Source organism: Sorex fumeus, unplaced genomic scaffold, assembly GCF_029834395.1.
Source record: "Sorex fumeus unplaced genomic scaffold, SorFum_2.1 ptg000005l, whole genome shotgun sequence".
Classification (NCBI taxonomy): Eukaryota; Metazoa; Chordata; class Mammalia; order Eulipotyphla; family Soricidae; genus Sorex; species Sorex fumeus.
The window spans coordinates 7,951,985-8,216,817 of record NW_026606062.1 but is presented as its reverse complement, the minus strand read 5'-3'; the positions used below and the strand labels follow the sequence as shown (position 1 = coordinate 8,216,817).

The 264,833-nt window shown below is 53.0% G+C and overlaps 3 protein-coding genes across 3 annotated transcripts in view; 1 reads left to right on the top strand and 2 right to left on the bottom strand.

Annotated features, from left to right (window-relative positions):
• Window positions 1-5,527, top strand: part of ECEL1 (endothelin converting enzyme like 1) — a 22,010-nt gene extending 16,483 nt beyond the window's left edge. The window contains exons 8-19 of the mRNA XM_056121005.1: window positions 339-561; window positions 959-1,057; window positions 1,248-1,322; window positions 2,068-2,171; window positions 2,460-2,518; window positions 2,604-2,655; window positions 3,037-3,104; window positions 3,274-3,398; window positions 4,196-4,261; window positions 4,619-4,714; window positions 4,849-4,925; window positions 5,285-5,527. Coding sequence (XP_055976980.1) covers window positions 339-561; window positions 959-1,057; window positions 1,248-1,322; window positions 2,068-2,171; window positions 2,460-2,518; window positions 2,604-2,655; window positions 3,037-3,104; window positions 3,274-3,398; window positions 4,196-4,261; window positions 4,619-4,714; window positions 4,849-4,925; window positions 5,285-5,384 — 1,144 coding nt within the window. The 3' untranslated portion in view covers window positions 5,385-5,527. The remainder of the gene's footprint in view (window positions 1-338; window positions 562-958; window positions 1,058-1,247; window positions 1,323-2,067; window positions 2,172-2,459; window positions 2,519-2,603; window positions 2,656-3,036; window positions 3,105-3,273; window positions 3,399-4,195; window positions 4,262-4,618; window positions 4,715-4,848; window positions 4,926-5,284) is intronic.
• A 9,111-nt stretch (window positions 5,528-14,638) lies between these two features.
• ALPI (alkaline phosphatase, intestinal) lies at window positions 14,639-17,747 on the bottom strand. Its single transcript, XM_056121475.1, has 11 exons — window positions 17,681-17,747; window positions 17,481-17,597; window positions 17,292-17,407; window positions 16,992-17,166; window positions 16,738-16,910; window positions 16,425-16,559; window positions 16,270-16,342; window positions 16,061-16,195; window positions 15,777-15,968; window positions 14,996-15,112; window positions 14,639-14,913 (listed from the first exon to the last, which is right to left on the bottom strand). Exons 1-11 carry the CDS (start codon window positions 17,745-17,747, stop codon window positions 14,639-14,641), a joined length of 1,575 nt encoding a protein of 524 aa, XP_055977450.1.
• A 9,549-nt stretch (window positions 17,748-27,296) lies between these two features.
• DIS3L2 (DIS3 like 3'-5' exoribonuclease 2) lies at window positions 27,297-245,150 on the bottom strand. Its single transcript, XM_056120993.1, has 20 exons — window positions 244,967-245,150; window positions 244,434-244,591; window positions 234,142-234,195; window positions 230,003-230,104; window positions 206,879-207,101; window positions 166,860-166,960; window positions 163,845-164,092; window positions 142,489-142,662; window positions 87,180-87,259; window positions 75,442-75,554; window positions 67,006-67,113; window positions 59,670-59,903; window positions 39,142-39,221; window positions 30,495-30,678; window positions 30,113-30,199; window positions 29,777-29,924; window positions 29,462-29,592; window positions 29,257-29,361; window positions 28,183-28,284; window positions 27,297-27,749 (listed from the first exon to the last, which is right to left on the bottom strand). Exons 1-20 carry the CDS (start codon window positions 245,016-245,018, stop codon window positions 27,576-27,578), a joined length of 2,658 nt encoding a protein of 885 aa, XP_055976968.1. The 5' UTR covers window positions 245,019-245,150; the 3' UTR covers window positions 27,297-27,575.
• Between the last annotated feature and the right edge of the window lie 19,683 nt (window positions 245,151-264,833).

Here is a 264,833-nt window from a genome sequence, read left to right as displayed (position 1 = left end):
GAGGGGACAGAGTAGTTGTCCACCTTAGGGAGTGTTGTCCTCCCCCTGATGGCAGCTTTGGGGCGCATGCTCCTGCCTCCCTACACACACACACACACACAGTGGAGTGACACTGGCCAGACTGGGAGCACCAAACGCGCTGCTCAGCGGCCAGAGTGTCCTGCTCTGCGTGGACCCCACTCTTGCCCTTGGGGCTCAGACCACTCCAGGCAGGCTCTGCCTCTGGCCCCCTGGAATGACCCCCTCCTCCTCGAAGCAGATGCCAGGTCCAGCCCCGGCCTGGGTGGGGCGAGGCAGTGCCCATGAGCCCGTCCGACCCAGCGCTGTGCCATCCGCAGGATCCTGCACAACTACCTGGTGTGGCGCGTGGTGGTGGTCCTGAGCGAGCACCTGTCGCCGCCCTTCCGGGAGGCGCTGCACGAGCTGGCCCGCGAGATGGAGGGGGGCGACAAGCCCCAGGAGCTGGCCCGGACCTGCCTGGGCCAGGCCAACCGCCACTTTGGCATGGCCCTTGGTGCCCTCTTTGTCCACGAGCACTTCTCAGCAGCCAGCAAAGCCAAGGTCAGCAGGCCTGGGCGCGGGGAAGGGCGAGGGTGCCGAGCTGGGCGCGGAGCCCTGGCACGGCCCACGGATCCCACTCAGCCCCCCAGCAGGGGTCCCGGGTGCAGCTTAGGGCTCAGCTGTCTTTGAGGTGCCAGGCTTCTCCTCCTCCTCCTCCATCCTGGCCTGGTGATGTGGAGCTCATCCGAAATCCTTCTGTCGTCCCTCTGTTGTATCCAGTGGGCCTGGACTAAGAGGCGACTGCCTATGGGCACTTGGCTGCCTTCCACACTTCGAGATTTGGGTGGCGGGGCTGGGATCACCCCTCCAGGTCTCCGGGAAGCTGAGTAATTAGGGAGCAACTCCTGATGCCGGGAGCTAAGGTCTCTGGCGCTGGGCTTTGGTCCCGGACTCACAGGTACAGCAGCTGGTGGAGGACATTAAATACATCTTGGGCCAGCGCCTGGAGGAGCTGGACTGGATGGACGCCGAGACCAAAGCAGCCGCTCGGGCTAAGGTCAGGAGGGGCCCCAGTCCTTGCTGGTTCCACAGCCACTTCCTGGCACCTGCTGTGTGCTGGGTGCTGGGATAACAAGAGACAGAGGTGCCTCTTGTGGGACTGGCATCTGCCTGCCATCCTCCTGAATCCCAGCCTGGGTGGGGGCTGCCCCGGAGATGCTGGTTCCCTCACCCCATCTCACCTGCAGCTCCAGTACATGATGGTCATGGTGGGCTACCCGGACTTCCTGCTCAAACCCGAGGCTGTGGACAAGGAGTATGAGGTAGGAAGTGCCTCCAGGACCAGGCTTATGAGGGCGCCTGCAGAGAGAGAGGGTGGGTGTGTCCTGGGGAGGGCAGTCCTGCTGGGCCCCTTCCCCATCAGGCTCGCCTCTGGCCCTGCCCCGCCTCTGACACACTCCCCCAGTACAGCCCCGCCCTGAACTGCCCACCTGCAAAGCCTCCCCACCCTTCACCTTTGGCTCCTGCTCAAGCCGCCCACCAGCGAGCCCCACCCCCACCTATAGTTCTGCCCCAACTAAATTCATAATCTGCCCACCAGCGCAACCCCGCCTCCTCCCACCAGAACGGCCCCGCCCACCTCTGGCTCAGCTCCGCCCCACCCACAACAGGGCTCCGCCCCACCACTGGCTCCACCCCACCCTGCCCCATCGCACCTCTGGCCCCGCCCTACCTCTGACTCCGCCCCGCCCCGCCCACCAGCATGGTCTTGCCCTATCCCACCTCTGGCTCCGCCCCACCCCACCCATCCCACCTCTGGCCCCGTCCCACCCCGCCCCAACCCATCACTGGCTCCACCCCACCCTGCCCACCGGCATGGCCCTGCCCCACCCCACCCACCTGGCCCCGCCCACCAACAGGCCCCGCCCCACCTATGGCCCCGCCCACCAACATAGCCACGCCCCAAGCTCTGACTCCGCCCTACCCCTGACCTGCCCACTGTCGCTGTGCTGGCTGGGCCTCTGGCCCTGCCCCATCCCCGCCCAGCAGCGCTGCCCTTCCCCACAGTTCGAGGTCAACGAGAAGACCTACTTTAAGAACATCTTGAACAGCATCCGCTTCAGCATCCAGCTGTCAGTCAAGAAGATCCGGCAGGAGGTGGACAAATCCACGTGAGTGCCCGACCCGGGAGTACAGGGGTAGAGAGGGGTACAGGGAGAAGGGGCCCCTTCTCGATGCCAGGGGCTGGCGAGTAAGCGACCCCATAGTTGCGCTGGTGTGGGTGGCACAGGGCCAGTGCCGGTCATCTGGCAGGCCGTCAGGGTGCAGCCCCACCTGGGGAAGAATGGGGACATGGCCCTAGGTGGCACCACCAGGAGGTCCCCAATAGAGAGCTGACTCAGCAGATGGGGGGGAGGAAAGGTGGACCCCTCAGCTGACACCCTGGGGCCCCCCCGCAGGTGGCTGCTCCCGCCGCAGGCCCTCAATGCCTACTACCTGCCCAACAAGAACCAGATGGGTAAGGGGCGTTCCTGGGGGCGGGGCCTAGTGGGGCGGGCCTCACATTGACCACGCCCTCCCACACTGACCACGCCCTCCCACAGTGTTCCCCGCGGGAATCCTGCAGCCCACCCTGTACGACCCAGACTTTCCGCAGTGAGTGGGGGATCCAGGTTGAGGCCTGCCTGTGGGGAGTCGGTGGGGTACGCAGACTGCTTCCGAAGGGGGCCCGGTCGCAGGAAGGCAGACCCTGGGTTACGTAGGAACCACTTAAATGTCCTGGGTCCCCTGTGACCTGATTACAGGTTTTGGAGTGGAGCAATCCCTAGGGATGAGGGAAAAGGTTAAGTCCCACGTGGGCTGCCTCAGTTTCCCTTCTGGTCACCCTCCAACCCTGGCGGCATGTCCCACATGTAAGCAGCGCTGTCTGGGTTCTCTAAGCGCACCCAGCTCTCACGGGGCCCTGCAGCTGAGGCGGGAGGGCGCAGGCGGCCCGTGGTGGGTGAGGCTGGAGCCCGACATGCTGCCTGGGCCCAGGTCTCTGAACTTCGGGGGCATCGGCACCATCATCGGGCATGAACTGACCCACGGCTACGATGACTGGGGTGAGGCCTGGGGCTGATCCAAGAGGGTGATGGAGGCGGGCAGGGTGGAGATGGGCTGAGAACCCCCTGGGCTCCTCTCTTGCACTCTGGGGTGAGGTGGTGGAAGACCTGATGCCTGACCTGGTCTCTGCGGTGCGAGCGTGACCCCTGCTCTGCTCGCTGCCCCCAGGGGGCCAGTACGACCGCTCGGGAAGCCTGATGCACTGGTGGACGGACGCTTCCTACCGCCGCTTTCTGCGCAAGGCCGAGTGCATCGTCCACCTCTACGACAACTTCACCGTCTACAACCAGCGGGTGCGGCCCTGCGCAGCTTTGCAGGCTGGGGGCAGGGCGGGGGCGCGCCCGGGACACTCGTAGGCGGGGCGGGGGCGCTCCTGGGACACTGGGGGGGGGCAAAGGGGGGATCGCCCGGGACACTGGGGACAGGGTGGAGGACGCGCCCGGAATACTAGTGGGGGCAGGACGGGGGCGCACCGGGGACTCTGGGGGCAGGGCGGGGATGCGCCTGGGACACTCGGGGGCAGGGCGGGGGATGCGCCCGGGACACTGGGGGGGCAGCGGGGGAATCGCCCGGGATACTGGGGACAGGGTGGAGGACGCGCCCGGAAACTAGCGGGGGCAGGACGGGGGCGCGCCCAGGACACTGGGGGGCAGGGCAGGGGGTGTGCCCAGGACACTCAGGGGCAGAATGGGGGCGCATCCGGGACACTCGGGGGCAGGGCGGAGGTTGCGCCCGGGACACTGGGGGCGGGGCGGGGGCGCTCCTGGGACACTGGCGGGGGGGGGGGAACCAGGGAGGGGATCTCCCGGGACACTCTGGGGCAGGGTGGAGGACGGGCCCGGAATACTAGCGGGCTAGCGGGGCAGGACGGGGGGCGTGCCCAGGACACTGGGGGCAGGGTGAAGGCCGCCTGGAACACTCGGGGTCAGGGCGGGGGAGCGCCCAGGGCCCTGGGTCACCCCGGACACTCACCGGTACGGTACGGCCCTGGGCGCACGTGGGCACATTGATGTGGCTCTAGGGGTGGAGGCGCACTGCGGGCTGGGGGAGGGACAAGGGCGCGCAGCCCCTGAGCCGCCTCTGCCCGCAGGTGAACGGGAAGCACACGCTCGGGGAGAACATCGCCGACATGGGGGGCCTCAAGCTCGCCTACTACGTGAGCCGCCCTGTGGTCCCCGTCCGGGGCGGGGGGTGGGAGGGGGCAGAGGCCAGCTGGAGCCAAGCTCTGGCCGGTTCTCCTTCGCCACTTGGCTGAGCTCTGGCCTGCACTGGGTCCCCGGGGGGTCACGAGCAAAGGAAGAACTCTCACGCTCCCACCTCTGGGGCGAGCAGGGAGTGCTGCCTGGAGGAGGTGGCACTTCCTGAGTTAGCCTCCCTCTGGAGGGCAGAAGGCAGGAGCTGGCGGCTCAGCACTGCCAGGTGGGTGGGTGGTGGGCCTGGTCAGGGGGCTGAGCAGGTGAGATGAGCCGGGTCACCCCTGGGGGGCTCCCAGCTTCCCGCTCTGTGACTCCAGGCTTATCAGAAGTGGGTGCGGGAGCACGGCCCGGAGCACCCTCTGCACCGGCTCAAGTACACCCACAACCAGCTCTTCTTCATCGCCTTCGCCCAGGTGGGGGTCCCAGCGGGCAGGCTGGGGGGGGGGGGTCCCAGCCCTGGGAGGCGAGGATTCGGGAGGAGGCACTTCAGGGTCGAGGCTTGGTCAGCGGGTGCTCAGTCCCCCTCTCACCCCCGCTTCGGGCTCAGAACTGGTGCATCAAGAGGCGCTCGCAGTCCATCTACCTGCAGGTGCTGACGGACAAGCACGCCCCAGAGCATTACAGGTACCCCGGGCGCCGCGGGGCGCGAGGGACCCCCCACTGTCCCCCCGCAGGGTGCGGGCGCGAGGGGACCCCAAACTGTCTCCAACGCAGGGTGCGGGTGCCAGGGGACCCTGCACTGTTCCCGCAGGGTGTGGGCACGAGGGGACCCCACACTGTCCCTCCGCAGGATGCGGGCGCGAGGGCACCCCACACTGTCCCCTGCAGGGTGCGGGCGCCAGGGGACCCTGCACTGTCCCCGCAGGATATGGGCGCGAGGAGACCCCGCACTGTCCCCTGCAGGGTGCGGGCGCCAGGGGACCCCACACTGTCCCCCCGGAGGGTGCGGGCGCGAGGGGACCCCCCACCGTGTCTGCCCGCAGGGTGCTGGGCAGCGTGTCCCAGTTCGAGGAGTTCGGCCGGGCCTTCCACTGCCCCAAGGACTCCCCCATGAACCCAGCCCACAAGTGCTCCGTGTGGTGACCCCGCGCCGCCCGCTCTGCACGCACTTTCATACGTCATCACGTACGTCATCATGCACGCACGCACGCACGCACGTCCATCCCCGCGCTGCGGGGCAGCTGTGAGCCCGCGCCCGCCTTCCCGCCGCTGCTGACCGCGGCCGCCCCAGCCTCACGTCCAGGGGCCCGCGCAGGGCGGAGGCTGCGCCCCTTCCCGGCCCTCGCTGACTCGCTCTGCTCAATAAAGTGCTCGCTCGCTGTTGTGCTCTCTGCCGGGACTGGGGGGCCCTCGGGAGGCTCACCTGACCCCCTGTACCCCGGAGGAGCCTTCCCTGCTGCGGCTCGGCGAGACCCCGGCCCCGCCGTGTCCTGCACCCGACACTCCTCCCACCCCCCAAGTTCTGTCTAGTCTTGTTCCGGGGATGCCTCTAGAACAGCCTCGTTGGTTGGTGCCCCAGCCTGACTTGGGGACCGGGTGGCCCTGGATGGGGGCCCTGCCCAGAGGGAAGGGGGTTCCAGGGGTGGTCCCTGGAGGGAAGGGGGGCCGGGGGTGGTCCCTGAAGAGAAGAGGGCTCCAGGCGTGTCCCCTGGAGGAAATCGGGACTGAGGGGTGGCCCCAGTGGGAGTCCGGGAGGATCTAGGCCTCGAAGCAGGGACCAGCAACGCTCCTGCCTTGCCTCCTCTGCTTTGTGAGGACCCCCGCCCGCCTTCTTGCCCGGAAGTCTCTGCTCAGTCACCATATGTGGGGCACACACAGCGCCCGGGGTTGGGTGGTCCTTTGCTCCTTGGGGTCATCCTCAGGTGGGGGCATCCCCAGGGCAGAGTCTCACCCAGAGCAGCCCAGGGCCCAGGGGTGCTCAAAGCACTGAGGAGGCCCAGATTCCACCGGCCGCTTTCAACGGAGAGACCCTGTGTGCGTCCATGTGGGTGACAGGACCATGTGCTGGCAAGGTCAGCACACGGGGACCCTGTGTGGAGGGGATAGACCCCAGGAGGAGGCCACATGCCCTGTGAGCCTCTCCACCTGGAGGCCACTCCCTGGCACCCTCCACACCTCCCGCTCAGCCCCAGGGGAGGGCAGAGCCAGCTCTGAGGGTGGCACACTTGGACTCAGTTTCCCTAGTATGAAGGGCATGACCTTCGGTGCAGGTGAAGGCCTTTCTGCCAATGACTCTGGAGGCAGCTGTGGGCAGTCTGCACCATCCAGCAGTACCACCGCTCCCCTGCACGCACGCGCACACACACACACACACACACACACACACACACACACACAGAGCAATGGCTCAGCACAGCCGGTGACAGTGATCTGTCACCCAGAATATGGAACTGAGGGATGGCTGTGTCAGCGTCCACGTATGTGCCCACGTATCCCTGGCCTAGACTCTGAGCTGGCATGTGTGTGTGTGTGTGTGCACACATGTGTGTTCATACATGTGCATGTATGCATGTATGTGGAGAGCTGAGAAAGTGGGTGCCCACGGCCCAAGACTCTGGGGGTGCGGCTCGTACTGGCTGAAATGCAGGGAAGCCACTGGAGTAGTGCCAAGCGTGGGGGGTTCTGGGGCTCCTCAGTGGGCGCCCCTTGCAGCCTAAGCTCTAGGCCCGTCAGTGGGACCCCGGGTTCTGGTCTGTGCTGACCCAGATGCCTCACGTTCCACATGCCCCAGCGTGTGAGTTGTCCTGGATCCAAAATTTTTAAAAATGTGTCCTTTGTGTTTTGGGGGGCGCTGAGGCCACTTCCAAGTGATACTCATCTGAAAGTGCTCTAATTTGGTGATGGTGGCTCCCCACCGAGGTGCGGCTTAGTCAGTCCCCTCGGGCCTGGGGCTAGAACCCAAGACCCCTGCTCAGGCAGAGTGTGCCCCTGACTCCACCCCGACCTGCGCCCCGCTCCATCCTGGCGGAGTCCCTGGGTTCTGGTCTCTGCCAGCCTCTGCGGACGCCTTCCATCCTGGCGGAGTCCCAGACTCCTGGGGACTGTGGCACCAGGCGGCTCTCAGCCTCTGTCCTGTGGCCCCCTCGGGCACCTCACTGTGCCTGTCTACAATTGCCCCACCCCTAAGGTGTCAGGCCTGTGGCAGGGGGTTCTGTGTGTCCCCGAGGCTGTGCCCTCTGCTCCCCACGGTGGGCCAGGGCAGCTACCCGGCTCCCCTTCCTCAGTCTGAACCCTGCTGTTGGAATGTCCCCAAGGAAGAGACATTTGGGGACCCAGGGCTTCTTGCCCACAGAAACGTCAACTCTCCCACCCTAAGAGTCGAGATTTCATCAAGCTGGACACTGTCCCCGCCCAGTGTGCGGGGTTTCCGGGTGGGGCCCTGAGACTGAACCCATAGACTCTGACCCGAAAGTACTCTGGGTGCATGCAAAGCGGTCCTGCAGGCAGGCTGAGGCAGTTTCCAGAAACGTCCACCCATGGGGTACAGCCTCAGTGCCGCCCCCACCCCTACCCCATTCCTACCCCGTCCTCCCAGTGGTGTTAACTCACTTATTTACCTGCACAAAGCCCAGGTTTGGGGGCGCAGTGTGGAGGAGGAGCTGGACTGTGGTGCCCCCCCCAACTTGTGACATTGGCAGATTCCCTATGGCATGCCCTTTGGGGACGTGAGCAGGGACCCAGCCTGGCAGCTGAGCCTGCCCTGGGATCCTTACAGGGGGCCCCCGTGTCCCCACCTCCCGTGGCTGGGCCCTGTCCCATGAGGCCCTGGCTTTATTCAAGGCTGCCCCCTCAGGGCCCATTGGGATCTCTGGATCTCCGTCTTACTGACCACGGGCGTTGGCCCCACTGAATTGTGGGATGCTTCTGGCTGATGCCCTGCTGGCCACATATCCGTGGAAGTCCTCCGCCCAGGCCTGGCTGTTCATCATCATCAGGGGAGTGACCCTGTGGGTCGGCTGTGCCCAGGATCACCTTTGGGGGCCACAGGGGAAAGGAGGTGCTGTTTCCCCCCAAGCTTCTCACCGGCCAGCGCCTGGATTGGGGCCTGAGTCATGGGCAAGTGGCCCCTCGCCTTTCCACTTTGCTTAAATAACGATTCAAATGCCTGCCGCCCCCCCTCCCCCACAGGTTCAGGGCCAGGCCCTGCCAACGCCCAAGTCAGGGTCTCCACAGAGAGGCAGAGGCCCGTCGAGCTGGGGGTGCCCCAAGTGACCTACCCCTGAGTGACCTATCCTGGCAGGCAACTGGCATCTTGCCAATGTGATGAACGAGGAAATGGCTAGAGCCGGCCCCGGCTCCTGGGCCTTGAGCACTGGGAGGTCATTTCCTCCCTGAGTGGCCTCTAGGGGGACACGTGGCTGACTCCCAGGCACCCAGGCCTGCACCTTGCCACTCTGTCCACAAAGTGGGCAAGCCCCATGGTCAAGCGCTATCCCGGGGCTCATAGCGGGGCTGGGCCCGGTGGGAACCGCCCAGTTGCGGGGAGCAGCCTGAGAGCCCTGAGAGTTTTCTGGCCCTTCGGGAAGGGGTGAGGGGGGTAGTGCAGGTCTTCCAAGAGGCCCAGGCAGATACTGACTGGGTTGGGGACTGTCGGTACAACCAGGGGGACAGATGGCATCAGGGGGCAGGTCAGCACCAGGTCTGAAGAGGGGCACTGGGGCATGAGTACCCTGAGTGGCCTACCCCAAGTAGCCCAAGATGGCTGGCAGCGATCACAGGACCAGGTGCCAGGGGCTCTCAGACCTGCGGGGAAAATGTCCCCCACTTCCCCGGCACAGAGAGCTCTTTGACCCGATCTCGAGGGGTGCGTTTCAGGAGGGCCCCTTGCTGCAGCGTTACCACAGCCCTGAGCCAACCTGTATCCCACCAGCCAGCGGGGTCCCAGGGACCTCCAGGGTGCTGGATGGGGCTGGACCAAAACCCGGTCCCTGTTTTCTGGTGTCTTGTGGGTTGCCAAGTTGTGAGTCCATCCTGGCTACGTGGGGCTTTTTTTTGCATGATCAGACCTAGATTTTGATTTGTTTTGGGGCCACACCTTGCAGTGCTCAGGGGCTTCCCTGTGCTCAAGGGACCAGGCGGTGCTGGGGATCGAGCCCGGGGTTCCTTGCATGCAAAGCATGTGCGCAGTTCATTCAGCTCTTTATGCATCTGGCCTCTGTCAGATCTAGTTTTGTCCTTTATTCAGTTTTTGGTTTCATTTTTTTGGGGGCCACACCCAGCTGTGCTCAGGGCTTACTCCTCCCTCAGCCACCAGGGATCGCTCCCGGCTGGGTTTGGGGTTTCATACGCCTACCAGGGAATGATGGAGACATTACTGGGCTCGCTCGAGCAAATCAATGAACAACAGGAGGACAGTGCATAGTGTACCAGGGAATGGGTCAGGACGGCTGCATGCAAGGCAAGCATCCTACCCCCCGGACCATCTCTCCAGTCCCAAATCTAGTGTGGAATCAACTCTAGAATGATTAGGCTTACAAAAGATTTTCAGTAAGGAAACTGCAAATCATACTGAAGATCTATGCCAGGGCACAGGTCCAAAGAAGCAATTCTGATCTCCCAGCTAAGACCAGAACTCACGGCCCACCTACCCCCTTGGTGACCAGGGATTCTCAATCGGGATGCCTTGTGTGCATCACCCTCATGGTTGACAGGCATGGAAACAACTAACTGAGCATGTGGAACCCAAAGTCCCCCCACACATCCCCATTTCTTCCCTGTGACGATGAAAGTTATGTGCGATTCCCCCCAGTACTTTTTTTGCTATTTCCCTAAGCAATGATAAATATTTGGAAAGCACTTTAAAAGTTTCTTGCATAATAGCAAAAGACAAGAACCACTTCGCACCAGGCAAACATTTATCCTCTCTGCTGCAGGGAAAATGGCAGAAACAATGAGCAGAAAATGATCTGTTGACAAACCGAAAAGCATTTCTTAGTCAGCAAGTACGATGGGGAGACGGAGGGAAAAACCCACCGTAGATTAGAGAAAGCACTGGAACCAATTATCCGGTGTGGGAGGTTTGTTATACGTGTACAGATGTTTCTACACAGCTCAGCTCTTGCTGGGCTCTGTGCTCATAATGAAATAGACAAACCACTGTGTGCGTGCATGTGTGTGTGTGTGTGTGTGTGTGCGCGTGCGCACGCGTGTGTGCCTGTGTGTGTGTCTGAGCACTGCCACTGAAGGAGAGACAGTGGAGACAGTCTATTCCCAGCAGTAAATGCCTTATTGGACAAACGATCACGAACACGACCATCCTGTTGTTTGTCGATTGCCTTGAGCAGGCCCCAGTAACGTCTCCTTCGTCCTAGCCCTGAGATTTTTTAAAAAGCGCCATATTCAAGGCTCTTTCAGGATTAGGAGAATGAGAATGAGACCCATCATTGTTACTGGTATTTGGCATATTGGGTACGCCACGGGGAGTTTGCCAGACTCTGCCATGTGGGCAGGTTACATTCGGTAGCCTGCCAGGTTGTCCAAAGAAGAAAGAGATAAGATAAGAGATAAGCGCTTCCGGGAGTTGGGTTTTATAGTCTCTGAGTCTTGGCCTTTGATGGGATTACAGGGCGCCAGGGGGCCAGTTGGTGGGGTGGCCCCTGCCTACTGAATTTTGGAGGATCTGGGTGGAGGATGCTCAGCCCCGATCCGAGCAGGCTTGGAGATCTCAGCCCCGGGACCCACATGCCTTTGTTCCTCTGCTGGTACCTTCATGCGTGTGGACAAAAATAACATCAAATGGAGCAAATGGGGGTAGTTTGTCCAACGGGACACAACTATTTGCAAAGGAGTTTTTCTCTGTACCCAGCACCCCCTCTTTCCTTTGTCTTTGCTCTTTTGGGGGTGTCTGGCATCAAGATTTCAGTGGGCGCTCACTTATTTGTGGTGCTTTGGAGATCACACCCTGTGGCCCCAGGTGTCACACTTGGCACGTTGGCGGTGCAGGGATGAATACCTGAGGCCGACTCTACTCTGGAGCTTTCTCTGCTCCCTGGAAATGACTTTTTTTTTTTTTAAGAGACAGGAAGTCCGCTTTACTGGTGGGCGGGACTCGGGCAGCTCCGATGCTGGCGGGAGGCAGGGCTGCCGTGTGATCCGGGATGTGTCAGATTCTGCAGCCGTCCCGGATGAGTCGCTCTTCAGGCCCCGTGTCTTCACACGCATCCTTGGCCATTCCACCTGGTCGAGCCCCGTTTCTGGGAGACGTGGCTCTTCCGGTGACCAGGGAACTTGACCTTGGCCTTGCCTAGAGCCTCCGTCCCCTGCTCCTTGTTCTGCAGCTTGGAGCTGATGGGCAGGATTATTTGGCCAACGCGGACCTTTGGCCACTGTGCCCAGGACCTTTCCAGAGGCATCAGCATGGGTGTCTGGAGCACGAGAGCAGCGATGAATGTCCACCAGCAAGGACAGTCTCTGAGGTCCTTTAGGGCAGCCCGTACCCGCCACAGGCTCTGGATAGTACCGAGAGTGGCTGTTGAAGCCACTGTATACCCAGTCCCAAGGATTTTCATCTTGATCTTTATTTATTTATCTTGTAGGGGAATACTTGAAGGTGCACAGGCTTATTCCTAGTTCTGTGATCAGGGCTCACTCCTGGCGGTGATCAGGGGACCGTCTACGGTGCTGGGCAATGAACATAGGTCAGCCAAGTACAAAGCAAGAGCCGCACGCTGTGTACTAGCTCTCTGACCCTGAGAAGCATTTCCTGTTTTTGTTTTTGTGCTACACCCATGGTGCTCAGGGCTTACTCCTGACTCTGCACTCAGGGATCTGCCACTCCTGGTGGGCTCGAGGGACCCTGCGAGGTGCTGGGGATCAAACCCAGTTTGCTTGTGTGCAAGACAAACGCCATACTTGCTGTACTGGCTCTGGGAAGCTTTTTTTTTTGACAAAAGGACTCTGGACCAATAAAGTTACCAAAGTTAGCACGACCTTGCAGAACCAACTCAGCAGAGATACGAGCCCATATGGAAATTAAGGACACCGTCCAGACAGAAACCTGTGGAGCCGAAGGGGTGTGCTCCCCACTTCCGGCCCACCCGCTCCATCACACAAAGTTTCCTTCATTGTGCACACGGAGTGTCCTACTTTTCGCTCCCACCCATGTCTTTGTGTACTGCCTCAGTCTCCCCTGAGGACTGAGTGTTCACCACACAGTCACGTCCCCCACTCACGCAGACTCTTGGGGATGGTCACCCCCTAAAAGGCTTGAAAAAACAGTGACGGGCACTTCCGTGCGCCCTTAAGGGCAAGGAGTCTGGGAACACGTCCACTGGTGCCAGTTATTTGAGGCCATTTATGTGGCTGAAGCGATAGCACAGTGGGTAGGGCATTTGCCTTGCAAGCAGCCAAACCGGGAAACCCGGGTTTGATTCCTCCGCCCCTCTCAGAGAGCCTGGCAAGCTACCAAGAGTATCTCGCACACACGGCAAAGCCTGGCAAGCTACCCATGACGTATTTGATATGCCAAACACAGTTATGACAAGTCTCACAATGGAGATGTTACTGGGCCCGCTCGAGCAAATCGATGAACAACGGAGAACAGTGACAGTGACAGTGGTTTCCGTGGCTCATCCTACACACAGCAAGGTAGAAACCGGCTGAGAAAATCCAGAAATGGCTGATATGCCACCAAAGTCACTCATGAAGTCACCAGTTTGGTGGATTTAGAATATTAAAAGGGGTGCCACCATCACCCCTAAGGCCAGAGGAGGGCCGGAGCAACAGAACAGCATTTGCCTTGCAGTGGTGGCACAGGTTCGATCCCCGGTATCTCCTCAGCTTCCCAGGACTGACCCCTGCTTGAGTATAGAGCCAGGAGTAACCCCAGAGCAATACCAGGTCTGACCCCAAACAACCCAAGGCCAGAGGGATCTGTTTGAAACCTTTTAGGGTGGAGCACTGCCTGGGGTGAACAGACGACACCTTCCCGGCGGCCCCGCCCACTGCTTGGTCAGGCTGAGCTGGGCAGCAGCTGAAGGTTAACCAGAGCTTGGGCCTCACTACGGGTGGGTGGACGGATGGAGCCACGGGATTTCCGGGTGTGGGGTCTGTGAGCCCCCTAAAATACACTCTCCTGTTAGCGTGCAGACTTCCCAGCTGAGACCAATTTTCCCCAAAGTCAGGTCTTCAGACAGCTTTGTTTGTTTGTGTTTTGGGCCACACTCAGCAGTGTTCAGGGATCACTCCTCGAGGACCTGGGGGACCATATGGGATGCCTGGGACGGAACCGGGGTCAGCTGCGTGCAAGGCAAATACCCTCCTGCGGTACTGTCATTCAGGCCCCAAACAGCCGTTTGACAGCCTGAAGCCAGAGCTTGGCAAGGAGGGCCGCTGAGTGACCCACGTTCCCCTCTCTGGACAGAGCGTGCATTTGCACCTTCAGGATGCAAGTAAATGTCCAGTTAAGAAACCTGTACTGGAAAGTATCACTGATTTTTGCCTTCCCCAAATCTGCTTTCATTTGGGGTGGACTCAGCACCCAGGGGTCCTGGCAGTGTGTTTCTTTCTGCTCTCTCAGTCCCCATGCCAGGCCCTTGTCCAGTGAAAGGACAGGGCAGGACTTTCAGGAAGTGGTCCCCACATCACTCACAGCCTTCCGAGAGCCACACCTCCCCCCCACCCTACACTCCTGCTCCTGGATTCTCCTTCCTTAGCTCTGCTGGGGGTCTTCAACACCCATCCTGTGGTCTCGTTGGGGTCGCCCACCTCACCTTTGCTCAAGCCCTCACTTCCGGCTCTCCTGCCAGAACTGACCTGTGGCAGACCACTACCGACTCCGACCACCACCCCAGGGCTAAGGCTTTCCAGAACATTCCACTGCCACACCACCTGTGGAGCAGTTTATTTGACAACTTTGTCCTCCCAGGAAAAGGTGTCTAGGGAGGAAATCTTCCCTGTTATCAAATTAGAGGGGAAGGAGGCCGGGGAGCAGGTGGGAGGAGGAGGAGGAAAAGAGGGAAGGGGAGAGGGAGGAGGTAGAAGGGCAGGAGGAGGAGGAGCATTGGGAGGCTGTATATCTGGCCTTGGTGGCGGGCGAGGGGCGCGGACAGCCCCTAGGCCTGGACTGACCCCCGAAGCTTGGGCCTGGCCGAGTGACTAGAGCCCTGCGTGTCCCGGGGTGCAGTGCGCAGGCGCACACCATCCGGGTCCGTGAGGTCGGGGCATGGAGGCCAGAGAAGCGTGGGGGTGTCCTTCTCGGACTGCGGGACATCCAGTCCTGTCCAGTCCGGTGCGGAGGCCGGCGGAGGGGGCGGGGCGGGAGCTCCCGGAGGTGCCCGGGTTGGAGGTCTGGAGGGGGCCTCCTCCGCTGGAGGCAGGTCGGGCGGGGCCGGGGGCGCTCAGGCCTCCAGCAGCAGCAGCAGCAGGGCCCCGGCCAGCAGCGCCAGCACGGGCGAGCTGACCCCGGGCACGGCGGAGTCGGGGATCCTGAGGCCGCAGTCGGTGTAGGGCTCGAGGCAGGCGGCGAAAGCCATGATGTGCGCCACGTAGGTCTGCTCCTGCACGCCGTGCACCAGGTGCGCCTGCGGGCCGCGCGCGAACAGCGCCACGTCCTCGCCGCCGTGTGTCTCCGAGCTGCGCGGCACGGCCGCCTGCTGCTTGTAGTTGGGGTCCACTGCAGAGGGCGGTCGTCAGGAGGGCCGCAAGCGAGCCGTCCCCGCCGGAGCCCCCCTCCCCCGGGCCGCCCGGACACTCACTGCTCTGGGTCTCGCTGACGTTGGGCCGGTTGGTACTGGACAAGTTGTAGCCTGGCCCGTTGCCGTAGAGGATGGAGGTGTAGGTCTTTAAGTCCAGGGCCAACTCGGGCGCCAGCCCTGCGGGAGGAGGGGACCCGGTGAGGGCACTAACCGTGGCCGATGGGCACCCCTCGGGCGCTAAGCCCAGGCACCCCAGGCCCTCTCCTAGGCCTGCCGGGTGATGCTCAGAGCCCAGAGGACAGACGTGGAAACTGAGTTGCAGAGTCAGGTCCACCGCCAGCGGAACCTCCGCCCCCGACGGAGGCCACACCCCCTTGGTGGAGTCCCTGCCCCCACGGAGCCCCACCCCACGAAGACCACGCCCCCAGTGGAGGACACGCCCTCAACGAAGGCCACGCCCAGCAGAGGCCCCGCCCTCAACGGAGGCCACGCCCTCAGTGGAGGGCACGCCCCAACGGAGGCCACGCCTTCAAATGGAGGTCACGCCCCAACGGTGGCCAAGCCCTCAACGGAGGCCCCGCCCCTAACAGTGGCCACGCCCTCAACGGAGGCCCTCACGCTCCGCGGAGTCCCGTCCCCTGCTGAGCCCCCATCCCGCCGGAGAACAGGCCCCGCCCCCAAACAGGCCACGCCCCGACATAAAGCCCCGCCCCAACGGAGTTCTGCTCCCAGCCGAGTTCCCGCCCCCGATGGAGACCCCGCCTCAACTGAAGCCCCACCCAACAGAGGCCCCGCCCCACCCGAGGCCCGCCCACCAGAGGCCCCGCGCCTCCCGACTTACCGAAAATGGAAGAGCCGCGGTGCGTGTAGCCCCCGAAGGTGAACACGTGCGAGTGGTCGGCCGTGATGAGGGTCAGGGTGTCCTTCTCATCGGTGAGCTTCCCGACCTTGTCGATGGTCATGTCGAACATGACGGCCTCGGTCAGCGCCTTGTATGCGATGCCATCGTGGTGGCCTTGGTCGATGCGGCCCCCTGCAGGAAGGCCACGTGGACCCCGCGATCGGAGCCGTCCCCCCCGCGCCTCCCCCCACCCCGGCTCGGCCAGGGGCGCCCCCCGCTCTCACCCTCCACGAAGAGGTAGAAGCCCCGGGGGTTCCTGCTCAGCACCTGCAGGGCCACCTCGGTCATCTCCATCAGGGACGGGTCCAGGAATGGGTCGCGTTCGATGTCGTACTTGGTGTCCTTGGGCTCGAACAGGCCTGCAGAGGGACCGAGCGCTCAGGGGCCCCGCGACGCGGAGCGCCGTGACCTGAGCCGCCGGACAGGGCCTTACCCAGGATGTGAGTCACAGACGGGTCCTTGGCGGCGTCCTTGAGCCCCACGAGATTCCACACGTAGCGGCCGTTCTGCGGGGAAGCAGCCTCAGCGCCGCGCCCCTGCCGCGCCCCCGCCGCGTCCGACCCGCCCACCCGAGCCCGCGCCCCGCACCTGGTGCGCAGCCAGCCACTCATTCACCAGGTTCCTCCCGTCATTCCGAATTCCCTGCTGCTTGGTGTCTTCGGGGTACTCAGGGTCCGGGGTCCCCTTGGGAAACATGTACATGCGGCCTCCACCCAGGACCACCTGGAGAGAGAGAGTCGTGGGGCTGGGGGCTCCTCCTCAGCCCACCCTGAGCTCCCAGCACTGGACGGGGGAAGCCCAGCGCCCAGGGTCCCGGCTGTGGGGGTGCGTGCAGTCCCCCAGCCAAAGCCAGCACGTGGCTGCGCTCCATCCCGCCCCGCCCACCCAGAGTGGTGCCCACATCGATGTCCACATTGGCGATGAGCTGGCTGGCGATGTCCTTGCAGCCTTCCTTCAGCGCCTGTGAGGGCATGTCGGCATCCGAGTACCAGTCCCGGTGTACGGTGTGCGCGTAGTTGCCCGCGGGGGACGCGTGCTGCACCCTGGTGGTGGTCACCACCCCCACCGACTTTCCTGAGGGGAAGGGATAGAGGTCATCAGGGGGTGCCCGAGGCTCCCCGGCGTGGGGGGGGCCCTATCTGGGCCTGCGCCCACCTGCTTTCTTGGCCCGGGTCAGCACCGAGTAGACCTCATTGCCAAAGCTGGTGTTGCATTGGCCGACCATGCCCGCAGCGTTCAGCCCGATGGTCTTGTAGTTGCCCTTGACCCCACATAGGTAGGCAGTGGCTGTGCCCGCGCTGTCCGGCACTTGTCTGTCCACGTTGTAGGTCTGGGGACAGATGTGGCTTCAGCTCCCAGACCTGGGGACTCCCCTCAGCATCTTCCCTTGGGCCACCCCTTCTCCCCCAACCCCCAACCTTGTGGTGGGAGCCTCTGAGGTCCCCAAGAACTTACCTTGGACAGAGCCACATAGGGGAAGTGGTCCATGGCTAGGGGTGTCTCTGGCCCCAGTTTGCCATTCAGCTGTGCCTTCAGAATCCGGGTGGCCGTCACTGTGGGCACCCCCATCCCTGAGGGAGAGAGTCAGGTCACCTGGGGCTTGGGATGGGGGGCTGTGGCGGGTGCACAGGGCCGGTCACTCACCATCCCCCAGGAAGAGAATCACGTTCTTGGCCCCCGTGTCGATGGGCTGCAGATTTTTGGCGGTGTCCAGGGCCTTGGCCGCCTTCTTGTTCCAGAAGTCCGGCACCTTTTCTTCCTCTGACCCAGGGGAGAGTGGTGGCCCAGTCAGCATGGGGTATCCCCACTGGAATGAGGGGGTCCGCCTGGAGGAGTTTCCTTACCTGGGATGACCCCGAGGGAGCTGGACAGGCCCAGAGCTAGCAGTAGCAGGACCCGCAGGCCTGGCATGGCTGTGGGGGGGGCTGGAGGCCGACACTGGGGACCTGCGGAGACTGCTGTCCGGTTGCTTGGAGAAGAGCTGTCTTGTGGGGAGGACTTTATCCCTGGCTGTAAAAGGCTCCGTGTCCCACCCCCCTGTCCTGTGACTGTAACTCAAAGGGCAGAGGTAGGGTGGGGCTGGAGCCAGCCACAAAGAGCAGAGTCTACAAGGTACTTCCCCCCAGCAACGTCCGCATGGCCCAAGGGGGCTGCCCCTCGTGTCCATTCCGTCCACTCCCAGAAGGGGAGGACTGGGCCGTGGCCTAGAATTCACCAGACAAAGGGAATTTTTTGGTGCGTGATCACTGTATAACTGAAACCCAAGCACAGAAATTTGTAAGTTTATAACTGTACCTCATGGTGTTTCACTAATAAAAAAAAAATAAAAAAAAGAAGAAAAAAAATAAATAAAATTATGAAAAAAAATGTGTGTTTGTGAACAGATGCACGGCGTGTGAAGCTTGGGAACAAGAGTGGAGGCAAAGGCAGGCACCCAAAGACCGTGCCGAGCATCTCTGGATGAGGGGCCCGAGAGAGGGCGGAGTGCGGGGTGCGGGCAGGGTCGGGGAGACTTCCTTTCGTGGGGGGCACGGAGTCACTTTTGCAAGATGAGAACGTTCTGGAGTGTGTTACGTGGCTATGTGCATATACCAAACTGAACAGGACGCTTGAAATGGTGAAAACCGCACAGGAGGTTGAGCCCGACAGCTGGACCAAATGCCCGCACCAGCCAGAGCAGCTCCTGAGCACTGGGTCCCAGGCAGAAAGGCAACAAAGGCCCAGTGCTGGCCCTGCTCTTTTCTGTTTTGTGCTGCCGGGGCATACCCCAAGGTGAGTCCTGCTTTCACAATGGACCAGAGCTCAGACCAGCTTCCCACAACGAAAACTGAGACTACGGGGCCGGGGAGGTCTGACCGCAGGAGGGGAGCCCGCCTTGCACTAGACTGATCCTGGTTTGGTCTCAGTATTGCAGTCCTGAGTCCCGCTGGGAAAGATCCCTGAGCACAGAGTCAGGAGTAAGGCCTGAGCACTGCAGACGAGAGTCTCCCACCAAAAAAATAAAACCGCCGTAAAATGTGAGAGAAGAAAGGGCTTCCTCCTGGCCCCGCCCACGGCACCCCATCCTGGTGGCTCCACCCATGCTCGGGCCTTGGCACCTTGACAGGCCTAGAGCCTCCCTAGCTGATGGGAATCTCTCGAACTCTCTCAAGATGTCCCCAGGGTGCCCTTGGCTGTATCAGGAAAGTTTCTTCCCCTCTCTCCTCTACGAAGGAAATTCTTGTCCAAAGTGCAGGGACCATTCATTTCCGGGACACCTGGATCAATTCATTAATTAATTTGTCCAGGGTATAGATTAAAGTTCTGACCTCCAGGGGTTGGAGAGACAGGGCATTTGCCTTACAAGAGACCAACTCAGATTCAAATCCTGGCACCCATAAGGTCCCCCAAGCCCCACCGGGGGTGCTTCCTGAGCAGAGAGCAGAAGTAAGCCCTGAGCACCACCAGGTGTGACTCCCCCCCCAGCCCCCGCCCCCAAAAAGTGAAGTTCTGCGCTGCAGCCTGGGTTGCTGCTGTCTGCTCAGTCTCCTCTGATGGTCTGTGGGTGCTGAGCGTGGTGGGCAGGTGCCCTCCCCCCATGCTCCTGTTACAGGAGAGTGCGCAGGTGCCTGGAAACATCCGCACCCTCGGGGTCCCCAGGGCCGCCCCCACCTTTCTGCCTCCAGATCAGCCCAGTACTCCCCTTTGGGGTCCACCCCCAGGAGGGGCCTCGGGGACCCGCTGCTCAACTGTTGCCTCCTGGGTGGAACTGAGCCCCACGCGTGCGCTGAGGGCCCTCAGGTTGGAGCGTGGGTTGGGTGTGCGGGAGATCCAGGTTTGCTTCTGCCGGGGGCACCCAGCATGGTTTCATCCTCCAGAACAAACGCCCAGCTGAGTACCCGCAGGGCCTGTGGTTGTTGCCAGCTGCAGGTTCCCCTGGACCGCCTCTGCCCCCCTCCATGAGCTGCCAAAAAGTAACCCAAAGGCACCACTGTGCGGAGGGTGACCCCAGACCCCCGATGCAGGCTGATGGTTGGGGCCTGCTTCCTGTAACACGGCTGCTTTATTTATTTATTTATTTATTTATTTATTTTTGCTTTTTGGGTCACACCCGGCAATGCACAGGGGTTCCTCCTGGCTCTGCGCTCAGGAATTACCCCTGGCAGTGCTCAGGGGACCCTATGGGATGCTGGGAATCGAACCCAGGTTGGCCGAGTGCAAGGCAAATGCCCTACCCGCTGTGCTATTGCTCCAGCCCCAACAAAGGCTGCTTTAGTTTCAGCCATCCTGATGGGTGCTGAGGGTTTGTTTGTTTGTTTTGTATTTGGGCCACCCCTGGCAATGCTCAGGGGTTACTCCTGGCTCTGCACTCAAGAATTATTCCAGGCAGTGCTCAGGGGACCGTATAGGATGCCGGGGATTGAGCCTGGGTTGGCTGTGTGTTAGCAAGTGCCCTCCCTGCTGTGCTATCGCAATGGCCCCTGTTGGGAGCGAAATCCCTTTGATCTCATTTTAATTATATGTAATCTTTTAGAGTCATGCTCATTGAAACATAATTTATATTCAGTAAGTCCATCCCCCAAATCTGACAAAGGCAATCTTTAACACTGTCAAGATGCAGAACCCCCCCACTCCGCCCCCCCACAATTCCCTCGGGGCCCTGTGTGACCTTCCCCAGTTCCTAGGAACCCAGCTATTTTATGTCGGGAGGGCCTTTTCACATTAAATGTTCTCTTAAAGAGAATGGGTAAGCATCTAAAATAATATTTCGGGGCCTTAGCGATAGTACAGTGGCTAGGGTGTTTGCCTTGCCTGCTGCCAACCCAGGATTCAATCCCCAGCAACCTGCATGGCCCCCTGAACATTGCCAGGAGTGATTCCTGAGTGCAGAGTCAGGAACAAGTCCTGAACAACCCTGGTGTGGCCCTGAACAAAACAGACAAACAGAACAAGTTTGAACATCTGTGCTTTGAAAACACCTTCCTGGCAACGGCGGCCAAAGCAGGCCAGCCTCACGCTTCCTCAGTTCTGCTCACTGCCCGGTGTGAAGAGGAAGCGAAGGTGCCAGAAGCCCACCAGTTCCCTGTGGACGTCTCCACAAGTAATATTCGAATACACCACAAAAGACAGTATCAACGTTTTGTCTATATCTTGGGTGGTGGTGCTCAGTTCTCTGTGCTCGGGGATCATTCCTGGCAGTGTCCAGGGAACCCTATGTGGCCCAGGCAAATGAACCCTTTGTATGCTCTCTGACCCAAGTGGAATTAGAAAATAACCACATAACTAGGATGTGAAATCCCTTGTTGGCTTTCTCAGAGTTTGCTGAGTGCGTGCCTGCTACGGTCCAGCCGTTCACTTATGTCTTGGCCTGATCCGGACTGGAGTCCAGCCAACTGCCCTGTGGCAACTGTGGCGAACAAGGCTTGGCCCTGACGTCGTGAAGGGCTTTGTTGGCCGCTGTGGCTTCTGGCCTTCCAGGAATTACACGGGCAGTGGGTGGGGGCTGCGAGCTCACCTTCGCTCGGTCTGGTTGGCCCAGAGTCCTCGCTGTGGGGGTGGCTGTCCTCTAGAGGATCCCTCAATCTCCTGCTGCCGCCCACTTATCACTTGAGCTGTCTGGAGACTCCAACATAGCAAGTGCCCTACAGCGGAGTAGGGCGCCGGACACCCATAGCCTTGCTCCCTGTGTTAAACCGGGCCGAGATCTCCCCAGAGAAATCACACGAAGACAAAGCTTCGATGCAATAAGCAGAGGGTCTTTATTGGCTAGTTGGAGCTAGGGCCCCCGTCTGGCTCACCAACACGGTGGCTTCCCCAGAGTGAGTGAGTGGCCCCGAGTCTCAAAGTGAGGGGTTTTTAATACCATAGCATTATATAACAGGGACTTTCTTCGGTCCACCCTTTTGGCTGCACCCTGAGGGACTTTCCACGACTTCTACTTAGCTGATTGGTCGTTACGTAACCAATCAGAGTCCCATAAGGGTTCCATAAGGAGGGCTTCCTTCCCTGCATCTGATTGGTAACTCTAGCTGACCTCACCATGGCTCTCTCCCTTCCAGGAATACTCTTAACTCAATTCCAGGAGTTCTGGAACTGAAACCTAGGCCTAGCTTCTTCTAGCTCCTTTATCGAGTCTGTCAGGGCGCTGCCCTTGCTTCTCTGTGTCTCACCTGCAGCCCCCGGAAATGGGCAGGAGGACTGTCTTGCCTGGGTGGGGAGCAGGAGTTGGGGACGCCTGTCCACTGAGTAACAGTCCTCATCCGCGGTGACCCCATGCGTGCTGGCACCCCGTTCATCCCCAGCAAGCCCCCTGTCATAGGCAAGGTCACAGGCAAGTAGAGGGGGAGAGGCTGCAGTTTATGTGGTGCCCCAGGCTGGTCCTCCCAGGGGGGATTAAACCTTGGGGAATGCCTCCCCGTGTGCTTGGTTCCCAGTGGCTGCTGCATCTAGGGATGGGCACGTGTTCGCGTTTCTTGTTGTCACTCTACCAGCCTGGCCCCAAATGTGGGGTCACACATTCCCCCAGTGTGGCAGTCTGGGGAAGTGGTAGGGGCTTGAGCAGATGTCCACGCAAGACACCAGCTAGCACCGAACTTCTAGATGAGCAAGTGACCTGCTCGGTTCCCTTCCAAGCCCTCGGATGACATCAAGGAGAGGCGCTGGAGGTTCTGGAGCACCTTTCGTGGAGCCTCAATATTGCCCTCTGCTCTTTGATAAGCAGAGCCTGGCGGGCACAGGAGGGAGGGAGGATCGAAGACTTTCTGTTTGAGATAGCGTTTCTTACTATTTGTGGTAACAAGTTTCTCTTTCTCTTTCAAAGCAAGGGAAAATAGTTTGCTTTAAGAAAACACTCTGGGGGCTGGAGCGAGAGCACAGCAGGTAAGGCATTTGCCTTGCACGCAGCCAACATGTCCAGCATAGGTTCGATTCCCAGCATCCCATATGGTCCCCCGAGCACTGCCAGGAGTGATTCCTGAGTGCATGAGCCAGGAGTAACCCCTGAGCATCGCCGGGTGTGACCCCCCAAAAAAAACCACTCTGGAGGGGCAGGAGAAAGGGGACAGCAGGGAGGGCACTTGCCTTGCACATAGCTCACCAGCGTTTGATCCAGACACTACATACGTTTCCCTGAGCACAGAGGCAGGAGTAGGCCCTGAACACAGAGCCGGGAGTTAGCCCCAAGCACACAGCCAAGAGTGAGCCCTGAGCACAGAGCCAGGAGTGAGTCCTGAGCACAGAGCCAGGAGTCAGCCCTGAGCACAGAGCCGGGAGTCAGCCCTGAGCACAGAGCTGGGAGTGATCCCTAAGCACAGAGCCAGGAATGAGCCCTGAGCACAGAGCCAGGAGTGAGCCCTGAGCACAGAGCCGGGAGTGATCCCTAAGCACAGAGTCAGGAGTGATCCCCTGAGCATGGTGGTTGTGCCCCTCCCCCACCAGAGAAAACACCGCGTGAATGTTATGTCCAACTTTTAGACAAAGTCCAGGCAGTTCAGGCAGTTCGGGCAGTACCTGGAGAGAGGTTGGGGAGCCTTTGGTTGAAAGAAACAGATGTTGGCCTGAGCTCCCATCATCTCCCCCATGCTGCAGGGGGCTGCGGGTTTGAACCTCTGACTGGCTAAGAGGCCGCAGATGCAGCAGAGGGGCGATTCTGCGGGGGCAGGTTTGGAACCCTCGCCTGGGGTTCAGATGAGCCCCAGGCCATTGATCAAAGCTGTCTACCAGTCGCACCTTTTTTTTTCCCCCCTGAACTGAGAGCAGGGTTTAACTTTGGTTTCGAACCAGGAGCTCCAGGAAGACGGTTTCATCATCTGATTAAAGTGGGCTGCACGCGTTCAGGAGCCTGTGTCACTGATGAGGACTAGGCAACAACCCAATTCCTGACCCCCCCACCCCCCGTGTCAAAAGGGGGATTTTTTTGGGGTCTCACACAGTGATGCTCAGGGGTTACTCCTGGCTCATGCACTCAGGAATTGCTCCTGGCGGTGCTCAGGGGACCATCTGGGGTGCTGGGAATCGAACCTGTGTTAGCCCTGTTGGCAGCGTGCAAGGCAACCGCCCGACCCGCTGTGCTATCGCTGCAGCCCCAAAAAGGGGGCTTTTAAATCCAAGGAATGACCCGTGGCTCTCTCCCAGTAGGGGCTTTTCTTTTTTGTATATTAAATAACCGCCGAGGCCCCATCTACTACAAGAAACACTTTCACTGCTGGGAATCACGGTGGCTGCTCAGCCCCGATGTTATCTTCGTGGCTGGAACCTGGACTGATTTACACACCCTCTGCTGGGTGGTATATTGACCTTTTAAACCTGTGACCTTTCAAGCCACTCCTCCAAAGAAAAGACTTGATACTGGGAGGCTGAAGAGTTAACGGGTAAGGCGCCAGCTTTGCAGTTTCTTGCAAGTCAAGAAAATGGGCCGTTTCATGGTTCAAGCAGCAGCTGTTGACCCCAAAGGGGGCCTTGGTGCTCAGTCCCACCAAGCCTGAACGCCCTGGTAATTATCACCTCGGGCTCCCTCTAAAGCATCGCGGTGGGGTGAGCTTGCACTGTTCCACTTCCAACATCTCTGCCCCATCACGCCACCTTCTTCGGGGCATGAAGAAGGGCTTCGTGCCTTCCTGCTTGTTGGAGGGGATGCTACCCGGTTCCAGATCGGTGGCAGACAGCCAATGAGAGCGCCGTTGCACTGGTAGCCAATGAGAACTTTGCTGCGCTGGTGGCTCATGGTATACAGCCAATGAGAACTGGGCGACCCACGGAAAGCAGCCAATGAGAACTGTGCTGCGCTGATGACTCACGGAAGGCAGCCAATGAGAACTGGTGACTCGTGGAAGGCAGCCAATGAGAACTTTTCTGCACTAGTGATGCATGGATGGCAGCCAATGACTTTGCAGCACTGGTGACTTGCAGAAGGCAGCCAATGAGAGCTCTACCCTTAGCTGTTTTTTTTTTGTAACTCCCCCCCCTTTAGTTGGCTGCTGTCATTGTTAGTGCTGGGGAGCTACTCACGTAATTGAGGTGTGGAATCACACTGGGAGTGTTGGCGATTGCACTGTGATATGAGGGTAGTGCAGAGTCTAAGCTGCTGGGTGCCCTGCTGGCACTGTTCTTGAGCCACCTGGATGGTGCCACCCTCTTGAGTAATCCTCTGGGGATTCCCCTGGGAGACACCGCTCCAAAGAGGGGGAAGGACAGCACCAAAAGGGGCACTGTCACCCCCTCAATTGTCCTTCCATAGGTCCAGGCAGCTCAGGCTTGGCAGTGGGTCACCGGTTCTCCTTCTCAGAGAGCTTGTGTTAACTGAGATACACACTACAGTGCTCCCGGGCACACCCAGTTCCACAGGGGCACTCCCGATTCTCCTTGCTTTGGTTTCTCCTTTGTTGACTGCATTGCTTCCCGTTCTATCCCTGTCCTGCCGCCCTTCACGGAGCTGTTTCTCTTTCCCTGTAGGAGCCCTGTTGATTTCAATAAAGTCCTTGCTTGCCATCAGCTAGTGGCCCATTCTTCCGTCCAGCTGGGAGAACGAATACTGGTCCTGACTGCAGCAGGGGACATGGTCACCCCATGAGCAGTGACTTGAACTCCTGGTCTTATTCCTGAAAGGGGACATCACTGTAGCCTCAGCCGCGTCTTGCTTGGACCCAGGCTGTGTGTATATGAGACAAGTGGGGCTCCCGAGGGTTAAAGTTTGTTTTGGGGACACACCTGGCATTCTCACGGCTTATTCCTCGCTCTGAACTCAGGGATCACGCCTAGCAGATGTCGGGGACCATATGGTGTTCTGGGATTGAACCCTGGTCGGCCGCTTGCAAGTCTGCTGTACTATCTGGCCCCTGAAGCTTTTTTTTTAACCCTGTCTCCCCTCCCCGAAATTTCCATTTGAGAGGACCTCTGTCCCCTTTCACTATGAATTAACCATGAGAAGTCACACCATTTTTCAACTTTAAACCTTTTTCCTTTGATTTTTGGGCCATACCCAATGGTGCTCAGAGCATACTCCTAACTGCTCAGGGATCACTCTTGGCAGCGCTGGGGGGACCTTCGGACCATCTCTCCAGCAGTGTCTTTCAACTTTAATCTCCAGCCGTGCCCCAACTGTCAGAGAACCAGGCTCACGTCACTTTCCAAGACAACACTGTTTATTTGGGGGATGGCCCAGCCTCCTGCTGTGTCCCGAGGGTGGGGCAGCTGCCGGTTCTTTGGGCTGGACCCAGAGCCTGTCCAGACTCAGCAGAGGCGAGACACCCACCTGCAGTCAGTCTCACGGCGGCTTCCGGGGAGGCTCGATGGGAGAAAAGGAACTGCATCTCTAAGGTGGGCTGCACCCCCACCGTTTCTTCCCTGGATGAGTGCCCCGCCCTCCAGCCGCCTGCTCTGAGGTCCCCACAGCTGTGGGGCTCCCGGCTTCTTGCTCACCCTCCCAGCTGTATCCGCTTTGCTCCACTTCCCACCCTTCTGCACCTGACTGCTCTGAGAGCCTTGGGCAGCCACCTGCCCCACCCCTCAGGGGGCTCTCATCAGCCCTGGGGGCACTGCGCAGGGCACTCAGTCCTGCAGTGCACACGGACCCCAGGGGACCTTCTAGTCTCGGTCCACACTCTCCCTGGGCTGTTCTGGGCCTTCCCACCAAGGCTCCCCGAGCACATGTGTAAGCGGGCACCCCTCCAGGGGTGGCTGTCGCTGTCCCCGCTTCCCACTGTCCCTCCACGGCCTCCACATGGAGTCCTGGGTCTACTCTCACTCAGGGTCACTGGTGCACCGACCTGATCCCAGTGAACCCCCAAGGTCTCCCACTGGATCCCAGTGACCTCCCATGGACTCCCACTGGATCCCAGTGACCCTCCCCATGGACTCCCACTGGATCCCAGTGACTCTCCCATGGACTCCCACAGGATCCCAGTGACCTTCCCCATGGACTCCCACTGGATCCCAGTGACCCCCCCATGGTTTCCCATTTGATCCCAGTGACCCCCACACTTTCCCACTGGATCCCAATGATCCCTGAGTGCTTCTACTAGATCCCAGTGACCCTGTACTCTCCCACTGGACCCTAATGACCCTGGAGTTGGCGTGTGGGGACTCTGGCCAGGCCGGGGCAGGCTGCTGGAAGAGGGACTCTCCCGTGGTTCACCTCTGTCCCTGAACAGCGAGGCCAGAGGGTGCCCGGGAGGCCACATCAGGCCCAGGAGCCCCTTTATCTGCTGACCTCTGTGGCCTCACTGACCCTGCTTCCAGCTGGGAGCAGGGCGGGGCCTCCTGGGCGGGCGGGATGCCCGCTCCTGCACGCTAATTGCATTTCTAATCAGCCAAAACAGGCACCGACATCAATCTGCCGCACGCGCGCCATGAATCACCCTGGAGCTCTCAGAAAGACCCGCAGGGAGAACAGCCCGGGAGGGCGGGTGGGGCCCAACCAGACCCTCACCCGGGTTCAAGGGGCACCCCGTGCCCAGCCTCGCTGCCAGGCCCCACACACCGGAGCACATTCCACACCTGATTTTATTCCTTGACACTGATTTGACGAGCGAACCCCGGGTTCCCGGCAGGGGGAGGCAGTGTGGGGCCCGGCGGGGCAGCTGTGGTTCTGTTTGGGCTCACGAGGGCCAGGCCCCCCACTCCAGTTCATTTTAAAAACTGAGCTGCAAAAATAAAATAGAATGAAAAAATAAAAACAAAACCCTGAGTTGTTAAAAACCCAAATTAAAACTCCCCTTTGGTGTCAAAAGACCCCGATCCTCCAACAGGCAGCAGGTGAGGGACTCAGGCTTCAGGGTCCAGGCCGGCGGGGTCGCTGTCAAGGTCACGGCTGCCTCGGTCCTGGTCAAGTGGCCTGGGGAGGCCCTCGGCGCCCGGGCGCTTGAGGGTGGCGCTGTACTTGAGGGCGGTGTCCTCGGCCCGAAGTACCACATCCACCAGGCTGAAGATGGTGAGGACCTGCCGGCCAGGGGGACACGTGTGGGGGTAGGCCCAGGGGAGGGGGTCTGGGCGAGGGGGGGGATGTGGGTACTGGCTGGGGGAGGGGAAGCTGTCCTGCCTGGGGCCATCCCAACCCTGTACCATGCAGCCAGCAGGTGTTCCCATTGCTGGGCTGCTCCGAGCCTCTGCCTACCCCCTCCCGTGCCCCTGCATGGGGGTCTGAAGTCCAGGGACCAGGTAAGGACCAGCAGCTGCCATGGGCAGACTCAGTGCCACCCTCTACAACCCTGGAGCAGGTCCTCCTTTTGAGTCGTCCTCCTGAGGGGCAGCAGCGCCCCTCACTGGAGGGAAGCAGCAGGAACACAAGGTCCAGAGTCGGCAGTATGGGTGAAGGGTCCCTCAGCGGGGGCCTGAGCACAGGCTCACAGGAACGTTCTGGAAGGGGCGCTACCTGCTGCAGCGGCTCCTGCTCAGTGTCCTCGGGCTCCCAGACCAGCGTGAGCTCCGGCTTCTTGCCCACCCGTTGGAAGTGGTGGGAACGCAGAGGCAGCGCCTGTGGAGACCCCGGTGTCCCCTCTGAGCATCACAACAGTGGGATGGGAGGGTACACAGCGCCACAGCTGGGGGGTCAGGTGGCCTGGCAGGCCCCCAAGGCAAGACTGGTCTCCTGCCCCTTGGGGTGCGCCATTCCCAGGGGCCGGGTCTTCCTCCCACCTGCCACCCCCAGCCCGAAACCCCGCATCCTGGGCTGGTAGAGAGATGGTGGCCCACGCTGGACCCCTGTCCTGAAACAGCTGTGCGGGTGGTCCCAGCAGGTGGGTGCAACGTGTGGGGGAAGTCACTTGCACCCCACTGGGGACGAGGGGCGGTAGGCCAGGCTTTGGATCTCCAGAGAAGAGGGGGTATGTGGAAGAGTTGGCAGAAGGCTGGGGGGCGCTTTGGGCCTGCAAATCCCACCCCTGGCCCTCCACAGCAAACCCTCTGTTCCGCAAGCCCCGTCCCCTGGTTCACACACCCCACCCCCTGGGCTGCACGCCCCCACATCATGCCCTCTATCCCACAGCCCCACCCCCTCACTCTACACTCCACGCCCTGTCTATCCCGTGGCCCCTCCCTGGTCTGCATGCCCCGCCCCCTGACCCCACACCCCACACCCTCCATCCCAGGCCCCCCCCCTGGCCTGCAGGCCTCACCCCCTGACCCCACATAACACTCCCTCCATCCCACGGCCCCTCCATGGCCTGCATGCCCCGCCCCCTGACCCCACACCACACCCTCTATCCCACGGCCCCGCCCCTGGCCTGCAGGCCTCGCCCCCTGACCCCACATACCACGCCCTCTATTCTAAGGCCCCGCCTCTGACATGCAGGCCCCACCCCCTCACCCCACAGCCCCTCCCCTTGTCTGCATGCCCCGCCCCCTGCCCACACATGCCACGCCCCTAACCCACAGCCCCGCCCCTGACCTGCAGGCCCCGCCCCCGGCCCCACACACCACGCCCTCAATCCCACCACGGCCCACTCACATTGCAGTACACGCGCTTCTGCACGCCGTAGCGCAGCACCAGCACGTCGACGGCCTGGTTCAGCACGCCCAGCACCATGGCCTCGGACTCCAGAGGGCCGCTCTCCTGCAGGCAGCCGACAGCCAGGGCTCAGGCCCGCACAGCCCCTCGCCTGGGGATGCTGCGTGCCCGGGGGCGGGGGAGCCCGCGAGGGCGGGGGTCTCACCTTGACCAGGACGGCGAAGAAGAGGCCCGTGCTGAGCTCCTGCACGCGCTTGGACGCCATGCGGCGGTCGTTGCAGTGGTCCGCCCGCTTCTGCAGGTCGTCGGGCTCCAGGTTGGGCAGCTCCCTGTAGCCTGGGAAGGGGTGCGGGGTGCGGGGTGCGGCCCGGGCTGGGGGCCAGGCGGGCGGTCCCCACGGGGCTCGAGGGCTAGGGCCTCAGTCGAGCTTTCCTGGAACCCCCCCTCCCCGCGTGGCTCCCCGAGCTTCTGCTCCCCATCCGGGGGTGCCCCGCCGCCCAGCACCCGCACGGGCCCTTACCCAGCGCCGTGGCCAGCAGGCGGTGCACCAGCACGTCGGCGAAGCGGCGGATGGGCGAGGTGAAGTGCGTGTAGAGCGGCACGTTGAGGGCGTAGTGCCGGAACTGCACCGGGTCCTGCAGCGCCCCCGAGCAGAAGTACAGCGCCATCTGGGGGCGGGGGGCGTCAGGGCGGCCGGGCACTGGAATGGACGGGCCCAGCGCCCCTCTGCCCCCTGCGGGGTGCAGCCCCCGCCCATGCTGCCTGGGTGTTAGCTGGAGAGGGGGCGGCGACCGGGCACAGGAGCCTGCCTGGGGTCGCTGCCCCCTCCCCGGGTTCCCCCGAGGCCCACTCTCACCTGCATGGGCCGGGAGCACATGTTGGTGAGCACCTCCTTCCGGGCCATCGAGTACTCGTCATCTCCAAACAGCTCAGTCAGGGTTTTCTAGAATGAATCCGGGAGCCAGGCAGGAGGTCAGGCCCTGGGGCTCCCTCTGGGGAGGGAGGCCCCACTCTGGGGCCTGCATCTCACTTGCCACCTGGGGCTTCCGCAGCAACCTCAGGCAGGGGGGTGGGGATGGGCTGGGGTCTCCCTCCCGAGGTCGCAGCTCCCTGGAAGTGGGCACCAGCCACCACCTCCCTCCCCGGGGTCCCCTGGGGTCCTGATCTGTGAGAACCTGGGAGTTGCTGCCCCCCACCCTCCCTCCGCACGCCCACCCCGGGGTGCCACCAGCACTCACGTGGAGGGCGCCGGCCGAGCTGAAGTCCACGGACAGCCCCATCTGGCCGCAGAACTCGGCCAGGTCGTTGAGCATCTTGGTCTGCGGCGGCGGGTGGCGGCGCAGCAGGGCGCGCTCGGGGAAGGCGCGGTGGATCTTGCGGGCCACGGCCATGTTGGCCAGGAGCATGAACTCCTCCACCAGCCTGTGGGGAGGCGCCGGGGGCTCTGACCACTGGGGAAAGCGCTTCCCTGCCCTCCCTGGGGCGTGGGGGAGCGGGCCCACACCCCTTTGAGGGGGCTTCTGAGGCTCTGCAGGGGAGGGGGTGTCTGGCGGGCACGGGGTCTCCCCGAGGAAGGGCTACTCAGGGGACAGGCCACGGGCCGCTGCCTCCCACGGGGAGACACAGGCAGAGCACGGGGTTCGACCACACGTGTGTTAGACAGCTGCGGACACATCAGAGGCATGCCACGGACGTGTCACAGACACACCAGACACCTCACTGGCATGTCAGAGGCATGTCACAGACATGTGTCACAGATGTGTCACAGGCATGTCACAGATACATCGGATGCATCACAGGCGTGTCACAGATGTGCCAAAGGCACCTTACAGATGCGTCAGACACGACACAGGCAAGTCACAAGTGTGTCACAAATACATCACAGATGTGACACTGGGACATCGCAGGTGTCATCAGCACTTCACAGGCGCATCACAGGCATGTCACACAGGTGGCACAGACACTTGGCAGGTGTCACAGTCATCCAGGAGAGACACAGGTGTGTCACAATAGAGCGTGTCACAACAGTCCACCTGGGCGTACTATAGGCACACTCAAGGATGTCACACACATGACAGGAGCGTCACAGCCCTGGCAGACCCATAGCACCCAGACTCAGCCCACGGGCGGGGAGACCAGCAGGGCTGTCCTTGTGCACACGGCCAGCAGGGGGCAGCAGGGCCCCACGGCAGGGCTGGGGGAGGCAGCAGGCCAGGGCCGTCTGCGGGGGGGAGCGGCTGGGTTGGGCACCGGGGCTCAGCTGTCCCCCACCCCCTGCCACCTATGACCCCGATCCCCGCGGTCAGAGGAGCTGGCCGCTGGGCTCCTGGGAGTGCGAGGGCTTCCAGATCCTGTCTGGCAGCAACGGGCAGGGAGGGAACGGCTGGGCTGGGGGAGCCCCTGGCCCCAGCAGGTGACCCTCGGTGTCTTCTGGGACACCCACCATGGCCTGTGTTGGGGCAACATTGACCCATGGCCCATGCTGGCTGCCTGAGGTTGATGGGCAGCACCGAGGACAGCCGCTGGCCGAGGTGTGCGGGGTCGATCTGGGAGGACCCTGGCTCCATGCCTCTGGGGGGGCACCCCCACCCCCGCCGGGTCTCAGCCCATTCCCACATCAGTGTCTCTCTCTCCCATTCAGCTGGACTGCAGTGAACGGGGTGCTGTCTCCAAGAGGGGGGGGTCCCTCGCTGGTTTCCCTGCACCCCAGCAGCACCCGGGTCCCCAAGGTGGGCAGAGAATGAGCATCCAGGGCGCGGTGAGGGGGTCAGGGATGCGACTCAGTCCTGGGGTGGGGGAGGGGGGAGGTGGAGAGGGGCCCAGTCCCAGAGTCCCAGGGGAGCACATCTGAGGAAAGTCAGTGGTCTGTGGTGGGGTCCTGAGGGTTCAGGGTTCACTGGCAATGGAGGGGTGGGGCTGGGGCAGGCCCAGGGGGGTCATGAGTGGCCCCTCCACTTGGCTCAACAGGTCCCCCGGGTCACTTCCGCGGACCGGCCAGCAGGGGGCGCCCCACACCGTCCTTCCGCCGGCCCTGGGACGTGGCAGGGGCAGCTCCTAGGCCAGGAAGGTGCAGGAGGGGCCGAGCTTGTCCAGGAGTCTCTGGGCCACAGCCAAGGCCGGCGCTGGGGGGCCCGAGCCCCTCAGTCCCTGCACCCTACTCCCCTCCCTTCTTGGTGGTGGAAGGTTTGTCACTAGGGCTGGGCTGGTCTGGATGTGCCCGCCCGGGGTCTCCGCCTACCCTCACCCCTCTCAGTCCTTCAGACCCTTGGGAGCACCATGCGGCAGCGGGCAGGAGTGCCCAGCCATGTGTGTCTGCGGCGGCTCCTTGTGCTGGACGACCCCACCCTGCCGGCTCCCAGGGGGCGCGTGGCGTGGGCAGCACGTGGGGGGCACAGCCTGGCAGGGTCCGTCCTTGCAAAGCTGCGGGCTGAGCACCCCTGTGATGCAGGGGTGTGGGTGCTCCTGTCACAAGACCCCCCTGCTGGGGCTGCTCAGAGGATGGGGGGTGGGGACATGGGGGGTAGGGGGGCAGGCTTGGCACTCCCTGGCCTGCTCCAGCATGCAGGGGCACTGGGCTGGAGGCAGGAGGATGCAGCAAGCCTTGGGGACACTGTGAGCTCTGCTCACTTCCCGGGATGCACGGGTGCAGTAGCCCCTGGGGTGGGGTCTGGGCACGACCAGCACGGACCCCGGCCTGCCCGCCCACCAGGCCGAGCCTCTTCCTCCCCTGCTGCTCAGCAAAGGCACCACACAGGCCGGGGGCGGGGCGGGAGGGAGGCCTGGGAGCAGCCAGACCCCCCGCGGGCAGGAGACTGGCTGAGCTGACCCCTCTGTCGGGAAGAGCAAGTTCCCTCCAGGCAAAGAGGGTCTGGCCATGCCCGGTCAGGGAACAGAGGGTCAGACCGACCCATGTTCCCTGGTCCCTGGCCTCTGTCTTCAGGGACTCTTGAGGGAAGCCAGTGGCCAGGGAGAAGCCGCTGTTCTACCTGCAAACCCCAAGCAGAAAGGTCTAGAAACGAGCCCTTCCAGGAAGGAGGGGCAGGGGTCTCGCCAGCTCACAACAGCCCGGGCAGGGCAGGGCATGGTGTCGTCGGCAGGGTGGTGGGCCGCAAGGGTGAAAACCACGGGCCCTTCCTGGGGACCTTTGCAGGGACTCCCTCTGCCCCGCCTGGGCCCGGGGCTGGACCTCGGAAAGTGGGCGTGGCAAGGATGAGGGGGTGCAGGCAGCTGGGGCCCAGTGGCACGGCCACAGCCCAAACCTGCGGACGCAGCCCTAGAGCGTGCCAGGGCACAGCCTTCTGCCCCCAGTGCCCAGCATGGGGGCGAGGCCACGAGCAGGTGGCACTGGCCACTTGCCGCCAGGAGGGTTCCTGAGCTCCGGGGAGAGTGCTCACACTCCCGAGAGGCCAGTTCCTGACCAGCTGCCGGAGCTTCAGGAGAGGGGTGGGCCAGCCTGTGCTGGCGGGTACCTGATGCTCCCCGGCAGCCCCCAAACTGAGTGCCGTGGGGGATGGGCAAGGCCCCCACGTGTGAGCTGGGGGAGGGGCATGGAAGGGGGGTGTCTCAGCTCTCTGCCAGGCCCCAGGGGCCTGTGAACTGGAGGACTGGGGGGCCGGGGGGCGGTCGGCTGGGGTCTCTTGCTGACCCCACTGAGAGCCTGGACAGTCCCCTGAATCCACAGGGAACGAACGAGACCGGCTTCACGGCCACAGCCAGACGGAACAGGCACTGCGGCGGGCAAGGGTTCCCGCGCCGGACGGCAGGCACCCAGCGTCCCCTCTCCGTGCCCGGCGGGCTGGCCATGGCCACCCAGGTTTCCGTCGCCAGTTTATCTGGGTCTCCTGGGCGAGGTGCCGGGAATCGGGGCGGGGCCCTGCAGGGAGGCGTGGGGTGGTGACGGGGACTGTTGGGGAATGGGACAGGTACAAGAGCCTCATGTCTGCGCAAACGGCCACTCCCTGTGGGAGACACAGGGCAGTGCTGGGCCTGGCGCAGAGCAGCGAAGTCTCCACGCAGCAGCGGGGACCGTGGCTGTATTCACACTCCAGGTAACTGGGCCATGGATTGATCTGGTGCAGGCGGGAGGCCCAGCCGCCCACCCCCAAGGGCTGTCCGTCCCGTGCAACCCTCACAGGGACCGTCTGGAGCCATGCCCGGACAAGGGGCCGAGTGTGGGTCGGCCTGACACTGGGAAGGATGGATTTGGAAAGTGGAATTCGGCTTTGGGCTGAAGAGGGAAGGGTGTTGTGGAATGTTCTCTCTCTCTGCAGAGGCTGGGGGCTAGTGGGGGACAGATGGACAGACAGACACACATTTTTCCCGGGTCCAGCCAGGCCCTGCGCCAGGTGTGGGCGTGGTCTGGGGTCTGTGACAACCCCTGCATGGGGATGGGGGCAGATGGTCGGACAACTGTGGCAGCGCGGCCAAGGTCACTGGTCCTTCCGGCCACTCTGAGAAGTCACTCACATGTCCGCCCTCTCTGGGTCCCGGGAGAGCCTGAGCGACACAAGTTGCTGGGGTGACCAACGCCCCCAACCCCACCATGGCCCCACACCCCATTTCAGCTCCCTCGAGGCGCCCCGAGTGGGTGGTCACCACGTGAGGGTCTCTCATCCTGCCTCTACTCACCCCTGGCTCCGTCCCGCAGAGGCTGAGCCCTCCCCTCCTGCCTGCACGCAGGGCCCTGAAGTGCGTGCGGTGGGTCCCCGGCTCCAGGGCCACAGCCCAGGTGATGGGCAAGAGAGGCAGGTTGTGCGGGGGCCATGAGGAAGACGCCAATGAGGGGAAGGAGCCTGCGGCTGTGAGAGAACGCTGATGGGTGCCTGCCGCTGTAGCCCCCCGCCCCCGACACACACACACACGGAGACATGCAGACACATCATGCATTCACACTCAGATACGCGCACACACAGACAATGCCCACACAGACACACACACTCAGACACAAACACTTAAGACTCACACACACTCTCAGACACAAGCCCACGCAGATACACACATGCACACAGACAAACACTCAGACACACACACAAATACACACAGGCACACACACACATAGGCACACTCACATTCCCCCCACGCGTGCATACTGACACCCCCCACTGCTCACGGCCACCTGGCTCCCTCCCTGACAGGTGGCCACAGGGACAATGGCCGGCGCCCTGCCTGGAGGAGGGGAAAGGCACCCGTGTCAGTGTGGGGAGCAGTGAGGCGCGGTGGCCCGAGGGCAGCCCTCCAGGCCCAGGGGAGCCCCTTTTCTCTGCCACCTCCACCTGGCGGAAGGCCCCTGCTCCGGCCCCTCTGTGCCCAGCGGCTCTGTGCCCGGCCTCAGCCCTGGCCGTGGGGTGCGTGTCTGCAGCCTCTGGGGTACACACCCTCGTGGCACCTGCACCGCAGGCGGCAGCAACCAGGGAACTCGGCCCTGCGGGAGACGGGCAGGTTGCGAGGGAGGTGGCCCTGAGCCTGGAGAAGGGCTGGGGTCACACCCGCCAGAGCTGACCACAGGCCCCCGAAGCAGGGTGGTTTCTGGGCTGTGGTTTCCGGACTGTGGGCTGTAACTGAGCTGTAGCTGTGGGCTGTAACGGCTGGCGGTGACTGTGGACTGTAACAGAGCTGTGGACGGTAGCTGTGGCTGTGGCTGTAACTACGGGCTTTTGCTGTGGGCTGAAATTGGGCTGTGGCTGTAGGCGGTGACTGTGGGCTGTGACTGTTAGTGTAGCTGTGGGCTGTCACTGGGCTGTGGATGTAGGAGATGGCTCTGGTCGTGGCTCGGCTGTGGGTCACACCCACTCCCTCACCCCCGTCTCTGTAGCTCCCTCGGCCCCCAGGCAGGAAGTGCCAGCACCTTGGGGCGTGCAGTGCAGCAGGTGGCAAGGGCCATCCGGGACACGTCCCTTAGAAGCTGCTCTTTCTAGGAGGGGAGGGCAGCTGACGCCCCCATCCCGACGGGCAGAGGCCCGTCTCCAGGCATGCAGGAGCGACACCCCGTGGGGGACTGGAGACCCCGTGCTCCTCTCCCAGGGGACATGGACTCGGGGTCTCCTTAGCACCCGGGCCTCTCCTTCGTCCTCTGCCCTTCGAGAAGCTTCGGGTGGCCAGAGTCCCGGATGTCCTAGATTTTCTGTTCTGTGGGTCATTTTGGGGGTGGCGGTTAGTCTGCCACACGCTTCCACAGCCTGGCCCAGGGAGCCGCAGGGTGAGGCCATAGGGGGCAGCAGCAGGGGGCTCGGGGTGGCCGAGTGCAGGTTGCAAGGCCAGGTCGGGGCCTGAGAGGGCGTCTGGGACAGCGAGAGGCACCGGCACAGCTGGGCTGCACCCCACTCCACCGCGAGAGTGAGTCACCCAGGGGCCGAGAGTCACGGCCATGGCCACAACCCACAGTTACAGTCACAGCCACAGCCACAGCCACAGCCCACAGTTACAGCCCACAGCTACTGCCCGCAGGTATAGCCCATAGCAATAGCCCACAACCACAGCCCACGAGTCACCCAGGATGTGGCTGCTGGCGCCCTCTGCTGGTACCCTCGGGCAGACACAAGCTTGGTCACGGAGCTTGTACGTGACCCTGGAGCCCGGGAGCTTGTACACGTGGCCCTGGGGCTTGCACACATGGGCAGCACTGAGGGTTGGACTTGGGGGCTCACGTCTCCACGGCTGGTTGCCGGCCCTCGGTCCCTCGCTCTAAAACACGGCCCTGGACCCCTCCCGCTGTGGGCTTGGCCGGGGAGACGGGACAGTGGGGAGGGCGCTTGCCTTGCATGCGACTGAGCCGGGTTCGATCCCGGCACCCCATCAGGTGCCCAAACACCACCAGGAGTGACCCCTGAGTGCAAAGCCAGGAGCAACCCCTGAGCTTCGACGGGTGCAACCCAACAACTGAAACGGCAACAAACACCATTCCCGAGCGTGAGCTCGCTGCGGGGCAGGAGGGGCCCAGGGGCAGCGATGACAGGCTGGTCAGCGCCTCCTCTGAGGGGGGGAGCAGGGGGCGTCTGTCCTGCGTGCAGCGGGCGTGGTGGGCAGGAAGGCGGGAGCGATCCCAGGGGGCTGTTTGCACACAACGGAAGGAGAGGAAGCTCCCGGAAGCAGAGCAGCACAGGAGGGAGCGTCAGAGGCAGCTCGGTCCCAGGGCGGTCCCAGAAGGGCAGGGCAACTTCCCCATCGGGGGGAGAGGGACAGACGTAGGGACAGACGAGACACCTCCGGGGAGAAGAGGGCCTTACAGTTTCTGGGGCTGGAGAGACAGCATCATGGGAAGGGTGCGGGCCTGGTGCATGGCCAACCCAGGTTCGATCCCCAGCATCCCTGATGGTCCGCCCAGCACTGCCTGGGGTTAATTCCTGAGTGAAGAGCCAGAGTAACCCCCTGAGCATCGTCAGGTGTGGCCCAACAACCAGGAAAAGAAACCCAACAAACCAAGTCTGACGGTATCAACTCATGCCACAGCGAGTTATGGTCAAAGCAGCCCAGTCATTTCCAGCCTGGCAGGGCACATGTGGGCAGCGGTGCTGGGGATGGAGCCACGGCTGGCCACGTGCCAGGCCTGCTGCCCCCTGCAGTGCCATCAGTGGTGCCCTGGGTGAGGCCTGCTGGCCCCGGAATGCACGTGTGTGTCGTTCTAGGGGACAAGGCTCCCAGATGCCCCCCCAAGACCTCTGAGCGCCTCGCGGTGTTCACTGACCCATTCCGACCCCAGCTCAGGCACGCTGCGGGGATCAGAAACCACACTGTTCCTCAGGGGCACCTTCTGCAGGCTCAGAGTGGCCAGGACATGCGGCCACAGAACCATCTGGAGGTCCAGAGTGATCAGGAAATACGGCCATGGAACCACCTGGAGGCTCACAGCGGCTAGGAAATATGACCACGGAACCATCTGGAGGCTCAGAGCGGCTAGGAAATGTGGCCACAGAACCATCTGGAAACTCAGGAAATGCAGCCACGGAATGATCTAGAAGCTCAGAGAAGTCAGGAATTGCAGCCACGGATCAAAGGAACCCATGAGCGCCTCCAAGCAGAGAGTGTGGCCAGCCCCCTGCTCAGCTGGGGTGACGCTGGCCAGAGCTGCACGCCGCCACCCCCCCCCCTTCCTCTGACTGGAGGAGCCTGGAATGGCCAAGGACACACGAGGCCACTTCTCCCCTGTTGGCGCCGGGCCCAGCACCATAGAGCAGAGAGGGAGGGGGCTTGGGGAGGGGGCGGTGGGAATAGGAGTGTGGGGGTGGGATGATGGGGGGGACGCCTGGCTCGGGATGGGGGGGTGACCATCTCAGATGCCCGGACAGTGAGAGCGGGCGTGATGGTGCCCAGGCATGAGGTGAGGGGACACTGGCCCGGACACACAGGTCGAGTGCCCGCAGGCTGCCCTTAGCCTTAGACGGGGAATGAAGGGCTGGGGGCTGTGCCCAGCGCAGGAGGTAATCAGGGAAGCCCCCTCCCCCTGACCCTGCCTTCCTCAGGGTCCCCCACAGCCCCCCTACACCTCCGTGTCACAGCCACACACTGAGCACGCGTGCACGGATGGTAGAGGGGTGAGGAGGATGAAGCCGCCACGGGTGACAGGGAGGAGGAGCGACCCTACGGTGGTCTGCGCTTACACAGCTGCTGCCTCTGCCGAGAAGCCCCCCCCTAAATTCACAAGCAGGCCAGGCTGGGATAAGGTCAGACGGCAAGGCCAGGGGGTAGGGGGGCCAGAAACCTGGAAGGGCAGGGCCCACCTTAATCCAAACTGTTCCTCAGACTCCCCCACCCGCTTCCCTACAGGGACTTAGAGCTCCTGAGACTGCATGAAAGAACTTCCGGGGCAGTGGCCCTGGGGTCAGTGGGTACTCGCTGACATCCCCCTCTCCCTTCCCCCGGATGCCACCTCGGCTGGGTCCTGGCACTTACTTGTTGCTGTCACGGTACTCGTAGATGTGGCACCCTTGTGGCAGTCCAGTCTCGTGGTCCAGTGTGAAAGCGAGTTTGACCTGAAGAAGAGAAAGGAGAAGGGCCAGTCAGGTGTTACGTCAGGAGCTGGGTCTCAATGGGAGCAGATAAGGGGAAAACCCCAGTCGAGTGCCGCGTTGGGGTAAGGTTCCCCACCTGTCTGTGGGAGCCAGTGACCTGACCTGGAGAATCGGGAGGGGGAGGCGAGCACCATGCGCAGGGCACATGACAAGGCCCTGAGGCAGGACTCAGGGATGCAGGCCGGCTTGGCTCAGCGCTCATGGGCCCAGGAGATGTGACAGAAAAACTGCAGGGGAGGAAAGTCAGCGGAGAACACTTAGGGCCTTCTGGACAAATTTGGAATTTCTGCCTTATGGGCTGGAGAGCTGGTAAAGGGGTTAAGGTGCTTGCCTTGGCCTGGCGTGGGACTGACCTCAGTGAATGTCCACCCCCCTCCCCCGCCCCATGAACCTTCTGGGTAGGGTTACTGCTCAGGAATTACTCCTGGCGGTGCTCGGGGGACCATATGGGATGCTGGGAACCAAACTCGGGCCAGCCGTGTGCAAGGCAAACGCCCTACCCACTGTGCTATCACTCCAGCCCCCCAGTGGGTCTTAAGGATGAGACGAGCATGGTGGGAAAGAGCAGACGTCGGGGGCCTGGCAGGGGACGCCTGGGTGGTTGGGGTCCCAGAGAGGGGACTAGGCGACGGGCTGTCAAGTGTTGAATTTGCTGATGGGCAGCAGTGGGGATGACCCAGTCCCCCGAGCCCAGCACCGCCGGGGTGACGCAAGGACGGGCTGGGTGTGAGGAGGGTTGGGGGAGCTTCACCAGGGCCTCTGTTGTTGTTCTGGCCTGGGGGCCATGTCTGGCGATGCTCAGGGCTTACTCTGAGTTCCGTGCTCAGGGACCCTTCCTGATAGGCTCGGGGGACCACATGGGGTGCCAGGGATCAAGCTCAAGAACCCTCCGGCTGTACCATCTCAGTCATAAACATGTTAACCTGGGACACTCCTGTCCTTTCCGACAAGGGCTCTGGACAGTCTGCCTTCGTTTTTTTTTTTTTTTGGGGGGGGGACGGGAGGGTCACACCTGGCGATGCTCAGGGGTTACTCCTGGCTCTGCACTCAGGAATTACTCCTGGCGGTGCTCGGGGGACCATGTGGGATGCTGGGAATCGAACTCGGGTTGGCTGCGTGCAAGGCAAACGCCCTACCCGCTGTGCTTTTGCTCCAGCCCCCTGAAAAAGCTCTTTAATTGGAGTGTTTCGATAGACGCCGCTCTGTCCAGGTGGAAGAGCGTTCAGGAAGGGTCTTCGTGAACTCAGGGCAAGAGCTGGTTTTGAAGACAAGGGTGCTAATCACATACCACAGAGAAGACGTGAAGGAGAAAAGAGAAACAGCACAGAAAGAGTCGCTGTCTGCACACCCCGCACACAACAGGCACTCTCAGCAGCAGAGCCCGAGATCTCTGCCTGGCCCCGTTTCCGAGGGGATGGATGGAGGCCGGGCAAGGCTGCTGGTCCACACCAGCAGGCGAACTACAACAACTCCTGGGCCCGTCGACCTTCCCCACAATGCGGGATGGGCGGGGCAGGGCAGGGTCCACAGACGCGGGCTTAGAGTCTTGTCTCTGGCCTGAGGGAGGTGGTGGGCTCTCCGGGACGGGGCGTGGGGTCTGGTTTGGGGGTGCTGGCCTCTGGCTGCCGGAGCCTCTTGGCTGCCCATGGCGGCAGGGACGGTTCTGAGGCCTCCCGATTGTACAGCTCTCGCGATGGGGGTTGGCGAATGCAGACAGGCTCGGAGCAGAGCAACGGGGCGCCAATGAGACGACACGTGGCCCGGCGAGAGGTTGGGCCGTGGCGACGGAGGAGCAGCTGGGGGCCCGGGTTCTGTGTCACGGGCACTGAGGGGAGGACGGGAGCAGGAACTCCCTCCACCAGACCAGAGGGAGAAGACAGGAAGCCACTGGGTCTATCGGTGGCCTGAGGCACACACCCAGCACACGCGACAGCCACAGATGCGACACGGGACACTGGGCAGAGACCACGGTCGGAGGGGCGACAGGGTGTGCTGCGAGGCGAGAGGAGTCAGGTGTGGCCGCGGGCGGGAGGGCGGGTGCCAATCTCCAGGAGCAGCGCGGGCATCTGGCCTGCGGGCTGGGGGAAGCAGCGGAAATGATGGTGGTTTGGAATGTTCCAGTCTGGGCTTTACTCCTTCCTGAGAGGAGGAGGTCAAATGATCTGCGGGGAGCGGAGGGCTTCGGGGGGAGGAGAGCGATGAGGGCTGACAAGGCTCCTTTGGGGAACAGGAAGGACAGTTGCCAGGGAAGAGCACGGGCGGCCATCTGCCCGGTTGTTGACTTTTTCTAGCAGCCCAGACACTGGCATGGACCGAGGCAGGTTGGCCAGAGCCAGACGCTTGCCAGGAGGCTTGAGGGAAGGGGAAGGCTGTGGGGAGCCGGGAGGGAAGCCTGGGGCGAGGCCGCAACGGGAGGCAATGGAACGGACAGGGCCCGAACGGCAGCGTGGCGGTGGCGGGGGTCCTCGCGGGGCGGATCGGGTTGGGAATGGCCAGTGGGGCCCGGTCACCCCTCTTGCTGCCCTGAGGGGTCGGCTCCTGTGCCAAGTAGGTGAAGCAGGGGGCGCGTGAGAGACAGTGGGGCCCCGAGGCTGTGCCCACGCAGGACAGGACAGGAGGCCACCCAGGACTGCTGAGGGACAGTCATGGGATCTGACAGTCACGGCAGGTGACAAGAGGCAGGAGACCCTGGCAGAGGTGAGACGCAGCTCCAGGGACACGCCATTTTCCAGTCAAACAATTGCCAAGGGTGTCCCTATGGGGGGTGGAGTTGGGGTGTGGAGGTATATGTTTGGGTGTATGGGTGTGGGGTGTGCAAGCGTGCAGGTGTGGGGGTGCAGGGGCGCACAGGTGTTGGGCTAAGTGTGGGGTGTGCAGGTGTTGGGTGTGCAGGTGTGTAGGTGTGGAGTGTGTAGGTATGTAGGTATGGGGTGTGCAGATGTGAGGTGTGGGGTGTGCAGGTGTGAAGCCATGTAGGTGTGCAGGTGTAGAGGCGTGGAGGTGTGGGGTGTGGAGGTATGGGGTGTGCAGGTGTGGTATGTACAGGTGTATAGGTGTGGGGTGTGCAGGCATGTAGGAGTTCAGGTGTGGTGTGTACAGGTGTGGTGTGTACAGGTGTGGAGGTGTGGGGTGTGCAGGCGTGTGGGTGGGGGTGCATAGGTGTGGGGGTGTATGGGGGTGCAGATGTTGGGGTGCAGGTGTGCCCACGCTCCTGACAGACGGAGAGCTACAGAGCAGGAGACGGAAAAGTCCCAGACCCGGCGCTTCTGGGACGCGGGTCCCTCTGACCTGGCCCCCAGGTGGGTGAGCTGATGGCGCTGGGGGAAAGCAGGGGTCCCTCCGGTGCTGAGCAGGCCCTTCCGGCCCCCTGGGCCTTGATGGACAGTGGAGGCAGGAGGTGTGAGCAGGTAGGAACGGAGCCGATGTGGGCTCCTACAGGTCCAGAGTGACCCCAGAGACCCCTCAGGGGAGGCCCGGGGACAGCGGCAGGCAGCCCCCGGACCCTGTGCCCTGGTGGCCTACCCAGGCCCCTCTGCCGGGCACCCTCTCTCTCTCTCTCTGGCACTGGAACCTTCCAGCTCCGGGTGCCGCGGTTCCCAGAAGCCCGGCCTGGGCACAGAGTGGGCATTCGGGTGCGGTCTGCCTGCTCCCTGGGAGCGTGGGGGTCTCCGGAGGTCCTGCTCCCCCGCAGCCTGCCGGACCTTGAGGCAGAGCCGGCTGGTGAGGGGGGCACCCCAGGGCCAGGACTGCGTGCCCTCAAACCCACAGGCGCACTCCAATCTGTTAGCGATTAGGGCCCAGGGTCAAATGCAGGGCGAGTGGCAGCCCGGGTGCGGCCAGCCCCTGTGAGGCGGGCTCTGGCGAGGGTATATGGAGCCTCCCGTGGCCACTGGCCTGTCAGGTGCAGGTGAGGCCTGCCGGGCCGACTACCTGCGCTGGCTCCGCGGGCCCAGGGCTGCACCCCGAGGACGGCCCCGGCTCTGGGGGCCGCTTTCGTTTTTCTTCTTTCGTCTCCCGTGTTTGCTTTGGATTCCCTGAGCGTTCTTTCTTTCTTTCCATCTCCCTCTTTGCTTTCTTTTATAAGACAAAGATGCCGTGGACTTGGCGGCCGCCGGGTTCACAACGATTCGATGGCAACGGATTAAGTTTCTTCTCTGCTAAGTCCACTGAAGTCCTCTTGGACAGGGAGCGAGCTTTTGAAGGAAGAACTTGCGCATTCAGCAGGATTTGCCTCCCCACCCCGAGCTCTGCTCCTGACCTGGAAAAACTCAGGAGCGAGAAAGAGCGAGAGAGCCCTGCCGCCCTGCCGCTGGCCCCACCAACCACAAACGGGAGCCGCGTCCAGTAACGAACTTGCCGCATTCTGGCACCCGGCGCCTCTCAAGAAAAATACAGCCATCTGCTGGCACCCGCGCGGCCCAGCGTCAGCCTGCGCGGCCCGGAGTCCCCCTGGAAGGCCAAGGGGCTGCCTGCCGCCCGCCAGAGGCCCACAGCTGGGTTTTCGCTTAAGTCCACTTGTCCCGAGTCCACTGCACCTTGTTCCAGAGGCTGCTTCCACCCTCGTTATGGTCAGAAACGGCAGGACGTGCTGCCTCCACTCCGGGTTTTCATTTGCCCAGAGAGAAGGCGTCTGTCCCCAAGGGCCGGGCTGTGGGCAGCGAGGAGCAGAGGGCTGAGTGCTGTCTGGCCAGCCTCCCCCCCCATCCCGCGTGGGGACGGGGACTGGGGGCTCTGGTTTACCAGCCAACCAGTGTCCTGATTTGGGGGGCCTGGCTCTGGACCCACTATTACTCCCAGTACGACTTACCCAGCGCCCCACGCCTCTCCTGCCCAGGACTTGAAACAGCAGACACTCGGGGACCCCCGGCTGCAGACCGTGGGGGTGGTCAGGGATGGGGAGGGGGTTCCTCAGTGACTCCCATCAAGGTCATGCGAGACCCTGTGGCAGAACCGTTCTCAGGGTACTGCTGTCCGTCCCCCCCACCCCACCCCAGGCCGGGCACTGCACCTGCTGCTCATGGCATGCGGGCGGCCAGCAGGCTTGGTGACATGTCGCGGTGACAGCAGCTCACTCACATGCCCCAGGGCTGGCCCGGGGCCTCTTTCCTGGGGAATTTGGCGGCTCCCAGAGGAGCCCTGTGACCCGGAGCCCAGGGGACACCGCAGGGCCCCTTCAAACCTGCCCCTCTTCAGGGGGCATCTGGGCGGCTGCGTTCCCAGATACCCCTTTCTCAGAGGGGCCGACACAGGGGCCTCAGAAGGCCATGCCATGTTGGTGGGTCATTCGAGAGACCCGGAACTGCGAACTTCATGGGGGTGGCACCAGGGAGGGAGTGCTGGGCAGCCTCGGCCGGTCCCAGATAGCTCCGGCTCAGCAAGGCCCACCACGAGCTCGAACCTATGCCAGTGATGCTGAGATGGGCTGAGCTGTCAGCCAGAAACTCATGGATCTAGGTGGGATGAAGCGCTGAGCCCTCACGAGGGCCCCCGATGCCACACAAGGCCCCCACCCTATATGGGCCCCCCACTCTCACGCAAGCCCCTCACACACGCCCCCCAATCACACGGGCCAACCCCTACACAGGGTCACCCCCTCACATAGGGTCCCGCCTTCACAAGGCCCCGCCCACACAGAGCCCCACCCTCACAAGGCCCCGCCCACACAAGGCTCTGCCTCCACTAGCCCCGCCCACATAGGGCCCCGCCCACATAGGGCCCCACCCTCACGAGGCCACACCCACACACAGTGCCCTGCCCACACAAGGCTCTGCCCCACTGGCCCCACAGACGCAAGGGCCCCACCCTCACAAGGTCACACCCACACACAGTGCCCTGCCCACACAAGGCTCTGCCCCCACCGGCTCCGCCCACACAAGGGCCCTGCTCCCACACAGGGCCCCACCCTCACAAGGCCCCACCCACACACAGTGCCCCGCCCACACAAGGCTCTGCCCCACCGGCCCCGCCCACGCAAGGGCCACGCCCACACAGCGCCCCGCCCACACAAGGCTCTGCCCCACCGGCCCCGCCCACGCAAGGGCCCCGCCCACGCAAGGGCCCCGCCCACACATGGCCCCGCCCACGCAAGGGCCCCGCCCACACAGCGCCCCGCCCTCACAGGGCCCCGCCCACACAGGGCCACCCTTCCCAGCTCGTGTGTGGGGAAGGTGCTAGGAGCCCCTGGAGGCCTTGCCGCATGCTCAGGACCACAGAGGGGGCGCCCGGGCACGGCAGTCACGCGGGGCAAGCACCCCCGCAGCGCCCCGTCCTCCCACAAACGTCAAGGCAGGCTTGGGCCCCTTGGCACGGAGCGGGCTGCCAGGGCTCTGCGGGGGCCGCCGGCCACAGGGGCCCAGTCGGGGCGCCCCTTTCTGCGCCGGTGGGAACGGGGTTGTGGGAGGCGCTTCTGAGGGGGCACGGGGCGGGGTGTGCTCCCTGGCCAGAGGAGGGGCTGGGTCGGCGCCGCCCCCGGGTTGCAGGCTGGGGGCCAAGGTCTCCGCTGCCCGTGCCGGGTCACATCTGCTCTGAGCCGGGCGCCCCGCTCGTAGAGGCAACGGCTCCTTCCTCCGCCGCGAGAGCACTGGACTGGGAGCCTCGAGGGGCCGGGGAACCAGCACGGAGGCTGGCGAGGTACTCTGGGCCCTTGACGGCCACTGAAAGCGCTATTGTCCGCGCCCCGCGCACACGCACCAGCAGGGGAGGGGGCGGGCAGCGCCCCCCGACCGCCGCCCGGTGTCCCCCCCACCCCCGTGGACTTTTCAACTCCGGCCGGCCGCGGTCACGCTGGCTTTCTCGGCTTTGAAGGGAAGAATGCGGCCTCATCCATCACTGCCACACGGTTTCCAAGGAGCAGGGGACACTCGGCCCTTCTCCCTCCCGACAGGCGACAGGCGCGCGGCGGGGGCGGGGGCGGCTGGGGGAGGGGAGGGAGGGGCTGGGGGGTCACGTGCGGCCCCCGGGGCCGCGCTGGAAGGCCCAGGAACTGGAGGTGCCTGCCCTTGGGGAGACCCGCTGCAGGGGACCTCCCCCAGAGGACACCCCCTGCCCCCCTTACGTTAAGGCTCTCCATAGTATGGGGGGCTCTGCTATCCGGGCACCCCCACTTCCGGGCCTCCCTGTCAGCTGTGACTTCAACGGGGGTCCCCACTGGCTATGCGCCCCCCCCTGCAGAGTGGCCGGGAGTTCCCTGGGGAGAAGCTCCGGCCACTGCCCTCACATGCCCAGGGGGGTACCACTGCTGAGAGCGAATGACACCACCCCCGGGGACTGCGGCCACCCCAGTGGTGCCTCCTGGAGCAGGATGTTGGGGTGGGGGGGGACTTCCTGGTTTGCTCACTTTGCCCACAGGCAGCTCCCCACAAGCGACCCTTGAGCACCATCAGGTGTGGCCCCCAAACCAAGAAGGAAACAGAAATGAAAGGCGTGGGTGACGCCAGTGAACCCCTCACCTCTGAGCTGACTCCTCCCACCTCTCTGCCACCCCTCCTCTCTAACTGGACCCTGAGCTTCTCAGCAGGGTGGGGTAAGGGCCTGAGCCCAGGATCTGGCAGACAGGGAAACCAGCCCCTGCTGCCTGCACTCACCCAACCTCCCACCCCCCAATCCCCCGAATCCCGCGTGTCTCAGCCGAGCTTTCTTCCTGCTCTGACACCTGACCCGCAGTGACCCTGGCCAGGCTGGCCAGGCACCAGCTGCCACTGCAGCTCCACCTCATGGGGGCAGCAAACAGCAGCAACACACCCTCCAGGCGGGCTCCTTGGGCCCCCTCCCGGCTGGGCTGACCAACCCCGATTCCAACAGCCGCGCCGTAACCCGCAGGGCAGGCCGCGCAGGGCAGTGCCGCCCACTGTGCTGCCTCCTGGGCCCGCCTTCGCTTTTGTTACCCAGAGAATCCTCCGGCTGACCTGGGGGCCCCTAAGCCCGGGCAGCTGAAGCGTGTCCACGCTTGCTAACGGGCCGCTGTCCAAAATAAAGCTCTGGGCTTTGGGAGTAAACATTTTAAAGGGAAGGGGACCTAGCTGTGGCCCCTGAAACCTCCGGAAGGGAGCTCAGGGGACCAGGTTTGTGACCTTGTTTGGGTCACAGGTCTCTCAGGACACCCCAAGCATGATTCCTGGGGGAAAGAGTCACAAACGAAACTTCATCCAGCTGACAGTGTGCTCCAGGAGCGGGGACGCGGAGGTGTGTGTGTGGGGGCTGTCACAGGCCAAGAGGGGGCTTCTGGGCAGTGTGCAGAGATCTCTCTGGGCCAGGAGTCAGAAAGCACCAAACAATCCAATTCAAAACGCTCAGGGGCTGGGTTGCAGCCATTTTAAATGGGGAGGGCACTTGCCTTGCACGTGGCAGACACGGGTTCGATCCTCAGCCTCCCAAATGGTACCAAGCAGTACCGGGAGTGCCTGAGTGCTGAGCTGGGAGTAACCTCGAGCATCATCGCGTCTGGCCTGCCCTCATCGCCCGCTCCTCCCCCCCCAAATGTGCAGGGGCCGGAGAGACGTATAACCGGGTAAGGGGCTTGTCCTATACACCACGGCCAACCTGGTTTCGATTCCTGGCACTGCCAGGAGTAAGCCCCGGGCACAGCTGGCTGTGGCCCTAAAACAGTGTCAGAGAGAAAGAGAGAGGCACACACACACACACACACACACACACACACACACACACACACACTCTCCTGCAGTGATGCCAGCAGAACAGAAAGAAGCGTGGGTACGAGAGACTCACCCTCATGAAGGACATGAAAGAAAACCCCAGCGGGCACCTATGGGCACGCTCAAAGTCCCCAACCCTGACAAGACCAAGTAAGTATCTGAGAGCTGGTGAAGGGACGAGGGACCCCAGATACTGACGCTCAAGGACTGTGGGGCAGTTGGTTTGAGCTGGTTCCCTCTCGCCGCTGTCGGGGACTCGGGGGTCCACCCCAGTGAGGCGGAAACTCACCGGCCCCAAGAAAGCCAGTCGGCAAACGCCTGCAAGCCCCATCAATCACCCCAAAGGGAATGTGACCCCAGTGCCCTGCAGCTGCCACAGGGATGAGCCCACTGGCCAGAGCTGACGCGGCCAGGCCCGCAGGAGGCCGGAGGCACGGCCCTCCGTGGGAAACGTCCTGGAAAAGGCACCAGAAGGACAAAAGCAGAGCCTGGGGTTGCCCAGGGCCAAGGCCGGGGAGGCCCCCCCCCCCCCCCGGAGAGGCCTGCGGGGGATTTTCTGGGGTGAGGACAATTGTGTGTCCTCTCTGGGGGGTGCGGGGGTCAGCAGGAGTGTTCTCACTGTTGGGGAATAAGCCTGAAAAGTGACCGAAACCACACCTGATGCCACTTCCCACCCTCACACGGATCACGACAGAGCAAACACGGTTTCCCTCGGTGGTTTGGGGACGGGCAGTGACAATATGCTACTGAGCCTGGCAGGCGGGAGCCGGGGCCTGCATTAGCCCGACTTTTCTGGAAATGATGCGGCGGCTGCATTAGAAGTGCAACAACCAGAACGGTCAGATCTGCCGGGAAGTCGCGGCAGTCTGGGCCTGGGGGCGGGAGCAGAGGAGTCGGGGCCAGGGAGTGGGACAGCAAGATAGGGGGACGGAGGGAGCGCCTCGGCAGTGCTCCCACGCCTGGCTACGGGGGACCCGGGCACAGGCAGCCCTGAGGGGGCGAGTTCCTGGGTATTCCTGCTGGAAGCCGGAGCGGGCCCAGAGCACAGGCCCTCCGTGTACGGAAGGAAGGGGCCAACTCCCAGGCTGCCCCCTGGTGAGGTTCTGCCTCTGGTCACCTCCTGAACTGATGAACTCTCTCTCGGGGGGGGGGGTGGGTCTGGGACGGTGAGGGGTCCCCGGTTCCAGGGGCCGTGACGTGATTTCTCGCTCATTTTGGCACTTCCGGCACTGGCCTGCAGGAACTTACTCCTCTCCATTTCACAGAACATTTAAACACTTAAATGTTTGAGGCTCTTCGTGTTCCTGGAGTGAGCAGATGCCATTGGGCTACACTAGCACGGGACAGGGACAAATGGAGACGTTACTGGTGCCCGCCTGAGCAAATCGATGAGTAACAGGATATCAAGTGATCGAGTGCGTGAGTGACACGCGGGGCAGTTTCCCCAGGGCCAAGGAATTCTGAGGAGTGTGTGTACGTGAAGGTGTGAGCGCGTGTGAGTATATACATGTGTGTGAGTGTGAGTGACATATGGGGCAGTTTCCCCAGTGTCAGAAATCCCTTCTGAGGGGTGTGTGTGTATATGAGTGTGATGTGAGCCTGTGTGTGAGTGACACATAAGGGAGTTTCCCCAGCGTCAGAAATTTCTTCTGAGGGGTTTGTGCATGAGCATGTGTGTGTGTGTGTGTGTGTTTGTGTATGTGTGTGTGTTTGTGCGTGAGTGTGTGTGTGGTGTGTGTAACACACAGAAGCAGGGCTGAGTATGGAAGGCCCCATGGTCTGGGGGGGTTTGTGCATGAGCGTGTGTGTGTGTGTTTGTGCATGTGTGTGTGTGTTTGTGCATGAGTGTGTGTGTGTTTGTGCGTGAGTGTGTGTGGTGTGTGTGTAACACACAGAAGCAGGGCTGAGTATGGAAGGCTCCATGGTCTGGGGGGTTTTGTGCATGAGCGTGTGTGTGTGTGTGTGTGTGTGTTTGTGCATGTGTGTGTGTTTGTGCATGAGTGTGTGTGTGTTTGTGCGTGAGTGCGTGTGTGGTGTGTGTGTGTGTGTGTGTGTGTGTAACTCACAGAAGCAGGGCTGAGTACGAGAGGCCCCATGGTCCGGGACAATGGTCCGGAAGCCCGATCTATGCCATCTGTCCAGGCCACCGATCCGCAAGTCTCGCCTTGCCGGGAGGTCCCGGGCCCAGCTCGACGCCGACGCAGCTTCTCCATCTTCTTGTCAGCGTGGGAGCTCTCTGCCTCCTGGCTGGGCGGCCCAGTGCCGGGGCTGAGCTTTGGGCATGGGTTCTGCTCCCACTGTGCGGTGAGCTCAATCTTCCTGGGCACGGCGGCCTGGCCCCGGGCGTGGGCCTGGGCACAGCCAGGCGCTGAGCTCACCACGGTCCCTCACGGCTCACAAATCACCCCCATCCTGACAGCCTCTGAAAGGCGCTCCCGGAGGAGAACGGGCCTGGCAAGCCCGAGGCGCTCGCTCCCGGGGTGTCCCTGGGGGGCCTCTGTCTTCCTGAGTCCCCCTTCCTGTCAGCCTCCCTGAGGGGTGCCGAGGACACGAGGTGCCACCGAGGTGCTGGGGGTGCCTCAGAAGCACCGCCAGCCCCTGGGGGGGGGGGTCCGAGCTTCCTGCTCCCTGCACCTGCCAGGAGCCCCAGTGGCCGAGCCCTCGTCGCCCCGGCTGGGACTCGGACCCAGCCTCCATGCAGGGGCACGAACTCCCCCCCCCCCCCCCCCCCCCCGCCAAAGGGCCAAGGGGTCCACGGGCACGGCGGAGCCCGGGAGTGGAAATGCCTGGGACAATGGCCCAGGTCCAGCACCACAGACGCGCCCTTCCTGGTGGGACTCTGCCTCAGGGCTGGGCTGGCGAGTGTGTTGGGGACAGGGGCCCCGCGGGATGGACAGGCAGGGGCTGGGGGAATGGCATGTGGAAAGAGCCAGAAGGCAAGGAAAGAGCTCCGAGTGGCGGCGGGACAGTGCTGGCCTTCTCCATGGGCAGAGGTTGTGGGTTCCGTCTCTCTGGTGCCGGTGACATGGTCCCTCCGTGCTGGGTCCTTGTGCCCTTGACACTCCAGACCCAGGGTTCTCTAAGGAACCTTTTCTGGGCTGTTCCAAAACGCCTGAACTGACCGGAACAGCTTTTCCAGCCTACACATGACTAGCAACAGCAGGCAGGCCGGGTTGCACCGGAGAACAGAGGAGGGGAAGGAACAGCGACCATGTCGCAGGGCACGTTCCTGCCTGTCACTTCCCGGCCCAAAGGGGCCTCCCCACCCCTCACAGTATCCTCCCCCCGCCACCCCTCACACACACTGTGGCGCTCTCTCACAGGATAACCATTCCCCTCACAGGATGACTGCTCCCCTCACAGTATGGTGCTCCCCTCACAGGATGACTGATTTCCTCATAACATGGGACTCCCCTTAGACCGCTCGGCCACGCTACCGAGCGATAGCACAGCGGGTAGGGCGTTCGCCTTACAAGCGGCCAACACGGCCGACCTGAGTTCGATTCCTCCGCCCCTCTCGGAGAGCCCGGCAAGCTACCGAGAGTATTGGATATGCCAGACACAGTAACAACAAAGTCTCCAATGGAGACGTTACTGGGCCCGCTCGAGCAAATCGACGATCAACGGGAGGGCCTTTACCTTACCTATGGGACTCCCCTGACAGCATGGTGCTCTACCCTCAGAGTATGACCGCTCCTCTTACAGTCTGAGCACTCCCCTCACGGTGCAGCTGAGACCCTCACATATGGTATTACCCACGGTCCGGCCACGACCCTCACGGCACGGCCATGCGACTGTCCTGAGGAGGCAGGACGCACACGACTTCAGGGGCGAGGCTGTCTCCCACTGCCCCTTCCCAGAACCACGCGCAGCGCTGCTAACACGACGGGACGCCAGGGGTTTCTGTCTGCTGAGAGACAGAGATCATGTTTGGGTCTGAGCTTTTAACAACTTCCAGAGTCATACCACCGGGATTCCTTCTAATTTTTGCCAATTACGAGCCCACGACAGCGGGCCAAGCCCAAAGGAAGAGAACATGAAGGGTTTCGAATTCTAATAACAAGCTGCTTAACCGCGCCGCCCGGACACTTAATGATACACAACAGTTTTTACACGTATGTTAACAAGCCACAAACAGCGATCGGCTCCCATAAGTGGCTGTAATTAGCGTGACTTACAGACAGCGAGGCCCGGGTTTTCATGTCTGTCTCCTGTTCATGCCTGGGATGCATAAACACGGACTGTCTCCCCTGCACCCCTGTGGGATGGAAACACGAAAACAAACAGCATTTCTTCCCCCACGGCGGCATCCAGCACCCCCCCGCTGGGGATCCGGGGCTCCCGGGACCCCTCCTGCTGCTCACAGACCTCGGCCTGGACGGCCCGCGCTGGCTGACACCGAGATGCTGGCCTGTGGGTGTTTTTTAGAAATAGGGCGGAGAGAGCAAGACAAACCTTTCGATAACGATTACTATGAACCCGGAAAAGAGAAAAATCAGGCAGACTGAGGATATTCTTTGGGCCTCGCAGCTTTGGGGACATTCCCCGGGGCTGATGGCAGGGGCTGTCGCCTGGACACAGAGGCCCTGGCCGCCTTGGACATCACCCCAGAGAGCAGCGGAGCAGCACCCGGGGACGGGGGCCACACAGAGCCGCTCTGTTCCCTCGACCTCGCCCGCTGGGCTCTGCTTATAATTATTCATGTCAGGCTGCCCGAGGACGCCTGAGAGCGATTACTCGAGGGAGGCCAGAGCGACAGAAAAGGCAAATGAAGTTCCAAACGTTCCCAAGTGTCAGGAAGCGCCGTCGTGGCTCTCAGGGGTGGGGGTGGGGGGCGTGTTTCCAGCACGACGGTGGGGGTGGGGGAGGTCGTGGGCCGCTCTGGGGCAGGAGGCCACGCTCAGCCCCGTGGGAGGCTCTCATGGGCAGCTTCCCCGGAATGTGACGGCCCTCGGCAGGGTTTCTCGCGGGGTTAGCGCCAACGCAACGGAGCCCCGCACCTTGAGTTCACTGAAAGCAAAAATCACACGAGAGAAGAAACTAGGAAAGACAAGGAACTGCGCCAGGCAGGGGTCAGTGGCCTGGATGAGGCTCTAGAGTCGGGGGGGCGGCGGGTGGGGGTCCTCCCCGGACCGACGCATGCACTCCCCGGGGCGGCACACGGGAGCACTTGAGGGGCAGTGAGGGCTGGCAGGGTGTCTTCAGAATCTCAGCTTGTCCTCTGGTAGCCCACCAGCTCCGGGGGTGTCACCTGGAGGTGTCACAAGGGGGTGTCGTAGCTTCAGAACCATCACAGGAATCTGATATTCCTAACTGCGACTGAGTGTTTACTATTTCTCTTTCAGGGGCCACAGAGACAGGACAGTGGGGAAGGCGATGCCAGCCAGGTTTTAATCCCTGGCATCACATCGGGTCCCCGAGCACGGCTAGGAGTGATTCCTGAGCACAGGCGGGTGTGGCCCCGAAACAAACCAAGGATTTACCTTTTAGCGGTACGATCCTATGATGGGCCCCCACAGAGGCGCGGGGATTCTGAGAGGCATCCTGAACTGTCTCAGAAACCTAGGCCCTTGGGCTGGTGGCAGTTCGGTGGCCCAGCATGGTGCCACGTGTGTGAAGTCCTGGGTTTGATCCTGGTATCCCCCAGAAAAGTGGTGGGCTTGTCATTCTAACCACTCTCCCTCCCTCCTGCCCAGAAATAGGGGGGCATGCCTGGGGGCTCATAATGACACGGAACGCACGCTACATAGACCAGCAGTGCTCGTTTCCAGGATACGGGGTGACTGTGACCCCGACCTTCCCACTCCTCGGCCTCCTCAACACTCTCCCACTGGCCTGTCCTTGCCCACTCCCGGGGGGACATACGACACACGGAAGCTGCCCTCGGACGGATGTGGGCCTGCGGTCCCTGGGAACGTGGCAGGAGCCCTTGGCCCCACTCCTGTCCGGGCAGAGCCCACCCCTCTGAGCTACACTAACTTCCGATGGGGCCCGTGGGGGACCCCCGCCTGGCCCTCGACCTCCACATCGCGGTTCTCTCTGGCCCCTCAAACTCAGCGAGCTGGACCCCAGTGCTCCCTGATTTCTCCCCCAGGCCACAGCCCAGGACTGTGCTCCCTGCTGACTCTCCCCGGCAGGCCCTAGGGTTTCCAGGCCACTGGGCTGCGTCTCACCCCTCCCTCCACAGCCCCTTCCTCTTGGCACAGAACGGGCCCAGCCTGACCCCACCACGGGCTCTCGTATCCCCCAGGCCTGCACCTAGGGTGGCTTCCGGCCCCGCCGAACATCAGAGCCTGGCCAGTCCCCTGTGCACTAAGAGCCCGTGTATAGGGCCAAGAGCGGGGTTTGCGTGTGGGAGCCCGGGTTCGAACCCAGAACTACATGGTCCCCCCTCACACCACTGGGAGCCACCCCTGAGCGCAGAACTTAGGGGGGGCCCCAGAGCCCCGCCAGATGGGGCTCCCCCAAACGAGTCACCCCAAAGAGCCCTCATGTTCACACTGACCCCCGACATGGGTGGACCCTTGTGCCTGGGCAGATTCTGCCACTCACTTACAATTTTCTGGGGCCCCCGCTGGCTCCCTGACCACATTCGGAGCCTGAGAACTAGGGGTGGGGATGTAGCTGGCTTCCACCTCTGGCTCCCCACCCCCCCAAACGCCAGCAGAACCCAAGAACCAAGACTAATCTTCGTCCCACTGCCAGCCACGAAAAGTGAGGACTTGGGACAGACGGGCACCCCCACCACCTCCCCGCGCTGGATGAGTGACCACACCCAAACCCTTGCTCCGACCGCAGGGAACAAACTGACAAACAGAGGCCAGAATGCCTGCTTCTCGCAAACCACTGCATCGGGGGGAAGAAATATTCTACTTTTTTTTGGGAGGGGGGGGTTTGGGCCATGCTCAGAGATGCTCGGGATCACCCGTAGTTCAGGACCACGGCACTAGGACTGACTTCATGCAAGCCTGACCTTCTGTACGACCTCCATAAATATACTCCACCTTCCCCAAATGGCTCTGGGCCACACCCAGCAGTGCTCAGGGATGACTCCTGCTGGCCTCGGGGTGCCGGGGATTGGACCTGGGTTGGCCGCATGCAAGGCAAGTGCTGCTACTTGCTGCACTATTGCTCCAACCCCTCTCTGTAAATATTCTTAATTATGATTTTTAAAAAAAAAAAAAGCATTAACATATGCCTCAGAGACCTGGGCCCTACGCAAGCAGGATGAGAACGCCATTCGGGTCTCCCAAAGAGGAATTGAAAGAGCTATGCTTGGAATATCACGTTTCACTCAAATGAGAGAAAGAATCTGGAGTTCCGACATCTGTCAACGATCAAGAATCAGGGACGCTGTCTCGTTTGCCAAGGTGTCAAAAATCAGATGGGCTGGTCACGTAATGAGATTTAAAGACGACCGCTGGACTAGAGCTGTTACTGACTGGATTCCATGGGACGTCAAAAGACTGCATGGCCGCCCACCTACCAGATGGTCAGACTTCTTCATCAAGATCATGAACGATCGGTTTGAGGCTCTTTGTGTTCCTAGAATGAACAGAAGCCACTGGGCTACACTAGCACGCGACAGGGACAAATGGAAATGTTACTGGTGCCCGCTCGAGCAAATCGACGATTAATGGGAAGTCAAGTGATCAAGTGATGATTTTTTTTGGGGGGGGGAGGTTTGGACCACACCCAATGGTGCAGTGGCAGAGGTCGAACCTGGTTTCGTGGCATTACACGGCAAGTGCCTTAGCTGATGTCCACCTTTCTGGGCAAGTCTAAGTGCATTTTAAATGAATGATCCAAGGACCACAGTAACAACAAGTCTCATGATGGAGACCGCTCGAGCAAATTGATGAACAACGGGAAGACCGTGACCGATCCAAGGACAGAGCTACATACAGGGGGCGGCAGGGGGGCAGAGAAAGGTCCCTTTTTGCCAAGAGTACTCCATCACTGCAGCTCCTGAAAAGGCAATGGTTGAGGGCGCACCTCCGTAAGCGGGAACTCTGTGTGTGTGTGAGAACCCACGGAGAGGGGACCAGCTCCCTGTGCCTCGGGCTGTCAACAGGGGGATGGCCCGGTTCACCCTCTGCTTCTGGGCCTCCGATTGGACCTGCCAAGCAGGGTCCTAATCAAAGAAATAATTGACTTAATTGCTTGAGACAGCCCAGCCCTAGAGCCAGGGGGCAACTGCTCCCCAGGGCGGCCCATGAGAGACTGGTGGGGAGGGAGGACGCCCGGCCAGGGACCCTTGTACACCCCCACCACGTCTCCTGCCCCGCCTGCGTGCTAGGGGCCCGGTTCTCATCACTGTCGCCGATAGAAACCGGCAGCACAGAACTGCTCACGACAGGGGCGGGCGGCCGGGCGTGCGGCCTCGCGGCTCTCATCATCCCCGGGCTCTCTGTGCATCCTGACCCGGCACTGCAGGGGCCGAGTCGCGGCCCAGACAAGAGGCTGCGGGCCTCCAAGTTAAATATTGACAAGCTGGCCCTCGATGGCAGCCCGCCAAGCCCCGCTCGAGGCCGGTGGCCCCGGTCATCCAGAGGAGCATTCCCCAGCAGGTGGGCGCCCGAGGTACGGGGGAACCGTTTCCACGAGCAAAGTTTATCTTTACAATCGAGTCAACGCAAAGAAAACGGCTCGAGTCTGGGGCTGGCGCGGGCGCCTTGGGTGATGGGGGTCTGGCCCGAGGAGACGGGAGGTTCGCACTGCCTGCGACCTCACTCTCTGGGTGCAGGCCCAGACCGTATCTGCACACCCCGACGCCCCGCCGGCAGCCCGCACACACGGCGGCCTGTCCACTCCCCCAAGGACCGTGGGCTGAGAAAGCGCCGTGGGCTGAGAGGATGCGCCACGCCCAGCCAGCGATGCCCCGAGGTGTCAGTACTGGGGTGGGGGGCACTTAGCACCCCACTGACACCACCCCTCCCGCCATAGCCCCTTCACGGGACCCCGGATGCAGTCTGGAGCCTGGTGGCCTGGCCGAGCCTGGGCCCGGCTATGGGGCTGAGCCGCTGACAGCTCCCCCCAGTTCCCTCCCCGCAGAGCCATCCCATCCGGTCGGTCCGGCAACTCTGACGCCACTGTCACAGGCATCTCTTCCCCGAAGGAGGAGAAAGCAGCGGAGTCGGGGGCGGAGGCACACGGGCCAGGGGTACAGAGCAAGGAGCCCCAAGCAGGGACGCAAGGTGCGGCTTTCGCTGAGCCAGACCCTCCTCCCCGGGCCCCAGACCCTGCAGCCCATCTTGGACCACGTCCCTGTCCGCATGCAGACTATCCCCAAGGTCAGCAGATAGTCCTGGCCCCTGCAGCCCGGAAGGTGGAGGCCCTGGTGGGGGGGGGGGGGGCAGGGGGCGGCTCTGGGCTGGTGGTCAGCTGCTGTCCCATCAGGCTGCCCTGTCTGCCTCAGCTGTTCTGCACCCTGAACCCAGGGCCCACCCCAACCCCCCAAACACCCCCCAGATCTGTCCAAAGCCCACCATCACGACCACCTCGCTGTGGCAACAGGCTGACTCCACGCCCAGAGCCCATGGTGCGGCCAGACAGCCTGAGGTGAGCAGAGAGAGAGAGAGAGAGAGAGAGAGAGAGAGAGAGAGAAAGAGGGGCCTGGTATTTCCGAGGACCCTGGCTACGGGGGATGCAGGCAGAAGGGTCTTGGGACGGGGCCGCTGGCTGTCATATGGGGCCTTCGCCAGGGGCCCTCGCAGCACGAGATGGCGGGTTCTGGGCTGCAGCCCTGTTCTCTGGGCAGCCAAGAAATCGCCTCCAAGGATGCGGCTCCGACATCCACACACTTTAATGAACTGGAACCTCATTAGGCCTTCGGAGGGTATTTTTTTCCTCTCAGTTTGACGGCAAACTTTTCTCTCCCGTCAGTAGGGTGTGCCGGGAGGCGCGGGACAAAGGGCCTGCTCACCCCCCAGTTCCTGCACAGAAGTAACTCATCGACCTTCCGGGCGCCAGTTTTCCCCGTTCAGAAACGGGGGACTGTGGTTAACGGGCCTGCAGAGCCAAAATTGTTTTCAGCAGTCAGATCCGGGTGCCCGAGACCTGCCCGAGATTAGCATCAATCACGGACCTGACCCCCAGGAGCCAGAGAATTTCACATGCTTGATTCAGAGGCTCTTTGGAACCCTGTGAGAGGCCCCTGACACATATCCCCGGGCTGTCCCCCTGGGTGTGTGTGAAGCAGCGGCCGCTTAGCTGGCTTCCGAGACGGTGATATTCCCCAAGCGGGCAGTAGCGCCCCCTGGGGGTGGGGGCATTGGACAGATCCAGGTGGCCTCAGGTGCCACAGATGGGGGTGGTGTGGAGGGAGGTGTCTTTTTTTTTTTTAAAAGAAGGTGAATTTTGGGGCTGAAGTGACAGCACAGCGGGCAAGGCGTTTGCCTTGCACGTGGCCGACCCGGGTTCGATTCCCAGCATCCCATATGGTGCCCTGAGCACTGCCAGGAGTGATTCCGGAGTGCAAAGCCAGGAGTAACTCCTGGGCATTGCCAGGTGTGACCCAAAGAGGAAAAAAAAGGGTGAATTTCTGCAAATCAGATTGGAAGGCTTGTTCTAGACGCCGGTGGAACCACGGAATCATGCAGAAGAGACAGAAAGCGCTGGAACATTGGGCTGAGTTCATACCAAAGTAGGCACACTCTCTCCGGTTTAGTAAGTGGAGCTGTTTGCTCCTTTTTGGAGCGGGAGGCTTCCGAAACAGTGCTCAGGAGTGTGTGTGAGGACCCGCGGGCGAGAAGCGGCTTGGGCCGGCGTGAACAAGGCAAGAGCGCGCCAGATGCCTGCTACCGTGTCTCTGCCGCCTACGAGAGGCTCTGGAGAGGTCACGCAAACGGGCTCTCAAGGAACAATCTCAGCATAAGTCGGATCGCTCGGGGCCTCTCTGGTGAGGACAAAGCCCAGGCGAGGCTCTGCAGGGACTCCCGCGGCTCGGGGGCCCCGCACCTCTCTGTAGCCCCCATTTCTCTCCAGCGCCACCAAGTCAGAGGCACCTGTCGGCGGGTTTCGCCCTGGGAGCTCACAGGTGCTGCGGCCCCCGAACGCAGGAAGAGAAAGTGCAGTGGCCTCGGCGTCTGGCCCGGAACAGAGAAAGCGCGGGATGGAGGCATGTCCCCCCTGCCACTCCATGGGGGGAGCCGTCCCCCACCAGGGCGCAGGGCAGGGGGGGTCCCATAGCACCCACAGACATTCCCTTGCGGGAGCGACCGACCACCTTCTGCGATGCCCACGGGGCAGTGTCTGACGCTCTCCCGGAAGGAAGGGTGGCAGGAACAGGCCCCAGAAGGGGCAGGAGGAGCACGTCGGTGGCCGAGAAGCGGTTCTATCAGCTCGGCCACCGAGACACTCGGAGACACACACACCGTGCCAGGGGCGTGAGGAGGGGCTGCAGAGATGGGGCACTGGCTCCCTCCATGAGCCCCGGATATTAGGCCCGCCTGGGGGGTACTCTGATGGCCTTGGTGTCTGGTCCCCGTCCAGGCTACCCTGGGCCTCAACAGCCAGCGCCCGCCACGGCCGCCCGGGCACTCTGCTTCTGCAGAGGTTGGTCAGGGACCTGAGAACACCTTTGGAAGGCTGGGGACATGCGGTCGTGCCACCCGACCCGTGGACACTTCCTGGCGTCTCTCTCCCGGCTCCACTAGGGGTTAGTGGAGGAAGAGGCCGCGGGGTGTGGGGAGGCCGGCACTGCCCTGGGCTCGCGGCCACCGTCGGCCAGGTGGCCATCGCCAGGCGGGGGACTGACCTGGTCCAGGCGCAGCGCCCCGTCCCTGAAGCGCTGCCGCCGGAGCTCCTGGGCGATGGCATGCAGCTGCAGCACGGCGCGGTGCACGTCCCAGCTGCTGTGCTCGGGGCCCACAGGGGGCAGCTGCTCGGCCGGCAGCTCCCGCGAGGGGCTCTCGATCATGCTCTGCGCGTGCTCGTAGCTCAGCTTGGCACAGGAGCGGATGACGGTGCGGCCGAACCACTCGCTGAGGATCTGCGGAGACAGGGCACGGGGCTGAGGGGCCGGCACCACGGGCCCATGCGCTGTGCCCCGGGACATGCAGGGACAGAGAACTAGGCAAGGCGAGGCGGGCGGGGCAGGTCCTTGGGGGGATGCGAGGTGCGGGGGGTCAGGGAAGCCCCCACCCCTGGGTGACCCCTAGTGCTTGTGACGGGAGGGGAATGTGGGGGTCAGGCTGGGGGGCGGACGGGGCAGGGGTGAGTGACGAGAGGGGACTGTGGCGTGTCGAGGTCGGGGGTGAGGGGGGGAGCACTGGGGTCAGCGGGGCAGGCGGGCGGGCAGGAGGGACCGTCTCTGCCCGGGAGGCTGGAGACCCTCGGAGCACTCTTCCTTCCCTTCCCCCAGGAGCGAGCGCCCAGGGGGGGCCCAGGAAAGGCAGGAAAAGCCTCACAGAAATGCCCCCTGCGCCCAGTGCTCGGGGCCTCGAACCCGCTCCCAGCAGCTTCTGGATTGTTCTGGAACCACAGAACCCCTGGGACAGGGAACTCGTGGGGTGCTTGAGGCACTGACACTGCACTGGGGGGCACTCCTGCCCTGGGGGTGACTGCGCAGCCTCTGGCCCCCGCCAGCACTCGTGGGGGCCATGCCTGCCTTTCCCAGCACCCCCTGGTCACTTGACAGGCAGCAGACCCCCCCCTCCTCTCTGTGTCCATGGACCAGCCGGGCACGCTGCGGCAGGTGTCAGGATACTCCCTCCTGCCCTAGGCAGTATCTGGGGGTTCTGCAGGCCACCCACAGTCTATGCTCTGTCTCCCCGGGGACCCCCACAGCACTGCAGACCTGCCTAGCATGGCCCAGGGCCACAGGCTACCCTGGGCACCTCGTTCCTATAAACTGCTGGGCTGAGAAATGCTCCCCGAAACGTACTCGATGATGCCAGCAGCCGGGCAGTGCCCCCACCCTGCACCCCTTCCCCACCCCTCCAGCCGCCCGGCCTTGTGCCCATGGTAGAGCCAGGCCTTCTGGCAGAGTGTGTCCCTGGCTGAGGATCCAGTTCCTAGTAAGTTCCTAATATCACTTTTTTTGGGGGGGGACGGAGCAGGGGGCTCCGGAGTCACTCCCAGGGGACCATGAGGTGCTGGGGATCAAACCGGGTCTCCCACACACAGAGCCTGGAGTCATCTCCGCGGCCCCCGAATATGGTTGTCTGTATTTTTGGTATATGCCCAGGGTCCACTCCTCTGGGCTCAGTGGACCGTATGGGGTGCTGGGGCATGGACGCTGGTCGGCCACGTGCAGGCCAGTCCCCTCCCGGCTGTGTCATTCCAGCCTCCAGCCCCTCCCCCATCCGATTCTGGCTGTTTTAGCTCCCGGTGCCACAGCCGAGAGCGCACAGCCAGGAAAAGAGCCTCAAATACACTCGAGCTTGATGTAACAGACACGGAACGGCCAGGCAACCGTCACCTCTGAAAATGGTTCCATTCCGTTCTGATGGATTTGAAAATTTATCTCCCCGTCCCCCTGACCAAAGGAAGCCCAGTGCGTCAGTGAGAAATCGCTGGTTCAAACATCTGCCAATGGGTAATTTGTAACATTAAATCAACAGGCACAGAATCGCTGCCCAAGGCTCTGGCTGGCTTGGTTCAAACGCAAATCAGGAGGGAGAAATAACCATTTTCCTGACCGGAACACAGCCAGGTGTGTGTGGGGGGGCTGGGGTGAGGGGGGCCCCCGCAGATTCCTGCCACTTTTCACAGCTGTGACCCCAGGAGAGCCCCCTGGTGTGAGTGTGTGTGTATCTGTGTCTGCTTCTGTGAGTGTGTCTGCATGTGTACATGCTTGTGTGTTTATGTTTCTCTGCGTGTCTTTGCATGTGTGTGCATGTGTATATCTATGCATGTCTGTGTACATATGCATGTGTGCGTGTGCGTGTATGCATGTGTATACATGCATATGTGTGTGTGTGTGTGGGGGGGAGAAACATCATAGGGGCTCAGGGGGGAGGCCGGCAGGGCCATTACTGCGTGTACAGGCAGGGCTGTTGGTGGGACCAGCCGGGGTGCGGCCGTCTCAGCTGGCCCTATAGGTCCAAGGGTCTGGAGGATGGAGGCAGCCGGCAACACACTGAGACCACTGGATGCCTCTGCTGAGGTCACTGAAGGTGCCTGTCTCAGCCTATTTGTTTATGTGCTGGAATTTTCTGAAAGGCAGAAAAACACTGAGTCCTTGTCTGCCATCTCAGGCCACTCTGCGGACCCCGACTGGAGCAGGCCCCTTTCTCGGAGAGGCCTGAGGGGCTGCGTGAGCAGCGGGCCTGAGGGAAGGAAGAAGGAAAGTCCCTTCCCGTGTGCCGTGCAAACCCAGGAAACAGGAGGGCATGAGATGGGACGGACTGACCCGGTCCACTGCCAGGTGGACAGAGGATGGGTGGGTCCGGGCAGGAATTCTGGACACCAACGCCTGGCGAACAGGGTCACCGCTAAGTGTGGCCACCATGTGGCGTCTGTCCCACAGTGCCCCTCCCCCCCCAACTCCACTCCGGCTGCACCTGACGGGTTCGAGCATCTCTTCCTGGAAGCCCAGAAGCGGCAACCTTCACCTCCTCCACATCTGCCCTCCAGCCCGGGGGCCAGCGGCCATGGCATAAGATCTGCCTCCCAGAGAAACTCGAGACCAATCGGGATTCCTGAGTTTGCTTTAGAAGACGAGGCAGCTTTTTCTTTCATCAGATTGCAAGCCCTTTTCTGCGGATTCAAGTTACTTTTTTTATATGGGCCTTTTCTCTTTAATTTCACAAAAATAAGTGCTCAGGAAAAGGCCAAAGTGACGTTTTCCAACATGCTAGGAAACACACCCAGAAAGCAGGGCGTTACCGATGCCTCACGCCCACTGCAGGGACGGCCCCCAGTCCCTCCTGGTCCCTTCCCATTCACTCCCTGCACTCCCATGTGACCACTGGCCCCTGACTTCACAATTCTTTTCTTGGACTCTGGATAATGTACAAATTGCTTCTTGACTCCTGAGCACGCACCTCTCATCGGACACAGGAACTGTCAAGACCAAAGGTAACACGGACACCTTGTCTCCACCACAACTGGGGCGAAATAATGTCAGACTGTGTGGGGGAAGGCAATGGTACTGTGTCAGGTAAGGGACTCAACATTTGGGGGGGCCCGTGGCACTGTGTCAGGTAAGAAACATTTTTCTTGTAGCCTATGAAAATGTTTTCAAAAAATGAGAGTGATGTCTCTGATTTTAAAAAATGGAGGTGGGAGGTACTTGGGCTACACTTAGAAATGCTGGGGATGCTCCTGGCTCAGTGCTCAGGTACCATGCAGTGCTGGGGGTTGAGCCTGTGGTTGGGCATGCAGAGCATGTGTTCTAGACTGTGGTTATTTAGGCATGGGTATCTGGTTCATGCAGGAAAACAACACATGGTACTGACTACCAATGATAAGATCTGAGGCCCAGAAAAAATGAACCTTTTTGGAGACTCCTGTTTGACAGTGTGCCCTTGGGGTCCGACGTGGTGAAGGTCACACTGAGCCAGGGTCTTCCAGATGACAGATGATGGCCAAGGACCCTGCATGGCTGAAAGAGCCATTCAAAGCTAAGTCAGATCAATGTCATCACTTTATCTTTTGCCTTTTGGGCCACACTTGGCGGTACTCTGGGGTTAATCCTGGCTCTGTGCTCAGGAATTACTCCTGGTGGTGCATGGGGGACCATATGGTGTGCAGGGGATTGAACTTGGGTCGGCCGCATGCAGGGCAAACACCCCACCTGCTGCACTACTGTTCTGGCCCCCAGTTCTCAGTAACTCTTCAGAATAAAGTATTTGGTAGTTACTGATCTGAACTGGCCTTCAAGAACTCAGGCATGTTGTGTTAGGATCTCTCTCCTAGCCCCTTCAGATGCAGTCCTCTGTGGATTAGCGGCTTCTCTGTGGAGAGCTGAGATGCGGGACGTTGTTCTACCATCTCGAGGTCAGGAGCCAGCAGATGATGTATGGCCTGCGGGCTGATTGACGCGTCACTCGTGTTCACGTGCTGTTCCTTTGGAAGTGAACCGTGTCTTTCATGTATGCCTTACAGGCTTTCCTGCTATGACAGCAGAGTACTCTGAGGAACTGCAACGCCAGAGATGTTTGTAATCTAATTTCTTCCACCTCACCTGAGACGTTTCTCTTCTGTCTGGTGCTATTTCACACACGCTCACTGCAGGCTGGCCAACCATGTTTTCTTGTAGTTTCCTGAGGAACATGGCAAGAAGAAAGGGAGATTTTTCTCTCTGCCTCCTACCCCCTTTTTGGTGGCGGCCTTTTGTCAGAAATGTCTTCCCTCACCAGATGTCGCTATCTTGGCTAGGCACAGAAGTTTGAGGTGAAAATCACAATCTTTCAGAAATCCCAAAACTCTTCTTCGTTGGCATCTCGGGCTGAAATATAGAGTGTGTGACTCCATCTTCTTCTCATATGCCTGAGGGACCCTTCCTGGGCCTGTGGAGCTCTGGAACTTCCCGACAGCATGTGTGGAGAGGATGCGTGTCCACTACCAGGCTGGACAGGAGGCTTTTCCAATGGGGCATGGGCCTGAATTATTCTCATGATCTTTTCTTTCCCTGTTTTCATTGTTCTCTATTTCTGGAATGTTCACTGAACAGATGTTGGGGATCTTGGGCTGGTCCCTGAATTTTCCATCTTTTTTATTTGTATTTTGGGCCGTACCCAGCAACGCTCAGGACTCACTCCTGGCTCTGCACTCAGGAATCACTCCTGGCGGGCTTGGGGGACCATATGGGATGCCGGGGATCGAATCCGGGTTGGCTGTGTGCAAGGGGAGCTCCCTCCCCACTGTCCTATCGCTCCAGTCTCTGAAATTTTCCATCTTGCTGGGACAATTGCCCAAGTCGATCTTCCGACCAGAACCTTGATTTTTCCTCCCTTCTTCTATCACGTCGTTCATTTCCAAGAGTTTTTCCTTGTTTCTTAACCCCATCTTAATACTCACGTTTCTAGATCTTGCGATCTAGATGATACACGCCTCTTAAAACCACACTGACACTATAAGGAGTTGACCTTCTCCCTGTTTCGGTTTTTGGTTTCATGACAGAGGCTTCCCTTTCGGTCGCCTCTTCTCAGAGGAGATTGTTAACACCAGTGATTTGAGTGAAACTCCGAGTTTCCAGGCGGCTGTGGGCAGAGGCCCGAGTGCCGGGACCTGGCTGGGCCATGGCTGAGATTCCCTGAGGTAACCTCCTAGAAGTTTCGGCTCTTCCTTCCTGTCTCTCCCCTCTCGGGATTCAGGCATGGGGGCATTGCCAAGCCGGGACTGGCAGGACACACGGACTCAGCCTGTGCCATCCAAGAACCGCTCACCTCCACTGCAGTGAGCCTGTCTGTCTGTCTTCTGGTTTAGGCATTTTGTACTTGACCTTGTCCAGGGACTAGAGTTCTGGTCTTTACCTAAATATTGGGGGGGGGGGGCATCTCTCTCCTCCACTTTCCAGTTACACGGTGCTGTTGGGTTCTGATTTTTTTCCTTTTTCCTCCGGGCTGTGCCGTGCGGACGGGCTGTTTCTTGGCGTCTCCCCTCCCTGGCCGAGCACCCGCTTTCTCAGGCTGCTAAGTCAGTCAGCGCTCATCCATCTGCCTCCCCGCGGCCGGCCTCTGTTGCTCTTGTCTCCTGTCCCACTCTCTTTGTCCTTGTGGGTTGAGGCCTCGAAAAAAAAAATCTCTTCACTGTTGTTTTAGTGAGGTTTTGGGAAGGAATGAAAGTGAATGTGGGTATTTGATCCTCCATTTTTTACTTGAAACCTCTTCATAATTAAATATCTTTTTTGTAACTTCCATTGAATATTACAATATAAACATTTCCCTGTTCTGACATGATCTTTGCAACAGTGTTGGTAATTGTATAACATCCCATGGATTTGGATCCATAGCTTATGGACTGTTACTCTGTTTTTGAATGTTTAGAGTTGTTTCTGGGTTTTTTTTTTTTTTTTGGAGGTGTGTGTGGGGGTAATTTTCCTGGAACCATCTTTCATTTATCTGTTCCCTATGCCTCTATTCAGGAATTGTCTACCGACATTCTCCTTTGCTCTTGGCCCACAGTTCCTCTGGGGTCTCGGTTATGGCACGACCTTGCTAATTTAATTCCCCCTTAAACCACCAGGCCCTCCCACACAGGCTCGGGAGGCGGGGAGAGACAGTCCTGGGAGGGTGCCTGCTGCCTTCAATCCTGCCCCCAGAGCCAGGAGAGCCCTGCGCACACAGTGTGTGTCCGAAACACAAAGTACAGAATAGTAATAACAAGAAAACAGCCATGACCTTTCTCTTCCACTGAGAGGCCCCGTGCTACCTAGTATTCATCTGTGATGCATCCAGTGCCCTGTCCCCCTCCCCCACTGTACCGGACTCCACCACACCCGCCTGACCCTGCCCGGTTCCCGGTGTCACTGTCAGCTGCGAGCTGCCCAGGGGCCTGTCTCTCAGTGCCTGCCTCAAGGCCCCCAGATCCGGAGGAACATGGCCAGGCGTGGTCCTCTGCTCAGGGGCCCTTAACACGCTTCCTCAGGTACGGCTACTCCCTCCTACCACCAGGCAGACAAGGAACTCATGGAAGGTCTCTCTCTCTCTCTCTCACACACACACACACACACACACATACACACACATACACACACACACCAACTCACACAAAGACACATACACACTCACATACCCCCACTTACACACACTCGCATACCCCCACTCACTCATACACCCCCACTCACACATATACACTTACTCACACACAGACAGACACAACCACTCATACACAGACACACATTCACACACCCACCCACGTACACACTCACACCCCCACTCACACACACATATCCCCACTCACACAGATACACTCACACCCCCCCACTCACACACACACCCACTCACACACAGATACACACTCACACATATACACCCACACACACACCCACTCACACACAAACACACCCACTCACACAATCACACACACACAAACACACCTACTCACACATGCGCACACACACATACACACACACCCACTCACACACAAACACACCCACTCACACAATCACACACACACACTCACACACACTCTTCCGCTCTTACCTTGCCCTGCGCGGTCAGTGTCCAGATGACGGAGAAGGTGAGCTTGTCGGTCATGGGGTTGAGGCTGCACAGCTCCTCGCACAGCAGTCGGGGGAGCATGGGGATGACCTGCGAGACAGCGCGGCCGTAAGCACGGGCAGGCGGGAGCGGCTCCGCCCCGAAAACGCATCAGCCCCGTCCCAGGAGCCTCCCGAGCCGAGACTAGTGGGGGCCAGGGGCGGGGCGCCCGAGTTCCTGGAGCCTCACCTGTAAGCCTTCGGTTTTATCTGAGCCACACTGGGGGGTGACCAGGGTTTCCTCCTAGGGCCCACCCCCGGGGGGTCTGTGGAGTGCCAGGGACCGAACCTGGGCCGCAAGGCGTGTGCCGTACCCGCTGTGCCATCTCTCTGGCCCACCTTGAAGTCCTGGATGATTTCTGGGCAGAGGGCAGACATGGGCCCGCGTGCATTCTTGGTGGTGAATGGCCAGTTTCCCCGGCACCATTTCCTGAACAGACTGTCCTGCCCCTCGCTGTCCCCAGCACTCTGTCCCGGCCCACGCAGGGCTGGGAAGCGGTTACACATCGACCGTGAGAGCAGTTGGCACCACCCTCGGGGCTTCTTCCCGGCCCGTCTAATCTGATCCGGGGCACCCTGGGCGGTTCTGACTTTCTGACAGTGCCTGTGTCAGGAGTGTGATGCCACGAGCTTGCTCGGAGCCCTCGTGGGGGCACCCGTCAGTTTGCAGCCGCGTGTTCTGATTCCCGTGGAAAATGCCACTGCGATTCTGGCAGGGAGCACAGCCCTGTGGCCCTTTGGGCGGCAGTGTGGCCTTTTGAGGCCGCTCCGTTCTTCAGGGACACGGCCTGTCTCCACCCACCCGGGTCTCCGATCCCGCTCGTCCAGAGTCCTCAGCGCTCAGTGCTCCACGCCCGTGGCTGGGTGTATCCCGGGCCTCCTGCTGCTCCCACTGCCGTGGCCAGTGGGGCTTCTTCTGCAGTGGCTCCCAAGCGGTAAACACTAACTAGGGGAAGGCAGGGACACCAGGACAGTGACACGTGACATCTTCTAAACAGCAGCACGCAAGTCAAACAACGGGGTCTGGGACAATGCTTCAGAGGACAAAATGCGAGGACGGTCTCCCCCAACTGTCCCTGTGGGCCGAGAGCCCTCGACACGGAACACCGACTGAGAAGAGGCATGAAGGAATTCCAATTTAAAATGAGCCCCACACTCGGCTGTGACCCCGGGTGGGCTCTTGTGACCCCAGAGTCTGGAGGGGACGCGCAGACTCATGTTGGCTGGTGCAGGACGAGCAGCAAAGGCCCGGCCTGGCCTCACCCGTCCGGGCCGTGACGTCCTTCCCTGTCACCCACCTCCTCCTTTGTGAACAACAGGAAGTGCCCAGCAGAGACCCCCCCCGAGCTCCTCCGCGCCCCAACACTCGGCCTCCTGTAGCCTCAGCCCAGTTGCGCCTCTCTCTGGGACTGTCACCTTCGGCCCATGGTGGCCTGGCCTTTCAGACTGGGTCCTGCACTGTCCCCAGGGGGCTGCTCTGACGGGTGGAGTGTGTGTGACCAGGCCAGGCATGGCGGCTGGCACTCGTCCTAAGTCATCGCTGTCATCTCCTCCTCCTCCTTTGGGTTTTGGGGCCAGACCCATCTCTCGCCTTCCCCTGGAATCCCCCCCCAGCCCCCCACATGTCTGGGCCTCTCCCAGGACCCCCATCTGTTCGCCTTTCTGGCCACTTGCCACTGCCTCTCCTTCCCCCGCCCCCAGGTCCACCACAGAGCACGCTTCGGATGTCGTGCCCCCTTCCACCTACGGAGTAGCTTCCCCTCAAGACTGGGACACTGGTCAAAAGCCTGGCCAAGTGGTTCTACATGGAAAGTATCATGCTAAGTGAAATCAGTCAGAAAGAGAGGGAAAGACATAGAAAGATTGCATTCATCTGGGGGATATAAAGTAACAAAGTAGGAGACTGATACCCAAGAATAGCTGAGATAAGTTCCAGGAGGTTCACTCCATGGCTTGAAGGCCAGCCGCACACGCTAGGGGAAAAGGCAGCTCAGATAGAGAAGGGAGCACCAAGTAAAGGGTGTTGGGAGGATCCTCCCAGGATGGGAGATGCATGCTGAAAGTAGACTATAGACCAAACATGATTGCCACTCAATGCCTCTTTTGCAGACCACAACACCCAAAAGGAGAGAGAGAACAAAAGGGAATGCTTTGCCACAGAGGCGGGGGGAGTGGGGGTGAGGGGGTTGAGGAGTGGGAGGGCTACTGGGATTAGTGGTAGTGGAGAATGGGCACTGGTGGAGGGACGGGGTATTCGATCATTGTATAACTGAAACCCAAGCACAAAAATTTGTAAGTCTACAACTGGACTTCATGGTGTTTCACTAATAAAAACTAAAAAAAAAAAAAAGCCTGGCCAGACAGAGGGGGCCTCCGTCTCCTCGCCCCAGGCCCCAGCAGGGACCCCACACGTGCTGGAGGAACCGAGTCGGGGGCACTTCCTGAAGGGGCGAGGGGTGTGGGCCGGGGAGCGGCGAGGGCGAGCACGGACTTTCTAAGCATCCTGGCGAAGCTGACCGTTTAGGTAAACACGCAGCTGCCCAGAGGGCTGGGTGGGGGCAGCAGGGAAAGCCACAGCAGGGCCGGGCCAAGTTCAGCCACGGGTAAGCCAGGTCAGGCCTGCGACCCGGGCGGGGGCCAGAGGAAGGTCTGCTCAGGCTGGAGCAGGGCCCCCACCAGCCGGGACGGGGCCCACCTGAGCACCTGGGGCGGGCCAGGAGCCCCCGCCGCCCTTCCAGCCAGGCCTGGGGGGTGCGCCCTGATCCTCCGAGACTCAGGTGAAGTTCCTGAGCTTCCTCAGAGGACAGGGAGGTTTTCACAACGGGCTGGCACCCGGGCACAAGGTAAAGGAAGCAATCGCTTATTCACCAGCCAACAGGCTTAGAGAATTTCCTTCTGCGGATGGACACAGGCAGGAATTCTGAAGTTGATGAACTCACCTGCAGAGTAGGACACAACAAAACACCAGCATTGGACAGCTGGGAGGAGCCTCTTGGGGTGCCCAGAAATAGGGGGATCCGCCCCCCCATAGCCTGGGGTACCCAGAGACAGGCGGGCCCAGCGTACCTAGAGATAGGCAGGTCTGGGCTCCCCCATACTCCAGGGTGCCCAGAGACAGGCGGGTCCGCCTTCCCACCTCCACAGCCCAGGGCACCCAGAGACAGGTGGGTCCAGCCTCATCTTCAAGCCCATTACAGAACAGCATCAGTAACTTTGGAGATTTCTGGGTCAGCTTTCATTCACTGCTTCACACGTACAACAACATGGGCCGGAGGCAGAAAACGTAGGCTTCGGTTTCCAGCGTTGAGGCTTTCTCTCTCTTTGGAAACTTCAAGCGCCTGTTTTCTTATATTACCTGAAAACTACAGCTGGCCGGCACTTCCCTCGCAGAGAGAGAGAGAGAGAGAGAGAGAGAGAGAGAGAGAGAGAGAGAGAGAGAGAGAGAGAGAGAGAGAAGTGGCCTAGGATCCCACCTTCTTCTAAGGGAAAGAGCAGCTAAGAGCAGCTTTGGGGGCCGGAGGGACCCGCACCCCCTGCAGTCCCCCGAGCCAGTCAGGAGTGATCGCCTGAGTGACTGCTTGTCCCCCCACTGTGCTCCCTGCAACAAAACCCCAAAGAGTCTCTTTCATGGGGTTTCAGTTGAAATCATCTAAGCTCATCTCTCTTCCTGGGTGCCCCTGTCTGTTGCTAAGGAACAGGCAGCCACACATCACCATGACTAAAATCCCAGCAGGACACAACTTCCTGTGAAGGAGTGCGAGGTGCTGGGGGACCCAGATGGGGTCACTGAGACCAGGGCAACATTTCTCAGCCCCCTCCCTATGGTCCCCTTTGACCGGTTCCTTCTTGCGCCCTCCCTGACCCCTGCATCCTACTGCTGGTCCCCTAGCCTCCAGCTATGGCCCCTGTGGCGTGGATGCAGTTTTTCACCCCCGGGATTATCCTGGGGGGCCCCCGGGTTGAGAATCGCTTCTCCATGGGATGGTTCTCCACATCTCAAGAGCCGATGACTCTGACCTGTCACCACAGTCATGGCGAGGCTTGAGAAGAAACTGGTGACCGGCCTCTCAGAAGGGAAAGTGACCAGCAGCTCCTCACTGCATGTTGCCCTCGCCCCAAATTCCCCATGCCTTCTGGAAACAGGAGAAACAGATGGTTTTGTCATGTGAGATGACAGAAACTTGGGAGGAGAGAGCAGAGACTCTGAGAGAGATAGAGAGAGAGACTCTGAGAGAGATTGAGACTCAGAGAGACTCTGAGATAGAGAGAGACTCTGAGACTCAGAGAGCCTCAGAAACTTCAAGAGACTCTGAGAGAGACTGAGAGACTCCGAGAGAGACTTAGAGAAACTCTGAGAAAGACTGAGAGAAACTGAGAAAGAGAGACTCTGAGATAGAGAGAGAGACTCTGAGAGAGACTCTGGGAGAGACTGAGAGAGACACTGAGAGACTCTGAGAGAGACTCTCGGAGAGACTCTGGGAGAGACTGAGAGAGACTCTGAGAGAGACTGAGAGACTCTGGGAGAGACTGGGAGAGACTGAGAGACTCTGGGAGAGACTGAGAGAGACTCTGAGAGAGACTGAGAGACTCTGGGAGAGACTGAGAGACTCTGAGAGACACTGAGAGAGACTCTGGGAGACACTGAGAGACTCGAGAGAGTCTGGGAGAGACTCTGAGGAGAAAAGAAACTTGAAGGAGAGCAGCCCCCTTAGCTTTGAAGACCTTTATGGGCACAGCCGGGGAAGGGCTGAGACACTCCCGGCCACGGTGTTTAGGAAACAAGAACGAGGAGCAGGGAAGGCCGGAGCTGAGGTTGGAAGGACCGAGAGCTACAGCTGCTGTGTCAGAGGTCGGGGCCAGGGTCCCCCTGCCTTCTCCTCCCCGCGGTCACCGGGGCCTGAGGGAGAAGAGGGCACAGGCGCGCCCTGATAGTGGCCAATGCGGGTCCTTCCCAAGCTCCGGATTCTCCACACCCTCCCGCTGTCGGGATTCTCCCTCCTGGCGGCTCCTCATGCTTTAGGCCGAGAGTCGGTTCCCACGCCTCAGCCCCGGACAGCAAATGTCAGTGAGCAAGTGGGTCACCGCTGTCAATTGGGTACCCCGTGTCCAGCTGTGTGGAGCCCGAGGGGTGCCAGCTGGTGATGGCACCCACAGACGGGGGTGGGGGACACCCCAGGGAAGCAACTGCTGGGCTGGAGAAGTGGAGACATCCATTCACCTACTCCAGGGCGCCACGGCCACTTCCCACCCTGACAGCACGTGAGAAAAGTCACTGCAAACAGCCGCGAGGAGGTCTTCGGAAAGGTTTTGTGTTTCATCTCCTTTGGATAGATCCCAAGAAGTGTGACCGTGAGGTTGTACGGTTAAGCGTAGGTCTGGCCTTAGGCCAGGGTCAGGGTGCCAGGGTCAAGGTATTTGCCATGCCAACACCACCTGGTCCCCTGAGCACCACTGGCTGAGGCTCTGGAGGGCCCCGGTACCCCCAGGCAATCCTTGAGCTGTAAGGCTTGAGCAGCACCCTCAGACCCTCACAAGGGCTCAACCCTCAGCTACCTCAGCTGCAGAGAACAGGGTGGGGGGGAACCCCCAGGCCTTGTGAACAGGGCCCTCCCCCCATAAAAGAATTGATTTAATTTATACCTTTTGGGATTACAGTCAGCTGAGCATAGGGCTTAATCCTGGCTGTGCACTCAGGGATCGCTACGGGCAGGCTTGGGGACCATACGGTGGGTGCCCGACCTGCTGTACCATCTCCCTGGCCCCAAGAATAGATTTGTAAGAAACTGCCATATGGGGCTGGAGCAATAGCACAGCGGGTAGGGCGTTTGCCTTGCACATGGCCAACCCGGGTTCGGTTCCCAGCATCCCATATGGTCCCCTGAGCACCGCCAGAGGTGATTCCTGACTGCAGAGCCAGGAGTAGCCTCTGTGCATTGCCGAGTGTGACCCAAAAAGCAAAACAAGACAAAACAAAACAAAACAAAACAAAACAAAAACCTCTGCCATAATCTCTCCCCATTTGGCCGCGCCCGTCTGTATTCCCGTCGCCAACCAACGTGTTCCCGTCCCTCCCCACATGGACTCTGGTCATTCTGGCTGGGGCGTGGTATCTTGGACTCCACGTGCTGTGGTCTCCCTCTGATGAACTCATCTGCCATCTGGGCGCCTTCTCCGGGGAGGCGTCTGCCGAGGGGTCTGGCCCATTCTACATTGGATGGGTCACTTTTTTTTTTTTTTTTTTGCTGTTGAGACGTAAGAGTTCTGTGTATGGTCTGAACAATATTTATCAGACATGCGTTTTGCGAATACTTTAGTCTCTGGGTTGCTGTTCTGTCTCTTAACGGTCTTTCGGAGAGCTCAATGAAATGAAGTCTAGCTTAGCAATCCCTTCTCTGCTGGCAGTTTACTGGGGTCACATCTCAAGTGGTCAGCAAACCCAAACCGTCAAGGTGTCGTTCACTGCCATCGTCAAGGGCGCTTACAGCTCACTGCCAACGTTTTGGTCTGTGGTCCATTTTGAGGTCATCTTTGTCCCTCTCCTTGTGAGTGGCTGTGTGCAGGGCCGGGACGGCTGGACATGTGGGGCCCTCTCAGTGCTACTTGGTAAGCGTCAGAAACCCTTGGAGCTGTGGCCTCGGGGGACCTCTGCTGTGGAACAGCCAATCCCTCAGCCTAGAACACAGCCTTCCTGGGACTGGCACCGAGTCCGCTGGTGAGCGCAGCCAGGGCCGTGTGGGTGAGGTGGGGTGTCCGAGGCGAGGGGGGATGATCCCGGCTCAGGACAGCCTCTCTGGTCAGCAGAGTCTCAGCGCTGATTGCTAGCAGATGGCCGGGCGCGCACGGGCCAAATGACATCCCTGGCAGGGGTGGACGAGGAAGACTTGGGAAGGTCTCGGGTGCGTGTGATGAGGAGACAAGGGCTGTCCTGCCCTGGGCCCGTCTCCTCCTGGGGAGCGTTGGGCTCCAGTCTGACAGGGACTGCAGGACAGCAGGCGGACAGTGGCCCTCGGGACCATGCCCCTGGCACTACGGCACAGGCCTGTCCCCGCGTCTGAGTCCACGCTGGAGACACCCTTGATGCGAGGCCCCGGGTGGCCAGGCCATCTCTTTGGGTGGAGAGACTGGCCCGGGGAAGGTGCTGGCCTTGATGGCCACTGTGCTCCCTCCCAACACTGGTGCCTGAGACCTGGGGTGTCTGCACCCCGAGGGGTCCTAGGGTCTGGAGCGCATCTCCCTGAGGACGGCCCATCCTGGAGCACAGCAGGAAGGAGGGGTTCGGGTGGCCAGGAGTGCATGGGGAAGGGGGGGGGCGACGATTGTCCCACCCAGACCTGTGGGCAGCAGAGGTGGGGGGCCCAGCGACCCACCCTTCCCTCTGGCCTCCTGGTAGCCAGAGGGGGAGCTTCCAAGAGCTGGGGGCAGGGCGTGGGCGCAGAGCTGGCCTTTTGGGCAGCTGGTTCCTCTCCTGAGTGTTGTGCCTGATGGCCTGATGGCATCCTCATGGTTTCCCAGTGGTGGTGCCCAAGAAAGGGCTTCCGGTGCCTAGAAGGCCTCAGTGGGGCGGGGGGGGGGCAGCTTGCCCCCCGCGGGGAGGGTGATCTGAGCTGGCGAAGCCCCTTATCTGACCCCCGACGGGAAAAGGACGAGCTTGGGTCAAGTGAGAGTTGCCAATAAGCAGGTGGACCACGAGAGCGGCCGGGAAGACTCCCCCCCACCCCACCCCCGGCCCAGGTGACCCTGAGGATGCAGAGACAGGGAGGGGACAGGGCGGGGTGAGAGTGGGCGGGCAAGGCCCGGGCAGCTCCCGTGTCCCCAGGTTTCCTGGCAATGGTGGAGGCAGCTTGGGGCCACCACGTTTACTCACAAGGCTGGTGGCCCGTGACCCCCACTGTCCCCTAGAGCTCAGACAACACTGGGGTGTGGCACAGGACTGGGGGAGGCTGTGTGGGGGGATGGGAGGCCGGGGTCGCCGGGTCTGTGCCACCCTTGTTCTCTGGGACAGACTCTTGTCCCAGCACTACGTGGCTGGTGACCTGCACCCGGCACCTCGCGGGTTAGTTGCTCTTGACCAGGTCGGGGTGAGCACTGTTCCCGGGGGCCTTCTGTGTGTTAAGACCATCTGGGCCATGGGGCAGGGGGTCCAGGACGGAGTGTGGGCCCGGAAGGATGGTGCACGGGACACTCCTGCTTGCTGGCGCCCCTCCAACATCCATTTGAGCCCAGGCACCGCAGGCGGTCCCTGAGCCCCGCCAGGAGCGACCCCTGAGCACAGAGCCGGGGGTGAGCCCCACAGGCCCCAAATGGAAGATGGAGGGAGGTTCCTCGCGGTTCTTATCTGAAGAGCAAAGAGGAGGGGACGGGGACAGAGGCGCGTTCTTACCTTCTGGACCAAGTAGACGCTTGTCGCTCTGTCCGCGGCCACGTCATCCAGCTCGGACCCCTCGGGAACAAAGTAGCTCACGTCGGCAATGTGGACCCCCACTTCAAAGGTGCCTGTGGACGCAGGAGGAGGCGGTCAGCCGGGCAGGGAAGGCAAAGCTGGGCTGCGGCCGCCCAGGCCTGAGGTGTGCCCCCCTTCCCCCCGCCGGCCATGTGAGTTGAGACTTTCCCCCTCTGGCTGTTTAACATACCACCCACCCGTGCCAGGGGGCCGGCCTCTTTCTATGCCCCGAGCCTGAGGTCATGGCCCTGAAGAACAGCCTCACACCCCCTCCCCCAAAGGCCTCTAGTCTCCAAGGGCTGATGAGCAGACTCAGACCCGCAAACCCTCCTGACCAGAGCATGAACCCCAACCCGGCGGGCCCAGCCCCTGGAGGTGCCCTCCGCCCTGCACTGGCACCCGCCTTGCGTCCCCTCGATCCGCCGGGCCTGCTGCAGACACCCCCTGGCATCGGGAGGGCCCAGGAAGGGCCCCGAGCCCTATTTCTGCCCCTCGTGGCCCTTCCTCCATGACGTCCCCATGCTTCGGGGGTCTGTCCCCGGCCACCCCTCTCCGGTCGCACAAAGGGAGTGTGGCCAGCGGTCTGTGAAAGCTGAGGGAACCCCAGCTCCGGCCCCAGGAGTCTGGGCCAGCCCCACAGCCCCCCAGAGCTGCCGCCGACGACCCGGGAAAAGCGACCCCACTGCCAGGGCCCGGACGCTGCCTGGGGTGGGTGGGGCGCGTCCTGGTGTCCCGCGGAGTTGGGGCTGGAAGCTCCAGGCCTCACGGGTCAATACTGACGGGAGGGGAGCGAGGCCCATCACATCACGGGCCCCGCCGGGGCTGCTGCTACCCATGAACTCTGTGTCCCGCGTCGGAACGGACCGACCGACAGCGAGTTCACGACGGGAGAGGAAACGCAGCAGGGGCCAAGGGAAACAGGCGGGAGAGGCTTGAGTTTCACCGGCTCCGGCGGCCCCTCGGATGGAAACCCCATAGTTCCTATTCAGGACTCGGGTCTACACAGCGTGAACCTGATGCTCAAGGCCGCGCCACGGAAGCTGCAAGAGCCGAGGACCCAGGGCCCAGGGCGAGTGACCCCGTGGCCCCAGCGTGGGGAAGCCCCCGTTAGCCTCGAAGATTCTCTCCCGCACCGAGAAGCTTTTCCTCCGGGGCCCGGGGGGGCCGTGCAGGAGGAAATGTCCCGAGAGGCTGGCCCTGGCTGCCCCTCAAAGGGCCCTCACACTACACGGGAGACAGACGCGCCTTCGCCTGGCCCCGGGATGCCCCCAGAGCTGGGGGGGGGGGGAATGGGGCCCGTGGGGGGCACTCGGGGACAGGCCGGCGTGGGGCAGGGCCTTGCTGGGCTGCCCGGCTTGTTCTCGCTCAGAGAGCGCAGGTGCGAGTTCTGGGTCTGGGAGGAGCAGTGGACGTAACGCTGACCACGCTGACCGCCAGGCAGGGCCGCGATGGCCTTGCCGTCACGCGCTGCTTCCGAGCCAGGGCTTCGCGCACACCAGCCAGACCCCGCAGCTGCCCAGAAAACTGGGGGTGGTGAGTCAGGCCCCCCAAGGCACAGAAGATGCGGGACACTTCTCTGGCCCAGCCGCCAGTTCAAGATTCTGGCAAGATCCAGGCCACCTGTCCAGGGTTCTCTGGCTGGTCACTAATGTACCCCAGTGGGTCACCATGTGCGTCCCTGCACGTGCGAGGCCCCGAGTTGGATCCCCAGAAGCACAAAAACGAACAGGAAAGAGCCACGGGCCAGGCCTCAAGGTGGAGCTCAGAGTCTGGGCTCCTTTAACTGCTCCCAGCCTCTCAACTTCCTGTCCCTGGGGGTCAGGCGAGAAGCGTCTCCTCCGCCAGCTTGAGTCACAGCGGGCTTGGGTCGGAACCCTGGACACAGCCCTGGCCTGGGGTTCCCTAGAGCCCACGGCCCCCTCAGCAGGGCGCTGGCACGGAGGCACCTGAGCTCCGTCAGAACCTGCCACCAACTCAGGGGCAAGTGAAGCCGGGAGAACCTTCTGGGGTGCTCCTGACCGGGTGTCCGAGAGGGCTGAGCCCGGGCGCGGAGGCCACAGCCTTCCAGACTCGTCTCCTGCACTCAGGCTGAGCAGAGTGTGACACTCGCCCTCCGAGTGCGTCTGCGGGGGACCAGGGTGCTAACCGCGCCTCCGCCCGCCCCGAGGCTAACGGTCCATCCCTCTCCTGGACCTTTCTAGACTCACTGGGCTGAGTGGCCGAGCCCTCGGGCCTGGTGACAGCCCAAGTGAGGGGGCGGCCGTGTCCACTCCTCCCTGTCCCCCTCCAGGTCTGCTCTCCCAACTAGGTCCCCTCTCTCCTCCCCTCCTCTAAGTCCCCCTCCACGTCCCCCTCCCTCCCCTCCCCCTCTGGGTTCCAGCCTGGTGCTGGCGATTTGGTCTCCTCCAGCTGTGCCACGGCCCCGGCAGACGGTCCGAGTTCCGAGTCAGACTGACGCACACCGAGTCCCCTGGGAAATGCCCCTCACTGTCCCGAGCAGTAGCCATGGCAACGGATTTCACACCCGCAGCAGCTGAGGGTCGAGGGCTCGCGGTCACACGCCCTCACACCGCCCGGCGCCCGTCCCGGCAGAGCCTGTTCTCATGCTGGGCTCCCTCCCCCTCGGGGAAGCGGGGGCCCTCCGCTAAGGGCCCCGGGCACCCCCACCCCCTGACCCTCCCAACCTGTCTCAGCCAGCGCCGGCCAGTGCCCTGCTACCTACTGAGCTTGCATCCATGCTGACGCTGGTTCCCTTCCCAAGACGCCCAACTCTGTGCCAGGCCGCCATGCCAAGTCCCCGAGCCCCGAACATGCCCCCATCGCCCCTCCTGGTTGAGCATCACCAGAGGCTTCATCTGCTCTCCCTTCTCCCCGGCCCCCCACACCCTGGCACCCCTGAAAGCCACTTTCGAGGGCTTCCCTGAGGGCCGGGCCAACCCATCGCGCTCCATGTCTCTCCATGCCCACTGCCCTCTGTGGAGGGCTCACGGTAGCCTTGGCAGCACCCGGGCGCAAGAAGGGGCTGGACCAGCCCCCACCAGGTTCCTCATCGCACCCCAGGGCACCTCTCTCCGCCCTTCGTTTCCCCTTCGAAACCCAAACTCCTCCCCGACACCGGCACTTGTCATCAAGTGACCCCAAGAAAGCATCACCCAGGGGGGTAGCAAGCAGCCTGGCCTATCCAGGCAGCCCGTGCACGGTCAGCTGCGTCCCTGCGGCCTCCCCAGGGCAAGCACCCTCTGGGGTTCTGGGGGCTCGGATGGACACTGCATGGACAGGTGGGCAAAACGGCCGCCAAGGCCACGGAACCATCCGGGCCGGCTGCACACTTCCCGGGGGCCTGGCCCTGAGGCACCCAAGGAGGGACCCAGGGTCAGAGGCCAGAGCTGGGAGCCTGCCCCGGCCATGCGGCCATGGCCTTGGGAGAACAGTGGCAGGAGTCGCACCCATACTAGCTGCCCACACAAGGGGCCGGGACGCCCTCTGATGCTGCGGCCAGCCCGAGCAGTGCAGGGGCCATGCCCGAGGTGGGCAGGGGTCTGAGGTCGCCTGGGGGTGCACGCCGAGCCCTGTCTTTGAGCGAGTGCTCGAGTTTGGAGGCGTCCTGCACGCTCACTGCCTCCTTCTGGGGCCCAACGCCAGGCCGAACAGCCGAGGGGCGGTCGGCCGTCCACGGTCGTGACGTGCTAACAGTGCGAGGGCGTTTCACTGTCTTCAGAGGGGAAAAACCAAAACGGGAAAGCCAGGCGGGTGCCCAGGCCTGGGGGAGACTTCCCAGCGCGCCTCAGCTCCCCAGGGTGGGCCTGAGTGGCTCGGGCTGTTTCCTTGCCGCCCAGCACAGGGTTAACGAGGGCCCGGAGTGGCCAACTCCTGAACTGGTGAGCTCACCTCTGGAACTCGGCGGCGGGGAGAGCCTTTCCCTTCGCTATTACAAAGGCCTCTATCAATCTGCAAGTACTCAGCGAAACTGCCCACACAGCAGTTTCTGGCATGTTCCATCCGATTCCCAGGAATCCCAGTTTAGATTTATATGAACAGCACGGACGAGGAACACCCAGGTAGCCGGCTCCACTCTTCCCTGTCCAAACGCTCTGAGCAACGGCCTTCTTCGTGACCGCACGGCCGAACCCGGAGGCTGGCATGCCCGGAGCCTGGAGGGGGGACGCCCGGGTCAGCCGGTCAGGCCCGGGACAGGGAGAGTCGTGCCCCGCAGGGAGCCCGGGGTGGGGGCAGGGGGACCCTGCTGGGAGGCAGCTCTGGGTGAGGGGTCCCTGGTACTAGGGCCGGCAGGGGGAGGTGAGGAGGGGGTGGCGGGGGATTGAGGGTTGCAGGGGGAGGGGAGACGGGAACCAGGGGCTCCTGACACAATTTTCGACTTCTGCCCATGTTCAAGTAGCTCACTCCAAAAACTCAAAAAAAAAAAAAAAGGAAAAAAGTTAGCAGGGGTTGAAGCCAAAGAAAGAAAAAAAAGTTAAAGAAGGAATAATCCGATTAAGGCAAAGCAGCTGAGAATTGTAGAAGGCAGAGGAGGAGGAGGCCACGGCGGGAGGGCTGCGGTCAGGGGGGCACATGGTCAGGGCTGCGTCCGCAGGAGGGCGGGGCGGGGGACACGGAGTCCAGCTCACGGCGGTCGGGACTCTCCCTGCCTTCCCCTCAGAGGCAAGACCCTGCAAATCTTGATTTGTAAAGTATCACACAGGGCAGCCTTTTATCCCCTCCCCACCTTTTCAAATAAAAACACGTCAAATGCCGCGTGCCCGATTCCCCGCCGGGCGGGGGGGGGGGGCAGTAGGCAGTAGGTGGTGACCAGGGGCAGGAGCGCCTGCCCTTGGCCTTGGCCCTCCTCCCCCACCCCCGCCCCCACGTTGGTGCCTGTGTTCGGTGGGGGGAGGAGGTTGGCAGAGTCAGGCCGCCCCAGGACTGAGGAAATACGGCCTTCCCGATGCCAGCCGGGCTTGTCGGGGGGCCCCGGCTCCAGAGAAGTCGGCGTGAAACTGGATTTCAGCCGACTGGAGGACGGCTCTGCCGTTAAACAGTGTCTGTGACAAAACCTCGCGGCTCTCCCCGAGCCGCCCGGCTGGAAAGGGATGTTTTGGCTCTCGACAAGGTTCCAGGAGCCACAAACGCTCCTGTGTTCTGAAAGCCAGTCGGGTGAACACTGACGGGCACAGGGGTGTGGGGGGGCCCGCAGCTGCCAAGGCTGACCCCCATCTCAGGCGAGCGGAGACCAACGTCTGTGGGCACCTTGAATCCTGCAGGGGAAATGCTTGGAAAACGCTTCTGCCTGGTGACAAGCGCTCTTAATGGCTTCTTTTCTCACGGGGAGGCAGCCTTTTGGGTAGTTTGATATTTTCTCACCATGCCTGAGTCACTTTTTTGGGGGGCCTTAATTACTCAATTTCATTCATCAATCTCTTCGCGTGAAAGAGGAACTGTTCTCTAAGTCCCCCGGGCTTGACAGAAGCTAACAAGCGTGACTCCCCCAGTGTCGGCCGCCCGCCCGCCCAGCTCTGCAGCCGCCTCAGTGATGGAGCGAGGCCGGAGCCGGCCCAGGTGTGAGCCCTGCAGTCCCCGGCGAGCTGCCTCCTGGTCGTCCCGAACTAGGACTTCCGCCTTCCCCTCCAGCCCAGCTGCCTGCCTAGGGACGGGGGTCCTTTCTCAGCAGCCGGACGCGACCCCCTTGCTCTCAGTGCAACCTCTTAGAAAGGCCTTCACTTGGCCGCCGATGCAAGTCACCACAACCCAGAGGAACACCACACAGGGCTCGCTGTGTAGACAAGCGTTCTCGTCAAGGATCCTGGAGGGCCATGTCTTCCGGGTGACTGAAGGCCGCTGCTCTGATCATCAATCCTTTCTGGTTCTAATACTTCTGGACAGAAATCCTCCCCCAAATGTTGCATTCTCCCTTTATACAACTGGATTCAATATGGAGCGTGTGGGGTCGTTAATATGTTTGGTTATTTTTTTAATTTTTTTTTTTTTTTTTTTTGCGGAGGAGCCCAAGTAGTGCTCAGGAAGCCCAGGCCCTCCCTCATCTCCCTGGACCCCGAGATCCTTAGCTAAGCAGGCCAGTAGTTCATGGCTTGGGTCTGAAACCGCAGGAGTGCTCACGCCCTGCAGGACTCAAGGGAACATATGGGACCGAACCGGGTTCGACCACGGGCAAGGCAAGTGCCCCAAGCCCTGCTCCGTCTCTCTGGCCCTAATGCAAATGTTTCTTCCATAACATTTGCAATAGAGGCTGGTGGGGGCAGTGGGGCGGGGGGGAGGGTGACGGTCCCAAATTCCCTTTTGCATGTCAGCCAAGTGGAATGGAGACGCAAAACCTCCTGAACTGATTCTAACATTCTCCGTCTCCGACGCGTGCAGCAAGGAGCAGGAAGCAGCTGTGGATAAGTAACACCTTCTGTCCAGTTCCGAGGGGGTCGGGCCTGCCTGGTCCTTCTCAGTTGCAGACAGACGCAGGGAGGTGAGCCACTATGGGGTGACACCACCGGACTCCAGCACCGATGCAATTTTTTTTTTTTGGGGGGGAGACCTGAGCCTGCATTCAGAGCTCGTGCTTCTGGTCCTTCCAGCTGTCCTCATGGCTCCAACATCAACACTGGCAATGGCCAGGCCACCAGGCCACCCGCCACAGCTTTGCAGGAGGTTCGAGACATGCTACGGGTAGCAATGTCCCTTGACTTGTTTTTGGGTGGGGGAGGGGGCACACCGAAGGGGCTACAGGCTTACTCTCGCCCTGTGCTCAAGGACCACTCCTGGTGGGCGCCTCCCCTGTCCTCTCTCTCTCTGGCCCATGCTGGCGGCCTACTGCACCACGGCTCCGCTGAGAATTGAGTTCACACGCCAGGCAGTTTCCTCGTCTGAAACATCTCATCTTCCACTTTACTTTGGTTTTGCAGTTGGGGCCACGGTGGACAGGCGTGTTCTTGACTGCTGCGACTGCATCTAACCCCCCCGAGTCGTTAGGACGGTCCCCAAATTCATGGTGCAGCTCTCACTAGGTATCACCACCAGCTCTGCAAGCTTGTCACCATCCCTCAGAGAAACCCGATTCCGGTACATGTTATTTGTCCCCAAGCGTCTGCTCTGCCTCTCAGCCTCAGGTCAACTGTCTGCTTCATCCTGTGCTTGCCAGGATGCCCCTGGCTGTGGCACCTTGTTGCTTCATGGTTGTTTTTATTTTTTTTTTAATTACTACTGAGAGTATCTCGCCCGCATGGCAAAGCCTGGCAAGCTACCCATGAGGTATTCGATATGCCAAACACAGTAACAATTGTCACAATGGAGACGTTACTGGGCCCGCTTGAGGAAATCGATGAACAACGGGAGGACAGTGACTAAGTAAAACTTGAACTCATCTTGTTGTGGTTGCCTTCCCCCTGCAGCAAGGCTTTCGACAGAACAGGGAGCATGACCTTCCCCCCCCCCCCCAAGTCCTGGGAACCAGCCCCCGCCTGAGGGGCCACTGTGTCCTGGGGCCCTTCAGCCTTTGGTCATGCATGAGGCACTCTGGTTCCTATTTCCGGTCTCTAGGCCGGCCGAGGCTGGGTTGCGTCCTGTCTGGGGGACCTGTTTTCTCCCTGCTCATCCCAGGGTAGATCCCGGGGTTTTGCCCCTGTCCGGGGCCCTGGGTTCTGTCACATCCAGAGCGTCATGTGCTAGACCCAACCCTGCCTCTTTTTTCAAAAAAGGAACTTTTTGGTGGGATAAAAATGTGCAAAGTCTACAAATGTTAAGTATACGGCTCAATGCATTTTTTAAACCAAGTACTCCCCCTGGTTCAAGAAACAGATTCTAACCAGAATTCCAGAAACTTCTCTTTGCCACCTCTTCCCTTTATTTCTATCAAAGACGGATGCTTCTCTGCCTGCTTTGCCCATCTCTTCCCCTTACAATGATGGAGCCCTAGAGTACGTAGTGTGTGTGTCCATGTACAAGTGTGCCTTTTTGAGATCCAATACAATTATCTACGTTTGGTTTTTTTGTTTTTTGTTTTGTTTTCTTGGGTTATACCCGGGTTGGAGTGATAGCGCAGTGGTAGGGTGTTTGCCTTGCATGTGGCTGGCCTGGCCAAGCCAGGTTCGATTCCTCCACCCCTCTCGGAGAGCCTGGTAAGCTACCGAGAGTATCTTGCCCGCACGGCAAAGCCTGGCAAGCTCCCCGAAACATATTCAATATGCCAAAAACAGTAACAACAAGTCTCACAATGCAGATGTTACTGGGCCCGCTTGAGCAAATTGATGAACAACGGGAAGACAGTGCTACAGTGGGTTACACCTAGCAGTACTCAGAGCTTACTCCTGGTTCTGCGCTCAGGGATCACCCCTGGTTCTGTGCTCAGGGGGCCATATGTGGTGCCAGGGGTTGAATCCTGGCTGGGCTGTGCCAAGCAAATGCCTTGGCTGCTGTCCAGTCTCTCTGGGCCCCATGTGATGGCTTGAGTTTGCTCTGCGCCTCTTCGGGACAACATCTCACTGGGAGAGCACATCAAACTCCGGCCCACTTTCCTATCGAGAGACATGCGAGTTTTCAGTCGTTTTCTGCTTGTGGGGACGATGCTGCGGTGAGCGTTTTGTTCTAGTTTGTTAACTAGGAACGGGGCCGCTGGACACGGAGTATGGAGGGGCTCAGTTCCACGACAGTTTTCCTGATGAGCGGGTGAGAATCCCGATTTCTCCCCAGGTCCACCCGCCTCTGCCAGCTCTTCTTTAAAAAACCATTCTGGATTGAACCTGGCACTATGTCACTGTGGTTTTAGGTCTCCATTTTCCCAGCGGACCAGGGACATCAACCCCTTTCCCATAGGTGTCTGACGTGGGTCATCATAGACTATGAAGTGTCTGTTTAGGTCTATCCCCTGTCTCTCTAGGAGAGGGTGTGCCAGACGGGTGTGTTACAGATTTCTTCTTGTCTGTAGCCTGCCATCTCGTTATCTTTGTGGCAACTTTTTTTTTGGTTTTTTTTTTTTTTTGCTTTTTGGGTCACACCTGGAAATGCACAGGGGTTACTCCTGGCTCTGCACTCAGGAATTACTCCTGGCGGTGCTCAGGGGACCATATGGGATGCTGGGGATCGAACCCGGGTCGGCCGCGTGCAAGGCAAACGCCCTACCCGCTGTGCTATCGCTCCAGCCCCTTTGTGGCAACTTTTGATGAACAGAGATTCTTAAATATGACGAAGCCTGTCCCTCTTTTCCTTTCAGGTTGATTTTTCTGTGTGCGATTTGCTTCAGAACTCTTTGCCTCTTCCAGGATTGCCAGGTTATTCCTCATGTCCTCTTCTGTGAGAGTGCCCATTTTCAGAAATAATAATGTTTGTCCTTTTCCTGAGCCACACGGAACTGATGCGAATGTATGGTGTGAAGTAGGAGTCACACTGCACTCTGCACTCACGCGGCTGCCCGCTGACTGGGAAGGCACCAGGCGTAATAGTGGGCACAGCCCTGTGGGTAGAAAGCACGTGACTGGGTGGGAGAGGGGCGGGACTGAGGGCACGTGGCTCGCAGGGTGGTTCCCGCCAACTCTAAGGCCAGGAGTCACTCAGCACAGAGCCAGGAAGAAGCCCCGAGCGAGGCCAGGTGTGACCCCCGCACTCCCCAAAGAAGCAAGAAAATCACGTGATTAGAGCAAGAGAAAAAGTCTGACTTCGCTCAGGGGAGTCTCCATTCGGTTCCTTCCTCGGCTCTGCGCGGCGACTGATTCTGATTTCAGCATCACCTGAAGGAAGTTCCACAACAACCTGAATCTTTCTTTCCATTTCACACCAAGAGTCGCTTTCACTGAGCACTTATCTGACAGTTTTAAGCGCCTGGGACGGTCTTGTTTGGAAACTTTCTGGCAATTTACGAGGAGGTCCTTTTAGCCCCCTTTCCCGCACGGGTAGGGTGAACCCTGGAGAGGCCGGATCCTCCCCCTGGGCCACGGCACGCGGGGATTCCCCCGGCTGCCACGGGAGAGGTCGGGTCTGCGCGATCCCAGGGGTCCGTGGGCCGGTGCAGACTTGACATCCTTGGGGTTCTGGGAACTGCAAGACACACGAGCGACTGTCTGGGCCAAACACCCACTTGACGGCCGAGGAAAGAGTGTGTCAGAGAGACCACAGGAATGCCCAGACTGCAGATGGCATGGTGGAGGCAAGCCCCCGGGCTCCTCCTCCAGTGCTCACTCTGCTTGGCTACAGCCGCCTCTCCGCTTCTGCAACGAGGATGTGGGATGGCCGAAGCTCACCCCAGTGCCAGGTCCCTGACAATGCCTAAGTGGTGGGTGCCAGATTCCCTTGGCTTTAATGAGCAAGGAAACTGGAACCCTCCGCCCCGCTGGAAGCACAAGAACGGGCCAGGGGCCAAATTCGGTTTAACAAGGTGCACGGAGACGTCCACGAAGAAAAAAAAGGAGAATTTCCGAAGCCCAGACCCCACAGAAATCAGGCTCGCAAGATTTGAATGGAACATAGGAATAAGTTCGAGGGTGGGGCTGTCTCCCCACTCCATCTTTCCACTTCGAACCATGCCCTCAAAACAGGAACTCGCTGGCCAGAGGCCCGGCGGCCGCGCCTGTGCCAGGAGCCTCGGATGACTATCCAGTTACTTGGGTTTTCTGAGTCAAGGGATGATTCGGTAGAAAATGACAGACAGCAAAGCGGCTGAAACTGCTCGCTCTGGGGAGCCCCCGGGGATGGGGGGACACACACCTATCTCGGCTAGAGAACTGCCCTTTCCCGGCATAGGTTTCACCTGAGACAGCATCCTCGGGCTCCTGGGGTCCTGCCCTCGACAGCATGCCCTTGACATAGGAGCCTGGCACGGAGCCGGGCATGGGACAGGATGCCCTCGGACACAGGAGCCGGGCATGGAACAAGATGCCCTTAGACACAGGAGCCTGGCACGGAGCCGGGCATGGGACAGGATGCCCTTGGACATGGGAGCCTGGCATAGGACAGGATGCCCTCAGACACAGGAGCCCGGCATGGAGCCGGGCATTTCCCCGGGATCAGGCATGAGCTGGTGGAGAGGCAACTCTGGGGACGAAGGACTCACTCACAGCTCTGGGCTATGGAGAAAAAGCCCAGAAATGGGACCAAGTAGAAAACTGCCCTGAAGTGGAATTTTTCTTTTCAAAAATCTACGGGAGTCCCTCTCGAGAATACAAGGAACAAATGCTTTTCGACATTTTCGAGGGCAAAATAAAAAGTTGCTTGTGGGTGTTTATTATTGTTGTAGTTGCAGCTGTTTAAGGGGCCATATGGGAGCCGGCGATGCCCTGTGCCTGGTGTCCCGGGGCGCAGCCTTGGAGCGGCACCTGCCCTCCGTGTCCCATTTCCCCGAGCCGCACCCAAGCTGGGCCTGATTCCAAGCACGTGCTCCCTTCCCACAGTCCTTCGCTCGCCCCTCCCGGGGTCTTCACCAAGCTGTGCGACCACCCAGGCCTGAATACAGAATATTTCACTTTGCCCACGGGACACCCGGGCCCATTGGACTGGCTCCCCACCCCCATGCCCATCCCCCAGCCCTTTTCTTTTCCCGGTTGGCCAAGGGAAGCCTGGCAAGTGCGATGGCTCAGCACCCTTGGTGAACAAACCGGGGCGGAAGCAAGATGCGGGGGCTGCGGGGGGAGCAGCAACTCCCCGTGGGCCTGGGGGGTGCTGCCCCCGCGCCCCAGAGCAGTGCATCTTACCATCAGGGAGCGGCCGGCAGGACAGGGCGTCATCGAGGTCTCGGGCAGTGGACGGGTCGATGGTGAAGACACAGTCCTTCCTGGAAGAGAGTGGAGATATGGTCAGCGTGGCAGAGGAGGCTCTGGGTGGGCGACAGTCGCTCCCGTGCTGACCGGCCGCGGGCACTTGTCTGTGTCCTCTGGGAGGCGGATGGGGTCTCAAAAGGAGGGGTCAGAGCCATAATGCAGCGGGGAGGGCACCTGCCTTGCACATGGCCAACCCGGGTTTGACCCCCAGCACCCCAGATGGTCCCCCAAGCCCACCAGAAGTGATCCCTGAGTGAGCCGGGAGTGAGCCCCCACACTGGTGCCTCCATCCCGTCTCATGCAGAGCTCCGCGGCTCAGAGGTCCAGAAATGGCAAAATGGTTCATGATGGCATAACAGAACGCGCCCCTCGGCAGTGAGTGGGAAATGGAACTAGTGCATCTCTCTTGCCATGGCTTGGGCGAGCTCTTGAGGGCGGGGGGTGGGGGAGGTATTTGGTTGTGTGAAAGCAACTGTGGTTCCACAGACGTGTCACCTGAGCACAGACGGTGGGCTGGGGGTCCCAGCCCATGGCACGACGCCCGTCAGTATCTTGGCTGTGGCTGTGGTCACAAATGTCCAGACACTTGAATTAAAATGTACTGGACTGTATTATACAATAAAGGCCAGTTTCATTATTTATTAATAATTTTAAAAAAACCCTAAAATTTTAAAACCTAATTCTCAAATCAAGGAAGGTTAATTGTTCATTTCTAATAAAGCTAATTTTCAGGTGCTAGAATGATGCCTTAGTTTCTTTCATATTTGTTCATCTTTTCTAAGATTTCACACAATTACGGTCTTTATAATAAAAAAGAAATGAGCACGAAAGAGAATTCTCCCACACCCACACGAAAAGTAAAATTGTCCTCTACATTAGTGCTACTGCTTTGCTCAAGAAGATACGGCAGGCCCGACAGAGAGGCTGATTCTAAGCCCTCCCAGACCTCACATGGCCCTGGATGGTGTCTCAGCCTCCTCCGAAGGGAAATTGCTCAAGTTTTACCCACCTGGGCTTCTGGTGGGGGTCGGCGGGGACCCCAAAGGGAGAGGCCCCTTGCCCTCCCCAAGGGAGTGGCATGCCAGGGTTATTTTTCTTTCTGGTGCTATTCGCTCATGTGCTCCCTGCTGGTAAATCATCATGATCATCATCATCATCATCTTCTCCTTTTTTTTTTTATTGAATCACCATGAGATACAGTTACTAAGCTTTCAGGGTTGAGTTTCAGTCAGACAATCATCGAACACCCATCCCTCCACCAGTGCACATTCTCCACCACCAATGTCCCCAGTATATCCCCTTTCCAACCCTCCTCCTGCCTCCATGGCAGATAATTTTCCTCATACTCTCTCTCTACTTTGGGGCATTATGGTTTGCAATACGGATACTGAGAGGCTATCATGTTTGGTCCTTGATCTACTTTCAGCACACAGCTCCCATCCCGTGTGATCCCTCCAACCATCATTGTCTTAGTGATCCCTTCTCCATCCCAGCTGCCTTCTCCCCCAGCTCCTGAGCTGCCGGTAAATCTTTTTTTTCATTTCATTTCATCATCCTGTTATTCGTCGATTGCCTCGAGCAGGCCCCAGTAACGTCTCCTTCATCCTAGCCCTGAGATTATATTCAAGGCTCTTTAGGAGAATGAGACCCATCATTGTTACTGGTATTTGGCATATTTGGTACGCCACGGGGAGTTTGCCAGACTCTGCCCTGTGGGCAGGCTACATTCGATAGCCTGCAAGTTTGTCCAAAGTAGGAAGGAGACAATAAGATGTCATAAAAAAAAGTTCTGATAAGATGTCGCGCGGTAAATCTTATCCCCAGTCTAAACCTTCTATGATGTGCTCACGATGGAGATCAGGCATCAAACACCCATCCCTTCCATTTCAGAGTTTGTGACCCTGTTTCACGGCAACGTTTCACAGGATGACAAATACACTGATATTTATTTGCATTCTCTGCATTCATTCACTCATTCATTCTGGGGACTTGGGTGACACTCAGCGGTGCTCAAGGACTCCCGAATCTGTGCTCCTAAGACCCCGCGGTGCCAGGGCTGGAACCAGGGCTGGCCATGTGCAAGGCAAGAGCTTTAATGCACTCTCCTCGCTCCGGCCCCATCTCTCTCTTTTCTAAAAGAAGCAACAATGGGGCCGAGCTCACCAGAGCAGGGGCTGTGAGGGGCTGGGGACTAAACTCAGGGTTTCTTAAATGTGAGGCTTGTTCTCAACACTTGGTTCTCTCCCTGACCCCGCATTTTCATGTTTTCGATGTTTTACTTGAATGTGAAATCTTCTAATGTTCTAAACTGTAGGCTGGGGGGGGGGGGGGTGGCGGTTTAAGTAGGAGGGCGTGTGCCTCGCATTTGCAAGGTCCTGGGTACAATCCCCAACACGGCCAGGGTACCCCTGCCCCAGTAGAAAACACTCGGATGTCTTACAGTCGCATCAGCTTGGGATTTTGGCCAATCTGCGACTTGATTTGCAAAGGATCTGACTTGCAGAACTTTCAGACATGAGTCCTTATAACCCTGGCAGGGCCTATTTTCCTACTCCAAATTTATTCATTTATTTTTTCCCTTTTTTATTTTAATGAATCACCATGAGAAACAGTCACAGACTTACAAACTTTCTGATTGCATTTTAAATAATGTTCGAGTACCCTTCCCTCCGCCAGTGCCCACTCTCCACCACCAATGTTCCCAGTGTCCCTCCTGCCACCGCCACCCCTTCCTACCCCTGCTTCTGTGGCAGGCACATTCCCTCTTACTTTCTCTGTCCTTTTGGGTGTCATGGTTTGCAATACAGGTATCAAGCGGCCATCATGTTGGGTCCAGAGTCTACTTTCAGCACGGATCTCCCATCCCGAGCGAGCCCTCCAAGCATCCTTGACTTAGTGCTCCTCTCTCCATCCCAGCTACCTTTTCCCCCAGCGCACGCTACTCCGAATTCCTTGGGCCTCACATCCTAATTAAAACAGGGGAAAAGAACAAACTCCATCACGCGGAGCTGTGGCTGTGGGCTGCCTGACGGCATCTGTTTCAAGGCAGGTAACAAACATGAGTCTCTTGTCTCTGTGCCTGGCTGTCCTCACCGGGGCCCCTTGGATGAGGGTGGGTTGAGTTTCCCTCCCCACCCCGAGCAGAGCCCCGGCAGCTGAAGACCTCTGGTTCCACCATTTCTATGCTTAAGACCACTCTCCACACGTTCAGACGAGCCTCATGCATGAAGGAACCGGTAGAAGAACCCAGGTGTGTGGGACCCGGGGCGCAGATCTCCAAGCCTGCTCGGATTGGGACTGGGGCCTCCTCCACCCAGATACCCCATCTTCCAGTATGTAGGCGTTACACCCACCAAGTGCCCCGGCGCTGTGTAATCCCATCAATGGCCAAGACCCAGAGACTATAAAACCCTGCTCCGGGAAGCATGCAGCACGAATGCTGAATTTTATCATCTAGTTCTTATTCTGGAGAACCTGGCAGGCTACCAAAAGTATCCTGCCCACATGGCAGAGTCTGGCAAACTCCCTGTGGTGTGTTCAATGTGCCAAAAACCAGTAACAATGATGGGTCTCATTCTCCTGACCCTGAAGGAGCCTCGAATGTGGCACTTTTTAAAATCTCAGGGCTAGGACGAAGGAGACGTTACTGGGGCCTGCTCGAGGCAATCAATGAACAAGAGGATGACAGTGAAACAGTGAACAAACATGTTCCGAGGACAGCGACATCTGGGGGATCCTGTGTGGAGGAAGGCTCATGCGAGAGCGAGTGCAGGAAGGCAGAGAAAGAAGGTTTGATCCCCGGCAGCTGTACGGTCTCCTGGGCGGAGAGCTGGGAGTCAGCCCTGAGCACTGCTGGGAGAGCCCTGAAAGCAAACAAATAAAAACAAAACACACATGGGGCTGGAGCAATAACAGAGAGGGTAGGGTGTTTGCCGTGCACGCGGCCGACCCAGGTTTGATTCCCAGTATCCCAGATGGTTCCCTGAGCACTGCCAGGGGTAATTCCAGAGTGCAGAGCCAGGAGTAACCCCTATGCATCGCTGGGTGTGACCCAAAAAGTTAAAAAAAAAACCCAAAAAACAAAATACCACACACACACACACACACACACACACACAAAACACAAACCAAACTCATGGATTCCTGGCAGCGCCCGGTGGGGGATGCTGCCCTCCTGGTGACCACCTTGCAGGGGATGCCAGTGTTACTGTCTCCGAGGTTGTCCTGCTAAGTTGCCATCCTCTCTTTCTCATAAAACAGAGTCCCACGCTTTAGGATAACATTGCTTTGTCCTTTCTCCCTTGCCACAAGGAGCTTATGTTTATCGGTCACACCCATCAAAGTGCTCCTGAGTCACTCCCTGTTCTTTTGTTTATCTGTAACCACTTCTCTATGCTCTCTTCCCCAACCAGTTAATCAGCTTTTCCCCCTAATCAGATTCTGTTAATTCGTAAGGTCAGATCTTTCTAGGACACTGAACTTGTAAGTTAATATTGCCTCTCTCCTCTCCTTATGTCTTTTGAATAGTTTACTTTAAAGCAATGTCCTTTTGTACAGACACAAGAAGACAATTAATATTATGCTTTTGTAACTTGGGATTTAATTGGCTTCGAATATTATTCACTTCTGAGCATCTGCTTTCTCAACTTAAGCCTCAGTTGCCCTCACGTCCTAGCGCCCCCCAAAAGCAGGGTCCCAATGAGGGACTGGATGGAACCAGGGTAAGCGGTAAGCTATGTGCTACCTTGGCATCGAGATGGGCCTGGTCAAAGCGCCACAATTCTTAACTATAAGACCTTGACCATGGACAAATGCTGTCATGATCCTAAAGTAATGATGAGATTAGGACCCTGCTAGGGATAGGAAAGACTAATCTGGCCTGAGCACTGTAGTTTGAGATCTGTATGACCCCAGGGGAGCAATTCTATAAGCATAATGCATTTCTTTCTGTGTCCATACAAAATGATTAATATTATGAATGCTTCTATGTTTGTTGGACAAGAAGAGAAACACACCCATGGGATTCAGCCCTTGGGTGGGTCATCCTGCTGAAAGAGAATCTGTCCTAGAAGCAGCATCTCCTGAGGGAAAGAACTTTAACCCTATTGATTATGACCACACCTATGTGTAAGCCTAGCCCTTCATGGTTTGAGGGATTTAACTAGACTGTAAGAGTGGGCTGGGGGATGAAGATCCGGAGCGAGAGCCAAGAGGTGAAAGGGGTTCCAGATCGGGGGCCGGGAGAGAAGGAGAGAGAGAGAGAGAGAGAGAGAGAGAGAGAGAGAGAGAGAGAGAGAGAGAGAGAGAGGAGTGAACAGGGATAAGAATGGAATAAACGGCATCTGATCAATCAACCAGCTTGGCCCTCTCTTCCTCCCCCATGTGCCTCATGGCCTGGGCCGCCCCGGCTTGGGGAGCGGCCTGGTCCACCCCAGAACCTGGGCGGCCAGGGGAAGAGCCTTTGGGGCCACCCCCCTGGCCGCCCTCTGAGTTTTTTGTACACCACACACTGTCTGGTCCAGGGACCACTTCCAGACACACAGAAGTGGCTCGCGGCAATTCTGAGGAGGCTTCGGGTTGGAGGGGAGAGGGAGAAGGGACAGGAGCAAGCTGAGAGAGAAGCGAGACACTTGAGGGGACGGAGACTCTTCCTTACACACGCCCCGGGGAGAGTGCGCAGAGCTGACCCAAAAGCAGAAACTTCTCTGGAGACCGGCGGGACCCTCAAGGGGTCAACAGAGCGAGCAGGCAGGAGGCCGCTGGGACCCATCATTGTGATGGTCATTTAAAATCCCCTGTCCACACAGGTAATGGAGCTGGCCAGGGTGGGTGGCAGCAGCCATCAATGGAAGCCCCCGACAGCCCCCCCCCCCATCTCCCATTACCTCATTCCGGGCACACGGCAGGACAGCAGGGAGCACACCCACGCCAGCAGCCATGAGGGTGAAGGAAAGCGGGGACATGTGACAGCAGAGGCCCTAGCTAGTGGACATGGGGGACAGGGATCAGACTGGGAATGCTACACTGGATGGGGACGAGACCAGGCCACTGCACACTGGAGGGACAGAGGGTGAGGGACAGGACAGGGACAGCACACAGTGGACAGAACAAGTGATGTTGGACACAGGGACAGCAGGGGCCTGGACACTGGCAAGGGACCCGGGTCCATCTACTTAAAGCATACAACACAATGACTTCTTAAGCTTCCGAGTTTCATCTGCAAATTGTCGTACAATTCTCAAGAAACTGCGAGCTCAGCAAAAAACCCGCTTTCATGCCAAGAGGGTGCCAGGCTCACACCCACTCCTGCAGCTGGGCACAGTCACCCTCTCTCGGTGGGTTCTGCCACCGCCACAGAGGCTGGGGTCGTCTGACACCCCTCCTGGAGTGAGCAGAGCAGCGGGGCCCTGGGTGGCCACCTCATGGGGGACAAAGCCAGAAATCCGAGACTCGTGAAAGGGCAGGGTTCATCTCTGACGGAGAGAGGCGAGACGATGAAGAACCAAGAGTGTGTGTCTGAGCTTCTTCCTGTTCGTCCCAAACGCCGCATCCGATTTTCTCCCTTTCCCAGGTCAGTCAATATTTGAACCTGGGACTCCGCCTCCCCTGTGCACACGCTCCAGGTGTCCTTTGGGACCTTGGGCATCCCACCATCCCTGCGCCTCTTCCTGTTTGTCCCCAATGCCATGCCCGGTCTTCTCCCTCTCCCAGGTTTTGCTCCCGCCCCACACCAGGTACCCGTAGGGGGTGAGGCCTCTGCAGGAGTGGGTGTGGCCTCCAAAGAGGTGGGCGTGGCCTATTCTGGGGCCTATACCCAGCAATCTCTTGTAACATCTCAGTCTCCATACCACCACACCAACATGAAGAAACAACGCAAATCCCCACCACCAGGAGAGGACGATGAAAAGAGTCCAGAAGTCTCAATAGATGTTACTCACACAGGGAGCAATCTGATAAAGAATTCAGATATGAAGTAATGAAGATGTTCAATGAACTCAACGAAACAGTGAGACAGATATCCAGTAAATTAAAGGAGGGCATGAAAGAAACAATCGAGAAAATACCGGAAGAAATGAGAGCAGAAATTGGGAAGCTAAGCACAGAAACGTCACGAATAAAGGATTTGGTAGATGAAATTAAAAACTGTGTTCCCTCAACAGTAGAATGGCTACAGCTGAAGACAGAATCAGTAGTGAGCTGGAAGATGAGCTGCAGGAAGCCTATAGGCAACAACAAACAATGGCAAGAGACCTCAAAATAGCTGTAGAGTGAATCAGAGTCCTGTGGGATGATTCCAAGAGGAAGAACATTAGAATCATTGGAGTACCAGAAGGTCAGGGAAACAGTCCCAATGAAAAAGCCACGGTTAAACAAACATTGCTGAAAAGTTCCCAGAGCTGGACAATGCAAGGCAAGGCATCCAGATTCAAGGAGCCTAAAGGGTGCCAGCTAAAAGAGACCCTAACAAAAACACTCCAAGGCATATCATAGTTAGAATGATGAATGCCATGGATAGGGACACAATACTGCAAGCAGCAAGGTCAAAGAAGGAAATCACATACAAAGAAGCACCCCTTAGATTCACAGCAGACCTATCAGAGGAAACCCTCCAAGTCTGAAGGCAATGGTGGGATATAGTGAAAAAACTCACTGAAATTAACGCTTCACCAAGAATACTTTATCCAGCTAAACTCTCACTCAAACTCAAAGGAACAGTACACTAGTTTCTGGATAAACAACAGCTCAGGAACTTCATAGACTCAAAACCAAAACTAAAATAATGTGTAAAGGGGCTACTGTAAGACAAGACAACCCCCTACAAGCACAACAAACCCTTACAGAAAGATAATACAAAATCCCATAACAATAATCTCTCAATGTCAATGGCCTAATTTCACCAATTAAGAGACACAGAGTGGCAAAATGGATTCAGAGACAGGACCCAACATCCTGCTGCCTAAAAGAAACACATCTGAATAATCAGAAAAAACAGACTCAAAGTCAAAGGATGGAAAGCAATCCTGCAAGCAAACAACCCCCTTAAAAAAGCTGGAGTGGCCTTACTAGTATCGGATAACATAGATTTCAGACTGAAAAAGATTAGAAGTGACAGTGAAAGCCATTTTTTTTTATTAATCAAGGGATATGCACAGCAGGAAGAAATCACACTCCAAACATATACGCACCCAACGAGGGAACAGTCAAATACCTACACAACTGCTAACAGACCTTAAGAAAGACATTACAAGCAACAAAATAGTAGCTGGAGACGTCAACACCGCCTTATCACCCCTGGATAGATCAAGAAGATTAAAACTCAGCAAGGAAATAATGGCTCTGTAGGAAGAAATAGAAAACAGAGGGCTACTAGATCTATACAGGACTTTATACCCTCCCCCAAAAGAATACACATTCTTTTCCAGTGCACATGGAACATTTTACAGAATAGATCATGCGCTGGGCCACAAAGCATACCTCAACAGAATCAGGAAGATAGACATTGCATCAACTATCTTCTCAGACCACGATGCACTGAAGATAGAAGTTAATCATGTATAGACGCAGAAAATCAAGTCAAACACCTGGAAATTAAACAACTCAATGTTGGACAATGAGTGGGTCAATAAAAAAATCAAGGAAGAAATCAAAAGATACATGGAAACAAATGAGAATGAAGACACGAGCTACCAGAACCTATGGGATGCAGCTAAAGCCGTCTTAAGGGGAAAATTTATAGCTCTGCAAGCATTTCTCAGGAAGGAATAAAGGGTTCACATAAATAACTTGACTTCGCAGCTCAAGATCTTAGAAGAGGACCAACAAAAGGAGTCCAAACCAGGCTGAAGGAAAGAGATCATAAAACTTAGAGCAGAAATCAATGACATGGAAACCCAAAAAACAACCTGAAAGATCAATGAAACCAAGAGCTGGTTCTTAGAAAAAATAAACAACATAGATAAACCACTAACAAGACTCAGAAAGAAAGAGAGAGAGAACCCTAATAAACGGAATCAGAAATGAGAAGGGGAATATCACAAAAGACTGTCACTATCACTGTCCTCCCGCTGTTCATCAATTTGCTCGAGTGGGCCCAGTAACATTGTGAGACATGTTACTGTGTTTGGCATATCGAACATGTCACGGGTAGCTTGCCAGGCTTTGTCGTGTGGGCAAGATACTCTCAGTAGCTTGCTGGGCTCTCCGAGAGGGGCAAAGGAATTGAACTCGGGTTGGCCGTGTCGGCCACATGCAAGGCAAATGCCCTACTTGCTGTGCTATCGCTCCAGCCCATCACAACAGAAACCAAAGAAATTCAAAAGGTCATTAGAGACTACTTTGAAAGTCTGTATACCACAAAACAAGAGAACCTAGAAGAAATGGATAAATTTCTGGATTCCTATAATCTCCTAAAGCTGAATCAAGAAGATCTGGAATACCTGAATAGTCCTATTAATATCAAGGAAATTGAAACTGTAATCAAAAGTCTTCCCAAAAACAAAAGCCCAGGTCCAGATGGATTCACTAGCAAATTTTTCCAAACATTAAAAGAGGACTTATTGCAAGTTCTTTTCAACCTTCTCCAGGCAATTTAAGAAACAGAAACTCTCCTAGACAGTTTCTATGAAGCCCATATCTCTCTAATACCAAAAGGAAACAAAGACACCACAAGAAAAGAAAACTACAGGCCGATATCCCTGATGAACATGGATGCGAAGATTCTCAACAAAATACTAGTAAATAGAACTCATAAAAAAGATTATATACCATGACCAAGTGGGATGCATCCCGGGGATGCAAGGATGGTTTAACATTCAGAAATTAATCAATTTAATCCATCATATCAACAACAAAAAAAGAAAAAGCCATATGATCATATCAATAGATGCAGAGATGCAGAGAAAGCATTTGAGAAGATCCAGCACCCGTTTATGATGAAAACCCTCACCAAAATGGGTATAGAAGGGATTTTCCTCAATGTAGTTAAAGCCATCTACCACAAGCCTATCGCAAACATCATTCTCAATGGGGGAAAAACTAAGAGCTTTCCCTCTAAGATCACGGGTGAGACAAGGATGCCCACTTTCTCCACTGCTGTTCAATACAGTACTGGAAGTATCTGCAACAGCAGTTAGGCAAGAAAAAGATATTAAGGGCATTCAGGTAGGAAAGGAAGAAATCAAGCTCTCACTATTTGCAGATGATATGATACTATACTCAGAGAACCCTAAAAACTCAAGAAATTCCCAGAAACAATAGACTTGTACAGTAAAGTTGCAGGCTATAAAACAATACCCAAAAGTCCATGGCTTTCCTGTATGCAAATAATGAGAGAGAAGAAAGTGACATGATAAAAACAATCCCGTTCACATTTGTACCCTAGAAAATCAAGTATCTAGGAATCAGCTTAACTAAGGACGTAAAAGACCTGTACAAAGAAAACTACAAAACGCTACTTCAGAAAATAAAAGAGGACACGAGGAAATGAAAAGATTTCCCCTGCTCATGGATCGGGAGAACTGACATTATCAAGATGGCAAAACTCCCCAAAGCACTGTACAAATTCAATGCAGTCCCTATAATGATACCAATGACATTCTTCAAAGTAATGGAGCAAACACTCCTGAAATTCATATAGAACAATAAGCCCTCACGAATAGCTAATGCAATTCTTGGGAAAAAGAAAATGGGAGGAATCAACCTCCCCAACCTCAAATTCTATTACAAAGCAGTAATAATTAAAACATCATGGTACTGGAACAAAGGCAGAGCTGCAGACCAATGGAACAGGGTTGAAGGACACCTCCCCCGAAACATGTGATCATCTAATCTTTGATAAGGGAGCAAGAAACATGAAGTGGAGCAAGGAAAGCCTCTTTAACAAATTGTGCTGGCAAAACATGGACAGCTACATGCAAAAAAATGGGCTCAGATCTCTACCTAACACAATATACAAAAGTAAGATCAAAATGGATTAAAGACCTCAACATCAGACCGGAAACCATAAGGTACATTGAAGACAAGGTTGGCAAAGCCCTCCGTGACACTGAGGCTAACAGTATTTTCAAAGATGACATGTCACTGGCCAAGCAAATGAAAACAGAGATAGACAAATGAGACTATCTTAAAATAAGAAGCTTCTGCACCTCAAAAGAAACAGGAACCAAAATACAAAGACAGTCTACAGAATGGGAAAGGATATTCGCCCAATACCCATCCGACAAGGGGTTGATATCAAGGATATACAAAGTACTGGCTGAACTCCACAAGAAGAAAACATCCAATCCCATCAAAAAATGGGGTGACAAATGAACAGAAACTTTCTCAAAGAAGATGTACGAATGGCAAAAAAGGCACATGAGAAAATGCTCTACATTACTAATCATCAGCGAGATGCAGATCAAAAAAACAATGAGATATCATCTCACACCACAGAGATTGGTCCACATCCAAAAGAACAAAAGAAACCGGTGTTGGCACTGATGTGGCGAGAAAGGGATCCTTCTTCACTGCTGGTGGGAATGCCGACTGGTTTAGCCCTTTTGGAAAACAGTATGGACTATTCTCAAAAAATCAGAAATCGAGCTCCCATTTGACCCAGCAATACCACTTCTGGGAATATATCCCAGAGAGGCAAAAAAGTACAGTCAAAATGACATCTGCACTTCTATGTTCATTGCTGCACTGTTCACAATAGCCAAAATTTAGAAAAAACCCGAGCGCCCGAGAACAGATGACTGGTTAAAGAAACTTTGGTACATCTACACAGTGGAATACTATGCAGCTGTTAGAAAAGATGAAGTCATGAAATTTATATACAAGTGGTTCTACATGGAAAGTATCATGCTAAGTGAAATGAGCCAGAAAGAGAGGGACAGACATGGAAAGACTGCACTCATCTGGGGAATATAAAGTAACAGAATGGGAGTTGAACACCCAAGAATAGTTGAGATAAGTACCAGGAGGTCTACTCCATGGCTTGGAAGCCAGCAGCACATGCTGGGGGAAAAGGCAGCTCAGAGAGAGAAGGGAACACCAAGTAAAGGATGCTTGGAGGACTCGCTCGGGATGCGAGATGCGTGCTGAAAGTAGACTATAGACCGAACATGATGGCCACTCAATACCTCTATTGCAAACTACAACACCCTAAAGGAAAGAGGGAGCAAAAGAGAATGCCCTGCCATAGAGGTGAGGTGAGGTGAGGTGGGGTGGGGTGGGGGGGGGAGGGCTGGGGGGCTACTGGGATCCATGGTGGTGGAGAATGGGCACTGGTGGAGGGATGGGTACTCGATCATTATATAACTGAAACCCAAGCACGAAAGTTTCTAAGTCTACAACTGTACCTCATGGTGTTTCACTAATAAAAAAAAAGAGCGTGTATCAGAGAGAGATGGGCTGGAGTGATAGCACAGCGGGTAGGGCGTTCGCCTTACAAGCGGCCAACATGGCCGACCCGAGTTCGATTCCTCCGCCCCTCTTGGAGAGCCCGGCAAGCTACCGAGAGTATTCGATATGCCAGACACAGTAACAACAAAGTCTCCAATGGAGACGTTACTGGGCCCGCTCGAGCAAATTGATGATCAACGGGAGGGCCTTTACCTTTACCTTTATCAGAGAGAGAGAGAGAGAGACAGAGACAGAGACAGAGACAGAGATAGAGAGAGACAGAGATAAGAGTCAGAGAGAGTCAGAGTAAGAGACACAGAGACAGAGATAAGGAGAGTCAGAGAGACAGAGAGAGAGAGAGGGAGGGAAAGAGTCAGAGAGGAAAGAGAATTAGAAAGAGAGTAAGAGAGGGAGGGAGAGAAAGAAGGGAGAGTCAGAGGAGAGAGGGAGGGAGAGAGAAAGAGAGAGATCCCTGTTCCCTGTTCCCGGGCCACAGGATACGCGGTCCAGAGGAGTGAAAGCTAACTTCCTTCCCTCAATTTCCATGGTGAGAGGATCTACTTTCAGCAAAAGAAGAAGAATGAAACAAGCATCCAGGTTCACAGCTCTCAACCTTTTGCCACATCTGATTTTATCTCACTCCTTCTGCTGCTCCCATCACGCATTTGAGTGCATTTTAAATTTTGTTTTTGGACCACACCCTGCAGCGCTCAGGGATCATTCTTGGTGGGCTTGATGTACCCTATATATATATATATATATATATATATTTTTTTTTAATGTAGACAAAAGCCACAACTGTTGATGCAATTCTAGAGCTGAAATGGATCAGATAACAAAGCTCCAATATTGAAATTAATAGGTATAAGAAAAAATCATTTTTATGTGAAAAATTTTCTGTTTGATCATGGGGTCGATAAGTCTTTGTCTAAGGATTTACTAAGCTGTTTGTTGCTAGGTGAGCCTTCTGTGTTATTGTTTTTGTTTGTTGAGTTTGCTTGGTTTCTATGTTACTTTCCCATCTAATTTGTTGGCTCCTATTGGAATTTCGATACTGAGAAGTTAGGAGGTGTTGTGCGGTCGCATATATGGCCACATGGGCCAGGAAGCTCAGGATCTCCGGTCTGGGCCAAGGACTGACATGCGAGAGTATTAGGGAAGAGTGGACTTGAGCCCTGGGCATGGTTACAGCGCTGAGGTGTGGGCGCAGCTGTGGGGCTTCAGCAGGGTGAGGACCTGGCCCGCCCTCCTCCTGATGGTCCCTCTCCTCCCCCCCGGGGTTTTCAGCTACAGGGAATGGTGTGCCCATAATTTTAGCTGTTTGGGAGATTCAGTTGGGAATCGGTGGAGCAGGGACACTGGGTGATTCTACATGGCGGCAGCTCTTGTTTTGATTTGGGGGGGGGCATGCTTGGTGATGCTCAGGGGTCACTCCTGGCTCTGCACTTAGAAATCATTCCTGGTGATGCTCAGGGGACCATATGGGATGCTGAGTATCAAATCCAGGTCTGCTGCTGTATACTAACGCTCTGCCCCGACACACAAACACACACACACACACACACATACATACACACATATACACATATATCCAGGTTCACAGGATATATATATACACACATATACACACATACACATACACAGACATATATCTATATCTATATATACACACACATATCACTGTCACTGTCACTGTCCTCCCGTTGTTCATCGATTTGCTTGAGTGGGCCCAGTAACATTGTGAGACTTGTTACTGTGTTTGGCATATCGAATACGTCATGGGTAGCTTGCCAGGCTTTGCCGTGAGGGCTAGATACTCTCGGTAGCTTGGTGGGCTTTCCGAGAGGGGCGGAGGAATTGAACCCGGCTTGGCTGGGCTGCGTGTAAGGCAAATGCCCTACCGCTGTGCTATCGCTCCAGCCCTATACACACATATATACATATACAAACATATATACATACACACATATATACACATCTATTTTAAAGTATGCGATAGCATTTCCTAAGAATAAAAGGCAACTAGAGAGTACTATTATCCAGGTAACTATGTAGTTTTTTTTTTTTTTGAAGAAACGTTGGCTTCTTGGGAGGGGCTGAGGGCAGAAGAGAATGGGAGTCCCTGGTTTGCCGGACTTCCCGGGGCCTTCCCTGCCCCCTGCCCCTCTGCCCAAGCTGCGCCCTGGAGGCTGAGGGACCCTGGGCAAAGTCCTGCACTTAATTCATGTAGAGGAGATATCTGTGCAGTAAATTTCTCCTGACTTTCCGATCAATCTGCCTGATACTCACTGGATTATCTGTCCGGTCTCTGAAGAACCCAGCAAGGTGCCAGGTGATTTATGGGGGCTCCTGACAATTCCTCAGGTCTAATTTACATAATATTTAACTATCGAACCATTAAAATGTCTTCAACTGCCCCCCCTCCCCCAACATCTCTTTAGCTTCTTGTTTTCCTCCAAATCTAGGATCTAATCAAAGCTCACACGCTCTATTTGTAGTTATGTGTCTTTAGTCTATTTAGTGCATAATAATCCATCCATCTTCTTTTAATTTTAAATATAACTTTTTATTAAAATAAGAACCCAGGCCAGCTGTCGTGCAGAATGCCTCATGCTCTGGATTTATCTGCTTGTTTCCTCGGGGAAGGAGGGAAAGAGGAAGGGACGAATATAAATCAAACAAAGCAAAATTAATCTTCTCTGGATTTCCTATAAACAGAAAATTGGGTCTGCCGTCTTGCTAGACTCCGGGTGAGCGCTCTGGCCTGGCCTTTGGACGCGAGTGAGTGCTCAGCCGCCTTCTTGCACAAGAACAATCTGTCAACATGCCAAGTTTGATTATTTGGTTTTGGTGCAAATAGCCGGAACCTTCCGTTGTAAAGCTACCTTTGACTCTTGCTGGTAAGAAAACTGTGCAGTGAGACTTTGAGATCCTTGAATATCCTGTTCTCCAAAACCACTCCTGTCCCAGATGATTTTCACTGGCGATCTTCACCTGAATCAGTCATAATTTTGCAAACTGTAACCAAAACCGTAGGCATTCATCAGCTGGGTCTCCCCTGTCTCAAACTTTCCCTGCTTCATCCCTAACCCCTTTCTGTGTGTACGTCTGTGGCACCATTAAATATTTCATAATATCTTTAAAAACTCAATGTATAATAATCCATTATGGCTATTATTGCTGATATTAAATTGTTCTAAGTATGCCGGTGAGAGTTATTTCAAGTAGCCCCCGAGTGCTGTGCTGCGTGTCCCCAAGTCTCTGCACATTTCTATGGATTCTGGCACAGTAAAGGTTAAAGAGCCACCGTGTTCCTGTGTGAGACCAGCACTGCCCTTTCCCTGGGGGGACCCATGTCCTGTGCTGGGGACTGACAGTATCAGAGTCCCTGACATGGTACGGTATCAATCTGCTCATTACTCCTGGGCTATCAGAGCTCCTAGGTCCTTCAGGAAATCACTGGGGAGGGAGGGTAATTGTCTGAAATCTCAGATATCTATGACTTACTTGTGGTCTGAAAATTGGAGATTTCATGTGATTTAACCTGTGTTTTTTTTTTTAAATTCTTGAATTCACCTTGGCACTGTCGAATTTACACGAACGAGTTCTTCCACGGCTCATCTGTATCTTCCCTGTCCCAGTAAGACCCGACTGACTCCCAACAGCACCACTATTCAAAGGAGTGTCTGAATCCTAATCTCTGTGCACCAGCAATAAAGAACCTGCACGTTTAAGATCTGGAGTTTGTCCTTAAGATATGCTCACCAAAGGCACCTGATCAGAGAGTTCAAACACGCGAAGCTCAAAGGATACTGGAATTTTTTGTTTTTCTGAATGTGCTGATGCTGAACAGTTGGTTTTGTTTGGTGCTGATTGAAAATCTTTGTTCAGACTTAATCTTAAAAAATTGGCGGCGGGGGGGAGGGGTAGAGAGCTAGTACTCGGGGCGGGTGCTGCCTTGCATGTGGCAACCTCTTTCATGGGGTGAAATCCCTGGCACCACAAATGTCCCCTGAGCCCTGTCACAAGTGATCCTTAAGCATACCCTGAGTACAGGGAGGTATGGTTCAAAAACAAAAATCCTTTAAAGCATTGGGGCTGGAGCGATAGCACAGCGGGTAGGGCGCTTGCCTTGGACGCAGCCAACATGGCCGACCCGGGTTCGATTCCCAGCATCCCATATGGTCCCCCGAGCACCGCCAGGAGTAATTCCTGAGTGCATGAGCCAGGAGTAACCCCTGAGCATCGCCGGGAGTGACCCAAAAAGAAAAAAAAATCCTTTAAAGCATTAATTTTATTGTTGAATAAACACTTAAAAGTCTCAAAAGCCAAAATGTGCTCTGGGAACTCTCCGTCTTCTACTTTACCCATCCTCTCTGGATAACCACTTTCATCAGATTCTGTTTACTCCTTTCGGTGCTTCTGCTCCTTGTCGATTTTCTCTTCTTTCCTACATAGCTAACTACTACATATTTCCCTTTGTATATTTTAACCATGGACAATAAGCCCTGGAAATTACTTCGTATCTGTTCAGAGATCAGGATCCTAAAATCATGGCCAGACTGGAAGCTCCTTAGAAGCGCCAGGGTGCAAATCTGACCCCGCTCCGCCCCTCCCCCTGCCCCCAAGCGCCCCCAAACCAAACCCAGCCAAGAGACTGGCCCCTGGGTTCAGGGAGAGAAGGGCGGCGGCGCTCACTGCTTCATTAGGCATTTGATGTTTGAGTCCTAACTATTAGAAAGCACATGTATGTGCCAAATCGAAATCTGATTCTGAGAAACTCGTCATTCAGCCCTTTGTAACCACAAAAAATGAGCTGACTCCCAATGCTGCCTCCAGACTTTCCCAGGAAACAGGCCCATTAACTTTCCTGTTCTAAGTAGTTTATAATGGCAGTTGTAGTTTTTTCCCCTACAAACTTCCATTCCTTTTGTGTCAAGAACAAACCAAAGTTGTAGGGACCAGGCCAGCAGTGCTGTGAAGAAGGTATTAGAGGTCAAGAAGGTCGGAATTCCTTTATGAATATTTACTGGGCAAGTCTGGGGATGCACTGCAGGTAAGGCCCCTGGATTGGCTAACCCCAGTTCCATCGCTGGCACCACCTATGCCACCTATGGCTCCCCAAGCACTGTCAGGGGTAGCCCCAGGACACCAGGTGTGACCCCCCCCCCCAAACCAAAACAAACCTCATTTACTGAGTACCCACTGCTCTAGGTGTTTGCAACATGTTCAAGAATTATGATACTGTACACTAATCTAGTGGGAGAGGAAACAAAATGAACAGGAGTCAGGTTTTAAGCACCATGAAAAAAAAAAAGGAAAGAGAAACATTACATCATAGCACATAGGGCTGGAGCGATAGCACAGCGGGTAGGGCGTTCGCCTTACAAGCGGCCAACATGGCCGACCCAAGCTCGATTCCTCCGCCCCTCTCGGAGAGCCCGGCAAGCTACCGAGAGTATTCGATATGCCAGACACAGTAACAACAAAGTCTCCAATGGAGACGTTACTGGGCCCGCTCGAGCAAATCGACGATCAACGGGAGGGCCTTTACCTTTACCTTTACATCATAGCAAGGGGGACCATAATGAAAAAGTGATTATAGTGTAAGGAGACGGCCACGGCAGGCCTCAGTGAGAAACTGCCACTGCAGATGACTTGAAAGAAGGGTGGGTGGGAGAGCCACAGCCACCATGGGGCAAGAAAGACTGGGCAAGCAGAAGATGTCGTGCCAAGACCAGCATGGAGCAAGATACTTGGCCTGGAGGCATGGAATTGGTGGGCACAATTTGAGCCAGGGAGTTGGTCCACAGCACAAAGATGACTCACTTGCTGCTGGAGAGCTTACTTCCTGCCTGAGAGCTTACTTCCTGCTGGAGAGATTATTTCCTGTTGGAGAGCTAACTTCCTGTTGGAGAGCTTCTTACTTCCGGCGGAGAGGACAGCTTACTTTCTATTGGAGAGCTAACTTCCTGATGGAGAGCTTACTTCCTGTAGGAGAGCTTACTTCCTGCTGGAGAGCTTACTTCCTGTAGGAGAGTTTATTTCCTGCTGGAGAGCTTAATTCCTCCTGGAGAAGTCACAGATTTAGGTTTGCAGATGCTCCTGGTGCAGCTCTGCCAGGCAGCAGAGCAATGAAAGCAGGGAGGCTTCTCTTTCCTTCCGGCTAGTAGCAGAGTGTCCCCAAAATCGATCCAAAAGCATTATGTTGGGGTACTTTTAAAAAGGCTCTAAGAATACTAACTGCAGGCTAGAAGTGGGCTGGGTAGAGCCTCAAGTGTGGGCTGGGTTAAGCCTTGTGTGTGAGGATCGTGTGGGTTCGATCCTCAGCACTGTAGCCATACCGACACTCACGTTTTCACCAAGTGTGATCTCAGCGCGCTGCTAAAAGGCAATCCTGGCACCGCAAAGACAACCAAAGAGTATTGATTGATACAAGGCAAGTTTTGCTATCAGACAAAAATGAAGTAGCAGTAAGCTTCCAGGAGATGTTCCCATGGAAGAATCAAATAGCGAAGTCACTAAACAAAGAGTATTAAGAATTCACTTGCTAAGGAACTATATAACGTACAGGACAGGATCTCTAAGCATCTCAGAGGTTCAATATATGGAAATCTCACTCTTGTTCAGAACGCTTTCTGTGGGGATGTGGACCGTAACAGACGGATGCCCTGGGCTTTGCCCCTGCACCGCAGGGCATGAATCTAGGGGGCTGCATCACTGTCACCATGACCACCTTTTAGTAGCTAGGAATTACTCTTTAGAGGATAAATTAAAGGTAGGGGGAGTATGATTTTTACTTATTTTGTGGCTGGGGATACTGAAGTTCAAGTGATTAAGTAACTGACCTTGGATTGTAGAATTGCTAAGCTCTGATTTAGTGGGATGGGAATTCAAAAGAGACCGTGTTAAAAATAAGTTAATTATACACATTTTGCTTTCATGGAAGTTGACATCCCTGGTTTCCCTTAGCGGTTTCATATTTTTTTTATTAAACACCCCTTTTGACCAAAATGATGATGACCCCACACTTGGGGGAAGGTTTCCTTACGGCTGACCGACAATGAATTCACTTGAAGATAGAAAAGTCAAATCTGACAACTTTCCACCCACAATGTGAAATCCACTACAAACTTCTACTATTAAATTTATTTAAAGTGGGTATGTAACAGAAAGTCAAGTCTGCCATAGGTACTTTCCTTTGGAAAAAGGTATAAAAGTAGGAAAAGTAACTAAAGAAATAACAAGCATAGATATTTTCTCACTTTCACTATATTTTTAAAATCTGCATTGTGATTTTCAGAAGTCACTAAGTATGTAAAACACAAAACAGATATTGTAACCAAATTTTAATACAACTTTATCAGAGTCTAAACACAATACAGCAAAGGTCAATATTTAACGGACTTAAATTCGAGTGGATGGAATTAAGAATAGTCTAGAATTAACTGTCTAGACATCTCCCCTAGATTTCTATTTGAGGAACAGTATTTTTTGTCCCCGCTCATCCTTTGAATTCCCAAGCTAGGAATTCAGAACCTGCTGTTGAAAGGGTCATCATCCTTAATTCTCAATCCATTTATCAGCCTGAAATGCAAATGTAAGTGATGAATACGTTTCAAACAGCCCCGAAGGGCCTTCTCCGGGGCCATGCTGAGCTAACTGGGGAAGGGGTTAAGCCACCCCTATTTTTCAGATCAGAAAACAGTTGTTCTGATACAAGAAGAATCATTACAATGGTGCCTGCTCTCTGCTATAAAAGCCATACACATTTTTTTGCACAACTGTATGATTGTTATGGCAACCGTAAAAATGGAACCATCATTCTTCAAATTACACACTGCCCGTTACCGGATTACCTACGTACGTCTGTTCTTCCACATTCCCCAGAATTTCTTTTCAGAAGTGCTATGTCTGCCCTATAGATGTTCAGGAGCAAGATGAAGTGGTCCCTTTCAAAGGGAGACTGGACCACAATGGACCTTTCAAAGGCTGGGCGCCTGGAGCCTCGAGGATTCTGGGGCTTCCTGTCGACTCTTCTGAGGAGCGGGAGGGCTTCAGGGAAACTGTCCGGAAAATGTATTCCCGGTGATTGTTGTTGTTGTCGTTGTTGTGTTTTAAGATGATTAGTGTCATGAATGGGCACAGATCTGTAAAGCAGTGAGAACACTGGCTGGAGTCTCAGCTTAGTGCCCTGAGTCCTGAGCTGAATCTATGCTGAAAATAGTAAGAACATGATTAACGAAACAGAGATGGCGAGATCCGTTTCAGCTCTATTTCCCAATGGTCAGGGGCTCTATGGTCACCGCGGCCAACATGAGTAGAACTTGGTGAGTTTTAAGAGGAAAAAAGTACGAATTCTTTCTTCTCATGAATGGGGAAAGCCAAGTCCGGACTTGTGTGTCTTAAATATTCATTTTGGACCAAAATTCTGGTGCATTGTTCACAGAGGTGATTCTACAGTTATTATTATTATTTTATTAAAGAATTGTTTTCTCAGTGGTGCCCAGGGTGTACTCCTGGCTCTGTGCTCAGGGATCACTCCTGGCTACCTTGGGGGACCACATGGGATGCCGGGGATCGGGCCTTACTCTTTGTACTATCTCTCAGGTCCTGCTTTGTTTTCTAAAGCCAGGCTGGTAATGATGTCTTGGTTGAATTTAATATTAAATATTTAGACTCTGAGATGAAAACATGCAGATAATTATAGTGCTTCTTTTTTTGAAAAAATTACTAAAATTCATCTAGCAATTTACAATTTAATTTATTTAAAATTGTACTGTTTTGACATGGAAAGACTGCACTCATCTGGGGAATATAAAGTAACAGAATGGGAGACGAATGCCTAAGAATAGTTGAGATAAGTACCAGGAGGTCTGCACCATGGCTTGAAGCCGTAAGCACATGCCGGGGGGAAAAGGCAGCTCAGACAGAGAAGGGAACACCAAGTAAAGGGTGTTTGGAGGACTTGACTGGGATGTGAGATGTGTGCTGAAAGTAGACTATAGACCGAACACGATGGGCACTCAATACCTCTACTGCAAACCACAACACCCTAAAGGAAAGAGAGAGCAAAAGGGAATGCCCTGCCACAGAGGCGGGGTGGGATGGGGGGGAGACGGGGGTGGGGTGGGAGGGCTACTGGGTTCATTGGTGGTGGGGAATGGGCACTGGTGGAGGGATGGGTACTCGATCACTGTATAACTGAAACCCAAGCATGAAAGTTTGTAAGTCTACAACTGTACCTCCTGGTGTTTCACTAATAATAATAAAAAAAATTAAAAAATTGTACCATTTCAAAAATACCTCAAAACACACAGATTCTCACTCTTACTTGCTCAGCAGTATTTAGGGCTTACAGGCTCTATGCTCAGGGGTCACCCTCAGCAGTGCCTGAGGGACCATATGGGGTGCTGGGGATGGAACCCACATCAGAGGTGTGCGAGGCAAATGCCCCACACCCCTCGTGCTGTCCCTCTGGCCTAGAAAGCTCCTCTTACGAGAGTAAGTCCTGGTCTAAATCAGCACCCCAATTTCAGAAAGTGCTCCCCTGGCTGCACTATGTTCTGAAGCATGGGGGCCCCACTGCACCCCATCTTCAAAAAGGAGGCTCCCCAAGTGGTCCCATAAGTGCCCCCCCCCAGCCTGCACCCTACCTGTGCTCCAGGGTTCAGATCTCTCAGCTGATACCTCAATCTCAGCCCAGTCCCCAAGTCCAGGTCTTCCCAAGCTCCCCCTGGAACCTCACTGCAGGACCCCCGCTTCCGCTCTCACCTCCTGGGCCCTCACTGCAGAACCCCTGCTTCTGCTCACACCTCTCCAAATGGTCCCCAGATGCTTCTCCCTACCTTTGTATCCTTGAGTGCCAGCTGCAAGGGGGAAATCCCTAAGGCTTAACATTACAACATGACCATCAAGGGTTTCTTGGAGGAAATCCCTAAGGCTTAACATTACAACATGACCATCAAGGGTTTCTTGGGTTAAGGCACTTGCTTTGCATCAGTCCTGGCAAGGTAGATAATCCCCCAGAACACTGCCAGGAGTGATCCCTGAACACAGGGACCGACCTCAGTACCCGCCCCACTCCTCCAAAACCATAAACCCATTTCTGCAAAACTTTACTATCTCCCAGCTCCCATGATGTTAGTTCTCAGCTTGGCCATTCAATGTCTTCCGTGATCTGACCTCAAGGTGCAGTTGTACCCTGGCATCTGTGGGGCGTCATGGTTTATTGTTTAATCGTCCTGGCTGGACAGTGTGGCCCACTCTCTGGAACGCTGCCTGTGCAGACCCCTCATCTCTTCCTCTAGACTCCTCTTTTAAGGAAAGGACCTTCCAGTATGTATTTGTCAACAATATTTGCGTGAGGGTCTTGTAAACAACCAGGGTAATCAGATTTTCCTGAGGTGAATCCCGAATGCGGTGCTTTTAATTTTCCACTGTAGAAAGTGGCTGTGGGCATGGCTGGCAGAGCCACGGAAGTGGCTACCCAGAACAGCCTTCAGACAGAAGCCCCTTGAGGTGACGCCCTGGGACACAGCCCGAGATAAATTTTTAGGTTCAGAAACAAAATCCCTTGGATTATTAAATGCACAGCACTAGGGTATGTGTGAAAAGGGGATGAAAACTGAGGCAAGGGCACAGAAGCTGAGAGCAGAGGTAGTTTGAATGTTTACAGGCAACGTCGTCATGTTAGGCGAAATAAGACATCAGCACTGCATAGGTCAAAGGACTTTCTTTCCCAAGCTGGCAGTTGGGGCTGCCTGAAGGAGCTATGAAGCCAAGTGGCTCCTTCACCCTCTGTGGAAATGCCCGGGACACGCCTTTCTGGCAAGTGGGCCACTGTAGCACAGTCCTCCCGTTGTTCATCAATTTGCTCGAGCGGGCCCCGTTATGTCTCCATTGCGAGATTTGTCGTTACTGTGTCTGGCATATCAAATACTTTACGGGGAGCTTGCCAGGCTTTGCTGCACGGGCAAGATACTCTCGGGCGAGATACTCTGAGGGGGCAGAGGAATCGAACCTGGCTCGGCCAGGCCAGCCGCGTGCAAGGCAAATGCCTTACCACTGTGCTATCGCTCCAACCGGCAAGTGGGCCATCTCCAACAAAGTGAAAATTCATATTGAAGTACTAGGAAGAGACAACGTGGCAAATCCCAATAGGCTGGCTGAACCAAGAGAATGCAGGCGGACCACAAAACCAGAAGTTGTCTTTTTTTCCTAAAGAGTAAGAGCGGCAAACCCTTAGACCCGAGAGAAAAAAAAAACAACAAAACCAAGTACGTTGGGTCAGAGATGAAGGAGGGAAAATTACAACCTCAGAAATACAAAAGATCACAGAAACTGTATTGCTTAGAAATATGGAAGATCACATAACCACAATAGGTTACGTGAACAATTCTATGATCCTAAAAGAAAAAGGGGCATTTAAAACAATTTTTTTTTATTTTTTATTTTTTTATTAGTGAAATACCATGAGTTACAGACTTATAAATTTTTGTGCTTGGGTTTCAGTTATATAATGATCGAGTAACCATCCCTCCACCAGTGCCCATCCTCCACCACCACAGGACCCAGCATCCCCTCACCCCCCATCACCCCCCATCCCACCCTGCCTCTGGCAGGGCATTCCCCGTTGTTCTCTCTCTCTTCTTTTGGGTACTGTGTTTTGCAAGAGAGGCATTGAGTGGCAGTCATGTTTGGTCTATAGTCTACTTTCAGCATGCTTCTCCCACCCTGGGAGGGTCCTCACCACCCTTTATTTGGTGCTCTCTTCTCTATCTGAGCTTCCTTTTCACCTACCACATGTGGCTGGCCTTCAAGTCATGGAGCAAAATTCCTGGTACTAATCTCAGCCATTCCTGGGTGTTAGTCTCAAAAAAGGGGCATTTTTAGAATCCTACAACTTCCTGATATTGAATCAGGAGAAAGTAGAAAAACTGAATAAGCCAATCATGAGTAAGGAAACTGAAATAGTAATTAGAAGGAACTAAGTCTTCCCGAGAACAAAAGCCTAGGTTCAGATGAGGGTTTGACCAAACCTGAAGATTCACAAGGTTTGAGAGATAGCACAGTGGGTCAGGAACTTGCCAGGAAATCTAGGGATACAAGGACAGTTCAACATATGCGAATCAATGAATGCAATATGCACGACACTTAGGTGTGGATGGAAAGGGGATAAATCACATCAACCAAAGTAAATATGAAAATAATATAATCATAAAATAGGTACCAAGAAATATTTTGACGGTCACAGTCACAGTCCTCCCACTGCTGATCGATTTGCTCGAGCGGGCCCAGTAACGTCTCCTTCGTAAGACTTGTTGTTACTGTGTTTGGCATATCGAATACGTCACGGGGAGCTTGCCAGGCTCTGCCGTGCGGGCGAGATACTCTCGGTAGCTTGCCGGACTCTCCGAGAGGGGCAGAGGAATCGAACTCGGGTCGGCCATGTTGGCTGCGTGCAAGGCAAATGCCCTACCCGCTGTGCTATTTTGACAAGATTCAATATACATTTTTTCGCGGGGGGGCACACATTCGATGTGCTCAGGGGTTACTCCTGGCTCCGTACTCACCAGTTCTCACTGGCTCTGCTCCGGGGGCCATATGGGATGCCAGGAATCGAACCCTGGTCGGCTATGTGCAAGGCAAGCATTCTAACCGCTGTGCTATTTCTCCAGCCCCTCAATATACATTCTTGTCAAAAACAAAACAAAACAAAACAAAATACAAAACAAAACAAAAAAACATTGGAAAAGAACACCAAGCTGCTGGATCACCCCAGGTTGACCCGTCTCTGGGCTGAGAACTTCGGGGCCTTCTCAGAATGGGGAGGGCAGGTCGCAGCCCCTTCCACACATGACCCCTTCCTGCCTAGAATCAGCCCCGCCCCACAACTGAGCCTCATCCATCCGCCAAGCCACCGAATTCCCCTACGTCCACAGTTCCTGCAGTGTGAGGCTGCGACACCTCCAAATTTCACGGTACTGACAGATCCAGTCCGAGCACTGCAAATTTGTTGGAGATGCTGTGCAGAAGTCCACGAGGCTCAGCGAGTGAAACCAGTAACACAGAAGACTCGACTAGCGCCACCAGCTGAGTCCTTAATGACACTAGTAACACTCCTCTGAGACAGAACAATCATCACAAATTCTCTTCTATTGATCTACCTTTTTTTTTTTTTTGATAATTTGCCATTTGATTGCAATAAGCAAAGCAAATTAAATTTGTACCTGCTAAGGGGACAGGCTTGGGAGGGGTGGGGACAGTGGTGGCAGGAAGGTCCCAATCATGGTAGGGCTGATGTTGGGACATTGAATGCCTGAGGCAACTGTATTATGACCAACCTTGTAAATCCTGATGTTTAAATTAAAAAAAACAAACCCACAAACACCATCAATACTGGTGAAAGGTTTGCAGAGAAGTGAAGAGCCAGAGGCTGAGTGGAAAGAAAATGAGAGCAGGCTTATTGGGGCGCTCCCAGGCAGGCTCATGGGCTCTCAAGAGGCCAGAGAAATATCGGGGTGCAGGGGCAACTTCTGGGCAATTCACGACGGGAGAGGGGCGGGCTGGAATGCGGGTAGAAGCTGCTGTGAAGCTGTTCCCGGGTAGGGGCTTCTGTGCACACAAGTTCCTAGCTGGGAGCTTCTGCACATGTTCAGGCATTCCAACGGCATGGAAAAATCTCTGGCGGTTTCATAAGCCCCGTCTGCAGGTGCGGTTTCAAGGTGCCCTTCTACCCTGAACCCCATGGGTCAACCCAACAATGGGGCAATGGTGGAGGGAGGCGAACGTTCAGGGGAGGGTGTGGTGCTGGAATGTTCCATGCATGAGACCCTATTAATAACAGTTTTGTAAACTATAGTGACTAAAAGAAAAATTTTAATTAAAAAAATCAACAGAATAGGAAAAGAAAGAACCTAACTCAAGGTAGTGACAGCCACATATTAAAAAAAAAAAGACTGCACCGGCACCATATAATCTCATTAATGGCCATGATCCAGAGATTCAATGTACATCTCTCGGAAGAGAGCACAGAGTGATATGCCATACCCATGCCTCCAGACCCTGCCCCAGGCTGTGTTATTAGGGGCACCCCGGAGGGGGGTGGGTGAGGCCCCTCCCCGCCCCAAGGACCCAGCCCTGGCTGCTGAAAACCTCCAGAACTCAACCGCCGCCATGCTCACTGCCTCTCTCTACATGCCTGGACAGGCCTCAACCATGAGGGAATCTGTTTCTGAACATCTCATACTTAACACCACATTTGAGTAGCACATCACATTTGATTGGGAAGGCAACCGATCTTAGGGGGAAATATATTTATACAGATATAGGTATAAAGTATATAGGTATAAGCACACAAGGCTCAACCTTTAACAACATGTTACTAATCTCTGGGCTGGAGCGATAGCACAGCGGTAGGGCGTTCGCCTTACACGTGGCCAACATGGCCGACCCGAGTTTGATTCCTCCACCCCTCTCGGAGAGCCCGGCAAGCTACCGAGAGTATTCGACATGCCAGACACAGTAACAACAAAGTCTCCAATGGAGACGTTACTGGGCCCGCTCGAGCAAATCGATGATCAACGGGAGGGCCTTTTACTTTACTTTACTCCGCCCCTCTCGGAGAGCCCGGCAAGCTACCGAGAGTATTTGATATGCCAGACACAGTAACAATAAAGTCTCCAATGGAGACGTTACTGGGCCCGCTCGAGCAAATCGACGATCAACGGGAGGGCCTTTACCTTTACTTTACTTTACTAATCTCTTATAGAAGGGCTTATGGCTCCTGGGTGAAATACAACAATCTTCACACACTTTCCTCTAAGAAACCTTTTTTGGATTATTTTTAGCAGATTATTCATAACAGGCAATACAGAATAAATTATTTTGGTTCTGCTCTGGGGGCAGTGTTTGGGGTTCGGGATGAAAATATGGTGGTGGGAAGGTGTAATGGTGGTGAGATTGGCGTTCAAACATTAAATGTAACAAAATATTGTGAACAACTTTATAAAAATAAATAGATAAATAAAAAAATTTAAAAAATCCACAGCCAACAACATTCTCAATGGTAAAAAAAATTAAAGGCTTCCCTAAGATCAGCCACAGAGCAAGAATGACCATGTTCTCCACTATTATCCAGCAGAGTTCTAGAAGGCCTCACCTTAGCAATCAGAAAAGAAAAAGAAATTAAAGACCTTCAAATTGGGAGAAAAAGTTAAATTTTTATTATACAGAGATGACATAATATACATAGAATACTGTGAAGTCTCCACTAAAATTACTCTTTGAAACAATAAACCAATACATCAAAATCGTCTTTCACAAAATCAATACATAAAAATCTACATGTAAACAATGAATTAGAAGGGGGAAGAAATAAAACAGTATCCAAAAACATCAATTACCTCAGAATCAACTTCACAAAGAATGTCAAAGACATGTACGAAAAACTACAAGTCACTATTGAAATAAATAGGACACAAGGGGCTGGAGAAACAGCACAGCAGGTAGGGTGTTTGCTTTGCACGTGGCCAACCCGGGTTCGATTCCCAGCATCCCATATGGTCCCCTGAGCACCTACAGGAGTGACTCCTGAGTGCAGAGCCAGGAGTAACCCCTGTGCATCACCGGGTGTGGCCCAAAAAAGCAAAATAATAATAATAATAATAATAATAATAAAAAGAAATAAATAGCACACAAGGAAATGGAAAAATATTGTAAACAATATTTAACATTATTAATAGAACTTAATTAACCACATTTAACAATATTTAACACCGCTAAAACAACTATCCTACCCAAAGTAGTATACAGTTTAAATGCAACCCCCATCAAAATACCAGTAAAATTCTTAAAGGATGTAGAACAAGCACTAGTACAATTTATATAGAATCATTAATATCCTCAAATAGTCAAAGCAATTCTTAGGGAAAAGATGGAAGGTACTTCATTCCCTGATTTTAGAGCTGGAGAGATAGTACAGCAGGTTGGGTGCTTGCCTTGTACACAGCCAACCTGAGTTTGATCCCCAGCACCCCCTCCAGTCCCAAGTCCCACCAGGAGTGATCCCTGAGTGCAGGGAAGATATAAGCCCTGGGCTCTGCTGGGTGAATGTTCCTACCCCCTTAAAATACTATAAAGCAACAGTGATCAAAAATAAAAACTCAAAACTATGTGGTACTTAAATAGAGACTCTCAGACCAATGGAAAAGAATCGAGACACAAGAGATAATCGCTCAGACAGACGGACAGAGGAGCTGGGGGCATTAAGTGGAGTAAGGAAAGTCTCTTCAACAAAGGATGTCAGTAAATAGCCGCATGATAAAAAGGGATCCATACCACACACTACACACTAAACAAACTCTCAAGATTAGACCAGGATCCATAAAATACATTGAAGAACTATAGGCAGAACTCTTCAGGATATGAACCTCGGAAGATCTTCAAATTACTTGACTCCACTGGCAAAGACAACTAAAACAAAAATAAACAAATGAGACTACATCATGCCAAAAACTTTTTACATGGCAAGAGAAAAGGGATTAAATAAGAAGACACTCTACTGAATGGGAAAAAAAAAGTTGGCACACTATCAGAAAAAGGACTAATATCTAGGATATATAAAGCACTCATCAAGCTAAACAATGGAAAAATCGATAACCTCATAAAAAAAACAGGATGAGATGAATAGGTATGACCCTGAAAAGGGCAAAGAAGAGGCATATGAACAAGTGTTCATTTGTTATCAGGGAGATGCAAATCACAATGACAATGAGATACCATCTCACACCAGTGAAAGTGGCTCAGATTAAAATGCCTGATGAGGATATAGTGAAAAGGGAGTCTTTCGCTGTTGGTGGGAAAGTCATCTGGTCTACCCTCTCTGGGAAGCAATGTGGAGATTCCTCAAACAAATAAGAATAGCATTTTTAACCCAGTAATTACACTTCTTGGCATCAAACATTGATTAGAAAAGGTTTATGTACACAAATATTCATTGCAACACTCGTACAATATCCAGAATATAGAAACAACCCAAATGTCCAAAGGCAGATAAAGAAGTTGTGTTCTATACCTACACAATGGAAGCTGCGCATACCTAGGCACACAATAGAAGTTGTGTATGTACAGACACACAATGGAATACCCCCCAGCTGTGAGACGAAATTCTGCACAGATGATGTGGGGAGGCATCACGTTAAGTGAAGTGGGAGAAAAACAAATACCAGATGATCTCACTCATCTGTGGCCTATAAAGAAACAACAGGGGATCAACAGTGTTAAACAATGACAAAACCTTGGCCTTGGATTGCAGAGCCCAGGTTCCTAGGCAGTGGTTGGGGGGGCCAGAAGGGACATGAGGACAGTGGCGACGGGTCTGGGCACCTTGTGGTGGGAAAGGTGCAGTGACTTTGGCAACACCATTGTAACCATGTTTCCTAAATGACAATAAATAAAATTAAGTAAAAAAGTTTCCAAGAAAACATTAAACCAAAACCAAACACTGAAGCTAGATACTGCGAGGCAGGTAACACTGCATGGAGGCCTGTGATGAGCTCCAGGCAGGGGTTTCTCCCTCAGGTGCGTGCATGCGCGCGTGCGCGCGCACACACACACACACATGACGTACGCACACACGCACACATGCGCAAAGAAGCACACACTCACACACACATATATACACACAAACATGCATGAATGTGCATGTGCGCGTGTGTGTGCGTGCACGCGCACGCACACACACACACACACACACATCCTGCATGATTCGTCTCTGCCCAAATTGTGTTCCACAGACATCTGTTTGGCAAGGTGACATGCCTTCCTGGCCATCAGGCTAAGTGTCGCCCAGGGTTGGCGGGGAGCCTGGCCACACTCATCCCGGGGGTGATGGACTGGAAGGTTGTGGGCTTCTGGGATCGAGGAAGGGGCTCCAGGAGGTGGCAGAGACAGCGTGAGGGACCTCTATCTCACCCCTGGACAGTGGTCATCTCAGAGGTCACATTCTTGGGACAGGAAGGACGCCATGCCTGGAGAAGGGGTGCATGGGGGTCACCAGGTGCAGGAAGCAGAAGGGCCTTTCCGGGTCTCTGGGCTTTCAGAGGTGCCGTGGGTCCATGGAACATGCCCTTCTCTGTGCTCCCCTCCCCGGGACCCAGACAGTCTCCATTCACCACGCACTGGGGACAGTTTCCTCGAGGGCCCATCACTCGTCAGGGTCATCTTGGTTTTAGCTGGAGGTCAGAGTGAGTGTCCACATCTTGGGGCTTAGGGGGTCTGTGTGGGCAAGTGGAGAGAGCACCGGGCAGGGATCGACATCCAGAGGCTGTTTCACCACCAAACCCAGTTCAAAGAACCATGGCTTCTGTGATTCAGATCACCTGAAGCTCAGGTCAGGGCTGAGGATGGGAGTACTGGAGGGAGGAGGGATGGGAGGAGGGTGGGAGCACTGCAGGGATTGAAGGAGGGTCAGAGCACTGGAGGGAGGGATTGAAGGAGGACGGGAGCACCGGAGGGAGGAGGGACTGAAGGAGGACGGGAGCACTGGAGGGAGGAGAGATTGAAGGAGGATGGGAGCACTGGAGGAAGGAGGGATCGAAGGAAGCAAGGTGGGAGAATTTGGAGGACAGGAGCAAACCCAAGGCCCAGGGCTGCCCTCCTCGCCCAGTGCTCTCTGGTGAGAGGCGGCACTGGCCGGAGCTGGGGTTTCTTCAGGGATGCGGGCTGATTAGAGTCGCACCCTCACACTCACCCTCGTCTGAGGCGACCAGGTGGCACCACAGTCACAGGCGCCCAGGCGTGCTCCCGAGGGCCCGTGTGCGGGTGTCTACATATTTGCCAGGCTAGGAGGAAACTCGAAACTCTCCCGCCCGGGAGTTCTCACCTGGCCTCTGGGGCTGAACAATAGCGGAGATGACCCGTGTGAGGCCCCTTCCCCTCGGTGGGTCGCCTGCCGCTCGGCGGGCCCCGGGGCAGGAGAGGGGCGGGCGGCGTCTCAGCTCAGGGGTCAAGACCATCGAGTGACTTTCTATTTCCAAAATAACTCGATTTCAAAGAAAAACGATTAAATATGACTATAGGAAAGGATAATTGAACACACATTTAAAGTATTGTTATGCTTGTGGGAACACTCCCATGCAAGGAATTCTAATTACATCTGTCAGACCACAGGAGAACTGTTGAAACAATCAGCACTTGAACTCCTGATTTGCCGTCCACACTCCGGCCGACCCGCCAGGCCCCTCTCAGGCACCCGGACGAAGGGCACCCTGACATTTGCGTGCTCGGAGCACATGGAACGTAACAAGACTGACCTGTCCGCAGACGCCGCAGTCTGCGCCCGTGGCCTGCCCCCAAGTTCCCCTTATTCACAGAATCCCACGGATACTCCAGAGGTTTTTGGAATTCTTTAAGAACTACTTTCAACGCCAATTTCTGTGCTTCACAGAAAATCAGTTTTACTACTTCATAATTATACATTTTTTTTGAAGTTGTATTCTCCAGCTTGATCACCACCTGATTTACCACTCTTGGCTCTGAGGTGCCTTTGGCTGGTTCCAAATATCAAATCCAGGCTCCGAAGATGAGGATCTGCCTTTGTTGAAAATGTGCCCCGAGGCGCTGAGGGCAGTAGTTTCTGCAGAGAAGCCCCCAAATGCGCCCAAACCCCCCAGACCCTGCTGAAGCCCAGCGCCCTACAAAGGTGTTCACACCCATCCCCCCCCTCCCACTCCTGCCTGTCATGGAAACCCCTGAAGCGCCAGAAGCTTGTCCAGGCAGGGGCTGCCATCCCGGCTTGGCCTTTGCCACCAACTGCGCTGTTTTTTTTCTTTTTTCGGGGGGGGGGGGGGCATACCTGTCAATGCACAGGGGTTCTTCTGGCTCTGCACTCAGGAATTACTCCTGGCAGTGTTCGGGGGGACCATATGGGATGCTGGGAACTGAACCCTGGCTGGCCGTGTGCAAGGCAAAAGCCCTAACCACTGTGTTATCGCTCCAGCCCCCTGTGTTCATTTTGAGGCTTCTATTCTCTGCTTTCTGGTGTTTTTTTAAGTGTGGGGCTTGCTCAGGGCTTCCATGAGGCTCTGTGCTAGAGTGTGAGGACCCACTGCAGTGGCAGGGCTGGAACGGAGCGGGGTACCAAGGGGGGGGCGGCATTCAAGGGAGCAACCCCCAGGCCCCAATCCTGCCTTCCCGGGTGCCTACTCCCCACCTCCTCTAAGAGCTGGTCTCAGAGCTCCAAGCCCCAGGGTTCTAGAAGCTTCCACCCACTAACCACCATCCCGACTGCACATTCGCTCGGGGGCTGTAAGTTAGCCTGACAGGCACGGTGGCCCAGGCCAGCTCCGCTTTGCTCTCTGCCTCCCAGACACCTCCTCGGGGCAATCCAGACATGTCCGTGTTTTACTCATCATCTCTCTGCCGAGCACTCTGCTCCTGTCTCTGCTACCACACAGCCTCTGATTTTCCTGACTTTCGGCAGGAGCTGGGGTTCCTAACACAGTCCAGGGGCTGTAGGCTGGGCGCTGTAGGCTGTAGGCTTCCCCTGAGGGAAGGTTTCCTCAGCAGCACAGGTGAGGCCCTCTTTTTCTCCTTTCTTTTTTGAAAAAAGTAATTAATTAAATTTTTAAAAATTGAATCACCGTGAGATACACAGTTACAAAGCTGTTTATGATCGGGTCTCAGTCATAGTGTTCCAACATCCGTCCCTCCATCAGTGTCCCCAGTTTCTCTACTGCCTCTTCCCCCACCCACCTCAACCAGCCTCTATGCAGTCACTTTTCTTCTCTCTCTCTCTCTCTCTCTCTCTCTCTCTCTCTCTCTCTCTCTCTCTCCTTTTGGCATTTTGGTTTGCGAATACAGGTACTGAGAGGTTATCCTGTTTGATCCGTTACCTCCTTTCCACATGCAGTTCTTATCCAGAGTGATCATTTCCAACTGTCAAACCCTTGTGTTCTTCCAAGGTCAATGGAGAGATTTTTTTTTTGGTAGTGAAGCAAACTACTATTTTTGGGGAGTGGGGGAGTGGGGGGGGTGGGGGGGTGGGTGGGCAGGCATACCCAGCAGTGCTCAGGGGATCAGGTGGGATGCTGAGGGCTGAACATGGGTTGGCCACAAGCAGGGCAAATGGCCTCTCCACTGTACTGCCAACTCCAGCCCAGAATACGTTTTGAATGAAATTCACTCAGACCTAAGGGAAGAGGAAGAGAAGAAACCCATGTTCAAGAGAGAACACAGGGAAAGGCAGAGTGACATAGAGACAGATGGGTGGGATATGGGAACACCCAGTGGGGAAGTGAGTGAGAGTCGCGCCAGTCTCCCCCGTGCAGTGAGGACGTTCTCACTGTGTTCACCCGGGTCCCCCTTTACATTTGAACCTTTTATTCTGAGCAAATTGCAGAATATGGGGCAGTGAGATATAACGGAAAGATAGATGCTCTCCACCCTCTGCTCCAACTTCCAATAATCAATCTCAGAAATTCACTGCACAGTGAACGGAATTGGGCTGACGCCACTGATGTGCCCCCAGCCTTCTTCCTACGTGCCCTCTCACTCGTGCTGGCTCACGTGAGCACTGTAGTTCACCCGAGACCCTGAGCGCTAACAGGACCCCTGGCACTGGCAAGCCTATTCTTCCTATCTAGTCAGCGTCTTCTCCAAGGAGCTTCGTCAGAAAACTTCTTTCCCACATGACCTAATTTTCTGGAGGCACATACAAGTAACTGTGTCCATCCCATTCAATCTGTTTATGTTTCAGGGACTCCCCCTCACCCCAGATAGAGCTGTACAGGAACAAGTGTCTGCGGTGGGCAGATCCCACCTGAACTGCGCTGTCCAGAGGGATCTGGGGATTTTCTGCAGCATGGAGTCACCGCGAACAGTGTGTGAGTGCCTGTGTGTGTATGTGAGAGTGTGTGTGTGTGTGTGTGTGTGTGTGTGTGTGTGTTTTCTCTGTGGGTTCAATGTGTTTCTCCACTGCCTTTCTCAGAGGCAAATGCCCAAGAGGCTGGCCAGGCTGCTGGCGGCTGTGCCCCGGGGCCCTGTGCCCTGACATCCCCAGCGGTGCCTTGCGCCATCACTGCAGACTGGCTTACTCCTGGTTCCGTGCCACGTTCTCTTCCTTCTCTTCTCCGCGTCCTGCCCGGCACGTATGGGGCGCATGGCAGACTCTATCTGCATTTGCCATTGAGCTGTGATGTAACGAATCTTGCTGTGTGCTCATCTGCCATCTGTACATCCTCTTATGCATCTTCTGCCCATTCTTTTTTTTTTTTTAATTAAAAAAGATTTTTTTTTAAATTTTGGGTCACACCCAGCAATGCTCAGGGGTTACTCCTGGCTCATGCACTCAGGAATTACTCCTGGAAGTGCTCGGGGGACCATATGGGATGCTGGGAATTAAACCCGGGTCGGCCGTGTGCAAGGCAGATGCCCTACCCGCTGTGCTATCGCTCCAGCCCCTTCCCATTCTCTTTGAAGTAAAATTCATTTAAAGAAATCTGCCTAGAGAATGTGTGTGTGTTTGGGGGGGAGGGGTGGCGGGGGAGGTACACAAGCGAACATGGGCTTCTCCAGAGGGGAAACATCGAAGACCACATTGCAGAAGTGCAATGGGCCGCTCAGCAGAATGGGACACGCCCATGAGGTAGGAAGGGAGGAAGAACCCCTGCTAGTGACACGCCGGCACGTGTGCCTCTGCTCGTGTGCCAACTGGGATGCTCCGACACTGTTCTGTTTGTCTGACCCCTAACCCTGCAGCCGGCCTGGCACTTTAAAGGCTCTTGGCACTCAGTAGCAGCCTTTGGTAGAGACAAGGGTGAAGCGAGTCTCTTACCACAGACAAAGGCTGTGAAGCTACTGAGATCCAACGCATCTCTCTGTCCTGAAGTGGGATTTTGGGGGGAAGGGGTTGGTGCTCAGGGGTAATTCTTGGTGGGATTTAGGGGACCATATGTGGTGCGGGGGACTAAAGCAGGGTTGGCTGCGTGCAAGGCCAGTGCCTCACCTGCTGGACCATGGCTCTGGCCCTGTCCGGACACTCCTAACAAGGCCTTCCAACAAAGGAGGAGCCTGTGCTCTCTGCTGTAAGAATAAGAAAAGTGGGGCCAGAGAGCTAGTACAGTGGGGAGGGCATCTGCCTTGCATGCGGTTGACCCGGGTTCGATCCCTGGCATCCCATATAGTCCCTGAACACCTCCAGGAGTGATTCCTGAGTGCAGAGCCAGGACTAAGCCCAGAGCATCGTAGGGGTGGCCCCAAAACTTTTTTAAAAAAGAAAAAAGCTCCATTTTGAGTTAATTTTTGCATAAGACATGAGGTTTAGGTCACAGTGTCTGTCTGCACGTGACCGACCCTCCACCACCTGAGGAGAAGCGATTCTTCCTTCACTGAATTGTTTTGCGGGGCCTATTTGTGGAGTTCTAATTCTGGGTTTCTATTTTGCTACCTTACTCTCTGCATCTGTCCCTTTAGGCTTTTTTTTTTTTAGAAACACTATTTATCAAGTGGAGAAAGTTCCTTCATTTCCTCATTTGCTGAGCCTTTAGCAAAAATATGTGTTAACTATCTTTGAATGCCTTTTCTGGAGCAGCTGATAGGATCTATGATGTTGCAAAAATGGTGATGACGGCAGGTTACGAGTATTGATCACTTTTTATGGCACATTTTATGACAATGGCAAGTTTTATGACATGATTTACAGGCAATCAAATATACCTCTTCAAAGTGTATGATTCTACGGACTCACTGCCATGCAGTCACCTCCGCAACACTCTTTATTTTATTTTTTGCATGTCATCATCAAAAAAACCCTCTAGAGTCACTGGGGATAGCTCCGAGTTGCCCAGCCCCAGCACTGGCAAGTGGCCGTGAACTGACTGCTATATCACACGTGGCCTTCCATGTCCGATGTGTTCCACTCAGCATCCTGTTCCCATGGCAGCAGCGGCCACACTTACGTTTTTTCTGGGATCAAACAGAGCCGGATGCATGGTGTCCATTCCCAGCCGAGGGATCTTTGGGTTGCTTCCATTCTCTGCCACCATGGGCAATGCTGTTGTAAGCATTGGGTAGCATCTTTCTGCGTGTGTGTGGTGTGGCTATGTTTAAGTCTCTAGGATTAGCACTGCGAGGTTTAACTCTTCGGTTTCCCAAAGTTTTGACATTCGCGCAGTTTTCTCTGATGCTGTTAGAGTCAGCGCAGCCACGTGAGTCCTTGTAATGTGCAGTTTCCTATATTCCCATCCCAGTGGATGCACTGCAGGGCCACTGTGGCCACACGCTCAGATAACCTGCAACGTTAACATCCCCTTAACCTACCAACTGGTGACCTGTATGCCCCTTCAAATGATCCATGTAAAACCTTTTCTACTTCAACTTTCATTTGCTTTCTATTTTTATTTCCATTTTGAACTGTCTTCTATTTAATTTTCATTAGTTTTCTGGAGTTAAGTTGTAAGAGTTACTTATATATTCCAAGTGTAAGTTCCTTCATTCACATGCAATTTGCAAATATTTTCCCCCTTTCTAATGATTGGTTTTTCACTTTCTTGATGGCATACTTTTCAAGCAGGTTTTTCATTTTACAAAGTACATAGTTTAGCTACCTTTTCTAGTGTCGTGTATACCTAAACCAAGATCAGAAAGACCTGCTGTAGCGTTCCTTCTAAAATACTGCTATTTTACCTCTTGGGCTGATCTGCGATACATCTGAAACGAACTTTCGGTATGGAGCACGGATGCCCGAACGCTGAGGCAGGGCCGGGCACCCGGAGCAGACAGTACTCGGGCAGGTTATGGGTCCTGCACACATCGCCATGCTCGGTGGTTATGATTTTACTAGGGGCTTTAGCATCTGATCTCATAAGGGATAATGGTTCAGGGTTTTCTTTTTTTTATACTTTTTTTTTTTTGCCTAGTCTTAACTCTATAAACTAAGTTTGTTCCACTTCTATCTTCTTGAAAAGACTGTGTAAAATCAGTATTACGTCTTCTTCAAGGATTTTCTAAAATTCTCTGGTGAAGCCAGCAGCGCCCAGGGCTGTCCTTCGAGGAGTATTCGACAGTCTCATTCCTTTTGGCCGTTAGCAGCATCACCCATCTGTCCCCTGACACACTGCGTCCCTGCGCTCATCCGTCTGATACTGCCGGGGGTGAGGGCCGAGTAAGGATGCTAGCCTCTTTCTGCGGTGCCCCTGGAGGCTGAGGAGAGGACAAGGGCAGCCTGGCTTGGCCAGAGGCAGGACAGTGGGTCTGCTGGCGACAGGGACACTGGGGACAGAGGTCGGGGCTGTGCCCGGGGGCAGGCCGTGTGGACACTACAAGCACTGAGCAACAGGCTAGCCGGGGACGGGGACGCAGGCGGGGGGAAGCAGCCAGCAACCAGCCAGCAGAATTGAACTTCCCGGGTTCCAGGCGCCCGCTCCGGCCACACCGGGCGGGGTCATCGCTGGCTTCAGTCACAGCCCAGACTCAGTTTCTCCCTTGAGGGCCTGCCGGGCATCCAGGGGCCATGGATCAAAGATGCAGTCACACGGCTGGGGCACAGGAAGGAAACAGGCGGGAGGGGACCTGGGTGGGGAAAGGGTGAGTGACCCGGGCCAGGAGCCTTGAACTGGACCAGGACACGCTCGCCCTGCAGACCATGAGTCTATGAAGGATTTCCAATTTATTTCTACTTGTTTAAAGAACATACTCTTTTGTTGAGTTTTGTGCCACGACTCAAAATATGGTCAACGGGGCCAGACAGATAGTCTAGGGGTTAAGGCACTACTTGTACGTGGCCAATCCTGGTTTGATCCCTGGCACTACAGACAGTCCCCAACACTGCCAAGGGTCACTCAAGCGGAGTCAAGAACAGCCCCTAAGCGTCACAGGGTGTGGCCCAAACTCCTGCTCCTCCAATATATAAAATGTAAATATATATGGTCTCTTATAGTGAACTGTCACTGTGTCAGAGAGAATGTATATTCTGTTGTTTGGTGGAATGACTTATAAAAAAACATAAAATTTATGTGTAAAAACATAAATTTATGTGTCTGAATTAGATCCTACTGGGCAACTGTGTGGTTCAGATCTTCAGTATCAATGCTGATTTTCTTAGAAACGTGTTCAAGTATCCAAATATAATTAGGGATTTATTTCTTTCCAATCTATTCATTTTGCTTTGTGTAATTTAAGGTTCTGCTGTTTGGTGCATATACATTATAGATCTTCTTGATGAATGATCCTTTAGGTCCCCCTTTGTCTCTAGTAATTTTCTCTGCCCTGAAGTCTACCTTATCTGATAATAATATAGTCACTCTTGCTTTATTAAAAAAATTAATATTTACAGGGTATAATTTTTCAGTTCTTTGCTTTAAACCTTTGCCACTGTGGTTGAAATGAGTTTCTGATGCAAACATCTATTGTAGGATCATGCTTTTTAATACATCCTGTCAATTTCTGCCTTTTAATTGGTGGATTTAGGCAATTTACAATAGGGGTGATTGTTAATATGTCAGGGTGAAGTTGGCAGTTTATATTCTGTTTTCTGATTTCCTCTCTTTCTCATTATCCTGTTTTTCTTTCCTCATCTTCTTATAAGCTCCACACACACACTTCTTTTATGGATTTCATCCTGACTTATGAAATACTTTAAAATATGAACTCATGTTATTTTCTTAGTGATTCCTCTAGATTTTACTATCTAGCTCTGTCTCTGGTCTGGAGTGAGAGCACAGTGGGTAGGGCGTTTGCCTTGCACGCGGCCGACCTGGGTTCGATTCCTCTGACCCTACTACCGAGAGTATCCTGCCTGCAAGGCAGAGCCTGGCAAGCCGCCCGTGCCGTATTAGATATTCCAAAAACAGTAACGACAAGTCTCACAATGGAGATGTTACTGGTGCCCACTCGAGCAAATTGATGAACAATGGGAGGACAGTGCTACAGTGCTATGGCTCTCTCTATATATAATATACACATACGTATAAATTATCTGGTCAACTGGTATCAATGTTTTATCATTTTGAGGAGTATAATCTTCATTTGCTATGTTCCTGCACTTTCTCCACTTTCCCTGTATAACAGTCTTAAGAATTTTTCAATAAATACAGTAGGTAGATATAATTTTTGCCCGAACCAGCAGATATTATTTAAAAAATCTCAAGAGAATAGTTGTTCGCATTTGCCCCTTATTTTCAGCCACTGTGATTTTCTTCCTGTGAAGACAACTTTCCATAGCTGTGCTTTCAGGGTGTTGACAGACAAATCATTCTCCTGTTTCTCTTTTCCCTGAGAATGTCACTGTTTCCTTTTCCTTTCTGAAGGACAGTTACCCTGGAAATACATTCAAGGCTGGCAGTTCTCTGCTCTGGTGCCTGAGGGGAATCTGGCCTTTTCCAGAGCCCCCGTTTGAATCGAGGTTCCTTAAAAGTACCCCTTCAGTTTCCTCTGCTTCGAGACTTTTTTTCTTTCAGTTTTCACCAGGGTTTTGTTTGTTTCTGATTTGGGGGCCACACCCAGAAGTGTGCTCACAGAAGTGGCTTTCCTGACAGAGGCTCACTTGGCTTAGAGATCTGGTTCAGTTTGGGAAGTTACTGGCCATTGTTTCTTTCTTTTCTAGTCCCATTCACTTTCTCCACTCAACTGGGGGATTTTACTATTACATAGTATCACTGGTTATGGTCACGGTCCTCCCGTTGTTCATCGACTTGCTCCAGCGGGCCCAGTAACGGCTCCATTGGAGACTTTGTTGTTACTGTGTTTGGCATATGCCAAATACATAGTATCAATTTTTTTTCATTCTATAAATCCCTGTTGTTCAGCATTCTTAATTTTGTTGATCTGCCTCGACGTTCATCAGTTTTCTCACGCTCATCCACTCCATCAATTAACCAATTAATTAAGCTTTGGTAGATTTTAAATTTTGGCAACTGCATTTTTCACCTTGGTATTTCTTATTTGGGGATTCTTTAAGTTCTTTAAATCTTTGCAAAAAGTTCTATTCTTTTTTGGTTTCAGGAGAATTTGATTATATGCTAGAGCAGTTTTTTTAAAGGTTGCTTTAAAATCCTTGTCAGAGACCAATCTTGAGTAAAGAGATGGAAACAGTAATTAAAAGTCTCCTCCAGAACCAAAAAGCCCAGTTCCAGGTGCATTCCTAAGTGAGTTCTCCCAAAACTGCAACTACACCTTGGGTGTGGGGTCGGGTGCAGAGCTGGGCTGACCGGCGGGAGGCGGGGCACTGGGTGAGGGTAACGGAACTATGGACACGGGCGGCCGTCATTCACGGTTTCTGTTACTGCAAACCACAGAACCTCAATCGACAATTGTAGCACCGTAGCACTGTCCTCCTGTTGCTCATCAATTTGCTCAAGCGGGCAGCAGTAAAGTCTCAAAAAATTGTGAGACTTGTTACTGTGTTTGGCATTTTGAATACGTCACAGGTAGCTTGCCAGGCTTTGCTGCGTGGGAGAGATGCTCCCTGTAGCTTGTTGGGCTCTCCGATAGGGGCGGAGGAATCGAACCCGGGTCGGCTAGTATGGCTCAGGGAACTGAACCCAGGTCAGCCACATGCAGGAGTTTAAGGTACCTTAAACTCCTGTATTATCTTTCCAGCCCTGTTATACTAATTTTAACAGATGTTTTGTAAGACTTTTCTTACTTACACTGGGCTAAGCTTCATTAATAATCATTTTCCTAAGGAACGTAAAAAAAAAGGAATGGATCACAAATTTGTAAAAACAAAACAAAATGAAACAAAACAACAACAAAAAAAAAAAACCAAGTTACTCTGAATGAATCTGAATTAATTAATGCATATTCTCCAAACTTTTGGCCGACCCGAGTTCGATTCCTCCACCCCTCTCAGAGAGCCCGGCAAGCTACCGAGAGTATCTCGCCCACACGGCAGAGCCTGGCAAGCTCCCCGTGACAGATTCGATATGCAAAACACAGTAACAACAAGTCTCATGATGGAGATGTTACTGGGCCTCCTGAACAAATCGATAAACAACGGGAGAACAGTGCTACAGTGCCACAGTGCTGCAAACTCCCAAACAAAATCTTGTCTTTGCCTGTATTTCTCTTCTTATTTTCTATAACTTTTATTTACGCATATAGTTCTTACATGCCAAGTGCTGAATTTGCATCTAGAAACAGAGCGAGGCTTCTGTGAGGGTTCTGCGCTCCCCCTGGAAGACAGAGCCCCGGGCAGTACCGGAGTTTAGGGTGCTCGCCTTACAGCCCCCTACCCCGGGGGGATCACGTAATGGAACAGTCCTGAGAGGCGAGTTCTGTCCAGGGACAAGCCGTGTTCAAGGAAAGAGAGCGAGAACTGTGGCATGTGTGATCCGGCTGCGGATTCGGGACAGAGCAGACGGTTCGGGAGGTGATGGGGCTTGGGGACTGAACAGGGCACTACGCAGGACTCTGAGAAACCGTTTCCCTCTTTCCTGGCACCGATAAAGTAGGTGATTTCATTTTTGTCACTTGCACCGGTACGAGGATCAGGCGACTCAACACCCCTGATCTTAAGGATGACTCACCCCTCTAGTAATCTGCTTCTCCTGCCTGGTACTTTTCAATTCCATCTTCCCTTCCTCCTTGCTCCTCTTCAAAAGGGGCTTGTTTCTTCCCCCTCTTTCTGCCTGGAGAGGAGACTCGGTGTATGGCTGCAGGACAGGTCACCCCCAAGGCTCTGGTGTGACGAGTCCTCCCCTCTACCATCACCCAAACCAACCTTCCCATGACTCGGCCGCCACCCCGAGATGGCCAGCCGGGTGCTGTCCCTTGGGCTGCGTCTTGCTAGGGGCAGTGAGCTCTGGAAGGCTCTGCCCGCTTAGCCACGGCCTCCTCTCCTCTCTGCACACCGCAGCCTGGTCCTGGCGATGACCAGGAGCCGAGCAGTCCTGGGGTGCGGGCGGGGGTACAAATGAGCTCCGCGCTCCCCACAAACAGCGTTTTCGAGGCCCTGGCGGCTCCCCCTCCCTGTCCGGACGCTCTGGGTGACCTGACGCACCCTTCCTGGGAGTGCCAGGGTCGGGCCCACACAGCCCACGGCACTTAGCCAACATCACTAATTTGTGAGGTGGTAAAAGGAGCCAATAAGAAGTTGACTTCAAAGACATTCAAAGTGAATGCTGAGAACAGGGTGCAGACAGACAGCTTTGAAAAGATGTGACGCACGGCTGGGAACCGAGACCGCGGCATGCACGAGCAGGCCCCGGAACGACCCGATAAGGCCTGCCACCTTCCTGGGCTTGCGGGCGGACAGATGGTCCAGGCAGGAAGTGAGAAGGCAGGCGACGTGAGGAGGTGAAGTCCAGGAGGGAGCTGCTCCGGAGCGCCCCCATGGCTCAGTGGCTTCGTATGACAATGGAAGGAGAAGAGGGAAGTCACAAGACAACAACAGTGAAAACAGTTACAACAACAAACGCTGGAGAGGAGGAGAGGAACTGACTTGTTTTTCGGCAGAGCACAGCCAGTGGTGCTCACGGTCACATCTGGGTCTGTGACTCAGGGGCGGTGCCTGGCTCTGTGCCGTGGGGGCAGAGGGCAGGTGCGGTGCTGGGATTCGAACCAGGGTTGTGGTCGCAGGTTAAGCGCCTTGACCTTTGATATGATGTTCAGAGTTTCCACCTATATAGATACATCTTTATGATAGCTATGTCATACAGAGAGTAATACCAATAAAGCCGAAGTAGTTGACCAAACGGCAATATACAAATCAAGAAAGTAGATGTTACCAGCAGCAAAGAAGGTCATTTGGTACTGATAAGTCATCTAGGAGATAAAGGTAAAGGTAAAGGCCCTCCTGTTGATCGTCGATTTGCTCGAGCAGGCCCAGTAACGTCTCCATTGGAGACTTTGTTGTTACTGTGTCTGGCATATCAAATACTCTCGGTAGCTTGCCGGGCTCTCCGAGAGGGGCGGAGGAATTGAACTCGGGTCGGCCATGTTGGCCACTTGTAAGGCGAACGCCCTACCCGCTGTGCTAAAAATATAAGCAACTTCAGTAGCCAACTGTCGATAACGGAGAAAGCAGTTAAATCGAAACAAACAAGAAAATAAAAGACATGAACAATACTATCAACTAGAGCTCACAAGAGATTGACAGAATATCCCACTTAACAACAGTAGAATATGCGTTCTTCCCAAGTACAAGAGGAGCTTCTCCAATGCCATAACGTCTGTGTCAAATTTCTAAAAATCAAGATCTAATAAGGTCTGTTCTCCAACGAGATTAAATAAAAATTAAAAATAAAAGGGGCCAGAGAGGTATTACAGGAGTTTAAGGCGTCTGCCTCATAGCCCACCTTCCTGGGTTCAATCCCTGGTATCATCTGTGGTTCCCAGGGCCCATCCAAGCGTGATCTCTAAGCCCAGAGTCAGGAGTTGGCCCTGAGCACTGCTGGTTTTATCCACAAGAAAAATAAAAGTAGAAAGACATAAATGTTTGTTATCCATGACCGTACAAATAATAGGCGGTAAAAGCAAATGATGGGCAGAAAGAATGAAGTAACGATATGCCACGGCAGGGATGAAAACGAAAGCCTGCACAGAAGTCCCTGGGCACTGAATCCATTGTACGGGGTGTGCAGAACGGGGAAACCGACAGTAGGAGAGGGGCCGGAGTGATGGTACAGCAGGGAGGGCGTTTTTTGCCTTGTATGCAGCTGGACAAACTTGCAGGCTATCGAATGTAGCCTGCCCACAGGACAGAGTCTGGCAAACTCCCCGTGGCGTACCAAATATGCCAGATACCAGTAACAATGATGGGTCTCATTCTCCTAAAGAGCCTTGAATATAATCTCAGGGCTAGGATGAAAGAGACGTTACTGGGGCCTGCTCGAGACAATCGACGAATAACAGGATGATGAAATGAAATGAAAATGAAATGAAATGCAGCTGGCCCAGGTTCAATCCCTGGCATCCTAGATGGTTTCCCAAGCACTGCCAGGAGTAATTTCTGAGTGCGGAACCAGGAGAAACTCCTGCGCATCACTGGTGTGACCCAATAAGCCAAAAAAAAAAAAAAAAAGGGAGGGGAGCTACTCGGGAGCTAAGCAGGGAGAAGCAGTGAGTAACAGCTAAGTGCAGAGACTTTTGGGGGTGGGGATGGAAATGTTCTGGAATGAATGGCAACAGATGCACGTTTCGAAGACTAAACAAAAAATTCGAATCCATTATGCATTTGAAAAGGTGAATTTGATGATGTCTGAATGTCTCAAAACCCAGGCCGGGAGGAAGCTTTGCCACCTTTCTTTGAATTATCCCTATACCTCAACAGTTTGTTGTAAATCCTAGACCACCTCTATATGTTTTTTTTTCCAGAAACATCCCTACAGTATGAACTAGAAACAGGTTTCACTTAGAACATCTAGAAAATTCCATGCTTCCACAATGCTCTAAGTTACTAGTGGATATGAATCCAAGCGGTCTTCTCTGCCCAGGGCACTTTCACCTGTGAGGCGTGATTCCCTCATCGCCAATGGCCTGTCTTCCCTAACGGCAGTGCCAGCTGTCAGGAGAGCCTTGAGAGTTGCCAAACTACTCACGCACTCCCAATTCAGAACATCCAGACGCAGATTCACTCTAGGACACATTAGCTCTCGTTACCCACGATTCCATAAACCACACGTTAGAAGGAAACAGTACTGCCAGAAATGACGAGGGCAGCATCACAGACTGTAAAGCAACTTCATCTTGTTTCCCTTGAGCAGAGGAGAGGAGCGCTTCTCTTTGCAAAGAAGGGCCAAGGTTAAAGCAGTATCCCCGAAACAGCCGCCTAGCCCCCTGCACAGTCTTCCTTTGGTGGGCACACTAAATATTGACTCATCAGATAAACGTGGTAGTCACACCAAAGGGATGGCCTTTTCTTTCCTTAACAAACAAACAAACAAACAACCCCAAGAATGATCACTATGGCTTCATAGTATAGTTTCAAATTAGATAATGAGATTACTCCCTCCCCCCGCCCACTTTCCTATTTTTCACTATGGTTTGGGCTATTCAGGGCCTTTTGTATTTTCATATAAACTTTAGTATGGACTGCTCTAAGTCCCTGAAGAATGTCATCTAAATTTGCACAGGAACTGCATTAATTTATGTAGTTTAAGAGGGTCATTTTGGTAAGACCCGAGTTCGATTCCTCCGCCCCTTTCAGAGAGCCCGGCAAGCTACCGAGAGTATCTCGCCTGCACGGCAAAGCCTGGCAAACTCCCCGCGATGTATTCGATATGCCAAACATAGTAACAACAAGTCTCACAACGGAGATGTTATTGGGCCTGCTTGAGCAAATGGATGAACAACGGGAGGACAGTGATAGTGATTCTTCCAAGAGCATGGACTAGTATTCCATTTTCCATGGTCTTCTTCTATTTATTTCTTAAGTGTTTTTGAGCGGTAGCACAGCGGGTAGGGCATCTGCCTTGCACGTAGCCAACATGGCCGACCCAAGTTCGATTCCTCCGCCCCTCTCGGAGAGCCCGGCAAGCTACCGAGAGTATTCGATATGCCAGACACAGTAACAACAAAGTCTCCAATGGAGACGTTACTGGGCCCGCTCGAGCAAATCGACGATCAACGGGAGGGCCTTTACTTTACTTACTTTAAGTGTTTTTGAAGTTTTCATAGTGACTCCCCCTCTTGTTAAATTGATTCCTAGGTACACGATTTTTTGGACACTATTTTGAGTGGGATAAATTCTTTGATTTCTTCTTTCTCCTCTGATTCATTGCTTGTATACTTAAGAATGCAATTGATTTCTGTGTACTGACTGTAGTTGGCCATTTTGCTGTATTGATTTACTATTTCTAGAAGGTTTTTTTTTTTTGTGTGTGTGTATGTGTGTGTGGGGGGGCTCTTTTGGGTCCTCTATGTATGTCATCTGCAAATAGAGATAAATTATTTGATTTTGACAATTTGACTGACCCCTTGATTTCCTTTTTTTTCCCCCTTAAATTTTTATTAGTGAAACACCATGAGGTACAGTTGTAGATTTACAAATTTTTGCGCTTGGGTTTCAGTTATACAATGATCGAATATCCATCCCTACACCAGTGTCCATTCTCCACCACCACCAGTCCCAGTATCCCTCCCACCCCCTTCCCCCCATCCCACCCTACCACTGTGGCAGGACATTCCCTTTTGATTTCCTTTTCTTACCTAATTGCTGTTGCAAGGACTTCTAACATAATGCTGCATAAGAGAGGAGACAGTGGGCATCCTTGCCCAGCACCTGATCTCAGTGGGAATGCTTTCAGGTTTTCACCATTATGAATAAAATTTGCTGTGGGCTTGATTATAGATAGACAATCTTTGCTATCCTGAGGAAAGCTCCTTCCACTCCTATTTTGAGGGTATTTTTTTTTTAATCATAAGTAGATGCTGAATCTTGTCAAAAGCTTTCTCTGCATTGATTGATAAGGTCATATAATTTTAATCACTGCTTTTACTGATATGGTATTATTTTGTTAATTGATTTCCGTATACAAAACCAACTTTGCATTCCTGAGATGAATCCCACTTGATCATGGTGTATGATTTTTTGATATGCTCTTTGCTAAGATTTTGTTGAAAATTTCTGCATCCATGTTCATCAAGGATATTGGTCTGAAGTTTTCTCTTTTAGAAATGTCTTTGTCTGCTTTTGGTATCAATGTAGTATTAGCTTTGTACAAGGTGCTAGGAAGGATTCCTGTTTCTTGGATATTTTGGAAGATCTTAAGGATCAATGACTAATTCTTCTCCGAAGGCTTGATAAGGCACTGTAGCACTGTCTTCCTGTTGTTCATCGATTTGCTCGAGTGTGCACCAGTAACGTCTCCATTGTGAGACTTATTACTGCCTTTGGCATATTGAATACATCAGGGGTAGCTTGCCAGGCTTTGTCATGCAGGTGGGATACTCTCAGTAGCTTGCTGGGCTCTCTGAGAGGGATGGAGGAATTGAAACCGCCGTGCAAGGCAAACCCCCTACCTGCTGTGCTATCACTCCAGCCCTCACCTGTAAACCCATCCAGACCAGGACTTCTGTTTTGGGGAAGACTCTTGATTACTGTTTCAATTTCCTTGCTTGTGTTTGGCCTGTTCAGGCTTCCTATTTCCTCTTCATTCCGTTTTGGAAAATTACATGTTTCTACAAATATGCCCATTTCTTCTAGGTTCTCCAACTTAACAGAGTAGAGTTGTTCATAGTAAGCTCTTGTGATGCCTTGGGTTTCTGAGGGTTCTGTTGGAATTTCTCCCCTTTCATTTCTGATCCTATTTGAGTACTTTCTCTGTCTTTTGTTGTGAGTCTAGTCAAAGATTTGTCTATCTTATTCTTTCGAAGAAGCAGCTTCTGGTTTCATTGATATTCTCTCTCTCTCTCTCTCAGTACTGCTTTTTTTTTTTTTTTTTTTTGCTTTTTGGGTCACACCCGGCAATGCTCAGGGGTTCCTCCTGGCTCATGCACTCACAGGAATTGCTCCTGGCGGTGCTCAGGGGACCATATGGGGTGCTGGGAATCGAACCTGTGTCGGTCATGTTGGCTGCGTGCAAGGCAAATGCCCTACCCGCTGTGCTATCACTCCAGCCCCAGTACTGCTTTCTTAGTTTCTATATGACATGGCCCTGACAAACTCCAAAAGGGCATTTCCAAGCTAATTGCAAGCTATTAGAGTGAGCATGTCTTGGAATATTCAGTTTAGCAATTTCAAAATGTATTCTAAGTGAACGCTGATAGTTCCACAAGATGATCCAAGAGGAAAAGTCCTAAGAAACGAGCTAACTCATTCTTTCCCAGAAATCCTTGGCCACGGAACCCTGTTCCTCCATGAAAATCACAAGGATTCGTGACCTACCAGTACTTCTCAGAATACCATAACCTGGTCAAATAATCTGCTCTACAGAAGATTAACTGCTCTGACCCTCTCCCCAAATTGAACTGACTTCTTGGATGCCCCCCAGGCTGGGCCCTGGAGAGCGGGCAGCCAGTGCTCCTTGGAGCTACCGCCTGGCCTCGCCAGGGGAACCTTTCATCAAGGGCCGCTGGACCGCACTGGAGTCGCAGCTGAGCCGCCAGCTCACTCGAAGTTTAGCGTTAGTTGTTCAAATACAACGTCCCACCGAGAGGCTGTCCACGAACACCACGTCTCCGCTCTCAAGCCACCACGTCAAGGTTGGTTTACCTGGACGCAGAGGAAGTCTCCGTGGCCCTGGAACGGTCCCACTGGAAGACAGTTCCACATTTCTTGCCACGACTCCCTTGCTGTGCTCCGTATTTTTAGCCCATTGTTTTCTATTTTGGCAGGGAAGACACTGCAGTTTGTAATTTTACCTCCAGCTTCGTATTTCTTCTTAAAAGTGAATACAATGTCCTGTTTATAATAATAAAATCACCAGTTGGCAGAACGACATTAAATGGAAAAGAAGAGAGAGAGACAGCAATTGGAAAATTTAGAGCAAGCAATTTTGAGTGCCAAGTTTCACATTTGTAATGGTCCAGTGGAGGTCACCGGGCTTCCTTCTGATGGAGGGAGTCGTAAAGAGACGGTCCCCCCCCCGCGGGCCAGGAGGGAAACCACCTGCCAGCGGGTGCCCAGCTTGCCTGACGGGGCTGGGAGCCTCCCTCGCGGGCTCCTCACTGGAGAGCAGCCCTGGTGGTTTTCCCCCTCCAATATTCACTTGAATTGAACTTCTAAGTTCTGGTTTCCTCTTCCAGTTCAGCAACAAAGGAAGCACAACAACATGAATGAAATCAGAGCGAGCTGGAGCGGGCCTCAGTAGTAACCCTGGAGTTTCTGGGGCTAAAGACTTGCCTTTGAGCCGACTCTCTGCCTGTTTTGCTGCAGGGGGGTGGGGGGTGGGGTCCCCGGGGCTGGGGAGAGAGTTCAGGGGAGGGACGCTCCCACCAGAAGGGCCAGATGGCCCCTAGGAGTTCACACCAGCCTTACTGCTCGAAAATTGCTAACCAACCGTTTTTCTTTTCAAAATAAACACTATTTCTCTCAACTTCAGTTTGCAAAATATTACCCCAATTCCACTGGACTACAAAACTGGAATTTTACTGACATAATTGGATTATGAGGTTTAAAGATTGATGGAACTTTTCTGTTCCAAATATAATTGTTCAAATACCAAACCTACATGGGTACGTAGAAACCCTCGCCGAGCTGGGGCTAAGGGGGCGCTCGCAGGGTGTGTAGCTGGGGGGGCCAGGCAGGGGCGCCCGGGGAGCCGGCAGCCCAGCTCGGGGGTTCCTGGGAGCCAGGGGACCCTGTCGCCTTTTCTATGCACCCGGGCCCCCAGCAGCGAGAGGAAGACGACCCTGATCACTGGTATGGCTCAGGGTCCGTCATGTGTGGGTGTGAGCTCAGGCGGGTTGTTCCTGCAGACTTCCAAGTGCTTGACAGATGGCTGTAAAAGCAGGGAGCAAAGCTGTCTCGGCGAGAACCAGGTAACCCCCAAGAAGAAGGGGATTGCTTTTTCTTTCTAGTGGCTCATTTAGTATCTGGAATGTCTATACACACATTTTAATCACAAGCACACATGCAATCTGCATGTTGGTGAATCAAATAGGTAAATCAAAGCCTGTAGAACAGAGAGAGGCGAGGGGGAAAGACAAGGCTGTACTTAGGAGTGCACAGGGTGCGTATTGATGGAGCCACTAGCATGTGCTTATTGCTTTTCATTTATTTCTTTTCGGCTTACAACATTCTGGAGGAGGGCTTCTCATGTCTCTGACGCCGCAGCCCTCGCCAGTGGCCATCTCCTTCTCACCTGCCTCAGCCCAACCCTTGTGTGTGGCCATCCCTTGTCACGTTGCCTTGGGTCTTGCTGCCTTGAGCACATACAAACATTGCCACGCTGAAACCTCCCTGACGAGCAGGCCCTCTGAGTAGCACAGTGCGACCAAGCCTTGCACAGAGGATCTCTGTTTCGCTGTAATTCCACACGTGACCCGCATCCAACACATGTGATTCGTGCCTCCTGCCATGAGGGCTTAAAGTCCTTTAAGAGGGACTATACCTATTTCTGTTTACAGGTAAATTCCCGTGGTCCGTGGATAGAGTTCAACAAATATTCATGGGCTGAAAAACTGAACAAACCTATCACGAGGTCAAGAGAAGGGCATAGGGCTGGAGTGATAGCACAGCTGGTAGGGCATTTGCCTTGCACGCGGCCGACCCGGGTTCGATTCCCAGCATCCCATATGGTCCCCTGAGCACCGCCAGGAGTAATTCCTGAGTGCAAAGCCAGGAGTAACCCCTGTGCATTGCCGGATGTGACCCAAAAAGCAAAAACAAAAAAAAGAGCAGGGCATAATCAGATAAAAATATGTCAGCAGACCGAGAATTTCTCTTTATGTTTATTTCCTGTGATTCTGGGAGCACACCACACAGTGCTCAGGGGTTAATATCGGCACATGTGATACTGGGGGTAGAACCGGGGTTGGCTGTGTGCAAGGCAAGTGCCTTAGCCCCTGGGCCATCTTGCCAGCCCCTCTTCATGTTTATTATTTGTGTAAAAAAAAATAGGATTCAACCAAGACTACGTAAATGCATTTAGTGGCCCCGGTATCCTCACGGGCATGTGAGGCACACAGCGGAGAGACGGCCTTCTAGGACACGGGCAATGGGTCAGGAGATCAGTGGGTACAGAGCAGAGAGACGGCCTTCTAGAACAAAATGAGTGATGCGACGGGAGCTCTCGGTGCAGCTTATGCTTTCAGCCGAACTGCAGTTTCTGGGTATTTACCAAGGTCCCAGCACACCTGGGTGTAGGGGGTTTATTTAGTTTTAGGTGAGCTTACAAAATAGGTAAGTGGCTAAAAAAAAGATGAATGCAAAGATCAAAGGCTTGAAGCGACTACGGCTAATATGAAATACTATTAACATCAGGAAAACCGGCAAAGTTGCTGCTTCTTCTGCTAAATATGAATTCATCCTCGGCCACCATTAAGTTCGAAACAATGGCTGTCAATAATTTGCTACAGGGCAGATACTGAGGGAAATAAACACGGGCAAGATCAGTCTTTCAAGGCAAAGAGACCTTTCAATTGTTTTTCAGCTGTTGTGGGGACCACACCCTGCAGTGCGGTGGTCATCGGGGCCACCCACAGTGGCTCTCAGGGGTCACTTGATGCGGGGACCACCCAGGGACCAGGTGTGCGCTCAACTGCTTGAGACATAGCCCTCGCCAAGGGTGACATTTTAACAATGAGGGGGGAAAGTTACTGTTTTTTTGAAATCAAAATTAATTATAAACTCAAGTCCTAAAGATAATGTTTTAAGCTGGACATTTGAAAAATGCTTCCACTGTTGAACAATTTGGACTCCTAGAATTAGGAAGTGTCTGACTTGCGAAACTCCTCAGAGCTATGTACATGGTCTTCCTAACAAATTTTCCAACTGATGCTTAAAGATGTCAGTTGAAAAATAACGAGGCAAGGTGTTGGAGTGATAGCATAGCGGGTAGGGTGTTTGCCTTGCATGCAGCCAACCTGGGTTCGATTCCCAGCATCCCATATGGTCCCCCGAGCACCAACGGGAGTGAGTCCTGAGTGCAGAGCCATTGCCGGGTGTGACCAAAAAAAAAGTAAAAGAAGAAGAAAAAAAAGAAAAATAACCAGGCTCATGAACCCAAGCTAGAATGAGCCAAAACGTTAGTTGATACGTTAACTAAAAAGATATGAAAACATATATATCGATAGATAAATATATATATATATATAGATAGATAGATATTTAACGTATCTTTCAGTTAGTCCACAAGAACTGGCTGACATCCTGAAGTATGGAGACTAGTGAGTTTTAAAACCAATCAGAACATCATCGGCAAATAGGATTGAAAAATGCGTACCATGATTTAGTGACCGTGCTTCGTCCCAAGCTCTGAGCTATCTTTTCCAGCTACAGTTACCCCTAAACCCCAAATCCAGTATCAGAAAATACAGAACTTACAAATTTTTTTTTGCTTATTTCTTTTCTTATGGGGCCACACTGGGCGGTGGTCAGGGCTGACTCCTGGCTCTGCACTCAGGGCCATCTCCTGGCAGGACTCCTGCACCATATGCAGTACCAGGGATCAGACCTTGGTCGGACACATGCAAAGCAAACCCCGGCCTCTGAACTTACAACTTCCGAATTACCATTTCATAAGAGGCTGAAGCAAAACTTGGAAAAACAATAAAAAAAAACACTTAATTACATTATTTTTGGCGAAAGTAAAATTATTCATAAAACAAAGTATTTTAAAACTTACTCCTAACTCTTCAACTTCTATGCTTGTCTATAACACACATGGTTAATTGGTAAAGCATGCTTATAATTAAAAAAAAAATAAAGCTATGTTACTGGGGCTGCCTGGTAACAGAGGCGAGAGGCAACTGCTTTAGCATCAAGACAGCGTTGCAAGATTTCAAGCCAGAAGGATCCAGAGCATCAGATTTGAAATCGAGGAATAAAATCCTAGAGCTGCGAGGCGGCGGGGGAATGTTCAGAGACTAAAGTGGATTTTCAAGATTCCTGGTGCCTGCATTGAGCCTAGAGCGTCCCTTCCTCGCCCCCAGGACATACGGTCAGCGGGGGCCAGAGGGAAAGGAGAGCTGGCCAGGGGGCGTGGACATCAGCTGGCCCCTCTATTCTGAGATTCCGAGTCATACGTTTGAAAAATGACCTGGACATTTTCTGGAATAACAGAGCCAGGGATCAAGTGATCAGTCTTGATCAGTCTTAGCTACTGCCTCTGAGCGGCGCACCCCGTGACAACCTCGTGTACACCCAGCGGTGACCCGGCATGCCCTGTGATGACTGTCCCCAGGCCCTTTCCTGTACATGTGCTTTCATGAACACATGTAGGCATGCATGTGAAAGAGCATGCACATGGACTTATTGTTGTTCTTCTTTTTTTTTTTTCCTGTTTTTGTTTTTCGGGCCATACCTGGCATTGCTCAGGACTGAGTCCTGGCTCTGTACTCAGGGAACACTCCTGGCAGTACTCAGTGGGCTCTGCAGGGTGCCAGGGATCACACTGAGGTTAGATGTGTAAATAGCAAGTGCCCTGCCTGCTGTAATGTTGCTCCTACCCCAGCACTCTTTTCTTTTACTCGATAAACTCGCTCTGTCCCTTGGGAGTCCACAGGCAACATGGTTTAGGACAGACCACATGGTTCTCCTTCCCCGTAGCTTCAGGACCTTCTTCTTCCTTCTTTTTTTTTTGGGCTGTGTGCAAGGCAAACGCCCTACCCGCTGTGCTATCACTCCAGCCCCTGCTTTGGTTCTTGAACCTTCCTTTGTTGGTGGCCACTGGTAGTGCCACGTTGATAATAAAAGAGAGCAGACCTCTCCGGTACCCACATCCTGTACTATTCTCCAGGGAGGATGACCTTCAGGTCGCAGAGCTTTGGAGGGTTAGGTTAATATTTAAAATGCTGTTGGCCCTGCAATATGGCTATCCCCATTCCTACTTCAAACGGCAAGGTTCAGCCACTCAAGTCTTCTTTGCTCATTAAACTTTTATTAGAGATTGCTAGATTCAGGAAAATATTTAAGGAAACAGGTTCCGTGGAATTTCTTCTATGTGAGAAAGTGAAGGTTCGGCAATGAGTTATGGGTCTGAGGTCTCGAGGCCTCTGACAGAGAATGCAGGAGTTACGTCAGGAGTAGCCACAGTCAGGCCAGAGCAATAGCACAGTGGGGAGGGCGCGTGCAGCCAACCCGGTTCGATTCCCCGCACCCCATAGGGGCCTCCGAGCACTGCCAGGATTGAGCCCTGGGTGCAGAGCCAGGAGTGAGCCCTGACCACTGCCAAGTGTGGCCAGACACACAAACAGACAGACAGAGTGGCCAGGGGCAGGCGTGAGATGACACCTGAGCTGAGCTCCTGCAGCGCCAGGAGCTGGTGACATGGCCTTTCCCAGCCCCTTCAGCCAGCAGAGAGGAAGAACTGTCACCGCCAGGGAATACGGCGGCCAGAGGGCAGGGGAAGGAGGTCTCAAACCTGGTGGGGAGAGGGCCACGGGGGGCAGGCGGGGAAGACTGACACGGGATGACCCGAGGGGAAGTGCCTCCGAGCTTCCGTGGCTGTTCGAAAAGTCTCTTGGTTCTAAGTATCTCCATGTGGCATCCAAAGTGAGTGCCAGCACTGAAACCAAATCCTGAAGAGAAATATCAGCAAAGAACTAACATCCCACAACGAAGAAACATCTTCAAAGAAGATGCTGTTATAAAAATACCGCAAAAGTACTTTCCAGCAAATTCCAGACCCAGAAGTAAAGCTTTAAAATGAAGCTCCAAGCACAAGAGTCCCGGATCCTTTGCTCTCTGCTGTGCGTGGAGGCCCGTTTAGAGGCAGGCCCTCTCCTCGGAAGGCTGCCCGTTGGGCCAGACCTGGGGGCGAGCCGCAAGGGGGCAAAATGACACCTTTGGATCTTGGGCAGGAGCCAGAACTCTGCTCTACAAGCGGCTAAAGCCAGTCCGTGGGGCTGCACAGCCCAGAGCCCCTGTCTCCGCAGCTCAAGTGCCCAGGCCCGGGTGGAAAGCCCGTCAGGGGCCAGAGCCGTCCCCAAGCACGCGTGGCGACGTGCCAACGCTCTCCACACACGCAGAAACCTCAATCCCGCATACCTCTGTCAAAGACCGTGCTTGTTTCAAAACGTTTCAACCGTTTCAAAACAGAAAGACCATTCTAGGCTCGTGGGCTTCACACCCTCGAGCGAGGGCTGGGCGTGCAGCCTCGGGTGCCAAACTCTGGAACCGGGCCCTCGATTCCTCACTGAAAACTCGGGTGTTGGTGCAAAGATACGCGCCGTGGAGGTCAGTTGTTGGGAAAGTTCGGTCAGGAGACCCAAGGCGGAAATACACCGCATTTAAAAAAGAGCTGCTGGCACTTACCTTAAATCTCTTCGTTTACTGAGTTCTTCCTGTGGGATGGTCCAGGGCAGGGTGCGCGGGAGACAGTCTAGGACTTGGGAGGAGAAATCTGAGAAGTCCACCCCGTACTCTGTGAGAATGCCTTCGGTCTCGGGCTCGATCTCGCCGGCCTGGCCCAGACTCTTCGCCAGCTGCCTGTGGACAGAGAGACCCAGTTAATGGTGAAGAGAACGCAGACACCATTTCCCTCTCCAAAGGGGGGGGGGGGCGGGGGAGTCTAGGAGAGCTCAGAACCCCTGACCCTGCACCACCGGGACACAGACAGACACCCAAAGGGCAGGTGGGAGAGAACGCGCTGGGCAGAGACCACGGCCACACAGTCACGCTGCTTTCTGCCTGGTAAGCGGCCCGAGAAGGGCCACTCCGGGGTTCCGTAGGAGTCCCTGGATTCTCCTCCACATTAAAAACGATTGACTCGTTCTCCTGGGAACATCAGAGACGATTCTGACCAGACCCGTCTGTGGTTCGGTGGTTTCAGTCACTAGATTCAGAGTCCCGAGATTCTATCTCATGTTTACATTTCTCGATTCTATTAATTTTTAATAGAATTAAAAATATTTTGAAATATTTTTCTCTACACACAAAAGTAACATATATGGAAGCTTTTAAAGATACACAGAAGCACAAAGAAAAAATTGAAACAAACTTGGACCAGAAAGAGAGCTCAACAGGGAGGGCGCTAGCCGTGTGCATGGCTGGCCGGCCGGGGCTCATTCTCCATGAACTGCATCCAGTCCCCTGAACTCCACCAGGAGCACAGAGCCTGGAGTGAGCCCTGAGCACAGAGCCAGTAGTGAGTGAGCCCTGAGCACAGAGCTGGGAGTGAGCCCTGAATACAGAGCCGGGAGTCAGCCCTGAGCACAGAGCCAGGAGTCAGCCCTGCGCACAAAGCCGGGAGTCAGCCCTGAGCACAGAGCCGGGAGTCAGCCCTAAGCACAGAGCTGGGAGTCAGCCTTGAGCACAGAGCCGGGAGGGAGCCCTGAGCACAACTGGGCGTGGTTCCGAAATAAAGCAAAGCAAAAAACTAAGATGAAGGAGAACGATCCAGGCACTGGAGAGAGCAGAGCACGTAAGGGGCTTCCCTGGCATGCGGAGAAGCCAGGCTGGATCCCTGGCACCTCATAGGGCCACCCAAGCCCCACCAGGAGTAAGCCTGGGGCACTGCCCAGTATAGCCCCCGAACCAAAAGTATATGTTAAAAAAAAACAACAACCCCCAAAGCTTGTGCGAAACAGCAAACCCCGAAAGGCGCCCCTTTGGGATGGCAAGTCTTGAACCTGTGTCATCCAGGGTATGAATCAAAACTTTCTCAGTGGTGGCAGGCCACATACAGACCGCCGTGAAGGCCTGCGGGAAAGGTGAGCGGAGCTGGGAACAGCGCTGGGGGTGAGTGTCGGGGCCCTGCCTGTCTGCCGGGATCCAGGAACCCACCCTGAGATCTCCTCACAGGTGCTCTTTTTTTTTTTAATTGAGTCACTGTGAGACACAGACTCACGAAACTGTTCATGGTGGGGTTTCAGTCATACAGTGTCCAACACCCGTCCCTCCACCAGTGTACACTTCCAGCACCAGTGTCCCCAGTTTCTCTGCTGCCACCCTCCTCCAGTTTCCCTCCCTCCCTCCCTCCCTCTCTCTCTCTGTAATGCGCAGGGCTGGAGCCTGGGATGCACATGAGCTTTGGACCCAGCATGGAACTGAGTTGCAGAGAACAACCTACGGTCTCCCCCTCCCCCCATTGGCTATGGAAATGCCCCCTGCCCCAAGAAATAACCATTTTGATTCCAATTAAGCAGAAAGAATGAAATAATAAAGGAACAAGAATCAACAGACCAGAAGAAAAAAATGAAGGAAATAAAAATTCAATAAAAATCAAAAGCCAATCCTTTGAAAATAAAATTGGTAGGCTGTTTTGAGCCAGACTGATCAAGAACAGGAGAGGAAGGGGCCGGGGGTCACGCCGGGCTGGAGCTTTGGCCCTGCATGTGGCCAGTGGGTGCCTGGCCCTGTGTGGCCCCTGACACAGCCCTGCGTGCAGTCACAAGCACCGCCAAGTGTGGTCCCAAACCCACACCCACCCCCCCCAAAAAAACAAGGAAAGAGAAAAAGACAAAGTACAAACATAAGGAATGAGAGGGGATACAATTAATCCATCATTTAAAAACTTCCCACAACGAAAATTCGAGGTCCAGACGGCTCTGCTTGAATTTCCAAGAATTTAAGGAAGAATTAAGACCAATTCCACAGAAACCCTGTCAGAGGGCTGAACCACTTCCTAATAGCATTACCCTGATACCAAAACCAAAGGCTTCATGGGATAAACATCACACATGAAGATGGATTTTTAAATTAGGATAAAATGTGGGGCCAGACAGATACGCAGGGGTCAGGCCTTGCATGTGGCTGACCTGGGTTTCGGTCCCTGGCACCACGTATGGTCCCCTGAGCACCGCCACGAGCGATCCCTGAGTGCAGAGCCAGGAGTCAGCCCCAGCACGGCCGGGTGTGCCCCCCTCCCCGCAAAAGACCCACAACAGAAAAAGTAAAATAATGATGTAGTAGAAAATACAGATTAGCAATGTAAAAAAAAAAAATTACCACGAACAAGTCATTCAAAGTTTGCCCAACATTAAAAATTAGTCAGTGTAATGATTCATATTAACATGAAAAAAGAAACCAATCTGAATAGGTTACAGTAAAAGCACCGGAAAAATTCCAACATGCAGGTACCTTCTCTAACGGGGAGGGTTACCTGCATCTCTTCTCTCCACTCTGCAGCAGCAGCCGACCTCCCTCCCCCCCTCCTTCCTCCCCCTCCCTCCCTCCCACCCCCCCACTCTCCTTCCCTCCCTTCCTCCACTTTCTCTCTCCCCCCAACTCTCCCTCCCTTCCCACTCTTTCCCTTCCCCTCCCTCCCTCTCCTTTTTTCTCATCCTCCCTCCCCCTTCCCTTCTCTTTCTTATACAACTTCTTTCTTTCTTTCTTTTTTTTTTTTTTTGCTTTTTGGGTCACACCCGGCAATGCACAGGGGTTACTCCCGGCTCTGCACTCAGGAGTTACTCCTGGCGGTGCTCAGGGGACCATATGGGATGCTGGGAATCGAACCCGGGTCAGCCGCGTGCAAGGCAAACGCCCTACCCGCTGTGCTATCTCTCCAGTCCCACAACCTCTTTCTTTTCTTTCTTCTTCTTTTTTTTTTTTTTTAATTTTTATTAGTGAGACATCATGAGGTATAGTTGTAGACTTACAAATTTTTGTGCTTGGGTTTCAGTTATACAATGATCAAACACCCATCCCTCCACCAGCGCCCATCCTCCACCACCACAGGTCCCAGCATCCCTCCCACCCACCATCCCCCCCATCCCACCCTGACTCTGTGGCAGGGCATTCCCTTTTGTTCTCTCTCTCTTATTGGGTGTACAACCTCTTTCTTACAAACTTCCCTCCCCTTCCCCTCTCTCCATCTTTATCTAAAGAAAATGATTTTACTTCACACATAAAAAATGCGACATTTATATATTAAAAAAAAAAACCTCTGGGGGCAGGTATATAGCTCAGTGGCAGAGCACAATATGTTTTTTGAATCCTTATTTATTTGTTTTTCTTAGATGATATTGTCAACAGCCATACATTTATTACACGTTCATTATTAACAATTCATAGAGATTTCCTGCCTCTGAAAAATATAAGCACAAAAACTGGGAAAACAATGCTACTTTTCTTTGGATCTATCATATACCAAAGCTCAAAGAACCTTAGCAAATATTCAACAAATCAATCAGGATAAAAATCAACTAAAATACTCTAGTTAACAGGAAAAAATTTTAAGTTTCACCTCAGAATGTTAATTTTAATTATTATTATTATTATTATTATTATTATTATTTTTGCTGAGAACTGCTACTTTTTCTTTTTAAAACAAATTTAAATAAAATATTTTGGTTTCACTCAGGGCACCCCGGATGGGGGCAGGTGAGACCCTTCCCCACCTCAAGGGACCTGGCCCCAGCAGCAGAAAACCACCAGATCTCAACCATCGCCATGCTCAAGGCTGCTGTCCACATGCTCGGGCTGAGTGAGCCTCACCCACAAGTGAACCTGGACCTCGAGAAGCTTCTTGGGACACACCCTACGCACTCTCCAAGAGGACCACACCACTTCTGATGGGGTTCAAAGTAGGAGGCAACCTATCTTAGATATATATATATATATATATATATATATATATTTAAGGTAAAAAAGGCCCTCCCGTTGATCGTCGATTTGCTCGAGCGGGCCCAGTAACGTCTCCATTGGAGACTTTGTTGTTACTGTGTTTGGCATATCAAATATATCACGGGTAGCTTGCCAGGCTCTCCGAGAGGGGCGGAGGAATCGAACTCGGGTCGGCCATCTTGGCCACTTGTAAGGCGAACGCCCTACCTGCTGTGCTATCGCTCCAGCCCATATATATATTTACTGATATATATATATATATATATATATATATATAAGCACACAAGGATCAACCTTCAACAACATGTTAGTGATCTCTTATTGAAAGGCTTAATGACCCCTGGGTGAAATACAGCAAATTTCACACTCTTTCCTCTAAGGAAACTTTTTTGTAGCATTTTCAGTGGTTGTTCATAACAAATAATACACAATATATTATTTCGGTTCTGCTTTGGGGCAGGGATTGGGGTTCCGGATGGAAACATCCAAAATATGGTAATAGGAAGGTGTCATGGTGATGGGATTGGTGTTTGAATATTATCACTGTAGTATCACTGTCCTCCCGTTGTTCATCGATTCGCTCGAGCGGGCCCAGTAACGTCTCCATTGTGACAATTGTTACTGTGTTTGGCATATCGAATACATCACGGGGAGCTTGCCAGGCTCTGCTGTGCGGGCGAGACACTCTCGGTAGCTTGCCAGGCTCTCCGAGAGGGGCGGAGGAATCGAACTCGGGTTGGCCATGTTGGCTGGATACAAGGCAAACGCCCTACCGCTGTTTGAATATTAAATATAATTAAATATTGCAAACTATTTTATAAAATAAAAAATTATTTAAAAAATTAATAAAATATTTTTAATGATAAAAATAAGGTGTTTTTTTTGTGACCTCCCCCTCCAAAACAAACAAACAAAAACCCTGAAAACAAAACAAGCAAAACAGGCAGCTTGCCCTGCATGGGGAGCAGAGTCTGACTCCTCTGGGGCTCCCATTTCGAGGGTGTCTGAGCTCAGCAGGGGGCCAAGTTCCCAACACCCCAGCCATCACTGTCTGGACCTGCAGGACAGGGAGGAGGCCTCAGCAGGAGCCTCAGTTTCGGGATCTGTCATGCGCATGGGCATGGGGCAGGGGGCCGTTCCCAAGCAAGGCGCTGGGGGGTGGGGGTGGGGGGAAGAGAGCATGTGGAGCAGGTCTGCTAATGGCCTGTCACACTGCTTGGCTGAGAGGTGCAGGCAGCGCTCAGGGGCCCGGGGTTCAACTCAGGTCTCATCACACACAAGACCCCATGTCACTGACCGCCAGACCACTTCCCTGGCCCCTCAAAAGGCATCTAGATTGTTCTTTCCAAAACCCAGCCTCTGGGGCTGGAGCGATAGCACAGTGGGGAGGGCATCTGCCTTGCATCGATCCCCAGCATCCCATAGGGTCCCCCGAGCACTGCCAGGAGTGATTCCTGAGTGCAGAGCCAGGTGGAACCTCTGAGCATCGCTGCTGGGTGTGACCCAAAAAGCCAAAAAAACCCAACCAACCAACCAAAAAAAACAAAGAGATAGTGCACGGGTTGAGGTATCTGCCTCATATGCAGACAACCCCAGATCACTCACTGCACGACACGGTCCCCTGAGCACTGTCGGGAAGGACTCTGGAGCGCTGCTGGATGTGGCCCAAACTGCCCCCCAAATCACTCCCCACTCACACAAAGTCACTGGCAGCTTCCTGCCCCTTTCCGTTTCTTTTCAGGGCCTTTGAGCCTCCTGCTGGTTCTCTGGCCTTTCCCTGTCCTATTAATGAATATTTTTTTCCAACTAGAGCTGAGTTCTCTTGTTTGCAACCATGAATCCCGATGGTTAAAAACTGAGGTCTCAAAGATTTTCAAAGCGCCAATGACTATTAATGGCCCCTATTCCCAAGGGCAGAGTTCCTGCGGGCCTGCTGTCACCGCCTTGGAGCTCTGAAGGACATCTGGGAAACAGGAAAGCTGTCCCCTCCCGTGCCTCCACCGCCCGACTCGCCCCCGGCCCGTGGTTTCTCTTATTTCATCTTATATTCAGAATATCTTTAACTTTCTGGGCTCTTAATTACAGGCACCAAAAACTAAGTCTGATTAGTTAAGGAATTTCCTGGAAGGGCATGAGAGAAAGAACTCACAGGAACAGTGAAGGAGCTGAAGCCGGACAAAGGGGGCAGTGACAGAGAGCTACATGTCCCACCTCGAAATTCTTAATTCTGGGCGAACCTGGAAAACCAAGGATTTCCTAGGCATATCGAGAAACGTATTCTGAATCTATTGCAGCTGCCAGGATAAAATGAAAAAATAAAACTCAAGGGTCGGGGCTGGAGCGATAACACAGTGGGCAGGGCATTTGCCTTGCATGTGGCCGACCCAGGTTCGAATCCCAGCATCCCATATGGTCCCCCGAGCACCGCCAGGAGTGATTCCTGATTGCAGAGCCAGGAGTAACCCCTGTGCGTTGCCGGGCATGACCCAAAAAGCAAAAAACAAAACAAAAACAAAAACCCAAAACCAAAAACCTAGGGTGATAAGCCATTATATTGTTGAACTCAGGATCATCTTGCTAAGTCATTTGCACTAATCAGGAAGTGTTGGAGTGGAAAGTATCAGAATATATGTATATTCTGATACATATTCAGACAAGCTATTTCAGAGGTCGAACCAGCAAGGTCTGTGTGGCTTGGAAGCCTAGTTCCAGCTGACCAGCCAGAAGTGGATGGGGACAGCTCTGACTCCACTCCAAGGCTTGTCTCTGCAGAGACAATAGTGCAGAATCTTGTCCCCAGGAGCTGGGACTCTCCCTGTCCACATGAGGCAGGCCTGAGCGGGTATGCCCCCACTTAGCCTACAGATCAGGACCTAGGAGAAGACTGGGGGCGGGTGACAGGCCCTCTGGGAAAGAGACGCGTGGATGAAACGGGCCGTTATCCTGAGCTCAGAGTGTGACGACTTGTCTCCCATGAGAAGACTTGGCAAAAAGTCGCGGCCCTGGGTGGGGACACCCTCTCCCAGTGATGACCCAGAAACTCCCGACCGCCGAAACCAGGGAGGCACACGGCAGTGCTGGCCTTGGACAGACCAGGGTGAGGACCCGACCTGAGAGCCAAACGTGCGCAGCAGAGCGGTCTTTGCAGTGACCGTAAGACCCTCCTAATAACGCTCCCCTCGACAGCTGAGATTTCAGTAGTTCTGGGGCACAGCTGTGACCGAAGCTGGATTTAGGGCCCCGACCGAGATGTGAGGCATCAAGCACACTTTTCACTTGCTTCTGGAAAAAAAGCGTACTAGTGATTCAAGCTGAGACGCTTCAAAAGTTCGAGCTCGAGAACAGCAGGTGGTTAAATGTCAAGTTGTCTGAAGTGAGACTGCGACAGGTGGGCTTTTTACACAAAAACAAAACAAAAAAAAAACAGAACAAAACTATGAAACATAATTTCACGTGATTCCCTCCTAATTGCACTAAGAGCTACATGAAATTATGAACAATACGTAAAAGTCAGCAGGAACGTATTCTGGAAGAAGTATCCACAGTGAGGTTCCAATGAACACACGTTATTAGAGAACTGAAGTAACACCGTGAAGAGAAACAGCATTTTCTGTTGTTTGGCTTGGAGCCACCCCCAGCAGTGCTCAGGCTTACCCCTGGCTCTGTGCTCAAGGATCACTCCCGGTGGTGCTCCGGCGACCACATGAGGTGCCGACGGTCAAACCAGGGTCAGCTGTGTGCAAGGCGGTGTCGTGATCCCTCTTCTAGCTCTCTGGCCCTAAGAGACACATTTTTGTGCACGGTTTACTCCGAGGCTGATTCCAGAGGCAGCGGGGATTCTATTCTTTCCTCGCAGGGTTACAGGGGGCAAAAATGACAAAGCAGCCGACGCTGAAAGACGAAAGGAACTAAGCACTTGAGCAAGAAGGCACCTGACGGGTCAGAGAGACGGTGCAGGGGGCAGGTGCCTGCCTTGTGCCCTGTCAACTTCGTCTGACCCCCAGTATCACATCTGGTCCCCGAGCACGGCCAGGGGCTACCCTGAACACAGAGCAAGGAGCAGTGCCTGAGCACCAACAGGCACAACCCACTTCCTGCCCAGAGGCTCATCACACGCCCCCAGGATCCTTATACATACTCAAGGATATTCACAGATCCCAGGAACTTCTTACATACCCTAGGATCCTCATACAGACCTCACACAGGAACTTCATATGTACCCAAGGATACTCACACAAACTCAGCAACTTCACACATGCCCCAGGATCTTTACATATGGCCCCACGATACTCATACGTGGCCCAGGACCCTCATACATAATAGGATACATACATAGGATCCTCACACATGCCCCAGGATCTCCATACATGCCCTAGGATCTTCATATGTGGCCAGGATCTTCCTATGTCCTTTTCAGGATATAACCATCCCCACCCCCACCCCCACGAAGCAGGTGAGGGCCCTTTAGTGATTGTCAGAGCAACTCCGATCACTGTTAGATCTTTACTGAAATTAAGACCCCAAAATCTGTGTCTTTATTTTATTGGTGCTTTGTGTTCTGGAAAATGTTTCCCACCAGGTTATATTCTGAGTCCAAAGAATCTTGATTGGTTTACTGAAATTTCAACATGGCTCGTAAAGACAAAATTATATTTTGGTTATGGCTTCCAAATATGATCAATGACTCCAAGTTTCTATTAATAGTAATTAACATTTATTTTACTAGGTTTCAGAGAACGCTTCTCAAGTCCTTTATTTAAATAACTTTATTATAGCTTTTTAATGGAGATACATTTGCTAGCAGCAGACCAGACAGCTTGCAGGCGATTAAAATCTAACAGTCAGCACCTCAAAGCACTTAGCCTTTTCTGGACTGAGATGGCCCCAAACAATCTTTTGCCATCGCCTTACTAGTGAATTCTACTGCACCCTGAAAAGCAGAACACCAGATCCAAACTCCAGGGAATGGATACACACACTGTACATTTGTATGAGAAAGGGGTCTGTGCTTTTACATACTTATAGTATAAATTTTATTTAAAATAATAAGCCTGGGTTCACCCCCAGCACTGTATGGCACCCCAAGCACGCAGCTGGGACAAGCTCCTGAGCACTAATGGGTGCAGCGAGAAAACATTAAAACATTTTTTTAAATAAAGTTAACACTGAAAGTAAATTTCCTTCTCCTGCTACAGTTCAAATGTCATTGCTTTCGGAGCAGTCTTCTAGGCACTGGTCGGGAGGAAGGAAACAGTCAATTTTGGACAAGGACATTCAATGCTGCATTGTAGTGAGGGGGGAGTCTCTTAAAATCACCTTTCCGGGGCCAGAGCAAGTACAGCAGTTGCCTTGTGTGTGGGAGACCCGGCTTTGATCCCCGACACCCCATAGGGTCCCCCAAGTCCCACCAGGAGTGATTCCTGCCTGCATAAAGGAGTAAGCCCTCAGTACTGTTTGGGGTGGCTCAAAAAACAAACAAAATCACATTTCATCCCACTTGGTATTAAAATATGTCCTTCAAAAATAACTTTGAATCTCACCACCAAAAAGGTCACTAAGGAGAGACAGACCAACTAAATATGACTCAGTGTTCTGGAAAAAGAAGTTTTTTTTTTTTAAATCAAGATTTCTGATAAAAATCTGGGTTTAATGAACCAGCCTTGGTTCACTGACTGATATCAAACTAATATGTTAAAAGTTATTAAGTGAAACGAGGCACAGAGGTATATGAGAATTCTACTTTGTCAATTTTTTCTGTAAACCTGAAACTACTGTAAAAAAAATTGGGTTTATTTTAAAAAATGGAGTGAAGGGGTCGGCTAGATGTGACAGGGGTTATGAGAAAGGTCATGCCCGCGGCTGACCCCATTCGAGCCCCGGCTGAACACTCAGGAACTCAACAGTCTGATGGAAAAGAAGCAACCCAGTTTTCTAAATCACAGCATGTTTCTTCAACTGATTACGCATTTAAAATTAATTCTGAGGCTGTGACAATAAAACATTTTAAAAGCTCCGTAGGTCTAGTCTGATTTGCCAATGGAAAAAGAACTCACGGAAAGACAGAAAGGAAATAGCTAAAATTGGGTGTCGTGGCAGAGGGTTAGGCGTAAGTTTTCCCCCATTTTCTGAAATGAACTTCACATGGCCACCGTTTTTCACCCTTAAAATGAAAGAAATCGTTATTCTCATCTAGTGAGAGAAACATGGTGCCCAGGATGGGCTGTGCCCCTCATCAAACCCTCTCGCGCCTCTCCCATTCCAGACGGTCTTCGCCCTGCGGGGGCTCCGACTCTGTCACCCCTGTCCTAGAGCTTGCTGCGGGGCAGTCACCTGTCACACGCCCTCTCTGCACCGGGCTGCGCTGCAGTGACACCTGGGTCCAGCAGGCGGCATCTCTGGGTACCACCCCCGTGAGGTCCCTAATGGCCTATGAACGTCCCCGTGGGTGGGGCTTCTGGCGCTCGCTGCTAAGAGCATCCTACTGGGACAGACTTCCAGGACCTCTTCTGGGAGAAGCAAACTTCCTGGCCTGCTCTTCACTGGGCAGAGGAAAGGCAGAGGCTTCCCGCCCAGACTGGCACCGTGGGCCCTGCTCTCTGTAAGACACGCCTCACACCCACTGAGCACCCCTCCGGGTCCTGGGCAGAAGAGAGGAGAGCAGAGTCTGAGCAATGTGGCTTCATTTAACTCCTATCCCAGCCTGACCCCTCAGTGTCTCTCCCCCAGCTTCTCCTCTCAGGCACACACGCCCTCCCAGCTGGGCCACGGGCCGGGGCCGCAGGCACATTTCTTTGACAAGATTCTCGTCCTAAGGAGGACAAACATTTCTCTGTTTTCACATCAATCCCTCTTGAATGAATCCATGGATGAAGGAATGCAGGCTGGAAAGATGGTACAATGGGCAGGCTTTGGCCTTGCAGGAGACTGACCCGGGTTCGGATCCCGCCACCACCTAGGGTCTCCGAGCACCACCAGGGGTCACTCGTGAGCATAGAGCTGGGGAGAGTTCCTAAGTATGTGTGTGGGGGGGGGGGAGAGGGAGAGGGAGAGAGAAAGAGAGAGAGAGAGAGAGAAAGGAAGAGGGAGAGAGGGAAAGGGAGGGAGGGAGAGAGGGAGGAGAAAGAGAGAGAGAGAGAGAAAGGAAGAGGGAGAGAGGGAAAGGGAGGGAGGGAGAGAAGGAGGAGAAAGAGAGAGAGAGAAAGGAAGAGGGAGAGAGGGAAAGGGAGGGAGGGAGAGAGAGGGAGGAGAAAGAGAAAGAGAGAGGGAGAAGGAGAAGGAAAAGGAGAGGGAGGGAGGGAGGGAGGGAGAGAGAGAGAGAGAGAGAGAGAGAGAGAGAGAGAGAGAGAGAGAGAGAGAGACTCTTGAGTCTGGAGAGTCCCATTCTCTGAAACGCCAAGGGAAAACAAAGGAACTGAAGGCACAGAGGGAAACCAAGCCAAAGATCTGTATTTGGGCAAGTTCTTGGGTCCTTTCATAACCAGCTGACACATTAACAAAGCTCTTAATATTTAAGAAAATCCAGGACTAAGAAAATAAAAAAAGCCTGTTGCCACTGCTCTTATTAAAAATGGGAGCTTTTATCATCTATTTGTGTGGAAATATCTTCTCAGTTGTGAGCTGTCAGTTTGGTAAGATAAGAAAAAAACAAATAAAATTTTACAGGGAATAGAATAGAAGAAATGAATCTGTCATTACTTATCACTGACGTGATGATTATCTAACTGAGAAAATTAAAAGGAAACGTCATCCAAAGTATTAAAATTAAAAAGAGGATTGAGCGAGATGGCCAGATATAGAATTCACATATAAATTTAATTGTGATACTACACACCATCACCAGAAAGTCAGAAACTGTATCATAAAAAGCCTATTCGCTTCAGGTCATTAATAACTGTAAAGGCGATTCATAAACAGAGCAGTTAGTTTCCACATTAGTAACTGTGAAACTATTGCAGACTAGAATAGATGTAAAAAGCGCCAAGATTAGACACTGCCCAATTAAAATTCAATGTTCAAATAAGCATTTAAAATTAACCTCCTGATATGATTGGGAGGGGGGAGCGATCCCCTCCCCACACTGGAATTCTTCCGGCGATGCTGAAATTTCAATCTAATTACAAGGAAACACATGATTAAAACTGAGAAACCCTCTGCAAAATCACTGAGCAGATGCTTCCAAAGCGTCACAACAACTATAGGACTGTCACAGCTCTGAGGCCAGAGGGAAAGAGCGACACGCAACCAACTGTCCTCCGGGTTCCGGGCAGAAGAGAGGAGAGCAGAGTCTGAGCATCGTGGCTTCGTTTAACTCCTGCCCCAGGCTGACCCCTCAGTGCCACCCCTAAGACACTACGGGGACTGTGGGAAGTTGACGTAAAAGCAGCTCCGGGAAGGGCACACAGGGATTTTACCATTTTTTTTTTTTTTGCAGTTCCTGCAAATCTAAATGACCTAAATAAAAAGTTAAATGATAAAATATTATTAAAGACATCAAGATGTTTCCTAGGAGAGGAAACATAATTACCATAAAAAATCCATCAAGTTGTTCTAACTCATTAGTCATCACGAAAATAAAGATTCAAAGCATAACAATACCATTTTATACCCACTTGATAGGCCCTAATAAAAGAGTGAAAATATCAAGCGTTATGCAGAAGTGCAACGCTAAACCCTAAAATTTCATAACACTATAAACTAATCAATAAATCAATTTATAAGAAGAGAAAATACATCAAGTGCTGAGAAGTAAAAGCAAGAGAAATCCCTATTCACTTGCTAGGAGTAAAGCCGGGGATAACCGCTTGGAAAAACAGTTTAGTTCCATAGTCATACAGTTACACAAGCAGCAATTAAGGGCCTAGAGAAATTTAAGCTAGAAAGCACTGAAATGTTCACAGAGGCTTGTTATAAATCATACACAAACTATCAGCTCAACTCAAATAATCCAAACAAAGATAAAATGACTTTTTTAAATCTCAATTTTATTTATTTGTTTGTTTGTTTGGGGGGCCACATCCAGCAGTGCTCAGGGCTTACTCCTGGCTCTGCACTCAGGGATCACTCTGGCGGGCTCAGAGAAGTACACGGGCTGCCGTGGAACGGACTCAAATTAGTTGCGTGAAAGGCAAGTGACCCTCTGTACTGTCTCTTGGGTCCTAAACTACGGTATTTAAAGATAAAATAATTAAAGAAACTTGACTGGGACTGGAGTGATAGCACAGCGGGTAGGGCGTTGGCCTTGCACTCGGCCGACCCAGGTTCGATCCCCGGCATCCCATATGGTCCCCCAAGCACTGCCAGGAGTGATTCCTGAGTGCATGAGCCAGGAGTAACTCCTGAGCATTGCTGGGTGTGACACAAAAAAGCAAAAAATATAAATAAATAAAATAAAATAAATAACCTCGATTGACAAAGTTACTGAGAGCTGAGTTTTAAGGCATATACTATTTCAACACCAATCCCCCGACCAGTGTCCCCCTACTCCATCCCACGCCCCGGCCCCCGCCTTCCACCTTTGCAGGGGCATTTACAAAGTTCCATGGTTACAGCTTAGTTCTCAATAAACTGTGGTACGTTTTAAGAAACAGAAGTATCAGGAACTAAAATGAATGAAATATTTTAATATACGCAATACTGTGATAGACTTCCTAATCTGGTTGGTAAACTTATGGGTTAGTTTTAATCGCCAGATTTTAAAGTTACTTGTTTTATATGTATTCTTTTTATCTGTGAATCATTTTGCAATTGATGTCAAATATTTTCTAAATAATATTTTAGTTGCAGGGCGATAGGAGAGCCAGCAGGGTGCTTGCCTTGGAGAGACAGCCCCTGGGGTGACTGCCAGCACCACACATGGTCAGAGCACAGAGTTAGGATCACTGGTTTTTTAATTTTTATTTTATAAAATAGCTCACAATATTTGATTAAGAGCACTATTTTATTTTATTTTTTTACTTCCTTGAGCACTGCTGATATGACCCCCAAACCCGAAGAAATACATTTTAGGCGAACATGGTAATAGTGGTTATTTCAAGGGATGAATGTCTAGAAACTTCCATTTTCTATTACAGGTCTTAAATAATTTTAACAATCTAGGTAATATATATTATTTAATATTGCTTAAGCAGTATGGATGTATTTGAAAAGAATTCAATCAAAACTTTTTAAAAATCTTGATTTGGCAAAGATAAATCATTTGAGACAGAAAGTTCCCTTCTGCAACTTATGTTGATCAGCTATTAATACTTCCTTCACTGCCCAGAGTCCCTTCCCAAACACACATCCCCATTCACTGTAATGACACTGCAACTGGGTCCCTGCCATAAAATGAACCCACATGATACTGGGACACTCTGACAGGCAGGGCTGTGGAGTGGCCATCTAGTGCCCACTGTTCTGGAAGCTGCGTGCAGAGAGCGAGTCAGAGGGGGGGCTGGGCAAGGACATCAGGAAGTCAGACAAGACGGTCCTGAGCGCAGGGTCACTGCACAGTCCACGTGAAGCTGATGACCACCCTCACATCACCAGACAGTCTGATGAGGTCTCAGCTTCACAACTGGGCTCTCCAGACAGTGCTCTACACTCTCACAGTGACCATCAGCATCATTCTGGCTCAACATGCATGCACATAGGTCCCCGTGGGACTCCCTGGAGACAATCACTCTTTAGAAATGATGGTGTAGAGAGAGAGAGAGAACCCTAATAAACCGAATCAGAAATGAAAAGGGGGACATCACAACAGAAACCAAAGATCATCAGAGATTACTCTGAAAGTCTGTATGCCATGAAACAAAGAGAACCTAGAAGAAACGGATAAATTCCTGGATTCTTATAACTGCTCAAGGCTGACCCAAGAATATCTGGAATACCTGAATAGACCTATCACCACCAAGGAAATTGAAACAGTACTCAAAAGTCTTCCCCAAAACAAAAGCCCAGGTCCAGGTGGATTCACTAGCGAATTTTTCCAAACATTTAAAGAGGACCTGTTGCCAGTCCTTTCCAAGATTTTCCAGGAAACTGAAGAAACAGAAACTCTCCCAAACAGCTTCTATGAGGCACACAGCACCCTGGTACCAAAAGAGAACAGAGACACCACAAAAAAAGAAAAAAAGAAAAGAAAATTACAGGCTGATATCCCTGATGAAAACAGATGCGAAGATCCTCAACAAAATATTGTAGCACTGTATCCCTGTCTTCCCGTTGTTCATCGATTTGCTCAAGCGGGCACCAGTAACTTCTCCACTGTGAGACTTGTTACTGTTTTTGGCATATCGAATATGCCACGGGGAGCTTGCCAGGCTCTGTTGTGCAGGCGGGATACTCTGGGTAGCTTGCCAGGCTCTCCGAGAGGGACAGAAGAATCGAACCCGTGTCAGCCGCGTGCAAGGCAAACGCCCTACCCGCTGTGCTATCACTCCAGCCCAACAAAATATTAACAAATAGAATCCCAACAAATCATCAAAAAGATCATACACCACGACCCAGTGGGATTCATCCCGGGGATGCAAGGATGGTTCAACATTCACAAGTCGATCAATATAATCCATCATATCAATAAGAGAAAATAAAAACCATATGATCATATAGAAGTGGCGGTGTAGAGCCCTGGAATCTGCGGGTGGAGTGAGACACGCGTGAGTGACGCCGAGGCAAGCGCCTCCCCCCCGGCCCTGGTGTCCCCCCCAACCCAGAGACGCTGCCAGGAAGGACCCCGAGGTCGGAGAGTAAAGACCTGAGCGACCAAGTTGAGGAGGTGGAGGCAGCGCCGTGGAGCGCGTGTGGGGTCCGAGGGAAGTTCCTGGTGCTGGGACTCGCTGACACTCCCATGCGGGATTTTCAAGACGATGCATGAGCCGTGACGGAGGAGGTGACCAGCGTGGGGGGACCTGGTGCCTGCACACGGCTAGAGGGCCGACCCCCAGCATAAGGAGGCCTCTGTCCAGCCCCTTCCCCTCCCTCGCTCAGGAAGTTCTGACCCTGAAGTGGATGTTGAGGGCGTCGCTTTTCCCGAAGCTGATCCGCACAGGCCACCAGGTGGAGCCCGACAGTCGCTGAAGGGAGCCCCCTCCTCAGCCTGGCCGGCCGGTCTGCCTGCCAGCCAAGATCGCCCCCCAGGAAAGGGCGGGAAGGCAGGCGCTCAGAGGGGCCCTCCGCGACGGGTGGGCAGTCAGGAGCGGGAGAGCAGCTGCCTCTAGGCTAGCCAGGCTCCCCGGGGGGGGCTCCCACCCACCTGGCACCCACCTGCTGCTCCCGCTTACAACTGAGAAACCTGGTGACTTCCTCCTCCAGCATGGGGCTCTCGCTAACAAACTCCACCCGTGAGCCAAGGCCCCAAGAGCGTGATGACCGACACCTGATGCTGCTGGCGGGGAAGATCCCAGAACAGACCCGAGCCCAGCCCGTCCCCGCTCCCGAGGGCTCAGAACCTCCTTCCCACTCGGGTCACGGTGCCGGCAGAACCTGCAGCGCCTCATTCACTCCCCAGAGAACCCTGCACAACTCCCGTCCGACAGAGATCTCCCAAGCCGGCCGTGTGTGCAACGGCCCTTCCCTCCAAGCCTGCAAAGAGGACAAGGAAGAAAACGAGCAAGTGTTTTCTCTGGCTGACTTCAGCGCCTGCTCTGGTGTGGGGAAACGCGTCTGGGTCCTCAAGGCGGCTCCTGGGAGAGGCTTCCGCTTTCTTCCGGGTCGAGCCTTGATTATTTGAGGAGAAACCACGGAACCGAGGAGGAAGCGGTGTGGGCTTGGGGGAGAAGCGGGCTGCCGACCACACAAGGCCCGCAGGGGAGAGGCCTGGGAGAGGCAGGAAGCCCCTCAAACTAAAGCTGCAGGCGAAACTAGAGTTCCCTCACATGGGCCGGGGGCTTCCTAGGTGTCGGGGGAGAGAGCTGGCCGGTGAGAAGCTGCATCTTCCCGGGCTCGCTCTTCCCGCCGGGTCCTCCCTTACCTTGCCCCCTCTTGCTGGCCTCTAGGTTTCTCTGCTTGCCTAGTTCCACTCCAGACAAGCCCCCTTTCTCTCCTCTCAAGTCTAAGTAAATTTCGTTCAATAAAAACAATCGTGCTGATGGGGCTGGAGAGATAGCGCAGTGGGTAGGGCGTTTCCCTTGCACGTGGCCGACCCGGGTTCGATTCCCAGCTATCCCATATGGTCCCCTGAGCACCGCCAGGAGTAACTCCTGAGTGCAGAGCCAGGAGTAACCCCTGTGCATCGTTGGGTGTGACTCAAAAAGCAAAAAAAAAAAAAAAAAAAAAAAAAAACGTACTCTGTGTTTATGTTCACGCGTGCGCATGTATACACACACACACACACACACACACACACACACACACACACACTGAACAGCAGGGACGCCCCACAGACAGGATTTCTGGGACACCAAAGGGCATCAGGGAGACGTGGTGGTGTGACGGAGGCCCTTGTTTGCGGCCGCCACAACTGTGACCCTCTGGATCCCTGACAGCCTTCACCAAAGTGTCCCCGGGGTTGTCCGAGATGCAACACCCCAAAGGAGCCTCCTGAGACCGGGCTGGCCTCTGCCAGCCCCAGTCGGGTCACACATGTCATCTATGTGCTCCGGCTTTCTGCCACAGATTCTGAACTCGGGGCTCCACACGGCGTTCCCGTAAGGCGGCTCTCAGGCTTCTCTCCTAACTTGCCCTATGGCGCCACCTCTTCCGAGCCAGATTGGCTGCAGACCTTGGGGCCACTGAATCTTTTTCAACGGCCCACGGGAGAAGCTGGTCAGCGTACACGGGACAACCACATCCCACGGGAGCTCGCCCCAGGTGAGCCCTTATCTGAGTGATGACACTGCACGCAGGACAGCTGGGATGGCAGCGTGACAAGAAACGAGGGAGGACCAGCAGGGAGCACGCAGTTAGGGTGCGCTTCTCAGGGGGATGACGGGGTCGAAGCGTCAGGATGTCATGGCACAGCGGGAGAGAAGGCCGCTGCAGGGAAAGGCAATGGAACACGCACAGGTTTGCCGTGGCCAACACAGTTGCCACGGTGCATGGGTGCGGCTGGAGTCGGGGTTCTCGGTGACCTTGGGGAGTGCGTGGGGCAAGCCGGAATCGGGGTTCTCGGAGACCATGGCTCAAGGGCATCATTCCCTACCTCCCACCAAGTCAGGAATGCTGGGTCCCTTCTGTCCCCTCTGGCTGGGATGTCTGCAGGGTCACCTTCTTGTCCCTGCACCTGTGGCTTCCTCAGACTCGCCTGTCCCTGGGGCTGCTCGGCCGGGAGGTTCCTGGGGCCAAGCCGGCCCCCTTCCCCTCGCCTCTTAACTTCCAGCATCGTTTCCCTCCTCCAGAGGCCCGTAGGGTGCTCGGCTCAGCTCGGCACTGCAGCAGCCGTCACAGGCCACTCCCCTGTGCGCCCTCACACTTGGACCCCGGCGTCACCACCTGCGGTCCCCACTCACGGGCGGCAGCTCCTGCAACCTTGGTCCCCCGCGGTTGGTGACAGCGACTGACCCACGAAAACCGCTGTGGGGCTAGACAGCAGGATTTCCTACCCAGAGATGCTCTAGCTCTTCCTCAGCTTGCCCTGCCAGAAACGGAGCCCACCCTCCCCCCCCCCCGCAACCCCCAGCAAACAGGAGCCGCAGCCCTGACCTCCCCTGAGATCTGCAGGGTCACACGCAAACCACATGGTGCCGGCCACAGGCATCAGAGGCTGGAAACCCCTGACCTAGCATCGGTGCGTGGCCTGCAGAGGGGTCACTCTGGGGGGCTGTGAGGCGGGCTGGGGGTGGAGAGAGGAGCCACGGGCCCCTGGCCACCCTGGGGTGTCTGGGTTCCTCCCGGGACCCGTGCTGGGTTTGGGAAAGCACCACTTCTGATTGCAACCCCACTTTTAGTGAATGAGCTCAAGGCGGCACTTCATTTCTTTTTATCTGTTTAGGGGCCACACCTGCAGCGCCCAGGGGTCACTCCTGGCTTTGCGCTCAGGAATCACTCCTGGCAGTGCTCGGGGACCCTGCGGGATGCCCGGGATTGAACCCAGGTTGGCTGTGGGCAGGGCAAGCGCCCTCCCCGCTGCACTGTTGCTCCGCCCCCGGGGGCTCCGTTTCTGAAACTCCGATTTACCCGTGACATTCTGTACAAATCCAGCAGTGGGTCCAACCCAACGCAGAAACCAAGGACGCTCGTCCTGGCGTCTTCAGTAACAGGCCCCGGGGAAAGGAGTCCGACGGGGACACTGCATGAGCACTGGGCGCGTCAGGAGGACACACTGCGGGGTTAATCCAGACGCGTCCCCCTGGCAGGCCGGCTCTCACACCAGGGAGCGCTGCCTCCCCGCTCCTGGCCAGAGCCTGGCACAGAGCACCGAGGAAACGCGGGCTGCAGGCACGGCGTGTTCTGAGTGGGAAACAGTGACCTCAGCCCCTAAAGATCAGTAACTGATAGCCAGAACAAAACGGCCAGGCGACCACCAACACGCTCACTCGACAGCTGCGGCCCCACCCGCCAACTTCCTCAGCAAAACCCGCCGCGTCTTGTCTGCATGCGGAGACGCGGTTTCTCACGGGGTCTGCAGGGTTTTCTCCCACATGAACGCCTGGAAGCCTTTGGGAAAGGCTGTATGAAGGGGGTCCGGCCCTTGCCCCTGTAAGGACGGGACTGCGGGACTGTCATATTTCCCACAGGCCTGCTGCCGGGCTCTTCTGCTAAACAGCGCCCTGCTGACCTGCAGGCCTGACCCCTGAGAATGACGCGCGGGGTGGGGGGGGGGAGGGGGGAGGGAGAGCGCACGGAGAGGGCCTGATGACGTCACAGCGACGCGGTGGCAGGAACCCGCAGAGGCAGCCTCGGAGAAGCTTCCCGAACTACACCCTCCCGCCCGGGCGTGCAGGAAACGCTCTAATCAGGCCCACAATGGGCCCTGTCCCGGGCAGATAAGGGCCGGGCTGGATTTCCGCTCCCGTGTGGGGCCTCCCCTCCTCCTGGGGTGCCGGGCACCGTCAGCGGGGCAGGTGGCCCGGCCAGCCCCGAGCCTCTGGGCGGAGGCTGAGAAACTGGCACACTTCTGAGGACGACTCTGTGGGGCTCAAGGGGCTGACGTCACTCTTGGACGGCGGGTCGGGCTCGAAAACGATGACTCTGCAATCACCCACTCGAGAACAAACGGAGAGAGTCCGACTGCTCCGAGAGGCCCCGAGAGCGCAGAAAGCCGGGGTGTCCCCCTCGCATGGGATGGCGCTGCGTAAGCCGCACAGTGTGACACGCAGATTCATCTGGGCTCATGCCACTGACCAGCGGCAGAGGGGAGGGCAGGTGCCTGATGACAGCAGCCCATGGTGGCTGGTCACCGAGCACTGCCCAAGCCGGACGGAGAGCCGAGGGCCAGGACTGGCTCTGTGGAGCCCGCACGCCTTTATGCTCACCCACTCGCGGGGAAGCACGGAGCAGACGATGCCCAGAATAACGGGCTCCCGTCCCCGCCCGCTACTGGCCACTTCAAACGAAGAGCCCTCTAGGGAGGAGGCGGGCGAGCGTGTGACCAGGGCTCTGGAGGCTCTGCAAGGAGGAAGCTATATCCCCGAGGGACTGGTAAAAACACGGGGCCTTGGACATGCTTTTGGCAAGGCGACTCTGTTTTCCACGCCATTGGAAGAGCCTCTGAAGATCGGTGCCCAAACCGTCATCCCCACATGCCTTCCCGGGTGCGAGCCTGGCCTCCCTGACATACCCGGGCTGCCTGCATATTTTATCACTCGCATTGGAAACGAGGAGCCTGATTATTCAAGGCAATAAATTCCATGCAGTTCACGAGTACAAACAGGACTCAGGACAGGAAAGATGCAGAGGCTCACAATGCACTTATATTTTTTATGCCAAACCAAACCAAAACAAACAAATACCACCCCCCACCCCCCAAAAAAACAACCCAAACCCCAAAAGGTGATTACCTGACAACTCAATGAATCCCCTGGTGACTGGCTGAGATTGGAGCTAAGGGCACTTTCTTAAGAACCAGAACTCAAGTATGCCAAACTCCTAAGCTTTTATAAGGCAATGATAAAGGTAAAGACCAAAAGCTGGCGGGAAGCCCCCCCGGAGTCCTGCCCGGGCTGCGCACCCCAGCAGGGGTCACTTACCCTAACGCGAAATTGCTGTCCTCCCTCCAGTCCACGATACGGCAGATGAACAGCGTGTTGGCGTAATCCTTGGGTCGGCTCACCAAGTCCTGGGGACAGTCCTTGAGAGGCACGTACACCCGGGGGACGCGGTGGTCCACGGGAGAAAACAGGGCGTATTTCCGGAACAGGTCGCTGTTCTTATCGGCCAGGAGCTTGAGGAAGCCCGTCGCCGCCCGCGAATGTTTCTTCTCGACGATGTAAACCACCTGCAAGCCCAGAGAACAGCCCGGCGGTCAGGTCAGCGGCCGGGAGCCCGGGGAAGCCGTCTCCACGGAAGCCACCAGAACCTTTGTTGAGTTTTTAACTTTTGATTTTTTTTGGTGGGGTGGGGTGAGGTTCTGGCCACACCCAGAAGTGCTCGGTGCCTATTCCTGGCTCTGGGTGTGGGACTCACTCTGGGACGTGTTCGGGGTACCCTATGCGGTGACAGCGCTGGGGACTGATGCTGGGTCGGTCACATGTGAAGCGAGCACCTGGTCTCCCACACTCTCCTGCCACCAAGGCGAGATTACGGACACACGCACACACATGCTGGGCTACAACCGAGACCTACGTCTCTGGGGTGTGGAGAAGGGGGAGCGTCGGCCCACGCCCGCCGGTGCTCGGGGCTTACTCCTGGCTCTGTGCGTGAGGATCACGCCTGGTGGTGCTGGGGGGACCCTATGTGCTCGGTGGTGCCAGGGAGCCGAGTGGGGTACGCCACATGCAAGACCAGCATGTCAGCCCCTGCGCTATCTTTCCAGCCTTCCAAACCTAGAAGTCAGACCCCTGACATTTCCTCCACAGACCACAGCACTGTCTCCAGGAAACAAGGAAACAGTTGCTTTTTCAAGTACCCCTCCTGCCGTGACGAGGCCCTAGAGCTGGCTCTGTTCACTCTCCGTGTCTGCTAGCGACTATCCAGCCTGCCTCCTTTCTCCCTCCCCGAGACGCTCCCGGGCTCTGTAAGGCTCTGGCCGGGCAGTGGGTGCCTCAGCCCTTGGGACCCTCCACGGCGCTCGCCATGAACACCTTCATTGTATCACTACTCCAGCCCTGAACGCAAGCCACAGGCCCGTGAGAACAGAGAAACGGCAACCGTGTGTGTCACACCACACACTCATGTCCTTCAACGCTGCCAGGGCTGCCAATCTTGGAGGGAATTCTGAAACGCTCTCCGATTCCCGACAATCTATCCTTTCAGACCCGCTCTCCCGATCCTCTCCTGACTCCAATTACCTGAAAATGGGATCTCTTTCATTGTCCCCCAATTGCAGGAAATGGTCTTTTTTTCCCTCTCATTCTATTTTCTCTCTGTCAAATTGGGTCAGTTCCAGTCACTGACCTCAGATGAACTATTTCTATGCCGAATCATCTCTGATCTGTTAACAAGTATTTTATTTGCTACTCTACTTTTTTCAGTGCTCAAAATCCCAGGTGGGATTTGGTTCTTTTTTTCCCTTCCCAGCACCAGGAGGGTCGCAGGGCCAGGACTGCAGGCAGGGACGGGCCTTGGGTGTTTTGGGGGTGGAAGTATTTGTCACCCACGCATGAGCTGGCAATAGAAGCGGTTTGGTCACAGAGGGAATCCTGCATACCTGTGCTGTTTGGCAAAACCTTATGAAGACAGGAAGACCAGGACCAACAGCGAGCGAGGGCCCCACCGAGCAGGGCCGGAACCGCAGGCACGGGGCCCAGGACCGGCGCTGCCTCCACTCTGCCAGACACGGCCCCTTGGGAAGGGGCCTTGGGATGCCTGACATTCTGTCTGAGCAGGAAGAGCCAGAAGCCAGGGCCTCTATGCGGACATCCCCGCTCCTCACTTCGAACGGAAGCTCCTGAGGCCGGAGGGAACATGTGGCACAGGTGGACGAGGCACTGGCCTGCAAGGCAGATGCCCCCGGGCACTCCACTCTCGAGGGGCTTCCATCCTGCTGACATGGAGCATTAGAGAACCGGTGGGAGGGGCTGCAGCGTGTGAGTAGGACCTAGAAGCGCCCTGAGGAGCACGCGAGGCACCATCCCGACCGGAGGGGAAGTCGCCCTCCCGGATCTGAGGGATCCTCCTTCACCAGAAGCCATGGCAGAGCTGGACATGGCTGCGGGTGTCCCCAGGAGGAAACACAACTCTGTGAATTACAGGCGAGGGGGCAACACAACTGTTCCTACAACTGAAACAATCACTTTGGGAAAACAGTCCAAGGGCTTTGAAAACCCGACTTTTGAATTATTGCGGGCACGACAATAAAAACTCACAGCAAAAACTAAAACTCTAGGAGGCGTTTCATAGAGTTTCATTTCCATGGTGCTTCGTCGTGGCTAAATTCTTACTGCACTTGAAAGAAACAAAACTGGAAATTACGGATGTCGTCATCAAGTCTAGGGATCAGGAAGGGAGCTGAAAATTCTGGAGCACATACTTTGGATGTGGGGGCCGTGGATTTGACCCCAGCACCACTTGGTCTCCCAAGCACAGCAGGTGTAGCACTGAGCCAGGTGCAGCCCTCAAGAACCACTAGCCTGTGACCCCAAAAACCAGCGAAAAAGGAAAGATGAGTGTGACTGAAGTTAAAAAAAAATTACAGGATTTGGGGCTGGAGCATCGATAGCACAGCAGGAAGAGCATTCGCCTTGTATGTGGCCAACCTGGGTTCGATTCCCAGCATCACATATGGTCCCCCGAGCACCGCTAGGAGTAATTCCTGAGTGCAGAAACCCCTGTGCATTGCCGGGTGTGACCCAAAAAGAAAAAAGAAAATTACAGGATTTGCATCAAAACAGCCCCATGGTCCAAGAAAAGGTCTTGGTCCTTCCCATACAGACAGGAAGATAACAGAGAGGCTTTTTTTTTTTTTAAGGTTCACTTTTTGGATTTGTTTCCACTGATTTTCTGATCTGCTGACCACAGACAGCCCTAACTGGGTGGCAGGGGACCTCTGACAAGGAGCTCCGCGAGAGCCAGAAGCCATGTGGTGAGGACCTGGAGCCAATGACCTTTGCTGATCTTTGCGGGGCCTTCTCCGGAGAAGCTCCCATGTCCAGTGCCGCGGTTGCGCCATCGTCGCCGGCGGCACGTGCATCTGCATCTTCTTTCCCTGGATGTGAAAGAAAGAGACGAGGAGCCATCAGCTACCCAGGCTCGGGGCTCTGACATTTCAGAGCAGGGAGGGTTCTTGCAAACCAGTCACTCCGGCCCACTCATTCTTCAGGAAGGACACTCAGCAGGACCACAGGGTTGGCAGGACTCGGCTAAGGTCAGTCGCGTCACGGGACACACTGTATCTACTTAACCTTATTCACAAGTTAAACATGACTCTCGAGTGGAAAGCATCAAACCTGATGAATTGCAGTGGCCTCTGTGTCAAATGTCAAAAACCCAAGATGCTAAATACTGCCTGGCCCACACGAAGAATAGATAGGTTAATTTATACACATCTGTGAAAATGAAGCATAATAAAAACAGATGTCGATTTTTAAAAGTGCACTGGTACCAAATATAACAAGCAAAATGGTGGAAAACAGATGGAAGAGAGTGATTTTCCTAGGTTTTCTTAGAGAAGTTCTATGAAGTGGAGTACTTAAAAGTCTTTCAATATTTCATTTCCTTTTAAATAAAAAAAAAAGACCTTAATAAAGCTCATTCACCCAAGAAGCTGTAATCACATCTCCCCTGTAGAAGGGAGGGGTGAGGCTTTATACCCGCCGCGTTCAAAGCACTCGTGAACAAAAGCAGTGAATTACACACTTCTACACCATTAACATGTGTTTTCATGTGTCGCAGTAAATTTCCCTCACAAAACATTCTCAGTCACTATACAAGAGTTTCTGGATTCCAGGGTTCAAGTAGTTCACGTGGGAGCCCCTCCTGGTAGCCCAGAGAGACTTGTCCGCACCATCACTTAGATGTGACCACTGCCAAAATAAACAGAGGGACCCTTTCCAGGACTGGCTGTCCCTCAGAAGGCTCCTGAAAGCCCCTTGCACCCCAGGGGGGAGGGGCTTAAGAATGAGCTACCGCAGGGAGGGCACCTTCCTTGCATGTGGCTGACCCGGGTTCGATCTCTGGCATCCCATATGATCCCCCGAGCACCGCCAGGAGTAATTCCTGAGTGCAGAGCCAGGAAGAACCCCTGAGCATCGCCAGGTGTGACTACCCTCCCCCTCACACACCCCAAATGAGCAACTGTCGGCTTCTCCTAGGAGAAAACCTTCCTGCCATAGTACTCACTGGCTCTGAGAAAGAAAACTCAAACAAAAATGTCCTGGCCGAAAAGAGGGATGTCACCAGGCTCAACTGGTACTTTAGATTGAACTCCAGTACTTTAGGCTGGAGCTCAAGGACCCTCATTACCAGAGGCTTCTGATACCTCTAATATTCCTGGGAGGAAAATCCTGAGCAGCTGATCCGTTCCCTAAGACGTGCTGCCCACACGTTCTGGGAGGGAACGCAGGGAAGGCGGGACAGGAGAGCCACCACGAACGGTCAGCCTGCAACCGGCATCTGTCTGCTGTCCGAACTGGGGCTCAGGAACTGGCTGTCCGATGTCAGGGAAAATGAAGTCATGACATTTGCCTACAAATGGATGGACATGGAGAGTATCATGCTGAGTGAAATGAGTCAGAAGTCAAAAGGAAATCAGTTACAGAATGATTGCATTCATTTGTGGTATAGAAAAAAAATATGTCTATGGTAGAAGAATAATATCCAAGGCCAGGGAAAACGGGTTAAGAGGACTGGTCAATGGTTGGAACTGACCGCAAGTGTGTGTGGGGCTGAGGGTAGGTAAGACAGAGAAGCGACGAGTAGGACAATCATAGCTGGGAATGATGATGAAGGACAAGAGCTGAGGGTTAAAAGTAGGTAAGGGATATTCTGGATAACCTTTCAGTATCAATACTGCAAACCACAATGCCCAAAAGGAGAGAGAGAGAAAGAGAGACAGACAGAAAGACAGACAGACAGAAGAAAAGCGCTTGCCATAGAGGCAGGCAGGAGGTGGGGGTTGGTGGGAGGGAACCTGGGGACACTGGTGCTGGGAAGTGTCCACTGGTGGAAGGATGGGTGTGGGAATACTGTATGACTGAAATGCAATCATGAACAGCTTTGTAAGGGTCTACCTCACAGGGATTCAATAACAAATTAAAAAACTAAAAAAAAGAACTGGCTGTGCGACAATGCAGTGCGGTTTTCTCAGGCGAGCCCAATCCAGGTGCAACGTGCTGTGCAGGTCGCAGAGGGCCCGTCTATAAAGTGACCCCTGCTGCAGACTCTCCATGTACAGCAAGGCCGGGTGACAGAGAGGGCCCTGTGACATCATGGGCAGTCCGCCCCCACGTGCCCTCTCAGGTCCCGCGTTCAGAAGCAACGAGCAGGAGCTTCGACATCTGCCTGCTCTGGTAGCAGGAGCCGGACGAAGAGTCTCACACGCACGGGCCATGAGCCCGACGGCTGAGCTGCACCTCAGCTCTGAAGTGAAGCTTCTCCCTGCAGGCCACACCATAGCCAAGTTCACCAGGCCTGCGGGAGCACGCACGGGAGCACGGACGGCTGAAAAGGGGAGGCGTCAGGAGCTGTCCAGCCCCGACTTGCCCCTCAGACTAGCACAGCTGCCAACCGAAGAGAACCTACCACCACGTTTAATCATTTATTTGTCCATTCATTGTGGGTGTATTTATTGATAACTACAGGGCAGAGAGGATTCAGGGGTCCTCCAAGCCTTAAGAACAAGTTTAATGAAGGAGTGATGGTCAACACTGTCACTGTCACTGTCCTCCTGCTGTTCATCGATTTGCTCGAGTGGGCCCATTTTTTTTTTAAACTAAGATAGTGTGATAAATACATGGAGAAAGAGGAAAGACTGCCTGGCTGAGACCAGGAAACATCATCTATGCCAAGACACAGTGGAGTCTGCAGGAGTGAGTTAGGGGACAAAAGAGCCAGGTAGGGGAAAGCCTGGGAAAGAGCTGGAGATGGTAAGTCCTTAATCCAGGCTGGAGAACAACAAGAATGGGCACGGCAAGAGACCAGAAGGGACGCGGGGCCTACCAGGGTTAAATCTGAAGCCAACCGGAAACCGGATAAAGATTTCATACTAGATAGTGACACTGGCAGAGGTGGGATTAGAGCAAGCTCAGAGGAGACTGAATGAAGAGCGGGAGAGGCTAAGGGGTCCCGGGCATCCTAGAAACTTGCACCGAAACAGACTGGTTGGCCACCCTGACTAATGCAATAGTTCAGACTGTGATGCTGGTCTGGAGGCAGGACCGAAAGGACCCGTGCAAGTCGCATTCGGGGACTGAACTGGCAGCCACTGGTGCGGAGGAGCTCTGTGAATTTCAAGAATTATTTTCAGCCTTCTGCCATCTGTAGCTAGAAAGGCTCGCGGGAAGGTACAAAGAAAGTTCTATACGGAACGTGGTTCTCGGTAAGCCCATTAAGGGATGGTGTGGAATGACCAGTTCAGTATGAAGTGACGCTGTGAGTCTCAGCGAGGGGCTCTGGACCGTGGCCTTACATGCAGCGTGCATGTGGGGCACCGTCCTAGGACCTTGGAGAAAAGCCGCAGGGAGCGCCAAGCACACCCCCAAAGCTCTTCCTCCACTGTACGTTATAGGAAGAGCCGGCTGGCCCCGGAAGGAAGCATAATCGACGACCAATTCTGGGCTCAGGAGCGTCCCGAAGCTTCTGAGAGTGCAAAGGGACTTGAAAGGGAAAGCGAGAGCAGAGAGAGCACTGGATACAGAGAGGACACATACGAGACGAACTGCAGCTCTCAGCAGGTCAGAGGCACGAGCTCGGGGGGACGTGTCTGAAGACAAGAACTGCTGAGAGACCGCCGGGGTCCCGAGGCGCCCCTGAACTGCCTCTGCCTCTTTACTGTCTTGGTCCCTCTCTCCCACAACCACGAACCTCCTCTAAAAAGGACAAAAATGGAAACAAAACCCTGCTGTGACATTTATTTATTTAACTATTTTGTTCTCGTTTTTGGCAAGTGCCCTATACTCTCTCCCTGGCCCCCAAGAACGCTGCCTTTAGCTGAGTGCGCGAGCTAATGGGTGACAGTCCTCAGCCTTCCCGCGGCTAAGACTCGGACCACGGGGTGGCGTCAAGCGTCTAGGTGTCCCTCGGAGCAGCGGCTCAGTCTCCCCCCTCTGGCTTCCTCCACAGGCACGTGAGAGGTGGGCCTCAAACCCTCATCTTAGGCCCGGAGGCTGAGCATGGGGAGGCTGAGCAGAATCTAGCCATGAGGATGGGCACAGGGAACATTCTGGAAACAGAAACCATTGCAGTGGAAACACTCCCAAGAGGAAAAGGAGCAAGTGTACAGTCACAGCTGTGAGGGCCGGATAGCACAGCAGGCAGGGTGCTTGCCTTGCATGCAGCCGGCCCAAGTTCGATCCCTGGCACCTTGCCAGGAGTCGTGGGCACAGAACCAGGAGGAAGCCCTGAGCACTGCCGGGTGTGGCCCTCAAACCCATAAGCAAATAAACAACTATGAGTGAACTGAGAAGGGAGACGGGTCAGCGTGTAGCTCCAGGCGCATGACCACGGAGGGCCTCCAAGGACACGCTGAAGAACGCGCGTGTTAGAGCTGGGGCTGGCACGGCCTGGCCGGTTTAGGAGGAGATGAGAAGGGGGAACCCCTCACGCCTCGCATCCCCTTCTCCAGCTGCTGCCGAGATCAAAAGACTCGAGCTTTGTGCTGTTTCTCTTGGTGTTTCCAAACAAGCCAACTTGACTTGCGGCCACTGGTCTTCTTAAATACGCAAACTGGTGCCTCAGCTGTTATGGGGAATCCTGGTCACAACTCATTTCCCGCCTCCTCCTCTTGGGCGCCAAAGACGTTCCTGGAGCTCCCGGACTGCTCTCTGCCATGTCTGGAGCCCTGGCCACGTCTCTCTTTGTTGCTCTCTGGTGACTGTTTCTTATTCGCTTCAACTTCGTTCGCTTTCTCTTTAGCTTTATCCGATTTTCTGCTACACCATCCATGGTTTCTTCTTTAAACAATTTCATCAAAGAGACCTTTTCTGATCCAAGGAGGCGTTTCGGGCTTTTGTTCGGGGTCACACCTAAGGCGGGTAGGGGGCGCTATTTGATCTGGCCTTGTATTTGGAGATCACTCCCAGGAGTGCTCAGGAGACCAGGCGGTTATGGGGGTGGACCCAGGCCTCCCCTCTGCGAAGCTGCATGCAGCCCCCTGAGCCAGGCCGCGGCCCCCACCACTGGGTTTTAATTCTATTGTGCAGTGTCATGTAATTCAACGTCTAGATGTTTGACTCCTTTTCCAGCATCTCTTGGTTTTCCTGCCGGTCTCCTGGGGCTTATCTTTTCACTCTAAGTCACTCGTTTTCTAATAGACTCGGGTGACTGTGATATCTGATGGCATTTGTCAGGGGTTGTTTCCATTGCCTGTGGTTGGGGGTGGCCCTTGTCCTCGGAGTCTGTTTTTTTTGGGGGGGGGGTGTGCCTGGTTGTATTTATGTGCTGGTCAATGAATAATCTGAGGCCTACGTGGAAGAAATCTGCCTTTTGAAAGAATTTCCACTTCTTCTGCCAGATCCCCGGGGGTGCTGTGAGCTCTTAAACCAATTCCCAGCGTCAGTTTCCTTGGTGGGTGCTGTCACTTCGGGACACCCACCCTGATGGGCCGCCCTTGGAGTTCCCCGTGCTGAGAAGCCTGAGCTGTTGAGACTTCCTGCCCCGCAAATACGGCTGCCTGCGTCTCTTTTTGAGGTCTCTGCCTCTCCCGTTGTTCTTGGTACCCCTGATCTGGTTCCAGGGGGCTGAGTGGAGCCTAGGCACGGAGTGCCCCAGAACGATGGGAGGATGCGGCTGAGGAAGATGGAAACGCACGGGTAGAGGGGAGAGAGGCGCCCACGGGATTTTCTGGACATCCCCAAGGGTCGCTGTAATGATAAATTGTGGGGCGCAGTGCTGGGCAGTTCAACGTTCGTCCCAGCTGACAGTTTGCTGGCAGAGGAGACGAGGGGACTCTGTGTGACTCCCACGCGAGTCCAAACTTCAGCTCGGCAAAGAGGGATCCCAAGGAGCCAGAGCCGGGGACAGGACAGTCCAGTGACTGTCCAGATGGAGGAGAGCTGCGCATCTCAGAGGTGGACCTTGGTTGAGTCTTGCGATTCCTGCACCGAGAGAGGATGTGGCGCTCAAAGTCCAGGCACTGTATGGTCATGAGGCCTCAACCTGACGGCTACGAGGCCTGACCTGTCCGGCTTCGTCCTGCACAGACCAGCCCACATGGCTGGCATAAGGCAAGTTTACCTGAGTGAAGGGCCACGGCACTGAGCATGGGGTCAGAACCCTGCAGAGGGCAGGGCACCGCGGTCTGGATGGGACCTGGGGATGGGGGACAGTGAGATGGCCAGAGTCCAGGGAGCTAGGGGGACAGTGAGATGGCCACAGAGTCCAGGGAGCTAGGGGGACAGTGAGATGGCCACAGAGTCCAGGACACAGAGGGACAGAGAGATGGTCACAGGGTCCAGGGCACTGGGGGAGTGTAAGATGGTCACAGAGTCCCTCATCAGTGACTGTGGGATAGTGCGCTGTGGCCGGAGCGCAGGGGCACCCCGTGCCGGGAGGTTATGACTCTGCACGCTTGGTCCCTTCTTGCAGGGAGAGGCGGGACATGAGATGGTGCCGCATTGGAGGACAGCGGCCAGCGCCCCATGAGAAGTCTGGGGCTGTTGCACGGGAAGGCCATGGGAGCCAGAAAGGACTTGGGCAGGGCCGTGGTAACTCCTGAGTGCAGAGCCAGGAGTAACCCCTGAGCATCGCCTAGTGTGACCCCATAAGCAATAAATAAGTAAACAAATAAATAAATAATAAATAATAGACCATTCTGAGGCCAGTGGAGATCTGGATGTGTAAGGGTTTTCAGGGCTGAGTAAGGAGCAGGAAAAATGGCCTCAAGTCCCGGACTAGAAGTTTCCTGCGTCTGGCTGCTGGTGGCATCCGCAGTACTGCGGGCAAGTCCACGCGGTGCTGATGCTCAGGGGCCCACGTGGAAGCTCTGGGTGATGCCCTACCAGCTGCGGGCGCAAGTGAGACTGTGATGCCACTGTTCTCAATGACTGTGACAGACGGGTGAGTACCTCTGGGGGGCAGGTGGGGGCTGGGTGTGGCACCAGGAGACAGGAGGGGCTGGAGGCAGATGCGAGGGCAGCAACTTGCAGGCAGCTTCCTGGAAGTCAGATCAGAGGAGAAGCAAGCGGGGGGCAGAGCGGCGGAACCCCCTGGGTGGAAGCACAGGCAGGAAGGCTGCACGGTGAGCCGGGTGGCTCAGAGAGGCCGAGGGCGGCGTTTCCACCGCCAGGGGTGGGTGAGGAAATGGGGGCATTGGACTGCTGGGTGGCCACGGCAATGAGGCTGGGCCTCAGGAAGTCTGGTGGTGATGGGGGGGTACCCAGGGCGGTGGCGGGAGGGAGGGAGAATGCACGACATGGACATGGTTTGCCAGCTTCTATGGCATGAGATAAGGGAGTGCAGCGGGCACAGTGCTGTCAGGAAAGGGCCCCCAGAGAGGACAGCAGAGGAGGGAGGTGCTGGGCAGGAAGGGCAGAACCCCAGCAAGGACTGACCTCGGGAGGGTGGGACCCAAGGGTGTAACTCCCGGGTCAAGTGCAGGGGCCGGGGCTGGGCGAGGTGGTGCCCGGGAGCAGCCACGCACTCGCCCTTCCGGTCGGGGGCCACAAGGGTCACAGGCGATGCGTGATTTCTCCAAAGCGGAAAGCCAAAGTCAAGCACCAGAAAGGGCAGGGGGAGGCAGAGGGGGCCTGCGGCATTCCGAGCTGGCCCCCCAAGCCCATGAGCACCCTGAAACAGTGGCTCTGAATATGCCAGGCACTGTCTCGGCACAGGGCTAGCCTGGGCAGGCGACCGCTGAGAGCCCCAGAGGGGACAGTCTCAAGAAGGGACAGGAGCTGCAGGCGGACGCGGCCACGACAGGAGCCAGACGGGAGCCTCGGGCTGCAGCCAGGGCACAGGCACGAGGGCACGGGCGGATGGGCAGGAGGCGGGCTCGCTGCGGGACATGGCTAGGGTTTGGGGTGGGGGGGGTCACTCACAGAAGCAAGGGTACACCCCGTACCGCACTGGGGACATTGCTCTCCATGGGTGGTGGGGGGTGGGCAGTAGAGGTGGGGACTTCTGGCCAGTGAGAATACCGTCTGGGGGTGACAACGGCAGAAACCGGGGACAGCAGGTCTAATCAGTACCAAGGATGGGGCGACAGCTGAAAGGACATTAGTACTCAGGCACTGCGAGGACAGAGGACAGGGACCCACACAGCCCTCACGGGGGACTGGGAAGAGGCGACAGAGGTGTTCCTGGTGGCAGGGCTGGGTCCCAACCCCCAAGAGACGGACCATGCAGTCCAATCTGAGCCTGCTTCGCAGCTGGGCTTCTGCTTGAGTGCTCGTCCCAGGGGCCTCGGCGGCGGGGATTAACTGCATCACGGACTCTCTCCTGCTCTCCTCTGAGCACTCTCTGCTCCAAATCCTTCTCCTGCCCAGGAGACTTTAAACTCCTCTCCGCTAAAGCTGTAATTGCCTTTCAGACTCATGGCTCCCCAAAGACCCAAAATGTAGGCACACACGCCTCTGCGCTCCATGGAGAGCTGCCGGCTTCTGCTCACTGGTGCCGCAAATGCCCCGAGACGTCAGTCCCCAGAGTCCCAGCTGCCTCCCGCCGGGGCTCTCCTTAAAGGGGCCAAGTTCACCTCTCCCCAAGACCGGAAACGGAGTTGGCTCGGAGCAGACCGGGCCGCCTGACTCCCTCCAGAACGTCTCTCCATCAAAACCGCAGAGCACGCAGAGAAGGGGGAAGAGGAGAAGTAAGAAAGGCCATCTTCAGGGGGTTCGAGGGGACGGGGCTTGGCAGCGGGACAGGAAGTGAAGTGGGACCAGGGACCCACGTGTGGCACACACATTTCTCATGTTCCAAAGCACTTGAAGCATGTGCGATAGTTCACCATACGGAACATTTCCACCCGGAATGACAAGATCCTCCCACCGTTTTCCAGAAGAGAGAACTCAAATGCGGCTGTTCCGACAGGCGGGCTACTTTACCAGGACATTGTGAACGCCGCCCCACGCCATTGGAAGCAGGCTGAGAACAGCTTCCAGAAGCGGTTTCTCACCGTGGGCTTCGTCTCAGAGAAGCCTAATGGCCCCAAGGAAAGGGAACAATGAACTATTCACTGAAACAGCTAATGTTCGACGCACCTTGGAGGGGAAACCGCGTCTTCTTAGTAAGGCAACCGGGCTCCAGCTCTAAATGCAAATCAGACCGGCCCGGATCCCTCCAGCCAGGTTATATAGACTTGGATGAATCACTGCTTTGGATGCCAAATTGGCAGATCTGACGTTTTCCGAATAGACCCTGAATGGCCACCGTGGAGGAACAGGCCCTGGCTGCAGGGAAGCAGGCTCCCAGCTTGGCCTTTGGTGTCCAAGAGGAGAAGGAAGGGAAATCTCTGCGGAACATTTGTTGAATATGAAACTCTGTACTGAAAGTTGCAAATGGACGAAAGATCAGCAAAAACGGCTAAATGAGGGCCAGAAAATCTGCAGCCATTATAGAGCCGTGAAAGAGGAAAAAACAAAGAGCAGAAAGTGGCCCGGAGAGGCGCTGGGGACGCAGGCGGGCGGCCCTGTCCCTCTGAGACAGCCCCGTCTGCCTGCCCTGAGACACCATAAGCCATGGGGGGTCCCCAGCTCGTACCCAGCTCCTGAGCCAGGTACAAATCGAGGGGAGAAGGTTCCTGTGAGCCCTTCCCTGGGCCTAACAGCTTTCTGAAATGGTTCCAAGAACTCAGCGCACCCCTCAGCACCCCATGTGTGATCCGCCCTTCGGAGTGTGGCAGGCCCAGGCCTTCCTCGAGCAAACAAGACAGAGACGTCAGCCGCCAGCCAGGTGACTGGGTGCCTGAGATTAGCCGAGCTGACAGACTCCTCTTCACGGCACCTGCAGGGAGACTGTGGCAAGGACACCTTGGCTGCGGCCACAAGGCACTGGGCCCTCGAGCAAGAACCCGCAGCCAGGGAGCACAGCCACCGCCCACCGGGCCAGAGGCAGCCCCTGCCCTGCCGGATGTGAGCCCGGGCCCTGGCCTGGGGGATAGCCTGGAGGACAGGTCACACTGAGTCGTGGCCGGCCGCCTGGGGACAGCCACACTCGCAGGACGGCACCCAGACACCACACGTGTATTCCACGTCAAGCAACTCCCCGTTTCTGACTCGGGTTGGTTCTGACGGTGACCTGCAGTTTTGCACGCAGCCCTCACGGGGCAGGGTCCGGGGTGCCAGTCGCCTTCCCTCTCCACCCCGACCCAGACACCATAAGCAAGTAGGGCTCCCAGCTTGTACCTTGCTCCTGAGCTGGAACAAATAGAGGGGAGAAGGTTCCGGTGGGCCCCTCCCCGGGTCCAATAGTTTCCTGAAATGGTTCCAAGAACTCGGAGCACCCCCGAACCATGCAGGGCTCAGGCTTAAGGAAGTAAGGAAGAGCACAAACGAGCCACCCGATGAGGGGGACGAGGGCGGGGGGGGGGGGGAATCTGCAAGGATCCTGCCCCAGGGAGCTGGGCTGCTACCCCCCCCCCCCCCGGCACCTGACAGCACATAGGGAGGCGGCCACAGAGACAGCCACCTGCTCACAGAGAGGTTCTCGGAAGCCAGAGTCAGGTGGTTCTGCAAAGCACTCATCAGAGAGGACGGGTCAGACGCCACCTCTAGACCCTGCCCATCCCACCCCCACCCCCCGCCAAGCACCCATCAGACCAGGCAGGTAAGAACGCCTTCTCCAGACCCCTGCCCACCCCCCTGGTCAGTGCGGGGAACAATGAAAATTTCAAACTTCTGATCTGAACTTCATCTTCTGAGTAATTAATCCCCATACCAAAGCCTCACAGGAGTCCCCCAAGAGTCGCCCCCTAATGAATCAGGAACGATTTCCGATCACTTGGGAAGCTCCCAGGAATCTAGGACCCCTTGTAAGATGCCCCCTTCAGCCCCACCACACCGCAAGTTAGAGGAGCTTTAGGAGATGTGTGTCAGGAACCCGGGTGAGTGAGCACACACGTGCACATGGACCTTACCATGTTACTCTGATCCACCGAGCCTGCCAGCTAAGAAATGGCAAGGTTTTTATTTTTTGGGAGGGAATACATCAGCAATTCTCAGGGCTGACTCCTGGCAGGCTTGTGGGGCCTTCTGGAGTTCTGGGGATCGAACCTGGGTCGGGCCACATGCAAGGCAAATGCCCTTCTGGCTGTCCTATCACTCTGGCCCCAGAAACTGCCTGTTTTAAGTCACTAAGTTGGACTTACTTGCTCTACTGGGGATAGATAAGAGAGACATCTGAAATCACAGCTGGGATTTGGGGACTGGAGGGACTTTCAGAGGAGGGGAGGGGTTACGGTGCATGGCAGAAGGAAGGGAGATGAGGGTCCACTCTGTCGGTCTGTCGAGGAGTCTGAGCGGCAGGGACAGGCACAGAGGTGGGGGCAGTAGGAGGCGTGCGGGTGAGGGTGCCGGGGTTTGCGCCAGCCTCCGGGCCCTGCAGGAAAGCGCCTCTGACAGTCGCTGATTCAAGATGCGAAGGGCTTCAGAAAATGGTATGGAAAATGCCCACAATGGAAAGCCGCGTCTTATCTTTCTGAAAAGGACATTTCCTTCCATTCCCTCATTTGATTGACGCAAGAACCTGTGACAAAGTCAAGGCAGGTGTCCATTGTGCGCCGATAAGGGGGAGGAAACGCGGCGGGGCGGAGGCTGGCTGACGCTCTCTGCCGTCACGCCCGCTGCCTCCCCCCTTCCCCCCCACCAACGCATACACAGACAGAGACGTCGGGGGTAGATGCAGGGGCTAGAGCCAGGGGCAGAGCCAGGCTGGATTCGCAGGAGCGAGAGGACCCAGAAACACGGGGACCCATATACAGCCAAACTACCAAGAGCCCCCCCGCCCTACCTCCGGCTGCTGTCGCTCACATAGGAGTCAAAGCAAGGGGACTGGCACGTGGCACCGGGCATGAGGGCAGGGTGGCACGCAGAGGGAATGCACACGAACGCCAGGCAGATGACAGCTCCACTTACAGGGACTGGCTTAGGCGCTGGGGCCCCTGTAAGGCGCGTGAGGGGCTCTTCCCTGCTGGGGGCACTGCCCGGGAGGTGGCTCTCAGGTCCTCTGTCCCGTCCAGGGCCACCAGAGCCAGGCTCTCCCTCTAGGCTCAGCTGGAATCTTCAATGGATTTGGGTGAATCTCAGAAGACAGCGGCCACCATTAGTCTAGGCGTCGGCAGATCTACCTGCCTGTGGCTGCGGGATGTGACGGCGAGAACCTTGGCGAGACCTCGGGAGGGACAGGCCTTGCTCAGAGGGAGCCAATGGGGCAGAGAATGCCCAGAGAGGAGGGGCAAGGAAGGGTCTCGACAGCAGAGGGACAGAGGGAGGGAGTGGCCAGGCCCTCCTGCAACACGCCACTCTCAACTCTGTGTGTGTGTGTGTGTGTGTGTGTGTGTGAGAGAGAGAGAGAGAGAGAGAGAGAGAGAGAGAGAGAGAGAGAGAGAGAGAGATGGAGACAGACAGAGAGACAGAGACAGGCCGCACCCGTGATACCTGGGGGATCGGGAGTGCAGGGTCAGACCCTGGCCCTCACCCCTGGCTCCATCTGTTTGGCCTAAACGTTTCTCTCTCTCGCTCCAGTTTTCCAACAGGACAGATACATGCAAAGCAACGGGTCTGTCTTTCTCCCCGAATCCGGGTGGGAGATATGGAATTGTCAGTCCCTTTACGTGAAAGGAAACTGCATCTGCTTCACACCCGGGAAAGACCGGGATCCTTTCACGTCTGGAAAAGATATCATCCGCTTTTCTGTGTGGTCCTGTACAGGCTCAAAAGCTCCGTCAGAGTGACTCTTGAACCCTCCCCTGCCCCCGAGTTTTCCGCGTCTGCCGCTCTGGCTAAATTCCGACCCTGGCCAGCTCCCTGCCTGGCCCGTCAGAGGATGTGCAGGTCGGCCTGTCCCTCCTGACCACCCACGCATGACACACCGGACACCTGGGAAGCCAGGGGGCAGTGTCCGTTTCCCGAGTCGCCTCTCCAGACCCCCACCCTCCCTGCACTAGTCCAGCTACAGGCGTGACCCTCCCTGCCCCACCCCTGCAGGACCGACACTGCATTCTCTGCCGCCTGGCGAACCTGCTGAGGACAAACTTGTCTTCCTTCCCGCCTCGCCCCTCTTCCTCTGCGCCCTCTCAGCAGTGACACCAGCCTCGCTCCTGACAAACTGTATTGGGCTCACTTCACGTGACACTTTCTTTGGTAAAGAAATCTGACGGGTGACAGGCCATCGGTGCTGACATGCCCGCCGACGCCAAGATCTGGGGACAGGGGCAGACAGTATTTACATTATGGTCAAGGTGGTCCCCGTAGTCAGGGACCCGGGGGGACCCGCACACAGGTTGCTCCTCTGTCCCATGTCCAGGCGACCTTCACCTCAAGGTCACTTTGAAGCACCTCGCTTTCACTGCTCCATCGTCCTTTCCCCAGCAACGGGGCAATGCCCACAATGTCCCTCCCGCCATGTCTGCTTGGGTTCTCTTGGTCTCGATGACAGAGCACGCAACACAGCTGGTCAGGTATGAAAGGAGGCTGAGAGGGAAGGAAGGTGACAGGCCGGGAGCCACAATGAGAGCCCCGGTCTGTCGAGTTCTCCACCCCGTCCCCACGGCCCCTGGCAAGCCAGGGGAGCCACCCAGAACAGAGGGGTCTCCATGACTGCTCACACCCGTCAGGAAGCTATCGGCACCCCGGGTCCCATGCAGCTTAGCAGAGGATTCAGTCAGGCCCAAACGAGACGGCCAGATTACGCGCCTACAGGAAGAGGATGGGGGAAGGCTACGATGTCCCACAGGGCGGCCCTGCGCAAGGAGTCATTGTTGAAATTCAAATGAAACACAATTAAAAAATCTGCTTTCTCCAGCACATTAAATATATCTCTAGGGCCAGCAGCTTCCTGGTTGGTGGCTGCAACCCCGGGACGGTGAAGATGAGAACCCTTCCGTGACTGCTCCAAGGTCTACTGGCAGAAGGCAGCCGGACACGCCCCACACAGAGAGACGGCAACTGGCACCAACTCCATCCACGGCAGGACACTGGGGAAGGGGCAAGTAGTAGATCAAGTTTTGGACACACACAGTCCAGGGCCAGGAAAAATCAGACACAAGGTGGGCAACCACCAAAGCCCAACATGTTCTTACGGGAAGGAACGAAACTGATCTGGTAGGATTTGCTCTTCAAAAATATGACCCGTTAGCAGAACTGTCTGTTGTCATTATCAACATAAGGCATTTTTCTTTCATGAACTCACTAACTTCCTGTGGGACACTGGACAAGCCAAGTAACTTCTCTGAGCCTCAGTTTCCTCGTCTGTAAAACAAAAGGGATGAACTAGATCAGTTGTTTCTTGCCTTTTAATCACAGCAGGTTTTTCTTTTTTTAACAGTCCATTTTAAAAATTCCTTTTTTGCTAAGGATCTTTAAGCATCTTAAGTAACGTAACTGCATCAAAACTAAATTTGCTATCATGGTTTTAAATCAAAAATATATGTAACACTAACAGCTTCTGATTTTCAAGAGAAGTCAACGGACCACAACTGAGCTGGCATCAGGCACACACCGAAAGTGAAGAGGGGTGAGCGTGTGGCCTTGCTGAAAGCAAGTCTGCGACTTCAATAGGTAGCGACAGTAATGCCTTGTGTCCAGATGAAAACAAAAGCAGGCTTCTGCATGTCAGGGGAAGTACAGTGTCTTGCAGGACTCTTGCAGGTTAGAGCTACATGGTCTCTAAGGTGATCTGACATTATCTTAAACGGACAGGACCCCCATCACTGGCCCGGCCTGGAAGGAGCAGAGAGCGGGATGAGTGGACTGTCAGGGAGATTCCAAAAGGACCAGGAAGCTAGTGAGCATGATGGCACCGCACAAAAGGTTCCTCCTTTCGGCACAAGAGATGCATGAAATAACTCAGGGACATAGGCGTAAAACTAAACGCGGAGTGCAAAGAAGAGGCCCGGGGGCCGTACTGAACAGGGCAGGCAACCCCGCCCCCCCCCAGAGGAGAGGGACAAACGGGGTGGCCGACACCGGAGAGCGTGGAACCCCCACTCCCACACAACAGCGTGTGCTGTGCCTGCTGTAGATTGTCTCCTTTTGTTTCAATTTCTAATGTGTGTGTGTGTGTGTGTGTATTAAGAGTTCTAGCAAGTAAGCCGATGGGGTGTCCATCTCCAGGTGTGGGAAGGGACGACTGTGGCAGAGGAGAGTCGATAAATCGCTTGGATGGTTAAGAAAAATGATCTGAGAACCATCCCCTTAGTCTGAAGGGTCACAGAGGAACTGGGCGAGGGGGCAGCAGGGACGCTGATCGAGGTGGGAAGAAGGGACGCGAGAGGGTAATCTGAGAAGGAACCAGACACCCTGAAGTTGTATTTCAATAGAGAACAGACATGATTTTACGACTTCGTATCATTTATCATGATTTTCTATTTCTGACAACCCTTCCGAGAACCATGCATTTTAAAAGAAAAGGTTTTACAAGATCGATAATCTTCAAATAGATAGAGACAGAATTACCATGGGATCCAGCAATTCTACTTCCAAACAGATGCTGATCTACCCCGCAAACACAGAACCATTGATTTGAAAGGATCTATGCACACCTATGTCTTCACTGCATCTACAATAACGAGGGGATGGGAACAACCCAAACACCCAGCTCCTGAGCGGTGGATCAAGAAGCTGCGATCTAAAACCATAATGCCCAAAAGGGGGTTGGGGGGTGGGAGAGACAGAGACAGAGAGAGAAAGAGAGAGAGGGAGGGGGAGAGAGAGAGGGAGGGGGAGAGACAGACAGACAGACAGACAGACAGACAGAAGAAAAGCACCTGCCACAGAGGCATGCAGGGAGTGGGGGGCTAGGGGGTGATGGGAGGGAACCTGGGGACACTGGTGATGGGAAAAGTACAGTGGAAGGAGGAAAAGTGTTGGAATACTGGATGAATGAAATCCAATCATGAACAGCTTTGTAAGGGTCTATCTCATGGTGATTCAATTAAAAAAATTTTTTTAAGAAGTTGTAGTCTATATACTATATACTCAATGGAATACTATGCAGCTCTAAGAAAGAACAAAAACAGGCCATTCACACCGACATGAATGGAACTAAGGGACATCAGGCTGAGTGCAGTCAGCCAGAATGGAAACGACAGACACGGAATGATCTCCCTCACATGTGGGACTTAGAGGCACGACAGCGAGACAGCAACAAAGGGCCAAAGGCCACGTAAAGGGGGACTGATACACACACAGCTGAGCTAGGGGCGGGTGAGAGGGAGGGGAGGGGACGGGGACACTGGTGATGGATGTGGTGTCGGGATGATGCCCGCGAGAACCCACTAATAATGGTGCTGTATGCCATAAAATTAAAAGTAAGTTAAGAAAAAAAAAGATGCCCAAAGGAGCTGTGGGCAGACGCTCAGACACTCGCACACCAACGATCGTTTCGACCTTTTCCATGGTTCAATAACCAAAAGCTGGAACTGACTCAAGGGTCCATCAACACAAATGACTGAACAAAATGCAGTACTTACGATACAACAAAGTATCACTCAGCCATAGAAAGTTTAAGTGACAGTCTGAAAGACGCCACAACGTGGACGAGCTTTGAAAACATGCTAAGTGAACTAGGCCAGGCCTGAAAGGAAAGGCCACAGAGGGTCCCTGCAGCGGCACCAACCGAGACCGGCTTATCTCAACAGGGTGACGAGAAGGCTCTGGCTGACGCTGACCGATGCAGCCCAGCCAGATGCTCAGGACAGCTGATGAGGACGTTATTTTTGCTACGTATATGTCTGAGCACAAAACTTATGTTTTACGCCATGGGACTCTCTGTTCCCTCTGGAAGTCGGGAAGGGCAGCGCGGTGAACTCTGGCTCTTGAGTGTCAGGGCGGGTGCCCCGCGGACAGAAGGCGTAGCCCTGGGCGGCAGCCGAGAGGCTCTGAGGACCCAGGGGCGCATCTGGACACCAGCTGTGCTGCGACCGCACGTCTCGTCCAAGTGTCAGCCAAGAACGTCACCCTGCATGTCCGAGGGACACGAACACCACACACTTGGTGTACTCAAAAGAAAGTTCTGCATCAGAAAAAAACAATTCTGCATAAGAAATACAAACAGAAGAAATGGGTTTCCACTGAAGATGATAAACAAGGGACAGGGCAGGCTGCGGGCAGCCTGGGGACGAAAGAACCCGCATGCTAAGGCAGGAAGCACTTCCTGCGTGCAGAGCTCCGCCCGGGAGAAGGGGGGGCTGAGACGAAGAACACGGAGCCCCAAACTAGAGCCGTCTCACTGGGCTGCGAGGCCAGAAATGACAGACCCTAAACAGGGCGCTGACTCTTGGCACCTGGCTGCTGCCGCACGGCTGATGCCCAGTTGCCATGGTAACGGGTACCTGGAGGGGACCTCTCACAGCCGCTCAGGGAGATGCCAGCCCAGCTGTGCTCCAGCCACCCCAGTGACTATCTGGGCTAATGGGGCTGAGCCATACCTGGTGATGCCAAACAGAACAAGCTACTCTTGGTCTGTGGAGGCTGCCAGGAAGCCAGCGCCAGTCAGGAGGACCCCGGCTTGCCCACAGCGCCCCCCTCGTTGCAGGTGCCAGCTCTGTGCCTGAGGCCCATCACCCCTCCCCAAGCCCCAGCCACAGCCAGGCCTGAGAGAGCATGGTGAGGGGGGCTGCCTGGTACCTGGTACCCCCAGGCCCTCTCAGTGGGTGCAAGGGGGCATTAAGGCACACGTCAGCACCAAGTCGTGGTCTCTACCCCCCAGTGCCCCCAGGTGCTGGAGATCTGTCCCCCTTGTCCCCCCAGGCCGGTGGCACCTGATACCGTGAATCTTTGACTGTTACCCAGGCCTGCTACAACAGGGTGGACGGGTGTGTGCAGGCCCTGAGACTTTAACCACGTCCCCCGGCTTCCCCCAGACTCATTCATCAGTGTCCCGGGACACTTAGCTGCGGGCCTCGGGAACACTCTGCACCTTGTGGCCAGGTTGCGGCCTGGCTTTCCCAGGGTACCAGAGCTGCTACCAGGTGCTACAGAGGAACCGTCCAGCTGCAACGCTCCCACCTGGCACTTGTGAGCATGAGTCCCCAGTCCCTGTGAGCCCACCCACACTTCACCCACACCCCACAGTTCCCCCAGACCCTGGGGCCATCATGGCGCCTCACACCCACTGCCCCGAGTGGAACCCCCGATCGCCAGCTAGAGAACTTTTTAAAGAAACACTAGAAAACATCAATGAGCACACGTACTAGAGCGGAACTGAAGAATAAAATGGAGGAGACACAACAGCAGAAGGAATGGAGCAAAGATCAGATGGGAACACTTATGGGGACAGGAGGCCATCAGAACGAGAAGGGAGAAATCACTGCTTTAAATGACGGTAACGGATGTGTCACGCGGGTTCCGGGGCCGAGATCTCCAACCCTACTCGGATTTGGGCCGAGCATCCTCCACCCAGATCCTCCAAATTCCAGTAGGCGGGGGTCACACCCACCAACTGGCCCCCTGGCGCCGTGTAATCCCATCAACGGCCAAGACTCAGAGCTATAAAAACCAGCTCCCGGAAGAGAACAGTGCAGTCTCCTGCCCCCGTGCCTGACTGTCCTCGCCGCCAGGGCCCCTTGGAGGGGAGCGGGTTAAGCTTTCCTCCCCGCCCCGACCAGGGCTCCGGCAGCCAAAGACCTCCAGGACCAGCCACCACCATGCTGAGACCACTCTCCACACACATAAAGGTACTGGTAGAGGGACAAAGTCATGCAGGTTCTGAGGCCGAGATCTTCAAGCCTACTTGGATTTGGGCCGAGCATCCTCCACCCAGATCCTCCAAATTCCAGTAAGCGGGGGTCACACCCACCAACTGGCCCCCTGCCACCGGGTAATCCCATCAGCGGCCAAGACTCAGAGACTATAAAAACCAGCTTCTGGAACCGCGCGGCCGCATTTGCGGCCGCGCGACATCCTATTATGACATCTTATTATCTCATTCCTACTTTGGACAAACTGGCAGGCTACCGAATATAGCCTGCCCACATGGCAGAGTCTGGCAAACTCCCCGTGGCATACCCAATATGCCAAATACCAGTAACAATGATGGGTCTCATTCTCCTAAAGAGCCTTGAATATATCTCAGGGCTAGGATGAAGGAGACGTTACTGGGGCCTGCTCGAGGCAATCGACGATTAACAGGATGATTTGTGATTGTGATTGTGAACAGATGTGTACAAAGAATGGAGAGGAACATTAGTCTCTAGTCTCGTTAGAGGTTCCAGAAGGGGACGAGAGAAAGGGGCAGAATTCTTGTTTGGACCCCAAGTCTGAGGTCTCCGAAAGAGACTGATATCCAGAACTAGGAAGCTCAGAGAGTCCCAAATAAAGTCCAAACGCCGTGATGAAGATGGTAAGACTCGCCCACGAACCACCTTCGGCGCCGGGGAAGCTCATGTACCAGCCTTGGTCTGGACTCATGAATAAATCTCGAAAGAATGGTCCCCTAAGCACCGCCAAGAGTAATTCCTGAGTGCAGAGGCAGGAGTAACCCCTGAGCACCACTGGGTGTGACCCAAAAAGCAAAAAAAAAAAAAAAAAAAAAAGAAATCAACTAGTTATGAAAGTCTTCCGGACACCTGTTTGTGGCTGAGACATGCAGGGCATTCGCCCTGGAGGCTGCTCACTCCCGTACCCCAAAGGCACTGCCAGACCGAAGCCTCCCCAGAAATCAACCTGTCGGGAGCTCAGGAACACGGGTCTCTGGGACTTGAAATCTCAGGGCTCCTCAGAGTCAGGATGGGCTTCCTCCCCCCACTTCCCTGTACTTCCAGGAGCCCCAGCAGTCACGTCCACACCCCAAAGCTGCTGTCCAGTTAAAATTTTAACTACAGCTGGACCACCCAGTCAAAACTTCTGGACTTTCTAGAGCATGTGGCCACGACGCCTCCAAACTCTAGCACACCAGACTGGATGGGCTGGAAGGTTGACGGCGACCAGTCTCGACCAGTGAAACATGAACACAGAAGGCTCCCCTGGTAGCAACATCTTAGTAAGCCCTCAGACAAGCCTTAATGTCTCCATGGTGAGAAACAACAATTTACACTGATTTTCTTCTATGGAAATAATTTTTGATCATCCTGGTAGCAATTTATTGAGTAATGAGCAATGGAAAATAAATGATTATGGGCCCGCTATGGGGGCAGGCATGAGGGGTGGTTGGGAAAATTGGAGACAATGGTGGAGAGGAGGTGACGATGGTGGTGGGACTGGTGTTGGAATGTTGAATGTCTGTAACAAATCATCATGAACAAGTTTGTAAACCAGTGTTTAAATGAAATGTAGGGAGGAAATTTTACATATGTAAGCCTTTAACGATTACATGGACACTCCAAAATATATTAGCAGAGAACTTAAAAAAATATCTTATTGGGGCTGGAGCGATAGCACAGCGGGTAGGGTGTTTGCCTTGCACGCAGCCAACATGGTCGACCCGAGTTCGATTCCCAGCATCCCATATGGTCCCCTGAGCACCGCCAGGAGCAATTCCTGAGTGCATGAGCCAGGAGTAACCCCGGAGCATAGCTGGGTGTGACCCAAAAAGCCAAAAAAAAAAATCTTATCAATGACAAGTAGGGCATCATTACCATAATGAGATCCAAGCACAAAATAAAATTTAATGCAAAATACTTTAGATTACAGAGCTGAAAACTTACTCATGTAAATGAGAATGGGCATTTTACTATACCGTATTGAATGGTTTTAATTTCTTGATTTCATAGGTTAAAATCATACAGCAATCACAAACTGGCTTTTACTGATTATTTTTCTGATCATTCTATTTGCCATTTCTTTAAGTTTTGTGGGAGCAAGCAATATGAAATAAATTTGTTATGTGTCTAAAGGGGCAAGTTGGGGTTGGAAGGGAAACTGGGACATTGTTGGAGAGAAGGTGACACTGATGGTGTTGGAACACTAAGTGCCTGAAACAACTGTATACTGAGCACCTTTGTAAATCGTGGTGTTTTAATAAAAATAAAATTTAAAATAAATAAATAAATAACATGGTAAGACTCAAAATCACAGAGAGGATCCTTAAAGCAGGAAAAGAAAGCAAAGAGTTCGGTGGGAAGGAAGGAAGGAAGGAAGGAAGGAAGGAAGGAAGGAAGGAAGGAAGGAAAGAAGGAAGGAAGGGAGGGAGGGAGGGAGGGAGGGAGGGAGGGAAGAAGGGAAGAAGGGAGGGAAGGAAGCCTCGCCAACTTATAGCAGGTGTCTCAGTAGCACTCCACAACCAGAGGAAATGGTTCGAGACAGCTAAACTGCTAAACAGAAAAAACTCCAATCAAAAATGGTCTGTTTGGGGCCCTGAGCGATAGTACAGCAGGGAGGATGTTCGCCTTGCTCACGGCCGACCTGGTTCAATCCCAGCATCTCATATGGTTCCCCAGCACTGCCAGGAGTGATTCTTGAGGGCAGAGCCAGGAGTAACTCCTGAGTATCACCAGGTGTGGCCCAAAACCAAACCAAACCAAAACAAAAGACTCTGTTTAGATCAAAGAGCTAGTACAGTGGATAAAAGGTTTGACTAGCAAGCGGCCAACCTGAGTTTGATCCCCAGCACTGCATTGCCGTAGCACTGACAGAAGTGACCGCTAGCACAGGGCAAGAAGTAGGCCCTGAGCACTACTGGGTATGGCCATAAAAAAACAAAACAAAATGCTGTGTACAAATTATCACTCAGCTTCAAGGGAGTTACAGAAAGTTGGGGGGTTTTTTTTCAGGTAAACACCAAACTCTGTATTATGAGTAACTGTCTTAACTTTCTAAACCACCTTGTTTAAATAAAATATCTTATTTACAAAAAATAGTTTTTCAGAAAAATAACAGTCGAAGGAATTGAAGGCCACTAAATAGGCTCTACAAGCAATACTAAAGGGTATTCTATAAAAGGAAAAATAAAAAAAACTCCACTCAGAAGTAGTAAAAAACCTAAAAAACAAGCAAAAATGTAGGGAAAAAAGCAAGCTAATACTCGGTTCCCTTAGAATTAATTCAGACTTATTTGCTTTAAATTTAAAATGGGACATAAGATTAGAACTCCAGTTGTAAACTTTACGGTAATTTCAAAACAAAAAATACTCAGACACAACAAGCAGCAAATGGAACCTGATTAGACACAAGGGCAGACATCAAAGTACAAGGAAGGGAGTCGGGATGCGGCCCAGTGGGAAAGAGCCGGAGCTGTACGCTCATGCACGCGCGCGCGCACACACACACACACACACACACACACACCAAAAATACAAGAAGAAAATGAGAATAATGAAACAAAGACAAACTGCAACAGAATCTATACAGGAAAGGTGCCAAGAAATTCTATTCTGTCAATAATTTTACTGTCACTGTCACTGTCCTCCCGTTGTTCATCAATTTGCTCGAGCAGGTCCAGGAACGTCTCCATCATGAGACTTGTTGTTACTGGGTTTGGCATATCGAATACGTCACGGGTAGCTTGCCAGGCTTTGCCGTGCGAGCGAGATACTCTCAGTAGCTTGCCGGTCTCTCTGAGGGGGCGGAGGAATCGAACTTGGGTCAGCTGTGTCAGCAGCATGCAAGGCAAAGGCCCTATCCGCCGTGCTAGGTCAATAGTCTAAACCCATGAAAGAACCAAAATGGCAGGACCAAACCCTCAGCTATTTACAGGGGACCCATTTCCATTTCCATGATAAATGCTGGCTCAAAATAACAGGCTGGAAAACAATCAAACTGGCAAATCATACACTGAGAAACCGCGAACTATCATCCTTATAACAGACACGAGATTTTTCAAACCAGGAAAGATAGTAAGTAGAGGCATGGATATTATATAATGAATGAGAGATCCATGCACCAAGATAATAACGCAACATTCACTAACATAAAGAACCAGATGAAGGGCACCCAAATATATTAAGTGATCCACACCTGAGCACTGCCAGGTGTGGCCGCCAACCCAACAACAACAGCAAAACCCAACAACAACAACAACAATAAAACAACTACAAACACGCTTGGGAGAGACACCAACAGCAACACAATAATAGCTGGAGACTTTACCCCACCCCCCTCTCACATCTGGACAGATGAACCAGACAGAAAATCTACAAGGAAACTTCAGAATTCTAGTGGCATTCTTCAAGGACACAAAACAAACATTACTAAAATTTGTATGGAACCACAAAAATCCCCTGAACAGCCAAAGCAATCCTGAGGAAAAAATTAAAAAAAGATAGGAGCATCACATTCTCTAACTTTATAATATAAAGCTACTGAAACCAAAACAGTGTGGTATTGGAATAAAAGCAGACACTTGGGCCAATGGAATAGAATTGAGAGCCCAGAAAGAAACTCTTAGCTATATGGACAGTTAATTTATGATAAAGAAGCCAAGAGCATAAAAAAAAGAAAGGAAAGTCTCTTCAACAAATGGTGCTGGGAACACTGGTCAGCCACATGGAAAGGAATGAAACTGGGCCATTATCTCACACCGCGTACAAAAGTTAATTCGAAATGGATTAAAGACTTAGATGTTCGACCCAAATACATAAAATACATTCGAAGAAAATGGGCAAAACATCCTGGGATACTGGCTTCAGTCACGTCTTTGGGGATTCTGCTCCACTGGCAAGGAAAACAAAAGCAAAAATAAACAACGGGATTACATCAAACTCAAAGGTCTGCACTGCAGAGAAACTATCACTAAAACAAAAAGGGATCCAACTGAATGAAAGACAATATTCACACCATACATCTGACAGAGGGCTAATGTCCAAAATATATAAAGAACTCAACAACAAGAAACAAGCACCCCATCAAATAACGGGGAGAACTGCTGAACAGACACTTCTCTAAAGAGCAAGTACAGATGGTCAACTGGCTCAGGGGGGAAAAACCCTCATCAGTGATTATCAGGAAAATGTGAATCAAAACGACAATGATTTATCACCTCATACTCTTGAAGATGGCAAGCGTCAGAAAGACCTGAAATAACAGTAGCTGGCAGTGACGTGCCCCCAAATGACCCTCCTTTACTGCCGGTGGGAACTCAAATGCTGGCTTCTATGGGGAACAGTAAGGAGATTTCACAACTAATTAAAAACAGGGGCCAGGGAGATAGTATGGAGGTTCTGGAACCTGTCTTGCTGGGGCTATGGCTGCAACAATGGTTCAAGGGCCAGCAGTTCATCTAGGCCGCCGAAGCTCGGCCATATGTGGCCCCTGATTACAGAGCCAGGAGGGACCCCTGATCTCTAATCCAGACATCAGCACAGTCCCTCAAAAAATTGTTTAAAAAACTACTATGGGATCTAGCAATTTCACCTTAGGTATCTATCCACAGAACATGAAAACACTAATTTGAGGAGACCTCTGCTCTCCGAAGCACTGTTTACAGTCTGGAAACAACCCAAGTACCCAGTTGGCAGATGAGTGGGAAAAGATGAAATAAGAAAAGATGAAACTGAAGCAGAAATTAGGGGGAAAAATACGAAACAAAACAGGGGTCTTAGCAGAGAAAGAGCTTCTCAAAATACAATGACTTGGTGCCACCAAGCAGGTCACACTGTACTTGTGGGGCAAGTGCATCAGCAACCTGACGGTGCATTCAGGCTTCCTGATACTCCAAAATTGCCTCTGAGCCTCTGGCCGGATCCCAACAACATGGGACCAAGTTCCCCAAGAAATTAAATGGCCAAAAGTTAGGTATGTGGGAGTCATGCCCACAAACCACCTGCGGCTCAGCTATACAAGCGCATTTACAGACCTTACTTTAGAGGCCCATAAATAAATCTCGAAAGAGATCAAAAGCAGACCATTCAATCACGGCTAATGGCCGTGATTCAGAGACTCACAAATGAATCTCGAAGGAGAGCAGCACGCCACAGAGATGTCTCCTCTCCCCACAGGAGGCTGATTTCACTGGGGCACCTTGGAAGGGGGCAGGTATGTCCCTCCACCTGCCCCAATGAACCCCGACAGCAGCAAACCTCCAGAATCCAATCGCCGCCACGCTCATAGCCGACTTTCACAGGCTCGTTCCGAGCCCCCCTCCCATGCATGAGAATGAATCCTCTAAAAAACCCAGGTATGCGGGACCAGTGACTGAAAACTCCATGCTACACGGAGTCAGGATTGGGTGACCTACCCCATCTCCCTGGCCCTTCTGGTTTCCTGGCAGTGACACCCATGAACTGCCTCTGGGCACCATTTAAGCACATTAATGGCCATGATTCAGAGACTCACAAATGAATCTAGGAAGAGAGAAGCCTGTAGCAGAGATGCCTCCGGACCCCAAATATTTAAAAATTTTAGAATCCCAAGTGCACATGGCCACTTTCGCACCTGGTTCAGCCGTGTCACACCTCATAGTATTCTTGGCAACCAATACAAAATAAATTATTTAGCATCTGCCTAAGGGGCAGGCTGGGGTGGTGGTGGAAGATTCAAAGTAATGGTGATGGGAAGGTGCAATGGTGGTGGACTGGTGGTGAAGCTCTGAATGTAAACAATTACTGTGAACGACTTTATGACAAATTTTAAAATTAAAAAAAAAATAAAGCAATGTGGAGTCTGTGCCTGCTTCAATCAGCTTAATCAGTGGCTGAATAAATAACAGTACTCCTACATATGGCCCAAGCGATAGCACGGCGGTAGGGTGTTTGCCTTGCACGCAGCCAGCCTGGCCGCGCCGGGTTCGATTCCTCCGTCCCTCTCGCAGAGCCCGGCAAGCTACCGAGAATATCTCGCCCGCATGGCAAAGCCTGGCAAGCTACCCGTGATGTAGTCAATATGCCAAACACAGTAACAACAAGTTTCACGATGGAGACTCCTACAGAAAGAGGCTTCAAGGCCTCCCATAGCCGCCACCACGCAGACTCACCCACTGGCCCTGCTCTGCAGGTTCAACACCTAAATTTCTGAGGAGATGCAAGCGAAGTCGCTGAAATTCAAGGATACACAGGTCCCCCAGTCTGAGAGGGGAGCCCTCAGTAGCGGGGCAAGCCATGTCCCTACCCCAGTGAAGCCCCAGCAGCCAAATATTAAAGATGACCAGGTTTATAAAAGACATAAATTCAATTAAAGAGCCCAAGATAAATTCTTGGGCTGGAGCGATAGCACAGCAGGTAGGGTGTTTGCCTTGCACACGGCAGATCCAGTCGACCAGAATTCAATTCCTCCGCCCCTCTTGGAGAGGCTGGCAAGGTACTGAGAGTATCTCACCTGCATGGCAGAGCCTGGCAAGCTCCCTGTGACGTATTCAATATGCCAAACACGGTAACAAGTCTCACAATGTTACTGGGCCCGCTTGAGCAAATCGATGAACAACGGGAGGACAGTGACAATGTCAGTGAAGATAAATTCTTAATCAAAAAGACTGATGTGAGTTCAAAAAGTGTGTGTGTGTGCAGGACACATGGGTTCCGTAGCTGAGAACCGCCTCCCCCCCCTCCCCAGGCCGGCCAAAGGCAACAGGAGAACAGAGGAACGAGCGAACAGGGCCGCGGGCTGGTTGGTAGCCAGGGAAAATTTACTTCTCCTTTCTCCTTTTTTTTTTCTCTCTTACAGCCTAGTTATGTAGAAATCATGAAGGGTGGGGGTACACATAGGTGGGGTTGAACATTATTATAACAACAAACAGATGTAAAGCCCCTCCTTCAGGGGAAGTTCTTCTAGGAGATTAACTCAGGGGCAAAATCCAGCACTCTGGGTTAGTAGGAAATCCACTCAAGGGCGGGATTCCATCTAAGGCCATACTGCTTTCTCCTTTCTTTACCTAGTAATCCATTTAAACAATCATATTGCGCATTAATATTTCTAGTCATTTTGTATGGACACTGTAAGAGATACGTTAAGCTTAAAGAGACATTTCGCTATGTCCCAGACCATTGTCCTCAGGCCAGGTTAGTCTTTCCTAACCCCAGCAGGGTCCTTATTCAGTTACTTTTTTTTGGGGGGTCATGACAGTTTTGTCCATGACAGTGCTCTTAAATTATTATACTTCTTATGGCACTCAGCCTGTCCCTTTTCTATGTCAGGGTAGCTTGCAGCTTGCTCTGGGTCCATCCTTGTCCCTTGCTGGGATCCTCCTTTTGGGGGTGTTAGGAAGTAAGGGAAACTGAGGCTTAAGTCAGGTAAATAAGATGGATGCCCAGGAGTAAATATTATTCGGAGTCAATTAGCTCCCATGTTACAAAAGCACAACATCAACTGTCTTCCTGTGTCTATATAAAAAGGACATTGCCAAACCATGCAGAGCACATAAGGGAAAGAGAAAAGCAACATAGGATTAGGAGTGCCTGATGGAATTGGGTGAGCCTCGGGAGCACTGTGGTGGGAGTCCTGAGGAGGAGCAAGGACAAACCCATGTTATCACAGATAGGGGTTAAGACACTGGCCTTGCACACAGCCAAGGCCAGTTTGATTCCTAACACCACATGGAGTCCCTGGGGCACAGCTGGGTATAACTACTCCCCCACAAAAACCAAGGAACAAGGCAGAGAGATAGTACAGTGGACAGGGTGCTTGCCTTGCATGAGGCCAATCTGGGTTCGATCCCAGCATCCCATATGGTTTCCTGAGCATGGCCAGGAGTAATTCCCGAGTGCAGAGCCAGGGGTAAGCCCTACACACGGCTAGGTGTGGACCCCAAACCAAAATAAACAAACAAAAAACCAAGGGATAAAAAAATAGCCTGAGAATAATGACTTTTCTAAAAACAAAAATCCTAACAGGGAAAATACTGAAGATGTATATCTCTGAATACCCAAGGTTTAGTAAATATAATACTTTAATAGAAAGCACCAGGATTTCAGGACCTCAACGATTTAGGACCTGAAAGAATATAAGAAATTAGAAGCAGAAATCTTTTTTTCCCCACTTGTTTTGGCCTGTGTATTTGGGTCACACATCCCATGGTGCTCACCAAGCGACTGGCACTCAGAGGCAACTCCTAGCAGGGACCAGGCGGTGCAGGGGATCGAATCTGGGCCTCCGGCATGCAAAGCCTGTGCTCCAGTCTGTCAAGCTATCTCTCTGGGCCCAGAAGTAGAAATATTAATGAGAAAAATCCCGGAAACATAAGCCTCAGAGAGCCTGGAGCATATAAGGTTTAAGAAGCTTCCTATAAAATTATGAACAGATTATCCGTGTAGAGCTCCAAAGATTCACAAATGCAAGAACTAAACATTTACGGAAGTGGCCCCAGGCCTAGGGACACGTAGCCGCTAACGAAAGGTGCACGCTCCTCGCCCGGAGATGCAGTTCCTCTGGGGGCACTAGACCTGGATGTGAGAAGACTGGGCCTGGGCCTTCTGCTCTCCACAGTGTATGTGTGTGTGTGTGTGTGTGTGTGTGTGTGTGTGTGTGTGTCCCCACCCCCATAACAAAGTCTTGCCTTTTGCTCCCACGTGGCAGCATCCACACCATGAGAGAGAGGAGACCTGGGCTCATACAGGTTCCCACAGGAAGTCTATTAAAAAACAAACATCCCGAGGGCAGCGGCATGCCACACTAGTGGAGGGACAGCAGATTCCTGGCCGCAGGAGTGGCCTGCTAACATCCTAGCCCTAAAACAAATATCTACACTCTTGTAGACCATTTCTAGCTACGTCAATTTTTAAAAAAAATTTAGAAAAGTACAATGCAAAAAAAAAAAAAACAATCCTGAAGTTTAATCAACAGAAATGGAAACGGGTTAGGATCACAGAAGCCAGAGAGGAAACTGAAAATACTATCCAACTCTCTTCTACTATCTAGACTCCATGGTTAAATGTATGATTTCCCTGGAAGGTTAAAAAAAATTATCAAAGTTAATGTGAAAATAAAAACCTTACAGAAATCAGTAGTCATTAGAAATGAAGAAAAAGAGTCCTCGGCCATGTTTCAGGTGTAAAAGCTTCGGTTATTGGAAACACTTGATTCTTTTCAAGGGCATTTTAACTGCTCCAAAGTGCCGAGACAAAAAGGCTCACCATCCTTCCTACAGAGGCGCAAGAGTTTGATATCAAAACACAACAAAGATGGAACAACAACCACCCTCCCCCCCCCAAAAAAAAGAACCCAAGCATCGCACACCAATCTCATATTAGTCCTCTAAATGCCAAAATATCAAAATATCAGGCCAGGCTGTCACAGACCTTGGGCGACAGGGTCTGGCCTGTACAGGACAGAAGTGGTGTGAGGCGGCATCATGTCAGAGGCAAAGGGAAAGATAGAGCTCGGAAAGAAGCTGAGAAAGCCTTGAAGGAAAAGAACGGCGTTCCCAGGAGAAACGCGGAGTGAAGAGAGGAGCCTACTTGGTTAAGCTGGCTCTCGGGCAAACAACCAGCTTTGTGCTTGCGGGCTTAACGCTGGCAGCGTTCCTGTGAAGTCCGGAAGAAAGCGATCACTCTCTTATGCAATGAGTTCCTCAAGCCAGGCCAGTGAAATGAGGTAATGAACACGCAAGGACCACAAAATTAGAAAGGAAGGTGCAAGATTAGTATTTGCGGCTAAACTTATTTTATACCTAGAGAATCACAACAATGGACCACAGTGATTAGAAATGAGAAGAGCCTTCATTTGTTCGGATCATTAAAACAAACAAAACCCATCCCAGGACCTTTCTTCTATACCAACAATAACATTGGGGGAGATAGTGGAAAATTTTCCTTTCTCATTTGAAATGAAACGCACAAGGTCCCTAGGTTTTATTTAACACAAAATGTGTAAGCTAACGCTAGATCATAGTTTATATTAAGAGAATTTGAGATGCAAGAATTCATAATGTGAATAGGTTTGATAAATTATGATGCATACAGACCAAGTTACAGTCAAAACAACAAACAGGGCCCCCCAAATATTCCACAATTGAGCGAAGGGATTAAGGAAATAGACTTTAGCTGTAATTAGGATAACTAACACTCCACAAGGGTCAAGAAGAGCAAACTGATTCAATCACTTTAAACTAAGAAACCGAAGAAGCACTGAATTTCCTAATAGTAAAGAATAATTAAGCCATCTGCTAAGCCCTGTTCACCACTACTGCTTTCAGTAGCTTAAAGCAGTGGTTCTGCGGGTCGTTGAGTGTCGGCCAGCGTCCACAAAATCAAGATTCTTTTCAAACAGTAGCAAGACGGGGCTGGGGGACAGCTTAGAGGGGAAGCGCACCGCCCGTACAAGGCACTACACACGACTGTGACCATACCGATGATGATGACATCATTTCCTCTTTCACTTTTTCTCTCATGAATGCCAAGTAGAGGTCAGCAAACTAAACTGGCCAGTAGGCCAAATCCCGTCACTCCCATTCGTGCTCTGGTCTGCAGCATGACGGCGGTTCTCTGCAGGCCCCACGCTGACTCACAATCCAGCCCATCCTCACAGAACACCTCTGACGACACCTGCTCTAATGACTGACAGCGTATATGCCCATGCATTCTTGTGTTTTCCAGAATTCCTTACAATGTGAGGTTCAAATTTATAAACAAGTACATTTTTTCAGGCTAACAGTTTTTCCTCTCAGTAATTTAACTGGTCTTGTTTTTACTCTCCGTATTTTGCAGTTACTGAGATTACTGACAATTATTTTGAAATTCCTTAAATTTACACAACACATAAATAGTTCACTTGTTTTGCAACAAGATGTGAAAGCTTAGCTTTGATTCAAAGACATTAATAGGAATCGAAATTGCAATCCACAGCGCTTCCCACGGCTTCTTAAACAGCGGTGTGAGGAGCGTGCTTCTGCCCCGTGCGCCTCCAGGCATTTCTCCAGGGACCGAGGTGGCGAGTAAGGCAGTCTAAGGAGCCCTGGTATAAACTATCGACTTTAGAACTTTAGAGGTTCAATGATTTTTAGAAGAAATGTCCTTGAGAACAGTCAGGCCTGGTCTTGACCCCCTCGCCCCGACCACAACGCTCAACCTATAAATTCCCTCCTGCAGAACAAACAGCAACTGCCTCAACATTAAGATGCTATGGAAGGTGATCATTGCCCAGGAAACGGTACACACGCAGTGGAACGCCTCTCACTGCAAGGGAAGATGAGATCGGGGCCACAGCATGAGTCCTGGGCTCCATCCCTGTGTCCATCCACGGTTCCGAGCCCACCGAGAGTGAGTCCTGAACACAGCCGGGGGTGACTCCAAGAAGGGGAGTAGGAGGAGGAGGAGGAGGGCGGTGGAGGAGGAGGAGGAGGAGGAGGAGGAGGAGGAAGACATGAAATCATGCAATCTGCTGCTGCATCAATAAAACGGGAGGGATGGTAGGTGAAGTGAGGAGGAGAGGAACAGATACAGCATGGTTTCTCTCTCATATGTGGAATATAAAGCAACACATGTTTTTACACATGCACACGGCTGGGTATGGCCCCAGGTACATGTACACACACACACACACACACACACACGCACATGCACATACACACACACGGCTAGATGCAAATCTGCTTGTACTTAGCTGCCTGGGCCCAGCTAAGCATCAGGAAGGACAAACGGCCAAGGCAGGTAGCTGCAGAGGCTGCAGTTGTTTAAAGCGACAAAGCTGAGACCGGTGGAACAACCCACAAACTATCACAGGCTCCGACGCAATCCTGTGCGTTATCAAAGGCACACTTCATCGTACACCATCAGAGCGACAAAGACCCTTGGCCATCACTTGCCCGACTCCCATTTTCAAAGCAGTGGAGACGCGCCTCACTTCCACGTTGCCCGAGAGGCAGACCAAGGAACCCTATGAAAGACACCTGAGGGCAAGAACAGGAAGAGTTTCCTAGAGTGAATTATTTTAAGGGGAAACCAAATTCGTATAGATAGTGGGGAGAATAAATTTGTTTTTAAAAAATTAAGATTTGGGTCAGGGATGCGGGTTGGCAATAAAAATTCATGCACTGTATGCATGAAGTCCGGATTTGATCCCCTAACTGGAAAAAATAATTAAAATGAAAATTTATGTAAAAAAATGCTATATTGTTAATGCAAGCATGTACTAGTTAGAGCAACAGGATGTTACATAAATTTCCAGACATGCTATGCTAATAAAATGTAGCCTCATTCTTTCTGTTTGACTCTTGCCGCATCTTCATAAAAGCAACCGTTTCTCCAAGAACATATGAAGGTGTTATTAATTCCACAAGAATCTCTCAACCTGCTATTATCCAAGCAATTTTTCAAAATCTTTATTGAAGATTCTCATTATTGCCACCCTGGTGTTTTTAATGGAAATAAAATTGTGATCATTTGAATATAATGAATTACTAGGAAAAACAACCACTGAAAATAGCAGAGTTAACCGTTAGTTTTTAACAATGAGCAGTCCTAACTTCATGCTCTAGAACACTTCTGAGCCAAAGACCCGGAGACCCACGGCCAGGCCCTGAATCACACACTAAAGCTACAGTGTCTTCTCTAGAACACACACTATTTTGCCCTCAATTTTTTTTGTTTGTTTCTGGGCCTTTCCCAATGCGTAACTTCAGGTCTGTGCTCAGGGATCACTTCTGGCAGGCTCGAGGCTCTTTACAGAGTGCCAGGAATCAAACATTGTGTATGGACAAGGCCAGCAGTCCTTATACGATCTCTCTAGTCCCTTCCCTCAATATTTTTATCAAATATTTTACATCTCCTAGAATGTAGAGAGAACAACTGTTGGCTCACCAAATGTTAAAATTTTGCTACATTTTTCTCTATTTGTATAATACACATATGTCTGTGTATATGCATTCAAACATGCATACAGACATACAGAGATTTGATTTTTCTCTAGAACCATCTACAAAAAGTAAGTACCCCAGCAGCCTTTATGGGTGTAGCCCCCAAACCCAACAAAACAAAAAAGGATGTAAAATCCCACAGACTTTAACCAGTAATCTACTAAGAACACAAACATCTCCCCCACACCCCAAGACTGAGCCCAGAGATGGGGGGTTAAACCGAAGTACTTCTGGGTGTGGAAAAAATTTTAAAAAGAACATATCCTAGAAATAAGAACATTCTCCTAGTATTTTTCAGTATTATCGTAGCTCAGAAAATTCCAAATATTATCTATTTGGTTTGAATCCAAATTCCTCCCGTTGCTGTTCCCATCTTTCCGCCCAATCCAGGCTCAGTTACTCTCCACTAATCTTCCCTTCAACGGTTTTAACACCTACAGATGACCCTGGATCAAATCAGTTATTACATTAAGGGTTGACCACTGAAAGGTGTATCCTGTGCTAAGTGCACACTGTTTATGAGGAGAGACACGGTTTAACATTCAGCTCTGACTGCAAAGTAATATCCTTGATTTTCCATGGTTCAACGAGAATCACAGTCTCTGAAATACTCTGGCATTGACTTTTTTTTTTTTAACTTTTTGGGTCACACCCAGCTGATGCTCAGGGGTTACTCCTGGCTCTGCACTCAGGAATCACTCCTGGCAGTTCTTGGGAGACCATATGGGATGCTGGGAATCGAACCCGGGACAGCCCCATGCAAGGCAAATGCCCTACCCGCTGTGCTATTGCTCCAGCCCCAGACTTTTTTTTTTAAGTCATTAGGGAATTCTGCAGTGTATTTACTGTGCTTTGGTAATTTAGGTAATCTCCTGTGCTTAAAGTACAAAAACTACAAGTGTGTCTGAGACAGGTACTAGCAATGTTCCTGCAGTAGGTACCGGTTACCTTATAAACAGACAATCTTAGAGTCTTAGAGTCCAGATTAATTAAAAAGTACTTCAGCCTAGTCCATAGCAAGTGCTGAGTAAATAACAGTGATAATTATGTGTAAGGGTATATATGCAAAAAATAGTGTGCACGCACGCACACACATACACACACACTATTCTAATACACATAAATGCACCTAACAACACAATTTTGCTTCAGTCAAAATTAGTACATATAAATTAAAATAAAAACTTATAGACTTACTTTTACACATGCCGCTCAGAAACTGAGTGCAAAAGTAACAAATAGCTTATGAAGAGAGGAATGATATCACTGTGCAAAAAAAAAAAAAAAAAAAAGCTTTGGGATCAATATAAACACCCTTTTATTTAAAAACATACAGAACACACCGAAAGACTGAAGGACTGAGAGAGGAAGCTTTAGGGCAACTGGAGAATTTTACTTTTTGTTTGTTTTGTTTTGAGGCCCCCCGGCTTCCAAACTCAGGGCTTCCTCTTGGCTCTGCACTCAGGGATTGCTCCTGGGGACTGAACCTGGGTTGGCCACGTGCAAGGCAAGTGACCAGTCTGCTTGGGAGTTTTGAGGAACTACTACATCCAGACCGTATTCTCTAACTTAATGAAAAGATTAAACATTGGCATAAATAACAAAGGGGGGGAAAGTCATAATAAGGAATAAGTCTAATTATTTAAAAAGCTTACGCAAAATTAAATATTTTAGACTAATAAAAATACTGCCTGTCAAAATCTATGGAGTACAACAAAACACATATTTAAAACAGCATTTGCAGCTTTAAAAAGATTTCAAAAGAAACAAGAAAAGTTCAAATAACGAGCTAAGTATTCAAATCAGAAGCTGGAAAAAAGCAGAAGAGCAAACCCCTAAGATGAAGGAATTAAACAATACAGGCAAGGGAAGACATCAGTGACGTACAGCTCAACCTTATCAACAATACACTGAGGAAAGTAACGCGCAGCGCCTGCCCCTTGAGAAGACTGATTTACAAAGATACCCAAAAGAGAAGGTTCAAGCAATTAAAATACAGAACTTAAAAGAGAGGCAAAGTACAGACAAAAGTTGATTTTTTTTAAATAAAAGAGTATTAAGAAGAATTAAGAATAGTCATGCACTAAGCGGTGTGAATGAATAAATTCCCATTAATTCGGGCCCAAACTGGTGCACGAGGAGCAAGCGGGCCAGGACACTAATGTGGAGAGGTGGCGTGGGCAGAGGTGGCCACTTGTGGAAAACAGCAGGTGCAGACAATTTTACAATGAGTTCTACCAAATTTTAAGGAACGAATAATTCCTGTTTTATACACACTGTCCTGAAAAAATAAGAAACAGTCAAAACCGGACAGGACATTTAATGGAGGAAATATAATCCTGATTCTAAAAACCTGCTAAGGGGCCCAGGCCGGCGTCAAGGGGTGTGACCCTCGGCACACAAACCTGCAAGAGCCCCGGGAGACACCTGCCGGACCCCAAGCACCGCTTGCTCAGTGCCACCGCCAGTGGACACAGGGCCTGGTCCCTAACACTGCCTGGGATGCAGTCTTCCACCAAATTTAGATAATGACAAGAAAATGAAAGGCACATTTAACACAAGACCAAAATCTAGACTATTATCAAAGTAAATCCAGCAATATACATATCTATATTTATGTGTGTGTATATATATATATATAGTATTTTTCTTTTTAGCAAGGTGACAGAGATGGAACTTAGGGCCTCACACACCTGACCCAGGCTCTCTAGCTCCAAGCTATAGATAGTCTCAAGTCCTGTGGCGCCCTTTAAAAATAGTTACCCACAGGGACAGAGGGACAGTGCAATGGGCAGGACACTGGCCTTGCCCACAGCTGACTCTGCATGCAAGCCCTGATCCCTGGCACCCCATATGCTTCCCTGAGCCTGCCAGGAGTGATTCCTGAGGGCAAAACCAGGAGGAAGCCCTGAGCACAGCTGGCTGTGACCCCTAAAACAAAAACAGTGATACTCCAGGAAGGGCTGGGATGTGGCTTGGTGGTAGAGCACATGCCCTACACGTTGAGGCCTTTGGTTCAACTCCGGGTACCACAAACAAGAAAATCCCATCCACCAGGGATGCAGCGCAGTGCTAGAACATGTGCGAGGGAAGGCCCAGGTCGGATTTCCACAACAACCATCATGGTGATGATGATGATGATGATGATGATAAAATAACAATTCATCAAGATTACATAGCATTTGCCCTTGGAGTTCAAGGATGATGCAACATCAGAAAATGGATTCAGAGAACTCAGCAACATCAAGTGCAACAAAATGTGGCAAACTGTTACATTAATCAAAGACTACATGAAATGCAGAGAGTACAAGCTGTAATTTGGTCACATTAAAGTTCAGGGATTTTGCTCCATGAAAGACACCATGGACAAATGACTAAATGGCAGAATGGGGAAAGGTATCTGTAATACGGAAAATGGAAAGCAGAGGAGGGATTTCCCTCGCCCCGACAGAACAGCAGCACCCATGCAGAAGGGCAGCAAGAAGAGCTTCGCCACGACCGAGGCCGGGGCCAGGGGAACTGGCAGGCACGAGCCCAAGGAGCACTCTGCAGGGAGAAGCGGGAGCTGACTCCGTGTCCGCAAGGAGGAACTGCTACTCCTCGCTGGCGCTGTCTCTGGGAGCTTCCCGGGAGCCACGGGCAGTCCCGCGCAGGACACCAGCATCGGGACACTGTAGTTCTGAGCGTCTGTCTCTGTGGGAACACACTGTCCCCCAGAGGGGGAACAGGCCAGAGGGTTCGCACAGGGGGGAGGGCGCTTGCTCTGCACGTTACTGAGCCGGGTTTGATCCCAGCATCACAGGGTCCCCCAAACACCCCCAGAAATGATCCCTGAGCGTAGTCAAGAGTGAACCCTGAGCACCGTGAGGTGTGACTCAAAAACCTAGAATAAATAAAGTAAAATAGAATGAAACTAACGAAAGATGAGAGAAAGATCCCCGCTCTAATCCTTCTGTTAATGAAGGTCAGGACAAGGTCTTACTTCCTAGAGGAAGTTTCAAATACCGATACAGAACTGTGGTTCCTGGGAACTTGCTGCATGTTTAGTTTTTCATTAATTTCTGAAGCAAATATGGCTGTGTACTTGTTACCCTAATCACCGTTATACGTGGGCGAGAGCCAAGAAACAAAGGGGAAAGGGAATATCTGACCTCAGAACCTGGAAACACCAGCAGAAAGAAAAAGAATCTTCGCTCCAAGAAAGAAGGGTTCCAGAGTCAGAAGAAAGGGTCCTTAGGACTTCAGCAACCCTGAAGCACCACAGGAGAGTAATCGCCTGGGTCTGGCTTTTCTCAACCCCAGAGAAATCAAAGTGACTTTTCATCCAAGCACACGGAAGGGGCGGGCCTGCCCTGGACGGGGATGAATGGGGAGGCCGGGAAAGGCCCTTTCTGGGCGTTCCAGGTGACCTGGGCGTGCGCCAGAGGAGCAGGAACAGCCCGGTTCAAAACGCAGGAAAAAACAAGGATTTCGTGGATGCTCTCTGCGGAAAACAGCGACGTTGGCCAGGCAGTGGGGGAGAACAGCGAGAGGGTCAGTCCAAACCCAGGACAGGCTCGCCTCCAGACCGGGTGCTGAGCGGGACCAGAAGAGAGGTTGGAAATGTGCGATTGGATTAGGCCACGAGCCCGGCGTAGGAGGCCAACACTCTCCGCCCCGCTCTGGGTGACGAAAGACCCAGCGCAGCCGCCTCACAGGGCCCCGGTCATCCTCGCCCTCCGGAGTGAGGGAACCAGGCACCCACCATGAGCCAGCCGGGAGGGCGGGGTTGGCGTGTTCCCATCTCTGCATACACAGTCGGCTTCTAAGCAGGCTATAGACTGGCAGGAAAGAAGCGAACCCTCAGCCAGGGGAGTGGGGGCAGGCCCAAGGCGGGGGGGGAGTGCAGGTCTCGGGCCGCAGTGCTCCCAGGTGCCCCGGAGACCGTCCTCTAACCGTGATGCAGACATCTGCGGATATCTGGTCATTTACAGAAAAGCCAGTAGTGATGACAGAGGTGGCAGGCCTCCGGGGCAAGGAGGAAAATGCAACAGAGCAAAATCACTTGGGTTTAAAAAAAAAAATTAAACTAATAAATAAGAAACACTCCTTTGAGCACAAGCGTGAAGCAAGATTAATACTCCATTTGCAATTACACTCAAAGCCATGGACCTTTCTAGAAGTCGTAGGGGAAAATTTATAGTGCCCTAATGTTATGGTTTGTTTCAATAACAATTTTCAAAACCGTAAATGGGGCAAAATCCTAACTGCAACCAGATTTTATATTATCCAGAAAAGGGAGGCTGGTTGAAATATCCTGAAAACACCATGATTTTCAAAAGAGCAAATTGCAATTTTCCTAAATATCAAGAAGGCAAGAAATCAGAAACAGCCATGTGGCTTCACAAACTCGATTTAGAGAGCAGCAGGAAAGAGAAATTTGTACCAGATCCTGTGGGAAGAAGGACAGCTGTTCCCGCAGCCGGGCTAGCGGGGCGACAATAAGGAACAGTAGGGCACGGAGGCTGCAGAAAGGGCACAGATTCGGATTCGGGGGGCGGACGGGAGCCACCGATGGGGTGGGGGGTGGGGACACAGTTATGACTGAGGGCAACCAAGGCAGGTCCTTTTTTTTTTTTTTGCTTTGCTTTTTGGGTCACACCCAGCGATGCTCAGGGGTTCCTCCTGGCTCTGCACTCAGGAATTGCTCCTGGCGGTGCTCGGGGGACCACAGGGGATGCTGGGAACCGAACCCGGGCCAACTGCGTGGAAGGCAAACTCCCTATCCGTTGTGCCATCACTCCAGCCCCACCAAGGCAGTTCTGAACAAAGGTCATTACGCCTTCTCCCATCCCGTGGTATTTCCTTGACCAGCCGCTAATGAGGAATCAAGGCACGGGCCCCCTTCAATCTGGGAAGGCAGGGAGTGGGGGTGTGGAGACGCGCCACGGCCACGTCCAATCCCCAGAGCTCTGAGGTGTCCCTGAGAGGTCCGGGGGTCGGCCTGGCTCTGCTGGGCGAGGAGGGGTCTCCTGTGGGCCATGTGATGGGAGGATATGACCACTCAGAGCCCTGCGTTGTCCCCTCTCTTCTCCTCAGTCCTGACATCAGTGCAGTGACACACATGATACACTTCTCAGAAGAAAATCCGAGCACACAACCGCCTGGAGGGAGAGGAAGTGTCCCAAGAACCAAGTTTCAAGGAGGAGCAGCCACAGGCAACGGGCCGGACAGAGCCCACTAGCCACCTCAGCGGGCCACTAAAGAACCTGGGTGCCCGCAGCTTCAGGTCAGGACACCCGGCGTGTGTTGGGGTGGGGGTGGGGGCGGGGAAGCCGTAGTCCCTGATCCAGAGAGAATTTCCGGGCTGGGGAGTTCTGCAACGGCGACCGTGCTTTGGGAAAGATCTGGCGGGAGAGCGTCTGCCTGGCTTCCTAAGCCCGGGCTTTCTCGGCGCGCAGGCAAGGGCTCGCCCGGCCCGATCAGGGTGTCTGCTCTGCTGCCCTTTCTTCGAGCCTGGCACAGGGTGCAGCCAGGAAGGTCTTCCGATGAGAAAGCTCCTCCTCCAGCAGACCTGGCCAGGCCGGTCTTTCCCAGAAGGCTCCCTCCAGCAGAAAGCTCGGAGAGGTCGAGACCGTTTGCACTGCTCCCCTGCATTCCCCAGGACGATGCTCCCTGCCCCCGACCCCGTGTTCCTCAGCCGGGAGCACCCAGGCCTGGGTGCAGAAGCTTGCACAGGTGTCAAAAGGCTGGAAACCACTGGCTTAGGTTTTGCTTAGAGAAGAAAACGAAGTTGGCATTTAGGAAGATGTAGAATCAAAACTCTTTCTAGAGATGATCTGCTTGTTAAACTCAGTGAGCGACTGCCACGACTGAGAACCGAACAAACTTGTGAGCGGCCTGAGCTGGGCAGAAGGAAATCGCTGCTCTGAGGATTCCCCAGACCGGCCCCACGGGAACCTGCAGGAAATGCGGACAGCAACCACTGACCACACAGACCACGGACGGCGTTTCTGCCCCCTCCCCCTAACTGGCGGCTGCAGGCCGGTCAGATTCCTTCCTTCCCGAGAAAACGGCCGGCCGAGATCAATGGTGCTGTGTGGTTAGTTCTGCAGCGCAGAGAAAATCGGTACCTCAAACCATCAGTTTACTCAAATGAAAGGTCGGGCGCGCCGGGACTCACCTCCATCGGGGACACACACCGAGAGCTTCGTGACGCCATCCAGCAGGGCACTCGGGGGCTGGCCGTGTCCGTCTTCCGAGCCACAGTCATCAAACTGGGCCTCTATGATGACATCAGGACTGTCACTGTAGCTTTGGGGGGACTGGGGCACAAGGGGGCTCCCACAGAGCCCTGATTCATAAGCACCTTCTGCTTCTCTGTCACTGCCCTTGGGTTTAACTGCCTGAAGGAAACAGAAACGATGGACTCAGTCACGGGGCGGGGAAGGGGACGCGCTGATGGAGTCTCCCGAAGGAATCCAGGGGCTGAAAGGGTCGTGTTTTTCCATACGTAGGAAGCTGATCAGACCTGGAAGCACTCAGGCCCCTAGAGACCTGAGATGAGTGCCACACCTGCCCCTCCTCTTTTTTTTTCTTTTTAGCTCACACCCAGTAGTGCTCAGGGGTTCCTCCTGGCTCTGCACTCAGAAATTACTCTCAGTGGTGCTGGTGAGGCCATATGGGATGCCAGGGATCGAACCCAGGTCGATCACATGCAAGGCAAACACCCGACCTGCTGTGCTATCGCTCCAGCCCCCAGAGGCCTAAGTCCCCAGAGCAACACGCGTCCCCATCAGGGTGTACTGGGGAACCGGGCCAGGCCTCGCCGCACACCATGAAACCCGAACAGGAAAGAAAACAAAAGAGCGTGGGACGGAGTTTATGAAAGGGTTTTCCTCAGACAAAGGTAAGTGCAGGAGATGGTTGGCAGCTAGGGCGCCTTGCTGGCACGCACCCAACCTGTACCACCCCATTCCTAGGCCTGCCTGGGGGAGCCTGGAGCCTGGGGATCCCCACACCACAGCGCCCATACAATGCAGCATCTTTGGGTCACTGTATTGAACCACTGGTCCAGTAGGCCAAGAAATGCCAGTGGAACCCCAGATCTCTTAAGCATCAAGAGGTCCCCCAATTTCTTTAGCACCTGCCAAACACCAAGCTGGTAGCCTTGCCCTGTACTCACCTTTGTCCCACATCTGATCCAAAGGAAGCTCCAATATGCCCTTCCTTTAAGACGTTATCCTTAAAACAGTACATCAAGTCGGGCACTCTTTTTTGGGGGGGCCACCCTCGGCGGTGCACAGGGGTTACTCCTGACTCATGCACTCAGGAATTACCCCTGGCGGTGTTCAGGGGACCATATGGATGCTGGGAATTGAACCCAGGTTGGCTGTGTGCAAGGCAAACGCCCTACCTGCTGTGCTATCGCTCCAGCCCCGGGGTTCTCTTTTGATTGCCAGTAACACAATAAAATAGATGCATTATGTACACACATACAACATGAATTATGCATGATTTATTAATAACATTATCTCTCCCTGCTGGTTGGATGGGGAAGCTTGCATTCTATGTTACACATTTTAAGCAGGTTTTCTTTTTATAAAATGTTCATCTGAAAACCCCTATTGAAATGAAATCAAAGGAGGAAAGAACTGACACAATGTTTTCTTTGCCATTTCTCCCCTTGCTGACCTCCCCTAGTAACTGGTCTTCTGATTTCCACCTGGCGCCAAAGCAGCTATAGTAATCCTCTTGGAACATGCTATATTTTCCTCCCAACTAGAAGAAATGGTTGCATTTTTAGAATCACACACCTTCCCACTAATGACTCAGAAGAAAACAGAAAAACCCAAGAAGGGCACTAACAAGTAAGAAAATTGAAATCATCATCAAAAGCTTTCCCAAAAGCCCAAGTCCAGGTTCAGATGGTTTTCCTGGCATGCTGACGGGTCTCCGAGATGACCCCCTTCCAGTCTTCCTCAATCTCTTTCACCTTCAGCAATGAAGAAACAGAAATTCTTCCCATTTCTGAGACCGGCATTAACCTGACAGGTTCGATTCCCCCGCCCCTCTCGGAGAGCCCAGCAAGCTACCGAGAGTATCTCGCCCACACGGCAGAGCCTGGCAAGCTACCCGTGACGTATTCGATATGCCAAACACAGTAACAACAAGTCCCACAGTGGAGACGTTGCTGGGCCTGCTCGAGCAAATCGATGAACACCGGGAGGACTGTGCTACAGTTGATGCATTAAAAAATAAATAAAATTTAAAAAATAATAAAATTAATAAAATTTTTTTAAAAATGGAAAACCCCATGACAGGTCAACAGTGCTCTGAGGCGCGTCCCCTAGAACACGAGAGCTGCAAGGACAGTGTGTCCTCACACTCAAAGTAGCAGCTCTCCACAGCCCCAACGTGAGGGCCACCCAAGTACCCGCCGGCAGGTGACTCGAGGAAGCAGTCCAGGCCACACGCTGCAGGGCATGCCTTGCCACTGCCACGGGAGTGGTGCTGGAAGTGACCCCGCCGAATGGCTAAGTCAGGAAGTGACAGACCACTACTGGGCAGTTTCGCCGGAAGGGAATGCGAGTGAAAGTAAAAACGTTGAAAAGTAAACAATTAACTCCCAGGGTTGGTGACAACTATCGTTCATGGAGGAAATGGGGGAGGTGGGAGGCACAGAGCCTTCCTTTCTTGGTGAGCGCGCTGAGCCATTAGCGCACTGGGAGGTCTCTGGGCCGAGGACTCAGCTCAGCAATCAGGGACGCGTGCTCTGCGCGCAACGGAGACCGTGCTTGACCCTTACACCACGTCCGCCCCAGGGGCCCCGTCACTGCAGGGCCCAGCAGGGGCATAGCTTTGGCCCCAGGATTGAATGCCATGCCTGGTCGGCTGAGCGTCAGCGGGAATGGCCACTGGCCCCCCTGAGCACTGTTTGGGAGCCTCCTCCCGCGAAAAAGGACACTTAAAGGTGTAAAGCCATACTCCTGAAATTTCACAGTGTTGATATCCAGTGAAAAACGTTTTATCAAAAGGAGGAGAGCTAAATTAAACAAAAACTTCCTCTGGTTTCTTCCAAAGATCCAAGAGGGCAGGGACTAACTGTACTTCCTATTTCGAGGGAGAGCGGGGACAGCACTGGGGAAGCCGCGCTGGGCCGTCAGGGGCTGGAGGGAGGCGAGTCTGAGCAAGCGGCACCCTCCACTCTCAGCCCTGCAAACCCGCCCAGAAAGCCTCCGGGTCCTGTCTGGGCGCCAGACCACAAGGTTCCTCACGCCCGACTGGATGTGGCCTGCGGGACCCCACGCACGGCTGCCTGCATGCAGAAGGGTCAGGCCACATGGCCTGGCACACAGTTCAGCAGCAGCCCAGGCTGCACCCCTGCACCACTGAAATCACGGATTAATTAGGCAGCAGAAATGCAGGCAGCTACCAGGAAGAACTGGGGAGAACTGAAAGTGTGACTTGCAGTCACTGAAAATGCATAATAGCTGGCACAATGGACACTCACCAGTTTTCATTCTCTTAACCTAGTCCCTACACAGAGAGAGAGAGAGAGAGAGAGAGAGAGAGAGAGAGAGAGAGAGAGAGAGAGAGAGAGAGAGAGTCAGATCCTGCATACAGTTAGTTTCTTCAGAGGCAAGATCTGTGACCTGCCAAAATTTTATTTCCTTTGCAAGGTAGAAACGGGCAATAGAGCAGTGGAAAGAGAAGAAAGGCCTCCTCTCCTCCAACAGCTAAGATGTGACGATGTGACATGGCTGGTATTCTAGGGGACAGGGTCAGTCACGGGGTCTCTTCAGGGGTCCCTGGGAGGAGCCATCAGGGACCGCTGTGGGGGACTCTGCTCTCCCTGGCCTCTGGAAGGCGTCTCAAGTGCAGGCCAGAGAGGACGGAATGTCTCGAGCCCCAACAGGTGTGGGCCAAAGGCCCAAAAGACAAAAACAGCAAAAAACACTCACTGGTTAGTTGCACAGTGGACAGGAGTGCCCTTAATAATAATCTTAGCATGGCATACATACATGCTGATTTTTAATGTTTTCTTCCTTAAACCTAATGCTATAATGGGAAACAGAAGAGTCTCCATTTATATAAAAAAAAAAAAAGTAGCAGGGGCAGGAGAGATAGTACAGCGGGTAGGGCGTTGGCCTTGCACGCGGCCGACCCGGGTTCGATTCCCAGCATCCCATATGGTCCCCTGAGCACCGCCAGGAGTAACTCCTGAGTGCAGAGCCAGGAGTAACCCCTGTGCATCGCCAGGTGTGACCCAAAAAGCAAAAAAAAAAAAAATAGCAGAAGAATGAACTAAACTCAGATGCTCGTCCATAAGAGAGTTTGTGATACTGCCTCCATTAATACTATAGCTGGGTTAATTTAGCACAGAAGATCCTCCTCACCTTAAGAAACAAATATAGACATAAAAGCAAGTGAAGAAAAATACAAGACACTAAAATGACGACATTTTCCTGAAAATAATTTTGGGCCCTCACATTTAAACCACAATTCTACTTCAATACAAACTAAAATGTAAATTTTGCTGCTCGTCAATATTAACAAAAAATTTAAAACTTGACTAAAATTTGTATGGGATCAGAATAGCCAAAACCATTCTGAGAGAAAAAAAGAAAGAAAATGGCAGGGATGGCATTTACTCATTTTTAATTATATTATAAAGCTATAGTAAGCAAAAGAGTGCTGTAAAGTTTTGACATACTCTCAAGATCATAAACTAGAACTGAGAGCCCAGAGTTATACCTTCAGACTTACAGTTAATCTGAAACAAAGAAGTTAGGTGCATGGGGCAGGGACATCTCTTCAACAGAGGATGCTGGGAAACTGGACAGCTCCAAGCCAGAAGAAAGAGGAAGAAGGGAGAAGGGGAAGAAGGAAGAGGAGGAGGAGAAGGAAGAGGAAAAAGAACAGAGTGGGAGACATGTCGCATACCATGTACTAAAGTCAATTCCAAGTAGATTAAAGAGCTCAAGATTAGATCAGAATCCATAAAATACACTGAGGACAATATAGGCATAACTTATCACTAGGACACAGGCCCCAGGGGTGTTTTCATTGATTTGACTCTATCAGTAAAATAATAAAACACTATGTAAGTGGGACTAGATCAAATTTTAAAAGGCAAAATTTAAAAGGCAAAATTTTGCAAGGCAAAACAAACTATCTAAAATAAAAGGACACCCCACTGAGCGGGAGAAAATATTTACAAATCATTCACCAACCCCGCCCCGAGCAGAGCTCCGGCAGCCGAAGACCTCCAGAACCAGCCACAACCATGCTGAGACCAGTCTCCACACGCATGAAGGTACCAGTAGAGGAACAAAGGCATGCGGGTCCCGGGGCTGAGATCTCCAAGTCTGCTCGGATCAGGGCTGAGCATCCTCCACCCAGATCCTCCAAATTCCAGTAGGCAGGGGTCACACCCACCAACTGACCCCCTGGTGCCGTGTAATCCCATCAATGGCCAAGACCCAGAGACTACAACACCCAGCTCTCGGAAGACATCTTATTATCTCATTCCTATTTTTGGACAACCTGGCAGGCTACCAAATGTTTGGCAGAGTCTGGCAAACTCCCCGTAGCATACCCAATATGCCAAATACCAGTAACAATGATGGGTCTCATTCTCCTAGCCCTGAAAGAGCCTTGAATATGGCACTTTAAAATCTCAGGGCTAGGACAAAAGAGACGTTACTGGTGCCTGCTCAAGGCAATCGACGAACAACAGGATGATCGTGATCATGATCATTCACCAAATAAAGAGCTAATATCCAAGATATATGAGGTACTAACCCAGCTCAACAACAAAAAATGTAGAAACTCCATTAAAAAATGGGAAGGGGCTACAGTTATGGTGCAGTGGGAAGGGGGCTTCCCTTGCCACGTGGCAGACCCGGACTTGATCCCTGTACCCCATATGGTCATCCAAGTCCTGAGAGAAGGTGATTCCTGAGCACAGAGCCAGGAGTAAGCACTGAGCACTGTCAAGTGGGTCCCCCACCGCCCCCCAAAAATGGGAAAAGGAGACAAATAGATACTTCACAAAGAAGACATCCAAATGACCAGTAGGCAACCGAGCAGTGCTCATCATCAGTAGTAGGGAAATTCGAATCAAAATGAAGATGAAACATCATCTCATGCCTGTGAGGATGTCATATATCAAAAAGACTGGAAATCAACGGTGTTGATGGAAAGTGCTGAAAAAGAACCTCGCCCACTGGTGGGGGTAATGTGGTCTGGTCTAGCCTTTATGGAAAACGGTCTCCTTTTTAATGATATTATAAAGCTACAGTAAGCAAAAGAGTGTTGCAAAGTTTTAATATACTCTCAAAACCTACAACTGAGAGTCCAGAGCTATACCTTCAGATTTACAGTTAATCTGTAACAAAGAAGTTAGGTGCATGGGGCAGGAACACCTGTTCAACAGAGGATGCTGGGAAACTGGACAGTTTCAAGTTAGAAGAAAGAGGAAGGGGGGAGGAGAAGGAAGAGAAGGAGGAGGAGGAGAGCAGCGGCAGCAGAGGACGAGGATAAGAAAGAGAATGAGGAAGAGGAGGAGGAAAAGGAAGAGGGGGAAAGAACAGAGTGGGAGGCGTGTCTCATACCACATACTAAAGCTGATTCCAAGTAGATTAATGAGCTCAAGATTAGAGCTGGTCTAGTCCAGCCCTTATGGAAAAGAGTCTGGAGATTTCTCAGAGAAGTCAAAACAGAGTTTCCATGCAACCCAGAGATACACAAAAGCATTAACTTGGAAAGTTCTATGCACACCCATCTTCACTGCAGCTCTGAGTATGACCACAGGATATGGGAACAACCTAAATGTTTCGTGACAATGAACAATATGGTTGTGGTATATCCATACAATATAGTCGTGGTATATCCATACACGGAGCCGCAAAAAAAAAAAGGTGAAATCATGCAGGCTGCCGCAACTTAGGTGGATCTGGAGAATATCAAGTTAGGGGTTGTCAAATACCAGGTGACCTCACCCCTCTGTGGTACAGAGAAAGACTGTCATATGATCGGGCTACAACCACCTTCTCTGGCTTGGAAGCGGACATGACTGAGGATGTGAACCCCGACACATGCCTGGCTGCTGCCACGCAGGGAATCCGCTCATGTGACTCAACTGTATGATAAGAGCGTCTGCAAAAGAAACCTGACCACAAGCTTCAAGGGCAGCGGGAGTGTGTGTGTGTGTGTGTGTGTGTGTGTGTGTGTGTGTGTGTGTGTGTCACAATCATGTAACAGCAGGAAGCTGCATCCGCACTGATCGGCTCCAGCGAGGACCTGCCCCAAGCTTTGGGAGAAGGTCCCACTGCCAAGATGCTCCCTGGCTGCTGGCGATGAGGCAAGAAGCACATCTGGGCGTCACCAGCAGCAGGCCCTGGCCGGAAACAGCCGTGGGCAGGTATCAAAGGCTACTGTCCCCGAGGGCCCAAATGGAGCCCGGCCCAGATACAACTTTCTAAACCGGTGCCTCCAAGCTGGTCTAAAACCGACTAGGAAATCATCCAGACTGGGCCTCCAGCTAGGTTTGGTGGGATTTAAGGCAAGTCTAATGGCACCATTTCCATTTTCCCAGAAGCAATTTTTGTACTGCTTTGTTTGACTAATTTTAAAAGCTGTTATCTTTCCCTACTTTGATAGAAGCATAAAAAATGAGTTCATTCTAAGTTGGTTCTGCCATATAACCTCACAGTTTATGCCATGGCAAAAATTCTTCTGAAAATTATCCTGGGCAGAGACTTTTGTATACAAAGTATCAGCCAAGAACAAATTTTTACAGCTGACTTCTAAACCCTTTAAACTTGCATTTTATAATGGAAATACTGACAAAGGCTTTACCCTAGAAGCACTATATTTTAATATTTCTAGCTTTTCAAAAGTATAACACTCCGGACTCAGGATCAGAGATGCAAAAGAGAAAAGGTTATAAAGCTCTTCCTGAAATGCAAGGGGTAAAAATGGTTTCTGGATCCAACACTCCTCTGTACACCTCCCTGTCACGGCTATTACTTCTGACTCTGCACAAGCTTCCCTGAACAGTTGGGCGAGGATTTCGATCTCTGGACGCCTGGCCCCACCCCAGGATTCTCCGTGACAAACGACTGGCTCTAAGCTGGCCTTTTTGTTTGTTCGTTTTGGGGCCACACCAGGCGATGCTCTGGGGTTCCTCCTGGCTCTGCACTCAGGAACCACTCCTGGTGGTGCTTAGGACCATATGGGATGCTGGGGATTGAACCCAGGTCAGCAGTGTGCAAGGCAAACACCCCCCCCACCACTGTTATTGCTTGGGCCCCTAAACTAGCTTCTGGCTCTGTGCTTAGTGGCACATTGTCTAATGTCACAGCAACTCTAGGCAGAGGGAGGCAGTCACCCCACTAGAGCTGAGGAAACCGGGAACAGCAGGTCGCTGATTCTGGAAGTAGGCACCCAGAAAAGAAAATCAGTGGCAAGCACACCTCAGGCCCAGCACAGACAGGTCGAGTCTCTCTCCCATCGGCCCTGCTCTCCCCAAGATGGGCTCTGGGGGACCAATCCGTACAGAGAACATGACCTCCAACAGCCTCCGTGCAGACACAAACTGTAGCCACGGGTACACGACAGGTGTTTCCTTCTCTGAACCCCTGAGCACTGTGACAGGAGGAAACCTGCATGGTCTGAGATCCTGAGAACGTGCAGTTCTTGAAGCAGGCTGACCTTAGTCATCATCTTGAAAATAGAATGTTAGACCGGGACATGTCTGCATCCCACCCTTGGGGGTCAACGGCACCCCAGGCAACCCCAAGAAACCATGATTTGGGTAAACAAATCATGATTGTTTGATATTTGTGCATTGGTCAAAAGTAATGCAGGAAAATGGATTTTTTTTTCTTGCTTTATTATTTGGGATGGGGCTCCCTGGCAGTGCTCGGGAGCCACACCTGCAGTACTTGGTCCAGCAATGCAGGGAACCAAAAGCACCAACCCAGCCATGCTGGAGGGCTACCAGGGCCATACCTGGGGTGCTGCTGGTGGGCACCCGGTGCCGGGGATGAAACTCGGGGAGTTATGCGTGCCAGGGCATATTCTAATCCTTTGAGCTCTCTCTCCATACCCACTTATTTTCTTGTTTTCAAGTGAAAAAAATTTATTTTTATACAGAAAACACAAAACCATAAGAATATAGTATGATTATTTCTTCGAAGTTAAGCATGTACACCACTTACTCCAAAATTCCCGAACTGCTTTCGTTTCCGATGCAGTGTCAACATGTAAGTCAAACTCGGCAGCTTCCAAGAGCTGTGCTGGGTCCCCAGGAAGCCCTCGCCGGTGTGGGCAGGGCTGTGGTGCCATCAACGTGCCAAGGCCCAGAGTTCTCACACAAAGCGCCACTGTGGGCTACCTTTGCCGCCCTGGGCTAGAGAATTCATCCTTTGCTGCTGGCTTCGAGTAGGAGGTCCTCTCTGACCCCCAGATCTTTAAAGGGCTCTCCCGACAAGGCCGACCATGGGGAGAATTTCCCTTTTAAGTCAGTCGGTGAACAGCTGCAAAGCCCTGACTTTTGCCCCCAAATGTAACTTACTGAAACGAGAGCCATGAGTCACACTTGGAGCGGGAGGGCTAAGCGCAGTGTGCGTGAGAGGAGAGGCCCCCGGGAACCGAGGCCTGTGAGGCACAGCACCTGCATTGTGCCTCCCCTATACCAACCTTCACGCGGCAAACACAGAACTCCACTTCCCGCATCCTGGGCCTGCAGCCCCCGCCAGAGAACTGGTCTCTTCAAGAATTCTGGCGGGTGGCTGGAACTGTGTGGAATATACAGATCAACTGGAGAAGAACTGGCCTGTCTATTATAATCAATCTTAAAATCCCTCAACACTCACTGAGGGCATCTTCAAAGTCCCTCAATAACATTAAGTATTTTCCCAAGCTGACGTCCCTCCCCACCAAAAATACCAGTAGGCATACAAATAATTTCTATGTAACAAACTTGGCGGGGGAGGGGGGGGCTTCAGGGGGTTGTATTTTTCATGTACACAATCAAGCAGTCTAAAAGCAATGGCCATAGTCTTACACTCTTAACTCTTGCAGGGCAGGTCCTTAAACAACATGATTTCCACCCAACTGTGTTTCTCTGAACACAGACGAGGAAAAACAGTTTCCAGCTGACAATGAAGGAAACGACTCTCAGGACCTGGCCCGGTCCCACGTCCTTTCATTTCAAGTGTCGCTGCTCAGCGAGGACTCCCTGCCCTGCCTCTCACGCTCCCTTTGGTGCCATGCGGGAAAATAACGCAGCACTGAGCACTGCTGTCAGAGTCCACCGTCAGGAGCTCTCCCTGACTCACCACTAATTATGATGTGCCAGGGGTCTTCTTGGGAAAACTTCCATTAAACCCCAGGAAACATGAGGTGATCCCGAATTTGTCCTTTCCTCTGTTAATATGGTCAATTAGATGGAATTTTCTGGGTTTCATCCCTTTCTTGAGATTGGACTAATGTGAAAAACTTCATGTTTGACATACCACAGGATTATGTTTGGGGATGAATATCTACTCATGGACATCACCACCAACTTTCCTCCACTCTCTTTATTTCTCATTTCTTTCTTTTATTTGGGGTATTTAGCTCGGTTTGGTAGAAGAACATGGCGCATAAGCTCTGCTGTTACAGTGAAATTCAAACTCCGGAACCAATACCTCGAGGGACAGCACCACACATGGCCCACGGCACTGAGACCTCCTGAACAGTCACTGTCATTGTCCTCCTGTTGTTCATCAATTTGCTTGAGCGGGCCCAGTAACACTGTGAGACTTGTTACTGTGTTTGGCACACCGACTACGTCACAGGTAGCTTGCCAGGCTTTGCCATGCGAGTGAGATACTCTGGGTAGCTTGCCAGGCTCTCCGAGAGGGGCGAAGGAATCAAACTCGGGTTGGCCATGTCGGCTGCGTGCAAGGCAAATGCCCTACCCGCTGTGCTATCGCTCCTGCCCTCCTGAACAGCAAATGGGGTAATTCCTGAAATAGATCCCACTCACTCCTAATATGTTATTCTCCTATATATCTATGGGGTGAATTTCCTATTTTTATTTTACTCAGGATATTTGTACCAGCTCATCAGATTTTTCAAAATTTTCTTATACTGTATTATTCTTGTCAGGCTTTCCTATGAAGGATATGTCAGCCTCATAAAACAGTTTTCTATTCTTCGAAGAGTTTTGCAAAATTAATGTTCTTTTTAGTCCTTAAATATCTGGAAACATTCACTAATAAAGCCATTTGATTCTAGAATTTTCCATGTCAAAAAATAGCTGAAGGGGCCAGAGAGATAGTTCAGCAGGGAAGGCGCTTGCCTGAGCATTACCTGATGTGGCCCCCAACACAAGCACTCGCATGCGCGCACGCACAACACACACACACACACACACACACACACACAAAGTTGGAGACTAATTTCTTTTTGTTTGTGTTTTGTTTTGTGCTCAGGGGTTACTCCTGGCTCTGCACTCATGAATTATTCCTGGAGGTGCTTGGGGACCACATGGGATACCAGGGATTGAACTCAGGCCATCCACCTGCAAGGCAAATGCCCTACCTGTTATAAAATCACCCCAGGCCCTTGGCTTCTTTATTACAAAATTCTATTCATATTTTCTTTCTTCTGACCATTTTGCTCTGTATTTTAAGAAATTTTCTATTACATCTAACTTTTTCTTTCACTTTTGAAGACTACATTCATTAAGAATGGATATCCAGGTTAGTACCCTTGTTGGAACTTTAAGGATATTCCATAATCCTTTCGCTACCATCAGATCAATCTGAAAAGTCGTCCATCACTCAACTGGTGTCCCTCAGAAGGTACCTGCCTTTCCATCCACTCTCGATGTTTTCCTCTTTGGTTTTCATAGGTTTTATGATAAATCTACAAATGATTTTCTTTGTATTAACAATTTTTGATTTCTCAATCTCAAATCTATGGACTAATGTCTTTTATAAATTTGGGGAAATTTGACCAATATTCCATAAAATACTGTTGTGGCCCAATAGCCCTCTCCTCTTTGACTCAAATTACCCACCCCTTCCCATGTCTTAGTCAACATGTGTCTTACAGACCTGTTTCCCACACTATCAATCTCCTCTTCTATAGCAACTAATTTGTATTTAGGTTTAAAAAAAACTGATCAATTTTCATTCTTTTTTTGGTTCTAGAATTTCTATTCATTTTCTTTCTTTGGGGAGTGTGGGGTCATGGGGGCCACCCACTTCCTTGCTTTATGGTCAGGGTCCACGCCTGTCCCTGGAACCATGTTTGTGGCAGTGGCTCAGTAAAGTGCCTTACCTGATTATGTTTCCGGCCCCTCTCCCTGTTCCCTCTCAGTTGGTTTCCTAGTGACATTCTCTACCATGTCATCTATTATTTTTAACATATTCCTTCAATTATTTTTAAATCAATTTCTTTAATAATATCAAGATGGGCTGGAGCGATAGCATACAGGGGAAGGGCGTTTGCCTTGCAAGCGGCCAACATGGCCGATCCGAGTTCGATTCCTCCACCCCCTCAGAGAGCCCGGTGAGCTACCGAGAGTATCTTGCCCCACGGGAAAGCCCGGCAAGCTAACCGTGACATATTTGATATGCCAAACACAGTAACAACTGTCACAATGGAGATGTTACTGGGCCCGCTCGAGCAAATTGATGAACAACGGGAGGACAGTGACAGTGACAATATCAAGATTTGAATTACCCATGATGTGTCCCTCTATTTTTTTTTAACCTTTATCTTTGGTGATTTGTCTTATCTCCTAGTATACACTGTAATTTCTTTATTGAATGCTGGATGCTGTGGATGCAAAACTGGAAGAACTCTGAAAGATTTTCTCTTTGGCCAAAAAAGACTATCTTGCTTTAAATGGGTAGTTATAGAGATAAAGGATCACATCCAGCCAGAAAATGTGCTGATCTGAGGATGTATTTTCTGCCTGTTTTAAGAATATACCATAAGCCAAACACTTCTTCATGGAGATTTTAAGGAACAAAAAACATACAATGCAATCAATAAGTTATAATTGAATAAAAGGTCAAAAGCTCTTGGATCTTTTTAATTAAAGCTTGGAAGTACTTTGGGTAGGTCCCTAATAGAGGTGTTATTCTTCATAAATACCTATGTGGATTTTATCTTTGATTCTTCCCCCCTCCCCCATCCTTCTATTTCAGGTAATCCCCAAATTCCTGAAAAACCTCCACATGCCTATATATAAGAACACATATATACTTTGTTCCTCAGCTCACATTCACAATCGGAACTGATGACTAAAGAACAAAAAGCAGCCGAGAACACGGCAGCAGTTGAGTTCTGGAGGTTTTCAGCTGCCAGGGCTGGGTCTCTTGAGGCGGGAAGGGCTCTTACCCACTCCCCTTTGGGGCCCCTCAAGTAAAACAGCCTAGCACAGGGTCGAACCTAGCCTCACCCATGAGTGAACCTATTCCTGGACCGCGAGAGACTTCATAGGACACACCCTACCCATACTCCAAGAGTACCACACCACACTTGGTGGGGTTCAAAGCAGGAGGCAACCAATCTTAGAGGGAAATATTTACATTATGGGGGAAGGTTTGAGGGGTGGTTGGGAAAATTGGAGACAACGGTGGAGGGAAGGTGTACTGGTGGTGGGATTGGTGTTGGAATACTGAATATCTGTAACAAATCATCATAAACAACTTTGTAAACCAGTGTTCATATCAAGTATAAGAGGAAAATTAGGAAAAAAATATTTTAAAAAATCATGAACAACTCTGTAACTGTGTAGCTCACATGATTCAATTAAAAATATTCTTGAATTTTTTTAATTTTTTATGGTTTATCAGTATCATCAAACACACGCTTATATATTTCCTTAAAACAGAAGTCCCTTCCCTTTTGCTGACAAAAATTTAAAAGGCACTACTTTTTTAACTCTAAGACTAGCACGTTAACTTTGGATCCAACATTGTGCTCTAAGGCAAGAACTACTTTAAGGCTGGTCTCAAAGACCCTCAAGATAATTTTCAATATTTCCAAATTCCTTTTTCATTAATGAGGATGTACCTGTAATAAATGAGGTGAAGCTTTTGCCCGATCTCTCTAATGAACCAGAGGGACACTTTTCACATAATGTCAGAACTGTGATACCTGCTGAATGTAATGTGTCCCGAGAGCTCAGCGACAATCCCCTGCTCCCGTGACCCCGCTGAATGTAACACTGCCAAGCCAAAAGCTCCCCCCACCATCCCCTGCATGACTTATCTGTATTTCTCGGGCCTCTGCACATGACTGGGCCAGGTGATTAGTTCTGGCAGATGAGTTGTGCGAAAACTGATGGAATCACTTCTGGACAAAGATCATTTTGCTTTATTTGTCAATTGTGGGCTGGAGTGGTAGCACAGCAGGTAGGGCGTTTGCCTTGCACGCGGCCAACACGGCCGACCCGAGTTCGATTCCTCCGCCCCTCTCGGAGAGCTCGGCGAGCTATCGAGAGTATCTTGCCCGCATGGCAAAGCCTGGTAAGCTCCCCATGACGTATTCAATATGCCAAACACAGCAACAACAAAGTCTCACAATGGAGATGCTACTGGGCCCGCTTGGGCAAATCCATGAACAACGGGAGGACAGAGACAGTGACAGTGATCAATTGTGGGGGAAGCTGGGGGACAGAGGGTAGGGGACACAAAGCAAGGTTCTGGGATCTGGGACTATTCCTAGCTCTGTGCTCAGGGTTCACTCCTTGGGGAAACACATACAGAGCCAGGGATCATAACAGTATAAGCCACATGTGAGGCAAATGCCATAAGCCCTGACCCATGCTCCAATCCTGGACAAAGACACCTGAAATGGTCCCCCAGGGCTGTCTCCTCTGGCCAGCGCAGAGCTAATTCAGTCAGCCTGGGCTCTGCTGGGAAGATAACGCAAAGCAAAGCCCTGAGTCTTTTTTTTTTTTTTGGCTTTTTTTGTGTCACACCCGGCGATGCTCAGGAGTTACTCCTGGCTCTGCACTCAGGAACTACTACTGGCGATGCTAGGAGACCATACGGGATGCCAGGGATGGAACCCGGGTTGGCTACATGCAAATGCCCTACCCGCTGTACTATCGATCTGGGCCCCCTGAGTGGTCTTAATGGGTGGGGAGCACCCACGCGGCAGCACCCACACTGTTCCACAGTGTAACCTCACCTGCCCTACGACAGTTCGGCAGTGCAGACACCTCAGAGGAATACACAGCAAGGCACCAACATTTGATGTCAACATGTTAGGTCTGCTGTGAGCAAATGTTCTCAGAGGTAAATTCAAGAGCTGGGAATAGTAAATTTGAGTTATTACATGATCCTGGCCAAACTCCGACTCCCTGCTCTCATCTGAAAGAAGCACAATGCTATGTAACTTTCATAAGCACCTACGCAGGCCAGCACGGTTGTAGGCGCCTGATCTACATTAGTTCATTTCTTACAACGAATATGGATTTCACCAAACGATCCCCACGGAGTTAGGGAGTAATGAATTCATTTTCTAGCAAGTAATCCTGGAATATTAATTGGGAGTTTCCCAGCACAAATAAGCTACTCCATCCGTAAACGATACCTTCCTGTTTCAGACATTTCAACTTGAATTACAGAGATCTGAAGGCATGTTTAAAGCAGGCAAGAACCTGAAGTATTTGATCCCAGAGCTGGCAAAAAAGGAAGAAACGATCACTGTTAAAAATAGGCTTGTGTATATAACAATTTGGGGAAAATCTGATCACGGCAGGAGATACAGCTGACCACGAGAGTGCCGGACGGAGGGGCCACAGACCCCGCCCTCCAGCGTAATGGGCCTTCCAAGTCTTTCTCGGGACTGCCAGTCAGGCGGAGAAACCAAACAGTTCTAAGAAATCCTAATTCCACTGGAACTGAGAACAATCCGAAATGATAGTAGTTATGTAAGAGACTGGATTAGGCATAATCTACTGTGATGGGTGCGTATTTAAAGAACAACTTGGATGACAAAACTTTAAAACAATCATTTGAAGGAAAAGTCAGTTGTCAAAGGGAACAATTTACCGCGCTAGACCCATTTCATGTGACCATAAGAAGGTCTGGAACAGACACTGAAAAATGAGGGATTAAATGTGCCCTTTGATTTGTGTGTGTGTTTGTTTAATGTAGAAAACAGAGTAGTTATTCCTATCAGCACTCCCTTTATTCTTTCAAATTCAAGGATTTTTCTTTCTTTCCATGCCAATCTCTTCTAAAATACCCATCTACACTTCTACTACTCATACCTCTGTGTAAAAATAAGATTTCTTTGTCTGCCATAGAGGCAAGGGGAGGGTTGGGATGGTTGGCGCGGGGGGAGGAGGGGGGTCGGGGAGATACTGGGGACATTGGTGGTAGAAAACATGCACTGGGTATTCGATCATTGTATGACTGAAACCCAAACACGAAAGCTTTGTAACGTATCTCATGGTGATTCAATTAAAAATAATAATAACAAGATTCAATTTAAAAAAATAAAAAATTAAGAAAAAAAAAGATTTCTAAGTAAATGTGCAAGAGACAAGTCAGAAAACATAAAATCATCATTCCTACTTGACCCTCCTTAGTTGCTGTGTAGACAGTTACAGGGTGGACGGAATAATCCTATCCCTGGCTAAGGAAGTTGTGTTCAGCTAATACCGGGAGGACCGAGACTTGGTGTGACAGTTCCCCAGTGAGTGTCAGTATTGCACATCGATCCCAACTGGTCCTGCTCTGCCTTTTCACATTCAGAGGAAGGACTCTGGAGGCGACTTTCCAATGACGGGGGTTTCTCTCTGCAACCACCTCGACGCTGCCAGACTCTGCGTGCCCATTCTCTTTTGAGCTCCCAAACGGCCATTCACTGGATCTGAGCAAACAAGGTAAGCCCCAGCCAGATGATGCCAGCTCCTCTCCCGGGGTCTCAGTGTTTAAGCCATGCCCAGACCGAGGGCCCTTGACAAATTCTGGGCCCCCAGATCTCCTTTGGTGCATCCAAAAAGGACTCAGAATTCTGGTTCAGGGGCCTGGGAGGAACGATCTCGGCTTCTGTGCCTGTGCCAGCATGCTCCAGTCAGGTTCCTGACCTGGAGATAAAATCTTACCCTGGACTTGCAGCCAGTGGCCGGCTCTGCTGGTCTATATGTGGCCAGGCAGCCCAGCTCTCTGCAACGAGCAGCCTTCCGCTCAGCCCCGGAAGAACCCACCTGCAAGTGACAAGTGCCAGACAGCAGCCCCGTGCGACGTGACCAGACACCCAGGGTGTGCGGGCAGCAGGCCACGAGAGCTGCGGCTGTCCTGCTGTCCAGCAGCTGTCTGTAGCTCTCGGTCCCGCTCTGGAACTGGGAGAGCTCCCTCCCAGGCTGAGTCCCTCGGGCTGACGTCTGACAGGGACGCACTCCCAACACCGGTCAGCCTTGAAGATGCTGCCATGCCTTTTGAGGATCAAAGCATGGTAGAAATCTCATTTTTCTCCCTCGCTTCTTGACTGAGAACGACAGCTTTTGGTACTGTCAGTGGCCACGGCATCTTTTTTACCCAGGACGGCAACTGAGGCTTTTAGTAACCACGAAAGCACATGCCCGCTTTCTCCCTGCTGCTGCTGCGGCTGTCGCGGCTGAGATATGTGAGCGATGCGCACTCTGTGACAACAGAGCTCACAAGAGCGCTGTGCCCTGGGAATGCGGGGCAGTGCCAGGGAATGAGCTTGCGGCACCCACGGCTGGTACTCTATCACCCAGCCACATCCCTGGCTGCTCTAATTCGTTATTTCCTAGATTTCTTCTCATTTTTGTGACACTGACTGTACATCTCCACAGACCAAATAACTCCTTCATGGCTTAGGAATAACAAACCGCAAAAAAAAATTTGTTTAAATAAATCATGGAGTGGGATAGGAATCTGAACTCCAACCCTCACCACCTGGGTCTGCCCCTGGGACACCCACGGGAAGCTCCGGGTTCCCGTTCCAGGACACACCTGAAAAGGCAGCAGAAATGTCCAGGGCGCAGGGCCTAGGGGAAGGCGAGAGGCTGGATAAGCTTATCTGCCTAATAAAGGCGCAGGCGGGCCGTTGAGCAACTGGGAGATCACGGCGCCGAGGAAGACAAGTAAGGGAAGCGTTGGGAAGAGGACTTGAGTAGATGCCAAATGGAAGAGCCTGGAGAGCAGAGAGCAGCCTGTGGGAGTCCCGTACAGAGAGGTCAGGGACGGGCAGGGCGCTGGCCTTGCCGACCAGTTCGATCCCCAGCATCCCATACGGTCCCCCAGAGCCTGCCAGGAACTTTGCGAGTGCAGAGCCAGGAGTAAGCCCGGAAGCCCTGAGCACCCCAAACCAAACAAACAAATAAAAAGAGGTCAAGGGGGTTGGTCGTCAGTGGTGGAATCCCGGGGAAAGGCAGAAGCTTCCTTGGGCTAGGGCTGAAGAGGAGGGGAGGGCGGGGGAGGGGAGAGGTGGCTGCCCCCCACAGCATTCCCTGAGGTGAGAAGGGAGCATCTACCCTTTAAGCTCCCTCTTCAGTTCCTCCCCTGCCAATCACTCTCACCCTACCACCAAAATAACTCCCGCCTCTCCGGCCGCCTCGCTGAGCTGACCCAGTTCTCCCCATAACGCTTATTCCACCCTGTGCCCCGCAAACCTCACTGCGCTCGGTCCCGTGGCTCCCCTCTCGGCCATTCCTTAAGAGCAGAGACCGTGGCCTGTTCCAGGCTGTGCCTCGAGCCTCCGGCAGCCACGGGACGGTGGAGCCTGCCCCAGACAGAAACTCCAGCATCATGACTGCCAAGCATCGGGGCACAGAGACCCTTGGAAAATCTGAGGAAAGCCAGAGACCACCTGCCTAGAAATATAACCCGCCCCGAGCCCCCAGCACTCGTTTAAAAAAAAAAAAAGGAAAAAAATTTTTTTAACGTACAGAAAAGCATTAAGCTAAAAATCAAGAGCCCTAAATCCTACCGCCCAGCTCTGCCCAGACATCAAGTTCCCAAACAAGCCCCTCCCCCGAGACCTCCATTTCCCAGTTAATGAAGTGAAGAGCGGCTCATTGCCCTGCAACTCTCCTTCATTAGCTGTCAGTAATAAAAATGTGGCGGAATTCGAAATGAAAAGTGTTACATAAGAGCAAATTATCTTTTATTACTGCCTCACAGCTTGAGACTTTCACAGCTATCTGTTGGAGGGGAAAACAGCCATGCTGTGAAATAAATTGACTATTTACCACGACAGCTAAAAGAACTGTTGTTTTTCCCGAAGACCCAAAGGCCCCGTAGTTCACAGGCCCAAGAGGGGCGAGCACAACCAGCGGAAAGCAGCAGAGATGAATAATCCCGCGCGCTCCCATCCGCGCACACAGCGGCCGCGGACTCCTCTGGACACAATCTGCTTTTGTACTCACAGGCCTGTGACACAATCGCCTAGTATGCTTGGGGGTGGTGAGAGTCCGCATGGCAGAGACTCTGGATAACCCTCTGCGTATCTGCTTCTCCCTGACTCGACCCTGGCCCCCGGCCACCGCGGCAGGTGGGCCACAGAGATTCTCTGCAGACTCCAATCGAGTGGCCGGGGCCGAGGCAGCCCCTCCCACCGCTCTCCTGCCCACCCCCTCCCCCAGGCCAGGGAGATGACCTGAGGGCCAGAGCACGCAGCCGATGCACAGACTCAGTTCAGTGTCCAGCCTTGCACGCCAGCCGAGCGCCCCTCCAACACCCACACAAACATCTTGTTCTCCGACTCTTTCCCCTACCAGTTGCTCGAGCTGTAGGTCCAACTGCAGGCCTGTCTTGGGGTCCAGCGGGTGTCAGGAAGCAAGGGAAGGCGCTGGAATCTATTCACATACGGGACGTGGGGCGCGGCTGTGACTGCTACCACCCAGCTCTCTCCCTTCCAAGGAGAGCCCAGTTTCCTAGGCTGGGCGCTTTGCCCGCCTCCTCTGTGAAGGCAGCAGCCTTTGGGGCAGGGCTGAGATCATGGGGATGTGACCCCACGCTGTGACGGAGGGACCTGTGGGCTGAGCGCCAGCGTGAGCCCACGGGTCATGTCCGCGCAGAGCTGCCACACGGCTCTTCCCTGCAGAAGCAGCTGCCCTCACGTCTTGCTGGACGGTCTTTCCCTAACCCTCTTCTTCGCTCTATCCAAGCGCCTACAAACGTCAGGGCAGTCCACCCCACTGCGGCCTGGGTCTCCCACCAGTGCCCCTGCCTCTGGCACCGGTAAGAAACTCCCCTCAACTGGCCCGGCACCCGAGGCCTCAGCTGTCCCTCTGGGACAGAAAGAGGCCCACTCGGGCCGCCCCCCTTCTCCCCCACCTCCCGTGGTTGGCAGAAACTCAGAGTCAGACACTGAAGAGGAGAAACACCAAGACCTGCCTCCCCTAACTGGGAGGCAGGAAGCAGAGAGGAGGAACAGGAGAACCACAGCCTCCTGGGATGAGGCTTCCAGCTCCTGATCCTGGGTGCAGGTTTCACGAACAGATCCTCCTCCCTCGCCACGGGGCGGAATGCAGTGGACACAGACAGACCGGCCCACTGTCTCACCACAGCTGGAACGGAAGATGCATCCAAGGTCAGAGCAGGCGACACAAGCTCGAGAGCCAGGGTTTGCCAAGACCTGTTCCCCTGCACCTCCGGCCGGTCCCTCAGGCAGCATCAACCTTTGCACTCGGCCAGACCAGGTGACTCTCAGCGCCACGGAGCAGGGGCCAGGCCTCGAGCTGCACGGCGCCTCCTCAGACCCCTCCAGTCCCAGCTGCTCCTGCGCCTCCTGCCCACTTCACTGGCTCCCGGAACAGACTCCTTTGCCCAAAAACCTGCTTTCTTCGTTTTGTTATGCTTTTTACAGTTTTATTGAGGCAGCACTGACATCTAATAGATCAGATATTGAAAGTGTACAATTGCAATTGACTGTGTGTGTGTGTGTGTGTGTGTGTGTCGCAGCAGGTCTCAGGGGTTAATTCTGGCTCTGCGTTCAGGGACATTCCTAGAGCTGCTGGAGGACCATCTGGGATGCCAGGGATCGAACCTGGGCTGGCCAAAATGCAAGGCCAGTGTCGGCTATGGTCTCACTCCGCCCAGCACTGATCTTAGCATACAAATACAACTGAGAGTTTCCTCAAGGCCCTTTGGGGGCTCCATCTCTCAGCTCCAGCCCCAGGATCTGCATTTTCTAGAACTTTCCATAAACGGAATGAGACATAGTCTAGTCCATGTCGCGACGAGCCTCTCTCATCCACGATAACGGTTCTGAGATACATTCGCGCTGCTGCTTGAAACAACAGCCGGTTGATTTTCCTCTTCTTCCCCACAGAGCTGTCTCCTGCAGGAGGAAGGCGCCAACCTGCTCTACCCGCTCACACGCTAACAACCACGGGAGTCCCTGCAGCCTGGAGTTACTACCAAAAAGGCCGCGATGGGCATTTATGTGTGAATATTCATGAGGGCAAATGCACACATTTCTCTCGACTTAATATCCGGGAATGAACGCCGGTCACACGTCAGCTACACGAGCCACTGTTGAAGTCACTGCCCAGCTGTTCCCCAAAGCACCTGCTGGATGTTCCTCGGCCACCGCCGTTTCCTCACCCACACGGGGTTTCCACCCCGACTCCACCACCCCGCGGGCTCGGGCAGCAACGGGCACTCTTCATTTCTGAAATTTCCTAACAACAGGGTGGCTGCACCCCAATGTGGTAATTAGTCACTGTTCAAATCCAGAAACAGTTTTTTATTATTTGGCCGTGTGATTATCACTGATGGGCAAGAGTTCTTTTTATAAAGCCTTTAAGTAAAGGCTTTAGCCAGAAACGTATTTTGCAAATATTATCTCCAAATCTTTGGCTTGCCCCTTCATTATTAAAAGAGAGTCTACCCCAAAATAAGAATTTACAAAAATCTGGCTAAAAAATTGGCTAGTCCAAACTACTTCTTTTCTAGTTTCTTAATTGGCACTTTTGAGTTTAATTTCTCTATTCCATTGCTAATATTTAGAAGTACAATGGATTTCTACATATCAGCCTGCTATTCTGCAACCTTGCTAAGCTTATTTATTAGTGCCAGAGTTTTTGTTTTCTAGATTCCTTCAGACTCAAATGTAGAAACTATACCATCTGAGAATAAACAGTTTTATTTCCTCCTTTCCAATCTGAATCTTCTCTATTGTTTTCTCATGCTGGCTAAAACTTCTAGTACAACGTTCAATCACAAAATATCTGAGAGAGGACACTGTATTTTTGTTTGTTTTTAGTGCCAGGAATGGAGGCCAGGCCACATAGATGCATGGCAATGCACCCTGCCACAGAGCTGTTTTCTGGCCATGAGGGGAATATTCTTGCCTCGTTTTCAACACGGAGTATTCAGCCTTCCCCACCAAGAATGATGTAGTTATAAGTAACCCCTAGACGTTCTCCAACAAATTGAGAGTCTTTTTCTATTCCTAATTTGCTCTGAGCTTTTATCAAGAATGGGCTCTTTTATCAAAAGTCTATTCCACCTCTCTTGTTTGAAGGCAATGCAATGTTGTTTAGTCAGCTCCTAGGCTGAATGACATAAAATTGCTTTTCAAATGTTAAACCGACCTTGCATTCCTGGGATAAGCCCGACTTGTTCATGCTGTTTCATCATTTTAACATGCTATTGGGTTCTATGTGCTAATATTTTTGTTTGGAACTTTGTTTGCGAAATGTTATTGGTCTGTGGTAGCCTCCTCTTGTGTTTTTTTCTTGTTTTGGTAGTTGGCGCAAGACTCGCCCCATGGGGGACGATGACAATGAGCTGAGACCAATAAGACAGGAAGAAAGACTAAGAGGAAAATCCAGACTTAAACACACAGGCTACCAGTTCTGCAGCTGAAAGAAACTGCTGACTGTAAACCATCACAGGGCTGTACCCTCATTTAAAACGTCAAAACCAAAACTGCATCTTCCCTTGGACCTGCTAGGAGAGATGGAAACTGAAATCCAGGACACTCGGGCACTGAGGCGCTGCCCTTGCCAGGGAGCTGTGGGTTACAGGACAGAGTCTGAAGTTTGCTGAGGGAAACCTGCCCACCTCGACGGCACCTGATCCCACGCTAGATGTGAACAGAAACCAAGAGAAGGCGTGCGGCAGGGAAGGCGAACAGGAAGGAACCAGAGCACACTGAGACTGTCAGCCGTGCGGCCACCACACTGCCCCAAGCACTCGGGACCCACGGGGTCCCACGGCCCCTGGTGGCTGCAGCTCCTGCTCCCTCCTGGCGCCCCCTGAAGGGCTGCCGCGTGAAGAAGAGACCTCTGACTCACCTTGGTCTGCTCCTCAGCAAGCAGCTTCACCACCACCACGTCCCCGTTCAGGGCCCGGTTGCGAGCGACAACCCCATCGATGAAAATGTCTCGGTCGCCGTCCTGGGTCGGAGAGAGAAACTGAAATCAGCTTACCAGGATCCGGAACCAGTAACGACTTCCTTGGTTTAAAACTGTGAAAATGTGGGGCTGGAGAGATAGCACAGCGGGTAGGGCGTTTGCCTTGCATGTGGCCGACCCGGGTTCGATTCCCAGCATCTCATAGGGTCCCCCGAGCACTTCCAGTAGTAACTCCTGAGTGCACAGCCAGGAGGAACCCCTGTGCATTGCCGGGTGTGACCCAAAAAGCAAAAAATAAAAATAAAAAATAAAAAAATAAATAAAATTGTGACAATGTGACTGCACAGGAAGCCTGGCGCCAAGCGCGGCAGCTCCGCTGGGAGCGGGGGCCTCTCAAAGGAGCAGATACATATTTTATATCCTTAAAACAGGGCCTGTGTACCTCTGACTGGATGCAGGGGCCAGCGCGCCCAAGGTGGGGGGCAAGTTAACAAGCGAGCGCCACTTAGCACATTAAAAAGAAATAAAAACCCGAACACTTAAAGCAAAGAATAAAGGATGATGTGCTTTCCTGATTGGAATGAGAAACAATTAAGCTTTCCTTCCATTATCCTGTCTCATTTTCGATAAGGTAAAACACGGTGACACCTTTTCCCGCTAGTTTGTCCCAGCGGGAGCAAACCCACATGACGCTCTAGGGCGACCTTGGCAGGTGTCAGAGGAGAAAGCCGTGACGAGACTCACAGAGTGTCCTTCGGCTCAGTGACGGGGCAGGGGGGCGCTGACTGCCCACAACAGAGAGGACCCGGGAAAGCTCAGCCCCCGTCACAGGCTTCAAACTACCCACTCTGAGCACTGCGGGCCCGTGACCTTCCCGGCCACTGGAGACCAACCGTTACTAGGCGCCAGAGATCTCGCAGGAAGCCAAACTCTTTGGCTTTGAGAATTCAGCTTCGAGGGGGAGAAAAGTACACGTCAGGCAGCAAGGCTGCCTGGAAAAAAAAATCAGCATTTCCAAGAGTCTTAGGAAGAAACGGGCAAACATGTACTCATTCTTTTATCCTTCCAAACCTTTGCATACCGTGCTCCTTGGCAGAGGCTAAGAGAGAAGAAAAAGTTTTCTTTTCTTTGTTTTTAATCTTAAAGAAAGTGCTAGCAAACAAGCTTGGAAAGCCAGCACTTAAAACATCGATATCTTTTGCGTCTTCCTTTAAGGAGTGAGATCAAACACACGCCCCGGCCCAAGCTCCCCCGAGGAGCCACCCTGAGCACAGAGCCAGGAGAAGCTTTCACCACTGCCAGGCATGGCTCAAAAACAAAAACAACAAAGTGACACAAATTTAGCTTTCCGGGTCAGGGCAAGAGCTGGCAGTGCTGGGGGGGGGGGGGGGGGGGGAATTGAACAGAGAAACAGCCCCACGAACACTCCAGGGCAGCAGGGAAATTCCCAGGTCACAGCCGTCCCACAGCAAGGGAGATTTCTCAGGGATACGGACAGAGCTCAGATACGGTGTGTTTGTTTTGTTTCTTTTTTTAACTTCTTTTATTGAATCACGGCGAGATAGACCCGTACAAAGCTGTTCATGATTGGTATCAGCCATACAGTGCTCTGACACCCGTCCCTCTATCGGTGTACATTTCCCAGTGCCAGTGTTCCCAATTCCCTCCCATCACCCTCCACCCCCCATCCCCAGGTTATCAGGAATCTCCCTTGAGCTACTTTTAATACTCAGTTCCTGTCCAGCATGATCATTCCCAGCTATTACTGTCCTACTGGTCCCTTCTCTATCTTACCTACCCTCAGCCTCACACACTCTCATGCTTAGATCCAACCACTGACCAGTCCTCCTCACCCCTATTTTCCCTGGCCCCATGATATTCGTCTTCTAATATATATATACAGAACGATGGGTCTCATTCTCCTAATCCTGAAAGAGCATTGAAATGGCTCTTTTAAAATCTCAGGGCTAGGAAGAAGGAGACGTTACTGGTGCCTGCTCGAGGAAATCGACGAACAACAGGATGACCGTGACATTGTGATATATATTGCATACCACAAATGAATGCAGCCATTCCATAGCTGTCCCTCTGCTTCTGACTCATTTCACTCAGCATGCTACTCTCCATGTCCATCGGATACGGGTTTTAAGATGCCCACAGGAGTGCACGCAAGAGCCCTCGCTGCATGGGAAGGCAGCAGGGACAGAACAGGAAACCAGGACGGGGAGGAAGGATGGGGGACAGAGCAGACCCTTTCCAGAGAGCCGCAGTTCGGCACAGAACCCCACGTGTGAGAAGTCTACATTTGAATCCGGGGACACGAGCTGTAACTTAGCACGGAATATGCTTCATCTGTGTGAGTATATTTAAGCGTGCCAGCTGGGTTTATGACTTTTAAATACTTAAAACAGGGCCGGTGTGCCTCTGCACTTTTGCCTGAAGCCCTGAATCTGTCAGGAATCGGCCTGCGGGATCTTAGTAAAGTTAACACTGTGTATCCAAGAAGAGACCAAGCAAACAGTAAGCAGTTCTCGTTTCCTGTGTATAGATTCCCTTCCCATCCTCTCAGAGGGTCACACCAATGTGCTCAAAGCTGCCAGTTCCCGGGGCCTCTTTGGGAAGGATGCCGGACCCTCTGGGAAAGATTCTCAGGCTCGGATCCCTGCCTGCATGCACCCGGGGTCCTGAGGGAACTGAATTCCCTCCACTGTCTTCAGGGAAGAAATGGTCATTCCTTCTAACGCAGAGAAAGGCCTGGCTCTGGTGACTAAGTCAGACCGTCCAAGGGTGTTTCCTGGTAAGTGATCACGGAACGTGTTTCACCCCGTGAGCAGGCTCTGGAGTCTAACGCCCATGTACACAGTGCTCAGTGTACAGCTCTCCTACAGCTGAATTACTACCTCAAAACTGATCTCAGTTCTATAACCCAGGGTCAGGGAACAGAACCTGTTCTCCAAGAGCAATAGAAATATCAGTGGGATGCTTGGCTGAATGGGAAACTGCTCACACAGTTACACGGGCTGAATGGGTAAGATGTGAACTTCAGACAGAAATATGAATCCGTAACTTCCAGGAGGCAAGGGGAGGGGTGAAGAACGAAGTGACCTTGAGAACAGGTCTCGGGGTTATTGTAACAAAACCCGTAAGGCCTATGACATACAAGGCTGAACTCCAAATCCTCCCTAAACCTGTCACTTAACATCATGAAACATATCAAGCAAAGTATATGATTTCATTTCTGCATCTACAGGTGCCTTTTATTCCTATGGCCTTTCCTGCTATAAACAATCTATAATTTACAGCCCTCCTATTCGCTGTGGCCTGGAAAAACCTTGCCAGGAACATGAATATTTGAATATTGCTCATGCACCTTTGCACAATCAAGCCTCACCCAGAGGCCTGCTGCTCTCGGTGTCAGAGTGAACTTTTGACTGGGCAAAGCCCTTTAGAATGAGCCAGGGACGTAAGAAAGGGCATAGAGACGCAATGGTGAAAAGCCTTGTACGAAGCAAATCCTATCACCTGCATAAAAGTGAAGAAACTCCAGCCGACAAAAATAAATAAATAAATAAATAAATTTAAAAACCACATTTCTGGACAAATCTGCAGATTAGCTCATGCAGTAAATCGAAAGTAAATAGCATATTTGTTTAGGAAAGATTAACTTAAATTGGTGGAAAAATCCATAAATCCTTCTGAGCCATAAACCCAGAGCATCCAATTACAGAAGTGGTATCTACACGGGCCCAGCAGCTTGCATAGTTACATGGGCAGTTGCGTCTACACAGGCCCGGCTGCTCACATAGTTACACGGGCGGTGGTGTCTACACGGCCCGGCTGCTCCCATAACCCAGGAGCGAATGGCTCCCCTTCCGCCCCAAGAGCGATCAATACTCAGGCCGGCAGAAGTTCGTTAACCAAAGGCAAAGCCTGTTTATTTAAACTTGAAACAAATCCTTGCCTGGCCTCGATTTTGTTTCATGACGCTGCTCTTTACATAGAATCTATGATTTCAGCTTCAGAGCACATCTACCAAATTAAATGTGGCATTAAGTTTATTATAACGTTACTGAACTTACCGGCGAAGGAATGAAGGCTTCATGGAACTTCTTAGGATTGATCCTCAACACACCCTTTAAAATAAAAAAAAAATATATTAGAATCTGTGAACATTCAGCGAAGCACCTATGGCGCTCCCACAGGCATGTTATGCCATCAAAGTCCTTAAGTCAATGGAAGAGTTTGACGAAGGAACAACTTGGGTGGATTCATGGAGGGCGTGAAACGCAGTTTCTGCTGAGCGCCTGGAAGGTGGGTTCTGTCAAGAGCTGCTCCTCCGGGCACCTTGCTGGGAACAGACAGAGGCGAGAGCAGCCCCGGCAGGAGAGGGAAGGGCCACGTCGCCCACTGGCATCTCGTGTGCCTCTGTGTGCAACTCTGCACATCTGAACCTTCGCTTTGTGCACAAGGTTATCCAGGCATCAGGCCTCATACACAGGCCCTTTGTGATTCTCTGGCACTGCCCAAAATGCTTGTTTCTGCGACCATTTTCAAAGTGCTATAAGTTGATTTCCAACCTGGATACTTAGCCTCCAGGGACGGGATGCATATTTTTTCTCTGGCCCCTGTGCAGAGCTGAATGAGTCAATCATTCGAAATGGTCCAGGAGCAGCTCTTCATGGAAATGGGAGTCCTGGCTCCCAGACCGGCCCACCCAGTGTGCCTTCAGCTTCCTGTTATTTCAGCACCAAATCAGGGTCTGCTGCTATTTACGTAGAGGGGTGCAGTGGGGGTCTGCGGGGGCCCTCTTCAATGGCAGTTCAGTGTTTTGGGCTCTTGCAGGAAGCCATAACCCTCCCCAAGCTCCAGCTGCATCTGAAGGCTGCTGGAACACATGGATGGGAGCAGTTATTTTCCGAAGAGCCAGACTCAAAGGGCTGTTAAGAATATGTTTGAAATAACGCTTCTCACCCAAAATGTTGCAAGGCTCCAAGATACATCATTAACAAAATAGGGGAGGGGATGAAGGCAGGCAGAAAAGAATTCTTCCTTTCACCGTGACGCCATGTTTGCATTAGCAATCTCCAAGCAACAGCTCCGAGTGTCACCGACACCCCCAGCAGGCTAGCACGGATGCTCCTCCAGTGCTCAACCCAGTCGTAACTGAGACTCTGCGAGAGCGAGGGCAGGCGGCTCCGGTCTTGACGAGTCAAACGCGCGAGCGTGAGAAGGGAGAGCGGGCCGCTGCCCGCCGGGCAAAGGCCCAGGCCCGCGACAACGGCTGAGCTGGCTCCTGGTGGCTGCACAGACAGGCAGGGACAGCAGGGACGCAGGGGAGGACAGGGCAGACGAGAATGGCCAGCAGGGCTAAACACTCCGCTCCTGCGGGTTGTAACTCTGCACAGGGTGAGCTGTGAGGCTGACGTCTGCTTGTTTGTTTGTTTTAATGAAATCTGCAAAGCTACAAACGACTGTGAATTCATCTCTGAGAGCCTCTTGTGGGGGACTGGAGGACAGGCTTACTGCATTCATCCTGAAACACTCATTTGCTCACTGACTGGGAAATTCCCAGTACCTCCTGGGCTGGGTGCTATGCCATGGCAGGTGGAGATATCGTCTCTCCCTCCCGGAGCTCGCAATCCTGAGAGGAAGAGTCTCCAGATAATTAAGTCAATTCACTCAAGGTGCACTTTGCTGAGCAGTTATTTTCTGCTTCCAGGCGTTTTGACTTGGGACCTGCAGTTCTCAGCTGCCACTGTCCACCCTGTGTCCTGGAGAAACAGGGAGATCACACTGGCTTCTACCTGGACAATGCAGTGATTCCAGAGCACCTACAAGCCAGGGCAGGGCAGGACAGAGGGGACAGCAGGGAAGGTGTGTCCAATGCGGAACCACACATGGTCCCCCAGGGACCCACCAGGAGTGACACTTGAGGGCAGAGCCAGGAGGAAGCAGAGTTGTGAGTCCCGAAACACCCACAAGAAAATAAATAAATAAATAAAACCACAAAGCCCAAGGCTGTGCTCTCGTTTACTCAGAGGAAAGACAGATTGCTAAGGTTGGTATCAAACTCCATTCACGGGGGGGGGGGGGGGGGGGGGGGGGGGGGGGAATGTTTGGTCCTTCATCTACTTTCAGCACACATCTCCTATCCCGACCAGTTCCTCCAGCCATCATTTTCTTAGTGATCCCTTCTGTATTCCAGCTGCCTTCTCCCCTTTACTCATGAGGCAGGCTTCCAGCTATGTCTGTAATGTCCATAATGCCCCAAAGTAGAGAGAGACTATGGGGAATATTGTCTGCCATGGGGGTAGGGGGAGGGTGGGAAAGGGGGGGTATACCGGGGATACTGGTGGTGGGGAATGTGCACTTGTGGAGGGATGGGTGTTTGATCATTGTGTGATTGTAACCCAAATGTGAAAGCTTGTAATAACTATCTCATGGTGATTCAATAAAATTGAAAAAAAAGTGAAAGAACCTTAAATAGCCTACCCTTGCTTGAAAAATAGCATTTTTCTCCCCGCCCATACCTAAGCTCCCACAGGGAGCTTAGGTTTACTGAGTTACACCCACCAAAGTGCTCCCAGGCCCACCCTAGTCTACCGGACACTCCCAATCCACTGTTTATCTTTAACCTCTCCTTTGCTCTTTTTTCCCTATTTGTTAATCACAAATATCTCTAAATCAGACCCTGTGACCTGTAAAGTAAAATCTTCTGAGGGCCCTGGATTTTGCATATGTAAGTGAAATATTGCTTTTCTCTTTATGTACTTTGCAGAGTTTATTTTAGGGAAATGTCCTTTTAGTATAGACACAGGAAGACAGCTAGTGCTATGCTTTTGTAACACGGGAGTTGTCTCTGGATAATATTTACCCCTGGGCATCAATATTTACTTGACTTAAGTCTCAGTTGCGCTAAGTTTCTTATACGCAAAAGTACAAGAAAAAAAAGTATAAGAAACTTATAAGAAACACCACCTCCACTTTGTTGATGACATCGTTCTAATAACACCAAACATTGGCCAAGCGGCACAAATGCTGGCCGACTTCGACCGTGAGTGTGGAAAGGTCGGACTACAGCTGAATCTCACGAAGACAATGTTTATGAGAAACAGCCTCGTTTCTGACGCCCCATTCGCTCTCAATGGAACGACCATCTCCAAATGCAACAGTTATGTGTACCTAGGTCGAGAAGTCAACATGATGAATGACCTGGCACCTGAGTTGCACAGGAGGAAGAGAGCAGCTTGGAACGCCTTCAAAAGCATTGAAGAAATAGTTAAGATGAAGAAGAACCTCCGGCTCTGAGCACATCTCTTCGATTCCAATGTTCTTCCTGCATTAACATACGCCTCAGAGACCTGGGCCCTACGGAAAACGAATGAGAATGCTATTTGGTCTCCCAAAGAGGAATCGAAAGAGCTACGCTTGGAGTATCACGTTTCACTCAAATGAGAGAAAGAATCCGGAGTTCCGACCTCCATTAACGGTCAAGAATCAGGGACGCTGTCTCGTTTGCCAAGGCATCAAAAATCAGATGGGCCGCTGTCTCGTTTGCCAAGGCATCAAAAATCAGATGGGCTGGACACGTAATGAGATTTGGAGAGGACCGCTGGACTAGAGCCGTTACAGACTGGATTCCATGGGACATCAAAAGACCGCATGGCCACCCACTACGAGATGGTCAGACTTCTTCATTAAGACCCTGAACGATTAGTTTGAGGTTCTTTGTGCTCCTAGAACAGGCAGATGCCACTGGGCTACACTAGCACGTGTCAGGGACAAATGGAGACGTTACTGGTGCCCACTCGAACAAATCAATGAGTAATGGGATGTCAAGTGATCAAGTGATCAAGTGACCCAAAAGGCAGGTTCCACCAAGGGACTTGATGGACCCAGGGAAAGCAGTAAGCTCCCTGGCATTGAGAAGGAGCAGGCTAAGTGCCATAAGAAGTATAGTAAGTTAAGAGCACAGTCATGGAACAAATGCTGGCATGACCCAAGAAGAACTAACTGAATAAGGACTCTGTTGGGGTTAGGAAAAACTGGGTAGGAGCGACAGCACAGCAGGTAGTTTGTCTTGCATGCAGCAGACATGGCCGACCTGAGTTCGATTCCTCCGCCCCTCTCGGAGAGCCCAGCAAGCTACCAAGAGTATCTCGCCTGCACGGCAAAGCCTGGCAAGCTCTCTGTGACGTATTCGATATGCCAAACACAGCAACTTGCCCCCCAATGTTACTGGGCCCACTCAAGCAAATCGATGAATGACGGGAGGACAGGGACAGTGACAGAACCTGGCCTGAGGACTGTAGTCTGGGATCTATAGTGAGATGTCCCTAGGAAGAGCCAACATTTCAGCTTAATATATTTCTCACCATGTCCATACAAAATGACTAGAAATATTATTACGAAGTAAATTTAAGATGACTGTTTAAATGGATTACTAGCAAAGGAAAGGAGAAAGCAATATGCCCTTAGATGGAATTCCAGCCCTGGGCATGTCTCATGGTAGGAATTTAGAGTGCTGAGCACTTAGATAAGATTCTGTCCTTGGGTGGGTCTCACAGAAGAACGTCCCCTGAAGAAAGGGCTTTACTCTGTCTGTCATTGTTTATGATAAGGTTCAGCCATGCCTATGTACAATGCTGCCCATAACCCTTCATGGTTTATCTATAACACTGTGAGGCTTGAATAAAGGGCCACTGAGTACCAACTGGCCTGGGGCCCTTGTTCCTTCCTTCGTCATCGGCTGACCAGGGGGATGGTGATGGGCCCCAAATGCATCAGGGGACCCCCCAGGTTACCACGAGATGATGACCCAGAAAGATGATAGAAAAGGCTAGAAGACTAATGTGAGACAGACGCCCGGGCATGGCTCTCCAACCCCGGCCACTACACTCATTCAGCGGGCAAGCGACAATGGCTGGACGGGTCACTCTTGTGTGGGACATGAATGACTAAAGCTAGCAAGATGGGAAAAACCAGAACAAAACTAAGCCCCGGCCTTGGTATGGACTATGGTGGTCACCGGTGGGCGGGAGATGGGTGAAGGAAGTGAGCATCTGGGCCGTGGGTGGCTCTAAGCTCTGTGGGTGGGGGGCCCCCACACGGAGTCGGCAGATACAGCTGCTTCCTGAAATTCCCTGACACTTTACCAACGACAAATCAAAAATAATTTTAAAATTCATTTGAAAAAAGGCCAGGAACTCAGGAGCAGGTCGCCAGCAGAGTGCAGGGCACAGCGTGGAAGCGGAGAGAAACCGTGTCAAGAAACGGTCTTCTCGTGAAAACGCTTGCTGAGACGCTTGGCCGACACACCCACAGACACCAGGGCTTCTATGTGCAGATTCTTATGATTAATTCACCGGCAACGGGCCACTGAACTCGTCTGCTAGGCCTCCTCCTTCCAAGGGACTAAGGGGGCGGAAGCAGAAGCTCGACCCCCTGCTCACGGTGGTTCCCCTGGCAACCAGCCCCTATCCTCACCTCAGGTGTTTTCCTTAAGTTGTTTTGTTTTTGCTTTTTGGGGGGTGACACCCAGCGAAGCTCAAGGGTTACTCCTGGCTCTGTACTGAGGAATTACTCCTGATGGTGCTCAGGGGACCATACGGGATGCCAGGGATCGAACCCAGGTCGGCTGCGTGCAAGGCAAATGCACTGCCTGCTGAACTGTCGCTCTGACCCTGTATTCCACCAATTATCTTCAATTACATAACCAGACATATCTGTCTCTCAACATGTAGGAAATTCCCAGGCTTTAGGGAGCTCTAAGCTGGAACTATGGAGGAAGCCCAAACTGGTGAATGAGAAATCCAGCTTTTGAGCATCTCAGTGACAGAACATACAATAGACAAATTCATATATTCCCGGTGACTGCCATGGACTCCTGCTCTCACAAACCCTGGTCTTGGGTTCACTCTGCCTCTCAGATTCAATGAGCAGAAACCTCACCCTCAGTCGACGCCAAACATCTGCCTTTTCCCTGCCTACACCCAAGGAGCTGAAAGTTACTGTAGAAAAATACCACACAACTGGGCTCGTTAGCCGAACCTGGCAATCACAAACATTTGATTTGGCTTGCAGAATGTTTGAGAATGCTTAAAGCTGAGGAATTTCACACATAAATATGCATTTCCAGATTTCCTTGAAAAACCAGCTCCCCACGCGGCAGCAGCCGCCTCAACTGAGGGACGGATCCCGCTTGCAAGGACAGAAACTATCGCCAGTGCCACAGCAGCACTGGCACACGGCAAGTCAGGCACGGTTCAAAGAGCTTTTTATGTCTCAAGAAAGTCACCCCCTGGGTTGGAAAGACAGAGGCAGGGTGCTTTGCTTGCATGCAAAAGACTCGGTGCAATCCCTGGCATCTGATATGATCCTCTGAGCACTGGCAGGAGGAATTCCTGGGTGCAGAGCCAGGAGTAACCCCAGAGCATCACTGGGTGCGGCCCCAAAATACAGGAAGGAAGGAAGGAAGGAAGGAAGGAAGGAAGGAAGGAAGTCGTTTTTTCCAAGTTGGGCAGCAGTCAGCTCCTCCTCCCCTGCAGGCTCTCTCAGACTGCCTCACCTTGGCAGAGACCGAACCCCAACGTGAGCGGGCCCCTATGTCCTTCCCCTCAGCCCCTGACTCCCTCATCAGGCCACTCAGTTTCCTCTTGATTTTTTTCAGCTAGTTTTTATTTACCCGGAGGTGTCTCTCGCACTCACCCGGTATATGTGTCACACATTTAACATTATTAAAATGCGCTGAATTTATGAATGTCTTCATGGCGGGAGTTCTCCTACCGTCCCTGGCATGAGTGTCATGAATATCACCTGTTCCTTCTAACGGACGTGACGGGCAATTGTAAAGTCACCACTGTTCCTTCAACTCACACCCAAACATTTCCCAGCTCACTTCACTCTTAGCAAACAGTGAAGGTCCTAGAAGTTGGCCCATCCTATCACGCCTACCTGGCCTAGAATTTCTTTTTATTTATCTATTTAATTTTTTTGTTTAGTTTTTGGCAGAGAGAAGAGTCACACCTGGCTCAAGCATCACTCCTGTCGGTGCTGAGGGGACCATACAGAGTCCCAGGGATCAAACCCAGGGCATCAAGGTGCAAGGAAAGTGCCCTGCCCTCTGCACCATCTCTCCGGCCCTCTGATTTATTTCAAGATCAAATAACAGCTCTGTGGGCTCATCCTGTTTCAGGCAGCTCTGGAGACCCAGCTGGTCCTGCAGTCAGAACCTCTGAGCCGCCGCCATCAGACCACCCGACCTTCTTCAGCCCTGTAACCCACACATCACCCCACCCCACAGAGTCCCCCAGGTCTGTCTACCCCGACCCTCCTCCCTCTCAGCACCTTGTGAAACTTCCCAATATTGTTCCGGCAGCGAGAAAAAGGACATCTGTTCTTCAACGTGAGAACTAGTTTACAAAACGAGAAAAATCAAGAACTCCATGTACACAATGGCGAGCTAGTGCTGTCGGCGCCAGCTCAGCATGGAGACTTCGAGGACACGTGGACAACTCCTGCCCAGAAAAGGCAAAACACCAGTGACACGTCAAACCATTAGTCAAGGCTTGAAAAACGGAAGATATTGCTCTACTTCTATTTTCAAATATATCCCTAGTATCTCTCAATAAATGTCTTTTCTCTGGACTGGAGCACTGGAGCACTGTCCTCCCGTTGTTCATCGATTTGCTCGAGCGGGCACCAGTAACGTCTCACAACAAATTGTGAGACTTGTTACTGTGTTTGGCATATGGAATACGTCACGGGTAGCTTGCCAGGCTTTGCCATGCAGGCGAGATACTCTCGGTAGCTTGCCGGACTCCCCAAGAGGGGCACAGGACAAGAAGGAAAAAGCATTTTAACGTTGCAATATACTTAAATTTGAGTGCAAAGCTCCCCGGTGCTTGTAAGGAGAAGACTGAGCTTCATTTTCGCGACAGTGCCGTGTCCCTCCCCTCTCGGTGGCTACCTGACCCGCCAAGGCTCACTCAGGGCGAGTCTGTGTCTGCAAGCAGATGGGCCATTTCTATGCTCCGAAAAATCTTATTTACAGTGTTGTATGCTTCACACGGTGACCTCATATCTGGACCCATTCCTCTCCCCATCTGTGAAGAACAACTGTTCTCATCTGGGGGGCTGGGGGGGGCTCTGGCGGCCGAGACTCATGATGTCACAGGCCAGGAGGAATCACTTCCAGACCACTGGGAACGAGGGCTGTTACAATGACTGGACTCTTGGTTCATTTTATTAACAGCAAAGCGTCGCTTCAACAGCAAAAATTACTAAGATGAAGCAAAAGAGAATGCCACTGCACCCTCTGTTCTTCCCCTTACCTCTACAAATTCTCTAAGCCGGACTTGCCAGGTTATTTTCCTTCCAGTCACAATCACTGAGCTACCCCCACGCCCTGCCTCAGTAGCTGGGACCTCGACTCTTTCTTCGGTTAAGAAATGTTTATTCAATATACAGTTATTAAGCATCAATCAGCCAGGCACGGGGCTGATCTCTGGGAAACAGGGATGACCCAGGTCTCAAGGAAGCTAACACTCTAATGCCAAATTGCCGCAAAAGCCAAAAAAATGCAGTGGCTTTAGAATAAAGGCCATGGCTCAGCGTGGGGAACTGAGATGACGCTTCTCGGAGGGATAGGATTTGGGGAGGAACTGAAAAGGTCAAGCACAATTACGTCAAGAGTGGGAGAAAGGGCTCCGAGCACCGGACGGCGTGCCCAGCCACAGGGAGCCGGAGAGGGCGGAGGGTGAGCAGGAGGGGGGCAGCATGAGGCTGGGCACAGGGGTTGAGGATCCCCAGACAGGAGAGCATGCAGGGCCATGAGACCGGCAGGTAAGAGGGAGGTGAGCATATGTGTGATGCACGGGACGTAAAGGATTAATGGATGGACAAAAGTCCGGCAGCAGCCTTGCCTCCACCGAGAAAGGCCTCATCAAGACAGCCGGGGAAGTTGGAAAAAAGGTCCGGAGTGACCCTAAAATCCTAAAGGCCTGCTCCTGGGGCTGGGGCGATAGCACAGCAGGTAGGGCGTTTACCTTGCACGAGGCCGACCCGGGTTCAATTACCAGCATCCCTTATGGTCCCCCAAGCACCACCAGGGGTAATTCCTGAGTGAAGAGCCAGGAGTACCCTGCGCTTCGTCGGGTGTGACCCAAAAAGCAAAAAAAAAAAAGTATCTGCTCCTTGTCAGATATTTTCCCGTGCCACTAACCAACCCCCTGCGCCCCTGCCCAGCACGGCTATAAAAGGTGGCTGGAGGAAGGGATGGAGATGGGACCTGTGCACGGCTGGACCCGCAGTCAAACTCACAAGGGAGAAACTGGGCGTGCACAGCGCTGGCCAAGTAGACAGCCAGTGCTCCAAGGCGCACTCGCCAGACTTCCACGCCGGCCCAGGGACAGGCCACGAGCCAGGCCGGACTCTGGGCCGGCTCCGCGCCATCTGCCCCACCTCCAGGTCAGGCCTGGTGAGGCCTGCGCTGCCTGTCGCTGGAATTAAAAGAGTCCAGGTTTTCCTTAGTGCCACAACCTCACCGTTCCTGCTTCCCACCTCCCTGTCACTCATTCCCGAGGCCTGAGCTGACCACTCTCCGGTTCCCCGCAGTGTCACTTTCGACTGTTTCCCAATTCCCCCAGGGCTCCCCAGAACACCCCAGCAACACCAGCCCTGCCTGGAGACACTCGTCACTTAGCCCCACATCATCAGGTCCTGTGGCGAGGCCCCTCCCCGCAGCGGGCTGCCCACTCGAAGTCCAGAAGGGGAGTGTGAACCCCCGCACCTCTCGGGGGCAATGGCCAGGCTGCTGGTGAGCGCTTGGTAAGTGAGTGTGCACACAAGGGAAGCGTGAACCCCCTACACCTCTAAGGGCTGTGGCCAGGCTGCTGGTGAACGCTTGGTCAGTGTGCACAGGAGTCAGACACAACTGGCCTAGAGAAACACAGTGTGTGGGCACGCCAAGGCGCACTGCACATTCTGTCTCTCTTGCCGGCTTCCTTCCCGACCTCACTCTCATTCCCGTGCGGCCCAAGGGATCGCCGTGAACTGAAGCACGGGCATTGGGGGAGCAAACCCAACACGCTTTCTACTTGCACTTCGGCAGCTCCTTCTGCCCCTTCATTAACAGAGCTCCCTCGTGTCCCTTCACTTATCCCTGGCCAGGCTCGGTGAGACCGCCTCCCACAAAACCCCCAAGGCTCCCTATGTGTGAACCAGGGGGCACCGTGCTGTCCCCGTGCGTGTACTCATCACCTCTAAGGCACGGGGGCCCTAAGAGCCCTCTGACCCTCTGGCCCAGGACGATCAGTGCTTCCCCGAGTCATCCCTCCCGAGCCAGGCAGCCTAGCGGGCAGGCCCGGAGCACCTGGATGAGCGTGCCTCTCTTCAAGCCCTGTGCGACATCCTCCCTGGACATGTAGGTCTCAAATACGCTCTTCTTCTTCCCTCGTGCCGACTTGTTCTTGGACTTCTTGTCGCCTGGCGAAGCACCGATGCCGTGTGAGCCAACCACAGGAGACACGCCTGGAAACAAGAGCAGCCATCAGCTCGTGGCTCCGTCGCCCACCTCGCGGGAGCACGGACCACACAGCTGATGGTTCCAAATCGCCAAAGCAAAGGAAACAACGGGTAAGGGATCGCAGATACAACGCACAGACCAGACTGGAGTTTCCAATCCGCACCGGAATATGCCGGGCACATAACCCAATCAACGGGCACAGGGTGCGTTGCACGGACACAGACTTTCTGAAAATATGAATAATTAAACAACTGTCCCTCTTAGGAAGGAGATAAACAGCTGTGCTCAACAGAATAAAAACGAGGGACAATATAAAATAACAGGGAGATTCCTTAATAGATCACAGCAACGCCCCCCACCCTCCATTTGCCTTTTGCTACCTCGGGGGGCCCCCAGGGGCCACAGGCTCAGTCGGCAGTCAGAATGGTTCATGGCTGGTTCCTAGGCCACCGTTGTTCTCCAGATTCAGGGGCTACCACCGCTCGGCTCCAATGTGTTTTTTCTTTTCTTTTCTTTTCTTTTCTTTTCTTTTCTTTTCTTTTTTCTTTTTTGCCCTGAGCAGTTCAGTTGTCACCAGCTGAAACCAGAGAGAGGAAGAAGGGTGACTAGGGAGCAGTGGGCAGTGACACGGGGACGCCAGCCCCTCCGCTGAGCATGCTGCAACAGTGTCATGCTCTCAGCAGGGGACGGAGCACACATCTGTCCTGTGCTTCTTTTCAAGGTCTTCATCCACACAGGGATGACCAGCTGGCTGTGTGCCTGACTTCAGCTAAACACCATGCCCTTCCACAAGGGCAAGGAGGTGGAAATTCAGGGATTCTGTGATAATGGTCAGCTTGTGAAATGCAGAAGAGCAAGAGAGAAAATAGATTCTAAACTAAAGGTCTAGAATGTAAAGGCTATGATGAAGTAGGTACTAAATTCGGACTCAAGAGACTCAAGCACCGGGGCCAGAGCAACAGCACAGCAGGTAGGGTAATATTTGCCTTGCGCGAGGCCAACCTGGGTTCGATTCCCGGCATCCCATATGGTCCCTGAGCACCTGTTATTCGTCGATTGCCTCGAGCAGGCCCCAGTAATGTCTCCTTCATCCTAGCCCTGAGATTATATTCAAGGCTATTTAGGAGAAAGAGACCCTTCATTGTTACTGGTATCTGGCATATTTGGTACGCCACGGGGAGTTTGCCAGACTCTGCCCTGTGGGCAGGCTACATTCGATAGCCTGCAAGTTTGCTGGGCACCACCCAGGAATAACCCCTGAACATGACCGGGTGTGACCCCAAAAAGAAAGCCGAAATAAATAAAATCTGCGTGTGAGAGAGAGAAAAGAGAGGTGAGAGAGAGAAGAGAGAGAGAGGAGAGAAGAGAGTGGAGAGAGAGAGAGAGAGAGAGAGAGAGAGAGAGAGAGAGACTCAGCATTTATTAAACCCAACCCCTTGGACAGTGATGCTTTTCTATAAAACCAAGTGAATCGAGTCCTTTTGAATTCAACAAAACAAAATTCCCTCCACAATTGGTTATGTTCAACTCTGCGGAGAAGTGGGACGGTCCCCCAACTTGTGAAAAGCAGCAGAGCTGTAGAGGGGCGCCCGCTTGCCCACCCTCACCTGCCAGCACTTCGAACCGGCCGTCGGCCAGAAGCCCGGGCAGCTGCCGGCTCAGCGGGCTGGAATGTGAGGCCCCGCAGCTGGCCCCCGGCCTTCCACCTGGATCCCGGACATGTCATCACAACTTCGACTCTACGCTGCTGGCCATCGGCCCAGGGCTCAAGCCTTGACTTGCACATTTCCAAAGTCCTGGTGGGCAGCCTGTTTTCCCATAAAGTGGATCAAGATGTCATTCTAAACATTAGCTTCCATTTCCTCTAAATTTCCCACACACATCCTTCCCTGAAATGACGTCATTTTTCTTTAAATTAAAATGAATAATCAGAAGAGGAGCCATCGGGAGGGGATGAGAGCAGGTCGCTCCATGGCACGCAGACACGCAGAGAGGTCCGAAACATACACGAGAGGAGAGGGGCAGATGGTCTTAGATAAACAAGGCAGGGGACACGCTCGCAGAGAAGCCCAGACTCCTGATGGCCTGATTCAGAAATGCCTTCATCCACTCAGTGACTCAACAAACGCTCTGGCAAGCACTGAACTAGGCACAAGGAAGAATCCAAGGTTAATTCCAACTGGAAAAGTCATTGAAATAATAACACAAGCTGAGAAGTGATAAGCACGCCTGTTTTTTTATAAGTTGGAAAGATGCACGTAGGAGGGAAGGGGACACAGAGAACCCCCGGATCGGAATGCTGAGAGAACTTCAGGATGAACTGAGAATTGTGAGCAGAGCAAAGCACTGGCCAAAGCAGCACCAAGACACAAATCGGGGGGAAAGACAAGCTCTGGCAACATCCATTCCCCCTGGACCGGGGCCAGGCTCTATGCAGGAAAGCAAGCAAATTGGAGGGGCTAGAAAACCAGCCCCTTTCTCCAAAGGCAGGAGGGAATTTCTGAAGCATGAAGGAGCGGAACAAGAGCTCAGGGCTGTGTTTCGGCAAAAATTAACCTGGCAGAGGATGCAGCGTCATCTGGAGTTGAGAATGACCAGAGGCAGCTGCACCTGAAGAAAAACCCAGGACAGACGAGGCGAGAGGAATGGATGCCTGAGCCAGAGTCATACGTGGACACTGAGACAGAAAACCCAGTCCTCAAGGTACCCTGACAAACGGCTCCGCTCGGTAGCTGGGCGATGGGCAGAACCACGTGGCAGTGAATGTACGAGATTTCAAACCGTGGGAGAGAGCACTGCCACAAAATTAGAGATAGTGATCAACCCTACTTGGGGGTGTAGATGCCCCTACAAATACACACCTCTCTGTCAAAGACTAAGAAACCAGGGCCAAACTCGGGGAGGAAGAAACGAGCCATCTATTTGCATAAGCATGGTAAGCCAAAGTTGACTGGGCAATAAATGTCACCAAGAAAGGGAAGGTGGCTACAGAAGAGGGCACAGGGCAAAATCTGAGCTTGGGAAACCTCTTTAGAAAAAAAGGGAAAGGTACGCAAAAGAATAACAAAATTGCTACTAAGGACACATGAAAAGAACGAACGGAGCCAAACAGTACCAAACAAGGGCGGAAACAAGACCGGAAATAAGACCAGGTCATGGTCAGGAGTAACCACATGAGTAAGGGCAGCAAGGAGGCGGAGGGGAGGGAGGCGGGCTGCTGCCAGGAGAAACACAACTCAAACACCAGGCACAAGTCAAAACCGGCGCTTCAAATCCAGTCCCAGTGCACAGCAGACTTCAAAACTGAGAGAAGTTCCTAGAGTTCAGTGAGACTCAAATATCTGACGGCTGCTGTAACTTTCCTTCACCACAAAGATGCCAGTTGCGGAATTTATAGCACACATGTCTCTGTAGCTCAGGAAGACAGAGATGTTAGGCTGGCCCGTTGGGCCCTCAGAGGCTGGCACAGGCTGGCACAGGTGCTCACGGCTCATGCTGCCCCCACACGGGGGGCCTGAGTCAGCTTCCCCGTAACAGCCAGGAGAAAACCAGGCAAAACAGGGAAACCGCACTAAGCCAGCGAATACCAAAACGGGAACCCACTACCCAGGAAACATAACCGGCAAGAGTGAGCGAGAGAGCCGGGAGGGGATCAAAACTTGCCTGGAAGGAGGTGGGGAAATTTGGATTGGTCAGCTACGGGAGCAAATGACTGACCCTGGGGGACACCGTGACAGCGAGTCCGCTCCAGAGTGAGAGGCACTGACACAGGTGCATAATGCCTGCTGCTTCCCAGAGCCATGGCATCTTGGAGACCAACTTGAATATATTCAGTAGACGTGTCCACACATACGCTGAGCCCATCACCACACGACACCTGCCAGGCAGAAAACTAAGAACATCAGCCACAAAATCTTCTGCACATGGCTATGACTGTCCCCACACCCCTCCTATGGGAAAAAAGGGACACTGCAGCCTTTCTCTAACATAGCCCCTACCTGTGTGTCCCTCACCCGGTCCTCCCAGTTAGCCCCCAAGTCCTGTGCCAAGGACCTCTAATTATACAATTTTCACTTGTGGTCCCCTTGAAATATTCTGGGGACTCCCAAGGGGGCCTAATGGTCCCCAGCTATGAAATGCTGTCCTAAAGATTGGAAAGAACATCAACTGACAAAGAACAACTTCTACTAAAATCATCATAAAAATACCCATTCTGAAGAGCTGGGCTGGGTGAGTCACCAGCCAACACGCTCCATGGCACTCTTTTAAAAAGCAGGGAAGGGAGAATAGGACAGGCAGCTGGCTGGAGAGAGAGCACCTTTGAAGAAAGCAGCTGGGTGAGACAAATGGGTCCTGAATCCTCCATATTCCCCACCCCAGCAAAACGCAAGGTGCAGAACTGTGCAAACTGCCACAATGCCATGAAAGTAGATGGCCAAATTTCCAACACTTAGAAGCTGAACAAAACACTGTAGAAAGGCAATTGGATCAAAGAGGAAATCAAGGAAGAAATACAAAAGATTCCTTGAAACTAAAGAGAATGAAGACACTAGCTACCAGAATCTATGGGGTACAGCAAAAGCTGCACCAACGGGAAAATTCATAGCTGGGCCGGCCTACAGTAAGAAAGAAGAAAAATCCCAAATTAACAACCTAAACACACGTTTCAAACTTTGGAGAAGGAACAAAAACAAATACAAAAGTAGTAGAAGGAGGGAAATAATAAAAACTAGAGCAGCAATCAACAACACAGAAACCAAGAATTGCAATTCAAAGAGTCAGTAAAACCATAGCGGGTTCTTTGAAAAAAATAAAGAAGATAATCCTTTAGCTTAAACTCATGAAGGGGGAAAAAAAGAGAAAATGTTCAAATAAATCAGGTAAGAGATTAAAGTGGAGAAATTACAACAAATCCTTCAGCAATTCAGAATAGAATGAGATTAAGTTATTATGAACAACTTCATGCTCTTAAACTAGAGAACCTAGAAGAAATGGAGAGATACTGAGAGTCATGTAAGCCCCCAAAGCTGACTGAGGAGGAAGCAGAAAGCGTAAACGGGTCCAAGTAAGGAAACTGAAACTGATTCAGAATTTCCCCAAGAAAAAAAGTTCTAGTCCAGATGGGTTCACTAGTAAATTCCATCAAGCCTTCAAAGAAGATTCACTGTCTTTGCCTCTTAAGCTTTTCCAAAACATCAAAGACACAAGAATCCTAGGAAACACCTTCTGTGAAGCTAACAATACACTAATACCCAAAGCAGAGATACTTCCAAAAAAAAAATTTTTTTTCAGACCCATCTCCCTGATGAATGTTGATGCAAAAACCCTTAACAAGATCTAGCTAACCAAATCCAACAACATATCATAAAAATTATACACCCTGATCAAATGGGATTCATCCCAGGGATGTAAGGATGGTTCAACATGTGCAAATCAATTAACATAATATGCCATATTAATAAGAGGAAAGATAAAAGTCATATAATCACATCAACTGATGCACAGAAAGCCTCTGTCAAGGTCCAACATCCATTCATGATTAAAAACTCTCAACAAAACAGGAGAAGAAGGAACCTTCCTCAAGATGACAATGGCCATCTACAACAAGTCTACAGTCAGTATCATCTTTAATGGTGAAAAATTTAAAGAATTTCCCTAGATCAGGTACAAGGCAAGGATGTCCACTCTCTCCACTTTTATTTAACATTGTTTTAGAAGTTCTAACTACAGCAATCAGCGAAGACAAAGGGATTCAAAATGGATAACAAGAAACCAAATGATCACTATGTGCAGATGACATGATGATATACATAGATGACCCTAAAGAGTCCACAAAAAAAATAAAAACAAAAACAAGGGGCTGGAGCGATAGCACAATGGGTAGGGCGTTTGCCTTGTACAAGGTTGACCCAGTTCAATTCCCAGCATCCCATATGGTACCCCAGGAGCACCACCAGGAGTAATTCCTGAGTGCAGAGCCAGGAGTAACCTCTGTACATCACTGGGTATGACCCAAAAAGCAAAACAATAAACAAACAAAAAAAAAAAACCAGAAACAATAAATAGAGCAAAGTGGCCAGCTATAAAGTCAATACGCAAAAATTAGCCCATACTTATATACAAACAATGAATCAGGAGAAAGTGGTCAAAAAATAGTGGTTAAAATAGTGTCCAAAAACATCAACTATCTAGGAATCAGCTTAACAAAAGGTGTGGGAGATCTATACCATTATGACTTTAAAACACTTAAGAAACAGAATACTTCAAGAAGTGGAAAAATATTTCATGTTCATGGATTGGAAAAATGAGTATTCTTTTTTTTTTTTTTTTTTGCATTTTATTTTTTTTTATTTATTTATTTTTTTTCATTTTATTTTTTTTTTTTCATTTTTTTTTTTTAATTTTTTTAAATTTATTGAATCACCTTGGGAAAGGTTACAAAGCTTTCAGGTTTAGGTCTCAGTCATGCAAATATCAAACACATTTCCCTTTACCAATACTTTTTTTTTTACCATGAAGAACCCCAATAAAACCCCACCCCCCACCCCTCCCAGTCCCTGTGGGGCAGATGAATTAAAAATGAGTATTCTTAAAATGACTATCCTACCTAAGTAAATATATTCAATGCAATCACTATCCACATTCAGACAACATACTTCCAGGATCTAGAAAAGTCAATAATAAAGTTTGTATGGAATCAGAAAAGCTCACGAGTAGTCAAAGACATACTGAAAACTAAGGAATTCGTTTTTATTATCTAATTTGGAACTACAGTACAAAGCTACACTGGTCAAAACATGCATAGTGCTGGGATAAAGACAGGCCTTTTGATCAATAGTCAGAGGGGTGTTTGCCTTGCATGCGGCCAACCTGGCCAACCCAGGTTCGATTCCTCCGCCCCTCTCGGAGAGCCCAACAAGCTACCGAGAGTATCTCACCCGCACAGCAAAGCCTGGCAAACTACCCGTGACATATTCAATATGCCAAACACAGTAACTGGTGTCACAATGGAGATGTTACTGGGCCCGCTTGAGCAAAAATCGATGAACAATGGGAGGACAGTGACGGTGACAGTGAATTTTCAATAAGGGAACTGACAACATGCACCAGAGTAAAGCTAGCCTCTTCGACAAATGGTGCTGGGAAAACTTAAAACTACCTGTAAGAAATCAAAGCTGGATCCATCTCTTATACCCTCACATAAAAGCCAAGTCAGAATGAATCATGACCCTGAGATCTGACTGGAAACTATAAAGTACACTGAGGAAAACACAGGCAGAACACTTCAAGATTTGGACCTCATAGGTGCCTTCAATAAGCTGATGCCACTGGCAAAGGCAACCAAATTAGAAATAAACAAATGGTTTCTATTTTTTAATTAAAATAAATAAACAAATGGGACTACATAAAACTCAAGAGCTTCCACATGGCAAAAGAAATACAGTCTAAAACTAAAAGACAGCTAACTGGGAAAAAATAACTGCATTCAACACATCAGATCAAGGTTTGATATGCAGGGTATATAAAGTAGTCATAAAGATCAATCAAAAAGATATTTCAAAACCCTATTAACAAATGGGAAGAGAAAGTGAAAAGACACTTCTCGGGTGGCCAACGGGCACGTGAAAAAATGCTCAGCGTCGCTTATCATCAGAGAAATCCAAATCAAGATGACAATGAGATATCATCTCACACCAGTGAGAAAGGCACATATCAAAAATAGTAGGAGCCATCTGTGTTGGCGGGAATGTGGTGAAAAAGGAACTCCCATCCACTGCTGTTGGGGATGTTCTCCCGTACAACGAAAACAGTATGCAGAGTTCTCAGCACACTGAAAACTGAGCTGCCATGTGACCCAGCAATCCCACTTCGGGGCATCTACCACAGGACACAAAAACCCTCTTTTCTCAAAATGATGTAGGCACACTGTTATTCATTGCTGCGTTCAATACAACAGCTAAGATATGGAATCAATCTAGATGTCCAACGACAGGTTATGATGTGGCGGACATCACTGTCACTATCACTGTCCTCCCGTCGATTTGCTTAAGTGGGCCCAGTACCGTCTCCATCGTGAGACTTGTTGTTACTGTGTTTGGCATATCGAATACATCACGGGGAGCTTGCCAGGCTTTGTGTGCGGGCGAGAGACTCTCAGTAGCTTGCCGGGCTCTCCGAGAGGGGCGGAGGAATCGAACTCGGGTCTGCCATGTTGCCTGCGTGCAAGGCAAACGCCCTACCCGCTGTGCTATTGCTCCAGGCCGTGGCGTACATACACAATGGAACAGTAGGCAGCTGTAAGGAACAGTGAGGTCATGCAATTTGCTACAACCCGGCTGGAACTGAGAGAGACCACGTTGAATGAAGTAAAGCCAGAAGAAGACAAACAGGACGAGCTCACTAATCTGCTGTACTTAGAATATGGACGAGGAAATGTATTATGTTCAAGGGGGAATGCCTAGGTCACATTGATCCCCGTGTTTAGGGAGTATAAGGACCTGGAAGGAAAGACATCAAGGTGGGGGAGAAGAGAACGGGTCGTAAAGGGTGAAGAGGCAACAGGACTTCAGTTATCCTGGTGATATATATGGGAGCGTGGTGTTGCCATACGTCCAAAACCTAGACTCAACAAAACTGAAAATATCAGCTCTAAGCTGCAGCCACTAGATCTTTGTGACGTGCCTGTTAAGTTGACAGGCGGGCGATGGGTGGGATTGAGGGGGGAGGGAATGTGGGAATATTGGGGAAGGGAAGTTGAGGTGGTGGTGCCATTGGTGTTGAAATATTGTCTGCCTAAAACTCAACTATCAATAACTTTCTTAATCACGGTTCTTCAATTAAAAAAAAAAGGAAAAACAACAATGCAAAGTAGAAGTGCTCTATCCTTTGAATAAAGGAAGTGGGGAGGGGGGCCAGGAAGGATGTGACAGAGACACGGGCAATAGGCTGGGACCGAGAGACAGTGCTAGTAAATAAGAGTCCAGAGCCAGGATTCTGTAGGACAAGGTGAGCACCTGGACGCAGCTATGTTAAGGTGACATGTGTGCCAGCAGCATGTGCTGTGGTGAGCGCTCAGGCCGCTCACGGCCTCATAGATGAAAGAAGGTCACTTGCTTCGGTCTGGAAGGAATAAAGTTAAAGGGAAGTGAAGGCTGAGATTATTCCCAAATAAAAATGGAGCAAAAGCAAGTGAAAAGATGTAATAAAAAGAGGACCCCGTGGGCTGGAGTGATAGTACAGCGGGTATGGCGTTTGCCTTGCATGCGGTCGACCCGGGTTCGATTCCCAGCATTTCATATGGTCCCCTGAGCACCTCCAGGTGTGATTCCTGAGTGCATGAGCCAGGAGTAACCACCTGTGCATCGCCAGGTTTGACCCCCCCCCCCCCCCCCGAGAAAAAAAGGACCCCATGCAGGTGGAATTTCTTAAGTTACTGAAATAAACAATTTACAAGTCAAATAATGTAAACAAAACACCTGGAGGCCAAAGAGATAGTGCAGCAGGTAGGGAACTTTCCTTGGTTCCCAGCATCCTGCAAGGTCCCCTGAAGCCCAACCGGGAATGATCCCTGAGCACAGAGCCAGGAATAAGCCCTGAGCACAGTAAGGTATGTGTTTGGGGTGGGGGGCGGGGAGAGGAAAAACTATATATATATATATATATATATATATCAAAAAAATCCTTGGTTCTTTTTTTAAATTTTTATTAGTGAAACACCATGAGGTATAGTTGTAGACACAAATTTTTGTGCTTTTAAAAAACTCTTTGAGCTCTCTCTAGCCATATATCTAGACATACAACAAATTCAGAAGTATTTTGACCAAAGACATACAAAAAAAAAAAACAGAAGTGTTTACTGAAGAAAATTCACCGAAGCCTGAAGCCCAGAAAAAAAGAACAGGGAGGTGCGTGGGGCTCCCGCCTGCACCCACACCCCATTCCCCATCATTCCCCATGTGGCAGGCTCGGGGCAAGGCAAGCGGGAGTGTGGCAAGCGGGGAGCTAAGTTTAGGGGAGCAGAGCCAGGAGAATGCCCCGCCGGAGGCACTGTCAGACAATGGTGATTCCAGGGGCAAAACAGCACCGAGGTCAAGCCACAGCCGGAGTTTGCAGTGCTAGTCGGGGCAGGCAAGATCAGCGGGCCAGCCAGAAACCCAGGAGAGGGAAGCAGAGCAGAGATAAGATCGGCTCCTCCCCGCCATGTAATTGCACAAGACTCTCAACAGGCGGGAGAGAAAGGAGAGGCCCGGAGCCGGGTTCCTAGATGGGGGGGAGCCTGGCGAACAGGAGCAAACGCCAGGGCAGGCTCGTAAACTGCCTGAACCTGAGCGCATTCCTCACCCGCCGCAGAGACTCACAGAAAGGACGACCTCCTTGTTTAAGGAGTCACAACGGAAAATGGCCCCACGAAGCAAGCAAAAAGTCAGGTTTCCATCTAAAAGCCAGAAAGGACTGGGCACAGACGGCAGCGTCTGCAACAGGAGGCAAAAGGGACTCCGGAAAATCAGTCCATGAAGCAAACCACTAACTCTAGGGGGCAAAGGAATCAGAACGCAGTACACACACTTCAACGAAAACTGTAAAACCTGCAAAAAAAAAAATCAAAGCACCGAAAGTATGGCCCGTACATAGGGGGTGGGGGGCAGTGCCCATATAAATTATTTCTGTAGGTCTACAGAGATAGAAAAAGGGTTGGGGCTGGAGAGATAGCACAACGGGTAGGGCGTTGGCCTTGCACGCGGCCGACCCGGGTTCGATTCCCAGCATCCCATACGGTCCCCTGAGCACCGCCAGGAGTAACTCCTGAGTGCAGAGCCAGGAGTAACCCCTGTGCATCGCCAGGCATGACCCAAAAAGAAAAAAAAAAAAAAGGCTAAGGCACCAAACTTGCATATGGCCAGCCCCTGGTTCAATCCCCAACACCACATGTGGTTCCCTGAGAGCATCACCAGGAGTAACCCTTGGCAAAGAGTCAAGAGGAGCCCGAGTACCACCAGGTGTAGTCAAAATAATTGTCTCTAAAAAAATCTTCTCAGAGGGAGGCGGAGATCAACAAAGACTTGCAAGCAGGCAGTTGATATACATTCCTAGAACTAAAAGACACTCTAAAGCATGACAAGAAATATTGTAAATTATCAATAAGAAAATAGATGTTATTTAAATTTATACATCACAGATACTAAAAAAATTAAATACACACACACACACACACACACACACTAGATATGGGCCAAGAAGTAGCTCAAAGGGCTGGACTGCACGCTTTGTATGCAGGAATCCCAGATACACTCCCCAGCACTGTACTTTCTCTCACACACAGTCAGGAGATAAACCCAAGCACCAAGCCAAGATATCCCCTGAGCGCCACTGGGGTGTACCCCACTCCTATAAAGAACCAAATGGAAATTCCAAACTGAAATGAAAATTTCATTACAGGGACCAACTGAACTGGAAGAAAAAAGATTCAGTGAACCTTAAAAAGGGAAATCAATCAAGCAAATCTGAAAAAAAATATTTTAATATTTTGCTTTTAAATCAAATTTTAGGACTTGGTAACAACAGACTTGGAGTCTGGCTCCATTGTTTTTTTCAATCGTGGGACCCCTGACTTATGCACAATCTCACCTCCCCACTGGACAAGTAAATAAAGTCCATGTGTGCGCCATCTTTGACCCAGGAGGAAATTCAAATTTCATCATTTCTCCAGCTTGCCTGTGGGAACTTTGCTCGGTCCCTACCTAGTCATCATGAAGGATGGCACACTCCCGGTGCCCACTAAAGTCAGGTCAGACATGCTCGGATGCAATTTATTCTCCCCGAGTCTCGTAATAAATGGCCTTTCAAATTCCCTTGGTATATGGAATATAGTCAATGCAGACATCCTAGTAATTGGGAAAGAATCCATCCCACCTCCACAGGCCGACCACAGGGCAGGAATGAATGGGGTTAGCTTGACCAACTTTGGAGGTACGAAAAGATTCCAAGAGAAAATAAATGAACAACTTTAGGCAACTAGCCAACCTAGATGAAATGAACAAACTCCCCAGATGAAATGAACAAGCTCCCCAGATGAAATTAGTAACTCCAATGACACCAATCACTCACTGCTCACTCAGGAAGAAACAAAAGGACCAGGGAGACAGCAGCCCAGGAATGGACGCAGAGTCTAGCACGAGGGCTCAAGTTCAAGTCAACATGCGGTAGCCTCCCTCCCCCACCAGGCCTAGCGAGGAGTAAACCACCCAGTCGGCCAAGTGTTACCAGAAGTGATACCATATAGGTGGTAAGAAAATCATGGGATCTGGGAGCATTGCGGCCTGCAAAAAAAGTGAAACCTATAAATACACACAAATAGGTATTCTGCTTTTCAGCTTCTTGGGTTTCATCAGAACCCTCCAAAAATCAGTAAACGTCTGTAGAAGACAAATAATGCACAGTACTAGCTTAGCTGCTCGGCCTTCAGTTGCCCGAGTTCTCCGCCCAGAGTCTCTCAGGGTGTGCCAGCCCTCAGCCACCTCCCGGCCCCTTCAATCTCTTCCTTACTCCCACCTTCCTCAACAGATTTGGGGGAGAAGTGCAATGAACCAGCTTTTCTACTTGTTTTCTAGCTGTTGCCGAAAGGAATGCTGGTTTCCAGCTATTTTCTGACACACCATACAACCGGAAGTGAAGCCCACGCTTCCCTCTCATTCTCAGTCAGTTCCGTCTTAAGTCCCAGCTAAATCACCTGAAAAAAGTCTCCACTATTTCATCTATCCTCTTCTCCGTCTATAAGAAATGTCCTCATATGTCATCGCCTTCTAAATGTGTGTTCTTCATTCCAGTCTTCTCTATCTGCTCTAGAACTTTCCAATCCTCATTGTTGTCTCCATGGCTGACTGCCCACCTCTGGACCACCCCCATGGCCTGCCTCACCTCAAGCTCCCAGCCACCATCTCATTTCTCTCATTCCCACCGCCGTCACAGTCAAAAACTAGTCTAGACTCAAACCTCTTTCCTTCAACATACTCAACTTAATCGCCTTGAAATCTGCTGTTGTCAAAATCTGGAAACAACCCAAGTGCCCTAGAGCAGATGACTGGTTAAAGAAACTTTGGTACATCTACACAATGGAATACTATGCAGCTGTTAGGAGAGATGAAGTCATGAACTTTGCTTATAAATGGATTGACATGGAGAGTATCATGCTAAGTGAAATGAGTCAGAAAGAGAGGGCCAGACGTAGAAGGACTGCACTCATTTGCGGAGTATAGAACAACATAACATGAGGCTGACACCTAAGGATAGTAGGTACACGGGACAGGAAAATTGCTCCATAGCTGGAAGCCTGCCTCATGAGCAAAGAGGAGAAGGCAGCTGTAATAGAGAAGGGACCACTAAGAAAATAATGCCTTGAGGAACCGGTCGGGATGGGAGACGTGTGCAGAAAATAGATAAAGGGCCAAACTTGATAACCTCTCAGCGTCTGTATTGCAAACCATGATGCCCAAAAGTAGAGAGAGAGTATGGGGAATGCTGTCTGGCATGGAGGCAGGGGGAGGGTGGGAAAGGGGGGGTATACCGGGGATATTGGTGGTGGGGAATGTGCACTGGCGGAGGGATGGGTGTTTGATCATTGTGTGATTGTAAGTCAAGCACGAAAACTTGTAACTATCTCACGGTGATTCAATAAAATTAAAAAAAAAAAGAAAAATCTGCCATTGTCAGCTCTACAGTGGGAAATCCGAAAGACTTCAGATACTCCTCGTGACGGAGGGAAATCTCCATCCCTAACACCACGGCACGCTCTCCTTTCATTTTTCTTCCTGCCTCCTGAAGAGCATGGCACTGAACCGCCCGCTGGGGCTACACACTCTTCTCCTGCGACCTCTGGTGCCCCTTCGCCCTTCTCTGTGTGACTCCAACCTCCCAGCTGCCTCTTCTTTCGCCTACTTCAAGTTCCAGCCATTTGCAAGGCTCCATTCTTTTGCGGGTCACTCTAGACAGGGGCCGACCCAGCAATGCTCAAGAGGTGACATGGGCTTGGGGTCAAACTAAGGACCTCACCCATGCCTGACAGGGCCTGCCACTGGCGCTCTCTCCCTGACCCTTCAAGAGTCTCCCCCCTCCTGGGTGCAAAGGTCTTAAACCTATATCTCGAGTCCTACTTTCTGAAACTCTTCAACTTTCCAACCTCCCGCAAAGTGCAACTGGCAAACACTTCCAAAGCGACTAGTCCTGAACTTTTATTCTTATTATTCCTCTTATTAAATTTGTGATTCAATAAAATCACAAATTAAATGTGCCCACCTGCATAATACATCCAGATTAACAGTATCATTTGGTAGCAACAAGTGGTCATCCACCCTCCTCTCCATTAGCAGTCTACCACCAAATTTTATTCTACCTATAAAATGTGTCCTAAAGAAACTATTTCAAGGCCAGAGCCACAGTAAAGTGGGAAGGGTATTTGCCTTGCATGCAGCCAACCCAGGTTCAATCCCTGGCATCCTATTTGGTCCCCCAAGCCCACCAGGAGTAATTTTTGAGTGCAGAGCCAGGAGGAACCCCTGAGCACTGTCGTGGTGCCCCCCCCAAAAAAAAACTTAACAAAATTCCTTCCTGTCCAACTAGATTAATGCTGTCTAAATGAATATAGGTTGAGGCAATAGCATAGAGCAAAGATGGCAACCATTTCTTTTTTTTTTTTTATTAGTAAAACACCATGAGCTACAGTTGTAGACTTACAAGTTGCTGTGCTTGGGTTTCAGTTATGCAATGATCGAGTACCCATCCCACCACCAGTGCCCATTCTCCACCCCCACCAATCCCAGTATCCCTCCCACCCACCCCATCCCCCATCCCACCCTGCCTATGTGACAGGGCACTCCCTTTTGTTCTATCTCTCCTTTTGGGTGCTGTGGTCTGCAGAAGAGACATTGGGTGGCAATCATGTTCGGTCCATAGATTACTTTCAGCAGGCATCTCCCATCCTGGGCAGATCTTCCCAGCACCCTTTGTTTGGTGCTCCCTTTTCTATCTGAGCTGCCTTTACCCCTGGAGTGTGCGGCTGGCCTCTAAGCCATGGAGTGAACAACCTGGTATTTATCGCAGCTGTTCTCGGGTGTTAGTCTCCCATTTTGTTACTTTATGTTCCCCAGATGAATGCCATCTTTCTATGTCTGTCCCTCTCTTTCTGACTCATTTCGCTTAGCATAATATTTTCCATGTAGTACCACTTGTATGTAAATTTCATGACTTCATTTTTTCTAACTGCTACATAGTACTCCATTGTGTAGATGTACCAAAGTTTCTTTAACTGGTCATCTGTTCTCGGGCACTCAGGTTTTTTCCAGATTCTGGCTATTGTAAAGAGTGCTGCAATGAACAAAAAAGTGCAGATGTCACTTCGACTATAATTTTTGGCCTCTCCGGGGTATATTCCCAGGAGTGGTATTGCTGGGTCAAATGGGAGCTCAATTTCTAATTTTTTGAGAGTCGTCCATACAGTTTTCCAAAAGGGGTGGACCAGTCGGCATTCCCACCAGCAGTGAAGGAGGGTCCCTTTCTCGATGGCAACCATTTCTTAATAGATTCTCCAACCATTAAGTTTTCTCAAGTCTACAGTTTTAACTAAAACACAGGGAATATTTTATCAAGTACCTTTTCAAAACTATTCAGGATTTCCTTCTGCACCCTATAAACTAACCTATAGAAATTTTACAACAGACTAGAAACTTGACTATTTCCCTTGATAAATTCGACTTGAGTGGACACAGGGTGTTTGGATACCTGGCTGACATTCTCTCAACTGGAAGTGGTTCAGGATGAAATTAGCACTTGAATTCAATGTGGACCCCAATGTGGATGGGCCTCACCTAAACTGTTGAGGATCCAAATAGAATAAAAGGTTAGAAAGAGGAGGAATTTGGCGCTTCATGGCTGAATTTTTGAACTGGGACAGAGACATTCTCCTGCCTTCAGCACTTCTGGTTTCTGACCTTCCAGCCCAGCGTCTGGACTCACTGCATTACACCCCTGGCATTCCTGGGTCTCGAGCTTATCCCCAGCAAGAAGGGGGAAACTCTCAGCCTCCGTGACTGCTTGGTCCAGTATTATAATAACTATCTTCCTGGACCTCTGGTGCTACCGCTTCTGTCTCTCAGAGTAGCGACTCTGGACCAGGAACCACAATGGCCCTGCTATGAGTTTTCAAGATGTTCCAAGGAGGCCACAGGTGAAAAGTCACATAAATGGGGGCCACAGCATGAGAATAGGGGACAAGGAGGGGGCCTAAAAAAGGCAGGAAGGGGCCACAGTCCGTGGAGAAACACTGGTCTGAAGAACACTGACTTTTCGGTTCTCATCTCTCACCAGAGGTTTTTCTCAGTACTCTAATCAGTTCCCAAAAGGCTGCGTTTAAACCTCAAAGCCTTAAACGTGACTGGAAAACAGACCTGGTTAACAACTCGGGCAAGAGAGGGAAGCCACATCTAGCGAATGATTCTGCAGACTGAACCCAAGGGCCAGTCTAGAGGCTGGCCCGATGGGAGTCTCGTGTGTTGGGGCACTGCTTTGGGGTGAGGGACATGGCTTTGCTCGAGGGTCTCTGGCTACAGTCACAGGAGTGGCACAGGACAGGCAGAGCTTCGACATCATTTTCACAGGCTGCTTCATCAGAAGGTAGGCAGAGGGCAGGCCGGGCATCAGTGATGCCCACGAGAAGCTGAGGACGCCCCTCAGCCTGCGCGGAATCGGCCGGCCGCCAGCACAGGAGACTGGAACAGACTCGGTGGCTTAAAACACAAAACTGTCTGAATCTGTAAGATAAGACTTGCGGTCTGAGCCAGGGGCTGAGATAAACTGCCGGGAAACACACATCACCACTCTTCACTGAACTTAACAGCTGAGTCTACACAAACTACTTTTTCGCTTTATCCAAGACACGATCAAAAACTCAGTTGGCATACCAAAAAACTCCAATACTGCACCCATTCGGAAGTGGAAAAGATTAGTATATGCAAATTCAAAACAACTCAGCAGCTAGAATGATCAGACAAGGACTTCAGAAGAGCTATGGTAAGTCTTAGAAATTACAACAGAGAGACCTGCTTTGGGGGCAGGCTTGGGTGGTGGTGGGAAATTTTGAAATAATGATGGCGATCTTTTTATGACATCTTATTATCTCATTCCTACTTTGGACAAACTTGCAGGCTATCGAATGTAGCCTGACCACAGGGCAGAGTCTGGCAAACTCCCAGTGGCATACCAAATATGCCAAATACCAGTAACAATGATGGGTCTCATTCTCCTAAAGAGCCTTGAATATAAATCTCAGGGCTAGGATGAAAGAGACGTTACTGGGAACTGCTCGAGGCAATCGACGAATAACAGGATGATGAATGAATGAAAAAAAAATGATGGCGAGAAGGTGTAATGGTGGTGAGTCTGGTGTTGGAACATTGAATGTAATCAATGATTGTGAACAACTTTATAAAAATAAAATTTTAAAAAACTACAACAGAGAAATATTTACTTAAAAAATAGATTTTAGTGCTTTAGGGTTACCCTGGCTCTGTGCTCAGGAAAGCTCCCTGGCTCTGCACTCAAAAATTACTCCTGGTGGGCTTGGGGGACCAAATGGGATGCCAGGGATTGAACCTGGGTTGGCCGCATGCAAGGCAAATACCCTTCCCACTTTACTGTGGCTCTGGCCTTGAAATAGTTTCTTTAGGACACATTTTATAGGTAGAATAAAATTTGGCGGTAGACTGCTAATGGAGAGGAGGGTGGATGACCACTTGTTGCTACCAAATGATACTGTTAATCTGGATGTATTATGCAGGTGGGCACATTTAATTTGTGATTTTATTGAATCACAAATTTAATAAGAGGAATAATAAGAATAAAAGTTCAGGACTAGTCGCTTTGGAAGTGTTTGCCAGTTGCACTTTGCGGGAGGTTGGAAAGTTGAAGAGTTTCAGAAAGTAGGACTCGAGATATAGGTTTAAGACCTTTGCACCCAGGAGGGGGGAGACTCTTGAAGGGTCAGGGAGAGAGCGCCAGTGGCAGGCCCTGTCAGGCTGGGTGAGATCCTTAGTTTGACCCCAAGCCCGTGTCACCTCTTGAGCATTGCTGGGTCGGCCCCTGTCTAGAGTGACCCGCAAAAGAATGGAGCCTTGCAAATGGCTGGAACTTGAAGTAGGCGAAAGAAGAGGCAGCTGGGAGGTTGGAGTCACACAGAGAAGGGCGAAGGGGCACCAGAGGTCGCAGGAGAAGAGTGTGTAGCCCCAGCGGGCGGTTCAGTGCCATGCTCTTCAGGAGGCAGGAAGAAAAATGAAAGGAGAGCGTGCCGTGGTGTTAGGGATGGAGATTTCCCTCCGTCACGAGGAGCATCTGAAGTCTTTCGGATTTCCCACTGTAGAGCTGACAATGGCAGATTTTTCTTTTTCTTTTTTAATTTTATTGAATCACCGTGAGATAGTTACAAGTTTTCGTGCTTGACTTACAATCACACAATGATCAAACACCCATCCCTCCGCCAGTGCACATTCCCCACCACCAATATCCCCGGTATACCCCCCCTTTCCCACCCTCCCCCTGCCTCCATGCCAGACAGCATTCCCCATACTCTCTCTCTACTTTGGGCATCATGGTTTGCAATACAGACGCTGAGAGGTTATCAAGTTTGGCCCTTTATCTATTTTTTGCACACGTCTCCCATCCCGACCGGTTCCTCAAGGCATCATTTTCTTAGTAGTCCCTTCTCTATTCCAGCTGCCTTCTCCCCTTTGCTCATGAAACAGTAAAGAATCAATGAGGTAAAATTTGATCAGTATCAATTATGCAATCTGAAAATCAAAGAAAAAAAAGATTGAACAAAGACTGAGTCTCATGGTCATAAGGAAAAATATTCCCCAAAACACAAAACACAAAACTGAACATATGGGCAGCTGCAGTCCCAGAATATTTTTTAAAAGATTTGGGGGGGTGGATGGGGTTTCTAAGAAAGGGGGTACAGCAAGTAAGGCACTTGAATTGCATAAGACCAACCCGGTTTCACTCTCTGGTACTACATATGGATGCCCCCGAGCACGACCAGGAATGATCTCTGAGCACAAAACCAGGAGTACACCTGAGCACTGCCATGTATACCCAAACCTCCCCTGCAAAAAAAGACCCAACGATGAGGCGTTGTGAGGCCACACCCAGTGGTACTCAGAGGACACTCCTGGAAGGACTGGGGTCCTTGTGGGGTGCTGGGGATCAAACCAGTCTTGTTTGTGTGCAAGACAAGCACCTGACCTGCTATACAGACCACTCAAGCCCTAAAAAAAAACACAAATTTTTTTTTTTTTTTTTGCTTTTTGGGTCACACCTGGCAATGCACAGGGGTTACTCCTGGCTCTGCACTCAGGAGTTACTCCTGGCGGTGCTCAGGGGACCATATGGGATGCTGGGAATCGAACCCGGGTCGGCCACGTGCAAGGCAAATACCCTACCCACCGTGCTATCTCTCCAGCCCCAAAACACACAAATTTTTAAGTTGAATAAATATCGAATAAAACATTCCAGAATTGGTGAAAGACATAGTTAGATACAGAAAAATATGAAGTGCTCAAAAAAATCCAAAAAGGAAAAATTCAAAGAAAACAGCATTTTAATTCATTAAATTCAAACCATTCAAAAACAAAGATAGAGACAAAATCTAAAGCAGTCAAGAATTGCTGCATTTTGAATGGTGACAGGTTTCTTAGCTTCTCCAAGGATTTCAGAAGATCAGTGTCTTTTTATCATCTCTGTTCATGGCAGTCAGAAGATAACGCAACACACTTACAGGGCTAAAAAGAAAAACACCTGAGTCTGGACTGCATACCCAGAAAATCATCTTTAAGGAATGAAGCAGAAATAAAGACATTTCTCCAGATAAAGGAGCACCAGTAAAATTCAGCAGCAGCTAAACTTTATGACCAGACACACTAAAACCCAGTGTCTCAGTGGCTGACAGTTCTGGGGTGAAGGCGGCCACCGTGCTTGCAGCCCACCCAGGCTGGACTCAGCATTTATGATCCCCGAGCACCGACCGAGCCAGGAGTAAGCACTGAGCCAAGAGCCAGAAGTAAGCCCCAGCTACCAACAGATATGAGCCCTCAAAAAAATTAATAAATAAATGGAACTTTTTCAGGTCAACAGAAAATTATACCAGAACAAGCACTAAATCTTCAAGATTTGGTAAAGAACAAAAATAACTTAATAAAAGTACATCTC

Excerpts from the sequence above, each read along its gene's own strand:
- DIS3L2 (XM_056120993.1), bottom strand. The coding sequence starts at position 245,018 with ATGAACCATTCTGACTGCCGACTGAGCCTGTGGCCCCTGGGGGCCCCC. Across the intron at positions 67,114-75,441 it reads GCGTCTACTTGGTCCAGAAG|GTCATCCCCATGCTCCCCCG; the intron begins GTAAGAACGCGC and ends GCTGTCTCGCAG. Across the intron at positions 29,593-29,776 it reads CCTGCTGGCCACGGCGCTGG|GCTACAGGGAGCTGCCCAAC; the intron begins GTAAGGGCCCGT and ends ACCCCTTCCCAG.
- ALPI (XM_056121475.1), bottom strand. The coding sequence starts at position 17,747 with ATGCCAGGCCTGCGGGTCCTGCTACTGCTAGCTCTGGGCCTGTCCAGC. Across the intron at positions 16,343-16,424 it reads AGTGGCTGGCTGCGCACCAG|AACGGCCGCTACGTGTGGAA; the intron begins GTGCGGGGCGCG and ends GCTTCCCCGCAG. Across the intron at positions 15,969-16,060 it reads CTTCTACCTCTTCGTGGAGG|GGGGCCGCATCGACCAAGGC; the intron begins GTGAGAGCGGGG and ends GCCTTCCTGCAG.